This window comes from Dromiciops gliroides, chromosome 4 (genome assembly GCF_019393635.1).
Source record: "Dromiciops gliroides isolate mDroGli1 chromosome 4, mDroGli1.pri, whole genome shotgun sequence".
Classification (NCBI taxonomy): Eukaryota; Metazoa; Chordata; class Mammalia; order Microbiotheria; family Microbiotheriidae; genus Dromiciops; species Dromiciops gliroides.
The window spans coordinates 459,613,435-459,823,616 of record NC_057864.1 but is presented as its reverse complement, the minus strand read 5'-3'; the positions used below and the strand labels follow the sequence as shown (position 1 = coordinate 459,823,616).

General features: G+C 40.7%; 5 protein-coding genes and 1 pseudogene across 5 annotated transcripts in view; 3 read left to right on the top strand and 3 right to left on the bottom strand.

Moving 5' to 3' along the window:
• The window catches only part of COPRS (coordinator of PRMT5 and differentiation stimulator), a 5,325-nt gene extending 100 nt beyond the window's left edge, over window positions 1-5,225 (bottom strand). The window contains 6 exon segments of the mRNA XM_044003599.1: window positions 1-527; window positions 664-870; window positions 2,544-2,625; window positions 4,392-4,663; window positions 4,666-5,069; window positions 5,173-5,225. The exon segment at window positions 1-527 is cut by the window's left edge and continues 100 nt beyond it. Coding sequence (XP_043859534.1) covers window positions 358-527; window positions 664-870; window positions 2,544-2,625; window positions 4,392-4,663; window positions 4,666-5,069; window positions 5,173-5,225 — 1,188 coding nt within the window. The 3' untranslated portion in view covers window positions 1-357.
• Window positions 5,226-7,527: 2,302 nt separating this feature from the next.
• Window positions 7,528-33,216, bottom strand: UTP6 (UTP6 small subunit processome component). Its single transcript, XM_043963239.1, has 19 exons — window positions 33,032-33,216; window positions 31,481-31,565; window positions 30,131-30,172; window positions 28,625-28,717; window positions 27,563-27,610; window positions 25,105-25,168; window positions 24,531-24,649; window positions 19,801-19,878; window positions 18,463-18,544; window positions 18,047-18,128; window positions 16,776-16,957; window positions 15,166-15,245; window positions 12,839-12,916; window positions 11,074-11,253; window positions 10,697-10,777; window positions 9,751-9,860; window positions 9,157-9,223; window positions 8,440-8,512; window positions 7,528-7,873 (listed from the first exon to the last, which is right to left on the bottom strand). Exons 1-19 carry the CDS (start codon window positions 33,121-33,123, stop codon window positions 7,716-7,718), a joined length of 1,794 nt encoding a protein of 597 aa, XP_043819174.1. The 5' UTR covers window positions 33,124-33,216; the 3' UTR covers window positions 7,528-7,715.
• An 8,376-nt stretch (window positions 33,217-41,592) lies between these two features.
• On the top strand, window positions 41,593-42,195 carry LOC122753093 (annotated as a pseudogene).
• Window positions 42,196-79,858: 37,663 nt separating this feature from the next.
• On the top strand, window positions 79,859-122,747 carry SUZ12 (SUZ12 polycomb repressive complex 2 subunit). Its single transcript, XM_044004956.1, is given in 24 exon segments — window positions 79,859-80,505; window positions 82,992-83,038; window positions 83,124-83,169; window positions 83,172-83,187; window positions 90,477-90,545; window positions 96,963-97,012; window positions 105,141-105,226; window positions 108,740-108,971; window positions 109,896-109,998; window positions 111,972-112,077; window position 114,404; window positions 114,833-114,930; window positions 114,932-115,010; window positions 115,464-115,554; window positions 115,744-115,835; window positions 115,838-115,902; window positions 116,662-116,718; window positions 116,720-116,743; window positions 116,745-116,821; window positions 117,899-118,001; window positions 118,003-118,086; window positions 118,088-118,099; window positions 118,798-118,877; window positions 120,405-122,747. Coding segments are annotated over 24 exon segments (2,283 nt in total). The 5' UTR covers window positions 79,859-80,186; the 3' UTR covers window positions 120,751-122,747.
• Window positions 122,748-128,531: 5,784 nt separating this feature from the next.
• CRLF3 (cytokine receptor like factor 3) lies at window positions 128,532-166,941 on the bottom strand. Its single transcript, XM_043964299.1, has 8 exons — window positions 166,678-166,941; window positions 154,107-154,314; window positions 147,133-147,220; window positions 145,993-146,170; window positions 144,533-144,755; window positions 143,532-143,664; window positions 131,271-131,383; window positions 128,532-130,120 (listed from the first exon to the last, which is right to left on the bottom strand). The coding sequence occupies exons 1-8, from the start codon at window positions 166,810-166,812 to the stop codon at window positions 129,861-129,863; spliced, it is 1,338 nt and encodes a 445-aa protein (XP_043820234.1). The 5' UTR covers window positions 166,813-166,941; the 3' UTR covers window positions 128,532-129,860.
• A 12,108-nt stretch (window positions 166,942-179,049) lies between these two features.
• Window positions 179,050-209,427, top strand: ATAD5 (ATPase family AAA domain containing 5). The gene is made up of 23 exons (XM_043963584.1): window positions 179,050-179,175; window positions 181,001-182,916; window positions 183,616-183,697; window positions 186,600-186,827; window positions 187,146-187,272; window positions 187,607-187,688; window positions 189,818-189,999; window positions 190,392-190,549; window positions 191,178-191,337; window positions 191,772-192,113; window positions 192,438-192,534; window positions 192,755-192,834; window positions 193,267-193,409; window positions 193,503-193,653; window positions 196,966-197,130; window positions 198,116-198,246; window positions 199,680-199,773; window positions 201,439-201,503; window positions 202,431-202,611; window positions 205,745-205,923; window positions 206,546-207,396; window positions 208,149-208,310; window positions 208,397-209,427. Exons 1-21 carry the CDS (start codon window positions 179,104-179,106, stop codon window positions 206,735-206,737), a joined length of 4,827 nt encoding a protein of 1,608 aa, XP_043819519.1. The 5' UTR covers window positions 179,050-179,103; the 3' UTR covers window positions 206,738-207,396; window positions 208,149-208,310; window positions 208,397-209,427.
• Window positions 209,428-210,182: the final 755 nt, after the last annotated feature.

Genomic DNA, 210,182 nt, shown 5'->3' with positions numbered 1-210,182 from the left:
AAAGGGGGTGGGGAATGACAGAAGCAGCATGGGGATTTTTCAACTTTTATTTAAGAAAAAAAAAATTCCCCCCCACCCGGAGCCTCCCCATCTCTAATGCCATACTGGCCAGCCTTGTTCCAGGCAAGACTGTGACAACCAAACCCAAAAGAAAACTGGAGAGAAAGGATTTCTTTCCCTTCATAAACACAACAGTCTATGAAAATGCAGCAGCTTCCAGGATCCATCCCCACACTCTTCCCCAGTGTGAGGTCTCCCCTCACACGTGGGGATGAAGGAATGGGATGGGTGGGGAGAAAGCCATGGGGAGAGCCCTGGCCCAGCCCGCAAGGCAGGAGAGCATCCCAAAGTTCCCAATCAGTCTTCGGCATCATCAAATTGCCCCGTCTCAAAGACCATTTTGGAATAGTGGGGAGTCAGGGGGGCAGGGTGGTGCCAGCTTGGGTCATAGATCATGTCTCCTTGCTGGGCCCGAGGTGCCCAGAGACAGAACTCTTGAATGCTGGCACGGTGGATGTCTTCAACACCTGAAGGAAGTTCCAAAAAATAAAGGAGAAAAGCCTCAGTGATCATAGACAGGCCTGCACCCACCCGAGGGAGGTGCTGGGAAAGCCAACACCAGGTTTCAGTTCATCCAGGGCCCAAAGGGAGCCCCACACCTACCGTATGGATTCCCTTGGTCCGCAATCAGCTCGGTGTCCCAGTCCTCCTTAATAGGGGGCTCAGCCTTCTCCTCTGTAGGGATGCTGTTCTCCACCCCATCTTCCAGCTCCCAGTTCAGGTCTTCCTCAGAATCCCCACAGTCCTGCATCTCATCCTCTTCAGGATGGTCACCCTCCCCTTGGGTGGGAACATTCTGGGCCCCACAGGCTGCAAAAGGCCGGCGAAGAGAAAAGGAAAAAGTTCTAGAACTGTTTGGCAAATACAAGAAAGGCCGTCAGGATGTTCTGAGTTCTTTAAATAAAAGAAAAAACCCCAATGGAAAGGTCAGCAAATTCCCAATTCGTAGAGGAAAGTAATGATGTGGATAATACAAAAGTTACTTGTATTTAACTTTGGAAGACAAGTCTGATTTTTTCCCTCAAAAAAATGAATGCAAAGTGTACACATCTCTGTATGTAAGTCGCCTACTAATACTAGTTTCCTAACTATAAAAAAAGGGGCTGGACAATATTAGCAGATCCCCACCCACATTACAGCACTGAGTGGGGAAGGAGACCTATGACTGAATGCCCCTCAAAGCAAGATCCAAATCCCTGGCATGTCTCACTATTCAATAGCTAAATATGCTTCTGTAGAATAAACAGTGACTCAGATCTTTAAATATTACTAATTTTGGGGCGGCTAGGTGGCGCAGTAGATAAAGCACTGGCCCTGGATTCAGGAGTACCTGAGTTCAAATCCGGCCTCAGACACTTGACACTTACTAGCTGTGTGACCCTGGGCAAGTCACTTAGCCCCCATTGCCCCGCAAAAAAAAAAAAAAAATTACTAATTTTTCAAATCTACATAGATGCTGTATTAATACTGGTTTGTTTAAAAGTATGACTGAATTCATAGTAGGCTTTTTGTCCTCCAGTTTTCCCAAAGGATTCAAAGATCACATCCATTATCATCTAGGGCTCTACACAATTTTTTGAAGTCACACTTGAATAAACTGAAAAACAAGGAACAAGCTAATTTCTACGCTTCTTAAGGTCAAACCCTATGATTCCAAATATACACATCTGTGCACGTGAGTCTGAGTGCATCTCACCGAATTACTTTGTGGCCGTTCCCATACGAACCAGAATGGGGGAGGAGAGCACACCATGACTCAGAGCCTGGGAAAAGGAACCCTAGTACAAACCCGGCCACAAGAGGCATGGGATGGCTGACAGGAAGAGCCATCAGTATTACTCCAATTGATAAAGGCTCTATGGAGAAGGCAGGATTTTAAGAGCTACTGAATGATGAAAGAAACATTGTGAGGAGGGATAATAGAGTTGTAGGTATCTGATGCTGCTTTGGCAAACAACTCTGAGGAGAAATAATTCATACACAAAAGAGGAGGAGGATAGCTCAGCAAGGGAGATGGGCTAGATAGGATGTGGGGAATAGAGAAGACAAGAAGAGATGCCGAGGCACCCACGCTGGGCAGCACAGGTGGAGGATCTCAGCTTGGATCCCAAGGCAGGAGGTGGCAACTCTCATTTCTGGAGCCCCTAGAACAAGGCTCTCTCAAGGAACCACAAAGTGTCAGAAGAGACTCGCCAACTCCAACCCAAAAGGAAACTCCCCCCACAGCATACACAGGGTCATCCAGCGGCTGCTTGGAAGCTGCCAGAAGGCAGCCTAGTACCCTTGTGGGAAGCTTCTTGCAAGCCAGGATTTCCTGACATCAAACCTCCATCTGCCTCTGTAGTTCTGGAGACCGGTCAGCAGCCCTGGTTCTGGGCTCTAGGGCCAAGCTGAACAAGCAGAGCATGACAACAAGGACCTCGCTCTCCATCACTTACTCAGGCCTTCTGTCCCTCGACACCTGCCGGGCGACAGTTACTTGCCTAGTTTTGGTCTCCATCTCATGACCTCATGCTCATCTCCTTCCTTCTTTTGATAGAAGTGGTCAGACATGACCAAGCTGACCTGAACAAAGAAAAAAGCAATTTGGAACTTGGGCACCTTCTCATTGTTTCTTGGCTAAAAGAAAATAACCCTCACTTAACAGTAACATTTTTGTTAAAGTAAATTGGGCAGGGGGCAGCTAGGTGGCGAAGTGGATAGAGAACCAGCCCTGGAGTCAGGAGGACCTGAGTTCAAATCCAGCCTCAGGCACTTAACACTTACTAGCTGTGTGACCCTAGGCAAGTCACTTGACCCCAATTGCCTCACCAAAAAAACAAAACAAAAACCAGTTTGCTCCCTCAATTTCAATAAAAGGGTTTCAATTCTGTGTATTTTATTTTATGCGTTTAACAACATGGTTCTGAGAAAGAGCCCCTCAATTTCATCAGCCTATGGCCCAAGGGGGTCAGGGCACAGGTATGGTAAAGAACCTATGCTCCCCTCACCCTAGCACAAATTACACAATAACTGCATGTTGACCAACATATCCTGGATTAGCTGGGTAGTTTGTGTTTTGTTGGGGTGAAGTGTAGTTTCCACCAATTCACTGCTGTTTTTCTCACTAGGGGGAAGCTGAATGAGCAAGGACTGGAGGATCTTAGTTTAAGGAGCCCTTCCAAATACCTACTAGGGCAAGCACAATGTTAAGCCTTGGGCATACAAAGCCAAAGATTTGCTGTCTAAACATTCTACCGGTAACCAGATCAATGACTAGCGAGTCTTAAATTGGACATGCAGGGGCCCCCAGGTCTGGATCTGACCTAGGACTGAATAGTTTCCTAGCACCAGTAGGTGCTTTCAAAGCTTTTCAAGGAGTGAAATGAACTCTTGGCATGGGTGGAGGGTTGCTGGTTTTGATATGGGCCTATTCCCCAAAGCAAGAGTTCTTAAATCTTTTTTGTGTCCTAGATGCCTTTAGCAGCCTGGTGAAGCCTACGAATCATGCTTCTAAATACATAAAAGAAAATACGTAGGATTACAAAGCAAAACAATTACAACGAAGTAAAGATGTTGGGTTTCTTTCCACATCCAAGTTCAGGGATTCCTGAGATACAGCTACAGACACACAGAATGCCTGACGTAAAGGGAAATGCTGCCACCAAGATCAGTCCCCATTCATTTCCTCCCAGGAGCAGAGAAGACCAGTGAGCACCCCCAGGGTCAGGCTTCTGCCTCCTGGCCGGGCCTCTCTCCACTCATGACCAGCCTCTGGGAATCCCAAGATACCTTGCCCCCTCCAGTTTAGCACAGGGCCCGGCACCGGTGGGCGCTTAATAAATGCTAACTCTGCAACAGGATATACCTATTGAATCCAAGAACAGCCTCCTTGCCACCCCCTCCCACCTCTGCAATGGATGGGGCCACAAGCAAGCGGGCAAGTGGGGTGGGCTGCAGAGGCTGGGGGAGGGGCACGTAAAGACAGGGGGAAAAAGGGAAGTGAGGGGTAGAAAGGGGGCTAAAAGGAGGGTCAACACGCAGAGGGGCCCACGGGATAGGGGCTGGGGGCACGCAGAGTCAGGAGGGGGTGAAGAGATCAGCCGGGAGGCGGGGCACACGGAGGAGACGCGGACGGCCCGGGGTGGGGACAGGTCAGCGGCCCTCGGCCTCCCGGCCTCCCGCCCTCCCACCCGAGGGCCTCGAGCCCCAGCCCGAGGGGCCACACCTCCCTCCCGGCTCCGGCCTGGAGACGCCGCTCCCGGAAGGCCCGCGCGGAGGGGGTGTGGCGGCCCCGCGCCGCGGTCTCGTCCCGTCTCGGTCTCGGGTGGACGCGGGGGCTCCGGCCTTACCGCCGCTGTGCCGGGCGGCTCCTCCCGCGGCTCCGGCCGTGGCCGTGGCTCGGGCGGTGGCGGCGCTTCCTCCTCTTCCTGAGCCCCTGCTCCCCACAGCGGTGGCGGCGGCTCTTCCTCCGGAGCTGTGGGCCCCTCGCAGCCCCCGGCCCCCGCAACCAGCGGCTCCATGCCAGCCAGTCCCCGAGGCGCCGCGGCCGCCGCCGCCCCCACGTGACGACCTCCCCATGCTGCCGGCCTAAAGGCAACACGGAACGCCCAATCAGCGCTGGGGGCGGGGCCTGGGTCACGTGGCCGATCCGGGGGCGGGGCCTTCTGACGCGCCGGGTCATTGGTGGGAATCCCCAGGGATGTCCTGGCCCCGCGACCCGCCAGGGAGCCGCGAAGGGGCAGAGCAGGTGGTTGGCCCTGGCCTGGAGGCCCGCGTCGCGCCGAACCCGCCTCGAGCGCTGTCCCTGGAACGCTATTCTGCCGGCAGCAATGATGCACCGGGCGCTCTCTGCGAACCAGGCAGTTTCAGCAGAAGGGGTCGGTAAAGAGGACCGACCTTGCCCATGCCTCAGGGCTACTCGGGCGCCGTCCAGCCCCATAGCAAAGACGCGCAGAGGGAGAGGGATGTGGCCCGCAGCTGCCGCCGCCGCTCTAGGCTCGTACGTCTCCCCGTCCGGCCCAAGGGATCTGCACAGGGCACACGCGACCCCCGTCTCTCAGGCCCCCAATTTCTGCAGGAAGTCCAACCCAACTATCACCTGCAAGAGCGCCCCTTCTCCCCTACCATTACCTGGCATTTTTGACACAGCTGGTAAGTTGTCTGTCCCAACAGACAGCTCCCATGGGGCAGAGAGTTTGGCTTTTGGGTTTCTATCCCCAGAACCTAGGGCAGCATCTGGCACAGTTTTGCTTAACAAATCTTGCTTGATTGACACTGGGTAAGGACACGGGCAAAGCCAAACCTGGAAGCTCTGTCCTCACACTCAGAATAAGAGCATTCCCTGCGCTTCATCTTCTGTCAAGGTAAGGACTTGGCCAGAAGTGAGAGTACTTGAAAAAGGCTTCATTAAATCCAAACCCAGAATGAAGAAAGCCTTGGGAATCCTCTTGTCTAGTCCCCTTCTCTTTCTAGAGGACTTGGGCCCAGCCAGAGAAACTGACATAGTCTGTCCTGCTGCACCGACATAACAACCAAGCTAATTAAGTCCCTACTATATGCCAGGAAATGGTGCTGGGGTCAGAAATACAAGCAATGAAACACTCCAGCCTCGGCCCTAGCTAGTTTCCTTTCTAATGGGGGATACATCAAATCCACAGGTAAGTATATACAAAGCAGAGAACAGAAACCAAGCAGTTAAATACAGTACTCAGTAAATTGGAGGGGAGACTGCTTGGCCTGGAGGCCTCTGGGGCAGGGACTGCAGTGGGAAAGGCCAGTGCCTAGGCATTCAAATGGGAGATCCAGGGTCACTGGAAGGATCAGAGCCCCAGATCAGGGTCTGGCTTAGAGGGTGAGGAATACCATCCAATGAGGCTTGAGAAGATAGGCTGGGGCCAAGGGATGAAGAGCTTTAAAAGATAGTTTATATTTTCTTCCAGAAGCAGCAGAGAGAGGAGTTCCACAGATCTGCTTTTATGTAGGAGGCAGGTATCCCAGTAGTTCCCAAAATTGTAATAAATATGTATGATCCTAGAATGATGCTTTATATTCACCTCCAATAACTTCTGTTAGTCTCATTAGCTTTTATGGAGTTCAACTCTACCTTCCCCCCTCCCCATGCATCCTACAGTAACCTGGGCTAGCCCAAAGAAATCATCGGAGGCCATTCCTCCCTATGCTGACCCAGGCTATGGACCATGATCTTCAGGCACCACTAGAGCCACATAGTAATATTCAGACAGCAGCTTTCAGAGGGTGTTAGAACAGTCCTTTGCACCAGATGTGACAGGCTCATGACTTTTTAATTAACTCTAATCCTACTTCTACACTCCCACATCAATTATCACTTCTGTGTCCATGATTCCCCAATCTATTCGTTGAACCCAAATCTCTCCTGAAGTTTGAATCTCTTATTTACAAATGCCTTCCTAGATGTCCCATAGACCTTTTTTTTAAAAACAGGGCAATGAGGGTTAAGTGACTTGCCCAGGGTCACACAGCTAGTAAGTGTCAAGTGTCTGAGGCCAGATTTGAACTTAGGTCCTCCTGAATCCAGGGCCAGTGCTCTATCCCCTGCTCCATCTAGCTGCCCCCCCACAGACTTTTAACATTCCCCAAATGTCCCCTTCCTCACAAGTTCCCCATTTCAGAATCAGAGCTGAAAGGCCCCTCAAATGTAATCTAGTACAACCCTGACTTGAAGAATCCCCTCTCCAACATTTCTAACAGTTGAGTTACTTAGTTGGGACTGAAGATCTAAAATAATGGCAAGTTCACTATCTCTTTACCATTACAGGATTCAACAGCTCTATAATCTTTAAGAAAATTCTCCTTAGAAGTCAAAATCTGCTTTCTGTAACTTCCAAACATTGCTCTCTCTCTCTCACACACACCTCCCTCCAAGCCTTCTCTTCTCCACAGTAAATGTCCCTCCCACCATTTTCCCAAGCCCTGCTCCAAACTTCCACATCACTTTTTCCAGGCCTAGAGCTCTGAAGTCTCTTTTGCAACACACCCTGTGTACAATCTGTCCTTGGTAATGAGCTGTATTCTGTTTATACCCACAAAGTGTTTCTCTGTTGCCCTTCAAGTCATTTCTAATCTGGTATTTCATGGGCTCATTATTATATAACCCAGGTGGTTAATATGTATTGAACTGAAGTTCAATAAAGTATGAGGCAAATTCTGCTGCTTTCCTAAGTATTTTCAAAAGATGGGACGCCTAAGAGTGTGCCTTCTCCTTCCTCCACTAGCCTTCATGAGCTCAAATACACTTTGGGTGCTTTTCAGAGAAGAAATGTTCTTGTTGCCTTTCAAAATATCAACAAACAAAACCCAGAAGGGAGAGCAGAGGAGACAAGAGAACAAAACTTATTCCCTCAGCTCCCAAGGACCCCCAACCTCCCACCTGGAAGGAAAGCAGAACCATGTTCTGGTTTTGTCACTTCCGGAAAAGGTCGATGGGATCGATGAGGTCTGTTTCTGTTCTGGACGGACAACAGCCTTTCGTTCATTCTCTCCTCCAGATTAAAGATACCAAGTAGGAATCCCAAAAGGAGCAAGCCTCCTAGTAAGGAGTCAGACAGAAGAGTTCAACATTTACATCTCTGTACAAATGATAGCTCCACAGGGCTTTATAAAAAGAGTTCACAAGTCCAACTGTTTGGCTCTTCCTACAACTGGCCAATCTGGAGTAATGCGTATTTGGCCACAAACTCCTCCACCAGCTCGCCTTGCAGCATCTTCATGGCTCTCCAATGGATCTGCCCACAGTTCTCTGGTTTGCCACAAGGGTGGTTCAATTCTTCCTTGATGTAATCCAACCAGAGATCTTAAAAGAAGAACAGTCGGTTACACCTGTGCCTGCACCCTGTGGCAGGCTGCCCCAGGATTGACCTGGCCTCTGGCCTTTGCCAAGAGTTCTGGAGGGCAGAAGAGCTCTTGTCCCTCCTACAAAAGGATGCCCTTAGGCCAAGGGCCTCCTTTTTTAGATATGGTTTCTTTTGCAGTCCGACATATTTTTGGCATTTTTAAAAAACGTGACTCTGGGGCAGCTAGGTGGCGCAGTGGATAAAACACTGGCCCTGGATTCAGGGGGCCAAGGTCAAAGCCAGCCTCAGACACTTGACACTTACTAGCTTCGTGCCCCTGGGCAAGTCACTTAACCCTCATTGCCCAGCCCCCTGCAAAAATGTGACTCTGAGAAGGGGCTCATAGGCTTCTCCAGATTGATGGCCCAAGGGGCTCAGGACACACAAAAGATTTAAGTACAAATCTACCCCTCTCCACAGATAAGTCCCAGAAGGCCAGATTCCAAAAATGGGTTTACAGGAGTCTCCCCAGTCTCATCCTCACCCCCGCCCCATACACACTTCCAATGAAGAAAAGGCTCCTTACCAGAATTCACAGAACCAAACTCTCTCAAGGCTCTCTCATAGTATTCTCTTAAGTTCAACATCTTACAGGTTTCCTAATAAAAGAAGTAGATGAGAGGGCTCAGGACACAGGGCAATCCTTCAGGGGCCTGATTCAGATCACATTATTTTCCTAGAAAAGAAACTGCTCTTTCGGCTACCCTAACTCCCAATTACTTTATCCTAAGCCTGTTTCCTTCTGTTACACTCCCAGGAGAAGCTGATATGTCTCATTACCCACACCTTCATTAACAGAATCCTTTCTTTCCCTTGTCCCTCTCTTTGCTCTGAGGTTGTTTTTGATGTGCAGGCAGGGAGAACCTGCTTTCCCAGGACAGTGACCCTACTAAAACCTTGGTGCTTTTTCTTGCAAATCCAATGACATTCTGGATTCACCAGGGAAACTTCTGTAATGTAATGGACAAGTGAAGTCTGGGTTTTCATAGAAGAGGCTCTCGTAAAGCCAGGCCCTGATTCCCAGGCTTTTCTCCCATGTGTTTTAGCTTCTGATTCTTCTCTTTTGTTGGTTACACCTGCTAACTGTCCACACTGCAAAGGGGCAGGGCCAGGGCCAGGGGACTCAAGGGACCAGCACTGGCTAAGCCTCTTTCCCACTCTCTCTCCCCTGCCCCCATCCCCAAGTAGCTGGGTGACTCTCAGAATAACCAGGAATCAGTGACCAATGCCCCAACTCACATACCTGTTCCTTTTCAATCTGGATCATCCTCCTGAAGAACTGAACTGAAAATGGGCGGTTTTCACGTAAACTAGAGAGAAGAAATGTCTGTTTCTCCCACGTGCCCATCACTGTGGAAGAACCCCATAGTGAACACGGCCCATGGAACAGGTAGCTCAGGAAGCCAGGCTTGCTAGATGAGTTCAGGGCTCAGGCCCAACAACCAATAGCACTGACCACCAGTGTTTCAAATGGGCAGTAACTTCCTATTTGTCACCATACACTTTCCCCACCTGATTCCCACTCTTCTTTGTATCCCCCATTTCTCAGTTTAAAGAGCCAATTTTAAAATTCCTTATTTCGGACCTAGAGTTGTTTTGGGTTTAGCAGAATTTTACCAAAAACCTAGTCTCTCAACTGACAGCTTTGTGCTTGTAGCATCAGCCAAAGGCCCAATTCCCCTCTACCACATATTGCATAATGAGGCCCAAAAGGTCACAAATCACCTTTTTTCAAGAGCAGACATGATAGAGAACTGCAAAGTTTGGTCAAGAGGAGAAGCGCCAGCGAGTGACAGGAAAGGCCACGTGGAGCATCTGGAGGAAGGGTATGTCTAACCTGGTAAAGACTCTTTTGGCCTTCTTGTGGCCACCAGTCCGATAAGCCCAGTCAAGGTATTTCTCTTTCATGATCACAGAGTCAGCAGGGACGGTAGCAAGGAGAGATTTCTGCCATGTGGAAGAAACCAGAAACAGTCTATGTAAGGAAAATTCACAGAAATGTCACCCCAAAGCCAACCCACTAGAGAGCTGGAGGCTTCAGACCACCCAGCGACCAATCAGCCTGTCTGCCAGTGTGCCATGCCCTGTGTGAAGCACTGGGAATATGCAGCAAAAGCCCAAAGGCCCCTCCCTTCTCAGAGCTCACCCTTTAATTAGGGCAGACAACCACCACATGGGGAGGCCACGTGTCCTGAGAGCAGGGACAGGGCTTCAGAGACCCTGGCTAGAACTCTATCCCCCAAACAGAGGAGAAACTGCCCATGGGCGCAGCCCTGCTCCGCCGGGGGATGGCCAAAGAATGGAAGCTGACGTCCTTACTCATGTAAGGACAAACAAACATGGCCAACCCCAGGAGATGGTGAGGCTGCTTCTACAACATAAGGCAAAGCCAGATCAACAGAACCTGAACTGTAGTGACTACAACTATACCTGTACATGCTCCACACAAACGCACACATATACCATGTGGATACACATGTGCATGTGCATACTTAGGTGTACATGTATGTACACACATGCACAAATTCTCCCTCCTCCTCCTCCCTTGCTTCAGGTTCATTTGATAGGTTCAGCATCACTAAGTGTGAAGGGTTTGACCTAAGGTTTGATTTCCAGGACCCTAACTCTCAAGCCAAAGACCTCTTTCCCTCCATGCCTTGTTCTTAGTCTCTGCTGATAATCACTAAGTTTATAAAATGTGCAGAAGCACAAGAAAGGGAAGAGTCATCTGGGCACCACCAATGGCCTCCCCCTTAGACTCATGATGTCGCCCCAGGCCGTACCTGGAAGAGGGCTTCGGTGTCTTCTTCAGCGTGGGCCCCTTCACTCCATTCCACCCACAAACTCCACAAAGGCAAACAATCCTGTGAACAAAAACAGAGAAGAGCAGAGCTCCTGGCAGTGAGTGCCAAACCGCAGGATTTCCAAGACCAGTAATGAGCCAATCAACAAGCAGGTGTTAAGCACCCGCTATGTGCCAGGCAAAGGCAGAGAGAAAAGTCCCTGCACTGAGGGAGCTAAAGTTCCAGCACCTCCGGGACAGGTGGAGTCACCCAGGCTGACAGCCAGTTTCCTAGGGAAGGGGTGGCTTTAGGTAACCCTCCCACCCTGCCGCTGTCTCCACAGAAGCCAAGACCCTCAGGGCAGCCGGCTCACAGACCTGGGCTCTCAGGTGCCGCGTGGCTTCCTCAAAGCGCTCGTCGACCCTGACGTCCTCCAACCTGATCAGCAGCTGCAGCTGCATCTGCCACCTGGTGACCGAGTTCGGGCAGTGGTCCGTCATGGCCAGGGCCACTCCCAGAGCCAGCTCATTCAGGCCCAGGCCCAGCAACAAGTCAAGCTACACAAAAGAGAAGAACACTGAAGATGTAACCCTAGCCAGCTCCATTGTGTCCAAAACTACCATTTAGACAAGAAGCTCGGCTCCCCCTCCCAGCCTGCACAACCTTAACTGGGGGGGCCACCACAAGGGACAGAAAGAAGTCAGATGGGAGTGCCCTCCTCTCTCAACTCTTTGTTGGAGGTGAATAAACAACAAAAAAATGGGAGAAAGAAAGGAAGAGGAGACTCAGATTGGGAAGATGGCTTGCTGAGGAATACTAGAACCAGACCCCTCTCCTCCAAAAACACCAGATAAGCCTGAGAAGCAGCCTAGCAGAGTGACACTGGTGCCGGACCCGGAAGGCCAGAAGACTCGGGAGCCCAGCCACAGGACCCCAGACAGGGGCTAGGAGACAAGGGATGGGAACACCCACAGCCCCCCTCCCTGCTCGGCCCCCAACCAGGGCTGCAGTGGGGCTCCAAGGAGAGGACGTGAGTCAAGCGGCTGTAAACGTAGAAGGGCCAAGCCCAGCAGAGCTAGGCAGAGGACAAAGTGCTCGGTCTGGAGTCAAAGGATACAGGCTCCAACCCAGCTCTGCCACTCACTGTGGGACCCTGCGGGGATCCATCATCTCTCTGGGCCTAAGACCCATCAGCTATAAAACTCCAGGGCAACTCAAATGGCTTCAAAGGCTCCTGCCACCTCGCCCTCCTCCGAGGCCAGGCCTCCGGTCTAATGTCCATCCAATGGACGCCCTACTGTATACTTACTATTGCTTCTAAATAAATACACAGAATACACATATCACACACACATATGCTTTTATATGTACGCATTCATGCACACATGTCTACTAAAAACAAAACACGGCAGTGAAGCAGGACTGCCCCAGAGAGGATGGGGAAGCAGCAGACTCCTGTGGGACAGGACCCTGGGAGCTGGTGTCTGAGCCATGCTGTGCTCCCCCAGGCTTCAATCCCCCCCCAAAGATATCCAAGGACCCAAGCATCCCAAAGTGTTTACAGCATCTGTCTTGTAGCAGCAGCAAAGGAATGGAAACCAAGGGAGGGTCCTTCTTTGGGGGAGTGGCTGAATAAAGGACAGCACAGGCATGCCCTAGAATGAGACTGCTATAAAAAAAGACAAAAGGGCCGGGTTCAGAAAAGCCTGCTAGGACCTGTAGTATCCACAGAGGCAGAGCGAAGGGGACAAAAGCAGACCACCACCAGGAAAACAAAGAACTGAAGACAGGACACAGACTGCAGCCATGTCTAAGACTAACAACTAAGTCCCCAGAGGTGCAACGCGGAGGATGCCGCCTTGCCACCCAGCTCCTGAGAGCGGCCAGACAGGCCGTGAGTTTTGTCTGCTTGGGCATGTTTCTTACAAAGGGAGGGAGACAAAATACATATTTAAGAGAAGACATTTTTTTTAAATGTGCTTAAAAAGAGTGAGAAGTGCTATGACCTAACTAGTCCTCATGCTGTGATGCTTCTCCGGGCCCCCCACCAGGCCTCACCGTACCACACAGGAGCCGCTGAGAGCCCAGCATCACCTGCAGGGCACACCCAGGGCCCAAGAGAAGATCAGCCCCCCTCCTTACCCACTGCTGGTAGAGCTCTTCAGGCAGCAATCTGGCTTCATGGGCCTTCTTGAATACGTCCATGGCCCGCACCTGCCTCTGAAATCACAAGGGCCCAGAGTCCATCATGCAGTCTTGGTGAAAGGGCACAGGACCTTGAATAGGAGCATTTTGCAATATTCCTGACAACTGAGGAAGGGAAGCTACTGCTCCCCCATGATGAAACTGCAGCAGAAATAGAGGGGGAATAGAACATAGAAGAACATAGAAGGGTGGCGAAATGGATGCACAGACAGGCACTTGGCTAAGCACTGGGAATAAAAGAAAACAGGCAACACAATCCCGCCAGTCCTCAGAGGGTTTACATTCTCTTAGGAAGAGACAACACGTAAAAGGGAGTTGGAAAGCAGGTGAAGGAATGTGTTGGGAAGGCATGAAAAGGGCCCAGAAATGGGACAGAAGCCTAGAACGAGGCAAAAGAAAGCCAAGACTGGCCCATGAGAGCCTGGGGTGACTCCAGGGGCACAGTCCGAGGATTCTGTGGGGAAGAGGCATGGATGATGACAAGGTCCTGGGATCCAAGCTCATAGAAAGGGACAACCAGGGCCAGAGCTGCAAGGGACCCCAGAAACCTTCTACAGAGCTCCTCATTTTAGAGAAGAAGAAAACCAGGGCCAGAAGAGCTGCTGGATGTGACCAGGCCAGTGACAGGGGCATTCTAGAAAACAATTTGGAATGGTGCCCCAAACACCAGTACTCTTACATGCATACCACAGCCCAGCGATACCACCACTAGACCCCTACCCCAAAGAGGAAAGAGAGGAAAAGGAGACCTGTATATAAGACTATTTACGGCCACTCTATTTGTGGCACAAAGTCCCAAACCAAGGGGCTGCCTGTCAACTGGCCAAACAAGGGATGGTCTATGAATATAACAGAATTGTTATCCTGTAAGAATTGGAGGGAAAAGGAGCAGCTAGGTGGCGCAGTGGATAGAGCACCAGCCCTGGAGTAAGGAGTACCTGAGTTCATATCTGGCCTCAGACACTTAACACTTACTAGCTGTGTGACCCTGGGCAAGTCACTTAACCCCAATTGCCTCACTAAAAAAAAAAAAAGCAGAATTGGAGGGAATGGTTTCAGAAAAAGCTGGAAAGTTTTGTATGAACTGATTCAAAGTGAAGTGAGCAGAACAAATAGACTAACAACTACATCGTAAAGACAAATAACTCTCAAAGAATTCTGACCCACACAATGACCAGCCACCATGTCAAGGGATCCATGATGAAGCATCCTACCCTCCTCCTCACACAGACGGATGGGCTCATGGTGCAGATTAAGACATACTGGTGCACAAGGCCAACACAGTAATGTTTTGTTTGACTATGCAAGCAGATTACAATGTTTTTATTTTCCCTTTTTTTTCCTAGTGGGAAGGAGAGAAAGTTGACTTTTTTTTGTTTGGTTTGTTTTGTTTTTTATTTGTTTGGTTTTTTGTGGGGCAATGGGGGTTAAGTGGATAAAACAGCAGCCCTATATTCAGGAGGACCTGAGTTCAAATCTGGCCTCAGACACTTGACACTTACTAGCTGTGTGACCCTGGGCAAGTCACTTAACCCTCACTGCCCTGCCAAAAAACAAAAAAAATAAAGGCTAAAGACAATGCCAAAAGACTTAACGGTGGAAAATGCTCTCCACATTCAGAAAAAAGAACTAGCAGCTAGGTGGTGCAGTGGATAGAGCATTGGACCTGGATTCAGGAGGACCTGAGTTCAAATTCAGTCTCAGACACTTGACACTTACTAGCTGTGTGACCCTGGGCAAGTCACTTAACCCCAATTGCCTCACCAAAAAAAAAAAAAAAGAACTATGCAGTCTGAATGCAGATCAAAGCATAATATTTTCACTTTTGTTGTTATTTTTTGTTCTTGTTCTTGTTTTTTTTCTTGCATTTTTTTTCCTTTTGTTCTGATTCTTCTCTTATAACATGCCTAATGTGGAAATATGTTTAATATATTGTAATGTATAGCCTATATCAAATTGCTTGCTGTCCTCAGGAGGGAGGAGGAAAGGGAGAAAAATCTGGAACTCAAAAAAAAATCTTTACATGTAATTGGGAAAACAAAATAAATATAATAAACACACATTTTAAAATAAAGGCTAATTAAATCCTAAAAAAAAAAAGGTGAATGACCTGACCCAAACAACAAGAGTTTTTAAATTATGTTGGTCTGCAAGTCTTATTTAAGGCAACATGGCTGAGAAAAGAGTTATGAAATGGGCAGCCAATTCTCAGAGGCAGGTGGTTCTCCCTCAGGCCTGACCAAGTGACATGATTTGTGCCTTACCTTCTCTCTCAACATCTTGTTATTGGTTTTCCTATTAAAGCGCTCCAAGCAGAAGGTGACATAACACTTCCACATGGCCTCTAGAAAGTCAGAAAGATCATACATTAACTACAACTGTATTTTTTTTAAAGAGAAAGAAAAAGTGGGTCAAAGGCAGTCGAACTTCTGACTGACCTAGAATAAGATACAAGACAGAAGCATCTTCTTGGCTCGTTTATTAACTCATTTAGTTTTGTCTGGTTCAAGGTCTGAGGGCTTCAGGATTTTAACCCTAATTTATTTTGTTTGGTTATATTTGGGTTTATATTGACAAGAAATATTGTGCTGGTTTTATTTGTTCATTTAAACAAAGACAAGAGCACCAATCGGTGAGACCAAATCCTTTGTTCCAACCACAGCTGCTATTTCTTGGCAGAGGAAACCTCAAAGCAGCCCATCACCCCAGTTTTGGGGGCTGGAAATGAAGCATTCCAGTCACACTGCAGAGCTGGGGCTGGGGCAATACCATAGGTTAACTCTATTCAGTATGTACCACTGAACATTATCAAATAGCAAGGACAAATGAAAGGTCTTCCAATGTATTCTAAAACAAAATGCCTACAGCAAAAGGAACATTTTGCCCACAATCTCTTCCCAAACAAGGCCACCGTAATTACTACTGTCCATATCATTCTACAAGCAAAATTCTGGGGAGGAAGGGAGAAGGGAGGAGGTAAGAAGAAGAAAGTGATGGGGAAAGGGAAGGGGGAGGACAAGGAAGAACAAAAGGGAGGGGAAGAAGTAGGCCAGACCCAGAAGTGCTGGTTTGCTGCTTGTTAATTCACTTGGTTCTGTCTGCTTTGTTAAAGGTTGGGTTTTATATGAGATTGTGCCCCCTACTGTACTGTATGCATTTGACTGTTTTTGTTGAATTATTTGCTCCTCCTAAAACATGCCACCAAGAGAGCTTTAGTGTATAGAGACCAGGAAACCTTGGGGTCAGGTCCTGCCTTGACACCCCCTAGAAGAGGAACCATGGGTAAGTTACCAAACCTCAGGGACTCAGTTCCTGAGGGGTGGCTGGGCTGAAGTGGTGAAAAGAGACTTTGCACTGGGAGTTCCTACAAAAATGAAGTCTCCCAGAGGACTAGACCAGGGATGGGTAATTCCAAATGTAACACCCGTCCTTAGCATGGGAGTCACACATAAGGAAGTGGAGTGGAGGGCCCCAGGTCAGTTTGCTGGGACATGTCACACACACACAGTGTGCTCATCATTGAAGGAGATGAAATAAAAATGGACAACGTTTAAAACCTTATAGCCTTAGGATGACCAATTTGGAGCCAAAGAATTTCAAGATCATCCAGTCCACCATTCTCACTTTACAGATGGGAAAACCTATGGCCATTTGGAGGGAAGTGACTTGCCCAAGATGACCCAGGCTGTGAGCGAGTGGCAGACCAGGAATCACGCCCAGGTCTCCTCAGACTCCAAACCCAGCCCTCTCATCCCTCTGACACGTTAAGTCTCCTGGAGGAGCACAGGGTTGGTACCACTCACTGTGGGAGGTCAAACCCATTTCAGGCACAGATCCCAGCATTCATTTCTTGACCATGGCCAGAAAGCCGAACCTGTAGCCAGAGAGTTCAGGGCCTCCTCGTAGACTGCACAAGAGCGCTCCTCTCTCCGGGCAACCTCCGCAGCTTTCCCTTGTTTGGACTCAACTTCTCCAGGCAGCTGGGACTCCAGCTCCAGCTCTCGTCGAGCCACAAAGTCCCAGGTGAGGGGGTCCCCGGCATGCAAAACCTGCAGACTAGAAAAAAGAGTTTTCTCCCACCTGCCCTGTCCTACAGGAGGCCAGGGGGGAAGGAACCTAGCTTGGCTGAGGAGGAAAAGAGGCAGAGGCTGTGGCTCCTGGCGAACCCCAGGCCTACTGGGCAGCACCCCAGAGGACCCATTAACCACCTTAAAACTAGAACTACATTTGGAAACCAAGCATACCCTGGAAAAAGCGTTCAACTGTGCATACCCTTTGACCCAGCAATACCACTGCTAGGTCTATACGCCAAAGAGATCATAAAAAAAGGAAAAGGACCCACATGTACAAAAATACTCATGGCCACTCTTTTTGTGGTGGCAGGAATTGGAAATTGAGGGGATGCCCATCCAATGGGGAATGGCTGAACAAGTTGTGGTCTATGAATGTAATGGAATACTATTGTGCTGTAAGAAACAATGAGTGAGGGCAGCTAGGTTGAACAGTGGATAGAGCACCTGCCCTGGATTCAGGAGGACCTGAGTTCAAATCCGGCCTCAGACACTTAACACTTACTAGCTGTGTGACCTTGGGCAAGTCACTTAACCCCAACTGCCTCACCCCCCAAAAAAATGGAGCCATGCTTGGCCATTACATTTTCACAATTGTTTTGTTGCTGTCCCTCCATTACATTGCTGCAGTCACTGCTTTTAGTGGTCCAGGGGCTAGAGAGCAGGACCTGGTGTCAGAAGGACCTGAGTGTGAATCCTGCCTAGCTTCCTAACCCTGGGCAGACCACTTAACCTTTGGGTGCCTCAGTGTTTTCATCCGTAAAATGGAGAGTACCTGCCTCACAGTCTTAGTGTGAGGATCAAATGAAACAACCCATGTAAAGTGCCATTTTATCAACCCCAGAGCTCTCCACAAATGCCCATGGTGATGCTGCTGATGCTCATTTTCTCTAATTCTAAAATACACACACACACACACACACACACACACACACACACGCACACACACACACACACACACACACACACACACACACACACACACACAGAGCCATCCAAAACCTGCTTTTTCAGGTTTGGCAAACCCCAGAAAAAGACACCCACAATAGGTCCCCCTCCTAGTCTCTCCACTTACTGGTCATAAATCTCTTTCTGAAGCTCTTGTGCAAAAGTGAATAACTTTGCAATTGAGAGTAATGAGAGATGAAATTCAGCACCTAAAAGTAAAAACAACAGAGAAGGAATCAGGGCCCTGTCTCTGCTGGGCTTTGAATTTCTGGTGACTTTCAACTTGTTTGTGTCTTCAGTCCACCCCAAGCATCCAACTCATCTGAGTCTCTTGGCACCGTTCTAGGCACTAAGCACTCAATGCCAGCTGAATGTTTAAGTAGGTGCCAGTAGAGGTGAGCATTTTCTGAGCATGAAGGGGCACACTGCATCACAGGAAAGCCCTGAACTCCGAGCATGAGATGCCACCCGGGCTCCTTTTGCTTGTCCTGGATGTCGTTACAACCAAGGGATTCCTGCTCCCCACTAAAGTAGGAGACGTACCTTTGATTTTACTCACAGCTTCTTTATAAACAATCCGTGCCAAGCCACCATTCAGGATCTCCTCCGGATAATTGAGCTCCTCCTAGAGAGTGTTAGAAACTGCTTGAGGGGGCAGCTAGGTGGCGCAGTGGATAAAGCACTGGCTCTGGATTCAGGAGGACCTGAGTTCAAATCCGGCCTCAGACACTTAACACTTACTAGCTGTGTGACCCTGGGCAAGTCACTTAACCCCCATTGCCCCACAAAAACAAACAAACAAACAAAAAAAAAAAGAAAAAAAAAAAGAAACTGCTTGAGCAGCATAGCAGGAGGAACCGAGACATCGAGTCAGTGGCCTGGCCTCTAACTAGTCAGGGAAACCAAAGGAGATCAAAACTCCTTGGGCCTCAGTTTCCTCAGTTGTAACACAAGGAGGCTGAACAAGATAATCCCTAAGACTCTTTTTAAAAATATTTCCTGTCTCTGATCTGTTCACTTTGGGGACAGGAGAAAGAAACAGCGAAGGCTAGGGGGCAACTAGGTGGCACAGTAGATAAAGCACCAACCCTAGATTCAAGAGGACCCGAGTTCAAATCCGGCCTCAGACACTTGACACTTACTAGCTGGGCAAGTCACTTAACCCTCATCGTCACACACAAAAAAAAAGAAATAAAAGAAATAAAAGAAACAGTGAAAGCTGGACGGGGTGTGGTGTTTTGGGGGGTTTGGTTTTTTGGTTTGGTTTTTTTTTTTGGTGAGGCAATTGGGGTTACGTGACTTGCCTAGGGTCACATAGCTAGTAAGTGTCAAGTGTCTGAGGCTGGATTTGAACTCAGGTCCTCTTGAATCCAGGGTTGGTGCTCTATCCACTGCATCACCTAGCTGCCCCTGGGTGTGTTTTTATCTGCATCATCTCATCCCCTCAACTCTTTAAAATGAAAGGAAATTAAAACAGGTTTTTGGGAGTCTCACTTTAGCCTGTCTTTCCTGAGCAATTTTATTTTTAGTTTGGGTCTTTCTAAAAATCTTAAAAGCACCTGATATGTTTTACCTTCTCTTCCAGTCAGTTTTCAATCATTTCTCAATGTAATCTCCCCTGCACGCCAACATAGGGAACCCTTAGTCCCCTTTTCAGAAAATGTCAAGCAAGGATTTGCTGGGCTGCTGCAGTTAACACCAGCTGTGCTGGGCTCTCTTCCGTGTCTATAACTTTCTAAGTCTATTAACAATCTCAGCTCTGCATGACAAGCAGGAGAAGAGCTCCGCCCCCACCCTGGGCACTTCCACAGGAACACTTTTGTCTCTTCAATAGGAGCAAAGGCCCCAACCTCAGCCAGCTGCCCAGGTTAAGGATCTTACCAAATCCATTTTAGCTTGTTCGAATTCCTGCTTCTCTTTCCTCTGCTTCTCAGCATTCATTAGCTCCATCCTAAAATACTAAAGATGGGGGTGAGAAATAACTTTGGGGGGGAAATACTTTTCCATTCCCCCCCCCAAAATGGATAAAAATAGCACCCACATGACAGCCAAGGTGGCACATGGGTAAACAGAAAATCAAAGCAACAAGTTTTCTCAAGATAGCATGGACCAAGTGCTTGAACCTAATGAGAACTATCAGTAGTGTGACCCTGGAAAAGTCACTCACCCTTAGACTCAGTCATCTAAAAATGGAGATGGTGACAGTTCTACCATCTACCTCACAGGAGGTTCTGAGGATCAGATGAGAGGAGGCACATAAGGCGAAATGCAATCTTTAACCAGTCATTGTATTATCACTGTATTAGAGGACAATCATATGGCTAAATCGATACATTATTTCTTTTTTTTCCTGTTTCCTTTCTTTTATAAACCCTGGGGATTAGCTTGCTTATTTACATCTCTACTTTTTATCTTTTTTTTCTTTCTCAACAAACATTTATTTTATTTTCCATTTACATGTAAGGGTAGTTTTCAATATTCATTTTCATAAGATTTAGAGTTCCAAATTTTTCTCCCTCCCCTCCCTTTCCTCCTCCCTCCACAAGATCGAAATCAGGTTATTTATGTACAATCCACAAGTATTCTTTTTATCAGTTCTTTCTATAGCAGTGCATGGTATGCTTCCTCATTAGTTCCTTGGGATTGTCCTGGATCATTGTACTGCTGAGAGTAGCTAAGTCATTCACAATTGCTCATTGAACAATACTGCTGTCACTATGCACAATGTCCTCCCAGCTCTGCTCACTTCACCATACATCGATGTTCATTAGTCTTTCAAGGTTTTTTCGGGGATCATCCTGTTTGTCATTTCCTATAGCACAAGTCCATTCCACTACAATCATAACACAGCTTTTTCCATCATTCCTTAATTGATGGACATTCCCTTGATTCTCAATTCTTAGCCTCCACCAAGAGTTGCTATAAATATTTTTGTACGATTTTTTCCCCCTTTTCTTTTTCATGATTATTATTGTTAACTGTTTTCCTTCCATCCTATTCCCTTCCCCATGATATTTATTCTATTATCCATCTTCTTTCATCCTATCACTCTTCAAAAGGGATTTGCTTCTGTCTATCCCCTACCTCACTCTGCCCTTCCTTCTTTTGCCCGTCTCTATCCCCTTCCCCTCCTATTTTCCTGCAGGGTTATAGAGATTACTCTACCCAATTGAGTGTGTACATTAGTCCCTCCTTGAGCCAATTCTAATGAGATTGAGGTCTTTGAGCCAATTTTAATGGGTGTTAGACTCATTTACTGCCCAGATTAAATAGATTACTCCACCCAGTTGGGTGTGTCTATTAGTCCCTCCTAGAGGCAGCTCTGCTGAGTTTAAGATCTTTGAGCCTTTTCTGATGAGTGTAAAATTCATTTACTGCCCTGCTCCTCTCCCACCTCTTCCCCCACTCCATAAGCCTTTTCCTGTTACTTTCATGTAGGATTTTCACTTCTGCCCTTCCCCCTCCTCCAATGAATTCCCTTCACCCCTCAATTTAACCCTAAAGATGTAATCAATCTAGCTAAGCGACACAGTGGACAAATCATCACCCCTGGACCCAGGGGGATCCCAGCCAAAACCTGGCCTCAGACACAAGACAGTCGCCCACTGTACGACCCCAGGTACGTCCCCCAGCTCCAATTTTTTTTTTTATGGTTCTCTAGGGTCTTGTATTTGAAAGTCAAATTTGCCATTCAGTTCAGGTCTTTTCATCTTAAATATCTGAAAGTCTTCTTTTTCATTAAAGTCCCATTTTTTCTACTGAAAAATAATGCTGAGTTTTGCTGGGTAGGTGATTCTTGGTTGTAATCTCATTTCCTTTGCCCTTTGGAATATCATATTCCATGCCCTCCGGTCCTTTAATGTAGAAGCTGCTAGATCTTGTGCTATCCTGACTGGGGCTCCACAGTACTTGAATTCTTTCTTTTTGGCAGCTTGCAATATTTTCTCCTTGACCTGAGAGCTCTGGAATTTGGCTATAATATTCCTAGGAGTTTTCCTTTTGGGATCTCTTTCTGGAGGTGGTTGGTGGATTCTTTCAATTTCTATTTTAGCTTCTTCTAGAATTTCAGGGCAATTTTCCCTGAGAATATCTTGGAAGATGGTGTCTAAGCTCTTTCCTTGATCAAAGTTTTCAGGTAGACCAATAATTTTCAGATTATCTCTCCTGGACCTATTTTCCAGGTCAGCAGTTTTTCCCAGAAGATATTTCACATTGCCCTCTATTTTTTTATTCATTTGGATTTGCTTTATTGTGTCTTGGTTTCTCATAAAGTCGCTGGCTTCCATTTGTTCGATCCTAATTCTTAAGTAATTATTTTCATCAGAGAACTTTTGTACCTCCTTTTCCATTTGACTTTTCAAGCTGTTGACTTTTTTCTCATGTCTTTCCTGCATCACCCTCATTTCTCTTTCCATTTTTTCCTCTACCTCTCTAACTTTATCTTCAAAGTCCCTTTTGAGCACCTCTATGGCCTGAGACCAATTCGTATTTTTCTTGGAAGCTTTAGATATAGGGGCCCTGATGTTGACATCTTCCTCTGAGGGCTCCCCTTGGTCTTTCTTGTTACTGAAGAAACTTTCTGTGGTCCTCACCTTTCTCTGTCAGCTCATCTTGCCTTTCTTTTACTTGACTTTTAGCTCCTTAAAGTGGGGCACTGTTTCCAGGCTGCAGTATCCCAAGCTTAAGACGTCCCAGGTGGTATGATTTATGGAGAATCAGGTTCTTCCCTCACCTGGCCTGTTTCCTGGTCCTAGATGACCCCAGACCAACTTGCCAATCAACCAGCTTTGTGTGTTGTGGTTGTTAGCTCCGACGAGCCTGTGCCCCTCCCCAACCTGGGCCACTTCTACTCGAGCCTACCACCTGGTTCTCAGTAGGGTGTAAAATCCAAGTTCTGCCTTAGCACCAACATAGACCCCTGTAGTCTCTCCCCTGCCCAGGGCTCAGCCCATTCACCAGACTGTGAGCTTAGTTCCAGACGACACTGGTGCTTCAGCTGATTCAGAGGCTCTGGGGGGTCTCCTTCTCTGGTGAGGACTTCCTGAGACTGGATCTGTGTCAGGGTGACTGTGGGGTTGGGCCCGACTCCTGTTTCAGCACAGCAACTCCCTCCTTCTGACCTTCCAAGCCATTCTTGGTTAGAAGATGATTTCAGCACATTCTTCTCTGAGTTTTGCTGCTCCAGGCATTTTCCTATGACCTTATTTGGATGTTTTTTGGAGCAATTGTGTCATGAGTTCAGGAGCTCACTGCCTTTCCTCTGCCATCTTGGCTCCGCCCTGGAAGTCTTATACATTATTTCAAACATAAAATGAAATGTATGTATCTCTCTTGTGCTCTGATTTTAAAGACCATGTTGTGGCTTAACGTGATGGCCAATCACCTATAGAAATACCATTATTTGAAAGCACAAAGAAAACAAAGCCAAACATGGACCCCAGGGCAGGCCCAGAAGGGGGCATGAACAAAATTTCAGGTTTTTTTCTTTGCTTGTTAAATGCTAAGGGTTTTGTGTGGCAGTTATTCCATGTTTTATAGGCCTACTTGACTATTGGGGTTTCATTCCCAGTGAAGTTTATAATTAAATATGTGTTAATAACAACAGAAGAATCACTAAACTATGTTCAGGGACTTCAGGAAAAGGTGGTTCAGATGTCGTAATAAGTAAATGTCGGGGCGGCTAGGTGGCGCAGTGGATGGAGTACCTGAGTTCAAATCCGGCCTCATACACCTAACACTTACTAGCTGTGTGACCCTGGGCAAGTCACTTAACCCCAATTGCCTTACTAAAAAAAAAAAAAAGTAAATGTCACACTCACTACAATACAGCTGTGACGGCTATGAGGCCTTTAAGTCAGCCCAAAAACTTCCTTCCCTTTGAGCTAGAGTGCTTTGAAAAACCACTGATGAACTGAGCCCTGCTGGCTGGATGGTATGCAGCCTTCCAGACAGCCTGAATTCAGGTTCTAGTCAGCCTAATGCCCCAGCATAGGGAGAAACTCCCCAACAACCCAGGGATTCGTTTATTCAGTGAGCATCTGGACATGGGCATCCTGTGCATCCTGAAAGAGGAAATCATAAGCAGAGCAGGGTGTGGTTCAAAGAGGAAAGAGAAAGGAAAAGCAGAGGAGGGAGCGGTCCAAGAAGGAAGGAGAAAAAGAGCAGAGAGGGAAAGAGGAGATGAGGATGACTGGGCACACCCTCTCTTTCCTGCTGGGGGGGGCGTGGGGGGGGGCAAGCTCCCGGGCCCTCTGAGCTATACAGCAGGACTGGTCCCATCTCTGCCCTGACCTGGGGTCAGCACCAGCCTAAGGGACAGCTCTTCGGTCCCCAATTCAGCTCTGAGCCAGCCTTTCAGCACCAGTGATAGGGCTCTCCTGAGATCTTTTTTTTTTCCTCACCAGGAACATGGGTTTTGTTTTTTAAATATTTTGATCAATCTGCTCCTTTGTAATTCTACATAGTGTCCTGCTACACCTCGGGGTTATTTGTTTTAAGCAGAGGCTCCATTTTAAGGATGTGGCTACATCAAGAATAAAACAACCCACCTAATTAACAGACATCGTTAATACACAGACTTTATGCCTGACCCCCAGCCAAGGCATACTCACTTCTTGGTAAAGTTTGGGAGACTCTGGGTGGAAACGCAGCGCCCGCAGGAAGAGATGCCTGGCACTCTCTGAAGAGAGGCAATCCTCCATCTCCCATTTGGCTGCCATGATCCACAAAGCTGTCCAGGAGAGAGCCAGAAAGCAAACCAGATTCCATTGCTGATCATCAACAGCAGCTCCCAACACCATTAAGAAATCCATTTAAATCCTTTCATCGCTTATAGTGATAATCTTAGCAGACTTCAATACTAATCAAGCCAACCACCAAGTTAAAAACAAATTCTCTGCCCAAAACAAAATGTGGTTCTTTAAAATCTAGGTCAGTTATTTAAACCCTACAGGACTGTCCCAAGCAGAAGTCTGAGAGTCCAATAGGGATCCCTCCAAAATCCAGCCCCCTTATGTTTGCCTACAATCATTAAAGCCCTTGGAGGTGGCAGAGGCAGGCCAGGCCTCCTTCCCTTCCTACTGTAGTTGGGCCACAGAGGTCCATCAGCTCCCCCAGCCCAGCACACGGTCACTTCTAAACATATTCTTAAAACTAACATGAAAAAAGAGTCCTAATTCACCATACCTGGTTTGTTTGGATGAATGGCCAACAAGGAAGAGAATAGCTTACTAATGTGGGTTTTGTTATTCTGTAAGAGACAAGAAAAGTAATTCTCCTTTAAGCACAAAGAATTATTGTTCCTCCCCAGTCTTGGCCTGATCAGCCCCACCACTTACTGAGGCCCGTGAACACCAGAGATGCTCATGATGAGCCCTCACAGACCAATTATCTTCTGCTGGACTCCTGGGGGTCAGGATCCCCGAGCAGTCTTGAAACTCTAACTAAGGATAATCTAAACACACCAACTCAAATGATAAAACAAGGCCATAAAAAATAAGTGACATGGGGGCAGCTAGGTAGCACAGTGGATAGAGCACTGGCCCTGGATTCAGGAGGACCTGAGTTCAAATCCAGCCTCAGACACTTGACACTTACTAGCTGTGTGACCCTGGGCAAGTCACTTAATCTTCATTTCCCCGAAAAAAAATTAAATAAAATTTTTAAAAGTGACATTTACAAAGCCCAAGTGCGCAAAGCACTTTATACATACAAGGGGTTCCCAAAGTCTTACTACTATTTTAAACAATCAACACTTTTAAACTGCAAAGCTGACCAAAACTGTATTATTTCATGTGCTCCTCCAACCCTAGGAGGTAAGTGCTCCATTTCACAGAAAAACTGAGGCTGCGAGGCCTCAAAGAGTCACAAAGACAGTAGGCGTCTGAGGTGGAATGAAATCATGCCTTATGTTCCAATCATCCCAGAGCAAATCAAAGCTACATTCCAACTTCCTGACCTTCATTTATGCCAGTTCTTAAGCTTTTTGGCACCATGGATTGATTCCTTTGGCAACTGTCCAGGGAAGCCTATGTGCCCTTTCTCAGAGTCATGTTTTTAAATGCATAAAATTGGAATGACTGGAATGATGCCACCTACTGGAGACTTACTATGGGAAAGCTCCACCATGAGGAAAATACCTCAGAGGGCAAGGCCATGTGGCTTTTCCTTGGTGTCAGGAAGTGACGTTTGCTCATGGGTGCTGTCTATCAAGGCTACCAGCCAATCAACTTGAGGAGTCTCCTATTTTCTGGGAGGGGACAGGAAGGAGGAAAGAGGGCCTGCGCAGAGAGCTCAGTCTCTTTTGGGTTCCTGACTTGATGGTGGTGGTGGCGGCAGAGGACTTCACAGGAAATTTGAGGAAAGATAGGAATGCCAGGCTGTTGGAATTCTGTTCTCAATCTTTCTCTTTCTATTTTTCAATAAACCCTTAAAAACCTAAACTCGTTTTATCAGTGATTTCAGTCAGTTTCCCCCAAAACTGGGGGAACAGATTAGAATCCACATTTAGAATCTTTTTTTTTTTTTTTAGTGAGGCAATTGGGGTTAAGTGACTTGCCCAGAGTCACACAGCTAGTGTCAAGTGTCCTGAGGCCGGATTTGAACTCAGGTACTCCCGACTCCAGGGCCGGTGCTCTATCCACTGCGCCACCTAGCTGCCCCCCACATTTAGAAATCTTTAATTACAGTTTGGTGACCATGAAGGGATTCGAACCCTCAATCTTCTGATCTGAAGTCAAAATGCATAGAATTACAAAGGAAATTAATGATATTGAAATATTGTGATCAAAACAGTTTTAAAACCCAAACTCACAAACTCCATGGTCAAAACCCCAATTTATTTTTTTTTGGGGGGGGGTTGTTTGTTGTTGTTTTTTTGCAGGGCAATGAGGGTTAAGTGACTTGCCCAGGGTCACACAGCTAGTAAGTGTCAAGTGTCTGAGGCTGGCTTTGAACTCAGGTCCTCCCGAATCCAGGGCCAGTGCTTTATCCACTGCGCCACCTAGCTGACCCCAATTTATTTTTTAAAAAAGAGAGATAGTTTTCTGACCACTAGGATGGTAGGATTCTGAAATTCTGTGTCCACCTTGTATTTTAGCTGCGGGGGGGGTGGGGGGTGCACTCTATGGGACAGGAGCAACAGGCTCAGTCATCAAAAGACTTGGGGGTACCAGTCTGTGCTTTGGCACTAAGCAGCCACAGGAGCTTGGACAGGTCATTTACCCTCTCTCCTCATGGAAGCTTTCTCAACTATAAAATGGGGATAATTATACTTCCTACTACCCACCTCCCAAGGCTGTGGGGAGGAAAGTGCTCTATCAACTCCTGAGAGCTGTAGCCAGGTGGGCCATGCAACATCACCAAATACTGTGTCCCAGAGAGCTGTCTGGCCTGTATTCCCCCAGGCTCTAGGGGCAGGGCCTGCGTCTGATTCTAGCTGTCTATCGTCCAGCACAGTGAGCTCTGCTCAAAAGATGTACTTCATGTTTCTTCAGCTAAGTGATAGTAATTTCTTCTCAACCTTCGTCAAAATCATGGGGCTCTCCAACCACATAGATGGCCTGGGAATAGGGAGACAGTCTAAAAGGAAAGAAAGGGAAGGAAAGAAAGGGGAGGGAGAGAAGGAAAAATAAGTCCTACTCACCCATTTCTTACAAAAGGCTATGTGAGAAATCCAGAGCTGAATATCTTCCTATGGGAAATACATAACAGAAACTACAGTCTTTATCTGTATTTCATATAGTCACAGTATATTTTTAAAAGCTTCATCTTTCATTTTCACATCCCCTTCATTTCCAAATACATCCCTCCCCTTGTCCTAACCAAAAAGACAATCCTCAAAGACAGAAAGAAGGCCTCTGTTCCCCTCTTCAACATCACTTCACTATGGGGGGGAAGAACGACTGCTCATTACCCACAAGCCCCTCAGACATGAGCCTGGAGCTCACTTTTGTTTATCAAACATGGATGTCCTTCACTTTAGCAAAAGGTAACACAGTACAGCAAAGAAAGCTCTAAATCTGGGGTCAGAGGACATGGGTTCCAATCCCACCCCTGCCCCTAACTAGCTGGGGAAAGTCCCCAGGGAAATCCTTTTCCCCTTTCTGTAAAAGGATCAGGTGAAGCAAGACCAGCTCCTCTCCACCAAAGCAGGCTGAAATTTATTCCAAACAGAGGCCATCACCTAACCCCCTCATCTTACAAAAGGAGGAGAAACTTGCCCAAGCAATTCTATGGAAAGCCCCAACCTTCAGAGCTGGACAGGGCTGAGAGTCGGTCCAAGCCCTCATTTCACAGAGAAGGGAACCTAGGACTAGGGCAGGGCAGGGAGGCCATGGCAGAGGAGACTCGAATTCAGCTCTGCTGACTGCCAGCGACCATGGCCAGCCTTCCCGCCCTGGCTACTTGGGTTCTCACCCAACAGCTACTCACTGCCCCACTTTTAGAAATCTGCATGGGAGAAGTCATGGTCTGCATTCCCCCCTGCCCCAAACCCCTCCCCATTCCCCAACTCAGTGGATGATAAACAGAGAGAGAATAAACATAAGTCAGTTGGTTTTCATAAAACACCAGAAATGTGCCTGGATACGGGAAGGAGTCACCGCAAGGAGACCCACGTGGGGCAGCACTTGCCAGGCCACCGTGAGGTGCACAAACCCTCACACACTTTACCTGCCACCATGCACAAAACCCCAAACCTACTGACCTTCCATTTCGACGTAGCTCGACGGAAGAGGTTCTGTATTCTGTCCACAATGGAAAACTCGATCTCCTCCTTCTTAAACATGTATCTGGTGCGCTGAGGACCGAAAGGCAAAGCTTCACCTCGGGGATGGACCCCACAGCCCCCCATCATCCCAGACACCCACCTCAAAGTGGATTCTGCTGCTGCTCAACTTCTCCACAGCCCAGCCCTCCCTCCCCCACCCAGTCCAGGCCCTGCTTACCCCCTCCTTCAATTACTGTGATTAACAGCCTGCCCTAATGAGGCCCAGGCCCAAATTGTCACACACACCCCCCAGGGCCTCTTGGTCTGCATTTCTTAAGCTCTTGGGGAGCATGGGCCCTTGGGAAGTTGGGCAAGCCCCTGGACCCTTTTATCAGCATGTTTTTACATTCATAAAATAAAATACAGAGAAGAGCAAAGGGAACCAACTCCACTGAAATGAGCTTGTCAAAGTGTTTAAAAGAACAAGTTTCACAAACTCAGCTTGAGAGCTCCTCCTCTTTCCCTCCCAGCACAGAGGCCCCCACCTGACCTTCCAGCATTCTCCATAAGCCACCCTCCTTCAAGAGCTCAACACCCCAAGGCCTTCACGAATGCCCTCCCTCTCTCAAGTTCATCCCTCCCCATCCTCCTTCTCTGGGAGATTCCCTGCCCCACCCATAACATATGCACACACACCTATGTACATGTATGTAGGCCTGTGTACGTGTATGTAGGCATACATGCTCATGCACAGACATGCATGCAGATAGGTACACGCATGCACACACACCCAGTTGTAGTATCTGCTCCCTTCTCCATTTTCTTTGTACTATATTTACTGTGTTCATTGCCCCCTCCCCCCAACTCGCCCCATACATAAGCTCCTTGCAAATAGGACTGGTTTTCTTGGTGGCTCTGTATCCTCAGCCTCTAGAACAGGGCCTTGTAGACAGTAAGCACTTAATATTTGTTGAATTAAGTGAATGGCATTAAAAATGGACATTTGTGGGTTTAAAAGACTTCCCATCATCTGGTCCTATTACATCCAACCCAGAAACAGCTTGTTCCACCCACCTGGCAGTGCAGCCTGCCCCCCCAGACAGAAGTTACCCTCTGCATTAACAGTTCAACAAATGTCAAGCAAACTGAACCAAATGTGGCATGTTCCCTTTCTACATGGTCCATTTAGTAAACCAAGTGCCCTGTGTCTATAGCTAGCAGAATGCCCAAACAGAATGTCTGCTACCGGCTCTATCTTGGCTATTGAGAGGCCAAGGAAACCCCCACCTCACCTCACTCACATCTGCCCTGATGTAACACGGCCAACACTTAAAAGGTCAAGAGGAATAGTTTAACAAACCCATGGGGGAGGATTAAAGTCATTAACATTTCTCCTATAGTATTTAGGTCTAAAAGCACCCAAACCAAGCAGCCTAACAGCATGTTACATTGTGTTGGTGTCTCCCTCCCCACCTCCCCAATTCTGGAAATGCATTCACTTACCACTCTTCTTTTCCTGATAAGTTCCAGAAGATTGATCTCATACTACGGGAAAGAAACAACACAGCACGTCAGAATGGGAACAGAGAGAACAGTAGCACAACTGTGAACTTTCCAAGGAGAAAGAGATGAATATAGCTGGAGAGCTAAACACTGCAGATAAGGCCTAGCAGCTGTAAAAAATCAAGGCCTAGGGTAATCAAGGATTGCCGACTGTCAATGTACACAATTTACAGCCATAATAAGTCTTAGAAAGACCAGGAATTCAGCAGACTACACCCAGAGTTAAATATACGCCTACAGAATTCAATCAAACACAATCAGTGGACAGCACTTCTAACATCAAGAAAGCTGGTTCTGATTAAATTCATGACTAAGAATCAGACAGTACCTCAGGGGGCAATAGCTCAAGCTTCCCAATTCACTGCAAACCCCTTGGCTTCTGACTATGCCTGGAAGTCTGAGCCCCTTCTCTAAGGAGCCTATTTTATCACTAGAGGGCTCATAGAAGAAAAAATGAAGGAAGATCCAGAATCTGACTCCAGGTCACCTCCACATGCTGATCCTAAGGTGTGCCAGAAGAAACTGAGGCCCTAGGATGTGAACTGCTTTGCAAGGTCACAGACCTAGGAAGCATCTGAGGCAGAATTTGAACCCATACTCTCTGACACCAAAGCCAATACTCATTGATTCCAGCAGTCCACACTGTATTCCCTCCCAAGTTCTTTTCTTCCTGAGGCTCTACACTTCCTGATCCCTTAATAGGTTCTCATATATGACAGTTTCAAGATCTTTAATCCTTTCATTCCTCTGTCTTTGTTTCACGGGGCTGGTGTCCCTTTTAAGATGTGGAGCCTAGGACTGAATGTTATTAAAGGCCTTACTGAAAATAAGAGTCACTAAATCCTTATTCACCTGGTCAACCCTTCTTGTTGCCCCATCAAAAAAAGAAAATAATTCTATAAATATGTTTTACCTTTTCCTCTTTTTTTGTTTGTTTGTTTTTGGTGGGGTAATGAGGGTTAAGTGATTTGCCCAGGGTCACACAGCTAGTATGCGTCAAGTGTCTGAGGCCATATTTGAACTCAGGTCCTCCTGTATCCAGGGTCTGTGCTTTATCCACTGTGGCACCCAGCTGCCCCCAAGAAAATAATTCTAGGTGGACAAGACAGTCTCAATGAAAGCATATGCTTGCTATCTGCTAGTAAGATTTGCTTTTCTAAATATTCCAGGTTAGGTATTTAAAATTCCATTCTACAAAAGTAGGCATGGTTGCCAAGCTCACCCATCATTAGTTAACTGAAAAAGGAACAGAATTTCGGGGAAGAAGTGATCATCAAACAATCCACTCACTTGGATATAATTGATAAAGTCTTCCTTAAAAAGAGCTCTTCTTTGTACTTTGTATTCCAGTGCTGAGGCCTTCTTAATGACAGCCCTAGGGGAAAAAAACAGCTTTAAAAAAAACCCTGTGAAAAAGGCAGACTACATAAGCAGCTGAGCTTTTTAAATGTTTTAAAACCACAACACAGCAACAGCTAAAACATCTTCACTGTCAGAGGCTTCCCAGGCAACACAAGGCAAAAAATGAATGTGGGGTTTGTGCGCCTGGGTCTCTCCTCCCTCTAGTCCATCTCCCATTCCATTGGTTGCCAGTATCTTCCTAGAACTCAAGTCTAACCAAGTTACCTCCTTACTCAGTGAACTGCAGTGGCTCCCTACTACCCCCAGGATTAAATATAAAATCTTTAAAGCCCTGCACAATGCGCCCCTTCCTACCTTTCCAGGCTTCTTACTCTGCTCTCCTCCACTTACTCTACAATGCAGCAGCTCTGGCCTTGTTGGGCTCACACAATACTCCCATCGCCCACCTCCAGGCTCTTACTTGAAATGCCCTCCCAGGGGCTGACAGTTAGCAGGTACTATGTAAATACGTGTTTACTGACTGACGGCCTCCAAAGCTATCCTGTTTTCCTTCAATCCCACCGTCTCCAGGCCTTTTTCTGGTACTCCCTCCCACTTGGCTAGTGTGTTCTCTCCAAGGCTGCCTCCCATTTACATCCTATTAATTGTCTGCATGTTGTCTCCTACATTGGAATGTAGGCTCCTTGAGGGCAAGGTCTATTTCTTTGGAATGCTTCCCGGTGCTTAGCACAGGGCCTGACCCATAGTAGCAAACAGTTAGGAAAATGCCTCATCTACCCTTTCTATGCAATTTGGACATAGCTGTCCACACACCGTCTCCCCATCATTAGACCTTATGCTCCTTGAACGGCCGAGCCTGCTTCTGTCTTTCTCTGTGTCAATTACCAGGGCTTCAGCATACAGCAGGCGCTTAATAAATGCCTCATCTATCCCTCCCAGATCTCATTCGTACATAGTTCTTGGCACACTATCCCATTAGATCGGAAGGTCTTTGAGAAGTCTTCGCATCTATTCCCAGGGTTTAGCACAGACTGGCATACAGCTGAGGTTTATAAGTGCTTGCTGATTTAGACGAAGATGAGGATGAAGGCAGGCAGCATCCTCTAAGTCCCACGAGCAGCTCCATCCTCCATCCCTCCTCCCCCTGGCGGGGTAAGCAAGGCTCCCCTAGCACCTGTGGGTAGAGCCTGAGGACTCACTGACAGCTCCCCATCTACAGACCCGGAGCCTCCCTGACACCAGGGGGCGCCGCCACCAGCAGAGGGCGTGGCGCGGGGCAGCCGGGGGCAGGCCGGCGGGATGCCAGGGGCGCCCACTGCCCCGGAGCCCCCGCGCGCGGGGCCTCCACGAGGCCAGGATGCCGCCCACACCACCTCCCTCCCCGAGCAGCAAACGTGGCGTCGGCGGCCGCACGTGGCCCGCCTCCCGCGTCCGCCGCTCCCTCCGGGACACCTCCCACCTAAACCGTGGCGAACTCACTTAATCTCCTTGCGCGTGAAGAGCCCGACCCGCTCCAGCTGCAGCAGCTCGGGAAGCCGATCCTCGATGTGCTGCTCGATGATCTCCGCCATGGTCCCCACTCACGGATTAGAGGAGGAAAGCGGTACAGGCGACTGCGCGCGTGCGCAGAGCCTCTCCCGGAAGGGCTCTCCGACCTTTGCCCTCCGACCTGCCAGGCGAGCACGTGGTTCGTCGCTTCCCCGCCCTCCGAAGAAGAACCCGGGCTCGCTCGCTACCGCGCTGGTTATTTCTGCCGCTACAGCGTGGAGGAAGTCTGCAGACGCGGGGGAGGAGCACCCTGCGGAGGGGGCGGGACTTGTGAGACCCTGGGCGCAGGCGCAAAGACAAGGCGGGGAGGCGTGCTTAGGTGAAGAAACAAAGTTTAAAAGTCCCATTGAACGCTCACGGACCAATCAATCTACGAGCATGTTTTTAAAAACTTTTTTTTAATTAACTTTTAATTTTCAGTTAACAATGACATTTGTTTCAATTAAAAGATTTTTTAATTTATTTTTAATTAAGGATTAATTTTAATTTTTTTCACTTACGCATTTTTATACTATTTTTCCACCTTAATTTTTTTAATTAACAAAATTTATTTTTAACTTTTTTCAACTGACGAGCTTTTAATTTTTATTTCAATTAGCAAGCATTTCTTTTCAAACTTACTTTTAAGGTAAGCATTTTTAACTCTAAAACATTTTTAACTTCATTTAAAAAGCATTCTTAAACTTTTCAACAAACAGATTTTTAAACTTTTCAACTAACAAGCATTTTACACTTTTATTTTTTAAACTTCTTTTTCAATTAACAGTTTTAAACTTTTATTTCAATTTGAGTTTTAAAACTAAGGATTTTTAACTTTTAAAAAAAATTTTAAATAAGCACTTTATCTCCCAACCCCCAAAACAAAAGAAAAAAAAACGTAAGGAATATGGCTAGCCAAGCAAGACAAATTCATTCATTGACTTTTTAGATATTTATTTTTTACTTGATGTTGAGAATTTCTCAGCTTAGTTTCCCCGAGAAGCAGAAAGAATCCTTCCCCATTCACAGACTAAAAGTCAACTAGACCATCTAAACTGAATGGGAAAGAAGTTTATTAGTTACATAAGGGAAACTAGGTTTATATATTGTTTCAGCTCCACTTAGACTACACAGCCAAACAGCAGGATCCTGGGTGGGTAAATGAAGCACAATGTACCAATAAGGTGTAATGTTCCCTCATTTGCTCCCTTATTACTGGAACTTACATCACCTTCCAGATATCTGGTGGTCACAAGGATGTTATGGAAAAGTTGGCTTATTTAAGTGGGGAAGGGCCTTGTCAATACATCAGGTCAAAATGGAATTCTTAGTCACTTAATACTTAATGCTTAAAGACATTTGGTTTGTTTTAGTTTATTTTGGTTTTTTTGTTTCTTCATGGTTCTCTCCAGGGCTATTAACTGTTCATCATACAATAAAGTTATCACCAAATCTGGGTTACTCCCGGTTCATAATACAGTGAACCAATTGCTTCTGTGACAAAATAGGAATGATTCCAGTAAGGATTATAGTTACAATCATTAGATCATAAGCTCCTTGAGGGCAGACTGTCTTTTGCCTTTTTTTTTGTATCCCCAGCCCTTGTCATGATGGCTGGCACATAGTAGGTACTTTAAAATGTTAATTGATTATGGTGGTGATGGAACAAATATTAATAAAACATTTATTAAGCACCTGCTATATACCAAGCATTGTTAAGTTTCAATTAAAAATCAACTAACAAGGATTCTTAAACTTTACAACTCACATATATTTTAAATTTTTCCATTTAAAAGCATTTTTAAACATTTATTTTTCTCAGTTAACAATTTTAAGCTTTTTTCCATCAAGCATTTATTTTTAACTTCTTTTTCAGTAAACAAGCATTTAAACTGTTATTTCCATTGAGAAGCGCTTATTAACTGAAGTTAAAAACAAGAGCAAAACAGGGGCAGCTAGGTGGTGCAGTGGATAGAGCACCAGCCTTGGGTTCAGGGGGACCTGAGTTCAAATCTGGCCTCAGACACTTGACATGTATTAACTGTGTGACCCTGGGCAAGTCACTTAACCCTCATTGCCCGGCAAAAAAAAAAAAAAGTTTATGGGAAAAGAATCATGAAATCTGAATGTAGAGAAATGTATGCTATTTTTACTTTTGGGTGTGTTTTTTTCCTTCTTTCTTCTGGTTTTCCCCTTTTGTTCTGATTCTTCTCTCACAAGATGACTAATGTGGAAATATGTTTAACATGATTGTACTATATAACCTATATCAAATTTTTGCTGTATTGGGGAGAAGGGAGAGAAAAAAAGGAGGGAGAAAAATTTGGAACTCAAAATCTTATAAAAATGAATGGGGGGCAGCTAGGTGGCACAATGGATAAAGTGCCAGTCCTGGATTCAGGAGGACCTGAGTTCAGGTCCAGCCTCAGACACTTGACATTTACTAGCTGTGTGACCCTGGACAAGTCACTTAATCCCAAGTGCCTCACACCCCCCAAAAAAAGCAATATCAGTAGCCTCACAATAAATAGTGAAAATATTTATCCTTAGTGCTTATTAAGCATATCCAAGACCCTTCCAAAAAATTATTATTGTTTCCTGTTTAACACATTCTGATGCCAAAAAAAATCAATCCTAAGAAAATAACGTTCTGGGATTTTAAAAATAAAGTGAATGTAAGAAAGTTCACTCAAAGGCCAAAAGGCAATCACAATTAGCCTAATGTACCATATATTAATCCCCAAAGCAAAAAAAAAAAAAAAATCCTTTAAAATGCAGTCTCTTGATCCAAAGTTGGTTCAAAGATGTAATTCGGATAGAGATCAATTGAGTTACTATTTTTTTTTTTGGTGAGGCAACTGGGGTTAAGTGAGTTGCCCAGGGTCACACAGCTAGTAAGTGTTAGGTGTCTGAGGCCGGATTTGAACTCAGGTCCTCCTGAATCCAGGGCCGGGGCTCTATCCACTGGGCCACCTAGCTTCCCCTTGAGTTACCATTTATTCAGTTAGTTTCCCTAGATTTCCTAATCAATAGTCAGACAATTGAACAAATAAATAATTTCTATGCCTTCCTCCCAATTGTCTCTTATTGGGGACAAGATAGGATAGAGGGATCTTATGTCCTCTGTAAACCAATTTTCTAGTGATTCTCATCTCAGGTTAAAATTCCTTCAGATATGTATTCCTACAGCTTCTTTTATCATAGAACAGATAAATTTTTATATCTTCTCCAAGGCCAAAGATTCAAAGAGGTTGGCAAGTTCCTACGGAATTTCTCATAGAAAGACTTCCTAAGGCATCTTGTACTTTTCTGAAACACCAAGTTAACTTTTTTGCTTGTTCTGGTTTGGTTTGGGTTTTTTTGCAGGGCAATGGGGGTTAAGTGACTTGCCCAGGGTCACACAGCTAGTAAGTGTCAAGTGTCTGAGGTCGGATTTGAACTCAGGTCCTCCTGAATCCAGGGCCAGTGCTTTATCTACTGTGCCACTTAGCTGCCCCCAAGTTAACTTTTTGACAAACCAGAGTATACCTATTTGAATACCTAAGATAGTCTTTAAGTAGAAGAGCTTCCAGAGCCTGTTGATGATATATTGGAAAGTGAAAGGGACTTGAAGTCAGGAAGATGTGAGTTCAAATGAAGCTTCCGTTGGTTAGTTGTTGTCCTTCATTCTCAAAGAGGACCACAATGACATCACTATGTTAAAGTCAGGTTACAATGTGTTCAGCTGTGGTTGATCAGACCAATATGAGTTCAGAAAGGTCTACCACAGGTCAGGAACAAATAATGTGAACATTTGGGTTGGATTCTCTAAATTTGCACATATCACGTTTCTTTTGAGCTACTTCAATTCTACTTTGCTCATAGAACACAGCACCTTCTCTGATGAGGTCATGCCATGCTGGGCAGCCCTGTGCCAGTGTTTCCCATGCCTCACAATCAATTCCAAAGTTCTTAAGAGAGACCCTGAGAGTGTCCTTATATAGCTTTTTCTGACCACTTCCCTTCTGTGAGTTCTCCATAAAATGGTCCTTTGAGCAGGCATACATTTGGCATCCAACAATATGGCCAGCCCATCAGAGTTGCACTCTCTGCAGTTGAGTTTAAATGCACTTTAGCTCAAGAGAGGACCTCAGTGTCTGGTATCTTATGCTGCCAGGTGATCTTCAGAATATTCCTAAGGCAATTCAAATGGAAGCGATTCGGTTGCCTGGCACGACTGTCCAAATTTCACAGGCTTACAGCAATGAGGTCAGCACAATGGCCAGTAGACCTTCAGTTTGATAGTCAGTCTAATACCTCTTCTCTCCCACAATTTCCTTTGGAGTCTCCCAAATGCTGAGCTAGCTCTGGCAATATATACATCAACCTCTTTATCAATGTGTACATCCCAAGAAAGTATACTACCAAAATAAGTGAACTTATCCACAGTTTTCAAAACTTCTCCATTTGTTGGAACTGATGGTTCCACCTATAGATGGTGTGGTGCTGTCTGATGGAACACCTGCGTTTTCTTGGTGTTAATTGTTAAGTCAAAATTATCACAGGCAACAGAGGATCAGTTCATACTTTGTTGCATCTCAGCTTCTGAGGCTGCATTGAGTGCACCATCATCTGCAAACAGAAAATCATGCACAAACACTCCTCCACTTTAGTCTTGGCTTGTAACCTTTTCAAGTTGAAGACTTTTCCATCAGTGCCAGAGCTGACCTTGATGCTGTGTCGTCCTCATTGAAGGTATTTAACAACAAGACTGAAAACATCATGCTAAAAAGCATGGGAGCAAGCACACAGCCCTGACTCACACCTTTGGTGACTGGGAAAGCAGGAGAGCATAATCCATCATCCAGAACCAAGGCAAGTATGCCATTGTGAAATTGACATACAATACTAATGAACTTCTCCAGGCAACCAAATTTTGACATAATTTTCCATAAGCCCTCATGACTGACAGTATCAAAGGCTTTGGTCAGGTCTATGAATGTTGTGGAAAGTCCTCTGTTTTACTCTTGGCATTTTTCCTAGAGTTGTCCCACAGCAAACACCATATCAACCGTTCCTTTCTGAAGCCACACTGGCTCTCAGGTAGATGGCAAGAATTTTTTAAATTTAGGGTTTTTTTTGATTTGGGGGTTTTTTGGGGGTGGGGCAATGAGGATTAAGTGACTTGCCCAGGGGCACACAGCTAGTGTCAAGTGTTTGAGGTTGGATTTGAACTCAAGTCCTCCTGAATTCAGGGCCAGTGCTTTATCTACTGTACCACCTAACTGCCCCTACTTTTTTTTTTAATTTAGGGTTTAGGGCAGCTAGATGGCGCAGTGGTTAAAGCACCGGTCCTGAATTCAGGAGTACCTGAATTCAAATCCGGCCTCAGACACTTGACACTTACTAGCTGTGTGACCCTGGGCAAGTCACTTAAGCCCCATTGCCTACAAAAAAAAAAATTTAGGGTTTAGATGGCAAGAATTTTGCTGGCAATGACTAGAAGAGAGGATGCCCCATCCACCCCCCTCTTACCCTCACTCCCACCCCCCTCCTCTAACCCCCTGATTATTGTGCAACATTGCCTCACTTAAATTTAACTTATCTACAAGTCAAAAATGCAGCTTCAGACACTTAATGGCTATGTGACCCTGGACAAGCCAATTAACCTCTCTTAGTCTCAATTTCCCCATCAGCAAAATGGAGGCAACGATAGCACCTATTTCACAGGGTTGTTGATAGGATCAAATGAGTGAACTTTATAAATGTTTACACATATAAATTTGTGTGCATAAAAGTTCACATGCATAAAGCACTTTGTAAACCTTCAAGTGTTAAAGAATTCCTAGCTATTGTTAATAATTACTCAAATCAATCAAATTACAGCATTCAGATCCATAGAGAAGCAAGTCTCCAAATGATAAAATGCATAACCCTTAAGATGTCATTCCACACAACGGCACTTTTTTTTTTTTACAATGCTTTTCCAAAACCATATTGCAAGAAACTTTTTAACATAATATAATAAGGACCACTAGGCAGCGCAGTGGATAGAGTGATGGACCTGCAGTTAAAAAGACCTGAATTCAAATCCAACTTCAGACACTTACTGTCTATATAACTTCAGGCAAGTCAATTAACTTCTCTTTACCTTAATCCCTTGGAGAAGTAAATGACAAAACACTCCAGTATCCCTGCCAAGAAAACTTGTGGACAATAAGGTCCATGGGGTCATAAAGAGTCAGACACAACTGAACAAATTTTCAACCAGCTTAAACATTTTAATCATCTTTTCCAATAGATTCTGGGGAATTTTGCTTATTCTGTTCCCCTTTTTTGAAGCTTCTGAAAGCTAGGCTGTCTAAAGTCGTTTATCCATTTGACAATTTATTTTCAAATTCGGGTTGAAGTGTTGGTCTAAACCTAATTTCTACCAGATTAAGTCCCAGTTTTCTCCCCAGTTTTTTGTTGAATAGTGACTCCTTCCCCCATGTACCTGAGGAGGTTGAGCATATAGAAAACAAGGCTGTTATGTTCTTTTGCATCTTTTGTATGTTATGTGCGGTGCCATTAATAGCCATTAATCTATTCAACGGATGAACCTTTCTGTTTTTTAACTGATACCAAATCATTTTGATCATTATCAGTTTGTAGTATAATTTGAGATCTGGTACAGCTAGACAACTATCCTTCCCATTTTTATTTTCATTATTTCCCTTTAAACTCTTGATCTTTTGTTCCTCCATATAAATTTGATGATTTTTTTCTAGCTCTATAAAGTAATTCTTTGTAAGTTTGATTAACATGGCACTGAATAAGTAAATTAATTTAGGTAATATTTTATTTACATGATATTGACTCTGCCTACCCATCACAATGAATATTTCTCTAGTAATTTAAATGTAGCTTTATTTCCATAAAGATTAATTTTCTATTTGGATTAATATAGTTCCTACATATCTTGGCTGGTAGACTCCCAAATATTTTATATATTCAGGACTTACTTTTTTTTTTTTGGTGGGGCTATGGGGGTTAAGTGACTTGCCCAGGGTCACACAGCTAGTAAGTGTCAAGTGTCTGAGGCCATATTTGAACTCAGGTCCTCCTGAATCCAGGGCCAGTGCTTTATCCACTGCGCCACCTAGCTTCCCCAGGACTTACTTTTAATGAAATTTCTCTTTTCTCTCTCTTCTTGCTGAGTTTTGTTGGTAATGTAAAGACATGCTAATGATTTATGTGCATTTATTTTATATTTTGAAACTGTTAAGTTGTTTCAATTAATTTTTAATTAACTCTCTAGGGTTTGCTAAGTAAACCATTATATTATGTGCAAGAGTGATGATTTTGTTTGCTCTTTGCATATGCTTATTTCCTCAATCTCTTTTTTTGAATGATTGCCGTAGCTAGCATTTCTAGCACTATGTCAAATCCTAGTGGTGATTAATGAACATTGTTGCTTTGCTCTAATTTTGTTGGAAAGATCTCTAGTTTATCCCTATTACATAAAATGCTGGCTTATGGTTTTATATCAATACTATTTACCACATTAAGAAAACATCCATTTCTTTTCATTCATTTTCTTTTTTTTTTAACAGAAATGGCTGTATTATCCTGTCAAATTTATTGATAGAATCATGTCATTTTTGTGCTTATCAATGTAGTCTATTATGTTTGTAGTTTTCCTTATATTGAACCAATCCTATATCCCTGGTATAGTATATGATCTTTTTTTTATCTTTAGTCTCTTTGCTAATATAAAACTTTAAATGGTCAGTCAATAAATCCAATTCAATAAGCATTTATTCATCACCTACTATGTACCAGGTACTGTGCTAAGTGCTGAAATATAAAAAGAGCTAACTGGCAATCCCTGCCCTCAAGAAAGAGGTAATAAAGAACCACTGGTTCTTTACTTGAACAGAACTTTCAACCTGATAGCTGAAATACTATATCCTCACTTAAGTATGAAAGCTTTTCCCACTTGGGTTGTAGCCTGCCTTTCTAGGTAGGCTGCCCTCCTTGCAAGTCTCCCAACTTACATTCACAAGTTGGTTGCTTGGGTGATGACTATTACGGGTTTAGAACACTCAGTGGATCCAATTTCCTAAAGCTTGTGAGCCCCTACCAATGTATTTACCTTGATTCTATTTGGCTAAAGGTCACAATTCGTTCAAAGCAAAAGTATTTACTGAAGGGCAGCTAGGTGGCGCAGTAGATAGAGCACCGGCCCTGGAGTAAGGAGTACCTGAGTTCAAATCCGACCTCAGACACTTAACACTTACTAGCTGTGTGACCCTGGGCACGTCACTTAACCCCAATTGCCTCACTAAAAAAAAAAGTATTTACTGAAATGGCATAGTATAAACAAACCAAAAGTAAAGAAGCACAAATGGAGGAAACACACAGCCAGGATATATGTGCATGAGGATAAGCAAATCATTTAGGTGGTGCAGTTTAACTGAATATAAATCCTCTCTTGTTTCTGGCCTCTTCCAGTTGGTGGAGTACCTGTGAGCACAGGCTGCAGTGTAAAGATGGCTCCGTCTAAGAACCATACCACCCACAACCAGTCATGGAAATGGCACAGAAATGTCATCAAGAAACCTAGGTTACAGAGATGAGTCTCTGAAAAGGGTTGACCCCAAGTTTCTGAGAAACATGAGCTTTGCCAAGAAACACAACGAGAAGGGGCTGAAGAAGAAGCAGGATAACAACACCAAAGCCATCCATGCCCTGAGCACCAAGGCTCCCAAGGCTAAGTTCCTCAGGCCCAAGATCCCCAAGGCCGGTACCCAGCATGCTGACCACAAGATGGCAACCAAGAGTTCAGGCCCAAGGGTCGGCACCAAACACTCAGGCTCCAGGATCATGAAGCCTGACTCTAAGGTCACCAGAACCACTGACCCCAAGGCTTCCAAGCCTACTGACCCTAAGACTGCCAGGCCCACTGACCTCAAGGTCACCAAGTCTGACACCAAGGTCAGTAAGTCTGATCCCAAAGCTACCAAATGTGACACCCAGGCTGCCAAGACCAGTAAGTCTGATTCTAAGGTCTCAATGCCCCATGATTCCAAACCTGCCAAACCAAACCCAAAGATGCTGGGGCTAAAACTGCTAGTCCCAAGCCTTCCAAATAGATGCTTCAGGACAAAAGGACTTGTTTAAACCCTAAGCCACTGTTTTTTCTCGGTCTGGGTATGATGATTCACTATTCTGTACACATAAAGGAAATGGCGAGTCATAAAAAAACTGAATATGAATCTGAGGACATGGATTCAAATATCCCCTCTTGTGCTTACTTACTTACTTACTACCTATATGGTCATGGGCCAAATCACTTAACTTTCCTATGCCTTGTTACCTGCTCTGAAAAGTCAGGGGTTAATGTTCCCTCCCTCCTCCAATCACCTTGTATTTAGATCTCTGTACATGTTGTACAGGTAGAATACAACCTCTTTGAGATCAGGGGCTATTGTGTTCTAGTGTCCAGCACAACACCTAGCAACACAGTAGGAACTTAACAGATGCTTGTTATGTGAATTGACATCTTGGCTTTCTTTTTTTTTTTTTTTTTTGGCAGAGCAATGGGGGTTAAGTGACTTGCCCAGGGTCACACAGCTAGTAAGTGTCAAGTGTCTAAGGCCGGATTTGAACTCAGGTACTCCTAAATCCAGGGCCGGTGCTCTATCCACTGCACCACCTAGCTGCCCCCTCCACCTAGCCGCCCCCTAGCTTTCTATTTACAAACTATGGTCTTGGGCAACTTCTCTGGGACTCAGCTACCTCCTCTATACAACGTGAGGATTGGACTCGAAGTGTTCTAGGGTGCTTTCAGACGATAATAGGATGATCAATAGAACCCTAGTTATGATTTTTGCCACATCTCTTGTACCACTCACATAGTCATCCTTATCACGTCACATCTGGACTATTGCAATGGCTACTAGTGGGTCTGCCTGCCTAGGTCTCTCCCCACTAATCCAACCTTTGTTCAGTGCCTAAGGGGATTTTCCTAAAGCACTGGTCACTCAGTACACTCCAGTGGCTCCTGATTGCCCCCAGGATCAAATACAAAATGCTCTGTTTGGCTTCTAAAGCCCTTTGTAACCTGGCACCTTCCTACCTTCCTATACTCCTTATACCTTACTCCCTTCCTTGTACTTTGTGATCCAGTGACACTGGCCTCCTTGGTGTTTCTCATATGAGACACCTCATCTCCTGACTCCATGCATTTTTTTTTTTTTTTGCACAGGGCAATGAGGGTTAAGTGATTTGCCGAGGGCCACACAGCTAGTAAGTGTCAAGTGTCTTGGGTCACATTTGAACTCAGGTCCTCCTGAATCCAGGGTTGGTGCTCTATCCACTGTGCTACCTAGCTGCCCCACTCCATGCATTTTCACTATCTGTCCTCCATCTCCAGAAATTCTCTCTTCATCTTCACCTCCTAGCTTCCTTGGCTTTCTTCAAATCTCAGCTAAATTACTACCTTCTACAAGAAGCCTTTCCCATCCTCCCAAATATTGGTGCCTTTACTCTGAAACCCCAATTGATCCTGTCTCCATCTTGTTTGTACATTGTTGTTTTCACGTTCTTTCCCCCCTTAGACTATGAGCTCCTTGAGGACAGGCACCATGTTTTTGCCTTTTCTTTGTATTCCCAGGGCTTAGCACAGTGCCTGGCTATGCTTGTAGACTTGACTTCTAAGGACACTGCTGGCTGGTGTAGTTACAAGACCTAGAATAATGTACCAGGGAGAATAACCAGTGAGGATCATGACTACACTTTCTTGCTTGTCACTAATGCATGGCATGTCGCTCCTGGGTCAATTTATTGCTTGCCTGGGTCAAGTAGATTGCTCCACAGAAATATGGAGTCCAGTTCTTGGACCTTTAGTGGCCCTTCTGTACTCTGAAGCCCACAGGTTGTAATCTGGCCTGCTCATCCACCAAAGATAATGGAGTAAAAGGAAACCGCTATTGGATACCTCCTGAACTTGGCTGGAAGCAAGAGCAGGGAAAGCCTTCTTTGTCACGACCTTCTGGAAGAAGGCTCACCAAGGAACCATTAGGGTGAATAGCAGACAAATTCTATTGTGAGTAATCCAAAGACTAGATACTCCCTGACCAATTCTACTCCCTCCCCCCATTACAATAGCAGTGTCACAATTCAAGAAAATAGTAATAGCCCAAAGGAAAGTACTTGTTAGATTATTTTATTTCATCATTTCTATTAATGGCCAGTCCCCCTCAGGATGACTCCCATGTAGGAAATGCTTGGCACTGGGTAAAATCTCACTGTTTCTTCCTTTTTAAATGAATGACACAACAATCCGGGCAATAAAACTGGTTTGAGAAATTGAGAAAGAGAAGGATGGTTACAGTTTAATTGCTTCTTGCTTCTGGAAGCAACAGGAAAAGATTCCCTTGTTCTTCATTCAACATTGACTGTGTGCAGAGAACTTGGAAAAAGAACAAAATTAGGTAGTGGCAGCTAGGTGGCGCAGTGGATAAAGAACCAGCCCTGGATTCAGGAGGACCTGAGTTCAAATGAGGCCTCAGACACTTGACACTTACTAGCTGTGTGACCCTGGGCAAGTCACTTAACCCTCATTGCCCCACCAAAAAAAAAGGTAAGAAATCATCTCCGAAATGGGGGAAATGAGAAAGGCCTCCCCTGCAAAGGGTGGAATTTGAGTTGAGCCTTAAAATTTTTCAGGGGGGTAAAGAACAGCTATGGGCAAAGGTATGGAGGGTAGAGATGGAGCACCTTGTGTGAAGAACAACAAGGAGGTCAGTGTTGCTCGATCATAGGTTATGTGGAAAGTAATGAGGTATTAGAATTCTAGGAAGTTGGAACATGCCAAGCTGTGATGGTCTTTGAATGCCAAACAGGATCTCCTATTTGATCCTGAGGTAATAGAGAGCTACTAGAATTTATTGAGAAGGGAGTATGATATGATCAGACCTGTACTTTTTTTTGGGGGGGGGGGGAGCAATCAGGGTGTAGTGACTTGCTCAAAGTCACACAGGTAGTGTCTGAGGTCACATTTGAACTCAAAGCCCCTGGTCTCGGGGGCCTGAGCTCGATCCTCTGTGCTACCTAGCTGCCCCCAGACCTGCACTTTTTTTTTGTTTGTTTTGTTTTGGTTTGTTTCTTTTGCAGGGCAAAGAGGGTTAAGTGACTTGCCCAGGGTCACACAGCTAGTGTCAAGTGTCTGAGGCTAGATTTGAACTCAGGTCCTCCTGACTCCAGGGACGGTGCTTTATCCACTGCACCACCTAGCTGCCCCCTCCCAGACCTGCACTTTTGAAAAATCTCTGGTGTCTGAGTGGAGTAAGAACAGGAATGAAGATCCATCCTCCTTCAAGACTGAAGGTCAAGAAAAATAATCTGCTTACACAGATACAGGAATCCTCTTCATAGGAATGATGTTTGAACCCGAGAGCTCGTATAATCATCAAGCAAGATAGTATATAAAATAGAGAGGAGGATCAAAGAAGGAGCCTATCACCTCTGGGCTGATCATTCTTAGACTGATTTGTCCAGCTGAGCCCTAACCTCTCTGCTGAATTCTAGTCACACATCTCCAACTGTCTCTTGAACATCTCAAAGTAGACGTCCAATAGACATCTTAAATTCAACATAAACAAAACTGAACTCTTCATCTTTTCCCTCAAACTCTCTCCTCTTCCAGAGGTCCAGGGTAGCACCATTTTCTCAGCCACCTCCGCTTTCAATTTGGTTGTGATCCTCAACATCTTACCCTCCACATAAAACTTTGGCCACATCCTGTCAGTTTGACATCTGTAACATCCCTTGTATTCTTCCCCTTCTGTCGTCCCTTCTCTTTCCTGGTCCAGGCCTTTAGCATTTCACTCCTGGACTATCGCAAGAGCCTGCCGTTTGGTCTCCCTGGCTGAGGTTACTCTCCATTCCCATCCATCCCCAACTCAGCTGCCAGAGATCTTTCTAAAGTGCAGGTCTGACCATGTCCACCCCACCCCCTGCTTAATGAATTCTGGAGGTTCCCTATCACCTCCAAGATCAAATTGAAAATCCTCCCTTTACAACCTTCCCAAATTCCTTGCTCTTCACTACTCTCCATGTACTTTACAATTCAGATAGACTGACCTATCTTCTTGTGGTTCTTTCCACATAACATTCTACCTCCAAGTCTTTTTTTCATTAATTTGACTGACTGTTCTCCCCTCCCCACCTCCCCCCAGCTTGAAATTGGTTCCTTCCTGGTCTCTGTTTTCTGGTTTACCTGCTTTCTTTCTTATTGTTCTTGAAAGGCCTATGGCATCAGGGTGATGTCATGACTTGCACTGAATTGGATTTAAGTGAGAGGGGGCAGTGCCAAGTCACTAAACTCACTCTCTCCTCCAGAATCATCTGGGTCCAGTGCCAAGATATACATCAGAACAACTGGAGAGATGACCTTGGATGCTTAAGGTAATTTTGGTGAAGTGACTTGCCCGTAGTCACACAGCTATTAAGTGTCTGAGGTGAGATTTGAACTCAGGTCCTCCCAACTTCAGGGCCAGAGCTCTATCCATTGTGCCACCAAGCTGCCCCCTCCACTTAAATCCCACCTTCCACATTAAAATGTGAGCTCTGCCTGGGCAGGTTCAATGCTTTCACCATTCTTTATAGCAGTTAGCTCTGCTTCAAGCACACAAGAGACCCTTAATAAATATTCACGTCCCGGACTTGCTCTATCTGTTCTTGGCCTCCTATAAGTCCTGGGCATGCTATTCATTTTCTGAATGGTAAAATAAAGACTAATGTCAATATTATGTATTGAGTGATGGTAAGGAAGCTATGGACCCTGTTACTCACATTAGACCCAGATTTTACCTATTTTGCTTCAGTCCTGCCTGACTCTTCATGATCCCCTTTGTGATTTTCTTGACAGAGATATTGGAGTGGTTTTCCATTTCCTTCTCACCCATTTTACAGATGAGGAAACTGAGGCAAACAGATGTGCTAATTAAAACATTGAGAGACAAAAATCTCTGGGTAATTTTATCATTTTATTAATAATACCAGCACATTATTAAAAGGATGGTCATGATAATCATAAATTTACTGAGAACTGATCTCCACCTACTCTCCATTCCCAGGCCAATGAATTGCCTGGGGCAAACCAATCTTGGTCAATTCCAGACTTTTATGGATCTCCCCCGAACAAACTATCCCCTCCCAAAGATTTCCCACCTTACTCCCTGGACTTTGAGCTATTATGTAAAAGAATCCAGGAGCAGCTAGTTGGCACAGTGGATAAAGCACCTGCCCTGGATTCAGGAGGACCTGAGTTCAAATCCGACCTCAGACACTTGACACTTACTAGCTGTGTGACCTTGGGCAAGTCACTTAACCCTCATTGCCCCACCAAAAAAAAAAGGGAAAAAGAACCCATTTATATTAAGTAGTTTCTACTTAGAGTTAAGTAGCTTCTATACTTAACTAAAAAGTAGTCTTGTAACTCCCTTTGTTAAAGATTCATTTATTTTAAATTCCCTTTGTTCTATCACCCCATATAAACCAGGTCCTCAGTTCCCCATCTTTGATTATTCCTAGCATTCTTTTTTTTTTTTTAATTGTGGGGCAATAAGGATTAAGTGACTAGCCCAGGGTCACACAGCTAGTGTCAAGTGTCTGAGGTCGGATTTGAACTCAGGTCCTCCTGAATCCAGGGCTGGTGCTTCCTCCACTGCACCACCTAGCTGCCCCTATTCCTAGCATTCTTGATGCAATATTCCGAGCTATAACTCCTGCCCCGATTAAAGACCTTATTTCCCCTATATTGACTGTTTCATTAATTTCCAGGTTAACAGTCATTTGACTGTCTCTCTCAGACCAAAGACCCCTAATGGCAGTGGGGGATCAGAGTTTATATGCCCTTCTAAGATGAGGTGTTCCTGAGGGGGTGGTAATCAACTAGAATGCCTTAACACAATAACAGGTGTGGCCTATATTAAAATAAAGGTCTTGGGTTCACTCGAATCTTGGCCAAAGAGACATCAATTTCCATATCACTTAGTTTAATAATAGAGAGAATCAACCTTTCCCCAGGCCTAAGGGAGCAAACGCCGTGAATGGAAAAACACCCATTAGCCCATACTGAGAATTTCTTTTACTGTCTGATTAGATCTTGGCCTGGGGAAATCTAAAAGAGTTTCCCACACAGGTTGGTTTCTGGATGAGGAAGTAGAAAAGGGGGAAAATCTTTGTCCTAATAAAATAATTAGTTATTAAACATAAGAGAGAAATATTCATTTCTCACATGGAGTTAAGTGACTTGTCCAGGGTCATACATCTAGTAAGCATCTGAGATAGGATTTAAACTTAGGAAGATGAGTTTTCCTAACTTCAGGCCCTGGCACTGTACACTCTGCCACCACCTACCTGCCCAGACATGACCTATACCTATACTTTATTTTGGAGACTTCCCCAGAGTAAAATTCAGGGAAGAGAACAATAAACCAAGAGAGAGTGTCATGTAAAATTCAAGGAAGATTTCACCACTAGGGAAAGATGTAGCAGCTGAATTTGGTATGAGTCATGAGACTTGAGTTCAAATCCTTTTCCTACCACTTAATACCTAAGTGACCTTGGGTAAGTACCTTAACCTTTCTGGGTCTTCATTTTCTCAACTGTAAAATGAGGGGGATCAACTAGATGGCCTCTGAGGTCCTTTCCAACTCCAGCTCTATGATCCTAAAGTAATGGGTAGAAATTCAATAAGGAAATGTAGAGGACAAGGATTCCAGGCATGGTGCACAAGTTGAGCAAATGTAGGGAATCAGTGGCTCTGTGTGGGAGACACACAGAAAAGAGTAATATAAAATAAGCATAGAAAAGTAGGGCATGTGACACCCCATATATTCAAATTTAAATGAACATCCCAGAATTGTTAAATTGATGGCATAAGAAATGAGAATTACTAGTATAATTTATAAACTGGGGAGTAACGATTTTTGTTATCAATTGAAATTGATATGGAATAAACTGAGTTATGAACAACAGCTGTGAAAATCCATTTTCACAATATGTGGATCTTGGGAAAACAAAACAGGCAAATAAACATGAGCCCAGAACTGAGAAGAAGAAATGGATGGATTGCTTTTGAAAGGAATGGAGGGGGGGCAGCTAGGTGGCACTGGATTCAGGAGGACCTGAGTTCAAATCAGACCTCAGACACTTGACACTTATAACTGTGTGACCCTGGATAAGTCACTTAACCCTCATTGCCCCGCAAAAAAAAAAAAGAAAAGAAAGAAAAGAAAGGAATGGAAACCCGGCAATACAAGGATGAGCTGAAAAAACTGAGCCTGAAAAAGACTTAAGGAGAACAAGACATTTGTCTTCAAGTTTTTAAAGGGCTATTGTCATGTGGAAGAGGGATTAGATCTGTTTTTGCTAGTGTCATGGGGTGCAGAGCACCCCAGAAGTTCTCTGGGGCACATCCAGGAACCTTCTCCTTGAGAAACTAAACCAGAGGACAGATAAAGCCTAGAGAGATAAGCAGAACCAAATCAGACAGAGATAGCTTCGGATTCCTACCCTTCATTCTGGTCTCCCTTACCCTGGGGAGATAAATTTGGGTGTGGCTTTGGCCTTTGTGTTCTGAAGAGGGATCCGCAGCCACCCCTCACCCAATTCCTCTAGTCACTACCAGTGGGGGATGGTCCTCCACTCCTCACCCAATTCCCCCAGCTACCACCAGTGGGGGATGGTCTGCCCTCACTAAAGGAACTTTTCAGGGGCAGATGGTCCACCCCCATCAGTCCTCTATAAAAGTACCTTCCAGTCTCCTGTTCGAGGAGATTTGGTACCTCTGAGTCATGTGCTTTATGCCAATCTCCCCATGAAAAGTCCAAGGATTTCTTTCATGGTTTCCCTCCCCCCACCCTTCCCTTCCCTTGCTCCTAAATAAACTGCCACCTTATTCTAACTACTTTTTGTGTGCAAGAGGGTGTAATTCTTTTTTTTTTCTGTTAGTGAGGCAATTGGGGTTAAGTGACTTGCCCAGGGTCACACAGCTAGTAAGTGTTAAATGTCTGAGGCCGGATTTGAACTCAGGTACTACTGATTCCAGGGCCGGTGCTCTATCCACTGCGCCATCTAGCTGCCTTGAGGGTGTAATTCTTTAAAGAGGAATTCTTAAGAACCCCGATCCCTAACCCAACCCGTACCCCATTTCCCCCCATATCACTAAGCTTCAGAAGGCAGGATTGGGAGCAACTTGTTGAAGTTGCAGAAAGCCAGGTTTCACCCCATAACAATGGAAAGTTTTCTAAAAAAAAAATTAAAACCATCCACAAATGGAAATTGGTAATTCACCTTCACTAAAGCTCTTTAAGCAGAGGTTTAAAAAGTTTATGTCTTTGATGAGGATATTGTTGAGGGAGATTCCTGCTGAGATGGAGGTTGGAGTGGTTGGCAGGGCATTCAAGGGCTCTTCCCATTCTATGAGCCAATGATTCATACCCTCAAAAATACGGAAGGAACAAACCTGTTGGACAGATCTGCTCTGGAAAATTTAAAATAGAATAGAGACGAGTTACTCAGATGAGAAAGTGCGGAGGAGTTACATTCTTCATAGCCGAAGTAAATAGCCACAATGATGAAATCCCAGATCATTCAAGGAATGAAAGTACTTGACTTCTACAAACAATTTGCTTTAGAAGCATATTAAGATAGAAATGGCAGATGCATGAGAAATGGTAAGTACCATTTTGTCCATGCTGCCTCTCATGAAACATCTATTAAAAACACAAACCTAGTATTTCCCCAGGTCAAAAAGCACATTTCCTAGCCAAGGAGAGGAAGAAACCAGATCGCACACAAATGAAATCATGTACTTTACCTAAACCCCCATAGGTTTCAGAATTACTAGGTCAAAGAGTCTAGTTAATCTCAGGGCACCAAAATATTCTCTTACTAAGATTTTTGCCAGCTCAATGACAGCCAGATGTTTGTAATTAAAGGGAAACTTCATTACTCTCCATAGGATTGGACCCTGTTTAAGCTCTCAGTGAACCATAGATAGAGCAACACTGTAACATCTGAAAATACAAGACTCACATCATAGACTCAGTGGTTAAAAACCAGCCAAGGTAGAATGAGTTCTCTTTTCTTCTTTCCTCCCTGTGAAGGGATCTACATAATTGTGAAAGTAAGGAGAACCTGAGCACCTGGAATCCCACTTTTTTTTTTCTTTAATCCGGAGCCTGCTTCTTCCTTACACAGGGGGAGCTCCCACAGACTTCAAAGTCTGAAGCAAAAGAATGCTGGGTACTGTTGGTTTTTTATGCCCTAAAGAGCATCCAAGCCCTTGGCCCAATGCAAATTTAAAGCGTCTGCACTTTTCAATTTTTTTCATGTTATCTCACATTTCTGAACACAAAAAGCTAAAAATATATGGAGGGCTTATATGCAGCATATACATTAGACTTTCGAACTATTAACTTTTCATTTGTTTTTCTATTATTTATGGCTTCTTTTTTTCTCAGGGTAGAAAATTGCTTCTGGCACCCAGTCTTGTCAGCTTGCCAAATTTCAACTGAGGCAAGTTTTTACAACCCAGTTAATAAGCCCTGAAAATTGGGAACCAAATATAATGGAAATAATGACATGGTGTTTGAGTATAGGAGTTGGGGGGGAGGGCAGAAAGTGACAGTACAAGGTAATAATGAATTCCATTTTTTTTTTTTTTTTACAAAAACAGTCTCTCTAGTTTGGAACACATACCTATGTCAAGCGGATTGCAATTAATTGCTTAAATGCTGGTTTTCTGATGTCTAAGTTTCGGGGGGGTTTGCAAATTTGAAAAAGAAAATCAGCAAAGGTTGGTTCCAACCAGGTACAATTTTATTAAATCAAACTGATATACAGAAAAAAATATGTTCTGAAACAGTGGGTTTCACCATGTTTTGTGGTTGTTGGATTTTGTTTTGTCTCTACAGGCAATTTTTTTAAAAGTTAGATTTGTTTAGTGAAGTGGAATGTTTCTGACATTAACCTTAATTCAGGACTGAAACCTGGACTCAGCTTTGGCCAGTGGAAACAACAGATTAAATTTTCGGGTTTTGTTTTGTTTTGTTTTGTTTTTTAGTGAGGCAATTGGGGTTAAGTGACTTGCCCAGGGTCACACAGCTGGTAAGTGTCTGAAGCCAGATTTGAAGTGAGGTACTCCTGACTCCAGGGCCAGTGCTCTATCCACTGCACCACCTAGCTGCCCACATTTTCGGTTTTAATAGAAATCAAAGGGTATGGACATTTTAGTAACCTTTTTTTTTAAAACATAATTCCAAATCGCTTCCCAGAACAGTTGACCCAATTCAGAGCTCCACCAACAATGTATTAATGTGCTCATCTTCTCGAAGTGCCTCCAAAGTTATTTCTATTTTTTTGTCACCATTACAAATTTGCAAATTTGAGGTGAAATCTCAAGAGCTGTTTTAATTTGCATCTGTCCTCTAATTAGTGAGTTGGAACAATTTTGCTTCTAGTTCTTGAGGATTTGTAATTCATCTCTTGAGAAATTTGTGTTTATATCTTTCTACCTCTTATCTACAGGGAAATGGAAAAGTGTTCCTACCAAGAATTTAAATGACAGGTGATTGACAAGAACATTTTTCTCACCCTTCTTCCTGTCCCTCAGAAGTGGCTAACCAGCCCACATACTGCATCTGGCCCACAGTGTGCCTGGGCCTAAAATGCTGAGTAAAGACTGTGGCATTTACATAGTAAAAGAGCCACTTTCCTTTTATACCCATTTCACAGAAAGAGGTGATGCATATGTAGCATCCTTGCATGTCACACTTTTCTTTGCTTATTTGAGCAATGTTACTTTTTTAAAGTATGAGTTTAATTTTTTCCCCTGTAGATAGATAAATTTAAATGTTCTTTAAAATATTGAGGCAAAGTAACAGCAATATTGTAAGATGATCAGCTGTGAATCACTTGGCTATTCTCAGCAATACAAAGATCCTAGACGACTCTGAAGGACTTATGATGAAAAATGTAATTCATCTCCAGAGAAAGAACTGATGATGTCTGAATACAGATTGAAGCATAATTTTTTTTTTTAGTTTATTTTTCTTGGAGTCTTTTGTGGTCAGCTTTCTTTTACAATCTGACTAATGTGCAAATGTTTTGCATGACTACACATTTATAACTTGTATTGAATTGCTTGCCTTCTTAAATGGGGGAGGTGAGGGATGAAGGAAGAGAATTTGGAACATGAAGTTTTAAAAAACGATGTTAAAATTGTTTTTACATGTAATTGGGGGGAAATAAAATTCTAAATAAATGAAAAAAATATTGAAGCAATTATGCTTTGTTCAAGCTGTCATGTGGTACAGAGCACCCCAGAATTTCTCTGGGGCACACCAAGGAATCTTCTCCTTGAGAAACTAAACCAGAGGACAGATACGCCTAGAGAGATAAACTGAACCAAATCGGACTGAGCTAGTTTTGGATTCCTACCCTTCATTCTGGTCTCCCTTACCCTGGGGAGATAAATTTGGGTGTGGCTTTGGCCTTTGTGTTCTGAAGAGGGATCCGCAGCCACCCCTCACCCAATTCCTCTAGTCACTACCAGTGGGGGATGGTCCTCTCCTCACCCAATTCCCCCAGCTACCACCAGTGGGGATGGTCCACCCTCACTAAAGGAACTTTTCAAGGGCAGATGGTCCACCCCCATCAGTCCTCTATAAAAGTACCTTCCAGTCTTCTGTTGGAGGAGATTTGGTACCTCTGAGCCATGTGTTTTATGCCAATCTCCCCATGAAAAGTCCAAGGATTTCTTTCATGGTTTCCCTCCCCCCACCCTTCCCTTCCCTTGCTCTTAAATAAACTACCACCTTATTCTAACTACTTTTGTGTGCAAGAGGGTGTAATTCTTTAAAGAGGAATTCCTAAGAACCCCAACTCCCACCAACCCGTACCCCATTTCCCCCCATTACAAAGCCCTCACCCCCCCTCAGCAGATTATTGAACTTCCTATTTTATGGAAAAGATCAAGACCATCCAAATAGGCAAGCAGCCTAGTGACCGGGAGCTGGCCAATTGTACCTGCTTTGCTCATGTCAGGAGAGAGAGGAGCCTCTTCCAGGCTGGTAGAAGTGCAAGCCCCAGGCTCTGGTCCAATCTGGAGACCAATAGGAACACTGAAGGGCTTGTGTACCCTGGGACTAGAGCTGATAACCCTTATTGTTACACCCTGAGCAAAGGCCTATGTTCCCCTTCTGCAAGAGGAAGCACTTAATTAAGTAGTAGTTGAATGGAATTGAATTCAGTTCTCTTACCCTCCTCTCCTTAACAGTCAGTTCAATTTATTTGTTTGTTTTTTTGTCTTTGCAAGGCAATGAGGGTTAAGTGACTTGCCCAGGGTCACACAGCTAGTTAAGTGTCAAGTGTCTGAGGTTGGATTTGAACTCAGGTCCTCCTGAATCCAAGGCCAGTGCTTTATCCACTGCACCACCTAGCTGCCCCAACAGTCAGTTCAATCTAACCAGCATTTATTAAACACTTTCTTCTGAGGAAAGAAATATACTAGGCTCTGGGATTTTTAAAAAAGGGTTGGAAAAAAAACCCATCACTAGGGCAACTAGGTGGCGCAGTGGATAAAGCACCAGCCCTGGATTCAGGAGTACCTGAGTTCAAATATGACCTCAGACACTTGGCACTTACTAGCTGTGTGACCCTGGGCAAGTCACTTAACCCCCATTGCGTCACAAAAAACCAAACAAATAAAAAAAAGGATTAGAGCCTCCCTGACCTCATTATAATGGGAGGGGGTGGGATACCCCATGACCATATAGACCAATCTACAGACCATGCATACACACATATATAGAGATTTATACACATAATGCATATAAGCACATACATGAGTACACCTTTACCCATATACAATGTGTGTGTGTGTGTGTGTGTGTGTAAACTTTTATATATAGGCTAAGTATACACACATATCTGTCTATACATAATGGGAGGGTGGGGAGGAGTGGGGATCTGACATGGTATACACACATATGTATGTATTTGTATATATAATATATAATTATATGTGTAATCAATGTTCTTTATATGACCGAGGAAATTGCTGGTGTGGGGGTCCAATTAGAATAAAATAATCTTTTATTTGGGTGCTAGAGAAAGGAACCAAACTTCTTTCATGGGGGGGATAATGGCTGAGAGATCACATGATTTTTGGAAACATATTTCTCTTCAAACAGAAGAAAGGCCAAAGCTTTTATAGATGGTAAATGGGGCGACCATCTGACTGGAAAGTTCCCTTTGGGGGTGGGGGAAGCTGGAATGAGGGGAGGTGGTCCTGACTTCTGGAGTTATCTCTGCCCCCTGGCAGATTGCTTTCTGTCTTGGGAAGGGGGGAGAGAAGAGAGGGAGGAAGAAAAAATTTGGAACTAAAAATCTTAAGAAAACACATATTGAAAACTATCTTTACATGTAACTGGAAAATAATAAAAGACTTTTATGATATAAATAAGTAAATAAATAAATAAAAAGAAGAGCTTGAATTTTTTTTTAAATGACCAGAAGCAGTCAAGCTAGAACTTTAAAATCTTAAAATATCTGGAGAAAATAATGATGAAAATGACCAATGTAAAGAATGCAACAGAAAATCTCAAAGATCCATAGAAGTGACCTAAATATAGCAGAGAATGAAATTGTACATAATGCAGAATAATTGTAAATAAAGTAAATTGGAAAATCCACAGATCCAAGTGATAGACTTAAAACATATATCATTTTTCAGCAACCTCAGGATTGTCAATATCCCAGAAAATTTAGCAAAATACAAGAATCTAAGTATTATATTCTAGGAAATTATTATGGAAAATTGTCCAGAAATGGCCAAAAAACCCCACCCCAAAACAAAACTGTTGAAATACAAATAGAAAGAAGAAATAGGGCCCCAAAAAGTAAGTAGTCATAACTGTTCAAAACAGAATCTAACACTAAAACAACAAAGAAAAATAGAAGCTGCCAGAAGAAGTCTACAAATCACTTGCCTAAAAATAATAACCGGCATCACATTAGATTTTTTCATAAAGACAAGGGGAAATTGGAGAAATTGAAATACAACACTTACAAAATTAAGAACGACAAGTCAACAATGATAATTATCTACTTAATCTACTTGGGGGGCAGATAGGTGGCTCAGTAGATAAAGCACCAGCCCTGGATTCAAATCCAGCCTCAGACACTTGACACTAGCTGTGTGACCCTGGGCAAGTCACTTAACCTTCACTGCCCCACCCCACCCCTCCAAAATAAATAAAACTTGGTATGCTCTATGAAGATGGGAAATGATTATTTAAGAAGCAAACAAACTGAAAAGTTAGCCAAGTAAACTTCAGCTCAGTCTTCAATTAAAAAGTTTCCTAACTGAAAGATAAGTGTTTCAAATGATTCACACTTCTTAAGTCAAGATAAACTAGTTGTTAACAAAATGTGAGAACCCTCAGAACATAGAAGTGACTATCATTAAAGCTTTTAAAAGGGTATTTCAGAGAAAGGGGGAAAAAAAAAGCAAGAGAGGGAAGTAGAGGAGGTGGGGTAATTCCAAAGCAAAGTTCCTTTCTTTGAATAATGGGAAATTTCAGGTTAAAGAAATTTACATCATTATTAATATAAGATAAAGGAACTTTGTTTAGATTTGTTTTGACCAGTAATAAAAATAAGAATAAGGAAGTAAGTATTCCTTCCCAAAGAATGACTGTATAAAAAGGACAAACTTTACAAATTTAACACTAAACATAAATGGACTAATCTCCCCAATAAATCAATGATCCATGAACTAGATTTAAAAAGTAAAACCCCAAAATATCCTGCTTAGAGGAATTATTTAATGTAGAAAGAGCTTGATAGGTTTCAAAAGAAATGATGGTACGAAATTTTGCTTCCAACCACAAAAAGCAGGCATTATTAATGATATAAGTCAAAGTTGAATTAAAACCAAATAAATATAACACAAAGTAGAGTGTGATGGAGGCAGCTAGGTGGTTCAGTGGATAGAGTGCTGGCCCTAGAATCAGGAAGATTCATCTTCCTGAGTTTAAATATGGCCTCAGACACCTACTAGCTGTGTGATCCTGGGCAAGTCACTCAACCCTGTTTATCTCATTTTCCTAATTTGTAAAATGGGCTAGAGAAGGAAATAGAAAATCACTTGCCAAGAAAATCCCAAATTGGGTCACAAAGAGTTGGACATGACTGAAACAACTGAACAAGAGTGTGATGAGAACTGTTGCTCTAGGGAAAACCAAAGAGGAGGGGGCAGTTAGGTGGTGCAGTGGATAGAGCACCAGCCCTGGATTCAGGAGGACCTCAATTCAAATCTGAGCCTCAGATACTTGACACTTACTAGCTGTGTGACCCTGGGCAAGTCACTTAACCCTCATTGCCCCACAAAACCAAACCAAAACAAAACTGAAGAGGAGAGTTACTTTCTGTGTGTCCTTAGCCATAGCTCTTTCTCTCTTATCTCCATGGAAGAAGTGGTGCTCCTGATCAAAGGTAACTCCACCTCAACAGCATCTTCACCCATCCCACTGAGCAATTAGTTCCACTGATTGTATCTTCTTTCTTCTTTTAATCTCCAATCTCCACTTCTCAACTGACTTCTTGCCTTTGTCCCCCAAATATGGGTGGGCCTTGCTTATCCTTCACCACTACTCCCTCAAACTACCATGCTATCTCTCCCATCCTTTTGTCGGACTTCCTTTGAATGCTCCCTGGTGAATGACCAGAACATTCCCTCACTATCCTGGTTCACTTCTCAACTCCTTATAATCTGACTTTTGTCTCTGAACTCTACTGAGATAGAAACGAATGACTTTCCAATCACTGAATCCACTGGCCTTTTCTCAGTGTTTTTTCTCTTTCTCTTCTTTTTTTTTGGTGGGGCAATGAAGGTTTCTTTCCCTTCTCTTTCTCTTCTATACCACTGCTGACCACCCTTTTTTCCTCTCTTGATACTCTCTACTCTAGCAGCTTCCATTTTGCCCGACTCTCTTAGTTCCACTCCCACTTTTTGACTACTCCAGCTGTCTCCTTTGTTGGTTCTTTTTCCTCCTCCCAAAAAACAAGGATATTATCCAAAGCTCTATCTTTAGCCTTTTTCTCTTCTGTGTCTGCACTCTCTCCTTGATAATCTCACTCACCTCAACAACTTCAACTTCTACCTTTATGTGAGAAATCTCTCAAGTCTACATTTTTAATCTTGACCTAAAGTTTGTGAGAAAGGAGAGAGAATCTGACATGTACCCTAGATTTTTGGAAAGCAGTTTTCAGAGTGCTTTATACCTTGAAATTCTACGAGGGATGTCAGCCCAAGAGAAATGGAAGATATTGAAAAGTGAAGTTCTGCTGTTCTAACTATTCTGGAGATCAATTTGGAACTATTCCCAAAGGGTTATAAAATTATGCGTACCCTTTGGCCCAGTAATACCACTACTAGGTCTGTATCCCAAAGAAATCATAAAAAAAGGTAAAAGGACCCATGTGTCCAAAAAGATTTGTAGCAGCTCTTTTTGTAGTGGCAAAGAATTGGAAATTGAAGGGATGCCCATCATTTGGGGAATGGCTAAAACAAATTATGGTATCTGAACGGAATGGAATACTATTGTGCTATAAGAAATCATGAGCAGAGGGGGCAGCTAGGTGGTACAGTGGATAAAGCACCAGCCCCAGATTCAGGAGGACCTGAGTTCAAATCTGGCCTCAGACACTTGACACTTACTAGCTGTGTGACCCCAGGCAAGTCACTTAACCCTCATTGCCCCACAAAAAAACCCAAAACAAAACAAAAAAGAAATGATGAGTAGGGCAGATTTCAGAAAAACCTGGAAAAACTTACATGAACTGATGCTGAGTGAAGTGAGCAGAACCAGGAGAACATTGTACACAGTAACAGCAACATTGTGTGATGATCAACTGTGATAGACTTATCTCTTCTCAGCAATATAAAATCCAAGACAATGCCAAATGACTCATGATGGAAAATGCTGTCTACATCCAGAAAAAGAACTATGGAGCCTGAATGCAGATTGAAACATACTATTTTCACTTTATTTGTTGGGTTTTTTTTTCTTTCTTGTGTTTTTCCCCTTTTAATCTGATTCTTCTTTTACAATATGACTAATGTGGAATTATGTTTAACATGATTGTATACATTTTTTAAAATGCAAAAGAAAAAGAAATACATAGATGGAAGCAAAGGGTAAGTAAAAGATGATGAAATAAGGGCATTTCACAGACCAGTATGAATAGTGTCTGAAGTGCTAAAGCTCATAATTAACTAAGGTTGGCAAGAGAAGGTAAGGACCACAAAAATGGTTGGTTAAAAAAAGAAAAAACTATTGGGAAAAAAAAGGAGGATCAAAGAAGGAATAAGACTTTTGCTTGAAGTTAATGGTACAATAGTGACAGATAACAAAGAGGGAAAAAAAAGAGTTACTCAATTCATTTTGCTTGTGTTTTCTCTGCCATAGGGAATAACCATTGCAATAGAAATAACAGAACAAAAAATGCCTATTAAAGAGTTTACGTTTGATCTAAGTCAGGAGTTAGTGAGAGAGAATCGAGTTGTCTTTAATGAATTCAAGTTACCTGGCCTAGATGAATATATTTCGGTGTGGTATAAGAAAGATCTACCAGTAATCTGGTTGGGACCCATGGCAGTAGACACTATTGTGAGGCTAGAAATTTGCATGACCTAAGAAGCCAGGAAAGTCCTTGTGACATAACTTGGTTGTTGTTTTTCCTCCCACTTAAAAGGCAACAAAACCATCCTCAAAACTTCGTTAGTCTAGGAGACTCAGGCTCAAACTATTGATGTAGTTTCCCAGTTGTTTAAAATATAGAAGCCCAGTGCACAAGTAGTTGTCGGGCTTTTCAGGCTTGATAAATTCCACACTGTCATGAAAGTGAACACATCCTTCTGATCAGGTAAGCCAAGGTAGCAAATACACAAGGGAAGGGAACTGAATCCAGCTGAACCTATGCCCTATCTTTACTGAATATCCTTTGCATGATATTGCAGATTAAACTTATTTGTGTTAAATGTTACATGGCTTCATCTCATTTCAATCCTGCGCCTGAAATATTGGACTGAGCCCAAAGCATTTGTCAAGGCCAGGACTGGCTCAGGATGATCTTGTGGCTGTGTGGTCCACGTAGGGAAAGGGATACATGAAGGGATGGGTGACATGATACTGGAACATAGCCACCTCCAAGTCATTATGCTTTTGGCCAAATACATTGAGTCCTCTCAATTGGAGAGAAAAGGGATCTCGTGGGGCGGCTAGATGGCGCAGAGGTTAAAGCACCGGCCCTGGATTCAGGAGTTCCTGAGTTCAAATCCGGCCTCAGACACTTGACACTTACTAGCTGTGTGACCTTGGGCAAGTCACTTAACCCCCATTGCCCTGCAAAATAAATAAATAAATAAATAAAAAGAAAAGGGATCTCCACTCACACTATGGGATCAGCTCACTGGGTGGTAAGGAGCTTTGACAGGGAGATTAAAGGCAACACCTAGGCAAGCATTCTCTACATTGTTGCTGATGGCCCTAGAAATGTTGAGTGGTCCAGAGCCAACAGGAGTTAGGAGTTAGGACCAATGAAGGAATTTCATTCCATATTCATTTATATATTAATATGCTAATTATTATTTAGTCTCAGTTCCCCTTGCTCATAACCTCAGTCATCTTTCAGGTTTTCTTTCCTTCATCTTGTCACCATGAAACCGGGGTCTGAAATATTCCTCTTTCAAACAATTACTCACACATGTTGGCACACAAGGGTATGACTGGGAGGAGAAGTCTAAACCTCAACTCCTGGGGAGGAACAGATTTATGGCATGTTCCTCCATCAGTCAGCACATAGAGGTATGGCTGGGAGAAGAAGTCTAAACTTCAACTCCCTGAACAAAGGAGAGGGTGATAGTTTTATAGAGGAGAGAAGGAGAGTAAGGGGAGAGACTTAGGACTGAAAAGTTACAGCAGTTTGGAAAATGATGATGCTAGCTATTTGGGGAGTGGGATACATGAATAACTTGAGATTATTGTCACTACCTAATCCTAATCACATAGCAAACAGGACTGGCTCCCAACCAAGCTCATGCTATCAATTTCAAGGTGCCCAGTTTTCTGGGTGTCCATGACATGTCTGCTTTGTTATCTGTTTGAGTAACCACTATCTGGTTAGTTAACTACTTTGCTTTTCCAAGAAAAAAGTAATCTCTAACTGACCCCAGCAAGTTGATCAGCCATATGTCTCTCTGGTCAGAGCATCCTCCTCAGGGCCAGTGTCCCTACTGGACCCAGGCCTACCAGGCTGCTACTACACTCTTTTATTTTTTAATTTTTTTGCAGGAAATGAGGGTTAAGTGACTTGCCCAGGGTTACACAGCTAGTAAGTGTCAAGTGTCTGAGGGTGATTTAAACTCAGTCCTCCTGAATCCAGGGCCAGTGCTTTATCCACTGCTCCATTGCTACCACAATCTCACAATCTAATCAATTCATTCAGTCTACCAGTTCTACCCTCTGCAACACCTCTCTCATCGTTTTCATTTGCCACCACAGTAGTTCAGGGCCTCATTAACTCTTATCTGGTCTCCCCTTCTGGTCTGAAATCATCAATGGCTCCCTATTGTCTTTCACATAGAAATTAAATCTTTAGGCTGGTCCATCTTCACACTTGGGTTCCCTCATGTAAGCCAAAAGTTGAAGCCACTCTGTAATTGATTTTCACTCCTTGGTCACTAGTTTATGGCTCTCTACACTTTTGTTGGTGGTGTTTCTTATATCTAGAATGCCCTTCCTCTTATCTCCAGCTGAACCCCCAGTTCAAATGTCATCTCTTCCATGTAGCTGTTCTTTTTCTATTAACTGTGACTTGTCCCTCATCTGATTTCAAAGTACTTTTTATACTCTTTTACGTACTTATCACATCTTAATTCCTGTCAAGTTACTGTTGTCAAACATTTCCTTCTGTTGGCCACCATTTTGGGAATGATCTTCTCTTCACAGGATTCTCAGAGGGCAGCTGATGCTCAAAGACTTTCCAGCTGATAGGATCTGTCTGACCTCTGCTGATAGAATGTGGAAGCCCTCAGTGCCCATGTTCACTGTGTCCCTCCCTGTTAGCTTTTGGGGGATACTTAACTTTGATTCTCTAGGGACTACATTGTCCCATGACTTAAATCACACAACATCATTAAAAGAATATGTGTATTAAAAATGGAATAGGAGACTGACCATTGAATCTGGTCCCTATGTTTGGGGGAGACTTGTGACCTGGATCGGGGGCTAGCTCATCCAAAGAATTAGAGGCTTATCACGAATCTTGTAAAATAAAGAGATTAGGAGGGGTGGCTAGGTGGCACAGTGGATAAAGCACCAGCCCTGGATTCAGGAGTACCTGAGTTCAAATCTGGCCTCAGACACATGACACTTACTAGCTGTGTGACCCTGGGCAAGTCACTTAACCCCCATTGCCCCGCAAAAAAAACAAACAAAATAAAAAAAACAAAATAAAGAGATTAGGAGAGAGAAATATGGCCAGGAAATAGATCCCCTAGGTGACTGTCCTGCTGGAGTAAGAGAAGACTGGTCTTTTTGTATTTTTACCAGACAAATAGGAGGGAAGGGCTTTACAAAGAACTGGGAGGGAATTACAAAGCAAGAAGAAACACACAATAAACTGGGGCCAGATAACTAAGTGGGGGTCTCTGATAAGGGGGTATCAGTAGAGGAGTAGTAGTAGTAGTAGTAGTAGTAGTAGTAGTAGTAGTAGTAGTAGAGTATGCAGCATCCATCCAGATCTTGCATGTCATCTTTCATCAGCATATTGGGGCCAATGCCCTACCATACCTCATTCCTGAGATGGGTGAGAACTGTTTTACCCTTGACCTAGGGGGTGTGAATCTTTTGGATTTCTTGGGGTCCCACTACACCTATGAGCTTATAACACCCTCCTCAGCAGTCCTCCACATTTTGACCCATAAAATCCCATTTCTGTTTCAAAGCCAAAAGCTAAAAAGGATTTTAGAGATCATCTTATCCAGCCTCTTCATTTTACAGATCCAGAAGGCTATCTGGAGGCCCAGAGACTTAGGAAATGACTCACCAAGCAAGTTTATGGCAGAAATGGGATATCAGAGTCACCCAGGACTTGTCCTGGTCTCTGGAACATAGTAAGAACTTAATAAATACTTGTTGACATTGTGGGAGAAATAGGGTAAGGGGTTTGGGATCCTTAGCGATTCCTCTTTAAAGAATTATACCCTCTTGCACACAAATCCAATAGAATAAGATAATAGTTTATTTTAGGGGCTAGGGAAGGGAAACCAAGAGAGAAATCTTTAGACTTCTCATGGGGAGAAAGGCATGGCACAGAGTGTGGCTCTGAGATACCTATTTCCTCGAGCATGAGACAGGCAGATACTTTTATAGAGGTCCAATGGTGGTCTGATGAGGTGATCTTCTGACTGTGGAAAGTTCCCCTATTGAGGGAGGACCATTCCCAACTGGTGGTGGCTGGGGAAATTGGGTGAGGGGTCTCTCAAGCCATCTCTCTCTTCCTCACACCACAAAGGCAGCAGCCACACCTAATCTTATCTCCCCAGGGGTGAGGGAGACTGGAATGAAGGGAGGTGGTCCTGGAGCTACCTCCATCCCCATCGGGTGCCACTTATCTCTTTAGGTGTGTCTGTCCTTTGGTTTAGTTTCTCAAGGAGAAGGTTCTTTGATGTACCCCAGAGAACTTCTGGGGTGCTAGGCCCTATAACACTGACTGCCAGACCTGTAGCTGCCATCTACATCATACTATATATATATTTTTTTTTTTTTAATAGGGCAATGAGGGTTAAGTGATTTTCCCAGGATCACACAGCTAGCAAATGTCTAGGGTCACATTTGAACTCAGGTCCCCCCCAAGTACATAGCCAGCACTCTATCCACTGTGCAACCTAGCTGCCCCTCCCAGTCTTGGGCTAGGTAGACAAAAGTATCCCTCTCTACCCAAACTGGAATAGAACATAATGGGCTTCCCCACCCTAGATTAAATTCCTTGCAAAGTTGGGTGGGGTTTGAAGGAGATCTAGGAAAGTTATGCAATCTCATTATATCCAGTAATGTCCTACAAGAAAATTTAGAGTCAGAACTTTGGAAGGGGGGGGGACTCTGATCCTCCCCAAGATATTGGTTATGAATAATAATTTCTCACAGGCAAAGAAAAAAAATCTGATACAGTGACTACATTTGCCAATGTATATGACTTTCTGTCCCTGGAGTGTCCCATCTCTCCACCATGAAGATCACAGAATCAAACAGGGAGGCATACTTCATTATCTTTTCTCCAGGGTAGTAATTGATTTCTAATTTACTCAGAGTTGAGCTTTGTTCTAATGATGTTTTCATTTGCATTGTTTTAGTCTTTGCATATATTGGTCTATAGGTCTGTCTACATTATTCTTCACTCAGCCATTTTTTAGTCATGTCTGACCCTTTGTGATCCCATTTGGAGTTTTCTTGGCAAAGATACTGGAGTGGTTTGCCATTTCCTTTTCTAGCTCATTTGATAGATGAGGAAACTGAGGCAAACAAGGTTAAGTGACTTGCCCAGGGTCACATAGCTATTTAGTGTCTGAGGCCAGATTAGAACTCCCCAAGATGAGTTCATGCATAAGTTAGTAAGTTCTCTGCATAAGTTCATATGAATAATATTTTGTTTCTCAGAATTATTCATATTCATTGTTTCTTACTGAAAAATAATATTCCATCCCAACAATAAGCCACGATTTGCTTAGCCATTCCTCAATGAGTGATTTAAAGCAGGTTTTCAAATATAGCACCTTTTTTATATAGGTTCCAGGTACTTTCTGGAGTCATATTCCTAAAACTATAGTTCACAAGCTTCCACTGATGTGTTTACCTTTAATAATCATGCAGAGAACACAATTAGCTTAAGGTAAACTCACTTGAAATGGCCCAATAGTAAAAGTAGCAACAAAACATCTCTCCTATAAACTTGGGGTTCATTCTCACATAGGAAATAGGCCAGGGTAAACATGGAAGAGCATACATGTTAAGAATACATGTGACCAAGGCAGATTAAATGAGAGACAACTGTCACTTCTGAACTGCAGGTCTGCCAGCATTTTTTGTGAGGCTGCTGAAGACTTTGGTTTCATAATCTCTGATACTGCTCCATTGTTCAGGGCCAGAAGCTGCTGTGCCGGGTGCTGCTTTGCTATAGTCTCTACTGCCCTTTAGTTTCAGGCTTGGCTGAATTCTCAGCAAGAGGGTTTGCTAGGCTTCTTTAGAAAGAGCAGGAGGGGGCAGCTAGGTGGTGCAGTGGATAGAGCACCAGCCCTGGAGTCAGGAGGACCTGACTTCAAATCTGGCCTCAGACACTTAACACTTACTAGCTGTGTGACCCTGGGCAAGTCACTTAACCCCAATTGCCTCACTTAAAAAAAAAAAAAAGAGGGGCAGCTAGGTGGCGCAGTGGATAGAGCACCGGCCCTGGAGTCAGGAGTACCTGAGTTCAAATCCGGCCTTAGACACTTAATACTTACTAGCTGTGTGACCTTGGGCAAGTCACTTAACCCCAATTGCCTCACTAAAAAAAAAAAAAAAAAAACGAGCAGGAGGATTTATCTGGTTTTGTACTCCAAGGAGAATGGGAACCATGTGGACTGCAGGAAGCACCTACTAAGCTCTTACTGTATGTCAAGTATGATGTTGAGGGATGAGGAAAAGTATAGCAGTAGCTGCACTTACAGAGCTCATGCTCTGATGTAAAGAAGAGTGAGTGACTTTGGGAGTGGAGGGAGACCGATGCTCTTTTGGACACATCAAGTTTGGGGAGACCTACAGGACACGTGCTTCAGAATGTCCAATAGGCAGCCGGTGATAGGGGAGTGGATTTCAGGAAAGAGACCAGGGCTGGGCGTGTAGCTGTGAGAATCATTTGCACAGAAATGATAACTGAATTTATAGAGCTGATGAGATTGACAAGTGAAAGAATAGAGTGAGAAAAAAAGATGAGAGTCAAAGACAGAGCTGAGGAGGGATACTCAAAGTTAGTGGGCTGGACACGGATGATGATCCAGCAAGAGAGACTGAGAAGAGATGGTCGAGCAGGCAAAAGGAAGACAAGGGTAGAGTGCTATTGATGCAGGTGGCAAAAAAAAGGGATTAATAGAAAAACCTAAGATCCAAGCTCTAATTCAGATATGAGCTCTAAAAGGGATTCAGACCCCAATTAACGGATAACTTAAGATTTGGGAAATAAATCAGGGCCTAGGTTCTCTTACCCACATAAATCAGTACTCATAACAAGAACATAAAGGGGCAGGTCAAAAAGACCTTAACTATGACAATGATACACAATGATACACTGACAGGGCATAGAAATTGTACTGATAAATGAAGATATTTGAAAATTGGACATGGGAATCAAAAAGGGGACATGCGCAGAAAGGCCAAATTTGTCCCCAGATTCACCTTATAATGGATAAACCCCCAAAACACACCTCCATGGAAAAAGGTACCTGACTTGGGGGTTGGCTTAAGACCCCAGGAACTCCAAATTAGGACAGGCCCTCCCTCCCCTGTACCTCCCTAAGGTGGAGATTATTATAATGAGACTGATAATCAATTTATCCATACTATAAATATAACTGTCTTTCCTTTCCCTATTTGAGAGATACCTTTCCACTTTTCTAGTTCTCTCCCTGTGATCACTCACAGTATTTCAATAAAACTTGGGAAACGGAGTCACTGAGTCTTGTAATTCTTTTGGGACGGCTCATGATCAATTTGACCCTAATTCCATCCCACATCACTATAAAAATAAAGGGAGGGGAGCAGCTAGATGACACAGTGGATAGAGCACCGGCCCTGGAGTCAGGAGTACCTGAGTTCAAATCTGGCCTCAGACACTTAACATTTACTAGCTGTGTGACCCTGGGCAAGTCACTTAACCCCAATTGCTTCACTAAAAAAAAAAAAAAGGGAGGGAGAGTGGTCAACAGTATTGAATGGTGCAGAGATATCAGGAAGGATGAGGATTGAGAAAAGGCCATTAGAATGGGCAGTTGAGAGATTGCTGGTAACTTTGGGGAGGGTAGTTTTAGTTGAGTGGTAAAAAAGCCAGATTACAAAGGGTTTAGAAGAGAGTGAGAGAAGAACAAGTAAAGGCACTGAATGTAGATGGCTTCTTCTTGAGGAATTTATCTAAGGAGAGGAAGAGAGATAAAAATATAATTGAGAGGAATGAATGATAGGATCTGGTGAGGGTTTCCTAAGAAGGGGTGAGATGGGTATGTTTGTAGACCACAGGGAAGGAGCCATCAGATAAGGAGAGATTGAAGATTACAGAGGGGGCAGGGAGGATGGGGGAATTCTGCTGATCACAGACATCAGGATCTGGATTGAGTGATTCATTGGGTTACAATGAACATCCAAGAAGAAGTTGAGGAGTGATGACAGTACAGAGAGAATCTGGAATGGTGGCAATGAATATTCTGACTCCCTGCTGGGACCAATAAATAGGGAGAAGGGAAGATAGGAGGAGCAGCCCTGAAAGGACAGCCAGAGATGCAGCATCACATAGGTGGAGCCAGGTCCTAAGTGAGTGTCAGAAGATGGAAGAACATGAGAAGAAGAGGTCAAAAACGAAAAGAGGGGCAGCTAAGTGGCACAGTGGATAAAGCACAGCCCTGGATTCAGGAGGACCCGAATTCAAATCTGACCTCAGTCAGACACTTGACACTTACTAGCTTGTGTGACCCTAGGCAAGGTCACTTAACCCCAATTGCCCTGCCAAAAAAAAAAAAAAGAATCTGTTAATTAAGAGTGTGAGTCCCCATAGGCATAATATATTAGTAGACCGATGTCCACTGGGACACTGATAGAGTAGGGGTGAGGGAAATAGAAGCTAGTGAGTGTACAGAAGATGCTGGAGAAGAGGGTTTGCCCTTTGCCATTCAGGGGTTCAGGATCACTGGATAGCAATCAAGGGTCTGGGAACTTGCAACCATTGGGAAATGAGACTAGGCAGAGCATTAAGGGATGGGAGGAGCTATGCTCATATAAAAGCATGTGATTAGAAGGTTCAAGATCTTAGCACAGCTCTTAAAAGTCTTGCCACAAAGTCTTCATAGGCTCTATGTGACCTTGAAGTTTCACCATAATCTTCAACTGCTGGAGGAATGATAGGGTTGGGGGATCCTGAAACCTACCCTCTGGTGGTATTGTCTCAGAGGTCTGGAAGTCCACCATTTTGGGGAGCAGGCCTGTGTGGTTTTGTGTCTCCAGGGGTGTCCAGAAGCTCAGCCTCATGGCAAGAGCAAGCAGACCTGGTGGTGTTGGGTCCCAGGGCTGTTTGGAAGGCAAGATTTATGGCAAGCAGGCTGGTAATGGTCCTAGAGAATCTTTTCTCTCTAGCAGATTCATTCGAACTTGAGAACGCCTGAATTTGAGTTACTTATGAGGCAGCTCTCCAAGCTGATGCTGCCAGAAAATCTTTCTTTGTTGGAAGTTTCTCTTATAAGGTGGTGCTCTCTAAGGAATTAGAAATCTCTTTTTTCTCCACAAAGAATATTGGGGTTCAGGAAGCAAGATCCTTTTGTTCCTGTCTCTGGCTACATGCAAACATGTCTCCCATGCCATGTCCTTTTATTACTTGGTGAATGAAAAAAGGTGAATAGAAGGTACCCCAAGAGCTGAGAGCCAGTGAGTGGCCCAAACTTGTCTGCAGAGGCTATAAGGGAGTTGGCTAATCCTCAACCAACACATAGCTTAAGAGTTCTCTATTTCTCTTTTGCTTTTTGTTTTTGTTTTTTTGGGTTTTTTTGCGGGGCATTGGGGGTTAAGTGACTTGCCCCAGGGTCACACAGCTAGTAAGTGTCAAGTGTCTGAGGCCAGATTTGACCTCAGGTACTCCTGACTCCAGGGCCGGTGCTCTATCCACTGCGCCATCTAGTTGCCCCCGAGTTCTCTATTCTCTTAAAGCATCTTTGTCACTTGCCCATATCATAAGTTTTCATCAGGTAGACAAAGGAACTTCTTGAGTCTGATCAGTGACACTCCTTGGGTCCAACTTCTTTACACAAATGGCTATTGATGCTTTGTCATTCTTTTGAAAACTAGTCATATAGAACTAGGTTAATAGGGGGAATGGGCAGGAGTGATAGATTCAAATGGAGAAAAGTGACGCTTGCCAGAGGGACCAATGAATTGACCAAGTAATGTTAGATTATGCTAGCTTCTGTCATAAGAATGGGGGAGTGGGGGGGGCAGCTAGGTGGCACAGTGGATAAAGCACTGGCCTTGGATTAAGGAGGACCTGAGTTCCAAATCCAGCCTCAGACACTTGACACTTACTAGCTATGTGATCCTGGTCACTTAACCCTCATTGCCCCGCAAAAAAAAAAAAAAAGAATGGGGGAGTGAGGACAATGTGGAAACCTGAAGAGAAGGGCTAGTTGGTATCTCACAGACACTCAATAGAATTAGTTTGAAGTTATAGGGAGTTCAGAGAGAAGTTGAAACAGAGACATTTCAAGGCAACAGGGAATAGAAGCCCAGGGTTATAAGTGACTTGGGAAAAGTTGTCTCTCAACAACACAACTTGTCTTCCCCCAGATTAAACAGGAATAGACACATTACTTGCAATTTCTAAAGGCCATGATTAATGGTTGTTGATCAGTCAAAACTTAAAAATAATATACATAATTTCCTTTTAAACACATGTATATTAATATTATTAATTACAAAGTTTTCATCAATGTAAAAAAAAATAAAAGAAATCAGTCACATCCTTTGACCACTTATCCAGTGGAGAAAGGCACTTGCCAATGTGTTATGAAGAGAGGTATTTCAGGGCAGCTAGGTGGCGAAGTGGATAGAGCACCGGCCCTGGAGTCAGGAGTACCTGGGTTCAAATCCGGCCCTTCAGACACTTGACACTTACTAGCTGTGTGACCCTGGGCAAGTCACTTAACCCCAATTGCCTCACTAAAAAAAAAACAAACAAAACAAAAGAGAGGTATTGCTCTGACCTCCATTATCTCCAGATTATTTTGTTTGTTTGTTTTTGTTTGTGCTCTATCCACTGTGCCACCTAGCTGCCCTCTTTTGTTTTTTTTTAATTTATTTTATTAATTTAATTTTTTAAATTTAAATTTAATTTTTTATTTAATTCATTATTTTTTTTACAAACTATTTTCTTTGAAAACTCCTCTGCCCAAACTCCAATCTCTCCTTTTAGATTACACAGCCTCAAGCTATTTCCTATTCTGTGAAAGGACTCTCACCTGTCCTTTACTTTGATCCTTGCCTCTGCCTGCCCCTTTAGCATCTCCCTTCAATCTGCCTGTCTCAGATATGAATAATGCTGCCTTGGATCAAGACTGCTCCTCTATTATGCCTTTAGTAAAATGCTTTGATCTACCTGAGATTCGTGGAAGAATTGATTTAGCACTTTGGGACCCTGTCTCCCATTTTTACTCAACTCCATCTATAATAAATAGCTACCTCGGTCCTGGGCATTACCTCTTTTTTTTTCAATCTTAATTGTATTTTATTTTTTCCCAGTTACATGTTAAGATAATTTTCAACTTTCATTTTTAAAAGATTTGAGTTCCCAAATTTTTCTCCCTCCCTCCCTTCCTCCCCCCTCCCCAAGACAACAAGCATCTGATATTGGTCATACATGTACAATCACATTAAACATATTTCCACATTAGTCATGGTATGACAGAAGAATCAGAACAAAAGGGAAAAACCTCAAGAAAGAAAAAAAAAGTAGAAACAGTGTGGTTCAATGTGCACTCAGATTCCACAGTTTTTTTCTGGACATGGAGAGCATTCCCATCAGGAGTCCTTTGGAACTATCTTGGATTATTGTATTACTGAGAAGAGCTAAGTCTGTCACAGCTGATCATCACACAGTGTTGCTGTTACTGTGTACAATGTTCTCCTGGTTCTGGCTTACCTCACTCAGCATCAGTCCACTTAAGTCTTTCCAGGTTTTCTGAATCTGCCGGCTCATCATTCTTATAGCACAACAATATTCCATTACATTCATATTCCACAACGTTATAGCCATTTTCCGATTCATGGGCATCCCCTCAATTTCCAATTCTTTCTGGCATTACCTCTTGATCACCTTAGCCCTGATTCAGTGATGTGGAACAAGTCACTTCTGCTAACTCCTGTTATTAGAATGTGATTGTCCAAAGCATCGGCGCACCCAGAGGGACACTTTAAAGCGTTTTGAAGTGGAATCTAGGCACCTCACCACCATCTGAACTGGTCAGGAGAGAATACACACACAGAGTTGGTACGAAATATATTTCAGGAGCAGCTAGGTGGTGCAGTGGATAAAGCACTGGCCCTGGAGTCAAGAGGACCCGAGTTTAATCCGGTCTCAGACACTTGATACTTACTAGCTGTGTGACCTTGAGCAAGTCACTTAACCCTCCTTGTCCTCCCCCCAAAAAAGTATAATGCTCAGAAATATATTCATTCATGGAGAAATAAGATAAAAGGGGGAGAAAAAAAGGGAGGTAATTAGAGGGAGGGTAGATTAAGGAACTAGGTATAAGCAAAACAAGCTCTAAATGGAGGATGTATAAAATTATTTATAGCTCTTTTTGCAGTGAGAAAGAATAGGGAAACTGAGGGAGTACTTATCTATTAGGGAATGGCTCAATAAGTAATGATATATAGGGTGGCAGCTAGGTGGCACAGTGGATAGAGCACTGGCCCTGGAGTCAGAAGGAACTGAGTTCAAATCCAGTCTCAGACACTTGACACTTACTAGCTGTATGACCCTGCGGCTAGGTCACTTAACCTCATTGCCCTGCAAAATAAAATAAAATAAAATAAGTAATGGTATATAAATGTGATGGAATACTACTGAGCTAAAAGAAATTATTAAAGGGACAGTTTGCAAGAAACCGTGTATGACATGTAAGAACTGATGCATACTGAAAGGAGCAGAACCAGGAGAACAATTTATGTGACATTAGCGTAAATACAACAACTTTGAAAGACTTAGAAACTCGTAATCAGTATAACGAACAGTCAAGATTCCAGAGGACTCATGATGAAAAATTCCACCCATTTCCTAATAGAAAAGTGAAAGACTCAGATTATAGAATGAGACATATATTTTTGGACATGGCCAATATGGAATTTTTTTATGTTGCTGACTATACATGTTTATAAACAGGGGTTTTGTTTTTTCTTTTCTCTCTGAATTGTGGGAAGGAAGTGAGAGAAAGAGAAAGTGGATGTTTTATGATTGAAAAATATAAACTTTAATTAAAAAAAAAAAACCAGACCTAAGTGATTGTCAAAGTAATTGAACTGATGATAGAGGTCCTAACATAAAATGAGCTATAATCGCGTTGCAACCTATCCAACCTTAATTAATATAATTGTAATACAGAATTAATAAACAAAATTTTATAACACAATTATATAATAACGTCATATTATAATGGTATTGTTATAACCAAGGGAAGGATTCTGCATAGGGTTTAGGAAAGGAAAAGATAAGGTCTAAATCAGTATATCTTTGACACTTGAAAACAAAGGGGGCGCTCTGATTCTAGAAAAAAATCCAGAAAATAAACTGGTGTCTACTTTAATACAGGCATAATAGTAATGTTGAGTCATTTGGTTAGGCATTTGGACAGATTCATTGAAAGTGAGAGGAGATTAGAAAATAATCTGATTTCCCAATTTTTATTCATTTGGGGACCAAAAACTTAGGTGTAAACTTGTATAAGCATATTGTACAGCTGTAATAGCTTAACTTGAACTGACATTGATATGTAAGAAGCAGATGATATAACTGTCTATCTCATAAGTCGATTTTCAGAGAATCATAGAATGGTAGAAGCTAACAGGTGCCTTAGAGATAGTCTAGTAACCCAGGGCTTCTTAAACTTTTTCCACTTGCCACCCCTTTTCACCAGAGAAATTTTGATTAAACCCCGGGTATATAAGATAGGTATACGTAACCTTTTACTGTTGCCAAATTTTTCAAGACCACCACATTCAGTTACATGACCCAATTTGGGGTTTCGACCCACAGTTTAAGAAGCTAGATTCTAGTGCAAATGGTTCATTCTACAGGTAGTGGAGCTAAGGCACAAAGAGTTTAAGAGATTTGTTTAGGGTCATATTGCTGAGACATTACAATTTTGGGAACAGAAGAAGGCACCCTGATTTCCAGTTTACTCTCTCTCTCTCTCTCCTCTCTCTTTTAGAATTTGTAAGTTAGAACTTTAGGGAAAGTGGGTCCTGTTACAAATGTGGCTGAAAGTTGTTGTTCCTACAGAAAAGAATCCCTAAACTACAAAGATTGGCCCCAGAGAGAGAGAGTTTTGTTTGGTCCTGTGGACTAATTTGACCTTGGCTGTTAAGTGCTAAATACTTCATTTAGCTTGAAATGGAGAAAATTGATCTGTACCTCATTTCTTTCATTTGCAGTGTCTACATGATGGAAAAACGGTCAGAGTTCTACAACTGCACTTTTAGTTGTGAGGTTTGGTGTTTTTGTTTTTAATTTCCTTCAGCAACTTTCCCCAGGCATGTACAGGATAAACTACCCAGTGGCAATAAACAAGCCTAGGGTTGCTCTATGAAAAACATATGCTTATTAGTTCTATAGTTGCCTTCTGGGGTACCTCTTTTATTCAAATCTACAGAAAAGGCGGTGGCAATATTTCTCAAACTGTTATTAAATCACACAAACAGTTTGCAGTTACAGCAGACCTAGGCAAGCCAAGAATTTTGCAGTCCTAACTTTGGGCTATTCTAAATAACCTTTTCAAGAAGGAAGACTCCATTTTGACATTACAGAATTTCATGAACCAACCAAGAGAGAAGCTGTACTAGCTACTGCCTGAGAAAGTACATGATGACTAAATCTACTATGAATTGAGGAACACTTTTATAATTTTTTTTTTTTTGCAGGCAACGGAGGTAAAGTGACTTGCCCACGGTCACACAGCTAGTAAGTGTCAAGTGTCTGAGGCCGGATTTGAACTCAGGTACTCCTGAATCCAGGGCCGGTGCTTAACCACTGCGCCATCTAGCTGCCCCCGAGGAACACTTTTAAATGAAATCCCATTTTAGTCATCACAAAACTATCTACATTAGACATATAGTTATACGTATATTTTGAGACAATCTACAGAGGGCCTATCTGCTTATTCATTATTTATTTAGTCTATAAGAAGCAATTTGCTGATTTATTATACTTTAATGCTACATATTTTGTGGAATCTAAAGATCAAAAGGATAATACTTGGTGTGAATAGAAATTTGTGGACCTTTATAGCAACTCCATGGCCCCCAGAGTTCTGTGGTCCCCTGACTGGGAATTATGTAATTGTTAAGTTGTCACAAGGGTCCTCGGTTAAACTAAAAGAAAAAGTTTAGTAGAAAAACAATCTACTGGATGATTTTTCTTCTCTGGGCCTCAGTATCTTCATCTGTATATTAGGAATATAACCTAGGTTATCTCTTTTCTTTCCAATTTTACCCTTTTATGATTTTAGGTGAAAAATGGAGAACCACAAATATGAAAAATAGATTCATCTTCAAAATGGAATTGAGTTGATATCAAGTTTCTCCCAGGAAGCAGTCCTAAATAGTAAACCATTAAAGCATAAGTGGCCTTAAGTGTGATTGACAAGATGATTATATAAACATATATATTTATAGAAATCTATTCTTTTTTCATGAAATATGAGGGTCTCTATAATATAAATATGTATGTGCATATATATGTGTGAATATATAGATGTAGATATGTTTATATCTATCTCTACATCTATTGATCTAGCTATCTAGCTGTAGGAAAGGGTACTGAACTGGGACCTGAAGTCTTGGAATATAACACAATTATATAACAATACAACTAATATTATAATATTATTGTCATAACCAAAGGGTTTCTGTATAGATTCTAGGATAAGGAGAAGGAAGAAAGTAAAGCTACATCAGTATATCTTTGACTTTTTTTTTTTTGCAGGGCAATGAGGGTTAAGTGACTTGCCCAGGGTCACATAGCTAGTTAAGTGTCAAGTGTCTGAGACGGGATTTGAACTCAGGTACTCGAATCCAGGGCCAGTACTTTATCCACTACACCACCTAGCTGCCCCCACTTTTTTTTAATCTTTGACTCTTTATAGACAAAGGGGTGCTCTGATTTTAGAAAAAAATATCTAGAAAATAAAACACTGGGGTCTACTATAATATAGCATAGTAGTAATGTTAACAACAGCATAATTATTAACCATTTGGTTAGCATTGGGACAGGATATTATATCTTACATTAAGGTATTATATATCTTACATTCTAAATGATTTTCAAGGTGTATTTCAGCTCTGACATTCCATTCACTATTGTCATAATTTATAGGACACTAAGTGAATCATTAAAGCAATTTACACATTATGGGGAATGAAAGTTGAAACTCTAATGGTTGCTGAAAAAAATGCTAAAATAGAGGCATCTGTCTCAAGTTGTTCTAATCATGTTAGCAAGTTGCTAATTACAATGTCATCTGCAAACTTTTCATTGATCTCTAGTATTGTATTCTTTAAATCAGAATCCTGGCTCCAGAAGTAGTAGATCATGTGGTTTTGGCAATAATGTTATTCTTTATTTTGACATGTTATTTATTTGTTGGGATTCTAGCAATTATCTTTTTTTAATGTTCTAAAATATGTTTTTCATAAGTGGTCAATTTTATACAGGGATATAAAGAACAAAGTGGTTTTTTTGTTTGAGTTCTTTAACAAGTTTAAAGATAGCCACTGATTCAGCTAACATGTGCATGAGGAATACCCATATTTTTAAAACAACAAAATTCATAACCAAGCAAAAGGGGAAGGAGCAAGACTAAGATTTTCCAAATAACTTTCATCACTCTTCTTTAGCAGAGCACTGTTTTTTGATGGTATGAAATTCTGTGTTGTGAGTATATCATGACAACAGTCTAGTAGGAGATCTAACATTTCTCTAGTTCCAGAGCCTTGATTTTCCCCATCGATGCTACCTATTTCAAGATCAACTTAAAATATGTCCAACAGGTATAGATTAAACATAATATCTGAGACTCCAGGTGTGAGTCGCATCAAAATTCAAGTTTACATATTTCTAGACTAGCTCAGGTGCCTTTTGCTCTCAGGTAATTGGTGTCAAGTGACTCCATATCCCAGGAGTCCATATCCTTGTTCATCCAAGTAGCATTACCCTATTATTATATCTAGTTAATGCCAGAAACACACATGCTAAATTGTAGGACATTACAAAAGTCCATACATGCATAGTCTATTATTTCTCTGGCTTTATCTTTCTTTAAGCAGGAAGAAGAATAATTAAAATAAAACAAAACCAAAAGAGTGCCTATAAATCTTTTGTTCTTCCTTACAAACAGGACTATTGAATCTGTCTTATAATTTCCTACAAATTATGAAAATAACCCTTAATTTTCATTTGATGAAATTTAATTTAACCCTTTCCTTCATGCAGCAAAAGTCTTTTAATAAAGAATTGGGTTCCAAAGGTAATTTAGTGATTATTTATCTCTTAGGACCTTATCTGAAACACAACTTTTACATTTTCTTAAAGCAAGACTTTGTTTCTTTCAATATAGCATTCTTTGCCTTATTTTTACCAATACTTTTAGTTTTAAAATGAGGAATGAGACAAGTCACTGTAAAATAAAGTAAAAATAGAAGGGTAACTGAGCAATCTTTATCCCTACCAATTTTTCATTCCAAAACATTAACTTGAACTACTTTTAAAAGGGCAAAGAATATACTTTGAGGCAGTATATCAAAGAAGATGTTTCTATATCTCTAAATCTTGCTTCTAATGGAAATGACACTTTTCAAGTATCTACAAACAGTAAGTTTCATTTAGATGTATTATTTCATCTCTAATTTTTGGTTCTTTAGAATCCTTCCTTTTGTGTGATGATTGGCTAAGTAATTAAATTCAATGAATATTAAAATGCAATAAAGATGCAAGGCATCTTGTATTCTTTTTAAAAAAACTTTTATCCCAAAGTCCTCTGATATATATTCACGATCTGGATGACTTTATTCTGATTGTATGTATTATATTGTTTATTTCATTGCTTTAGTTCGCAGTTATTTAATGCCTATTGTATACATACAAGGGCCAGTGATATAAAAGGCAAGGACAGGATCCTCCTAGCACTTATGACTAGGAAATAGTTTAATTTGACACACAGAATGAAACTATTAGAGGAGGAGTCTAAGGCAATAAATATGTAAGCAGCAGGGTGTCTACAACATACAGATACATAGATTCTTGAGGAATTCAAAGTTTAAAAGAGATTCCCAGAGCTGGCATTCATCAAAGACTTTCTTTAGGAAGGGATACTGTTAGGTCATTCATTCCCAGTGGGGTTTTGACAAAACCCCCGGGGAATGCGCTTGTAAATCAGTACAGGTGTACCTCATTTCTTGCAATAGATCTGTTCCTGAGAAGCAAATGATGCTGAACATTATTTATAAGCAGAACTTGCCTTTTGGAGGAAGTAATGATTTTGTAAGGACAGCTAAGAGATCTTTTGTCATGCTGTGAAAAACAACCTATATTTACCTGTTTTGAAAGTATGGGTTTTGTATATCAGGAATTCTTAAGGAACAGACCACCTGTATTACAGCATAAACAGAATTATGAGGATGCATGGCTTAGTGGCCTGTGTCTTTTCAATGGAACTTGAAATTCAAATCTCCAAAGCATAGGTTCAGTTCAACACCTGTGACTGCGTTCACAACACCATTGCAATCACTAGAAGTATTAACTAGGTTTGTCTCTTGGCCAAGACCCTCAAAGCAATGGTTCCAGGGTCAAGTTTCTGATAATGAAATGAATCGGGTAATTGGGTCTTACCCAAATTATTACGCAATAATTAGGTTGGAAGGGCCCCTTTGAAATCGCCAAATCGACATCCCACCCTCAGCTTCTGAGCAGAGCTGTGACTAAAAACATGCCAGAAAGAATACGTCTATCTTAAAGTCTAACCCAAATCCCTGTGACTACAGGTAAAGATCCAGTCCTTTTTATCTACAACTCAGGGGCATGGGGGAAAGAGTGACCCCAAGGAAATAGCACCCTGCGTGTTGAGTCTGAAGACGGAGGCTTCGTAGGCTGGTTCTGTCCCTAATCATTTCTGTGTCCTTGGGAAAACACTTCCCCCCTCAAGGATTCCGTTGCCCCATCTCTAACGCAAGAGGGTGGAACCAGTCCCCTGGCAGATCAAAATTTGAAGAGCGGGTCATTCAAACCCAGAGTCGGAAGATTTGAATTTTCCAGCTGAGCAACTCCTTTCCTTTCTCTGGGCCTTGGCTCCCTCCTCCGTGGGGCTGAAAGGGTTAGATTAGAACTAACTGATGATCCTAAAACTTCTTCCGAAGTACAACCCCCACCCCCCACCCCATCCCGCATTATCGATCATCAAGCATTTATTGGGCACCTAGTGCGTACCAAATACCGTGCTAAGAGCCAGGGCTACAAAGGAAAACCAAACATCTTGGGACCTACAATAGTGACTTGTTATTTGAATGCAGCAGCGGTGATCTGGAGAGTGGGGGGCGGAGGGGACGGGGAGGTCCGCTTCGGTGGCTATGCCAGAGCACCTCCCGGGAGCATGGGGGAGGCGGGGGGCTGCTCCTGTCTAACCCAGGTAGGGGTGGAGGAGGGAACCCATCCAAGCAGTGGGGAGATTTTCTGTTCACCCCAGCCTTCTGGAAACCTCCGCACGACCCTCTAATCCCGGGGTCCTTCACCTTTCTTGGGGGCTTCAGTCTGACGACCCCTTCCCAGAAACATTTTTAATATGAATAAAATACATGGGATTATAGGGAAAACCAGTTATGTTGAAGCAAACAAAATCTTTTAAAAAAGAAATTCATGGACCCCAGGGCAAGAACCCTTGCACAGTCCAACTCCCATATTGGACAGAGCGGGTATCTGAGGCTTGGACGGGCCAAGTTTGGACAAGGCTACCAGGCTAGCTAGGGTCAGAGCAAGGACAGAGACGAGGGTCCCCTGGCTCCTTCCTCCCTTCCCCCAAACTAGGAGGACCCAATGAGGTCAGGAGCAGAAGGGGCCAAGGAACTTGGCCAAGGTCACCAGGCAGACCAGCCCTGTTCCTGCCTTCCTCCCCTTCCCATCCTAACCGCCTCCTGGGACCCAGGGGCGCCCCTCCCCCTTCTGTCAAAAGCTCAGGGCAGGGGGCCAGGACCCAAGGTGCCGGCACCTCCATCCCGGCACTGGCTCCGCCCCCTCGGCGGCGCGCAGGCTCAGAGAAGCGCCGACACAGCCTAGGACCGGCAGGCGGAGGGAGGGAAGAGCGAGAGGCCGGCTCGCGACTCGCGGCTCGCGCTGGGGTCCCCTCCCACAATGCACCGCGGCCAGGAGGGAAGGCCGCTCTGACCCTTCATTTTCCCGCGAATTCAGTTCAAAGAGGCGGTCGGGCCCGCGAGCGGTCGCGCGCACCGGCCAACCAACCCCTCCCCTTCCTTTCCTCCTCCTGCTTCCCCCCACCCCCGAGGGCCCCCGCGTCCGCGTGACAGGCGCCGAGGCCGCGGCGGGCCAACGGGCGCGGGCGGGCGGGCGGCGCGCGCGCCCGGCGGCCAATCGGCGCTACGGGCGGAGGGGGGCGGTGCGTGGCCGGGCTCGGGCTCGGGTGCGCGGGCCTCCGGAGCGGAGCGGGGCTCGCCGGAGCGGGCGCTTATTTTTTTTTTCCTTCCCTCCCTCCCCCCGCCGTCCTCCCTCCTTCCTTCCTTCCCTCCTCTCCTCCTCTCCTCTCCTCCCTTCCCTTCCCCTCTCTACTCTCCTCCTCTCCTCCCCTCTCCCTCCGGACCCCCGCGCGCGGGCGGCGGGCGGGCGGTCGCTGGGGCCGGCGCTTCCCCTTCCCCGTCCCCGTCCCCGCGGCCCGCCCTCCCGGCGGGGAGCTGGCGGCGGGGGGCTCGCGGCGGCGGCGGCGGGAGCAGCCTCCTCGGCCATGGCGCCTCAGAAGCACGGCGGCGGCGGCGGTGGGGGAGGGGGCGGCTCGGGGCCCAGCGCGGGCTCGGCCGGCTCCGGCGGCGGCGGCGGCGGCGGCCACAGCCACGGCCACGGCTTCGGGGCTTCGGCGGCCGTGGCGGCCACGGCCTCGGGCGGCAAGGCCGGCGGCGGCGGCGGCTGCGGGGGCGGCTACTCGGCCTCGTCGGCCTCCTCCGCGGCCGTGGCGGCGGCGGCGGGGGCCGCCGTGCTGCCCGTGAAGAAGCCGAAAATGGAGCAGGTCCAGGCTGACCACGAGCTTTTCCTCCAGGCCTTCGAGAGTGAGTGTGGGGGGGCCGGAGGGCCGGAGTTGGGACCCCTTCCCTCCAGCAAGGGACCTCCCCGCCGCCACCCCCACGCCCCCGGACCCCTACGCTCGAGGACTCCCCTCCCCCACGTTAGGGACCCCTCTGCCCTGAGGGACTCTTCACCCCCATCGAGCCCCGAAACTGGGGGGCTCTCCCGCTTCCTGAGTAAGTGACCTCTTCGCCCCTTCACTACGGCCCCCCCCCCCCGCCTTCTCTTCCCCCTACACTTAGGCAACTTGTCTTTTCCCCGCACCAAAGGACTCCTCTCCTTACCCCCCCCCGGCCCCCCCCCCCCCCGCACAGGAGACTTCCCCGTGGCCTCAGCGCCTCCCCCCACCTCCTCCCCTACGCTAAAGAACCCCCCTCCCCCCTGTCCTCTGCACCAAGGGACCCCTCGTTCCCTCTAGAACAAGGAACCTTCCCTCTTCCCAGCCCGACCTAGAGTATGGAGAGCCCCCTCCCCAAGGAGCCAACTTGGGCTGGGGATGGGGCCTGGAGACCTGCCCCCACCCTCCCCTGTCCTCCCCCTCCACGAGGGAGCAGATTTCCTCCTGCGGGGGGATCTGAGCCGGGTTACCGGGTGATTGCCGAATCACTCGTGCTCAAGCACCCCGGAAATTGGATCTGTAGCTTCCAGGGCCCCAGAAAGGACCGAATCGGAAAGATGGAAAGAGAAGGGGAACCCCCCAATTGTGGCCGCCTGGACTTTTGCTCGTTGGGCGGGGGTGGCGGTGCTCTTTGCGGGGCATTTGAGCGTGTTAGCCTTCACATCCTCTTAAGAGCTCCCTTCTGGCTTTATGGGTGTACAGAAGTGGGGTGGGAGAGCGGATCTTCCCGCACTGCCCTTAGGCTAATGTAACCGTCCAGGACTTTTGGGGTGATCAGAATTGTTACGAAATGGGTCTGATCTAGTTTTTAGCCCCCATGTCCTTTCATTTGAGATGGCTTTCTAATTTAGAAATATGTAGATAAGTTCGAATCCCCGCTACGGTTATGTCTTCTAAGTTTTATGCTGCATCTAAAGTTCAGGGTGTCAGCTGTTCTTGGAAAGAGAAATTGCTTCGTTGTGATAAGGAAATTTGAATTGGGGCTTATTTCAAAAATCCCAGTTTTTATTGAAATGAAACCTTAGCCTTGATAAGAACAATGCCCGTCTTTCTCAATTTTAATTTGCTTTCAAAACCAGGTGAGCTTTGGTAATTGAAAATAACGAGCTCAGAGCAGGTAATAATAAGTATGCTGGTAGTACAAACATAAATACCTATTTGTACCTTTTTCTAATTATCCTTTCTACCCATTAACTTAATCTGAAATAATATTACTGTAAAGAACAATTTTAAATTAAATAATTTTCAGATTTTTTGTTGTTGTTACGTTGTCACTGAAACGCAAGTTGTCCCAGAGACTTTACTGCTGAGCTCTGAGATGTCTCCTTGTTAATTACTACAACTAGCTCTGGTTACACATAATGTATATGGGGGCATGTAGGTGGGGAAATGGATAAAGCACGGTGTCTGGAGGCAGGAAGACCTAAACTCAAATCCAGTCTCTGACACTAGTTGTGTGACCCTGGGCAAGTTACTTAGCTGTTTGCCTCGGTTTCTTCATCTGTAAAAATGAGCTGGAGAAATAAGTGGCAAACCACTCAAGTATCTTTGCCAAGAAAACCACAACTGAGGTCACAGAAGTCGGACACGACTGAAAAACATTTTTGTTGTATAATAAGGAACCTAATTCACATATGGTTTATGTGAAATTTAATGATGACTATCTGCCGCATTTGGGAGAAAATCTAGGATGGAGGATAGAGCTTTTTTCCTGTCTAGTAATATGATATACACTGGCGCATATCTAACATTGCAGTGATTATATTAAGGGACATACAGCAAAGAAAACACTAATTAGTTGTCAAAGAAGCCTTATGTATTTTTGCGCTTTATTGCTTGATATAAAAATCTTGAGCAGAATAGTGTAGCAGTATTAAAGTTCTAAAAAGTTGAGGTTATCACTATATCAATTGAGAATTGGAATCGTTTTTCTAGTTTATCTTTATAAGGGGGTTCCTAAAATAAGTGTTTGAAATATTGAGTAATTTCAATGTCACAGTATTGTGAAAGGCTGACAGGTGGGACCTACCAGTCTATTTAGTAAATGTTGGTTTTGTACATAGTGTTAAAAACAATAAAATCTCCTACTTAGATTGAGAATCAGGTGAACCAAACGTTTATTGTAAAAATGTCACTCTTCACTGTTTTTAACCAATGTTATAGAGTTAGACAACAACCCTTTAACACTTGTTATAGTAAGACATTTTGGAGGCAAGTCCAATTTTTAATGTAAAGTATGGTTTGGATTTTGGTATACTGTTATAGAATTCCCATGATAAATGACCTTTTTTAAGTGTGAAGGAGTAATAAGTTTTGATAATATTTGGATTTTTTTTTTCTTCCATTATGCAGAACCAACTCAGATCTATAGATTTCTTCGTACTCGAAATCTCATAGCGGTAAGTGTTTGACAGTATTAATTAATATCTTTACTTGGTACTTAATCTATATTTAATTTTAACAATTTTTTAAACTTTTTTGTAGCCAATATTTTTGCACAGAACTCTTACTTACATGTCTCACCGAAACTCCAGACAAACATCAAAAGGTACATTTATGAGTCTTCTTTAAAACTCATCATAAGTATTGTTTTAACTTAAAAACAATTTAATGTGAAAACTGAAGTGGGAGGGGGTTGACCGTCAAATCAATATTGATTGTCCTGCAATATTTCATGTGCTGTCATTCATCAATTTTTTGCGGTGGTGGGGGGGGGTAAGGCAATTGGGGTTAAGTGACTTGCCCAGGGTCGCACAGCTAGTAAATGTCAATGTCTGAGGCTGGATTTGAACTCAGGTCCTTCTGAATTCAGGCTGGTACTCTATCCACTGCGCCGCCTAGCTGCCATTCATCAATTTTTGTAAAGTTTTGTAGCAAATTTGCCTTCCCCAGAGAAGTACAACTGGTAGGAAAATGCATAAAATTGCTTTGTTTCATTCTGACCTGGCATAAATTCTTGCCGTGGGCAAGAAGTTATATCCAGACATTTATAACTTGAGAATTTGTAGTACTCATAGAATGGTCTTGTGCATGTAAACATAACAAGGTAATTATGTATTACCTGCTCTAATACTTGGTCTGCTGAATAGTGCAAAAAAGACTTAAATCACCTATTGGGAGTATGAACCTCTATGTAGAACAGTGATCATTTTTGTGACTCATTTGCCTAGTAAGTTTAGTGTGTCTCATCATTGACAGATGTGCTTGAAAACATAATATAACATTTGGTAAGATGTATGGTTAGGTTTTTGTGTCTTCAGAGTTATGACATAACTGCGATTAAGGCATTTGAACTGGAAAAGAATGTTTAACATTCAATATTTTGGAATTAGGGTCTTTAATTATTTTTTAATATTTTAAATAAAACCAAACTTAATATTAGTCATTATGTACTCATGGAGTTGGCTTTTTACCCTCCAAGATCTTGTTGAGCTTTGAGAATATACTTTGAAAACCTAGACTTTTTTTGTACTTTTATATTACTTGTAACCTATCTCAAGCAAAACTGCATTTTAGAGTTGATGTTACCAAGTTCCTGCCTGTAAGAATGTGGCAGATAATGTCTCTGATCTTGTTACTTCTCAACTCAGAATCATACTGTGACGTACCATTGCCTGCCAATAAAAACACATGTTCCTTAGTCTGCATTGAAAGGACTTGACAAGTAGCACAACCATGTCTTCCCAGCCTTATGCTTATACACCTTCTTTCCACACATTTTGTTCTTAGCCAAACTGAATTACTTGCAGTCCTCCAGAATGTGATTTTGCCCTGTCCTGCCCCTGTGCATCAGCTGTACCAGTTTCCTCAGCCTCTCTTAACTTTGACACTTGATTTCCAAGCTGTCTTTCTAAGCCTCACACAGACCTGTCTCCTTTTGGAACCCTTTGGAATCCCTAGACAATACATTCTTTATGGTTAGACTGCACAGAGCAATATTAAGACCATAGGTCTTGCTATGAAAGTGACCTCAGGCCATCTAGTGCAAATACCCCTTCCTCCCATTTTATATTTGAGAAAATTGAGGCCTGGGGAGGTTTTATACTTGAAACCATTCAGTTCTAATTTTATATTGACTAGAATCTCCATAAGACCAGGAACCATATTTCATATGAATTTTGTATCTGCCCTAAGATACACAGTAGATATTTAAATATGTTTTTGAGTTGAGTGGTAATGAAAGATCATTCAAGGTGCCAGAGTAAGTGGCTTAATCAACTCCTACCCAATTTGGTATGTTGTAACTTAAATTTTTTTTTTTTTTGGATGAGGCAGTTGGGGTTAAGTGACTTGCCCAGGGTCACACAGCTAGTAAGTGTCAAGTGTCTGAGGCTGGATTTGAACTCAGGTCCTCCTGAATCCAGGGCCAGTGCTCTATCCAGTGCGCCACCTAGCTGCCCCTAACTTAACTCAATTTTAAGGCCTATTTTGCTTTTGTTAGCTTGTTAACATTTTCATTACTGAAGACAGTATCCAAAATATCAGTATAAAATCATAAAGGGATGAGACTCATGTGCTTTAAGAATTGATTCAGAAAAACAAAGTAAATTTCTGAATTAGCTATCCCTTAATTACAATCAATTTTTCATTTTCCTGTCTTTTTTATTGTGCTTCTTGATTTCAGAGTAGATTAATTTATGTTTCCCCAATATGTGAAATAGTTTTAAGATGTTTGGGTACCATAGTAGTGGTTTTTTTACTTCTTCATTTTTTTTTTTTTTGTGTGAGGCTATTGGGGTGAAGTGACTTGCCCCGGGTCACACAGCCTGTAAGGTGTTTAAGTGACTGAGGCCGAATTTGAACTCATGTCCTCCTGAATCCAGGGGCCGGTGCTTTATCCACTGCACCATCTAGCTGCCCCAGTACCATAGTATTATGATGATTAAAAATATGGGGCAGCTAGGTGGTGCAGTGGCCCCAGATTCCGGAATACCTGAGTTCAAATCTGCCTCAGACACTTGACACTTTACCAGCTGTGTGACCCTGGGCAAGTCACTTAACCCTATTACCTCACCAAAAAAAAAGTAGGAAGAATATAGTTTCAGGTATTTTGGCCATTTTATTAATAAGGCCAGAAGGTTATTAATAAAAGAATGGCCAATGACCATCTCAGACCTAAGACCAAAATGGCTATGACTCATTTATTTACCCTTCTCAAACTGTAGGTGGTCCATCAAATAGCAATCAAATCTAATTAGTTGACATGATTGGAGCTGGGTTATATTATAAATGAGTCTTGCAATATTTAATTTCGGTCACTCAAATCTTGGTCAAAGAGACATCTGAGAAAGAATGTAGGCCCACTCAGGCTGATCAGAGCACTGTACCCTCCACCTAGGTGTGATGCGATGAAGTTACTTCAAATCTTATTGGTAAAGTCTTTAAGAAAAAACCTGAAGGACTTAGAAGGGGAAAATACTGAAGCATGCCAGGATATCGATTAGTAATATTTTTTGAAGTATATAGTTTTGGTGTCCCCTTCCCCCAGTGATTTGCCCAAGGTTTCACAGCTAGTAAGTGTCAAGTGTCTGAGACTGGATTTGAACTAAGGTCCTTCTGGGGGTCTGGTGCTTTATGCACTGTGCAACCTAGCGGTCGTCTTCTCCCCCCCCCCCCCTCGTTTTTAATAAACTTGATTCTTGTCCTTTTCTTTCCTCTTCAGTTGGAGAATTGGCTTTTTGGAAGTTTGGAGATATCTGGCCTTTTTCTTATCTGAGAATGATAAATCAAAATTCATTTTCTCACAAAAATGAATGTGAATTACTAGGGATGGAGGTAACTAGGTGGTGCAGTGGATAGAACACCAGTCCTGAAATCAAGATGACCTGAAATCAAACCCAGCTTCAGGCACTTATTTTGTAACCCTGGGCAAGTTCATTTAACCCCAATCACACACACACACACACACACACACACACACACACACACACACACACACACACACACACCCCATAGGGGTATACATATATGTACACGCACACACATAGTAGATACATATGTGAGATGTAACTTTAAGGCAGTGAGACAAATTTTTCAATAACATATCCTGATTTATAGATCCCATTGAATGTTACTCTTCAGCAGGGTAGTTAGTTTTGGAGTGTATAGCACTGCTGTTGCTCAGAACACCATTTCTGTGGGTGCTTTCTGAGCCTACAGTGATAGTGTTACTAAAATAAGTGTGCAGCTTCCTGAGGTTACTGAAGGATAACTTTCGTTCATTCAGCAAGCACTTATTATTTGGTTGTATGCATACAGACTGTTAATGTCTGAGGCAGTGTTGGTAGTAGTCAGGGAGTAGTGGATAGAGGGCTGGCCTTGGAGCTGGGAAAACTTGGTGTAAATGCCACTTCAGACACAATAACTATAACGTGGGGCAGGGGCTTTAGACTGCTGTTCAACACAAGTAGAAACAGGGTTGCATATTAGCTTGGAAAACTACCAGTTACAGTATATCATAACTGCATTTTTATTCATTGTGTTAAAGCCTATTCCATTTCCGTGTTTCTGGACACTTGAGGCAACTCCCGGAGAACGTTAGTTTGCCGAGATGGCGCCTACCCATGGTAGTAGAGGAAATGTCCTCTTCCTAGAGTTCTCTGTATTATTGGAACAACAGGTTCAGTCCCTCTCTCTATGTCTGCAGTAAAATTATAAAAGCAGGGGCCGCTAGGTGGCGCACTGGATAAAGCACCAGCCCTGGATTCAGGAGGACCTGAGTTCAAATGTGGCCTCAGACACTTGACACTCACTACCTGTGTGACCCTGGGCAAGTCACTTAACCCCCATTGCCCCACAAAAAACAAAAAAAATAGGCAGTTTTTTTAGATTGATACTTAAAAGTGAAAAGTGAATTAACAAAATACCAAAGTGAGTATTTTCTTTGTCCCTTTCCAAGTCCATCTGAAGTTCTTCCAACCTCAATTGCCTCCCCACCCCCCTTTTTTAATAGCTATAGTGGTTCTGATGTTTGCTTTGCCCCCAAGGGGCAGCAAGGGTTAAGTGACTTGCCCAGGGTCATACAGCTAGTGTCAAGGGTCTGAGGCTGGATTTGAACTCAGGTCCCCCTGAATCCAGGGCCAGTGCTTTATCCTCTTTACCACCTAGCTGCCCCCTGCTTGACTTAATGTAAATTTTTTTTTTTTACCTGCAGTGGGGTTAAGTGACTTGCCCAGGGTCACACAGCTAGTAAGTGTCTGAGGCCGGATTTGAACTCAGGAACTCCTGAATCCAGGGCCGGCGCTTTATCCACTGTGCCACCTAGCCGCCCCTTCTGCTTGACTTCTTTTTGCGTTTTTTTTTTTTTTTAACAGAACTGAAATATTTCATAGCAGACTCACTTAGCCAACCATTCTTTAGTCATTTCACTAGGTTTACTCTGAATTGCTTATGAATTCTCTAAAAAGTTCCTAAGAAAATTAGATTAAATTAGATTTAAAAAGTCATCACTTTATTTCCTACTTTTTGAAGATCTTTTAATGACTAGAAACACATTTATAGCATAGCAATGGGAGGGATATTTGATTTTTCTTAGGGGGTTCTTTATACTAGTTCTGTTTTCACATGGCTATTAAATTTGTATGTTTTCTCCCATGCCAGTGATTCATGGCACTGAAAGTATGGGGATAGACTATAGAGTTCCTTATTGGTCACTTTGCCCACTAGGCAGGATTCATAGTATCTGCCCTTGTCTTGAAAGTTTGCACAGAAACTTCTCAAGCCACTTTGAAATAATTGTTAATTTCATCAGATATTTAATAAGTCCTTACTATGATGTTCAAGACACTGTAGATGTAATACTAAGAAAAGACAAGTTTTGCTTTCATGGAGATTATAGTGTTGTCAGGAAAGTAAGCACATGAACAGTGACTAATATATTGTGTCAGTGTATTAAAAATAACTGCATTTTCTCCACAAAACACATGTACAGAGGAAAGCAGCCAAAAGAAATGGTTTTCCTTCTTGTTGAGACTGGGAAGAGACCACAACCTGAGACTGCTAGGGGACACGAGGACTTTGGGGTTTGTTGCTACTGCTGCTGTTCACAGCTTTAATTGGTATTCCAAGGTAGCACCTGGTATCTGATTGAAAGCATATGTTTATTCAAGTCATGTGAAAAAATGGAATCGTAACACAACTCTTAGGTTGCATGGGCTCCTCTTTAAATAGTTGAATAGCTCTGTTGGATATTATGTAGCCACTGTGTGGTTAAAAATAAAAAATGATAAAAGGTATAAAAATCAAATCTTTTATTCTCACCATGATCCTGTATTCACATGTATCATAAAAATATTACAGTTTTTAGATTCCAGTATACAAAATGACCAGACTAACAGTTTTTAAAGGCAATGTCTGGTTCAGGCTACCCTAGCCCCAGTTGAATATGAGGAACCTGTCAGTAAGATGTAGTATTTTGTTTGATGTTTGTATGTGGACATTTCAGTTAGAAGATTCCTTTTTTTTTTTTTTTAAAGTTACGCATTTGGGGTTAAATGACTTGCCTGGGGTCACACAGCTAGTGTTAAGTGTCTGAGGCCAGATTTGAACTCAGGTACTCCTGACTCCAGGGCTGGTGCTCTATCCACTGCGCCACCTAGCTGCCCTGTTGGAAGATTCCTAATCAGGAAACTGAAATATTCTTGCTACATTTCCCTTCTTTTCCTTTTCCTTTTGGTGGAATTGATAGTTGCCAACCATTATGTAGAGTGCTGTATTTGACAGTGCATTTGTATTAAAATTAGGTTACTGTTAAAGGTAATAAGTTTTCTTTAGTTACTAATGGCATATTACATAGTCTTCTGATTCTGCTAGTAAAATTGGTCTTAGTCTTGCAGTCCTCACTGACTTCATTTCCAGGAAGATACAAGGAATGTACACTAACATTTCTCTACTGGTTTTGTTCGTTTGTGTTTTGGTGAGGCAATTGGGGTTAAGTGACTTGCCCAGGTTCACACAGCTATTAAGTGTTAAGTGTCTGAGGTCAGATTTGAACTCAGGTACTCCTGAATCCAGGGCTGGTCTTCCATCCACTGCGCCACCTAGCTGCCCCCCTGATTTTTTTTTTTAACAGTGAGCATGATAATAATTGCTATTATCAGATGGACTGTTATGAAAAAGATGTGTTAGTAATCTCTTAAATGTTAGGAATCAGTCTTGAACTAATTCAGTACTAACAAAATAAAGATATTTCAGATAAATGAAATTACATGTCACATAAGATTTTTATTTTATATGTTGGAGTCTTTATATTTGGTGTCACCATAAAAATATATGAGATTTTTTTTAGAATCTGTTAATGCTACAATTGTGTTGGGATCTTATGCTTATGTAATGGTGTTTTCCTTTTACATTTTTGTTTAAAAATATTTTTTTCCTCTGCCATGAATCTGATTTACTAGTTATTTTTACATCCTAAAATTTCATTTGGTGTGCCACCCTAATTGGCTTCAAAATGGTTTTGTGACTGTTGACTGACTTTTAATCTGACTTAAAATTTTGTTTCCTCTGAACTTAAACCTTTCTTACTTTGGCATAATATGTGGGATAGGTGTTCTGTTTTGCTTATTATAAAATCTGCATAAGATATCAATTTAGTAGAAATCAAAAGGTTTTAGATAGTCACTAAGTATTAGTGATTGTCTCTATATGCTTGTTTTATTTTACCATTTTTTCGATTCTTTTGTAAAGGAATACCAGTTGTTTGAACAGCCCTATCTGATTAATCTAGTTAAAGCAATAGATGAGTCAATATCAATATTTTCTATCCCCTATTATTGTGCTATTAGGTCTTGTTTTCCTCAGTTCAGAAGCAATTAACTTATTTCTCTTTCTTGGCAGGAAAACATTTAAAGTTGATGACATGCTATCAAAAGTAGAGAAAATGAAAGGAGATCAAGAATCTCATAGGTAAGGTAAATTACGAGCATGTATGAGTGATAGACATTAGGCAAAAGGTGTTAAAAGTGATGAGATCCTATCCCATAAAAGACCTTAACAGGGATTCCTTTTATAACATCCCTGACCAGTGAGTTTCCAGCCACATTGTAAAAACTTTGCTTTTTCCAGTGCTCCAGAGCTCATTACTTCCTGACCTGGCCCATTCCACTACTATTGGTCAGCTCTCATTGGTCTGTATTGAGCTTCTTTTTTATGGGATTTCTAGAGGAAGAGAAAATAGAGATAAACCTTCCTCAAGACAGTCCTTAAAATATATGAGGACAGTGATTATGTAGTGCGTCCCCCAAAATCTCCTTTTTCAGGCAAAACATTTCTTAGCTCTATCTTTACTGACAACATAAACTCCTTATGAGTAGAGATGGTTTCATTCTTTGTGTTTGAATCCCCAACACCTAGCACAGTGTCTGGAACATAGGTGTTTAATAAATAAATACTTGCTAATTGTTTTGTAATTCCTTGAATGTTCACAAATCTGCCCCTCTGAACATGATGTTCAGAACTGAATTGGGTAGATTGTGTACCTGTGACCAAAACCAGGCACATTAAAAAAGATATCAATAAAATATTTAAAAATAGTGTAGCTAGAAAAAAACCCAGGAACTTGGGCTGTATTTCCTTATTGATTATTTGAATACCAAGGTATGGGGTGGTGAAGTGAGAGTTAAGTGACTTGCCCAAGGTCACACAGCTATTAAATGTAAAGTGTCTGAGGCTGGATTTGAACTCAGGTCCTCCTGAATCCAAGACTAGTGCTTTATTCACTGAATCACTTAGCTGCCCCCAAGAGATGTGAATTTTTGAACGAAATAATTGGTCATAAAATGAAAGTTGGAAAAGGGATCTTAGAAATCTAGTCTGGTTCCCTTATTATTTTACAGATGAGGAGATGGAAACCCACAAAAATTAAAGGACTTGCCCAAGGTTTTACAGGGGATACTAAGTGGCAGAGCTAGTAATTGATCCTAAGCCCTCTGGTAAATCCATCAGTCTTTTTGTTGCATGTTGCTTAATGGAAGGCCTTGAATAGACTATGTATAAGCTGTACATCCTTTCTCTTTTGGAGTTTTTGTAATATAAGCAAATAGTAAATGAGAATACAGTGACAGTTTTTACATTTTAAAAAACAGTTTCTGAATGCAATAATTAACATTCTTTAATGGTTTGCTGTCATAAGTTTGTTCAAACTTTAAAATTTATCTTTGGAATGAAATATTTTTATGACTATTAAATATTTTTTAAGTAAAAAGTATTTTAACCTAATCTTGCAAAAAATGCTGCACTTGTAAAGCTCATTACTGATTTATGAACAGGTTATGTTTCAGAAGTTTTTTGTAAGTTTGGAATTTGGAAACTTAATAGAAACAATGTTATCAATGGTTGATAGTTTCCTAGGGTAGCTTACAAAAGCACATCTTACTCTTGTAACTGACCTATATTATTATTAATAATATAGACCCCAACTGCCATTGATAACATTGTTTCTGTGTGAAAGGTCATTTGGAGTTTCAGCAGCAGATAACTAGATTAAATATATCTCTTGATAACTGTTGAGGCAATGGGACTGGATCCTCAGCTAAGATTGTCTTTCATAAACTCTTGATATTTCTTAGTAATCAATTCCATCAAAAGTCAGTTTTCAATTTCTTAAAATCTTCATTATGCTCATAACTTAGAATTTTATAATGAATCAGTGAACTGATAGGCATTGATTCAATGCATCAATTATAATACCTTTTCTCAATTGTGTCACACTTTGGATGTGTGGATGCCTAGATGTACCTAGTCTAAAATAATTTACCAAGTGCTTCATTTTGTGAGGTATTCTTTGAAACACAACAATAGGACACAATATTTGCCTGGCGCGGTGTATTTATTTTTATCAAGAAATTTGATCTTTAATATTTTAAGTAGCAAGAAAATTGGTTAGGTAAGCAGAGTGCCTGAGAGGCTTGAAACTTAGGTTCCATTTTCTACTGAAGATTGGATTTTTTTTTTAAACTAATTTATAGCATAGGGAGAGGCACTGGATGTGTTGCATTGATAAAGGGAATTCCTCGATAGGAAGCTTCATCTATACCAATACAGGATAGCTATGGCCTCACCCCCAGCCCCACCCCCCATTACTGGAGTAAAAAAAGGGCCTTGAGAACTGAGCAGATAAGGGACTTGTGAGGTTCACATAGCCAGTATCAGGATCCTAAAAGGTGGACCTGGAGGCCCACCATTCATTTGCTCACTCTAAAGCCAGTGCTTTGTCTATGGTGCTACATTTCCTCTTATACTAGAACTAAAATTGTAAGTTCAAAGCATAAACATCAGAAGAATGGGAGAAAGGAAAAACGTTAACTGACATCTCATTCAGCAATTCAATTCAGAAACCATATGTGCTTTCCGAAATCTAAAATAGAGGGCTAAATTCCAGGAGACCTGTAAAGTTAATGCTTTTTTCCTGCAAGAAGCTGCAGTCTAGTAGAGGACTAGTGTATATATATAAATAACATTTTTCTTAACTAGCCCTCTGATTTCATTATTAGAGGGAGTTTCCAGTGAAGAAGCTTCCTCCACTAATAAAGGTTGGCATCTGGTGCCACTAAGAGGTTATGACTTGACCCTGGAGCACATAGCTACTATGTTTCCATGGCAGGGCTTGAACACAGGTCTTGCTAACAAGACCACTATCCTGTACCTCCATGCTATTTCTCACAAATAACTGCAGTGCAAAATAATGCTTGAGCATGTTATGTATATTCATTCAGTTTGTTCCATTAGTGTCTCAATTTTTTTTTAGCTGACAAATATCTCCTTTCTTTGCCCACCTCTCCCTCCATTGGAAAAGAAAAAAGAAAAACAAAATTCATGTAACAAATACTTATCAAAACCAATTTCTGCATTGACCATATCCTAAATATAAGTACTTCTTACTCTGCCCCCTGAGTTGCTCACATCTCTGGCAGGAGGTGGGTAGTTTGCATCATCAGTCCTCTCAAATTGGAGTTGGTCATTCAGCACATTTTTAGGAAGTGCCAGCTTCATGCTGAGTAAGTCCTCCATCCTGTCAAAACTAACTGTGGAGAAACTTGCTGCAGCCTCTACCCCTGAAAACTTAAATCTAGTTAGGTATCATCATCATGAATAAATATTGAGTGCCCACGAGTGTCTGACACTAGGCTTTCTGCTTAGATGTTCTGAGAGGTGTGGTCAGGGGCAACCGTCTAGCTGAAGGGAAAGAATCTATATGTAATAAGCTAGATTATTTTTTTAAAAACCTTTCAAACCCTTGCCTTTCCAATATTCTTGCACCTTAACTATATACTCTGATGTCCATTCACACTGCCCTTCCTGACTTTAAAACTGAACTGTCCTCCTTTGCCTAGAATGCTCTGCCACAAATTCCACCTTCTACAGGAGGCCTTTCTAGCTTCTGCACCACCTCCCTTGAGGGTGTGCCTCCCCCATCTCTGCTAGCACCTTCTCTAAGATTGCCTTCCATTTATACACTGCATAAATCTTGTATGTCTGGAGTTGTTTGCATGTCATGCTTGAGAGCAGAGTCCATGTTTCTGTCTGTCCTTGTATCCCTAGCTTTAGCTGCACCAGTGCCTGGTTGTCTTTAGTATGTATAGTAAGTGCTTAATAAAGGTCTGTCGATTGACTGTTGACTACTCAATTTAGTGACATAAAGGACTGGTTGCAGTAAATGCTATGAGTTAATGAAAAGAACCCAGGGCTGCCTTGGTTGAAGAGGCAGGAAGTGTAGAATCACCAAGTCTAGAGAAGCCTCAGGAAAGGGGGGAATCCCTTCAAGCAAACACATGGAAGGGCTGGGGTGTGGATGATAAATGGTGGTAGATGTTTTGTAGAGGTCTAGAGTGGGAGCTACTTGGGAGGGGTTTGTCACTTAGGAAGATTAGTGTGTTATCCATCCGAGTTGGTAGGGCAAATTTAATGGTGACAGGCTCTTTTTCTTTCCAGTGTTGTCTTGCAGAAAACCATTATGATAATTTTTTTAATTGGCTGCCTGGAAATAATCATAAACTAAGCTACATACTTGGTGGACATTTCAGTGATAATTCACTAGAAGTTGTTCTTGCTCTTCATCTTTATGTTGGAATTGAATTCTGTTTGTAAAAAACAAGATTTTCTGGCTTTTTTTTATAGCCTGTTCTCCCTCTTTCACTTCTATCCCTCCAGTGTCTTTCATGTCCGTAAGCACACAATAACATGTTTATTGAATGAATTGTTGAATTTTTCTTTAAAGATCAAACTGAACAATGTTTATAAGATAGACTTTGAGTTTTCTAGCACTGATGAGGTGAGCTGAACTACCAAATTCGTCTGCCAGATGTCTGGTGTTATGTAATGGTTATTAATGTATCTGATTCGGGATCAGGTGAGATGTTTGGTCCCTCAAGCTAATAATTACTATAGGTCAGTTAGAGGGCCTTGATGTTGTCTAAAAGCCTGAGTCCTTTAAGGTGTGTCTGTGTGTACACACACACACACACACACACACACACACACACACACACACACACACACATATATGTCTGTATGTAGACAGACAGAGACATATATATACATGTGCCTGCTACAGATGAGTCCGATGGATGGTTTTATGTTAAATACTTGGTGTAGTCAGTTTGACAATGATCTAGTGCTTAGGAATCAGGAAAAGGTAGCCTCTGAAACTTTAGTATTGCAATCAAGATTAAGATTCCGAGGCCTACTTTGGGCATAGATTATGCAAGAATATTTGCCCCTCCTCACTTTACCATAATTAGATAGAATTTAGATTAAATCAAAATTAGCAGTATGAAATGAGACATTTTCACATTTATTTAAAATTGCCCTATTTTCAATAGGGAATGGAATGACAGCTTATATAATTTCTGAGCTTCAGTTTCCTCATCTACAAATAACAGGGTTGGACCAGATGGCTGACATGGTCCCTTAAAACTTAAAATGTATAATCTTATGTTACTGTGGGCAATTTAAAGTTTAATGACCATATGCTCGTGTTATGGTTTACTTTAAATTTGTGTTATAAAACATTAACTAGGGTCTCATTGCTGCTCAGCAGTCCTTTTATCTATCACCATTGCGTTCCTTGTTGCACTTCCAAGAGCAGGTATTTCAAACCTGTGCTTTCTTTAAGACTCCTTTCCCACCCAGCTCTGGACAAATAACACCATTTACTTCACTGCCAAGGAGATAGAAGTCATCTAAGGTGAGCTCACTGTCTCACCTACCTACCTTTACCTCAGAAGACCTGCCTTCTACACTCAACGTTTTAGTCTTTCTCTCGTCTCAGAGGAAAGTCTCTGTAAGGCCAAACCTTCCACCTGTGCTCTACCCCCTCTAGGACCTTACATCCTTAATCTCTAGCATCATCATTCCCTTTCTACTGATACCTCCTCTTTTTGCAGAAACAGAATAGCTCAACACTCTCTTGGAAAACTGCATTTGAAACTATCTCTTCTTTCTTTCCTGACCAACTTCTTGAATGAATAGCCTTTTACCGCAATTTTTTCAACACCCACTCTTCCTTAATCACTTGCAACATGGCTTCTGAGACTTTGTGTGACCACCTAATCAGCTGATTCTGTGGTCCTGTTCTCAGTTCTCCAACAGTAAACCGCCTGTGAGGTTATAGGAAATGTCTTATGTGGTTGATAATTTTGCTCCGTTTTTCATTTTCTCATCTGTTTCATCTCTGTAATTTTCTTTCCCGCTTATTTTCTTTTAATACAACCATTTAAATGCTTTCCTCTTTCCATTATTCCTTAAGTTAGAATTAAGATGTATACACTGAAACCAAATAAAATTATTCCCAGTACGTTGATGTCTGAAGCAGTGTTTGAACATGTGTGTGGCAATCATAATTTAAAGAGGAACATAATTTAATGTTTTCAAAAATTTGTTAAATTTCTATAGCTACAGAATTCACCAAGTGGTCTGGATGGATTCACTTGTCTTCTAACAACATCCCTTTGAAAAGAGGAAGATAAATATCCCCATTTAACTGGTAGGGAAACTAAAGGACAGAAGAATAATCACCTTGTTTGTATCATCTGTTTTCCTTTTCTAACATCTTGTAGTGAGGGAAAATTACCATCTATGTGAAAACATTCATCTTCTTGGTTTTCTCTTGAAAAGATAGGCAAAATAAGATTTTTGACATACAATCCAGAAGTAAAAATATTTAGAAACTAGGAATGAGGGGGTAGAACCTATACTTTGGCCAATAAAAACAATTTTTAATTTTGCACGTCAAAATCCCAAGAGTACTTTACAGGGAATTTAAATAACCATTCTTGTCATCATGAAGTTTGAGCACACATCCTAATTTTCCTTTTCTTTGTTTAGCTTGTCAGCTCATCTACAGCTTACATTTACTGGTTTCTTCCACAAAAATGGTATGTACCTTTTAAAAGTTTAATAATGTTGGCATTCCCACAGAAAATGCTTTTTGTACATGTGTAAAATGCCCCGGCCTTTCCTTAGTAATTCTAAAATTACTTATGATAATCATTCAATGGTTATTTCAGAAAATCTTTGATTTCTCCAGAGATGAACTTATTAACCAGTTAGTTATTAGTTATTGCTTTATGTTTGATCCTTATGCTAAAGTGCCTATCTCTGAACCTAGAGGAGCTCAAATAATATGGCTTTCAGCATTACTTTCTAATTGCCTTTTTGTTACCTATTTAAATTTTCAGGTACATTTTGGCATTAAGGCTAGACATCAATTCTAATAATGCAGTCCAGTCTTGATACTAAATCCATTTGCTTCATCTGTCTTATGACCATCTCAATCAGTTGTATTATCTTTGAATTGGTCAAATTTTAGCTCTCATCTTTAATCAATATTGTCATTTCTGCTATTCCAAGTATCCCTTAATACTATTAGAGAAACTTTATAAACATGCAGCATAAAATTATATCAACATAACCATCATTCTGGTAATCATATCCCAAGAGAGTACAATGTCAAACTTCAAGAATCTTGAGGTGAGGACAGACTTCAGTGAGTATAAGATACATATGTTGGGTAGTGCATTAGTGTGAATGGTTACATCTTAGTGTTATATAATCTAGAAATCTTTGGGCATGTTGAGCATGAAAATGCCACATATTCATCCTTAAATTGGTAATCATTCATCATCATAAAAATCCATAACACTGCAGTGCATGATTGTCCTAGATACAGAAAATTATTGCACAGAATCATCTTAATCACTTAGTTCTGTCCTAGAGCCCACAGGCATATTAAGGAATAAAAGACCTTAGGACATACATCCTTATTTTGGTGAGGTTGATAGTATATTAGGACAGCTGTTAGCAAATAAGCATTTTGGTTCTTTCTGATTCCTACAGTTACTGTCCTCCCTTCCCCAGATAACTATATTTAATTTATATATGTTTTATATTAACTTACCTTTGCATATGTAAGCTCCTTAAGGTGGAGAAAATCAGGGACTGAGATATTTGTACACCCAGTACCTGGAAATAATAGGCATTTGATAAATGAAGATTTGTTGAGTGTTCTAAAGACTACTTACCAACTTGCTTAACACTGGATGGCCCTGTCAAAATCCAGGAACAAATAAATGATCCCTTCATCTATCTTCAGTATACCTAGAGCTGAGAAATTTATTGGGCTACACAGTTATCCATTTAGAAATTAACTTAAAAGCTACTTTTTAAAGTTTTATTCTCTAGTCCACTTTAAGAAAAAGTGACCATTATTCATGTAGCACTTCCTGTTTTTTCGAAATATATGTTAATTCAGTTTGTTCTGTCGGGTTACCCTGATGCTTTTGGAATATTTGAGGCCTTTGTGCATTAAAAAGATCTCTTAATCCCATCAGTTCACTGAACATCACAATATCCAGAGTTCTAGGCAAATAATCTCTTAGTGTGAAGCTAAAGATACTAAGTGTAATAGTTAAATACATTTCTTCATATTTCTTTTAAAATCATGCCAGATATCCAAAATTTTTCCAAAGTCATAAATTAAAGATTCTTTTTTCCTTTGAAATTTTTGATGTTGATCTAAGCGTTTAATGCCTTGCTTTAAAATAAGAAAAAATAACTTAGCTTCCTTTCCTAAGAAATAACTCCTTACAAATAGCTTCAGTATTAATGTTGTTTGGGGAAAATTGGATATTTCTTCCCTGAGTTTATCAAGGTATTTTTGTAGAATTTTTTTTACATTGGGAACAAAGATTACAGGGAGAAAAGGCCCCTACTAAGATCTGATATTTCCTTGTCTGCTTGTGGTTTTATTCACTTTAAAAAAAAAATGCAAAAAAAAAAATGCACATTGCCTGACAGGTATTTTGTGAAATTATAATTCTAGGATGTCACTACAATATTTATCTTGAGCAGTATTTTAATTTTTTTTTAATCATAAAAATATTATTTTCCAGTTACATGTAAGGATAGTTTTCAACATTTGTTTTCATAAGATTTTGAGTTCCAAATTTTTCTCTTTTCCTCCCAAGACAGAAAGCAATCTGATATAGGTTACATATGTACAATCACATTAAACATTTCTGCATTAGTCATGTTATAAAAGAATTAGAACAAAAGGGAAAAATGTCACACCCCCCCCAAAAAAAAAGTAGAAACAGTTTGGTTGAATTTTAATCATATTCGTTCAGAATCCACAATTCTTTTTTCTGGACATGGAGAACATTTTCCATCATGACTCCTTTGCAGTTGTCTTGGATCATTGTATTGCTGAGAAGAGTTAAGTCTTTCACAGTTGAAATGCAGTGTTTCTGTTACTGTGTACAGTGTTTTCCTGGTTCTTTGAGCTGTATTTTTAAAGCAACTTTGCTGCATTTGTTTTTACTAGTAGCATCTTTTCACCCTTCCTTAGTGCTTAGAAATTTGATACGATGAGGTCAAGATAGTGATGTACACATATGATGTTCAATAAAAAAGCATTTATTCAGTGCCTAATATAAAGCCAGCCCTTGCTGTAGAAATAAAGACAGAATTTAGAACAAAAGGTTCTTGGCCCCAAGGAGCTTACATTCCACAAAAGGGGAATCAGGGGGTGAGGAGGCAGGAAATACCTCATCTAGAAGATGGTTCTGGAGCTAAACTTTGAAGGAAACCCAGGTCCCTGAGAAGTAGAGGTGAGAGGAGGGAGTACATTCTAGGCCTGCCAATTTTTAACCTGTGCAGTGAAAATGGAAAGGAAATGTCATGGAGGAAAAGCAAGGATATATTGCACAAGAATGAGTTGTGGAATCCAAACTCCTGAAGTATATGAATTTGTTTTTATTTATTTTTTTTTTGATGAGGCAGTTGGGTTTAAGTGACTTGCCACAGAGCTAGTAATTAATTGTTAAATGTCTGAGGCTGGATTTGAACTCACATCCTTCTGAATCCAGGGCCAGTGCTCTATCCACTGCGCCACCTAGCTGCCCCAGCATATGACTTTTTAATGGATATATTAAATTTTTAGTAGTAAGTGAGGAAAGTGTTGGTCCAAAGGTTATTTGAGAACAAGGAACATAGTTCATCTGCTTTAGTAACTTTTTAAAATTAGATTTAATGAAGATGAGTTGATACCAAATCTGAAGAATTGAAAGACTAAGGGGAAAAATGAACATTGCACCTTACAGCTATACACTGAACACTTAAGGCTTTGTTAGCAGGAAAGAGGGAGGAGTCACATTCTCTTCCCAAAAAATGTAATGAACCCTAATAAACACATTGTGTTGAGTCTTAATGTTTCACAGAATTTCTTTCAGGTCTGGGGAAAAAGCAATGTCTTTCTTTTTAAAATATTTTTCTCAGTTCAACTGGGGTTAATGACTACCATAATAGAGAATTCACTTAAATTTTATTTTAGTAACCTAACCCTAAGTATTTAGAATTAACCATGCCATTAATTGAGTGTGTTAACTAATTAGTTGAATTGCTTTAGGGACACTAGCATTTTGAGCTATAATTTGTATGTTTTGATTATCCATGTTTGGCATAGCATGTCAACACAAAACCTTTTATAATGTTCTATAATGTATTCCTTTTAAAATATTAATAAGTTTTGTATTTATTTCCTGTAAATATTGAAGATGAAGTCTGATGTTGCATTTTAGAAGGCATATTTTAAATTTGAGTGCATACTGCATAATGGCTGCATGTCACTGGATAACTCACTTAACTTCTCAGTTCCCCAAACAACTCGCTAAGACTATCAATTGAAGAGAAGTAGAATTCCTTAACAGGAACTCTCTATACTGATAAAATCAGCACTGGTCTAGTGTCCTGGGTGTTCCCGAGCCACACATCCCAGTTGTTTGAAATAGGGTTTTTTGTTTTTGATTGATTGATTGATTGGTGAGGCAATTGGGGTTAAGTGGCTTGACCGGGGTCACACAAGTGTCTGTCAAAGTGTCTGAGGCTGGATTTGAACTCAGGTCCTCCTGAATCCAGGACTGGTGCTTTATCCACTGCGCCACCTAGCTGCCTCCAACACAGTTCGTTTTTATAGTTCCTGCAATAACTTAAAAAAACTCTTTTAAGAATTTTAGCTGTTTTAAACATTTCATTTTAGGTTGTACTAAAGGTATTTTAAAACCTCCCATTTAATAGTGCCTTTCAGTTTACAGTGGGTTTCTTATCAACACTTTTGTTCAATATGATTGAATAACTACATTGAAAGTTTGCAGGAAAAGAATCCCAGGACTGGATGGATTTACAGGTGAATTCTACCAAACATTTAATGAACAGTTACAATACTACATAAGCTGTTTATAAAATCATTTAAAAAAGGAATCCTACTAAATTCTTTTTGTTTGTTTGTTTTTTTTCTTTGGTAAGGCAATTTGGGTTAAGTGACTTGCCCAGGGTCGCACAGCTAGTAAGTGTTAAGTGTCTGAGGTTGGATTTGAACTCAGGTACTCCTGAATCCAGGGCTGGTGCTTTATCCACTGCGCCACCTAGCTGCCCCCTAAATTCTTTTTATGACACAAATCTCCTGATACCTAAACCAGAAAGAGTTAAAGCAGAAAAGGAAAAAAAACTACAAACCTGTTTACCCAAAGAATATTGATCCAAATGCTAGCAGGGAGATTATAGCAATATATCACAAAGATCATAAACTATGACCAGACTGCACTTATATCAGGAATGCAGGGGCTGGTTCAGTATTGGGAAAAATAATTGACCGTATCAGTAACAAAAACAATAAAAATCACATGATTATTTCAGGAGATGGAGGAAACATTTTTACAAAATACAACATCCATTCTTTATTAAACACTCAAAAGCACATAAATAAATGGAGTTTTCCTTAAAATAAGTTCTTTCTAACTAAAACCAAGAACAAGCATTATCTATAATGGGGATAAGCTAAAGACCTTTCCAGTAAGATCAGGGTTGAAGCAAGAATGTCTAATAGGACCATTACTATTTAGTATTGTGCTAGAATTACTAGCAATGGCAATAAGACGAGAAAAATAAACATAGGCAATGAGAAATCAAAATGACCTCCTTTTTCAGATGAACAGGATAATTTGCCTAGAGAGGCAACTAAAATAAGTAATCAAAACAGTTATTTTTGAAAAGTTGCAGGATATAAAATAAAGCCATGTAAATGACCAGTATTCCTGTATATTACTAACAAAACAGGGGAAATAGAGAAATTGCTTTTAAGGTAACTACAGACAGTATAATATGTAAACACAGTTATAAAATACATCACACAAATAAAGACATCTAAATAATTGGAGAAATATTCATTGCTATCTAAAATTAATTTATTTAGTGCCATACCAATTGACCTGCCAAGGAATTACTTTACAAAGCTAGAAAAAGTATGAGTCAGCAGGAGAAACAGAAAGCTCATAAAAAGTTTTTTTTAAATGGAAAGGAAAGGGGCAGCTAGATGGCGCAGTGGATAAAGCACCTGCCCTGGATTCAGGAGGACCTGATTTCAAATCTGGCCTCAGACACTTTACACTTAGTAGCTGTGTGACCCTGGGCAAGTCATTTAACCCTCATTGTCCCACCAAAAAAAAAATTTTTTTTAATGGAAAAGGAAGATGGACTTAGTAGCATCAGAAATAGGCCATTCCTCTTGACAAAAACTTCTGGGAAAACTGGATGATAGTATTGCAGAAATTAGGCATAGACCAACATCTTACACCTTATACTAAAATAAGGTCAAAATGGATACATGATTTAGACATAAGAGGTGATACCATAGGTAAATTAGGAGAGAAAGGAATAGTGTACCTATCAGATCTTTGGAAAGGAAAACAGTTTTTGACCAAACAAGAGATAGAGTAAATTATAAAATGCAAAATGGATGATTTTGATTACATTAAATTAAAAAATTTTTGTACAAACAGAAGCAATGCATCCAAAATTAGAAGGGAGGCAGAAAGCTGGGAAACAATTTTTGTGGCCAGTACTTCTGATAAAGGACTCATCTCTAAAATATATAGGGAACTAAATCAAATTTATAAGAATCCAAGTCATTCCCCAATTGAGAAATGGTCAAAGGATATGAACAGGCAGTTTTCTGATGAAGAAACCAAAGCTATCTATTCCCATATGAAAAAATGTTCTAAATCTCTAATGATTAGAGAGATGCAAATTAAAACAACTCTGAGGTACCACCTGGCACCTATCAGATTGGCTAAAATGACAAAAAAAGAAAATAATAAATGTTGGAGAAGCTGTGGGAAAATTGGAACACTAATGCATTGTTGGTGGAGCTGTGAACTGATCCAACCATTCTGGAGAGCAATTTGGAATTATGCCCAAAGGGCTATAAAGCTGTGCATACCCAGCAGTACCACTTTTGGGTCTTTTTCCCAAAGAAATCATGGAAAGGGGAAAGGGACCCACATGTACAAAAATATTTATAGCTGCTCTTTATGTGGTGGCAAGGAATTGGAAGTTGAGGGGGTGCCCATCAATTGGGGAATGGCTGGACAAGTTGTGGTATATGAATACAATGGAATACTATTGTGCTATAAGAGAGCAGGAGGAGTTCAGAGAAACCTGGAGGGTCTTACGTGAGCTGATGATGAGTGAGATGAGCAGAACCAGAAGAACATTGTACACAGTATCATCAACATTGAGTGTTGACCTACTGTGATGGACTATATTCTTCTCACCAATGCAATGGCACAGAAGAATTCCAGGGAACTTATGATAGAAGAGGATCTCCAAATCCAAGAAAAAAAAAAAAAAGAACTGTGGAGTATAGATGCTGATTGAACCATACTATTTCTTTTGTTTTGGGTGCTGTTGGTTTTTTTTTTCTATTTTGAGGTTTTGCATCACTGCCCTGATTCTTTCTCTTATAACAGGATTAATGCAGAAATAGGATTAATGTTATTATGTGTGTATATATATATATGTGTGTGTGTGTATATCTATCTATCTATATGGATATGGATATGATATATAGATATAGCCTATATCAGATTACCTGCTGTCTAGGGGAGGGGGGAGAGAGGGGAGGGAGAAAAATCTGAAATTGCAAAGCTTGTATAAACAAAAGTTGAGAACTATCTTTACATGTAATGGAAAAAAATAAAATACTTTACTAATTAAAAAAAAAAAAGAAATAGGCCATTCCTCAAATGAAAAGGGGTCAAAAGATAGGAGTAGCGATTTTTCAGTAAAAGAAACCAGAACCATCAGTAGACGTGGGGCTGGCTAAGATGACGGGGAAAAAGCAGGGAAAATGAAAGTTGTCAGGCACGCCTGCAGCAGAGGGCAAGTCTTCTCTACAACCATACTTCTCATAGGACAGGGAGTGATGGAGTTTTGGATAGGAGTGTCCATAGGTAGTACAGGATTAAACCTTTGTCTTTCAGAAATGTTTTAACTCGTGGGTCTAAAAGCATGTTTCTAAAGAGCAACATTTAATGCTGACTTTGTATCCATACTTAAGTAAAAGTTAAAACTTGACATTTTGGAGCTATAAAATGAATGCTTATGTACATTAAAACATATTCAGCTATTTTTTTAGGTCCAAAATTCTATCTTTTGTTGTTGTTAATTTTCAGTTTCAAATTCTCTCCCATCCTCCAACACCTATTGAGAAGGCAAGCAATACAACATTCATTATATGTGTGTCATTCAACTATTTAAAAAAAAATAAATATATAGTGTCCAGGGTATTCCAAAACTGGCCTAATTTTTGTAGGAAACTGCCTGATCAGAAATGAACTCCTCTGATGCAGATTGACAATTTGCTTGTGGCTTCTCGTTTTACCAAATTGTTTAAAAGGTGGTCATTTGCCTAGTCATACCACCCTTGTGTTGAAGGGAGGACTTGAAGCTCAAGAACTTTTTGATGCTACAGCTAACAGCTCTGTTCTGTCTTGCTGTCATCATAGTAGGGAAATTTAACCTTCCCAAGAAAAGTATTTAAATTGAATTAATCTGTAAAGATTTTTCTGAAGATTTGGAAATGACAAAAACTCCAGTAGATTTTTGATAATTCATAGGTAAAATAATATGCTGTTTTCAAAATTAAACTGTTGATTTTTTTCCATTTAGATAAGCCATCACAAAACTCAGAGAATGAACAAAATTCTGTTAGCCTGGAAGTTCTACTTGTGAAAGTTTGCCACAAAAAACGGAAGGTAATGCATAAAATTATTATCACTAGCTTTAGTGGAATGCTGCTGTGAATGATGCATTCTATGCTTGTCTCCAAGGATACCCCCATGAATCATAAGATAGTCTTTACCCTCTAAGATCTTATAACTTAGTTTGGGAGGTGAGTTATGCTGAAGGGAGTAAGATCGCTCTGTAACTACAAGTAGAATAAGGATTAAGGACAATTCTAGAAGTTTCCATGAGGAAAAAGAGATGCCATAGAGACACCCCTTTGATAATAAAAAAGAGCTTCATAGAGGAGGTGGCCTCATAACCATAAACCTTTAAGAAATGAGATTTAAGATTATATGTTCTAAAGTCTGTTCTGTTACTGGCATGGATACTTCTTTCATTGAAGTGGATCGTAGCTTCTCTCCCCTTGTTCTGAAATTTTCCTTGGCTAAAACAATTTACCATCTGATGGGCATGAGCCTTTTTTGCAATTAACTAAGCTGGTCATCTTAGATATATAGGTCCTCATTGAACCTATGCACCAAGTCTTTCTAGCTGAAGACTCACTAAACTTTGTACTCTGCTCTTTGTAACCTTGAAAATCAAGTCTCACTTTGGAGCACTTTTAATTTGGGTAATCCCAGGTAGAGGATATGATTTGAACTTAGCGAAATGCCACAGTTGATCCATGAGACCTGAAGGCAAATACCTCACCTCAGTAGTAGGAAAGATGAGAATTTGTGATTGGGGTCAACATTTCTACCTGAAAATGTGGGTATAAGTGTTGGGCGATTGGTTATGGCAAAGAGTACTGGTGGCAGGGTGGTAAGGCCATTTATGAGTTATTTAAAAGGCAGGCGTAAGTAATTTGGAAGCTACCACATGGGTCTGTTTGATTTTTGAGGGAATCAGATTCATTCCATTTAATTCTGTCTCCATTTGTTCTGAGTCTTCATTTCTTTCATCTCAAGTTGTTTTTCACATTTCATGAAGACATAAGATTTAAATGTTGTAGACTTAACTGATTCATAGCATTAATTGAGAAGCTACGTGGTGTAATGACATCTAACATCTGAAAGCATGGTTACAATGACACAGAAGCAAAGTTGAGGATGGGAAATAAGTTACTACATAATGGACTCAGCTTTGGATCCTAGAAAGAAAGCTGGTTCAGAGCCCCTGAGCAAGGCTGATAAACCTTTTCCACCTGTCTTTTCATCCTTGGAGTCTACCTTACTTGTTCAGAAGTTCCCATCAGGACCCCCAGCAGTCCCTGCTTCAGCCCTAGTAACCTTACCATAATCATCTTTCCAGTTACCTCTTATATGTACCTTCAAGTTCCCTTCCTGGTCCATCCATTTTAGATGTCTTATAGTGTTGTTACTACATTCTTCTATAGTTCACATCCTTGGATTTAAGGGTCTTGGGATTCCCAGAAAATTCTTTGCCATCAAATGAGATTTGTCTTTTTCTTCCACATGCTCGTCTTTCTATGTACAAGTTGGTCATAGGAGACTATGTATTCTTGTTAGTTTTAAGGCCAATTTGCTTGAAGTAATTAGCAGTGGCCCCCAGCCCAGGACAAAGGTAGTATTCAAAGCAGTGGTGTGATTCTTTGGCACCATCCTCTCTGACTGCACAACCTTTCCACATAGGCTCTTCCCCATAACCTCATTCCTTTGCGACTCTACCATCTCAGGCTCTATGGGATGATGCCCCACAGCTACTACCCCTTATGGAGCCTGACTGGAGTTCCTGCCACCACCCTCACTGCTCCTCTACTCTGCCCAAGGAAGTTTGTGGGACCCTGGCTGCTATCTATGGGAGCTCTGTTGCTGTAGCTACCATACCGCCCACTTTGGGAGCTGCTCCCACAGCTAACTGAAATGCTGTTGAGAGCTGACTGCTCACTAATTATAAGTAGGCTGGCAGTTCCTTCTCATCTCTGACTCATCTCCTCTTCAGCACTGTAGCCTGTGTCCTAGTCTGTCTATGGATGATCTGACTGACCATAGGTAGCTGGACACTTTTGTTCCCCTAGCTGTATTGGCTATGGATCTGATTGTTCTCTTCAGAGTAATTTTGACCAGGCTCACTGGGCTTAGTTCGGTAACTTTGTGGGGCTTGTTGGGGGCTATGTCCACACCTGTGCCCACTGGCTCCTGAGCAACAGAAAACAATATCATAGAACCACAGACTTGAACTAAGGAAATGTCCTTGATAAATTAATTGAAAATGTGTCTAGTACATCTTGTTTCAGGTGGTTACCAATATTTCCAGAGTACGGTTAGGCTTATTTTGCTAATTTTATTTGGTTATATGCAATATTTGTAATACTTATGATTAGGAGTAAATCAGTTATTAGTATTTCAGTCAGCAAATTCAAAGTACTCTGCTAGGTGCTGAGGATACAGGTACAAAAAAAAAAGAAATAGTTTCTATCCACCATGAACTTGGATGAGACAAGAAATACATATAAAAATAAAAACAGTTGTTGGTATTTGGGGAAGGGAGAGCACTACCAATTGGAGAGGTGAGGAAAGGCTGTAGGAGACAGTATAGGAACCGAATCTTGAAATAGAAAAGAGAAATTGCCACCCAAGCAAGGTGGAAGTGCATTCCATATCTGGGAGAGGGGTGGTAGAACGCGTGTGTGTGAATATCTAGTGATGCTTGAAAGGTAGGTTGGAACCAGGTTGTAAAAGTCTGTGAAAACCAAACAGTATATTTTATTGTAGAGTGGGAATGTCATATCACATCTATACTTAAGGAAATTTAATTGGGTAGAAATATGCCTGGAGTGGTGAGAACCTTGAGGTCAGGATACCAATTAGGATTATCTAGGTGAGGAGTGATAAAGGCCTGAACTCAGGTGGCTCCTGCGTGAGTGGAAAGATGTTTAGAAGATAGAAAGGGCAAGATATGGATATTGATTGGATTTGTTAGGTGATGCTGAAATTTCAAACCAGAGACACCAGAAGGTTGGTAGTACATACTATCAACAAAAATAAGGAAGTTTGGAAGAATGGAGGTTTAAAGTTTTACACATTGAATTTACAATGTCTGCCAGGACATCCAGTTTGAAGTGTCCTATAGGCAACTGCTGATTTAGGACTATAGCTTGAAGGAAAAGACAAGTTTACTATATGTAGATCTGGCCAGGCATCATCTCTGTCTGGGAGCTAGGGAGGTTTCAGAGAGAAGAAGAGGGACCCAGGGTATAATCTTGGGGAGTACCCATTTTTAGGGCATGAGTGTCAGACTGGTAGTACAATAGTGTCTCAAAATCCTAAGGAGAATAAAGTATTCAGGAGCAGAGAGTGGACATCAACCGTCTCAAATAAAAAGGAATGACCAAGAAAAGACCATGAGCTATGGGAATTAAGCGATCAATTTTGAGAGAGCAGTTTGAGTGAATGAGAAGAGAGAAATTGCAAGCAGTAAATGTAGACAATTTTTCCAAAAGGATTTTATAATTTAACTGAATCTTGACAAATTTGAAAAGAATTTTCCATTTATTGTTCCATTCTTTTTCTTGGTTTTAGGATGTAAGTTGTCCAATAAGGCAAGTTCCTACAGGTAAAAAGCAGGTGCCTTTGAATCCAGACATCAACCTAACAAAACCGGCAAACTGTCCATCCCTTGCTGTTTCAAGTAATGAATTTGAACCTAGCAATAGCCATATGGTGAAGTCTTACTCATTGCTATTTAGAGTGACTCGTCCAGGAAGAAGAGAGTTTAATGGAATGATTAATGGAGAAACCAATGAAAATATAGGTAATTTTGATAGCATTTTTTCAGATTTTGTCCTAGAGATAGAATATACTTTGTTTCTGGGGAAATTAATTAATTGATCTCATCCTTCTCTTTATTTTTGTTTTGTTTTTTGGTGAGGCAATTGGGGTTAAGTGACTTGCTCAGGGTCACACAGCTAGTGTCAAGTGTCTGAGGCTGGATTTGAACTCAGGTCCTTCTGAATCCAGGGCCAGTGCTTTATCCACTGCGCCATCTAGCTGCCCCCTGAGGTGGTTATTCGAACCTATACAGTAAGAAACTACTGGCTTGATCAGAGCTACTGTCCTCTCCATCAAGCTATTGGGGGGGGGGGGGCAGCAACATGGAGGTAAGTGACTGCCCAGGGTCCACACAGCTAGTGTCAAGTGTCTGAGGGTGGATTTGAACTCAGGTCTTCCTCATTCCAGGCCTGGTGCTCTTTATCCACTGAGCAACCTAGTTGCCCTCCTCCTTCTCTTAAGGATAATTAGGAATTGGTGCATAAGAAGTAGTTTTTAACTAAAAACCTATACAATTGAGAAAACAGCTATTTGGATTTATACCACATGTACTTAATTTATATATGTGTATGTATTATATTATAGTCTAGTATGACACTGAGCCTTTGTTATAAAGTTCTTTTACCTTAGGGTATTTAAATCTTGGGCTTTTATGCTTAAATATAATTTTTTTGTCCTATTACCCCAAAATATATGCTACATCTTTGTGAGCTATTCAGTGAAAATAGTTCATTGTTCCAGCAAAGGTATGCAACAAATACTATTACTAAGGAGTTTATAAATTTGTTTTTGAAAGATTGATTTCCATGTTTTATTGCTAAGAGAATTTTTGCCTTTAAACTTAACTTTTGGCTTATTTACCTGTTCTACATATTTGAATTATGAGAGAGTTGCTTTTCAAATTTAGATGTCAATGAAGAACTTCCAGCCAGAAGAAAACGAAACTCTTCAAATCGTGAAGATGGGGAAAAGACTTTTGTGGCACAGATGACTGTATTTGATAAAAACAGGTAATAGGAATTTGAGGTGAAAATGAAGTTCCCCATATCCTCTGGGTACTTAAAAATGCTAAAACACAATTGTCACTGGTATTAAATTTAGTGAGTCACTAGACTTAAGCTCATTTGCTTGACTGTGCAATCATACAATGTAGAATTGAACATTCACTGTAACAGGGTGTATTTTGACTTTTCTGTCTTACCAGCATAAAAATCTCTTGAGTTACTATGATATTGTATTACATTTTATGAGATTTCCAGGATTTTTGTTAGCTTGTCTTGCCTTTGTCATGAATTCTGGCTGTTCATGGACCAATATAGAATAGAGTTTAAATAAACAGTTGGACTGGTTGAATACTAACAGAATTTGCTGACTGCATGATCACCCCATTATTGGATAATTTTGCACTAGATTATATGATAATCCTTTTTGGGGTGAGGTGCTAATTTGCATTTAGGATTTAGTTTCTAGTTTTGTAGTTCAGAACTTATGCAACTTTGGCCCAGGAAAAGAGAAACCAGTCAACTGTTAATATTTCCAGCTCATGTTATATGCCTGAAGATTTGGTGGGAAGCAATTCACTGGTTAAGCCTGCTTAATGGCACTTGTTATTTTTTGTTGTTAACCAGGGGGACATATTAGAATGAATAGACATTTGGTAAAAGGAGCCCAACTGAGCAAAGGGTGAGAGGCAGGAGAGCTGAACTGTTCTCCCATAATTGCTCAGGGCCCAATGGCAAGTAGCTCCTAGCTGTTGTTCATTTAGTGACCCCTGCATGATTTCACATTCTAGGTAGCATGTTCAAGACGCTTCTTACCGTTGTTGGATAATTGGACAAGGACCAATTTATCCCATCTGTCCATTTTTATTTTGAAAGTGAATAACACTTAGGGCTGCGTTTTGAAGTGGACCTATAAAAGGAAAATGACAAAGGCTCCCATTCAGTAATACTAAAATCAACCAACATAAAACTAATCTTTTAAGTACCACTCGTCTTTATAATTTCGTGATACATTTTTGCATCCCCATGTAAATTGAAGACTTCTTGAAGACAAGGACTCTTGATTTTTGTTTCCTTATATGCCCTAATACTTAACATGGTGAATTGACGGTGCTTCAGAAATGTTAATTGGTTTATTCATGAGTTAAAAATAGTTTACATTTATATCAGAATATTATCTCCATGTATTTTACTTGAACTTAAACAAATTTGGTGGCAAAATTGTTGAATATTCTTACTAATAATAGCTCAAGCCTACAAAAGGAAACAATATTTTTTTCTCCACTTGATAAACATGAATGTTAGCCTGTTATTGAACTAATAGGATTTGGTTGATCGATAGAATTTTATTTATAATTTCAATCAAAATTAATAAATACGTAGGTTAATTATTTGTAGTATATGATTATATAATTCAGTATCCTAGAACGTTAGACGCCCAGAAGCACCTTAGTAAATGTAGTACAAAACCTACTCTATACATGAAGAAACTGGAGGACATAAATTACTTGCCCATAAGCCATATAGTATTTTTCCCTGCAAACTTTTCCTAACCTTTCCAGTAAAGTATTTTCATTTCCTTAGCTTGGTACAGACCTCAGGATCCACCAACTCTTTAGTTTGAATTGTAGCTGTTATGAATAACGTGTACTTTTGTGAAATCAAGCTTTCCAGAGATTTACATGTATATATTTATTTTAAATTCAATTTTATTTCCAGTAATACATTATCTCCCCACTTCTCCCCAATGAGAAGGAAAAAACAAGACCCACTACAAATATGTATTGTAAAATTCTACTTACATACCTTTAAAGAATTGATGTGTGTTCTGATTTAATATTTGAAAATGTTAGTACTTTTTTCTTTTTTTCTTTTTCATTTTTTTTTTAGCATTTATTTTCAAAATGCTTTTTATGATACAAAAGACCCTTGTCTTGCCAAATAATGAATAGAACTTAATGCAAAGTGTGTTTGCCTAATAGGCGCTTGCAACTTCTAGATGGGGAATATGAAGTAGCCATGCAGGAAATGGAAGAATGTCCAATCAGTAAGAAAAGAGCAACGTGGGAAACAATTCTTGATGGGAAAGTATGTAGTTAACAGGTTTTTATATTTATATAGATAGATAGATAGATAGTTTATATATCTTGATGTGAACATTCTGTCCATTTGTGCGTGTGTGATCCAAATTATTTATGTCCTAATCCAGTGTGGTTTGTGCTCACATCTTTTCATAAATCTTCCATACATAAGTCATATCAAATGGTGGAATCCTTTCTCTGATTCTTTTTGTTGTTGTTGTTTTTTGTTTGTTTGCCTGGCAATGGGGGTTAAGTGACTTGCCCAGGGTCACACAGCTAGTAAGTATCAAGTGTCGGAGGCCAGATTTGAACTCAAGTATTCTTCAATCCAGGGTCGGTGCTTTATCCACTGCGCCACCTAGCCACCCCCTCTGATTCTTTTAATATTTTATGGATGCCATTTCAGTACTTTGGCTGTATCAATTAAAATTTGAATGCATTAGTGAAAGAGATTTTGTAATCAAGTTCTCAGGGACTTGGATTTGTAACTTGTAAATTAGGACAGTGCAGTCATGTAATCTTTTAAGATAATTTATAGAAATGATTGGTGCTAACTAGTTGTAATTATACTGATAAAGAACACTGAGTGCTTAGTCTAGAATGCTTTATAACATTCTTAAATTGGTTTCATTTCTTTTATCAAACCACAACTTTAATCTCCTTCAGAGGTAACAACAGCCTTGATGACAATAAATTTATTAACAAATGAGGTTGGAGGCCAGCTAGGTGGTGTAGTAGATAAAAGTACCAGCCCTGGATTCGAGGAGGACCCAAGGTTCAAATCTGGCCTCAAACATTTTCACACTTAATTACTAGCTGTGAGACCCTGAGCAAGTCACTTAACCCCCATCGCCCCACAAAAAAACAAAACAAAACAAATAGGTTGATGGAGAGGACCAATAGCTTCTGATCAGCCCGGTAGTTTCTTACTGCACAATTTATGCCTCTTGGTCTTTTCCAGATTAATATTTCTACACACAGCTAAAATCATGTCTGCTGTTTAGAACGCTTCAGCATTTTTTTATTCCCTTTTAAATGGAAGACCAGGCCATAGCTATAGGTTGTATTTGAAAGTGGAAATGTCTGGAACTCCATTTGGAGCTTTAATGCAGAGTTAGTCAAGAAGCAGTGAAGCTTAGGGATTATGAAGAGTGTAGAATTGGCTGGGTTTATTTCTGGTGTAGAGTTCTGAACTACAAAAGGCATCGAAGTGGCTCTAGTATGTTGAGTCACTGGTGAGACTTCTGATAAAGAATAGGGAACTTTGGGGGAGGGAAGACACATTGCTTTTGGTAGGAGAAATAATGAGGTTGAGGTAAACAAGCATTGAAATACAATTGAATTGGTTTTACACATCACCACACATTGGTTTTCTGAGGAGCTTTCTAGCCCCTCTACACAACCCCCATTGGCGGTTGAGGAAAGAGAGCAAAGTCATTGAAGTAAATAGAAGAGATCTAGGATATAAGATAATTATATGGCTATGCACTAGCAATGTAGATATAAGAAACAGTCCTTTTTTAAAAGGAGAACAAGCACAAAACTTTTTTTTGTTTTTAGTGATGGCAATTGGGGTTAAGTGACTTGCCCAGGTCACACAGCTAGTAAGTGTTAAGTGTCTGAGGTCAGATTTGAATTCAGTGTCCTCCTGAAATGCAGGGCTGGTGCTCTATCCACTGCGCCACCTTAGCTTGCCCCCCCCTTTTTTTTGCATTCTTAAACAATTTTTTAAATTTAACTGAATTGGAGCAAAAATATAATAGTTAACACTTGTAGAATTATTTTAAGGTTTGCAAAGCACTTTACATGTTACCACATTTAATCCCATAACAATCCTGGCAGTTAGGTGATATCATCCATACTTTACAAATGAAGAAACTGATGCTGAAAAGTTAAATGACCTGCCCTGAGTCTCATGGCTAGCTCTGAGTTCAGATTTAAACTTGGTACTTCTTGACTGCTGTCTAGTCACTTTATCTACCTCACCAAAATAGTGAAACGTCGGGAAAAAGCAAAAGAAAAAAAATCTTCAAGTCAGGGTCAGTAGGGTCAAAAACAACTGAGAAGATGGGATAAGAATAAGGCATTGTGGTGTAGTGGAGGACGTACTGGACTTGGAGTCAGGAGACTTGGAAGGGTTTGAACCCTCACTGGGCACGAAGTAACCTCAGACAGGTGACTTAACTTCTCAGATTGCGCATAGCATGAAATAATGGGATTGCAGCATAGGACTGATAGCTAAACTCTGGTCTTCAGAGCAGATCAGGATTTGGCCAGGGAGAGATCCACAAAACTTTTTTAAAAGTAAAGAAGCTTATTCACGTTATTAGAAGCGTATGGTCTAAATCATTCAATCTGACTATAGCTATAAGGGATAAAAGGTCAAATACAAGTTTTTTTGGTTAGATATTGAAAGGTAGAAGGGAAGGGAGCTAGTATTTGGAAGGTATATCAGGAAGGAATAATATGTATATACATGGTGTGCCAAAAGGTCTCAAAGGGAGTCTGTTTTAATATGTTTCTGAAAAATTATTTTCTCTTTACATATTAATATATGTATGCAACACACATACTTTGATCCTATATATATTGTAATATGCTGGCTATGGTATTATGAATTAAAAACAATATAAGGAGTTATTAAATATTGAAACCTCTTCTACGACTATTGGACTTATGCATGGTATGCATGTATATGTGAATATGAATAATACTTGGACATTATTTATCAACAGTTTTAATTTTTTTTCCCTTATTTAGAGGCTACCCTCCATTTGAAACATTTTCTCAGGGACCTACATTGCAGTTCACTCTTCGTTGGACAGGAGACACCAATGATAAATCTACAGCTCCTATAGCACAAACCTCTTGCAACCAGAAATTCAGAGAGTCTGCCTCAAGAAAATAAGCCTGGTTCTGTTAACCTCCCTCAGACTATAGGTAACCAAACATTTCTTCATAATGTTAGAGACAAGACTAACGATTATGGTATTTCAGACATATCCCCACCACCATCACCTATGTGATCATTCTATTATAACAGATTTTTTTTAAATTGTTGCGCCTATTCAAGTCATGACAGCATGTGCAACATTCAGTCCTCTTTGTTCCGGGTGCTTCTGCAAGTAAAGGAAGTGAAGCTTGGTCATTGTCATGTTTATCCACAGCTTGCAGTTTGATTTGTTTCTTTATTTTGTGTAGTTTTTGGGGAAAATGAAAATCAGTGAAAAATACCTACTTAATGTTCTGTTGTCCAGCAGCATCAGACGTGACAGTAAGAAAGATAGAAAAACCAAGGTGTGAGATTAGGATACTCTGGGTGTCCAATTCCTTCATGATGTATATCTTTATGAACTATAATATTTTCATTAACTAGAAATGATCAATTTTTAGCTGTGAAAGAATCATTATCTACAGATCTTCAAACAAGAAAAGAAAAGGATGTTTTAAATGAACCCAGACAAAAGTTACGAAATTTTACCAGGTAAGCAAAACCTCACATGCTTTTTTTGAAGAAATAAAATCCTTTTTAAGGGCGGGGGGGGGGGCAGGCTAGAAGGGAAATATTTTGTATTCTCAACATGGTTTAAATGGATTTTTAGAAATTTAATTTAGATCATTTAGTCTTTAGAGATGGGTTTGTATAAGTCAAAATATTTTAAAATATACCAAGTTTGCACTATTTTCAGTTCCTTTATAACAACAATACCAGACAACAGACTGAAGCCAGAGATGACTTGCATTGCCCTTGGTGCACGTTGAATTGCGAAAGCTTTATAGTTTACTCCAACATCTAAACTCTGTCATAGCAGATTTATCTTCACATTATGTTGTAAGTAAGCTTTTATTTTTTAATAAGCACTGTGCACCGTGAAATATTGGGTTGTTTTTTAGTCTCACTGAAATCTTCACGCCTCCATTTGGAATTCTTCTTTAGCACTGGAGTGGGTTTACTATTTCCTTTTTCAGTTCATTTGACAGATGAGGGAAACTGAGGCAACTGGGGTGTACAGGGTCACCACTAGCTAAGGAACCTGAGGTCAGATTTGAATTTAGGAAGGCTGAATCTTCCTAACTCTGCCCAGTACTTTATTCTTGTGCCACCTAGTTGCCCCAGCTCCAAATATGCCAAATGGAATAAATAAATTACATATTAAAACATTTTTTAAAACCCAGAAGAAACACTTTTTTCATTCTTTATCCAAACATAGTTTCTATATTTAAAGAGTGTCTGGGTATATTATAATTATGTATATGATTGTTTCTAAAATCTTGAAAGATGAATTGTTTAACTTAGGTAACATACAATATCTGTATTAGCTTCAGAACATAAGTAATTTTTTTTCTCCTTCAAATGACATCTCACTACAAATTTGTCTTTTTGATATTTTAGAATTAAAATATAGATGTTGGGATAGATTGGGGGTTGTGAGGAATAAGTATTCACATATATTGAGTACCTGTATGCCTGGTGGCATTGTGTTAAAATGCTCATAAAAGGAGAAAATTTTACTTTTGGTGATGATAATGAACTTTAGATTGGTGAGGTATCATGTTTCTTAACTAACAGGTTTAATATTTCTTGTTACAGTATCATCCAAAAGGTGCTAGAATAGATGTTTCTATCAATGAATGTTATGATGGCTCCCTATGCAGGCAATCCTCAGGATATTTCATCGTCAGCCTGGGTTTGCCTTTAGTCGTAATGGGCCAGTAAAGAGAACACCGATCACACACATCCTTGTATGTAGGCTAGGTAAAAGATCAAACAAGAAATGCTTGACTTTTTATTTCTATATGAGTTATTTTGGAGTTAATAGAAGGTTGCTAGGAGAAAGTTTACTGTTTTAGGTGGAAACTATTTGCATTTCAAGTTGGCAAATGTTATATTTGGATTGCAAATAATTTTATGACTTGTAGATTCCATAATTTCATCATTTTTTACCCTTCATTAACATCAGAAAATACACTGTGTGGGTGGGGAGGGTATGTTTTTGTTACAGTATTAATAACAGGTAAATTTCAGGAACTTAAGGGCCTGCTTTGTTACCATTCCCCACAACCAATTGCACAGGTTTCTTACCTCTTTGAAATTGTTTTTCATTTGACCCTCAGGTCATCATTATCGATTAATGGTGGCTTTCCAGAATTCTCCCTTGGTTGAAGTTTGTCTCTATCTACTTCATGTCTGTATAGGTTGTCTCAGGAAGAGGACAAAAATTTATTGGGGTGATGGGAAGGGAACACAGAGAACTTGGCATAATTGGATAGAGAATACAGAGAACTTTCTCTGATTACCCATCTAATTTTTGTGACATTGACTAAGTAATTTCACTTCTCACTTCATCCTGAAAAATAAGCATGTTGAACTACAATCACCTTCAAAGTCCCTCCTAGCTCTGAAATCTGTTTCAATGTAATTGTTTTTGTTCTTTTTATTTTTATTTTGTTCTTGATTCAGAATCCTAATATATGAGCTGCACAGTAGCATGAGCCTGACTGTAACATTAGTCTGTATACTGGGCTAAAAATGAAGGGTAATTAATCGTGTTTTCATATGCACTCTGCTTTATAAATTTTTTTTCTTGAGGCTCTTTGTGGCTAGTTGTAACTTTAAGTACCAAATCACTCATCTTTTTATTCCTCTTCTATCTAACCCGTCATTCCTGTTTCTAGAATCATTTCTCTATGGAATTATCTTGAATGCCTTTGACCTAAAGTGCAATAGAAAATACAAATGGGAAAGGATTTTTCAATATTGTATGAGATGTATATAATTGGCTCATTTGTGGACAATTTGTGTCTAATTTTTATGGTTATTTCTACAGACCAAAACGTACAAAAGCAAGTATGTCTGAATTTCTTGAATCTGAAGACGGAGAAGTAGAACAGCAACGAACATACAGCAGTGGGCACAATCGGCTCTATTTCCCATAGCGACACTTGTTTACCACTCCGCCCCCAAGAAATGGAAGTAGATAGTGAAGATGAAAAGGATCCTGAATGGCTACGAGAAAAAAACCATCACTGTAATTTTCAGTTTTAATATTATCCTTAAAAAACTAGACATAGATTTTTCTTCAGTGATTCGTAAGAAATCTTGCATATAACATTGCAGATTGGTGCTATGTAATGACGGATGATTCATTCCATACATACAGCAGCTTTACGAGGCCCCATCTGCCATTTTCCCCATTTAACCACGTTAGGCAATAAATGGGGGGTTTAAACTTGAAGATTGGCAGGCTCCATTTCGACTTTGTATACGGGGCTCCTGAGAGTTGTTAGACTGCTCTGTTTGAAGCTTTCAAAATGTTTAAAGCGGCACTAAGCCTTTGAAACACCTTGTATGTGTTTGTTGTCATAACTAGGTTTTAATATTGTATATTTATTTGGGGCTGTTTTGACTTTTATATCTTAACCTGGTAAACCTGTAGATTTTATTAACTAGATTTTGGTTGGATTGGTGATTAGTTATAATTTTGAGGGGATAGATTGAGGGTTGAGAGGGGTTGAGATGGGGTTGACTGCTTCAACACCATCTGATATAGTCAGTATCTATAGATAATTTTCATTTTGTCTGAATTAAGTGCACATGGTTTAGATTTAAGATAATCAAAATGATATGTACAAATATCATTCTCTCTCCCCCCCCACACACACAAAAAGCCCAGAACCCCACAATGTGGTTTTTGTCCCTGATCTAATTTTTTGCATTTATTTTTAGCAAATTGAAGAGTTTTCTGATGTTAATGAAGGAGAGAAAGAAGTGATGAAATTATGGAATCTACATGTCATGAAGCATGGGTGGGTTATTTTGAAATTTAAATACATTAATTCTTAAAAATCTATTAGTTTATATTCTGATGCCCATGATACAAATGTAAAATTATACTTGAGTTTTGGTATTTTTTTACCTTCCCCTAGGGCTTACTTCCCATTTGACCTTGGCTCCTTCCCTTTATTTGCAAAATCAGTGCTTGGACTTGACTTGTAGGAGCTGGTGGTGCCTGGAGTCAGAAAGATCTAGTATCAAATTCTGCTTGAGACATTTATTGGCAGTGTGACCTTCAGCAAGTTACTAATTTAAATTCTGTAGTTTTTTCAGTTAATTCAGTTTAACATGACAGAACTATTTGCACTTCCCACTTAATGTAATTTTGCATTCATGTCATGTTTATTGTGAGCTAGCAACAGAGCAGTCCTTAGAAACTGTTTAGGAGGTCTCTATGTAGTTGGGCTTTCCCCAGATTCTCTGTCTCTTCTCCAACAAGAACTACACGCAACCTTATTTTTCTTGCCTGAAATTACAGATAGTTTCCTAATTGGTCTCTCTGCCACAAGCCCTACCTCCTCTCTAATTCATCTCCTACACAATTACCAAAATGATTTTCCAAAGGCACAAGTTTGACCATGTCACTTCCCTCCTTGATGAACTCTAGTGGTTCCCTGTAAATATTTTAAAAGTCTGTCTGGCATTCACATATTTTACAACTTAACCTCTAACCTATCCTTGACTCCTCTGCTGTTACATATCTCCTTTCTAGCCTTCTTGCCCTTTCTCACAAGTAATATTCTTATCTTTTTTGCCTTTCCATGGACCTCTCCTACCGCAACATTGAAGGGATTGCCTCACCTCTGTCCCTGGGCATCCCTAGTTACCTTCTAGGATCAGGTCAAGGGCCAGCTTCTTTCTACATTCAGCTTTTCCTGATTTCCCCACTGCACCAACAGCTAGTGCCTTCCCCTTCAAAATTCTCTTTTACATGTGTCAAAGACTCCCCGGTTTCCCGTATATTTTGTCTCTTACTGGCACACGGTCATCACTGGATTAGGCTGGTCTGCTCTGAGCTCCCATGCCTCTCCCCCCATACATGTCCCTGGTTTCCAGCAGCACAGCTTCCTTCAGTACCAAACCAAATGCCTTGCCACCATCCATAGGGTTGAGGACTGCTCTTTACATAGCCAGGGCATGTAGAATAAAAATGCTGGGGAAGCAATGTACTGGTGACAACCAAGGTCATTACGAAGGCTGGGAAATAATAGAGTGGATTTTGGGGGTGGGGCGGAAGGAAAAGAATGATTGTGCAAAAAACAAATATCCCTTTTATATTGGCCATCATCACATGCTGCGATGGTGCTTCCTGTTATGATAGTATTTCTATAAACATTGGTGAAATTCAATCAACTCAAAACCTAAGTAGCAAAAAAAAAAAAAAGACCATTCTCTAAATGTTTTCAGAGTCGACAAATGTCACTCATATCTATCTAACCTTGACAATTGAATTTTTCTGATGCCTTGTTAATGTGTGTGTGGTGTTTTTTGTTACACAGGTTTATTGCTGACAATCAAATGAATCATGCCTGTATGCTGTTTGTAGAAAATTATGGACAGAAAATCATTAAGAAGAATCTCTGTCGAAACTTCATGCTTCACCTGGTCAGCATGCATGACTTTAATCTCATTAGCATAATGTCAATAGACAAAGCAGTTACGAAGCTCCGTGAAATGCAGCAGAAATTAGACAAAGGAGAAGCTGCTCTCTCTGCCAGTGAAGAGTTGACTGAAGAGCAAAATGGGACCTCCAATGGATACAGTGACATTCACCCAAGGGAGAGGATTTCAGACACTGATATGGTCTCAGGGGTTTCAAAACAGAGTAAGAAACAAAAACTCTGAAAGACAATGCTAACTGATCCCATGTGATGGACAAACACTGAAAAAAAAACATTCTGGGGAATACACTTTCTAGGAAGAGCTTCTCTTTTCTTTTGTAAATCATAGGTTCCAACCAGGCACTGTTAGATGAAGTAAATGATTTCAACAGAGACATTGTATCAGGGTTCACTTGGCTCGTTATGCAAGTAATACATGTATATCAGTTGTAGTGATGTCATTGCAATATTCTCCAGTTTGAGCACGAAGAGCAATACTTCATAAAAAGCTTTTTTGTAACTTGAGCAAATTAATGTCTTATGAAATCTATTGAATTGGATAATATAAAAACTTACACATATATAAATTAGAAGTTTTTGCATTTGTGACTTGTTTTCCTACTTCGTAATTGTGAGACATTGGGGTGGGAATTGGAATATAATTCAACTTTTTAAGCAGTTTAGACATCGAATTAATTTTTGGCAAAATTATGCATATTACTATTTTCAGACCAACCTTGATCTTTGCTTCTTGAAATCATTTATCTATCAACTTTGAATGAAGAGTCACAAATTAGGACATAGTTATACATCAGATTCAGTAATACTTTTCCAGAAGTTAAGCTATCACTTCTCCGACTTGTGCCTGTTTGAGAAGATCTTGGATTTTTTCAACCTTGGAAAACACAAAAGCTACCAGACTGAGTTGTTTGGTTTTGTTTCTGGCAGTGTGTTTTTTATGTGGATAATTTCGATGCATTGCTCACCCAGTGTATTCTTTTAAACTTGAACATTTTGCTATTTTTCTTTTAAAATTAACTACACATTGAAAATTCAGGCATGCACATCTTCTCATTAGCGTTGTATCATAGCATACTGATTGAAGAATTTTCAGATGCTAATTTGAATAAGGGGAAAGAATCCCTTTGAGGTTGGGCAGAGAAGTTGTTCCCTATGTGAGTGTGCTACCCCAGCAGGACCCTCACTCCATACAAGTTCACCTGAACAGTCCTGAGCAGTTTCACCCTTTAGTTGCACACATTTACAGTTGAATTTTCTCTAGTGGGAAATTGTTTCACTACTGGCACAATGTCAGCACCAATGAGTTTTTATTCCAACTCCAAGCACTGTGGTTGAGAGACATCACCTCAATTTTTTATTATCCTTAAGATATTGCATTTTCATATTCATTATTTATAAAGGAACAATGCTGCTGTAAATACAGGTATTTTTAATTTTTTATTTCATTCCTCCACCATCAGATGCAGTTCCCTATTTTGTTTAGTGAAGGGATATATAAGCTTTCTAATGGTGTCTTCAGAAATTTATAAAATGTAAATACTGATTTGATTGGTCTTTAAGATGTGTTTAACTGTGAGACTATTTAACTAATGGTGTGGATGTGATTTGTCATCCAGTATTAAGTTCTTAGTCACTGATTTTTGTGTAAAAATAGGAAAGAGGGAAACTGCAGCTTTCATTACAGACTCCTTGAGTTGTCAGCTCTCCAGTGATGAGTTCTTGTTAACTCAAATTATGCCTCCGGATAGTGGATCTCAAGCATTTCTCTCTGGCTTTAATTTGCTAAAGCTGTGCACATATGTAAAAAAAAAAATAGATTATTTTAGGGGAGATGTAGATCTAGAATTATTGCTTATGTCATTTCTTAAGCAGTTATGCTCTTAATGCTTAAAAGAAGGCTAGCATTGTTTGCACAAAAGTTGGTGATCCCCCCAAAAATAGTAATGAAATTACTTCTGTTGAGTAAACTTTTTATGTCATCTTATAATAAAAGCTGAAAAAATCCCTTTGTTTCTATTTATAAAAAGATGCCTTTTCTATATGTACCCTTGATAAGAGATTTTGAAGAAATCATGTAAGCTGGTCAGCATTTGAATGGTACAGTAGATGTGTTTATAAATGGAAAAAAAAAAGTTCAGTTGTTGAAATGGACCTTTGTTTTTACATTAAATGTTTATTTGAAATCACATGATTTTGTACATAAAGCTCGGTAATATAAAAGCTGTATTCTCTTCTTTTTTCTATATGGAGTAAAGTCTTTTTTTTTTTTTAAGTGAGGCAATTCGGGTTAAGTGACTTGCCCAGGGTCACACAGTAAGTGTTAAGTGTCTGAGGCTGGATTTGAACTCAGGTCCTCCTGACTCTGGGGCCGGTGCTCTATCCACTGCACCACCTAGCTGCCCTGGAGTAAAGTCTTAAGGAACTGCTATTTCTAACAGTTAATCAGTCCAGTGTATGTAGAGGCCACCTGGGCACAAATTCATAATTGTGATTTATTCCTTTTTCTAGAGCACTGTTTAGTATCACTTTACTAAGCAGAACCTTGTTCGGTTTCATGTTTATTGTATTTAATATACAACTTTGTGAAAAGGAGGTATTTTTGTACTTAGAACCTAAGGAGATTATTTAAGGATTTTATGTCTTTATTTGCTACTCTCTAAGCATATAACACTGACCATAACAAAATGGGGATTAACTGACTTACGTAGAAATTGGCTTTCTCAACTTATTAACCATAAGAAAAACTATACTTTTTTTTTTCTTCTTGGGAGGCAGTCAGGGTTAAAAAATGACTTGCCCAGGGTCACACAGCTAGTGTCTGAGGCTGGTCCTTCTGACTCCAGAGCTGATGCTCTATCTACTTTGCCACCTAGCTAGCCCCCTAGGCTTTTCTTAAAAAATGTTAGTGAACTTTTCTAAAGCTAATTCCTCTAAGAAAAGCTGCTTTGTGAGTTTTAAGTAAGCTGTCTAAAGACATGATCTTCTGAGTACTATTAGAAGATCAAGGGGTGGTGGGATGGGGAAAGCCTGTTGAAATATTTTATTTGAAAATGGCTTCCTGCTTCTGGTTGCAAGTGCTAATAGGAAATGCATGGGTTAGGCATGATAATCTTTACATAGGGATTTTTCTGTTTGTGGACATTGAAGTATGTAGGTAATTAAGTGCTCTCTCCCACTCCCCATGGGTAGTATTAAAATTTATCAAGCATTTTAAGAAGCCCTACTTCTTACGCTGAAGCTTCAGGGATAAAAAAAGTTCTTCCCTTGGAGTAGTTTTCTGCTAACATTTGCTGCTGCTCACACTTAAAACTCTTTGAAAGGGTTGGGGGTAGGGACCGGTTGGTTGTTAGCTGATTAGAGAAAGCCTCAGGTGGGAGGTTACTAGATCTGACCAGAAGGATAAGGGGTTCTGAGACTTGGATGTGAGGAAGAATGTACCAATCATAAATTCCACAAATAAAAATTCCACTGGGCATAGTGCTATTGAGGGCAGGGAATGTGTATTCCCTAAATTTTGTCTCTTCTCTCAGAAGGCAGATATTGGCTAAATTACGATGAAATGAGTAGAAATAAAATGGGGAAAGCGAAGAACATTCCAGGCAAATGTTACAAGATGAACAAAAAGCAAAGACACACTGAGGGGTATGTGGAGCTTGCGGTCATGTCAGGGGAAGCTTGAAAGTGAGATGATTTCAGTTGGTGGAAAGCATCTCAAATGCCAGGAAAATGAGTTTTTATTTGGCCCCTTCTGTGGGAGCTAATGGATTTGGAACAAAGGAGTGACAAGATCGGACACTGCATGAGGAAGATTGGTATTTGCAGTGAAGGAAGGGCAAGGGGACAAGAACCTCCCCCATTCAATTGAGAGCTCCTTGAAGGCACTGAGTTGCATTTTTTTGTCTTCCCAGCACTTAGCATTGTGCCCAGTACGGAGTAGATGCTTAATAATGGTTGATTCATTGATGCAAGAGGTGGAAAACACTGGATTTGAGAGGGAAGGTGCCAAAAGATAATTAGTAATTAGTATACTAGATAGTTTTAGATGTTTAAGTTTGAAATGCTGGTAGGACATCTATGCTATAGACAATTGGAGATAAGGCTATGACAAGTCAGGGTGTAACCTTCAGAGAGTGAATGTGAGGAGAGCCCCTTGGGTAGCTGCCACAAAAGGAGTCCAGAAGGTGCAACAGACCCATTGAAGAACGTCAGACTGATCTCTTATAGCCAAGGGAGGGCAGTATCCAGTAAGAAAGAATGGTCTGTAGCAAATGATGCAGCAAAGGTTACAAAAGGGTTATGGGGTGTCCATTTATTCACTCATTCTGAAGGAGCTGGGATGGATGGAAGTCAGGTGGCCAAGCAATTGAACAATCAGGAAATGAGTAAAGGTGCCCTGTATATGCTTAAGCTTCCTGAAACCTAAGTAGAGGAAGATTTTAGAAGAAAAACTTGATCCCTATGAACCTGTTTTCAGGTGACGTATTAGGTTCTAGGGTCACTCACCATTTTATATAAACACATAGATTCTTAATAAAAGCTAAGGAAAAATGCTTGGACTCCATAGACTGTTAAATTTTTAAAAAATTTTTTCTTTATTCATATATTCATTCATTCATTCATTCGTCTGTTTATTTTGGCAGGGCAATGAGGCTTAAGTGACTTTCCTAGGGTCACACAGCTAGTAAGTGTTAAGTGTCTGAGGTAAGATTTGAATTCAGGTCCTCCTGAATCCAGGCCTGGTGCTTTATCCACTGAGCCACCTAGCTGCCCCTCGACTGTTAGATTTTTAAAAAGGACTTTGAGAGCAAGTATTGGACTGCTGTGTGACACACACTGGAATCTGCCTGACTTTCACTAGTTAAGTGAATCTGGGCAAGTCAATGGGAATAACTGCTTATACCACCTACTTAAATAATAGGGTGGTTGTAAGAAAAACACTTGCAAATCTTGAGATGCTGGGTAAATATGATTTATTACTACAGGAGGGAACAAAGGTTGAGGACTACATGAATTTCAATAAGTATGATGCTGGTTTATGTTGGTTTATAAATTAAATTTTTCTTAATGCTGATGTTTTGTCCTTAAATTTTAACTTTTTAATTACTCTGGCCACAGAATACGTTTGGTTATTTCTTCTAATCTCAGTTTTAAAGGAAAGATCCTTTTATATTTAGGACTTCATCAAAAATAGGAATTACACTTTGGAATGAATTACCCTGGTCCCATTCCATTTGCCTTTTGGGTTTTCACCTGAAATTCAGGGATTTATTTGGTGTATATAGTGTTCTGAGTGCTCTCGTCTTGATGGTAACTTTTAAATTCTGATTGTTTTAAACACTGCTTTTGGGTGGGGAATTTTTTTTTAAATACAAAAACGTGATTAGCTGTTGACTTTTTGAAAATCTGTCGTCTATGTTCCTAGAACATCCTAAGCAGATAACTATGGGGTTTATGGCCCATGTTCCAATTTCTACATCCTCCCTGGGAAAGTTGGCTGTGATCGTTATTTCTTGGTGGTTTATGTGCTATTTTGGTACCATGTGTTGTTTTTTGGGGGCATATAGGTGGTGCAGTGAGCAGGGTGTCAGGCCTGGAGTCAAGAAGATTCCTCTTTCCAATATACTTGCTAATTGTGTGATCCTGGGCAAGTTACTTAACCCTGTTTGCCTCTTGATTTCCTCATCTGTAAAATGAGCTGGAGAAGGAAATGGCAAAACTACTCCAGTTTCTTTGCCAAGAAAACCCCAAATGGGGTCACAAAGAGTTGGACTATGAGTGAAAACAACCAAACATTTTTTAAACAGCTCAGCACATTCCGTGTGCATTTATTTAGTGCCTATAAATATGTAAGATGAAATGAAAAGTAGAACTTGTCTTTAAGGGACTTACTTTCTATTGGGAGGGGAGGAGGAGTAGAACATTTACATTAAGTACAAGATGTTTAATGGAGGAAAGAGTTCAAAAACCTGGGGACAGCAGGAAGTGGTTCCTATAGGCAACACCTGAGTTGAACCTTTAAAATAAACTTGTTATAAGAAACAGAGGTAGGTGGGTGTTAGAAACATCCAATTCAGGGCCCAGCAAGGCCGTCGTGGCTGGAATGTAAGCTTGCGGGAAGGGCAGTAACGTGGAGTAAGCCTGGGAAAGGTATGTGGCTGTGAAACTGAAGACCTTGCAATGCCAACTTCTGGAGTTTGGGGTCTGGTGGTAACAAAGAATGAAGAACCGAGGCAGCTAGGTGCCGCAGTGGATAGAGCACCGGCCCTGGATTCAGGAGGACCTGAGTTCAAATATGACCTCAGACACTTAACACTAGCTGTGTGACCCTGGGCAAGTCACTTAACCCCAATTGCCTCACCAAAAAAACCCCACCAAAAACCCCCAAGAATGAAGAACCAAATAAAATATAAAGGGATGGTGGGATTCTGGGCATGTTTATAAAGCAATGGAAGAGCTCTAAGATATGGGGCAGGGGGTAGATTACAGATGAGGTAAGCTGCCAAATGAGAGGAAGGGATGGGATAAAGCGGGTGGGGCAGGGCAAGAAGAAACCTTTAGCATTGACATGAGATAAGAAAATGGAAACAGGGATAGCGTTAGGAAGAACTAGCTTTTTTTTGGGGGGGGGCAATGGGGGTTAAGTGACTTGCCCAGGGTCACACAGCTAGTGTCAAGTATCTGAGGCTGGATTTGAATTCAGGTCCTCCTGAATCCAGGGCCGGTACTGTATCCACTGCACCACCTAGCTGCCCCTGGAAGAAATAGCTTTTGAAGAAATCCAATATATAGGGAAAGAAATAACAATTTCTACTTTATTTTACTTCGTCTCTTGCTTTTTTTTTTTTAAACACTGGCAGTTTTTGCTCACTATCTTTCATTGTATGCATTTGGGGACATCTATCAGGATTCTGCCTGCATGCTGTATTGCTTCTAATATTTTATTTGATTCAATTGTTCTACAATATTTTTATTTGTATTGACACTTTCCTTTGCTCATTTGATTAAAGCACCAGCTCTAGATTCAGGAGGACCTGAGTTCAAATCCGGCCTCAGGCACTTGACATTTAGTAGCTGTGTGACCCTGGGCAAGTCACTTAACCCTCACTGCCCCACACAAAAAAACCAAGACAAAACAAAACCCAAAACCAAATCCCAAACAAATTTGAAGCAGAGATACACACAGAGTAAAGGTAAAAGGTTGAAGCAAAAATATTAGTTTGTCTTGGTTTAACCTGGGTATTTTTTCCCCTTTTCTTGTTGGTCAGGCATGCAAAAAACTCAACAACTGTGGATTCATCTCTGAATTTTACCTTAATAGAACTTAAAGCTCAGGACTGAACTATGTTGCCAGAGTCACAATTAGTTTATTAATAAGGCCTTGTAGAACATGCAAACCACACAGTTTTCTTTGGCAGATCTGTCTGTACTAGACTTCTTAAACAAGTTCAGTTTGGGGGGGGGGTTTGAGAGACAATTGGGGTTAAGTGACTTGCCCAGGGTCACACAGCTAGTAAGTGTTAAGTGTCTGAGGCCACATTTGAACTCAGGTACTCCTGACTCCAGGGCCGGTGCTCTATCCACTGCGCCACCTAGCTGCCCCTGTACTAGACTTCTTAAAGAAGTTCAGTTACCATTTCAAACTGATTCATTTGTTTTAAATAACGTTGGTTCATAATTTGAGTAAAAATTAGTAATTGGATTACTTTTTAGAATTCAAGCCAGTTTGAGTTAAGGCTCTTCTGTAGAAGCGCAATTTACTTAAATATAAGAGTAAGTCTACATTTGTTAAATGACTGAAATAAGACAAATGAATCTTGCTGAAAATGAGCTTTTGCATATTCTAAGTTTAGAAAAAATTAAGAACATCTCACCCACCTCCTCCCGCCCCCATGAAAAAAAGCACAAATTTAATTGAAAGAATAGGTGTTGTCTTTTGGTTTTGCTTAAATGGGTACAAGAAATAGGTTTACTAAGTGTCCTGCAAGAAAAAAAGATAGGTACACATATTTATACTTTATTTTATTCAAGTTTGGCACTAATAGATAAGGCATTTACATCTGCCACATCCTTTTAACTGTACCACAAACCAAAATGAAAGACTGCTAATATATAAAAAAATCAAAGGGACAATGTCATGATTGTCAAACAGGGAACTAAATCCCAAAATAAATTATACAAAAATATCAAACTTGTTTTTTCAAACATGTTCCTACTGATAAAAAATTCACATTAAATTTTTTTTGTAAGTTGGTATAGCTAGTTAAGACCATTATTTTAACATAGTAGGGCCTTAAAATAAATATTTTACACAAATGTAAAGTTATCCCCCAAAATCAAGTATTATCTTCTGTTTGGTTGGTCCTTAAAGGACAAACAAGCTGATGAACTGTACTAGAGATCATATGCCATATATACACATGCACACATGAACACCAATATATATAATATGGCTAACACTGTCTGTACTACTTCTGTAAGTAGTTTTACCCTGTGAACAACCTCTAGAATATATCAAACTTCACTACAAAGTTTGAGCAAAAGAAAATACTTTGGTTAGATTATTATAGGCTTTTTTTGCTTCAGGCACACACAAAAAATACAGAAAGTCAAATGCTTTAAAGACTTAAGTATTATTGCTGAATGACAAAATTCAATACTGTTCTTAAAGTCCCTGAACATACAAGGCACACTGGTGAAGAATGGCGAGTTTAATGAAAGCTAAGAAACAGGACCTTGATTTCTAGTTGGCATTTTGTTATAAATTAAAATCTATATAAGAAGAGAAAGCAGACTGTTAAAAAAAAAGAAAAAGAAAAAAAGAAAATTGGAATGTTCCACATTTGCAATTCATAAGAACCATAATAGACAATGTAGAACCTATATTCCATCTACTGCTGCTACAATCGCATCATGCCTGAAAGCTTTTATAAAACTTTGGTATTCAAATATGCAGATTTAATTGTAAGGGCATATAAATGTAGTTCTTTCATTATAATAACCAGACAAAGTTAATAAACAGTAAAAGGTTTCAGGACAGGCTATATAGAAATTCCCTTTTTTTACCCACCCCCAACCCTCCACATTTTATTCTTAGAAATCCATTTAAATTTTATCATAATGTGGTATTTTCTTACCATATACTTGGAAAATTAACTTGATTTGCATTATGCTTTTGTCCAAAAAATACATATATTTTAAATTGAATCCAGTTAGAAACACATTCAATTTCTAAACTGCTTATTTGAGAGATGAGTCTGGCTTTGTCGCTTGGTTAAACCTGGCCGAGGATATTTCCGTTAAAAACCTTCAACCTGATACTAATCCATCAAAAGACTAAAACACTAATACTTTCCAACCAGGGTAAAAAAATGAGCATCCAAAGTAAAGAGAAACATATGATTGATCAAGTAACCAGTCAAAAACCACTTCCCTATTATTAGAGCTAATGGTTACTCTCAGTTTAAAGTTCCCAGCATCATCATTATTATTAGTGGTGACCAGGGTCACTGCTTCCATGTCAAATGTGACAGTGGACCCAGAGGTAACTGCTGGCAACTGATTGGTCATCTCCTTCCCATTCACAAAAACAGCACCTGAAACAGTAAGAGAAAATGTCACTCACATGTGTACAATGAAGCCAAATCAAGAGGAACAGCCTGGATGTCCCCTAGAAACACGCAAACCATGACTCTAATGACTGACCAAATTTTTATTCTGGATAAATGAAGAATATAAGTTATTTTAACAAGTTCTGTTGCTTAAACAGTTCAGAATGCCAGTCTTCCATAGATCATAACTAAATGCTCACTGCCAGTACAATGAAACACACAGCTGTGTCTGACCACACAAAAACTAACCAGTCTAAAACTGATTTGTCCACTGTGATCACTGTGTTGTAGTTGAACAATGGACTGGAAATCAGGAAGGGTCCTTTGAGAGACTGTCTAGGTCAGGAATTCTCAACCTTTTTTGGTGTCATGGATCTCACTAGCATTTTGGTGAGGTATATATGGACCCCATGGGGCAGCTGGGTGGCGCAGTGGATAGAGCACTGGCCCTGGATTCAGGAGGACCTGAGTTCAAATCCGGGCCTCAGACACTTAACACTTACAAGCTGTGTGACCCTGGGCAGGTCACTTAACCCCAATTGCCTCACCAAAAAAAAAAAAAAAGGAAAAAAAGGTATATGGACCCCAGGTCCCCTTCTCAGAATGTTATTAAATGCATAAAATACAGAGGATTACTAAAGAAAGAAATACTAAAACAAACAAAAAAAGCAACACATTCAGAGACTCTGGTTAAGAACCCTTCATCTAGGTGCAATTCCCTTATTTGACAAATTGAAAAAAAAAGGAGGCCCCAACATCACAGATCTAGTTAAGATCTGCACCCAGATATTCAGCCTCAAATTTCCATTTAATTACATTGATTCCCTGACCTGGCTTAGTCTTGGATCAGCCATGAACTAAAAGTGTGATATTAGTCAAGCTGTCCCATTCCCCTCCTCTGTAAAATTAAGATGATAATGATAAGATCACATATGTAAAGCTGAAGATAAGCTGCAATGCCTCTTTTCACACTAATATACACACCTACATGCATGTATATAGAGAGATTGAAGACCTTAATTATCTCTTACTAGACATTCCTTGCATAATGTAACTAGCTAGAATTTTAGCCTTAACAATAAGAATATCTTCTTAAAGTGTTTTATGCAGACACTTACAAACAGTTTTTTCTTACCATTTGTACCAATACACACTGCTTGATCTCGCTGCAGAGAGTCATAGCCATTCTGTTTTTCTACACAGACTCCTATACTGTCTCGCCGGTCCGGCTGGCCCACAGTTTCAACTCTGTATGAGAAGGGTAAAAGTTAAAGAAAAACTACATTCTAGTCACCCAGTGGCCTTGTTCTCAAATCTACAGAGCAATCCCGTTGGCACTTTTCCTTTCCAAATGTTGTAAACTTCTATTTCACACCCAAACTTTTCCTATCAGGTGATGTGAAGTGCCTGGACTAGACAGTGAGCGCCAGATGGGCTCCTACATTGTCTATCACTCAGCCTCAGAACTGGTGGCCTAAATGTGAAGCAGCATTGGAGCCCCCAGGACCATTTTCTCACATTCCAAGAAAGTAAGCTGCACGATTAACTGAAGCTGTAGCTTATCCTGAGGAGGGCTTTGTTCACAGGATGGCACTTGACTATCCAAAATTCTTCCAAGAGTAACAGATACCGTGGGGATAGGGGGTGGGGGTGTAATCAAAGAATGAAATCAAGTTTCGGGGATGGTTTTCTTCACCCAAGTCAACAGTTTAATTAAGATATTTGGGGAGGTAGTGTTTCTATTGTAAATGTTGGAGGATATTAGGAGGAATCTAATACATTCAAGCAGAATCATAAAACTCAAAATTAACACCAAAGTACAACAAAACATTTTTTAAAATCCTCAAGGGGCAGCTAGGTGGTGCAGTGGATAGAGCACCAGCCCTGGATTCAGTAGGACCTGAGTTCAAATCTGGCCTCAGACATTTGACACTTACTAGGTGTGTGACTGGGCAAGTCACTTAACCCCAGTTGACTCACCAAAAAAAAAAAAAAAATCTCAAAATGGTGATTAAATCCTTAGGGAAGAAAGTTCTTTAGCCACAAGAAGGTACAAAATATCAACACTTAGTATGTTTATTTGAGAATTGTCTCCATTTGAACAGAAACACATGTCTACAGAACAACCTGGAAGCAAAGTATCCTAGTTTCCTTTAAATGTTTTAGTATGAAGACAGCAGCATTTTACTCACTCTATCTTGCTTGATTTGAATTTACATTTGTATGAATTTCTAAAAAACAATGTAATTTTTGAAAGTGAAAAGCTAATGTTTTTAAAATACTTCTGAAAATCAATCAATAGTATATCGTTTTGTAAATTCCAAAAAACACTTTTCAAAGACCACACGGCATAACAAATAAAGAACTTCACAAACTATGCTCTAGATAAATGACGGCTCTGGTTATTTTTATTATGACATTCCCTAAGAAAGTGTCTGGCAACATGGTACTAACACTGGCCATTATATGTGACCAAGTCTTGTGTCTCCATTTGACCTTCAATACTGTAATGATTGGAATCACGCCACCTGCTGGAGACTTACTGTAGAAAAGCTCCGAAGTGAAGGTCTTTGAGGGCAAGACCAGGAGTCTTTTCTTTGGCATCAGAAGTGACGTCTGCTTGTGGGAGAAAGAAGGGAGGAACATGGCACTCTGACTGGGGCTTTTTCCTGAGGACGCTGGTGGAGAAGGGAGCAAGAAATGTGCTCTACCTTTAATAGATAGGAATCTAGGCCTTTCTCTCTCTCTTTACCAAATTCTTATTCTCCTTAATAAATGCTTAAAAGTCTAACTCTTGCTAAAGCTTATAATTTATTGGTGACCACCTATTAGATATTTTCGACAGACTAGCTACAATTTTAGCCCTTAACAATACATTGTCGAGACCCTTCGGAGTTTCTTGATTTACCCGTATCACTCTATGCAACTTTTCCTGTTATTTCTCTAAGTAATTCTTCATGTTTGTCATTTTGATACCACAATATTCTATGACAGGTAAATCTTCTCAGTATCCAACAAAATAACATATGTTACGTATTTTGCAAACCCTGAAACCCTTCATAAAAGTCATTCCCCCAGCTCTAGGAAACAGAACTTTGTTTCCAGCTTTTTGTTAGAAATAAGGCTGTTTAAAAAAAGAAGAAGAAAAAGAAAAAGCAATAAGGCTACTATACAGATTTTTATTCTCAGGGGTCTTTTCTTACTATCAACAACCTCCTTTGGATAGAATTGTAGAAATGAGATCTCTGAGTCAAAAGATGTTAAAGATTAAGTGATTTTGCCTACATAAATCCAAGCTGTTTGCCTGAAAATTTGAACCAATTCAGTTTTACTAATGTGAATTAAAATACTTGTCTTCCCACTGCTCCTCCAATAATGAAGTTGCCCATCTTTCCTAACTTGATGCGACATAATACATCAGTTATTTTAATTTGTATTTTCTCTGATTAACAATTTTGGTTTTTTGGCAAGGGACAATGAGGGTTAAGTGACTTGCCCAGGGCCACACAGCTAGTAAGTGTCAAGTGTCTGAGGCTGGATTTGAAGTCAGGTCCTCCTGAATCCAGGGCTGGTGCTTTATCCACTGTACCACCTAGCTGCCCCCAATTTCAATTTTGATATCTATTTTTTTTTCTGTTTAGAATTTTATTTTCCAAATTACATGTAAAAACAAATTTTGACATCAATTTTTAAAAACTGTGTTCCAACTTCTCTTCCTCCCTCCTTTTCCCACCCCCCCACCCCCAGGAACTCAAGCAATTCAATATAAGTTATACATGAGTAGATATGGAAAACATCTCCATATTAGTCAGGTTGTGAGAGAAAACAGACAAAAACAAAATTTCAGATTAAGGAACTATCAAAAAAAATATGCTTTGGGCAGCTAGATGGCGCAGTGGATAGAGCACCGGCCCTGGAGTCAGGAGTACCTGAGTTCAAATCCGACCTCAGACACTTAACACTTACTAGCTGTGTGACCCTGGGCAAGTCACTTAACCCCAATTGCCTCACTAAAAAAAAAATATGCTTCAATGTTTTTTCAGATATCATCAGTTCTTTCTCTGTAGATGGACTGCAATTTTCATAAGTCCTTCAGAGTTATAATGGATCACTGCATTGCTGAAAATAACCACGTCCCTCCCAGCAGATCATCTTACACTATTGCTGTTATTTTGTATATAGTACATTTCACTCTGCTTCAGTTCATGTAGGTCTTTCCAGGTTTTTCTGATAGCATCCTGTTCATCATAACTTTTGTATAGTGCCTTAAACCTGACAAAAAATTTTCTTCACAATAGCCCAGCAAAGTAGGTACCATATGTTTTGCTATTATAATCAATCATCATAACTATTTCCCTCCATCCTATTACCTTCCCATGACATTTACTCTATTTTCTATCTTCTTTTACCCTATTCCTCCTCAAAGGAATATCTATTTTGAAAACTATTCATGTCCTTTGGCCATGTGTCTAATGCTCCTAATTGTGTATACATTTGTGTCAATTCCTTGTGATTATATATATGTATATATGTGTATGTATATTTTTTTTGCTAGAGACAGTAACTAGGGGAAAAAATTTTTTGATTGTCAATTAATTTATTAATTATTTTAACATTTAATTATTATGAAAAAACAAATTTAAATTTAATAATGAAAATAATTTTTAAAATGTGTTAACCCAGACATATAAAATATGATCAAGGAAAATTATGTGTGTTTATGTATACATATCTACATATATATCTCTAAATGTATATATGTACGTATCATGAGAATACGAAATGGATTTTTAACAAGCATATCAGAATTGCTATATATTCTTGAGTGTTATTGACTTAATATCAGCCTCCTCAAAACTGTACATTTATTCCAAAGATATTACAACTGTTCAATACATCTTTTATTCATTTTCAAACTAATTCCCTACTTTTAGAAATGTCCAGCACTGAAAAGTTTTCATTCTTTTTTTTTCTGATAAAAGTATTTTATTTTGGAAAAAAATTTTTAATAGTGCTTTCAATCCTAGCTGATATGATCCTATTTATACAAAAGCTTTCAAATTTTACATGTTTGAGGTTGATTATTTTCTCTTCAATGATCTCATCTATTTCTTGTCTGGTCATACATTCTGTGATATTCATAACATTGAAAACTATAACCATCACCTCCTATTCTCCTAATTTTTATGCAGTATATGCCCTTCCACGGGCAGCTAGGTGGCACCATAGTGCACAGAACACAAGGCCTGGAGTCAGCAAGATTTATTTATGTTCCTGAGTTCAAATCTGGCTTCAGACACTTAGAAGCTTTGTGACCCTGGGAAAGTCACTTAACCCAGTTTGCCTCAGTTCCTCTTCTGTCAAACGAGCTGGAGAAGGAAACGGGAAACCACTCCAGTGTCTTTGCCAAGAAAACTCAAGAGGGGTCACAAAGAGTCAGACATGACCAAAAAACTACTGAAAATGACCCTCACATCTAGACCCTTCTTCATCTGGACCCCATGGTGGTACAGGCAGATGCTAATCTCATATAGCTACTTTGAAATGTTTATGTAAAAAATTAATCAATAACAAAAAATTAAGTCTGACACAGGCAGGAAATCTTTGTTATTATCATGTTAAATTTAATAGGGATATGGGATAATGAAAGATCTCCTAGGAGATTTAACTCCTTCTTATCAATTCACATTGGCCTTTTCTCTGAAACTGGGTTAAGTGACTTGCCTAGAGTTCAAAGTCAGTTTCTGTCAGAGATGGAACTGGAACCTGGGTCTCCCTGGCTTTGAGGTCAGCTCTCTATCCACTATGCCATATTAAAAAAAAATTAACTTATGTAATAGAAGTTCAGTTTCACATGCAATATTTTATTATTTACATATTTAAATGCTGGTGTTTATTAAGTTCATAATAAAAAATATTTTTAAAAGTCCTAGACATTAATAGAATGATTTAGTTTTAAAAAGAATTATATTTTTAAAACCCTAAATTGACCAACCAAATAATCTAATTGTGATTATGCACATAACAAACTAGTTCACCAAGATTCCTTTTTTTCATTTTTTTGTGGGGCAGTGAGGGTTAAGTGACTTGCCCAGGGTCACACAGCTAGTGTCAAGTGTCGGAGGCCGGATTTGAACTCAGGTCCTCCTGAATCCAGGGCCAGTGCTTTATCCACTGTGCCACCTAGCTACCCCCTTTTTATTTATTTTTCTTTTGGGTGTGGCAACTGGGGTTAAGTGACTTGCCCAGGGTCACACAGCTAAGACGTTTCAAGTGTCTGAGGCCGGATTTGAACTCAGGTCCTCCTGAATCCAGGGCCAGTGCTTTATCTACTGCACCACCTAGCTGCCCCCTGTCCTTCATTCTCAAAGAGGACCATGACATCGGGGAGGTGATGTCATGATTTGTATTGAACTAGATTTAAGTGAGGGAGGGCTGCTCAAGGTCATCAACTTCACTTTCTCCTCCAGAGCCATCTGGGTCCAGTGGCAAGATATACATAAGGACAACTGGAGATGCCCTCAGATGTTTAAGGCAGTTGGGGTTACTTGCCCAGAGTCACACAGTTAGTAGGTCTCTAAGGTACTTAGGTACTCTTGACTCCAGGGGCAGTGCTCCAAGTTGCACTGCGCTACCAGCTACCTGGAATCACAAGAATGTATTGTAGTAGCCAGGGCCGCTTTTACTTCTTTTTTCTCAGGAAAAGAAAAATGAATGAACTTTGGACTGCAAAAGACAGTGGGATGATGGCTTACTAGTAGCTGAAACCCAAGATAACTAATGAGCTAGCTAGTAAGAGAGCACTTGACTGCCTTTGAGTTCAAGTTTCTTGGTCTGGCCAAACTACATTCCACAGTACTCAAAGGAGTAGCAGATGTCATTGCTGAGCTAGTCAATGAACTTTCAAAGTTTGTGGAGAACTGAAGAGGTGTTACTAGACTGGAAAAGGGTGAATGTTGTCCCAATTTTCAAAAAAGGGAAGAATGGGATTAGCTAACTTTAGACTGGTAAACTTTCCTTTGTTTCTTGGCAGAATTCTAAAATTATTAAAGCAATAGTTAGTGAACATCTAGACCAAAAGCTAGCACGGCTTCCTTGAGTACAGATAAAACCACCCTAACTTTACTTCCTTTTTTGACAGGCTTACAAAACTGATAAATTAGGAGAATGCTAAACAATTTACCTAAGTTTTAGCAAAGCATTCTATTCTTGCAGAATAAATGGACAGAGATAGGCTGGAGGATAATGCCTGTTAAATGGGTAAGAACCAAAGGAGTCATTGATTTTTTGATGCCAACTTGGAAGGACATCTCCAGAGAACCATCCCCTGGTGCTTCATTTGAAATGTTTAGCAATGACTTGGATAACAGCATAGAGAACAAATTTGCGGATGACACAAAGCCAAGAGGAATGGATAGCATTCTGGGTAACAGAAGCAGGAAACAAAGCAATCCTGACAGGCAAGAATACCGGCCTAAAGCTAAAATTGTGAAATTTAAGAAAGATAAATGTCTTTGCAACAGGTTCAAGAAGAAGACCAATGTCACACAATGGGACAATGTAAATAGTTCCTGCAGAAATGACCTATAGGTTTTAATGGGCTCAACATGAATCAACAGTGTGATTGATGTGGCAGCCAAAAACATTAATGTAAGGTAAGGACTTTGAAGGCAATACTCCCCTGGGCTCTACCCCGGTCAGGCCACAACTGGAGTATTGTTGTGGGGGCCACATTTTAGGAAGTGTATTGAAAACATTAAAAAAGGGTAACGGGCATCTGGGTGGCACAGTAGATAGAGCACTGGCCCTGGATTCAGGAGGACCTGAGTTCAAATCCGGCCTCAGACACTTAACACTTACTAGCTGTGTGACCCTGGGCAAGTCACTTAACCCCAATTGCCTCACCAAAAAAAAAAAAAAAAAAAGACAAAAAAAAAAACAAAAAAAAAGGGGGGGTAACAAAGATGCTGACAAGATCACATCATATGAGGATCATCTGAGGGAACTAAAAGAGAAGATGGAGGGAGCAATATGATAACAACTGCATTCAAGTATGAGGTACTAGAGTATTAAAGATGAATTCATTTGTTCTGACTGGCCCAAGAAGGCAGAAGTAGGAACAATGAGTAGAAGTAGCAGGAGAAAATTTAGGTTGATGTAAGAAAAACCTCTGTACTACTTAATATTAAAGTGAAATGAACTCCTTTGAGAGGAATGGATCATGTTTCCCTTCCTATAAAGTCTTCAAGCAACACTTGGGTGCCCAGCCATGGTGCAGACATCAGGTGCGGTGTAAAAAGGATGCTCAAGTGTTTCATTCGACTATTCTGCCTCTAGAATTCTCCCAATACAGTGTGAGTCTGTGAAGTTACTACTGTCTTTATCCCGGTTCAACGTCTGCCTCCACAAACTCTCAATGAATACCTTTCTAAATAAAACCAGTAATGTTTAAACTATTTGGCCATGCTTTAGGGAAAACATTTTCAGTTTCAATTGGTCCCATCTAGACACACCACAAGACTCAAGACTAGAATCACATTGTATTTAATATGTTGTTAGGCTTTCTCATCCTTTGAGGAACCCCACTGATAACAAAGGCAGGAGTTTAAGATATGTTGTAAAGAAAAAAATCCCCTGTGGACTTCAAGCTCTGAATTTATAATCTTTTCACCATGAAAATTATGAGACAAGTAAACCTCTATGAGCTTTAACCACACCATCTGCCATATATTCAATTCTGACTGAATTTACTTACTGCTTCAAGTTTTATGAATCTATTTACAAGTAAACAGTTACAGAGAATAAACACCCAGATGCATCAACGGGCTTAATTAAAAATGTCATAAGACTTCTTTGGAACAATCAAGTCACTAAATGACTAGTTAAAATTAATTCTTATCTGTAAAATTTAGGATTGTGTGATAAAATAATGGGATTTAGCAGATACTCAAAGGCCCACCTGGAGATTAATCTAAACTTATTGAATTAAGTAAGAGTGATTGACTGCTGATTAGCCTACTTCAAGTTAACTAGATTGTAAGCACACCTGGCTAGCCCTTAAGAAGGTATTGTATGGGTTAGCTCATCCATTAACATTTATAGTTAATCATAACCATAAATATTAATGGATGAGCTAATCCATAGAATGAAAGTGGAAAACAGAATGGACTGGAAACCAGAATCCAACAATATGTTTTATTCAAGAGACACACCTGGGACCAAAAGACATACACAGCTGAAATGTAGGGCTGAAGCATTAAGCTTCAGCTAAAGTAAAGAGCTCAGGGTAGCAATAACGATCTCAGACAAAGAAAAAGCAAAATGAGACCTAGTTGAAAGAGATAATCAGGGAAGCTGCGTTTTGCTAAAAGGTAATATTTTTTTTGGTAGGGCAACGAGGGTTAAGTGACTTGCCCAGGGTCACACAGCTAGTACGTGTTAAGCGTCTGAGGTCATATTTGAACTCAGGTCCTCCTGAATCCAGGGCCAGTGCTTTATCCACTGCTCCACCTAGCTGCCCCCCAATGAAGTAATATTTTAAAATTTTACAGCAAGTTTCTCTGATAAAGGCCTCCTTAAATATATAGGGAACTGAGCCAAATTTATAAAAATAAGAGCCATTCCCCAACTGATAAATGGTCAAAGGATAAGAACATGCAGTTTCAAAGCTATCTACAGTCATAATAAAAAATGCCCTAAATCACTACTGATTAGAGAAATGAAAATTAAAACAATTCTGAAGTACCACTTCACACGTATGAGATACAACAAAGGGGATGAGGGAAAATAGAGGCATTAATGAATTGCTGATAAGAGTAGCGAACTGGTCTAACCATTCTGAACAACAATGTGGACCCATGCATACCCTTTGATTCATCAATACCACTGCTGGGTCTATACCCCGAAGAGATCAAAGAAATAGGAAAGGGACCTATATGTACAAGGATATTTATAGCAGCTCTTTTTGTGGTGGCAAAGAATTGGAAATTGAGGGTCTGCTCATCAACTGTAGAATGGCTGAAGAAGTTGTGGTGCATGATTGTGATGGAGTACTATTATGCTATAAAAAATAACGAGAGGGGTAGTTTCAGGGGAAAAAAACCAAGGCAAGACTTGTTTGAAATGCTACAAAGTGAGAAGAACTGGGAGATCACTGTTCACAGTGACAGCAATGTCATAATGATGATTAACAGTGAAAAACTTGGCTACTCTGATCAATACAGTGATCCAGGACAATTCCAAAGTACCCATGATGAAAGAATGCTATGTACTTCCAGAGACACAACTGATGAACTCTGACTGCAGATTGAAGTATAATTTTCTCTCCCTCTCTTTTTTTCTTTCTTCCTGTCTTTCTTTTCTCCCTCCTTCCTTCTTTTCTTCTGTGATATGGCTAATATGGAGGTATGTTTTTACAGGATTTCACATGTATAGTTGTATAGTTGATACACATTGTCTTCTCAGTGGGTGGGAAGGAGGAAGAAAATCTGGAACTCAAAATTGAAAAAGAATGTTGAAAAATAAATAAATAATGGATTTTTTAAAAAGATAAAACTCTTTGTCTTATCCTTTCCTTACTTGTCATTGGTGGCTTATAGCTCAGCAATATTGGTTTGGTTTTTTTTTTTTTTTTGGTAAGGCAATGACAGTTAAGTGACTTGCTCAGGGTCACACAGCTAGTAGGTGTCAAGTGTCTGAGGCCAGATTTGAACTCAGGTCCTCCTGAATCCAGGGCCAGTGCTTTATCCATTGCACCACCTAGCTGCCTCTAGATATCCCTTTTTTTTTTCTTTTGGTGAGGCAATTGGGGTTTAAGTGACTTGCCCAGGGTCACACAGCTAGTGTCAAATGTCTGAGGCTGGATTTGAACTAGGTACTGACTCCAGGGCCAGTGTTCTATCCACTGCGCCATCTAGCTGCCCCTAGATATTCCTTTTAATTAAGTTCAGAGATTCAGAAAAATTTTTTTTACCATTTTAACCAGTGAACAATCTTTGCTCATCTTCTGCAGTAGTCAACTTCCCTGTAAGACACAACTGGTTTTTCCAGCTTAGACTGAGCAGACAAAGCAAAGATGAGATCTTTTTATTATCTTTTCTCTGGGTGAGTGACAAAAGAGTTTTCTCCTCCTTAGGATATTGAGTTAGTACAGATTTTCTATTACTCAGACAATTTTCTTAGAGTGTGTTTTCTCCAAACTTGGATTTCTCTCTCAATCAAGTATTGAAAATTGAAGCAAGCATCGCTTCAGAAACACAGCCAGCTGCAGCTCCTGATGACATCCTTGTGAATGGGGATTAACTTTCTTTGACACCAGAGAAGGGATTTATTTTGACATCAGACAGAACTGGCTTTTCTAAGGCTTCCTTCATGGAGTGACACTAGTGTTTTCTTTGCCCTTGTTCGGGACAGAACCGACATGCTTTTGTAATAGGAAGCTGAAAGCCCAATTTGTTCTGGAAAGAAACAGTACTGTCTGAATGGAAACAGTAACATGTCATTCTAACACTCTTCACAGTCTCAAGGAGGCCATATATTGGCTGAGGTCTTATTTTAGGAATAGTGAAGGTTTCTTATTTCTCATAGAACTTTCATTCAGAATTTGTGGTGTCTTTTGAAACAAATAACTTCAGTCTGGACAGCTATTACAATAAGAGCCAAGTCCTAGAATTTGGACTAAATTAGCATCTTGCTTCAACTTCTCTACAACCAGATGTTTCTTCTATTTATCTTAGGGCAAAAGGTCTAGCTAAATGACACAACTGATTTTATACTCATGTTCATTTAGTTTCATCACAGTCCTCACAAAAATATGTATCAATATCTATGGCTGAACTGGTCCAGACACTGGAGGACTGCAAAGGAACACCATCACTTTTTTCCATTGTGGGTGTATTCTTCCTCCACACAGATCATTAGCATTTTCTTTGTCAACCATTTAAAGGTTATTATGTTTCAGGGATACTGTCACTTTTTGGAGTAGGTTTCCATGTACCTCTCCACTTTAAACATGGGCCACCACTGACTTGTGAGCAGCTGCAGAGTCATATGCATCATAATTGGAATCAGGGTGAGGGCAGGAAGAGCAGGCTCCTTCAGCAGCAAGCCTGCACCTTGGACACCACTGACAAAAGCCAAAGCCACAGTTTCTTTAAGTAACCTATATAAGGATGGGCGAGAACACTGACACGTTAAAAAAAAACTCTTGGGGGGCAGCTAGATGGCGCAGTGGTTAAAGCGCTGGCCCTGGATTCAGGAGTACCTGAGTTCAAATCCAGCCTCAGACACTTAACACTTACTAGCTGTGTGACCCTGGGCAAGTCACTTAACCCCCATTGCCCCGCAAAAAAAAACCAAAAAATAAACAACAAACAAAAAAAAAACCTCTTGACTACCCATTGACCAACTGCAGGCTGATCCAAGCTCCATATTTTGCGGGCCTTTTACTGTTAATTATTCCCTTCTTTTTTTGTTGTTGTGAGGCAATAAGGGTTAAGTGACTTCCCTTCTACTGTTAATTATAAAAACCATCACATGATTGGGGGAGGGGCATCCACAAAATAGGACATTTTGATATTTGTTAATAACTCAAAACATTTGGCTAAGGAAGAAGTTGGTGGTTTCAAAAAGATCTTCAAATGCCACCACCATATCTTGTATCACAAGGAGCAGAGAGTTGTATTCTTAGAAGATAGAGGATACATGATATAGCTAATATGGGGCCATATTTACCTTCTTAGGACTTGAAATTTACAGAAGGATTTGCCTTGCTGGACTGAAATAGAAAAAACAAACAACCCCCCAAAAAAATGTAGAAATAAAAGGTAAACCTTTCCTTTGCTAAATAAAGTTCTTATTTTTAAAGAGAATAAATTTGGAAATGTGACCTTGGGATTCACAAATGCAATGCCATGAATATGAACAAACTAAATACATGAAAGCAATAGGGATTTGGGATATAAAATGGAAAGCTGATGGAGAAATCTAATAGATTCTGAAGTAAGAGTACAACTTGAAACTGCAGTTTTACAGTGCTAGTCTTTTACAGACACAGACACAGACACAGACAGACAGACAGACAGACAGACACACACACACACACAGAGATACACAGAACTTGGAACAAACATTCTTTGGCTTCCAAATCTGTAATGCTATTATTGTGTTTATTTTCTTTTTACTTTTTAATACTAAGGAATAACAGTTCGCACTAGTACTGATTTCACTACCAACCTCCTAATTCTCTCCTTAGCATCCTAAATAAAATGACCAAGAAACCCAGAGCCAAAAAACTTTCTCTAAATTTTTAGCGTCCCATTTCAGAAAGAAGGCTATAGATATTCAAAGAAAATATATTTCCAAAGTGCAGTACACATAGATTCTAGCATCTACTTGCCTGAATGTTAACGTCTGCCCACAGTAGTAGGTTGGAGCACTGGAGTAGAGAACACCTGTTGCTTGGGAATCATTCCTGAGTGCAATATTTCTTCGACTGCTCAGGCTGTATCCCTCAAAGCCAGCTGTCCACTCTTTTTGGAAGCAAAAATATGAAAAATTAATAGAATATAGAAAAATTAGCAGAATCACCCTTACTGAATACATCTGAGATAAAATTAAGGATGGACAAGAATCATTACTCTAGAAGACACACATGATCAATATACATGATGTATGGATAGGATATCTGATATAATTTGACAGTTATTCCTACAAGGTCTGTTCCTACCTAGTTGTGAGGTGCCAATGTTTAAAAAAAAAGTCATGACCCTCAAGTTCTATGTCTAGTTAATGTTTTCTTCTATTTTCTCGCCAATACAAACAGGATCAAGTTTATTCTGGCTTATTCTAATATAGTTTATCTGGGTAAATTTTTATTCCGGTTGAATTTAGAACTAATCTAAAATGGAACTGGGTCTAATTTTGGCTATAATAATAGGGTCAATTTCAAACCTTCCAAGGAAAACTCTGTCCACAGACCTGCTGAACTCCTTACTCAAGTCCATCAACAACTCTGAAGTCTTCATATTTAGGTCAACTTCCACAGTCCTGTCTAGTCCTACCTGTCCAGACCAATCTCTGGTCATAAAACCACATGAGATAACATATATGTAGCCCTTTGCAAACTTCAAAGTGCTTAAAGTATAAATGCTAGTTATAATTATTATTGTTGTTATTATGAAACAACTAAACATCTAAGAATCTTGCTCAATGGTCACCAAGTGCTGGGGGCAGAATATGATAAAATTTCTCTCTATATATTCTAAATATAATTTCCTATTCCCATGCTCTAGTCTGTAAGTCAAGATCCATCCCAAGTAATTGTCCCTGAGAAGCTAAAAGCATAAAATATAGACACAAAGACAGTGCTACAGAAAAGTAACAAAAAGAGCAGCATACCATGAGGCACCAATGTAGAATGGCCCATCTGTGGAACACTCCAGGGACTCCACTCCTGCCGACCATCCCCTCTGGCACAGACTCTGAACTGATAGTCAACATTGGGATCTATATGTAATACTATGAACTCAGTTTCAGAACCAACGTACACATCTTCAAAATGATTTGATGTACTCTTACGAAACTGGAGTCTGTAATCTTGTGCTGTAAAGTCATCGTCAACCTGAAGAGAAAGGCTTACCATGAGCCAAATGACTAAAAGATAATCACTTTCAATATTACCACTCAAAAACTCAAGAGAAGCATCAAAGAACCAGTGTTCTCCTTCCTCTCCTCATGCCAACAGTTAGCAAATCCGGATGAAATGTCAGCTATACTCAAGAAGCCGGGATGGAATATACCACAGCGAACAACTCACGCTGTAAACTCCTTGAGGATCAAGGACTACAGTATGACATTTTCCCCATGTGGCACACAATAAGCGACTAATAAATGTCTGTTGAGCTGAGTAATTCATCACTTTTAGGGAATTTGAGCAATTCTGTCTCTGGAAGCCTGGTTTGGAAACACAACTCTGAAAATGGCTCTCCAGGGGATTACTGGGGACAAAAGAGAGTTCTAGAGAGGAGTCCCACATCAATTGTCCCCTCTGTACAGCTGCCCTTGTACCAAAAAATAAGGATTTCGATGAGAAGAGATGACCACTAGCGACTTTCTTTGAACATTACTAATGTTTCTGCTGTCTTCCTACCACAGCATCTTAAAAGAACTGAGATTTATCCCTCAGAAATAACACTTTCACAAAGTGGGCCGTGACCTATCAAGAATATATTTGTCAGGGGCCAGCTAGGTGGCGCAGTAGATAAAACACCAGCCCTGGATTCAGGAGAACCTGAGTTCAAATCCAGCCTCAGACACTTAACGCTTATTACCTGTGTGACCCTGGACAAGTCACTTAACCCTCAATGCCCCACCCAAAAAACAAAAAAAAGAAAGAGAAAAATATATATATTTGTCAACAGTGAAGACATCACGACAAGAGAGTAACCCATATACATAGCGCAAATTTAATGTTAACATTTTCAAAGAATGAAATACTAAACTGGAAAACACTTTACGAATCTCATTTTAGAAGTGTTCTAAAAGAATAATAGTGATCAGTAGTGAACGGAGATGGAGGCAGGCCAGGTAACTTTCAGCAACACCTTCTGGCTTTTCTACTGAACAGGCCCACAAACCACTACAAAGCAGAGCTGAAAAGCTGGGGATGGAAAATGATGTTCAACAAGGGGTGAAGGAAGGAAGCAGGGCACTTTTCTAAACAACTGTCTCCTTTATACTAGAACAGCTGTCTCAGTTCAAGTTCCCTTCTACTCCATTTTGATCATAAAGGGATTTTTATTGAACTAAAAAACAAGATACCAATTCTTCAAGGCACCTTCCCACATTGAATAACTCACCTTACACCATCGTACAATGATACCTCCAGGCTTCTCTATGAGTTCTTCTATCTGCACTGGTGGTCGAGATGCAACTGTGCCATGATTGAAAATCTGATCTTTGACCAGAGTGAGAATTGAGTCATCCAGCTGAGCAGATAAACATGGTACATCAACCAGCAGAGGCACTTCTGGCAAGCTGGAGAAACAACATTCATGCTTAGTGCCATTTAAAAAGACTCAGACTAGAGAAAGAGGAGCAATGGAGGGAATAAGCAAATGCTCCAATTCTAGACGGCTCACATCCTGCTGAAACTCATCCGGGTGCTGAAGCCCAGTAACGTTTCTAGAAGCAGGAGTTATGCAAGATGTGTTACAAAGATTCTCTTCTCATTTTACAACCACAAGGAAATATAACCACAGAGTTTGTAGAAAATTGGTAGGGTCCCAACTGTCAAATTTACAAAGATTAGCCTTTATATCTTGGGAATGTTTCTGTTTCTGCTTAGAAATGAAAACTAAATGATGTTTCCATTTCATATGGACATCTACAAAATTTAAAAAAGATGATAGTCACCATTATTTTAATTTTTAAAAATCTGTATTATCCTTTTTCCATATCACTTTCATTTCTGAATACAGCCCCCTTACATAGTGAGCCATATTCTTGTAACTAAAAATAAAAAAGGAAAAAAAAAGCAGTTCAGCAAAACTAATCAAAACACCAATCAGGTCTAATAGTACATGGAATGTTCCCCACCCATAATCTTTCTCTGTAAAAAACAAAACAAAAGGTTAGGGAGCCACCACTACTTTGTGTAAATTATATTGGTAAGAAGAATCAAAAATAAGGGTAACCCTAGAAATGAATATTCTCGGGGGCAGCTAGGTGGTGCAGTGGATAAAGCACCGGCCCTGGATTCAGGAGGACCTGAGTTCAAATCTGGCTCAGACACTTGACACTTTAGTAGTTGTGTGACCCCAGGCGAGTCACTTAACCCTCACTGCCTCACTAAAATAAAATAAAATTAAATTAAAAAAAGAAATTAATATTCTCCATCTCCCTCAAAATCAACTATCTGTTTAAAAAAAGAGAAAGAAACAGCATATAGTTAATTCAATTCTCAAAAGACAAACTAAAGATAACAACAATTCCTTTACCTGTCCAATTGAATGTGCGAGGCCTTTTTGGTAAAGTTCCATAGTTTTTCATTCTTTTCTCCTACACCACCAAGTATGGCAGTCTCACCTGGGGCAGAGATGAAAAAAACAGTACTATTAAAAATGTGCTTAAGAAAAAATACTTTATTTTGGCTATCAAGTGGTAACTGGTAGAATTCTTATCAGGTTGGTTTAATAGTTAAATGCAAGATTGGGGGGAAAAAAAACAACCTTCCATATTTCCTCAGGAAAAATATAGGCAATTATGAAGAAATACTAGTAAGAGATGGTTGGTTCCCTGGGAGAGTTACTGGAGGGACATAGGAGGAAGTTTAGAATAGTTAAAAACAAAATTGCCAATAAATTGTATTATTATTATTATTATTATTTAAAAAAAAAAACTACTAGTGGGGGGCAACTAGGTGGTGCAGTGGATAAAGCACCGGCCCTGGATTCAAGAGGACCTGAGTTCAAATCTGACCTCAGACAGTTGAGACTTACTAGCTGTGTGACTCTGGGCAAGTCACTTAACCTCCATTGCTCCTCAGAAAAACAAAAAACAAAAAAACTACTAGTAGGAAAAAGCCCCAGTTAAGTACAAGGATTAAAGAAGAAAGGGGATGGTGATAAACGGAATAAGCATTTACATAGCATCTACTATGTGTTATGTTATGCTAAATGCTTTTAGAAATATTATCTCATTTGAGTGTTATAACAACCCTTCAATAAAAGTACTATTATTATCCCCATTTTGCAGTTGAGGAAACTGAGGCAAACAGAGATTAAGTGACTTGTCAAGGTTCACACAGCTAATAAGTGTGTGAGGCCACATATGAACTTGCGTCTTCCTGACTCCAGGCTCGGTGCCCTATACACTGAGCCACCAGCTGATGCCTCTGTGAGAGGCAGGACCCAATGTCAAGCAATCAAAGGAAGGCTCTGTTTTGTGTAAGTAAAATCTGGTTGGACAGCATGGTTTTCACAGAAAGACTTTCAGTGGAACAGAGAGTCCAGTTCTTTTTCTTTTCTTTTTTTTTTTTTGAGTTCAGTTATTTCTAACTTTCCCCACCACAGAATCATTAACAAACATAGGAGATAATGCATATTACTACCTTTGTCAAATGCTAACACACAATATCTTACAAAAAGAAGTGACAGAATCATATTTTCTAAAAGGAATTCCATGTGTTATCAGTTGAGAACTAGATTGGGTAGAGCAATGACAGAAAAACGGGTGGAAGCAAAACAGGACTAACAAGGATGTCTTATATAACAGCTAAATATGTTCATTCGTGGAAAGGAAGAAATCATTGCTGTTGCTACTATTTCTCTATCAGACTTTAACACTGCTGTCATGGTCCTAAAGTTCTTAAGATCACATGATCTTTAACAAAAGGAAAAGAGGCCTAGGTCAGTCCAACATAATCTTTAAAATTCTATAAACAACTTTTTCTTTTGCAAGCTAAAAACAGGATTTGAAGATTAAAATACTTAAGCAGCAAATACTCTAACAAATATTTATGGCATGTTTACCTAGGAACTTGTTTTCTAAATTTAAAAAAATTATCTCCTATTCCTTAGGGAAGTGGGTGCACATTCTTGGCCTGTACTGAGCTGCCTTTTAGTTTTTTAGCTACCTTAAGTTTCTAAACTTAAAGTCTCCAGAGGGATAATTAACGTGCTGTTTATTAAACAAACTTTTAAAAAGGCAATTTGTCTTAATGTCTTGTCAATTCATACTGAATATGACAAAGATGTAGAGTCTTTTGTATGTGAAAATGATAGGAATGATGTAGTAATAACAGTGGGGTGGAGTAAAGTTATTTTCCAATAGTCATGACCCATGACCTACATTCATGCACTTATCTGTCCTAGCACGCCTCTCGTGACTAACAACATACAATCGGAGGAGTCACTTGCAAGGATAAGGAGTATGAGTGAATAAATGAAAAAGTATTCTTTGAATTGTTTTATTTTATTTTAGTTCTGAATTTTCTCTATCTCCCTCTCTTTTCTGCCACCCTGACTTGTTGAGAAAGTAAGAACAGGGTCCACAACCCAACAGACAGAGCAGTGGAAGGTGTTGGAAGCACAATTCTTTTTTTTTTTTCTTTTTCAGGGCAATGAGGGTTAAGTGACTTGCCCAGAGTCACACAGCTAGTGTCAAGTGTCCTGAGGCTGGGTTTGAACTCAGGTCCTCCTGAATCCAGGGTCAGTGCTTTATCCACTGCAATACCTAGCTGCCCCCAGAGGCACAATTCAAAGGCCAAATTTAAGGAATCTGTTTCTTTAAGTTCATCTGAGAGCCCTTCTGACAGCAAAACTGACCAAAAGGCCAAGAGGAAAAAGCAAGCTCTTTCAAGAAAAACCCTTAAAGAATCAAAGGATGGGAGAAAGTTCTAAAGCACCAGCTTCATCCAAAGGAGCAGCAAGCATGATGCTATTCCAGATTGAAAAAATGAGATCTCCCAGTACTTGAGACTCTATAGGAAGAGTCTGAACTGATACTACAGAATGCTGGACAGAGTCAGATGGTGAAAGGAACTTGGAAGAAAAGGCCTTTGTTTCAGGCTAGGCCAAAGGAGCCACTACAAGAACAGGTTCTTGATACTGATGGCGCATGATAACGTTGGTGACACCTGTACTAATGTATTGTCTTAATCTTGCTTATCATCTGTTCTCTTCACAAAATCCAAATATTTAAAACTGATTTGACTTTTTCCACTCTCATAATTTCACTTCTTCCCCCATTTTTAATTTCATTTTTCCTAGAGTGGCTTGTCTTTTTGATGGTAATTTCACATCTTTCCCTAAATGACTTAGTTAATTTTTTTTTTTTTAGTGAGGCAATTGGGGTTAAGTGACTTGCCCAGGGTCACACACCTAGTAAGTGTCAAGTGTCTGAGGCCAGATTTGAACTCAGGTCCTTCTGACTCCAGGGCCGGTGCTCTATCCACCATACCACCTAGCTGCCCTGACTTAGTTAATTTTTGAAAGCTTCAGTGGAACTCCTGATAAACTAAAGTATCTCTCATTAAGGTACCAATTGTCAATTTAAATACTGTATATGGAAGCCTTAGAACTAATTCTACTGTTATAAATGTTGATGCACTCATACAAATGAATATTGTTTATATTTTCCCTAAATGAGTATATGTGATAACCCTAGAGTCCTATGTAGTTACAAAGCCACCTTGTTTATTCTACAGATTTTAGGATGATATCTGTAAAATCAGATACTATTCTTTCTTTGGGGGGGGAAGGGGCTGGGCAATGAGGATTAAGTGACTTGCCCAGGGTCACACAGCTAGTAAGTGTCAAGGGTCTGAGGCTATCTTTGAACTCGGGTCCTCCTGAATCCAGGGTCAGTGCTTTATCCACTGAACCACCTAGCTGCCCCCTAGATACTATTCTTAAATGACCTCACACTAGGATTTACTGCTCCCATCTTTTTGTTTTAGAATTCAGACTAAAACTAGCATATAGACTGTGACATCACAAAGTATGGAACGTATGTAGACTTTGCCATCAGGATAGTATGTAGTTTAGCCATGTTACAATACAATAACCTTTTTTTTTTTTTTTTTGGTGAGGCAATTGGGGTTAAGTGACTTGCCCAGGGTCACACAGCTAGTAAGTGTTAAGTGTCTGAGGCCAGATTTGAACTCAGGTACTCCTGAATCCAGGGCCATTGCTCTATCCACTGAGCCACCTAGCTGCCCCACAATAACTTTTTATAAGAATGAGCTGATATATTTGTTTTCTCTGGCTTCTTCTACAGTAGTCTGTTGGAATTATATTGTTCTGGCCATGCAATTGAGGACTAACATACAACTAAGTCAATTTGACTTAACTCCACTTGGCTTTTAGCTGCTTTTTCCTAGTGTGTCAGAAGATTGAGACAAAGGAATGGTGAAAAAGAGAAAGTACAAACACTATGGACACAATAGCAATGAGATCTGAAAAGTATATTGATAGAGATTTGTCTGAAACCATGCAAAACCTGTGAATATCTTTGTATGTTAAAGGGAAATATAACTGAAAGGTTAGAAAAGATAGAGACACTAATATATATACAGCTTCAGAGTGAAGGCAAGTAGAGATAAAAATACTTACATTTTTAAATGATCCAAATGATCATATTTTTAGAACAGGACATACATTTAGGTAAGACAGTGAAAAATAAGAAAGCAAGAAAAACAAAACCCATTACAAATATGTAGTGCCAAGCAAAACATATTCCTGCATTTGCCATTAAGAAAAAAAAAGCTTCAATCTGTACTCTGGTTCCATGGGCTCTCTGTCTTAGGTGGGCAGCAGCATGTTTCATAATGAACCCGCCAGAACTGTAGCTGATCAGAACTATGAAGACCTTCGTGTCTTTATAATCTTTTTATTATAGTATAAATTGTTCTCCTGGTTCTGCTCCTTTCCCTCTTCATAAGCTCATTTAAATCTTCCCAGGTTTCTGTGGAACCATCCCCTTCATTTCTTACAGCACAATAATATTCCATCACATTCATATACCATAACTTGTTCAGCTATTCCCTCCTTAGTTTCCAGTTCTTACAAAGAGAGCTACAATAAAGATTTGTGTACATGTGGATCCTTGAAAAAGCATTTATTAAGCACTTCCTGTGTGGTAAGTGCTGAGGACCTCACATTCTAACTGAGAGAGACAACAAGTAAAAGCCAAGTTCAATTGCAAGGTAGATGTCAAAGCCCAGAAGTCCTCAGGGTGGTGTGGCAGGGGAGATGGCAAGGTCCAGGGGTCCTCAGGTTATATTAGTAGGTCATAGGGAAGTACCAGGAGGACTGAAGGGCATAGAGGCAGGGGAGATTGTAAGGCAAGCTATTCCTTTATCCCCCTGAAAGACACACAGTTGTTGACTCCAATCTTCTTAAAACCCAGTATGTAATCAGCAGACAAAGGGAAAGGGTAAAGTAAAAGGGGCAAGATTCCTCTAGGTGGTGGCAGGTCTTCCCAGTGCCTGGCCATCCCAGGTGGGTATGCTCTGTGGATATAAAATTCTCAGAAAGGCAACAGGATCAAGCCCAGGTCCTTGGCCTTATAACTAAAGGCAGGCTCTGTCTATCTGGCACTTTACTCAAAGGAATCCAAAGACAAAAAGAATCCACTACTTTTTGAAAAGTGATTACTAAGTCCCAATATACAGGCAATGGTGTAAACATGTTCAGATCTAGGAACCACCCCATCTACATCTGATCTTGAAAATGGTAAAGAAATGTCATCAAAAACTCCATTGAAATATGAATCTCTGAAACTGGCTGGCCCTAAGTTCCAAAGAAATATGTGTTTTTCCAAGGTGCGTAACAAGGAGGGATTGAACCTGACACAGGCCAGCAATGCTACTAAGGCTCCCAGTGCCAAGATCACCAAGCCCACTGGCCCTACCACATACCCTTTTCCCAAGACTACTACCAAAGCCACCGGGCTCAAATTCACCACCAAACTTTCAAGTTCCTTGATATTCAATTCCACCAACTCCAAGCTTAGCAGTAATACTGAGAAAGCCAGAAACTGACCTCAAGTCCATCAGCCCACCAAACCCACTGATTACCAATGCTAAGGCTTCTCAGGTCCAAACTGCCCAGTCCAAAATCTATCAAATAAATGCTTCATGACAGAACTTGTTTGAACCCTAAGTGAAGTTTGACCCCAGCCAAAGCATTGTCATTCACTGTTTTCTACAAGTAAAGGAAATGATAAGTCACAAGAACTATCAAAAAGGAAAAAATATTTTTAAAAAAAGAAAAAGGGAAAAAGGAACTGCCCATCACATCACTCAAAGGCTAGAGGAAAATTCTGAAATTCAACTTTCAGCATGACTGCTTGAAAACACCCTTCTACAAATGCTCTCTAGGTCAAAAGCAGGTACAATAAAAAGACCACCACAATGACAATCATAAGACCTAGACTCAAGTTCTGGCTGTGAAGTCATGGGCAAGTCCCTGGGTTTCACTTCCCTGATATGTGAAACAGGAATCCTACTACTTGCAGTGTAGAAAGACAGTGTGGCTAGACAGTAGGCCTTGGAGGTCCCTCCTAACAAAATGAAAGACCTGAATTTGTAAGCGCTGCCTCTGGCAAATAGTTCTAGGTCACCCCTGGGAAATCTCTTGGCCTTTCCTAGCTGAAGGCAATTTTAGAAGACTCTAAGCTGTAGAAAAAGTGTCAAACTCAATGGATAGAGACATTTCTTCATCTGAAAATTCCCTATACCAATGAAATCACAGCTCCACCCCTTATCCTTACTACTTGTTCCACCTAACTCATAGGTCTTTGATAGAAAAATACTTTGTAAACTGTGAAGAAATAATTTACAAGCTACTACTATTATTATTATTATTTTTTTTTTTTTTTTAGTGAGGCAGTTGGGGTTAAGTGACTTGCCCAGGGTCACACAGCTAGTAAGTGTTAAGTGTCTGAGGCCAGATTTGAACTCAGGTACTCCTGACTCCAGGGCCGTTGCTCTATCCACTGCGCCACCTAGCTGCCCCTACAAGCTACTATTATTTACATGACTGGTGAGACATCATATTCAACCCGAGAGGCTAAGGACCCTTTGGTACTTGCCTCCTGTGTGACCTCGGGTAAGTCCCTTACCCTTTCTGTGTCACAGACTTCTGACCTGAAAATGAAGGTAACTGGACTGGATGACCTCTAGAGGCCCTTCCAACAATCCCGGGGAACTCAAAAAGGTTAGCTGCACTTCCACTGAATGAGGCAATAAAGTCTGAAACCAGACGTGCTGCTTGTTTTACAAATCATTCTTTGGAATCGACTCTAAGGCCGGGCACATTCCTGTACATCTGTCCTTCTGAATTATACATGGAGCTTTCCAAAAAGATGACCAGGAACAGCTGACTAAACTACCACAAATGGGCGCACAGCTAAGATGTCGCAGTTCTTACAAACACATGGACACGGCCCCTCTCTTCCAGGTTCCCACCTTCTCGGACAAGCTCTTCGGCAGTGCTGACTCCGTGCTCAATGAGCTTCTGGCAGTCCTCTAGAGGCTTGATGGTCTCCTGCTCAATGGCGTCCACTTCTTGCAACAAGGACACTAATCGTTCATCTAAGAGCTTCCTGAGGGTTCCCTTGAGATCATTAAAATGCTGCCTGAGGACGTCCCTCGTCTGTGATGCGCTTTCTTTGATCTGAAAAGACATAAAAATGGGGAAATCAGAACCTCTGAAAAAGACCAGGATAGTACACATACCCATATGATGACAGATAGAGAATGAGATGGGTCCTGAAAGATCACAACCAATGGTTAATTCTAGGGCACTACATATCTATCATCTGGACACTACTACTTAAGCCTGGGTTCAAGTCATGCTTCTAAAACGGACTGGTTGCAACTTTGGGAAAAGAAATAACAATTTTTCTAAGCTTCCATTTACTCAGCCATAAAATGGGTATAATTATACTTGCAGTATCACAGGGTTACTTATCAAAATGATAATATGTTTGTTTGTTTGTTTTTGCAGGGCAATGGGGGTTAAGTGACTTGCCCAGGGTCGCACAGCTAGTAAGTGTCAAGTGTCTGAGCCCAGATTTGAACTCAGGAACTCCTGAATCCAGGGCTGGTGCTTTATCCACTGCGCCACCTAGCTGCCCCAAAATGATAGTATGTTATGCAATTTGTAAACTTTTGAAGCATTTTATTAACGTCCAATTGTATATGTGTCCAGAAGAAAACTCATCCTTCTCCAAAACCTCACTCTTCTGAACTTCCTTGTTACTGTTGAAGGCACCACCACACATCTCATCACCCAATTTTACAAACTTAGGATCACCTTTGGCTCTTCACTTTTCCTCAGTCCACATATCTGATCTATTGTCAAATCTTGGCAAGTTTACCATTCTTTATTCATACAGTCACCACCCTAGTTCATTTGTCTCCCTGCTTCAAGTCTCTCCTCTCTTTAATCTATCCTTCATGCAGCTGCCAAAGTGATTTTCCCAAATCAATAAACTTCAATGACTGTCTATTATATCTAGGATCAAATATAAACTCCTTTGTTTAACATTTAGGGTCCTTCATAATCTGACTCCAGACTACCTGTTTTGCCTTATTATATCTTATCCACTACTTCATGAATTCTATTTGTCTGAAGAAACTAGATTGCTTGTTGACTGATTAGATATCATTGGTCATTATTATTGCAATTATTACCACTTGTATTTGTTGATAAGCACAATCAGGTACAATGCCATTTCAGATGCGGGCAATAGTTTAACGTTTCCTATGTTTTCTTTAAATAAATTTTCTTGGGGAAAAACTGCTGAGGTGTATAGTGGAATATTACTGTGTTGCATGAAATGACAAATATAATAAATACAGCTAAGCATGAAAAAACTTATATGAACTGATGCAAAGTGAAGCAGAGACAAGAAAATAATATACACAATGACTATAACTACAAAACAATTTGAAAATGTATATTGCAAAAAGTAAAAAAAAACAAGTGTAGCCCCAAAGAAGAGACATTAGAAGGCACTTTCCCCCTACTCCTTTGCAGAGAATGGGGGTTAGGGAAGAAGTCCACAAGTGTAAACCACTGAATATATTGACAGATTTTTTTTCTCCAATGAATTGAGTGCTTTTGCTGATTTTTTCACCCTTTTCTTCCTCTTTTTAAAAAATTCTTTGTTACATGGAATAATTGGGGGAGAGAATACAGAGGAAATTTAGGTTATATAAAAATAAAACATTAATCATTGATTTTAAAAGAGAAAATTACATAGATTAGGAAATCTTTTCCAAATTACTCTTTTTTTTGGTCTTTTTTGGTGAGGCAATTGGGGTTAAGTGACTTGCCCAGGGTCACACAGCTAGTAAGTATCAAGTGTCTGAGGCTGGATTTGAACTCAGGTCCTCCTGAATCCAGGGCCTGTGTTTTATCCATTGCGCCACCTAGCTGCCCCCCAGGAAATATTTTCTAATTAAAAATAGCAAAGAACAACGACAAATTAAAAGTCAACATGGATAAATCATCTCATAGAAATAAAGGGCTTTCTGCTTGGATAACCACAAACTAGATATTAATTTTTAATTCCAGGAGACCCACAGGAGAATGGACCAAGTAAATGAAATGCCAGTCTCCAAGGAAAAGATGTCAGGGAAATGTTTCTAATCTATACATCTATTTAAAACAAATTTAGGGGCAGCTAGGTGGTGCAGTGGATAAAGCACCCACCCTGGATTCAGGAGGACCTGAGTTCAAATCTGACCTCAGACACTTGCTAGCTGTGTGACTCTGGGTAAGTCACTTAACCCTCATTGCCCCACAAAAAACAAAAACAAAAACAAAACAACCACCAATTTAACTTGAGTATTCCCCAAATTGTTAAAGAATTCACTTAATGTGAAATTCACATCATCTTATTCAATACCTAATTTTCCCTCAAAGTAGGAGACAAAGAGAATTACATAAATTAAAACAAACATTTACCAGGTTTTGCAAGTTTTGTCATGTTAAAAGTGGAACTCTACTACTGTCACCCATATCTGTGTTACATTTCAGGTTCACTATGCCTATTTTTTAATGACCAAGAAAAGCCATCCAAGGAAGAACATGCCAAAATGTAGTATTACAGAAAATAGAAATTCAGACTTAAAAAAGTGAATTTTAATTTGTCATTTTATCAAAAGACACCTATAAAGTAAATTCGAGTCTCAAATAATCCAAGATAAGAAAACAGATTTAATGTACTTAATTTGGAATAAACCAATAATTAAACAAATTATGCAATAAAGCATAATTTTAAGAAGTTATTTTTTTTAATGGAGAAAAGTAACATAATACAAATATATCACTAGGGTTCACTTATCTTCATAACTTTTACTTACATCACACTGCAGGAAACTCTGCAGTAAGCAGTCACAAAAGAGGTTGCATCTAGTGCTTTATAAGCAACGGATATAGCACACATAGGAAGTACCTCTACATAAAATCAGTTTCCTTTTCAGAAAGAATTCAAAAGCTCAACTACTATAGAATCTACCCATATCTTGTTTTTCTTTTGGCACCTACAAAAAAGGGAAGTATGTGGATACGGAGCCCAAAAAAACTAAGGATGAGGGAATATACTAAGCTGCCCTCACTTCCTCCTTCAGGCTTTGTCCATATTACTCAAAGCCTTTCGTTTACTACTAGAGTCTGACACTGCCTTGGGACAAATATCCTTCCCCTCCAATACTATGGTGTATACCAGTGGTGTCAAACTTAAATAGAAATGGAGGTCACTAAACTATACACAAGCATCACATTAATATTATCTGTGTTGTATTTTTACTTATTTTGTTAAATATTTGCTCATTTTAATCTGCCCCGGCTGTGTTTGCTATTTCTGGTGTATAGCAGCTCAACCATATTGAACTCAATCTCTTATCTAACCCATTTTTTACTTTGGTTTTGTGAACTCGTTAAAAAGTGCTGACCAGTTCCAATAGACTTTTTTTTTAGTGAGGCAATTGGGGTTAAGTGACTTGCCCAGGGTCACACAGCTAGTAAGTGTTAAGTGTCTGAGGCTGTATTTGAACTCAAGTACTTCTGACTCCAGGACCGGTGCTGTATCCACTGCGCCACCTAGCTGCCCCTCCAATAGACTTTTTTTTTTTTTTTGCGGGGCAGTGGGGGTTAAGTGACTTGCCCAGGGTCACACAGCTAGTAAGTGTCAAGTGTCTGAGGCCGGATTTGAACTCAGGTACTCCTGACTCCAGGGCCGGTGCTTTATCCACTTTGCTATCTAGCCGCCCCCTTCCAATAGACTTTTAAAAAATGGTATTTATGAAATAAAAATAAGCAGAGGTTCTTAAGCTTTTATTTATATTTATTTATTTATTTATTTTTTTGGCGGGGCAATGAGGGCTAAGTGACTTGCCCAGGGTCACACAGCTAGTAAGTATTAAGTGTCTGAGGCCAAATTTGAACTCGGGTCCTCCTGAATTGAGGGCTGGTGCTTTATCCACTGCGTCACCTAGCTGCCCCGGTTCTTAAACTTTTATAATACTATCTCTTTTGTTTTATACATTTAAAAACACTGTTCTCAGAAAGAGTTCACAGGCTTCACCACACCGTACAGGGATCCATAATACAAAAAATGCTAACAACCCTGGCCATAAAACATCTTCTAGAAATGCTCATTACACATATTTCACCTGAGATTTTATTACAAGGCTAGTACAAATCAAAGCTCTGTGGCATAGGAGGAAGACCACAGGATTTGGAGTCAGGGTATCTGGTTGGAATTTCAGCTCTGCTATTTACTTGCCTATGTGATCTTAGGCAAATCACATAAGGCCTCTGAGCCTCAGAGTCTTCCTCTATGAAATAAAGAAACTAGAGTAGAGGATTTCAAAAGTCTGCTCCTTAAAATTTACAATCTTGGGATATACTTTAAGATATATGGGAGGAAGGGGCAGCTAGGTGGCGCAGTGGATAGAGCACCGGCCCTGGAGTCAGAAGTACCTGAGTTCAAATCTGGCCTCAGACACTTAACAGTTACTAGCTGTGTGACCCTGGGCAAGTCACTTAACCCCAACTGCCTCACTAAAAAACAAAACCAAAAACAAAAAGATACATGGGAGGGGGCAGCTAGGTGGCATAAAGGATAGAGCACCAGCCCTGGAGTCAGGAGGACCTGAGTTCAAATCCAGCCTCAGACACTTAACACTTACTAGCTGTGTGACCCTGGACAAGTCATTTAAACCCAAATGCCTCACTAAAAAAAAAAAAAAAAAGATAAATAGGAGAATTGATTAGGAAATGTCCCCCATTGTTTCTGTAGCTGAAGTATGTATTCTTGACCAATCCTGGGAGGGAGCATGGCTCCATGGACAGAACACTGGTCTTTGAATCATAAGACTAACGACGTTTGAGGTTATGTGACCTGGGCAAATCACTTACTCTCTCTGAGCCTCAGGACCCTTATCTGTAAAACTGGGAAAATAACATTTGTCCTAATTTGTACGTACCCTTTTGTGTGTGTGTGTGTGTGTGTGTGTGTGTGTGTGTGTGTGAGGTAATTGGGGTTAAGTGACTTGCCCAGGGTCACATAGCTAGTAAGTGTCAAGTGTCTGAGGCCGGATTTGAATTCAGGTCCTCCTGACTCCAGGCCCGGTGCTCTATCCACTGCGCCACCTAGCTACCCCTGTACATACCCTTTTTTTTTTTTTTTTTTTGGTGAGGCAATGGGGGTTAAGTGACTTGCCCAGGGTCACACAGCTAGTAAATGTTAAGTGTCTGAGGCTGGCTTTGAACTCGGGTTCTCCTGAATCCAGGGCCAGTGCTTTATCCACTGCGCCACCTAGCTGCCCCCTGTGTACATACCCTTTAACCCAGCAATATCTCTACTACCCCAAAGAGAACAAAGGGAAGGAAAGGACCTATATAGACAAAAATATTTAAAGCAACTCTAGTTGAAGTGGCAAAGAAATGGAGGGTGGTTTCAGAGAAACATGGAAGACTTGATGTATGAACTGATGCAGAAAAGTTAGCTGAATGAAAAACATAATTTATACTGTAAAGACAAATAATTCCTAAAAAAAAAAAAAAGAAAGAAAACAACTGAGAGACTCGAGAGCTCTGATCAATGCATGATCATCCATGATTCTAAAATCTAGATAACGAAGCTTACTACCCACTTTCTGCAAGAAAAATGATAGACTCAAGATGCAAAATGAAACATTTTTGGACCTGGCCCATGTTAGAATATGTTTTGCTTGACTATGCATATTTGTTTTAAGGATTTGGTTTTTCTTTCTTTTTCAATGCGGGGAGAAGTAAAAGGAAAGAAAATAAATTCTTGTTAATTGAAAAAAATTACAGTTTTTCTTTACTTACTTCCTAAGACTGCTTTAAGAAAAACACTCTGTATGTCATCCTTAAAGCACTACACAAATACGAGCTATTATAATTAAATTGGCAAGTCTTTAGGAGGCAACAACAATGAAAGTGGAAAAAAGTTAGAAACTGAGAACCGCCCAAAGGCTGGGAGTATTCAAACGCATCACCAAAAACAAAAGGAAGCCTTCCACAAAGATTGTTATCTTTGACTACTACTCCGTTCTGTTCCAACTTTCCAGGAAAGTCTCCCCAGTAATTTCGAACATTCATTCAAGTTTACAAAGTTTCTAATGTACTGGGTCTAATCCAATTGAAATCTTTGGGGTTAGGGGTTTTTTTAATTAAAATATGATGAGTTCAGAAAACACTGAGGTCATCAAACATTCATCTCAACATTAAATGTGTGAAAGACTAGCGTCCTCTTCTACAAGAACCTTTCTCTGATCCCCTCCCCAACTGCTCACGCCAGCTCTTCCAAACTCCCTTATGTTTTTTTGTTTTGTTTTTTTTTGGTGAAGCAATTGGGGTTAAGTGACTTGCCCAGGGTCACACAGCCAGTAAGTATTAAGCGTCTGAGGCTGGATTTGAACTCAGGTCCTCCTGACTCCAGGGCCAGTGCTTTATCCACTGTGCCATCTAGCTGCCCCGAAAACTCCCTTATGTTGGACGTCTCTGTATTTATATTTATTTTGTATATACTCATCAAGGAACTTGTCTCCCTAGTTAGAATGCAAACACCTTGAAAGCAGGGATTTCCATTCTTTTTTGTTTTTTAATAGGCACCACCCAGGGCTAACAGTGCCTAAGATGTATTAAATGCTGGTTGATTGTTAGATAAGAATATATGCAATACCCTGCCAAGTTGCCTATGACTAATAGTCACTGAAGACCTTTTTTTTACTAAAAATGTATAAGACTGACCTTTTAGAACAATCAATGGGTTGGCTTTTTGTTTGTTTGTTTGTTTGTTTTTACGCCACAAGGATTAGTATCAACTCAAGGCATTCAAATACCTGTGAGCCACCTACTATACGCAAAATACTTAGTACTATGACAGTAAGAAAGGTGAAGAAGCAGTGAAGACTGCACTTTATGCAACAGACACTGGGGAACCACTGAAGAATTCTGAACAGAAGAACATTGTGATCAGAGCTCTGGTTTAGGCAGACAGACTGGAAGAGAGATAACAATAAAGAGAATGGGCTGAAGGCAAGTGAAAATGAGGACGTGAATAAAGTGGTAACAGTACAGACAGAGAGCGGATGGTCTTAGCAGACATTTCAGAAGTAAAGGAGAGGATGACAAAGAATGGCGATGCCATTGACAGAAAAAGGGAAGTTAGGAGGAGCTATTTATCAGAGAAGATGATTTGGGTTTGAAATACTGGCCAATCAGCAAATATTTACAAAGCAGAGGGTGGCTTAAGGAGACTGCCCTTGACACTGATTCAGTCCAAAGTGATGACAAGTGGAGATGCCTAGCAGGCAGCCAGAAATACTTCTCCAGAGCTTAAGAGAGAGGTCAGGACTGCAGATACGAAAAATTTAGAGCCATCCTCAGAGTAATAATAGATGAAGCCATGAAAGTAGACGAAATCTCTAGAGGAGAAAACAGGCAACACAAAGGGCAGAGACCTTAGCTTTGAGCAGGAGATGTAAGGTTGAAAGTTACTTAGCAATGATAACTAAAACCACAGGCATGTATGAGATTACCAAGGAGAGTGTAAATCAGTGACAGCGGTGGGGGAAGATGTACCTTCAGGGGAAAGGAGAAAGAATACCAGTCACTGAAGTAAAACAAGGAAGGAACAATAAGATCCCCAAAAATGGGACCAAAGAAGTTGGGGCAGAAGTGAGTATTAATAACGAGGTAAAGAGGGGCAGCTAGATGGCGCAGTGGATAGAGCACCGGCCCTGGAGTCAGGAGTACCTGAGTTCAAATCTGACCTCAGACACTTACTTAACACTTACTAGCTGTGTGACCCTGGGCAAGTCACTTAACCCCAATTGCCTCACTAAAAAAATTTTAAAAAAAAATAATAATGAGGTAAAGAAGTGAGAAAAGGACACTATTAAATTATAAAATTTAAGTCATTTTATAATTCTGGAGAAAACCATTTCAAGACAGTGATGCAGGAAGGGGTTCTCAGCATAGGATGCAGATTTCCAGGAGTTGAAGAATCAACATGAAGGAAGTGGGTAGTGAGTGAAGACTCTTCTTCCTAGAAATATGGCAGAATTAAAGGAGAGGTGGGCATTTTTCATCTTGCTTTTGGGACTGGGGAGACCTGAAAACATTTATAGGCAAAAGAATTAGGCAATGGGGAGCGAGGAACAGAAGGAGAGAACTGCTGGATTGGGAATTGCTCTCCCCCTTCTCCCCTGCTCCCCCATCTTCATAAAGAAGCAGTAGCCAAGGGTCAGATAAGGTGACTTGACCAAAACCACACAACTAGTAAGCAGCAAAGCTGTGATTCAAATGCCAAATTCAATGTTCTTTCCCACTGGAGCACAGTCTCCCTTACAAAAAGATTTGGGTAAGAATGATGCCTTTGTAAGATTCAAAGTGTCTGCTTCTAATTACAGTCTTCATTTTAACTGTGCTAACCTTGCATGGCCACTTTAGCATTCCTCTGTCTACTTATATTTTGGAAGACCTTGTTATAGGTTTCTAGCTTGACTATTCTCTCTACATTTTCCAATTCTATTTCTCTATATATCTAAGACAGCCTGGACTCTTCTACCCTCAATTAGTAAATACATCAAACTTTTTTTTTTTTTGGTGGGGCAATGGGGCCTTACTCCTACACACTGCTTGGTAATCATCATCCTAACTTTATTTAACATTCTTTGGAGGTAAAGGTAGGAATATTTAAGTTACAAAACTCAGGTCAAGATCCCCCTTAACTCTGTTACACACAAAATTAATTCCAACCAAACATCTAATATTACAGTTTATTAATAATAGGTGGTACAGTGCATAAACTTGGAGTTAAGACCTGAGTTCAAATCTGTCCTCAGACACTTCCTTAATTGTGTGAACTTGGGCAAATCAGATCAAACCTCTCTCAGCCTCAGTTTCCTCTTCTGTAAAATGGGAATAATAGCATTTATCTCCATGAATTGTTGTGAGGATCAAATGAGATAGCATATGTAAAGTGCTACTGGCTATTATTTTACATAATCACTTAAAAAAAAAAACTCAGCCAGGAGCAAAATGGAATATTTTCATGTGGTGAAAAGGAAGTACACTTCCTTGGCATTCTCCCAATTCCACACTCAACCTGCATAATGTCCTTTAGTTAGAAAAAATCAATTATGGAAATCTAGTTTTAAAAAGTTAATAAACGGGGACAAACATATTTGCACTACTTACCCCACAGGGTTGTTGTGAGGAAATAACTTTATAAACCTTAAAGCAATATATAAATGTGAATTATACTGGGATTAATACCTAAAGGCGGCCACAATATTTGTGGAACCGAAAAGTGAACTGAATGGTTTATATGGTGAACTAAAAGGCAAAATAGTAATTTAATGCAAAATGAGCTTGCTACCAACATGACCAACTGAACCTGTGGGATGTGCCCTTTGTAATCACACCTTGCACATACCAACCCTGCACATACCATAGTATCGAAATGGGCTCCCTTAACCTTGGAATCCCCTTGTTCCTAGGATCCTTTTGCATATAAACATATAAACTGGAGTTTGCATGCTCTTCAAAAATGGGTTATAGAAAAGAAGGGCAAGCAGGAGATAAATGTGGCAATTGTAGCAGTTTTTTCCTTGATGAGGAATTGAGACATCCTGCCCTGGTTTCTCTAACATAATTGGGCTTAGAATTTTGCAGTGAAGCCTGTCCTATGTACAACTCAGTCTTGCTATTAAGAAACGTGTTCTTCTGTCCTTTGGGAATGGTATAAAGAGAACCTAGCTAAAATTTCAGGAGGGAATTTCACAATATTATTAAGAAAATTATTTCAGTGGAAAAAAATCCATTTTTAAGCGACAAACTTCCCCAGAAGCCTCACATTTCAAATGATTAAAGTGCAGATCTGTTAGGATATACAAAGAGCTATAATACTCCAGTTCCCTTAGTATGCTGATCTACCTTTATAGATAATGACCCCAATTTCAATATACATATCAATGCTTTTAATTCAAAGCCTGGAACCCTGAGTTAATAAGAGCTGAATGTTTCATGACATCTTATAGAAAGAGCATGTATTATAATTCAGATAAACAGTTTCAGTCAGAAGGCCAAGCCACAGTGTTTTGGATCATAAACACAAGTGTAAAAAACCAACGCTGCAGGAATGTAAATAGCTCTGAAAAACTCTAAGGAAGTGAATATTTCACGTCACTGTACAACTGGTAAATTTTTCCTCTGAGTGACAACCTAAGTGATCTCAAAGAGAATGGGAGTCCATTTATTTTGTATTTTCATCTCATCACCAAGGATTTCAGCAAGCTAAGAATTTCTCTTTATATAATTTCAACTCCACTTAAGTAAGGACGGTGGTAAACATGATACACTTTCTTGAAAACAAACTTATTTCTGGCCTTTACTGACACTCCTACCCACCACAGAGAACTTCCTTTTCTTTGGGCAGGGCACCAACCTAACCACAAGTGAAGAAGCTGCTACATGTCTACAGTTTTGTTTTTGTTTTTTTTTGTTTTTGCTTTTTTCAGAAACACTCAACATTTTTTATTCCTTCTAAACTTCCATTTACATAGATAACTCTCCAAAAAATCACTATTTCATACATGAGAAATTGCATAAGATTATTAAGATGTTTTTAAAAGATGAAAGGAAAAGTAAGAAAAAATAAAATTATTTATTGAAAGAGTAAAAATCCAAGTAAATCTGTAATCATAGAAGAGCCCCTCCTCACTTCTACCTCAAGCAAAATCCTTGATCTTAAAGTCACAAATTTCCATTTTGGATCACTGTTATAAAAATGACGACCCTAAAAATCACCTAGTCACTGAACAAAAGGATATACTTCCTTTGATAATATTTTTATAATGCAAACTCCTGTTGAAATGCAAGTGACAGAGGGCTCATTCTTTCTAGTACAAGTCTCTGCATCATCAACATTCATAATACACTCTAATTTGCTTTGGGGGACAGAAACTGTTTTAACTAGCCCTGGTACAACACACAGAGTCTCTTCATGAAAGGGAAAGTACAGCATATTAGTCAGTCCACAAAAAGCAAAGTCATCACAAATCTAACTGGAATGTACATTCTAATTGTACCCTAAGAAGGCCGGATATTAGATCTTTATGAAGTCTTTCTAAACTACAGCAATACAAGACTGAGTTATAAAATAGAACTTGTAGTGTCTAAATTTGGGAGCAAGATGAAAAAAATGGAAATAAAATATTAATACATTCAGCAAAGAATTACACTGTTACTTTGAAATGCAGTCACTTCCACATGAAGTGATTATTACAAGTCAGAAGCACGAAAGAAAATAATCATGATGTGGTCAAATGGCAAAAATTAAGCTTTTTTTTTTTAAAGGGACTTAAAATCTCCTATGAAAGCAAAAGGAAGACTGTAAACATTATATTGTAAATATCTTGAGATCTTTGCTCCAAAGACTTCTAGAATTCTGATGGTGAGACACCAGAATTCTATTTTCAACCTGACTACTGCTTTACTCTATCCTTAGCTAGCAAACTCCTCTGTTGGGTCATCTTTTCTAAAATAAGAAGAATACATGCCTTGAGTCTGCTCTACAGAACTGGCAAAGATCAGAAATACAAAACAGGAGACATTTTATATCTCAGAGATGTTACATTATTAATCCAAGGCAGTTACTAAAACAACACCATTATTCCCACTATGAGAAAGTTTATAGTTTGCAAATATAAAAGGTAATGATTTAAATAAAAATAGTTACATTGGGTCTCCAACTTCATCGATGCTGGGAAATATAAAAATATTCACTCAAAAAAACCTTCATTAATAGCTGTGTTTCTACCATTATGAGGAATATATCTGATCTGTGATATTTTGCTATATATTTTAAACCTGAGGAATTGTGTAAATTTCATGTGTCCTTGCTATTCCTTGCATTATATGAAGCTAAGCACGGAATTTCAGCCCGAGAAGGGGACTCAGGGGCTAGCTACCCAGAGGCCAGCCCACCCCTCAATTTAAAGTTGAGAGCTAAGCCACGAAGCGAGTCACACAGGACGCCCCACGACCACCCCCACCATTTTCCTTACTCTCGCAGCAACCCCTCCCGCCTTGGCTTCCCCCAGCCCCCTCCCCCCATTTCTTCTCCCCTACCAGACCCTCTTTGCTCCCAGTAGCCACCGGGCCACCAGCCTCTCCCCCTCCCCCAGGCTCCAAGTCATGCACGTCCCTCCTCAGTCTGGCACCCCGCCCCCCACCCCCAGGTCTTCCGAGGTCAGCTCAGAGCCCACAACACCTCTCCCGCTGCTTCCCCAGGAGCACACACATGCCCCTTCACACGCCTCCAACAGGCCCCGCCTCTCGGCGCCCCCTCCACTCACATGCCCCCTCGCGGGCCCCGCCCCTCGCCTCGCGCCCCTCGCCTCGCAGGCCCCGCCCCATAGGCCCCGCCCCTCACCTCGCGCCCCCTCACGCGCCCTCCCCCCTCCCGGACTCGTCTCCGGCTCGGACCTGCCTCCGCGCTGCCTGCAGCCCCTGCAGTCGCTGGCCCAGTTCGCGCCGGTAGCTCTGCGCCGCCTCGATGCTCTCCCGGGCCTCCTGAAGCAGCAGCTCCAGATCCGGCTCCGGCTCCATCCTCCCTCTCATCCAGCCGCCGCCCTGGCCCCCGGCCCCGTCCCTGGACCTGGCCCAGCCTCTTCGGAGGCGGAAGCGTCAGTCCTCCTCCCCCGCAGGCCTTTCGAACAAACTTTATTGACAGCCGGGGTTGGGTTCACGGCGCAGCCGCGAGGGGAGGCCACGCCCCACGCTCCGCTGACCAATCCGCGAGTGCCCGGGAAGCACCCGCGCAGACCCGCCCCCAGAGGGGAGGGATTAGTGCCCATGTCCAGCGAGGGGGGAAACTGAGGACAGTAGGGGTCACAGTCCGACGGCAGGTTTAAGAACGTATAGAACAGGGTCAAGTGTAAAGCGCCCCCTAGAGAAGCTAAAGGCTAGTTGAGGCGACCCGAGGCAAGCGGGTGAGCTCCATGTGGAGGGGAGGAAGGGAGGAGGGGTGTATGATGCAACATCGAAATTTAACGGAGAATTAAAACCTAAACAAACACATAACTTAAATTGCCAGTAGGTTGGGAAGGGGACTTTTCATTCATTCATTCATTTATTTTGGGAAGGGGACTTTTAAAATACATTTTTGTTCTGAACTTAACAAAGTTTAGAATGAATACTCCCGGGGCAGCTAGGTGGCGCAGTGGATACAGCACCGGCCCTGGATTCGGGAGGACCTCAGTTCAAGTCCGACCTCGGACACTTGACACTTACTAGCTGTGTGACCCTGGGCAGGTCACTTGACCCCAATTGCCTCACTGGAAAAAAAAAAAAAGAACGAATACTCCCATGTGCAGCAGAGGAGGAGGGTTGTGAATGAAACTAGGAATCTATTACATGCGTCTTGCTTTCCCTCAAGTATATAATGAATTCAACAGGTGGTTGGCTTTTTAAAAACATATTCAGTTAATATTGGAAAGCTCAAGCCTATCAATTGGGGAATGGCTGAGCTGGTTGTGCTATATGATTGTAATGGAATGATACTGTGCTATAAGAGATGATTTCAGAAAAACTTGGAAAGACTTACATGAAGTCCCCTGATGCAACGTGAAGTGAATAGAATGTTGCCCGTAGTAACAGCAATAACCTACAATGATCAACTGTGAATGACTTAGCTATTCTCAGCAATACAATACTAAACCAGTTCAGAACAACTTGTGATGAAAAATGCCACCCACCTCCAGAGAAAGAACTGAAGGAGTCCTTTTGGGGGAGTAATAAAAAAATCCTTGATTCCCACCCCAAAACATCCACAATACTTTCTTTTCAAGTCCTTGAGATCTAATATTTCAGCATCATCCCAACTCTTCTGCCTCCACACTGCACTTTTTTTTAGTATACTTGGTCTAGGCTAGCTGATCTTTCCATCTTTGTTCTCTTTATTGTCATTTCTACTTCCTCATGTAGCACATCAGGGAATGAGATGTTAGGGCCTAAATGTGATGTTATTGATGTAGACAATAGTTTGTTATGGAAGTCATCACAGATCTTTTCCATTTTTCATCTGTTCATTATTCCTTTTCCAATTTTATCCTCAAATTCTCTGAGGGAGAAAATATCATCAGTATGCCCATCAATTGGAAAATGTTTGAACAATTTGTGGTGTGCGATCATGAGAGAATACCATTGTGCTATGAGAAATGATGAGCAGGTCTATATCTCAAAGACATCCAAGAAAGAGGAGGAGGAGAACCTATTTGTACAAAAATATTTATGGCAGCTCTTTTTGTGGTGGCTAAGAGTTGGAAATCAAAGGGATGCCCATCAATTGGGGAATGGCTGAACAAGCTATGGTATATGATTGTAATAGAATATTATTGTGCTAGAAAAAGTGATGAGCAGGATGATTTCAGAAAAACCTGGAAAGACTTACATGAACTGATGCATAGTGAAGTGAACAAAGACAGAGAATGTTGTACACAGTAACAATATTGTTCAATGAAAAACTGTGAATAACTTGGCTATTCTCAGCAATTCAATGATCCAAGACAATCCCAAAGGACTAATGATAAAGCATACTATCCACCTCCAGAGAAAGAACTGATATTGATTGAATACTGAAGCATGCTATTTCTCACTTTCATTGTTTTTCTTTTATTCAAGTCTTCTTGTACAAAATGACTAATATGGGAGTGTTTTACATAATTGTATATGTATAACCTATATATGCTTACCATCTCAGGCAGGGGAGAGGGAAGGAAGGAAAGGATAGAATTTGGAACTCAAAACTTTAAATAAAAATGCTAAAAAACATTTTTGGGTTTTTTTTTTTTTGGTTTTTGTGGGGTTTTTTTGTGGGGCAATGCGGGTTAAGTGACTTGCCCAGGGTCACACAGCTAGTAAGTGTCAAGTGTCTGAGGCTGGATTTGAACTCAGGTTCTCCTGAATTCAAGGCCAGTGCTTTATCCACTGAGCCACCTAGCTGCCCAAAAACATTTTTTTTTTTTTAATCATGAGCAGAATGCTTTCAGAAAAATCTGGAAAGACTTATATGAACTGATGTAAAATGAAGTGAGCAGAACCAGGAGAACACTGTACAAGGTAAGAGCAATATTATACAATGATCAATTGTAAATGACTTAGCTATTTTCAGCAATACAATGATCCAAACCAATCCCAAAGAACTCATGATGAAAAATGCTATCTACCTGCAGGGAAAAAGCTGATGGAGTCTGAAAGAAGATCAAAGCATACCTTTTTTATGTTTCTTTATTTTTCTTGTTTTATTATTATTTTGGCCTGTGTTTCCTTTTACAACATGACTAATATGGAAATAGGTTCTGCATGACTACATAGCTATGACCTATATCAAATTGCTTGTCTTCTCAATGAGGGGGGAAGAGAGGGAAATGAGAGAATTTGGGAGAAAATTTTAAAAACTTGTATTTAAATTGTTTTTACATATACTAAGAGAAAAATAAAATATTAAATAATATATTTAAAATGTCCTCAGAGTGCCTTTACTTGAGTTTTTTGCCAATCTTTCTTTCAATATTTTTTCTGCACTGCTTCTTACTATCTTATGAGGTAATATTATTCATCATCTACCATCTTTCTACATAATATTTTGTTGGGGTTTCTTATGTTTGTTTTGCAGGACAATGAGGGTTAAGTGACTTGCCCAGGGTTAGACAGCTAGTAAGTGTCAAGTGTCTGAGGCTGGATTTAAACTCATGTCCTCCTGAATCCAGGGGTGGCACTTTAACCACTGCGCCACCTAGCTGCCCCTTCTACATAATATTTTTTTTAATTAATAAAGTATTTTATTTTTTTCCGTTACATGTAAAGATAGTTCTCAACTTTTGTTTATACAAGCTTTACAATTTCAGATTTTTCTCCCTCCCTCCCTTCCCTCCCCCCTCCCCTAGACAGCAGGTAATCTGATATAGGTTATATATATATATATACACACACATAATAACATTAAACATATTTCTGCATTAGTCATCTACATAATATTTTACAAGAAAGTTTATATGCTTTAACAGGTATTACCATTGGCTTCCATTTCTCTCCACTTGCAAGGAGATCAAGTGTTTAACTGCCTAGGTAATTTCTATTCTCCTGGGTATCTCCACTGTGGTGATTGATTTACATTGGTTAAGCTTCCTAGTGAAATGCTGTCAATTTGTATTGATGTCTATTGTTTTATCTATTTCCCTTTTAATCTCATCAACAGCTTGTTTACATGGATCAAATTGGAGTTACCCAACAATTGTCTTATATTGCTTCTGCCTTTTGTACCTAAACACCTAAAAAGGGTATCTATAGTAAGTGCTTTCTCTGTCTCTCTTTTCATTTTCTTCTTAACCACTCACAATCTAGTTTTCAATCTTATCATTCCACTAAAAGTATTCTTTCCAAAGTTTGCCAAATCCAATGGTCCTTTCTCAGTCCTTGTTCTCCTTGACCTCTCTGCATTCCTTGATTTTGTTGATCACTCTCTCCTCCTTGATACTCTCCTCTCTTAAGTTATCCAGACACTACTCTCTCCTATCTGACCCCTCCTTCTCTGTCTCCTATGCTGGATCCTCTTCCAGATCACACTTTCTAATGGTAGGTATCTCCCACCATTGCAGGTCATTCTTGGCCTGCTTCTTTCCTCCCTCTATACCCTAGTTTCTTTCTTTTTCTTTTTCTTTTTTTTTTTTTGCGGGGCAATGGGGGGTAAAGTGACTTGCCCAGGGTCACACAGCTAGTAAGTGTCAAGTATCTGAGACCGGATTTGAACTCAGGTACTCCTGAATTCAGGGCCGGTGCTTTATCCACTGCGCCACCTAGCCGCCCCCCATATACCCTAGTTTCTTAAACTGGTTCACAACCCCATATGGGGTTTTTTAACTGAATGTGAGGGTAACAAAACATTTGACAACAGTAAAAGGATATACATACATACATACATACATACACCTATTTTATATATCTATATACCTGGGGTCATGTAAAATTGTCTTGGGCATAGAGTGGTCACAAGCGGAAAAAGTTTAAGAAGCCCTGTTCTATACTACTTTATTTGGTTATCTCATCGCCTCCCATGGATTTAATCACTATCTCTATGCTGATGATTCTCAAATCTACCCTTACTGCTTCAACCTCTTGGCTGATCTCCTATCTCAAGTGCCTTTCAGACATCTCAAACTGGGTGTCCAGTAGACATCTTAAACTTAACATGTCCAAAAGAGAACTCATTGTCCTCCCCCACCATCTTTTCTATTATGGTAGGGAGCAACACCATCCTCATAGTCCCTCAAGCTCACAATCTAGGAGTCACTATCAACTCTTCACTCTCTTACTACCCCCCTATATCCAATCTAGTGCCAAATCCTGTCAGTTTTACCTTTGCAATATTTCTTATGTATATCAACTTCTTTCCTTTTATACAACACCACTCTATTACAGGCCTTCATCACCTTACTCTGAGACTCTTGCAATAACCTGCTTGGAGGTCTGCCTGCCTCTATTTTCTCCCCACTCCAATCCATCAATCCAATCAATTCAGCCACTAAAATGATTTTCCTAAATCAAGGGTCCAATCATTTCACTCCCCTACTCAATAATTTCTAGTAGCTCTCTATTGCTTCTGGAATCACACCATTACAGTCTTCTTATACCTTTCTCCCCAATAAGTACTCTTGGATTCAGTGACACTGGCCTCCTGGTTCCACAAACAAGATACTCCATCTCTTCCCTCCATTTTCTCTTGCTGTTCTCAGTGCCTGCAATGTTTCTCCCTTCTCTGTTCTGACAACTGAACCTCCCTGGCTTCCTTTAAGTCCCAGCTGAAATCCTATCTTTTACTAGAAGCCTTCTCCAATTCCTCTTAATTTTAGTGCCTTCCCTCTGTCAATTATTTCCTATACATGGCTTCCTTTACATATATTTACCAGTTGTTTCACCTATTGTATTGTAAGCTCCTCAAAGGTGGGGAATGTCTTTTTGAATCCCCAGTATTTCGAACAGTGCCTGGCATATAGCAAGTGCTTAATAAATGTTTATTGATTGGTGGGTTTATTGATAGCAGTGGGACAATGGGACTGTACACACCCACACCTTCTTGTTTTGATTCTTCATTCTAATTTGACATTGCTTTTTATGGTTGTACTAACAATTCAGAAACAATTCCTACATTTGCTAACTAGTCATCTGTAATCTTGGGTTTTTGTAATGTTGTTTGGTGCTTGCCATGTCTGTTGTCTCATGTGAGAGAGATGGAAGGTAGAAAGATTTGAGTAGGCTTGAAGAGTAGGTGGAGAAAACAGAAGTGGAGCCAGGAAGTTGTCCTGAAGCTACACTTAATTCCTACCACTACAAACTAGAGACTTTCCTTCTTCTGTGCAATTCCAGTCCTGTCAAACTCCATTTGTAAGACTTCATTGCTTCACATATCTGGTACTACAATGTTGTATCATTCCATCCCGGAGGCTCCTGGTTTTGATCTGGCAAGTTTGTCACACCCTTTAATCCTCTCCGAGCTGACTGAAATGTGCTGATATAGTGTCATGGGTAGGGCTGATTAAGGAGGTCCTCAAACTTCTTTTTCTGGTTCTGCTAACTTACGAGGGCATACTGATAAGCTGACTCAGGAAGCAGAGTCATAAGAACTCACAACCTATTCTCCCTGAAGCTTTGGGAAGCTGTGGTTTGGGAAACAAGTGATAAGTCTTGACTCTTATCTTTTTGGTATATCTTGCATTCTATTTTGAGTATATGTACTTTTGCATTGCTATGATGACATATAATCAATTCTGGCTGGTTGGGGGAGAGTAACATGAAAAATTTGGGGATCTAGAGGAGTGATTTAAAAACTAGTAAATTCAGACAGTTCCAAGGAACCAGGATATGACAGTTGGGTGCTGGGTGGGGGGATGGCCAATCATTACCTGTTTGGATAGTTGTTAGTGTAATGTAGTTGTACAGAGCATGCAGAAATATGCCTTACCTGCTTCTGGCCAACCACATGTGTGACTCAGCATTTGGATGAGTTAAAGTTGGTGAACTCCCTGGTGACAAAGTGATGAAAGGAGTTGGCCTTTTAGTATGACATGTTGAACCCCGGGTCCCTTAGTCTTCCCTCTGCCCCATAATAGTAGCAGTGGGGCAGAGTGCTTCATGAATTGATAGAAGAAAAAGCTTCTAGTGCAGTCCTCTGCTTGAATTCTACCACGTAGCAAATAGAGTGCTATGTTGTTGGTTTTTTGTTTTTGTTTTTTTGTGAAGCAATGAGGGTTAAGTGACTTGTCCAGGGTTACACAGCCAGTAAGTGTCAAGTGTCTGAGGCTGAATTTAAACTCAGGTCCTTCTGAATCCAGGGCTGGTACTTTATCCACTGTACCACCTAGCTGCCCCCAAGTGCTATGTTTTTAAACATTCCAGGAACAATTTTGAAAGATTGGCTTTCCTCTTTCCCCTCACTGTCTGACTACTTTATGTGGAACATGGTCTCGACCAGCTGGCATCTGGGCCCTGCCTGCCTTTTCTGCTTTGTGTTTACTTTACTGAATAGTATATAATTTTCAAGGTTTGGAGGAGACCTTTTAAATTCAAGCTATTCAGAGGTTTTGGGTCAAATAAATGGGGCTGACTCCACTCAGCAGAAAGAAAAGTTTCATAAAAGTCAGTCACTGGGGCAGCTAGGTGGTGCAGTGGATAAAGCACTGGCCCTGGATTCAGAAAGACCTGAGTTCAAATCCGGCTTCAGACGCTTGACACTTACTGGCTATGTGACTCTGGGCAAGTCACTTAACCCTCATTGCCCCGAAAAAAAAAAAAAAGTCAGTCACTGACAAGAAGAACCCAAGTCCTCAGAACAGCCTACCTAAAGACATAGACCTTGCTGTGTAATTGTTTTGTTTGTTTGTTTTGTGGGGCAATGAGGGTTAAGTGACTTGCCAAGGGTCACACAGCCAGTAACTGTCAAGTGTCTGAGATCGGATTTGAACTCAGGTTTTCCTGAATCCAGGGCCAGTGCTTTATCCACTGTACCACCTAGCTGCCCCAAGACATAGACTTTGAAAGGAGATAATGCAGAACCAAGGTGAAACGTAAAATTTCTGAACTGCTTCATATTTAGATTGTTTTAATGAGTCTAAGTCTCATAGCCAAGAATAACAGTAGTTTTCACTGACTTTTTTAGTTTAATTTTGTGTAATTTTTATTTTAGTTTGCCTTTTGTCAATTAGTCAACATTAATTTAATCTTCTGCCCATTTTCCTCCCTGGTGATGAAGAAAAAAACCCAAACAAAACTCTTGTAACAATATGCATAGTCAAGCAAAACAAATTATTATATCCAAAATGTGTCTCATTCTGTACTATGATTCCATTACCTCTCCTGCCAGGAGGTGGATAGCATGCTTCATCATCAGACCTATGAACTTGTGGTTAGTAGTTAGATTGACCAGAGTTCTTAGGTTTTTACTTCAGCACAAGCGTAATATATTTTGCTCCAAAACTTTATTTTAACTCCAAGTGAATCTTTGTTTCAAATGTTTCTTGTAAACAAAATATTGTTGGATTCTGCTTTCTAATCCATTTTGCTATTCTTTTCTGTTTTATGAGTGAATTCATCCTATTCACATTGACAGTTAGGATCATTAATTGTGTATTCCCTTCCATCCTATTCTCTTATACCTTTCTCTCTGTTTCCCACACACTCCACCCTTATAAAGAAGAAGGTGTGAGAGAGAGATCCTCTCTTTTTGCTCTCTTGCTCCCTCTTCTCTTTCCTTCACATAGAACCCAATCAGAGGTTCTTATTCTTTCTTTCCAACCCCATTTTCTGTTCTACCCACCTTAGTACATGTTTTGGTTAGGATTAATCCCTCCCTTAAAATAGTCTTATTCTCCCTTCTTTCTTTTTCCCTTTCCTTCCTGTTACCCTACTGAGTGAAATGTATTTCTGTACCCAACAGTATGTATATTCTTCCCTCTTTTAACCAGTTCAGATAAGACTGAGGGTCATCTTTCTCACTTTTTCCAACCCCTTCCTGCTTGTTTGTATAGTCTTCTACTCTAGCATCCTGATTATATAATTTTCCTTCTCCTTTCTCTCTCTTTCCCCCCATCCCCATGCCTCCAGTTTATTTCTTTTCTCTTACTTCCCTTTCTTCTTTTAAGATCATTTAAACATAATGAAGCCTCTCCCAGGCTATCTGTCTTCTTAGACTCCATCACCCCTGATGATAATAGAGTTCTGATGGGACACATATATCAACTTCCTACAATTAAAATGTAAAAACATCTTTGTTTAGTCCCTTATGATTGCTTGCTCAAATTTACCTTTCTATATTCCTCTCTTTGTGTGTGTGTCTGTGTGTGTGTGTGTCTGTGTGTGTGTGAGGCAATTAGGGTTAAGTGACTCGCCCAGGGTCACACAGCTAGTAAGTGTCAAGTGTCTGAGGTCAGATTTGAACTCAGGTCCTCCTGACTCCAGAGCCGGTGCACCACCTAGCTGCCCCTCTTCTCTTGACTTCTGTTTGTATTTTTCCTATACAACTTGACTTTTCATCAAGAATGCTTATAAGACCTGTCTCTGTTAGTGCCAGGCCTTTAGTATTTATTAATAACAGTATTACCAGCTCCACTGATGATCTAACCAAAACACTGAAACTCAGCTGAAAAGAAGAGGGGATGCCATTTAAAGATCACCCAGCCTTGGCTTTCTTATTTGTTCCCACAAAGAATGTTTTTTAGAAGGGCTCAAACTTCCAACCAGGATATACTTATTTCATTGTCTATGGTCCCTTTAAACATACTGTAGCTTCTCTGCCTACTGCTTTTAACCATGTCTGTTTTTATTGTAAACTTGTCTAATTGCTATCCCTGCTCTTTTTAGTTTTCCTGAATCATAATAAATTCTACCTTAGCCCTTCAAAAAAAATGCTTATATGTCCTCTATTTCATGAAAGATCTATTTTTATTCCTGTAGCATTATGTTTTGCTAGGTAAATTATTCTTCTGTCTAAGCCTCTATCTTTCCCCTTCTGGAACATCAAATTCTAAGTTCTCCACTCTCATATAAGTGGTAGCTGCTAAATATTCTACAATCCTGACTGTGGATCCTCAGCACTTGAATTCTTTCTTTCTGGTTGCTTACAGTATTTTTTGGTTTTTTATTATTTTTTTGTTTTTCAGTATTTTTGTTTTAACCTGGAAATACTAGGTTTAGGATATGGTTTCCTGGGAGTTTCCATTTTTGGAGACTTTCATAAGGTGACCAGAAAGTTCCATTTTCACTTTGTCCTCTTCATCTAAGAGATCTGGGGAGTTGAATTTTATGATTTCTTGAAATTTGTTCTATAGACTTTTTTGGGTCATGGCTTCTCATTTCTTTTATAATAAAACATTTTAAAACTCTTCAAAAATTTGCTTCATATACCTCATGAATTATAGTTGAACTTGTGCTGAGCTGTATTCTCCTTTGAGGCTTTTCTTGTAGATGTTTTGGAGTCATTATTTTCTTTTGGGTTTGTGCCTTAAGCATCTGGGTCACCATAATATCATTTATCACCTAGCTGCCCCAAGACATAAACTTTGAAAGGAGATAATGCAGAACCAAGGTGAAATGTAAAATTTCTGAACTGCAGTTCTGCAAACTTCGTATTTAGATTGTTTTAAGATTCCTTTTTTGTTTGATCTTTTTTTCCCCCAGCCTACTTCCTTTCTTCAGACTTTGTTAGGGTCAAGCTCTCAAAATTTTGGAGGGGATGTCTGGGCTGAGCCTGTGTCCTCTTGGGCCCTGCTGCTGCTTTCCTGGAGTATTAAGTATTGGGTAAGTATTCAAGGATCACAGGGGCAGCTCAGGCTGGGGTTCTCAATGCTTTGAGTGCTCCCAAAGTAGTTTTATTCAGGGCAAAGTCTGATCACTGTCTCAGTGTCTGAGGTTGCCTGTGTTTAGGATTTGTTCTGGTGTATTTTCTAGATTTTTGTGAAAGAACTATCTTAGGCAGCTCACTGTATTTCCTGCAGTTCTTCCATTTTATGTTTTCATTGTGGGGAATAAAGGCAGGGTTAGCAATATTATGCCAAAAATAAGACGACCAAAGAAACAGTTTTTAAAATGCAGAGATGAAATCAAAAGAAAGTGCACTTCAGATGGTAGTACAAGCAGGATAGTTTTGAAAATAACTTGTGGAATTTATTATATAGCTAAAGAAAATCAAGCTTATGAAATGGAGATCTGCAGTTTCATAGAGAATCATTTTTTTGGTCTCCTGTTGCATATATGGGAATGCTCTATTTTTTGTTGTTTATATTCAGAATTTAAAAAAATTTAAATTACAATATATACACTATCTATATATTATTTATATGTACTAAAATATTATATATTTGTGTATGTCTATGTCTATGTCTATATCTATATGTATAATCAGCCTGTTGGTTTAATTAGGGAGCATGAGTTGACTTTCCCAAGTACCTTAGTGAGCTTTCCAGAAATCCCTACAATCCTTTCAACAGCTCTCGAAGTTCTTTCGATCCTCTTGTGGGGCCACTGCGCGCTATTCATTATTGATCTCAGTGAGGTACAGGAAAAGAAAATGAAATATGCTTTGAAATGTCAACATGATAGCAATCTTGATTTCCTTCCGTCTGACTGACCCCTTCCGTCACTACAGACAACCCACAAGGTGGGCACGCCCATTTTATCATAACAAAGACCACGAATAAAACATTTGTAAAGAGCCACTTTACGCATCTCCAGGTCCAGTGGCCCCTGGCTGAGCTTCCTAACCGCCCGAGGGCATGGGGGAAGGATTTGGGGAAGAGGGGTGGGCCACGGCCTCCCCTCCAGACCTATTTCTACCAGAAGCTTTACTTCCTTTCAAAGTAATCTGGAGCGAGGAGAGGTTACAGCCGGTGTAGCACCGGACCAGCTCTTCCCGCCCTGGAGACCCTTCCCTCGAATAACTCGCGCTGTCTGACCACCTTTGCGCTCTTCATTAAAGGGAGGTCGCGGCAGTCCGAGCATCCCCCAAACTGCAGAGACTAGACAGGTAGGGAGGGGCTGGCTTGTGAAGGAGAGGTCTGCAATTGATCGGGGTTGGGGGGTGGGTAATAGGGGGCCACGGAGCTCCTAGAGGAGAGCTGGGCTCCATGGTCGCTCCTGGGCATCAGCCTCCATTCCTCGAGGCCAAGTGCCGCAGTGGGGAGACGGCTGGACCCGTCTGGGTCTCCGGACCGAGGTTCCGCAGAGAGCTGGCAGCGGGGTCAGCACTCAGCCTCAGGCACTTGCTAACAGAGGGACCCAGGAAGGGTCATTTAGCTTCTCTGGGCTCAGTTTCCTCCTCGGTAAATGGGGGCATGGACCCCACGGCTCCGGGCTCCTTTCGCCTTGGCAGCTCCGCCAGTCGTGCCTGAGGCTGGGGACCGAGACAGAAGCTGACGGATAGTGAGGCTCGCCGAAGTTCGCGGCGCGAGCCTTCTGTCCCTCGCGGGCCGCCGTCCGCTCCTCGTCCCGGATGCTGCGCCAGCGCTCCGCCCCCGCTTCCGGTGCTCCCGGACGGCGCGAAAACCCAATTGACTAGAATCTCTGCCCGCCGAGCTTGGGCCTCCCTTGCCGCCTGCACCCTCCCCCCCGCTCCGACCCCAGCGCAGCCCCGGCGCCCGGGCCCTCGAGGGTCGTCCGCCGGCGGGGGGAGGGGGAGACGCCCGCGCGACGCCTCCGGCCGGGGTGGGGAGTCCCGCGCCCCGCGCCCTTTCTGCGGGGTCTCTTCCCGCGCCCCGCGCTCCCCCGGGCCCAGCCCCGCCTGCCATGGCACCGGCGCGCGCCGGCTCCGGGCCCGGCCCCGCCCGCGCCTGAGGGCCTGGTAGCCCCGGAGCCGAGCCGGGGACCATGGTCGGGGTGCTGGCCGTGGCCGCGGCCGCGGGTCCGCCGCGAGCGCCCGGGAAGGACTTGGACATCCAGGTGAGCCTTGCACCCCCTCCCGAGACGGCTGGCCCCCGAGCCCTCGGACGGTTCCTCCGGTGGACAGGCCCTTCTTGCTGCCTCGGGGATTGCGGCTGGGAAGTCGCTGGCGGGGCACGGAGTGCCGTCCTCTAATATAGGGGAGGGTCCTGTCCCCCCCCCCTTCACCTAAGCGCCTCAGGGGCAGCCCCCGGTACACAGCAGGTGTTTAATAAATGCTCGCGGGGGCTTTCATGGCCGGGTGGAGGCAGGAAGCCAGAGACCCCGTGTCTGAAGCCCACCTCGCTGCCCACCACCCGGGGGACCATGCTCACCCTCTCTGCGCCTCAGTTTCCCCACTTGTAAAATGAGAGGAGCCCCCTTGGTCCTTTCCATCCCTGGACCCCTCACCCCCTCCTAGAGTGCAGATCCCCACCCTGGGCGTCTGTTGTGCTGTGGGAGTGGGACCATCCCCTGTATTCAAGGGCTTTTCTGGTCTGTCCACCCAGCACCCTGTTCCCTCTCTGTGTGGTCTTCAAACAGAGTTTGCCCCCACCCCACCGTACCCCCAGACCTTTCCCTTGTAGTCGAGGAGAGGGGCTGCCGGCCCCCCAGTGAAGTCTGGCCTTGGTGGGACCTGGGACAGAAGCTGTCCTTGTCTCTCCCGAATGACAGCTCTGCAGGGGGTCACTCCCAATCAGGGGAAGGGCCAACCCTGTTTTGTTCTTAGCGAATTATCTCCAGGAGGGTTTGCATTCTGTGGTAACAGGGAGAAAAAGAGCATTTCCGTACTTCTCAGACATAGAAACCGTAGCACTTTCCATTCGATTGGTGTCACACCTGCACATTTAGTTACATATGAAATATCTGACAAGTAATTGTTTTATTTCTAGTTAGCAGACATGAGTATCCAGACACACCCTCAGGTAAAAATGAGAGATGAATTAAGCTCCATGTTTCTTCCCATCTGCTGCCTGCCTTTTGAATACTCAGCTAGCATTTACACCATGGGAAGAGATAGAACATGGTGAAAAGAAGTTTTGCTTTTTAGCTATGCTTCTTGTTTTTAAAACAAAAAACAAAAAGCCTCTTCCAAAAAAAAGATAAATACTTGAAACTTGGTGAAATGGAATCTTAAAGGTTCCCAATGAAACATACAACAAAAAGGTAGCATTGATTTTGCTTATAGTGAGCCATCAATAGCCTGATGTCTGTTTTCTATTAAATATGATAACCAGGTTACTAATTTATACTGGGAACAAAAAGATACATGTTACTACAGATCCCCTGTTAAAAACTACTGTGTTGCCAACATGACTAAGGCAGAAATATGTTGAATGTGATGGTACATATATAACCTATATCAGATTGCTTTCTGTCTTGGGGAGGGGGAGGGAAAGGAGGGAAGGAGAACAATTTGGAACTAGAAACCTTATAAAAACAAATGTTGAAAACTATTTCTACATGTAACTAGAAGGTAACCAAATACTTTTATGATTAAATTACTGTTAGAAGGTTAGAAAGTTAGAAGGCCACTGCTTTAAAAGACAACAATTTGTAAGACTGAAGTTGGGGCAAATGTCTCTCCCCAAAACTGTTCATAAGTCATAGAAGTTGCTTTGTTCTAGATATTTCTAATGTTTTCTTATCTTTCAGATGTAGTTTTCTTATTTGATATACATAAATTGGTGATTTTTATTTTAAAAAATCCTTTTTTTAACCCATCATTTGTCTATTTAGATAAAAATATACTCTTCTTTTTACTGTTATTTTAAGTAAAATTTCTTTTTTTAGTATTTTATTTTTTCCCCAATTACATATTTTTTCTTTTCTTTTAAATTTAAAGCCATGCAAGAAGCAAAGGAAAGAAGATGATGGATCTTCCTGTAAAACCATTACTGAATATATGTCACCAATAAGGAAGACTGGGGACAAAGTTTTCTCCCCACCCAAATCTAATAACATCTTGGATTATTTTAAAAGGACTTCACCCATAAATGAAAAGCCTTCTGTGGCTAAAGAGTGTAAAACACAGTCATCTAAACCATTGCATGTTGATGATAGCAAAGAATGGAACCCACCTTTGAACAGTCCTTCCCATGTAGAGCCTAAGTCACGGGGAAAGAGAATTAATTTATCTCAACAACTGGATGATATTAAAAATTTGGAAAATGAACCCATAATAATTAGTAGTGATGACAGCAGAGAAGAAATGAGCTTAAATAATGTTTTTGTGGGCAGTGAAAGTGATACTTCTGCTTTACTTACTCAGAAAAATGTAGAGCCCTTCTCAGAAGGTAGTTACCGTAACAGAAAGCAGTCAAGCACAATATCCTCCCAAAAAGACCGAAAGAAAGCAAACACTGAACAAAGTGCTACAAAAAACGACTATAAAAAGTTAAGGAAAAGGAAACACAAAGATGATAAAGGCCCAACTAGAAATTTATCATTAGGAAAAGAATCTGGCCAACAATCCAGAAAAGAGCCCAAGGACAATAAGCAAGGAACTGATGAAGTTGTGGATCCTGTAAGTGATTCCAGCCCTGGGGTTCATGTGTCTGAAACAGCCCCGGTAAATGAGAAGACAGTAACTGTGTCCTATGAAGAATTTTTAAGAAGTCAGGAAGAAAACACAGTGGAACACATAGGAGGATCAAAAACGTTAACTTGTAGTCCTGATACTGCTGATGAAGGGGATCAAAGCGGTAACACTGGTGATCCTGAAACCTGTGAAAGTTCCCAGCCCCTGCCCCTTAAAACAGTGACTGTTCTAGCACAAATCCATGCTATGCCACCAAAGCCTACTTCAAGGATAAAGGAGAAAAGGGCTATGAAAATACCATCAATTTTCTTGAAACAAAAGGAGAGTGAGATTGGAAATAATCTTCCTGAGTCTGAAAATGAACAGACAGTTCAGAAAAGAAAATCCAATGTTGTCATAGCAGAGGAAGAATTAGAATTGGCTGTGTTAGATGCCGGAGGCCCTGACGCCATAAAACCAAAATGTACTGTGGAAGAAAGACAACAGTTCATGAATGCTTTTAGGCAACCTTCACTTGAAACTATTAAAAATGGAGTCGAGAAACCCTTGGAAAGACAGAAAGATGCTCAGGAAAAATCCTCAAAAGAGGAAGAAGGCAAAGATCTCTCAGTTAAAGTAACAGAATGTCCTAAAATGCAGAAAGATTCAAATAATGACAGTTCACAGCCTTGTAATCCTAAAAGAAACCCGGCCAAAGGAAAGAGGGAAAAGCTTCAGAAAAAGGATGAGAGAAGATTGCCTACTCAGGATGCTACTAAGGAAGAAAGTACTTCATGTGATGTAAATATTAAGCAAAGTCCAAGTAGCATCAGAAGAAGTTTGAGACAAAAGAAAACTGAAGTTTCCAAAAGCACTCTCTCCCTAAGCATTACAAACTCCATTTCTGAAGACATCTCAGACTCTGGTCCTATACAAGTTTCTACTCCCAAAGCCAGCAGTAAATCATCAAGAAAAATCACTACACCAGCAAAGGGTGTCAGAGTTACATATCCTAAGGATATCTTAGATGATAGCCTGGTAAATGATTTCACTCCAAAATCGATCCGAAAATCTTCCCGAAAAAACATGATAATGATTGGAGATAGGGATTCTGAAGATGGGGAAGTCAACAGTCCTGGAAAGGTTTCTACTAAAGCAGCTGACAGCACATCTTTGGAACAGCATGGCTTGTATATGGCCGAATTGATAACAGTGCCCTTTGATTCAAAAAGCCCTATTAGGTAAAACAAACCAAAAAAAAGAAGTGTCTTTCTGGGATGTTTTAGAGTGTTTTGTGTGCTAGAGAATAGATCTATTAACAATAAATTATTTTTAGTTCCCTCCCACCCCCACCTAGAACCTAACTTGTTAATCTGCAGAATGAAAAGGGGACTTTAACATTTATTACACAAATTTTATCTAAGGATTTTGGGTCATTACTTAGGAGACCTAGATATATTTTAGGTGAAATTCTTATTTTTCAAAGTAAGCTAAAGTGTTTCAGAATTACTCTTTTAAATGTGAGTTTTATGCAGTTGAGGCTTGAATAAGAAATAAAATGTAGAGACTTAGTTGTTGGATAGGTGAGATATATCATAATAGGAAAAAGCATGACTTCTGGTAAATAGGAGAAAATGACCTTAAGGTCAGACTTGTTTTAAAGCTCATTTATTATTATTTTTTTAATTAAAAAAATTTTTTTTTCATTTATTATTTTTTAAAATCCTGATTTTGAAATCTTTTCAAACAAGTTTAATTGATTTATTTGAACTTAATTCCTCCTCTGAGTAGATAGCTTGAAAATGATTACAGTCACCTTTTGTTTTCCTATTTTGTAATCCAATTGAATCTCTAGTGGGCTCATTTCTGTATTAGATGTTGAGGTTTTCATGTAGCATGATGATAAATAAAATGTTTCTTGACATCTTTCCTTTTTTCAGGATGAAATTTACCAGAATTAGTTCACCCCGAAAATTCAAGAAAACTGAAACAGATGAAGATTTTACTCCCAAGAGTAGAAAGGTAATTAGATAGGAGAGAAGTCAGTAAGTCTTATCTTCTGTTTATACTTTTTAAAAACTACCACTAGCAGAAATAAATTGAAAGAAAATTCATGTGTATTTTAATAGAAATATTAATCACCCTCCTGAAACATTTTTCATAGCATTTCTATTGCTATCTTTAGTTTTGTCAAGGCACCTTATTGTTGCCATAAAATCCTTTAAAAATAATAGGCCTGGGGACAGCTAGGTGGCACAGTGGCTAGAGCACCAGCCCTGCATTCAGGAGGACCTGAGTTCAAATCCGGCTTCAGACCTTTGACACTTACTAGCTGTGTGACCCTGGGCAAGTCACTTAACCCCAGTTGCCTCACCAAAAAAAGAAAAAAAAAGTAGGCCTGAAATGGTTAAAGATTTTCTTTGGTGAGCCTTTTTCATATTTAGTTTATATACCTAAGGTTATTGGTTCAGAAATTTATCATTATTATTATTATCCCAGGAAAAATAAGGCTCATTAGGAAAGAGATAGGAACTGGACCTATAATTTCATCAGTTTAGGGAGCCTGGAGGTGCTGACATATCCTCTACCAATGTACCTCTACAATTTACACTTTGAGAGAGCTGCCTCAGGCTGAGGTGTCAAGCTCCCTGCTTGCCTTCAACACCCCCCAGTGTGCCCCAACCAGATTAAAATGTAATTGGGGGAGGGGGCAGCTAGGTGGCACAGTGGATAAAGCACTGGCCCTGGATTCAGGAGGACCTGAGTTCAAATCCGGCCTTAGACACTTAACACTTACTAGCTGTGTGGCCCTGGGCAAGTCACTTAACCCCCATTGCCCCACAAAAAAAAAAAAGTCACATGAAAATGTAATTGGGGGGCAGCTAGATGGTGCAGTGGATAGAGCACTGGCCCTGGATTCAGGAGGATCTGAGTTCAAATCAGGCCTCAGACACTTGACACTTACTAGCTATGTGACCCTGGGCAAGTCACTTAACCCCAAATGCCTCACCAAAAAAAACAAACCAAAAAAAAATGTAATTGGGAAATATCTCACAAAATCAAAGTACAACAAAACATAGATAACATTCTGTTTTAAAACTAAGTCAGCATACAGCCCACAGGGACCCTAATGTAAGGGTCAGTGGCCCCCATTTCTCTTTGAGCTTGATGCCATTGACCTAGAGCACCGAAAGGCTAAGTGATGGTCCACTTGTATCTGGGGCTTCCTGACTTTGAGGTTAGCTCTTCACTCCATCATGTGGCCTCTATCTGACCTACAGTTTACAAACTTGGGGACCTTCATCCTCGTACTCTTAGGCAATTTGGCCATTTTATATAACCTAGAAGCACATCTCTTTATATTCAGAATTGTTTAGGCTAGAGCCAGTCTCATTCTGAACAACACTTAATCACATCTGCCAGTTATGACTCGGGGGAAGCCTCTGGGAGTCAACCTTGATAATCACCTGTCAGTTCTTCTCTTTCCCACTTTAAATCTTCTGGCCCTTAATGGTGAGAGATGGACATGTGTTCTTGGGTCCCACAGGCCTGGTTCCCTGAGGCCATCCCTGAGCTGGCCATGCTAGGAGCAGGCACACCTTGGCTCCTGTCATTGACCCAGTGTGATGATGAAAGCCAGTAGAGCTTGGAATGTGGGCTGACCTAGGAATTTGGCAGACACTTAGAAGCGTTTCTGCTGCTGCTTCTCATTCTAGCCACCACCCTGGGAGATGAGATCAGAGCGTCCTGACGGGTCTCCCCTTTCCCACTTCTCCTTCACTGCTGAAGCTTTCATAAATAGCCCTTTCATGGTCCTTCCCTCCCTGCTTTAAAACTTTGAAAGATTGACTCTTAGGCCTTACATGTTCAAGTTCAGCCTGGCAATTGAAGCCTCTGACCTAATGGTCTAGGCCTCTTATATACAAATCTCTTTTCTCACTGTCCTTTAGTTATCTGTGAGCTTTCCTGCCTGGGACCATTCTGTTCTAAAATGTTTCCCCCTTATCTCCATCTATCTAAATTCTACTCATTCGTTAGACTTAGCTCAAATCCTTATCACCAACTAATCTAAACCTACCTACCCAAATCAGAGAAGATTGCTCACACTCACTCTCTCCTCCCTTCTCTCCCTCTTTCTCTCCCTTTTCCTCTCTCTCCCTCTCTTCCCCTCTCCCTCTCTCTCTTTGCTTCTCCCTCCTTCCCTCTCCCCCCCAATCTTTCCCTTCTCTGTCTCAGTTCTAAAGTACAGCACTGTTTGCATAAATTAGCTCATATAATTCCCCACCTTATCTTGCTTTTTTATAAGTGTATGTTTATTTCTTTGTATTCAGATGGTCAGGTATTTTGCCTTTTCTTATACTTCTATGCCTCATAAAAACCCTTATTTCATTCAAGACTCAGCCTTTCCTGATCTCCCTAGCTACTGCTCTCCTTCCTTCCAAAACAACCTTGTATTCTGTATATACTCTCATAGTACAAGTTGTTTCCTCCAAGTAAAAGTAAGCTCCCTGAAGGGAGAGTCTCATTTTTATCTTTATCTGCCCAGTGCCTGGTATGCAGTAGACACTTAATAAGTGCTTGGGGATGGTCCTTTCCCAGGTTTTGGTGGCCCAGGGAATAGATCACTTTAAGGAAATGAGAAACATCTTATTTATAATGAATTTAAGATTCTAGTTAGAAATTTAGAAACTACATTTGCAAATATTAAGCTATCTGCATCCAAACATTCAGACTAGTGATGAAGGTAAGCCCAGTATAATTCAACCCCAAGCTTGGTAAAAATTCCCTGTTAAAAATCCATGAATTTTTTTTTCTGCCCTCTCCATTAATATGGAAGGTACTGACCTGGCAAGTTTTTTTTAGTAAATGTTCTATATGCATTATTATATAATATCATACAACCCTGTTTTGACTTTATTACTAGGCAAGCAACATTTCTAAAAACATATCAAAAGCAAAGCAGTTGATTGAAAAAGCCAAGGCCATACAGCAGAGCAAGTCAAAGGTGAATGAAGAAAGGCCGGCCCCTCTGAGGCGTTCCTCCAGACAGCAGGTTCTCATTGAAAGGAAAAGGTTATTGGAGAGAGATGTCAGTGTGCTCCAGAGATGTACTGACACAAATGGCGTACGCTGGGAGGAGAGACCTCGTAAGGTACTTGGGCTCTTCATTCATATAATTGGGGTAATGGGAAAGACCATGTGTGCACACATGTGGACATAGCAATGCTGCATTCAGTGATTGGATGTATGACCTCACTTCCACTCTCCACAAAAGTCTGTGATGTAAATGAGGCTGCTCAAATGCTTCCTTTTCATCCAGGCCTATTCTGAAAGGGACGGGGAAAGATCTGTCCAAATGAGTATTATTTTCATTATTTCAATCAGCTTTCAAATTCTACATATACATTTTATGCAATGCATTATATGTAATAGGTTAAAAATATTTAATCTCTTTGTTACTTCATTTTAGGATTCAGTTATAATTATAGATTCAAGCCCTGCTTCTTCACAGAATGCAGAGAACAAACAGAAGGAAATTCAGTGTTTGAATGATGTACTGGGGAAAAAAGTTAACAAGACTACGAAGAATTTACCTGGTATGTTGCTCTCATAAGAGTATTGATGTTATAAGTTGTTGTTGGTGGTGCCTTTTAGAAATGGACTGTTTCTCCCCTTGGGAAGCTTAACATTCGAATCATACTTAAGATTATAATTCTAAGAAAAGAAGTCCATTGATGGACCCTTAAAAGGAGAAGCTTGATGAATTTTAATCTACTGAATATCCACCTATCTTCCACCTGACTTCACTTAGTATGTTACAATGATTTATTCCTGACGAAGGGAAGGGAGAAAGTAACTCTTTTTGAAAGCATTTGGGAAGGAGCGTGGTTAGAAAACATGAATTCTAATCTGTACATTTGTTCTTTCAAGGAAAAATAAAAGTGGCTCCTCTATTCCTGGCCAAAAAACCTCAGAAAACAGCTGAACCTATTGTGATTTTCGATGACAACAGGTCAGTCTCATGCAAATTAGAAAACTTAGAAGAATTTGTAGAAAGTATTTTAAACTCTCTGGTGTTTGGGAGTCAAGCATATGAATCGTATAGTGTTCTATTTATGCTCTAATGGTAAAGTGTAATGGTTTCTTATTAGATTTTAGCAGTTCTTTCCATGCTGCACGTGTAGTTTGTTATCAGGTTTTCAGCAATAACTGCAATTTAAAGAATTTGCCATTAATTTCTGATTCTTTGGTCTTCCCTGACTGGAAAGATCAACAAAACAAAGTAACCTTCTTGATATGGTGGCCAGATTCTTGGAGCCTCTTAATCGTCAGCAGTCTAAAGCTATGGCACAATAGAGTTCTGTGGTTTTGTATCCTTATGTTCCTTCCTGCCTATGGTTTCCCTGATTTGGAGGGTAGGTTAGTTACTGTGAGAATATTTTTTTACTAACTTGGGGGGACTAATCTGACTGCCGGCCTAATCTATCTGGAGGACTAATCAGGGATTTTTGACTGGCTGGCTATCTGACCGCTATTAATTTAATATAGGCCATTTATAAAATTTCTCCACACTGCTCTGCTCCCAAATTGATAAGCCAGTGATTAAGAAACCCCTTAATTAAATAATCAAGGCAGAATTTATTTATAAAAATCAATGTAAATGATAAGGGTTAGGAAATACAAATTATACAACCTGTCTGCTTTTAATATAATGAGGGCTGTTGCTGCCTCTTGCCTTAGGGTATGCTCCAGCTTTCTCCAACTTTCACTCTAGCTCCCCTGCTTCACTTTCACTGCTCAGCTCCTTTCTTCTAACTTCAAGCCCCTTTCACTTTGTCCTCCCTGTGTCACCTCCCCCTGTGTCTAACTTTCCTCTCTGTGCTGCCCCGCTGAACCCCTGTGTTTCTCTCTCACCAACCTCTCCTAATGTTCTCCTAGTGCTCCAGTGTCCTGCTCTGTCTGTCCTCCCTTACTGTCTTCTTCAAACTCCTTTTTCTCCAGGTTTGCTTTCTCTCCCTTCTTGTACCATCCCTCCTATTCCCTTAATCTTCTGGCCTCTCCCAACCTCTGTATGTCTGCCTCCCTCAGTGTCTCTAGTGTCCCTTTTTATTAATTCTCTCTCTCAGGTGAAATCTGGGGCCAAGCCCATACTCCCCGGGCCAAGCTGGGGGGTGGGTGAAGCAAACCCCAGTGTCTCTGAGGGTTTTCATGGGCCTCCCCGATGTGCACATGGGCAGCACCATGGTCCACCCGTAGCTCAAGGTTTTTGGTCCTTGCAGCTTAGCCTGGCTCAGAGGGCCCCACCCCTGCAGCCGAAGCAGAGGGGGTGGGGCCCTAGCTCCTCCTACACAGAAAAAACCCCTGAGGGCCCAAGGGTCCCCAAATCAAAACAAATTTCCACATTACAATGGCCAACCCAGCAGTTTTTTAGCTGGGGTTCTTTAAAGAATACAGTAGAAAATTCTGAAATGTCAATACTTGTTTCTCAGAATTATGTTAATTTTAAATTCCTAAGCATTTCCTTATTTATTATGAAACTTTTTTTAACCATAGTCACCTGTGTGCAGCATCATCTGCATCCCATTGGAAAATCAGCCTGCAGTCTCTGGCAGCTCTCTCTGCCTTCTTTATCTTCACTTTATTTGTCTCTGTTCTGTACGACTCTTGTGGGTTAGTCAGCTCTCATTGAGTCAGAATTTGGAATATCCCTCCCTTCTCATATCTCTCTACCCAGGAATAAGGGATTTGATAGCTGCCATAGGCATGCAGAATCACAAGCTGTCACTACATTGGTACAAATTCCAGCCACTACGAACCTGAAGATAAGTGGTGTCTGACAGCAGGATAACTGTGTCCAACAGACAGGAGAAAGTTTCTTCTTGTTGGGCCTAGTGACCTATTCTTGCATCGTTGTATAACAGAGTTCTGTTCATTTTGTTTCTTGTTAATTTTTAAAAGTAGCAGTTGTTTGTGTTAGGAACAGAAAAGCGCTTGATGGTGCCTGACATTTCAAGGGGTTGATCTTGCTTTTGGTTGAAATGAACAAGAAAAATAGGGCCTTTTGCCCACCCTTTCGTATTCTTAGATAGCCATTCTCTGAGGTGCATTTTTCCTTTATTAAGTCATTTATTTTGTTCAAAGTCAAGATGCATCTGAAAACTCCCAGGATGATGAGCAATTTAAAGCGAAGCGTGAGTTTCTTATGAGCGGCTTGCCAGATTCATTGAAACGCCATATCGCAAAGAAAGCAGCTGCCTTAGAAGCCTACTCTGCCATAAGTTCCTGCTTCCAGACAGTTGTTCATATACAGCAGCGAGACAACTGTAAGTCTCCATTGGTTGGGGTAAATCTTTCTCATCTGCATAAGTATCCAATTTTAAGTAGCATCAAATTGCATGTGCTATTATTTCACTTCTTTTATTACCTTTACAAGTCAAAGTTGAGGCTATGGTTTCGTCATATCTGCCTGTGGCAATTTCATAGGAAATTTTAAAATACGTTAATAAACACAGGCAACATGGTGGGAGAGTAGATTATTAGTCAGAAAGTCTGACCTTTTGACACTTAACTAGCTGGGTGATCCTAGCAAACTCACTCAACCCCTATTGGTATATTTATGTTACTGTATAATTGTTCCCAAGTCTTTTCATGTGCATACAATTAATCTGGCTAGGATGGGATGAAAGAATAAGTCGTGTTTCTGCTTCTTGTTTAGGGAACCGTTTGTGGAGCTTGAAACCCCCTTCATGCCTTCTCTTAACTGATCTCAAAGACCTGAATACCAGTGTGACTGATGTCACTAAACAAGTCATTGCCCTTGGTGAATTTTCGGCTTTGAATTCCAGACCCAGCACCAATAATTCTACAGTTAGGGTTAGTATTATAGAGCATTGTTATTATTAGGAGCCTATTTCCATTGTCAAAGGGTTAAGTATATTATTATTTTTCTTCTACTTCTACTTTTCTAGTAGACTGTAAACTCCTTTCAGGCAGGGACTATTTTGGTTTGTTTTTGTGTTTCCAATGCCTTAAACATACTTACCAAGTAGTAAGTATTGACTGATTTGAATTTCTTGTCCAATTTAGTACTTTTGGGGCAGCTAGGTGGCGCAGTGGATAAAGCACTGGCCCTGGATTCAGGAGTACCTGAGTTCAAATGTGACCTCAGATACTTGACATTTACTAGCTGTGTGACCCTGGGCAAGTCACTTAACCCTCATTACCCTGCCCCCCCACCCCCCAAAAAAAATTTAGTACTTTTACTGAATTCTGATGTTTGCAGTAATACCTTGGGAAAGTACCATGAGGTTAGAAGGCAAAACAGCAATAATATGAACATAAAAGCTCAACTAAGGCTTGACACAAATTCAACAGAAAGGTTCATGCAGTATTATTAGCTTCTCTCAAGGGGAGGATTTGGTTTCCAGGGTTACATCAGTATTAATGTATAGTATAATAGGAATCACTAAATGGAGTTTTTATTAAATATTTTACATTGCAGTTATTGGGAGCAAGAAAAGATTTTACAGAAGAAATAAAGAAGATTTTGCTGGAGGAAATTAGTAGGTCAAATCCTCAATTTCCTTTAAAAAGATTTTTTACACAGTTTTTTAAAAAGCGAACTGAGCACCAGGTACTTTTTGGATGTCAGAGTAAACAAGGTTAGTGACCTATAATTACTATGATTTATACTGAAACTGCATTTTTCAAAGGGCTGTCAGTTATCCTGAGAATGAGGCTTTAAAAAAAGAATTGTTGACTTTAAACAAAAGCCTCATGCTATCCGTCTGAAGCAGAGAGGTAAGATTTCACACAGCAGCAGGGCCTGCTGCACTGGTGGGCACCAGCCAGTGGGTGGGCAGGGCACTTAGGGCCCTGACAGCAATGATGTTGAGCATCAATCAGGCAGTCCTCTGGTAGGGTCTCATTGGTCATTTGTACAAATAAGAGTTAAGTTCTACGGGCAGATTTCAGGGCACAACATCTGACCTTTGCCTGTACCTGTTGTAATAGGTTTATTGAATGTTTTTAAGATATTAAAGTTGTTTTTCTGTTGCTCATTAAGGACTTGTGTTATTTTTAAACCCTTACATAGGACATCCACAAATAAAACCCATTGACAGTCAAAGGGAAGCCAAGAGGAAAAGAGTAGAGAGTGAAAACCACAAATCAAAAAGAAGAAAGCCAGGTGATTGTGATCAAGGCCTACTGAGGAAAGATTTACCTGAGGGGCCTGCCCCCAGCAGAAGGTGGGGCACTGGCACACCCGAGGGCAAGCTGGAGTCTGGCCAAGGACAGCTTTCCAGGACCTCCAAGAAAAAGCAGGTGGCTTTGGGAAGTGTGATGTGTAAGGAGGAAATGGACACAGCCCAGGATTCCGATGTGGTGATAATAGATGAAGATAAGGAATTTCCATCAGAGGCAATATCCGACTCTGGTAATTTTCTCTAATGATTTGGAAGCTTTTAGTCTCTTCTCTTAGTTGTCAAAGGTATCCCCTCACTTTTATACTCGTTTTCCCCCTTTTATTTAAAAGTTCTTTGGGCCATTTGCTTATACTTTATGCCCATACTTTTCCCTAGTAAACAGTAATTTTTTAAGATTTAATCTAAGGAATTAGGATTTTGGTTTTTGCTGTTGCATTTGTTATTGTTTGGTTTTAAAATGTATCCACAAGAATGTCAGTGTTTGACATTTTAAGTTTTTCTCTCATTTTCAAACAAATGTTTCACCCAGTAAATGCAAACTGTTTTGCTTCTAGAGTCTGGAATCGAGGACATGCTCTGGACAGAAAAGTACCAACCTCAGGATTCCAGTGAACTCATAGACAATGAAATAGCAATTCAGAAGTTACACAGGTTGGTAAATTTTTCTTTCAGAGATCATCTGAGACCGATTTTAATATTGAAAGTTATTTATACTATTGATTATTGATGAAAATGTTTTGCCATGATTTTCATAAACATTTTGAGTGTTCCTGAAGACTTAAAATAATGAATCTTTCCAATTCATCCTAATATGTTTTCTGATATTTAATTTTGTGCATTATTTTTAATAATTCATACTTTCTTATCATAGTTGGTTGAAAGACTGGAAAAGAAGAGCTGAATTGGAGGAAAAAGGAAATTTGAAAGTCAGAAGTGATGACAAAGAGCAAGGTATGGATGAAGGCTTATCCTATAGTTGCTTTTTTCTATTTTCTCAGAGTGAGTTCTTTGGGAGCAAAGATACTAAAGTGGTTTGTCATTTCCTTCTATAGCTCATTTTACAGATGAGGAAACTAAGGTAAACAGGGTTAAGTGACTTGTCCAGGGTCACAGAGCTAGTAAGGAGGCCAGACTTGAACTCAGGAAAATGAGTCTTGCTGACTCCAGGCCTAGTGCTCTATCCATTGCACTACCTAGCTGCCCCTTAGGTTAGCAATTAGTTCATTTAAATTTATAATTAGCATTTCAGAGTATTTAATTTTGTTGTTAGTTGAAAGAAAGTCCCTGCTTACATATAATAAATATGAATTTAACTATCATGTCTAGTGATGGTTGATCATTTTACCAATCATGTTATATATATGCATTTGTTCATATTTCCAGATCTCTCATTCAGCATGGACTTTAAGGACATTTCTGATGATGAGGAAGAAAATTCTCTTTGTAATACTGTTCTTATCACGGGGCCACCAGGAGTGGGGAAGACAGCTGCAGTTTATGCTTGTGCTCAAGAGCTTGGCTTTAAGGTTCATTTCAAATATTTGAAAATATCAGTGTAAAAGTTATCTTAGATTTTAAGTTTTCAGTTCCCTTTTTTAAAAATTTCATGTTTTTTACAGATTTTTGAAGTTAATGCTTCTTCCCAACGCAGTGGTAGACAAATTCTCTCTCAACTCAAAGAAGCTACTCAGTCTCATCAAGTCGACAAGCAGGGTGTAAATTCACACAAGCCTTGTTTCTTTAACAGTTACAGCGTAAGCAAATCACCAAGTAAGTAAATGGTCTTTTTTTCAAGCCCTGCCTGTAGCCTGTCAAAGATCTTGTCCGTACAACATGCAGCTAGGCAGCAACACTACATGTACATGGTGCTCCTGGAGATCTTGGGCTGGGGGGCCGAGGAGATGGTTGACCTGTAGAAGAAGAAAGTGTTCCTCCCCTCAGGGAGGGAAATCTCACTGGGGAGAAATAGCAATTGCACCTCCAACATTTAAAGAACAGTTAAATTGTGTGGTCTTGACTCTCAATCCAGTAGGAATTCAGGAGAAAAAAGATAAGAAGGTGAACTAAAGTGGTCAGAGATGGCATCTTGAAGAAGATAATAGGACTTGACCTCAATGGTTATAAAGAATGAATATACTTTGATTTTGAAAGGCAGCATGAGGGAAGGATGAGAATGCCTGGCAGGGGCACTGCTATGCTGGAGGGCACAAGAGCATGCTATGTTCCTAAACTGGTCATCGGGCAATGTGCATAATTGAAGAATGGTTGTTTGGTGTAGAATAGGACCTGATTTTAACAGGCTTGAAAATATAAAAAAATTGTTTGGATTTGTGGAGATGAGACGGGTGCAAGCCATATTTTATCAAACAGTCTGGCAACTGTGCCCAAGATGGAGGGCCTGGTGACTATTCTGGGGCTCTAGGAGGATGGCTAGATGGCAGTGGTGGTTGTGGGAAGGTCTAAGAACTGGCAAATGGCAGATTTGGAAGGAATAATTGATAGGATTTGATAGAAGACACAGGAGAAGAAAGAGTCAAGGATAAGCCCAAGGCTTCTTATTTCTACAGCGTCAGCACAGCCTGTGGACAGAACACTGGTTGGGGAATCAGAAGTGTATGGGTTTGACTCCCTTCTTGGGTACAAGATGATGGTGGGCAAGTTATTGAAGCTTTCTAAGCCATGGTTTCCTCATCTCTGAAGGCTGTGGAATAATATCTCTTGGACCTACCTCACCAGGTTATTGTGGGGCATAATCGAGATGTCACATCAAGTGCTTTGCAAACTTTGAAGGGCTATTGTTCTTATTACCATACTCTTGGAAGACTAAGAGAAGGATGACATTGGGAAAATGGAATGTCTAGGAAGAGGAGCTGATTTGTTAGGTTTGACATGTTGAGTTTTAGGTGATACCACAACATCCATGTTGGAAACTTGGGCCTGAAGTGCCTAGGAGAAGTCAGTGTGGGTAGTGACCAACATCAAGTCCCAAGAATTCGTGATGAAACACACTGTCTACCTTCAGAGAGCGAGCTGATGGACTCAGAATGCAGATAGAAGCTTGTTTTCTTTTTTTCCTTCTTATTTTTGGACATGTCCAGTGCAGGAACTTGCTTTGAATGACTGTAAATGTTTGTAACAGGTTTTATTTTCCTTGCCTTCAGTGGGTGAAGGAAGGGAGAGAATTTGGAACTGTGAATAAAATAAAACTGAAAAGTCCATGTCAGAAATGTAGGTTTGGAAGTCCTTAGCACAGAAGGGAAGCTGAAATAGTGAAAATGGATGAGCTCAGCTTGGAAGTGATTATAAGAGAGAAGTAGAGAGCTAATGATAGACGCAGAGGATGAAGAGCCGGCAAAGGAGAAAGAGAAGCTATTTGAAGTGGTGGAGAGCCAGGGGATTGCTAGATCCCAGAAGCCACTGGAGAGGAGAGTGTTTTAGAACTCTGTGGGAGAGGCCACAGGCGGGGTTATTTGGGTGGAGAAGAATCTCTGTAAGAGCAGATCCCTAAAATCTGATTGCGGGACCAAGAAGGTTTGGGGTGGATAGAAAGGAGCCATGGAGAACCCCAGGATGGAGAAGGCTGGCAGCTGGCACCTGCCCTTGTAAAGCAGTGTTGGTAGAGGGAACCCCTGTCTTCTGGGAGCTTATGTTCTATGGGCACATAGTGGCCAACCACCTCTTTACTTCCAGGAAGCCAGACTGACCAGGTCCTAGCCAACAGAAAAGATTTCTTTTAAGAGAGAAGATCAGAGCACTTTTGAAGGTGGAAGGAAATGAGTCTGTAGAGAAGGGGAGGTGGAGGGTGTTAGAAAGGGAAGGAATAATTGTGGCAATGAAGGAGTAAAGGAAAGAGGAGACAGATTTTAGGATTCAGAGCACCGGAAGACATGTCAGCTTCAAGACAAGGGTTCTGAGGAGCATCTTCCTGGAGAGCATGGATGGAATGGATGGTGACGTGTTCAAGTGAAGATTGGAATAATGGAAGGGCCCCTGCTAGATTTTTCTAATGGTCTTATGAAAACAAAAGATGTGCAGGAAGCAAAGCTGGAGAAGAGAAAGTAGGAAGCTGCCTAGAGAATTGCTGTGGCAGTGAATACACTAAAGTTAGACATGTTGATTAAAAGGTTGATTAGCAACTGGGTGAGCCAAGTGGCAAAGTGATTCTTTAACAAATCAGGTCCTGCAAGGATTAGGGAAAAGCAGCAGCTTCAGGCACTGTTGTTTTTTGTTTCAAAGGACAGAACCAACCTTTATAAAAGTGTTAAGGGTTAAAATTCTAGCTAGTCTGTCTAAAATATCTAATGAGTGGTCGCCAATAAATTATAAGCTTTAGCAAGAGTTAGACTTTTAAGCAATTATTAAGGAGAATAAAGGAGAATAAGAATTTGGTAAAGAGAGAGAAAGGCCTAGATTTCTATCTATTAAAGGGAGAGCACATTTTTAGCTCCCTTCTCCGCCAGCGTCCTCAGGAAAGAGCCCCAGAGTCAGCGCCAGTCTCTTCCTTCCTTCTCCCACTAGTCCGCGTCACTTCCTCCCGCCAAGAACTCTTCTACAGTAAGTATCCAGCAGGTGGCGTCATTCCAATCGTTACAAAAGAATCTATTTTAAAAATGAGTGATTTTCTCTTATACCCAGACAGAATAAATACAATGGTATGTAAAAAGCGAGCATGTCAAACAAAAGAGAATTCTACAATTTTGAAGAGACCCTGGACAAGGCATTGCCTTCTCTTAGGCAGGGTTTGAAAACTGCATCATCTAGGCATTGCTACCTACCTTTGAGCCTCTGCTGCACCATGTTGTTTGACCTTAACACAAAAGAAGTGCCTGTGCCCTAAATGGTTTTCTTTGACCTCGAAAATAAAGTGCATTCACAAGCTGCACTTGAACAGTGTCTTTTGTTCTGCTCTGACCCCCCAAGATGATTGTGCTTTAAGTGACAGTTAAAGTAGACTGGGATTGAAATAATTTCATCTGTTATGGGGTCGAAATGGGATTAAATTGGGATGTGAACTCCAACCTACGGTTTAACTGATGAAATAGTCATTTTAGATAATATTAAAATAACGTTTGTTTTTGATAGAAAAATTCAGCTCACCTAAGAAAGTTCTTACATCGCCAAGGAAACCTCCACTTTCACCAAGAGTGGCAAAGCGTGGACTTCCCCCCAGAACTTTGGCAAATTATTTTAAGGTGTCTTCCAAACAAAGTAATGATGAAGGGACGAAACCCCAGAAGAGTATTAAAGGTAAGACGTCATAATAGCAAAATGCAAGCTAAAAGAAATGTATCATCAACACATTAGAGATTATGAAAGAATATTCTTTAAGTTACTGGGAGTTACTTATTAAACCCCTGACATTCTTTCTAGGTATTTTGAGAACTTATTTCTATTTTTATTAGTTTATTCAGTGAGAATAAATGTTTTTAATCATAAAAGTATTTTATTATTTTCTAGTTACATGTAAAGATAGTTTTCAATATTTGTTTTTATAAGATTTCTAGTTCCAAATTATTCTCCCTCCCCACTCCCCAAGAGAAAGCAATCTGATATATGTACAGTCACATTAAACATTTCTGCATTAGTCATGTGAAAAAAAGAATCAGAACAAAAGGGGGAAAAAAAGAAAAAAAAACAACCCCAAAAAGTAGAAACAGTCTGGTTCAATCTGCATCCAGATTCCACAGTTCTTTTTTCTGGATGTGGAGAGTATTTTCCATCATGAGTCCTTTGGAATTATCTTGGATCATTTTATTGCTGAGAAGAGTCAAGTCTATCACAGTTGATCATCACACAGTGTTATTGATACTGTGTACAATGTTTTCTTGGTTCTGCTCATTTCACTCAGCATCAGTTCATGTAAGCCTTTCCAGGTTTTTTCTGAAATCTGCCTTCTTATCATTTCTTCTTTTTGTTTGTTTTTTTAGTAAGGCAATTGGGGTTAAGTGACTTGCCCAGGGTCACACAGCTAGTAAGTGTTAAGTGTCTGAGGCCGGATTTGAACTCAGGTACTCCTGAATCCAGGGCCGGTGCTCTATCCACTGCTCCATCTAGCTGCCCCATATCATTTCTTACAGCACAATAATTTTCCATTACATTCATATACCACAACTTGTTTAGCCATTCCCCAATTGATGGGCATCCCCTCAATGAGAATAAATGAATTCTGTTGAAACAGTTTTCTGTTAATGTTAGTGAATTTACTTGATATCTTTATATCACATCTATGTAGAAACGATTTCTTCTGAAGAAAAACAAAGCGTTCACACAAAATCAACAAACATCTCCAGCTCAAATGTCAAGGGATTAGGAGTAGAAGAATCCAACCGGAAAAATGCAACATCTCTTATTCTTTTTGAGGAGGTAAGAATGTAAGATTCATAAATTACTAATACCACAAAAGCAATATTGATGCCTTTGTTTTATGGCTGAATACTTAAACATGAACAATTTCAAGATTACATTTTTATATTACAAATATTATCTAAGTATAAAAAGTGATAAATATCTAATATGTTAAACACAAACAGAAAATGTGTTTTCTTTGAAGCAAGTGAAAATGTCAAATCCTAAGGAAATTAATTTTTTTGAAGAAGGTGGCTCACTAAAGTGGGAGTATCTCCTGCCTTTCATTGCCAAACTCCTTGGAGGGGGGCGGAGATCCATACACATTTCTTACATTTCTTAATCCCTTGCAGTCTCCTTTCTGATACCACCACTTGACTAAGACTGCTCTCTCTAAAGTTACCTACTGTCTTTAAAGTGCTAAATCCAATGGCCTTTTCTCCATCCATCTCCGCACCATTTGACTCTGTTGACCTTACCTTTGGGTCTTGGAGACCCTCTTCTCTTCTGGTTCTCCACTTCGCCATAGTCTGTCTGTCTGATCGATCACTGTTTCAGTGCCTTCCTTCCAGACACTGAGGTTCACCACCTCAGAGCCATCCTGCCTCTCTCCCTCTTGGCTTCCCCCATATCCATTCAGGTGCCATGTCTGGCACCATGTCTGTCCCTCTTGTCTGCTCCCTTCTCTGCACTCTCATGACCACAGGTCAGGTTTAGGGCTGTCCCTTTTGTTCGTTGGTCTCCTTGCCTCTGACCTACCTGCACCCCGTTCACCTCCCACACAGCCGCCACCTTGCTAGTCCTCATCATGCAGGTCTGACCCCAAAAAGAGCGAGCCTCTTTGGTTCTCTATCGCCTCTCCGGTAAAATACTGACTCCTCTGTCATCTCAACCCCTTCACAGCCTAGTTCCACTTAAATCACCGCTGCTGATCCCTCTGCACAATTCGGCATTTTTTCACCCAAGGCCTTTGCAGAGCCCACCTCTTGATACTCTTTTGTCTTTATCTGACAACACATTGTTTGCTGGAAGTCAGATATCATTTACTCGAGGGTAAGGACTGTTGTCATCCTTACCTTTGTTTCCCCAGACCTAACACAGTGTCTGGCACATAGAAGGCACTTAATGAACATTTGTGCAGTTGGAGTTTCTTTTCCTTTCTGGAGGCAGTTAGGGTGAAGTGACTTGCCCAGGGTCAAATAGCTAGTAAGTGTCTGAGGTGGGATTTGAACTCAGGTCCTCCTGATTCCAGGACCAGTGCTGTATTATTCGCCATGCCACCTAGCTGCCCCTGATGCAAGAAAGTATTCTGAATGAGCCTAAACTTTTCACTTTTACACTATAGGCTGGTAGACATTATGTAGTCCAATCCAGATACACAAACTGTTTACAAAATAACTGTTGTCCCCTTGCCCCTGGGCTTGGCATTCACAGTAGCGTGTGTCTCCTAGGTCGATGTGGTATTTGATGAAGATGCTGGATTTCTAAATGCAATCAAGACATTCATGGCAACAACCAAGAGGCCTGTGATTCTTACTACAAGTGGTAGGTAAAACTGACCTGAGCAAAATCTGTTTGTGTTGATTTAAAATATTCTGGCAATGCACTTCTTTTTGGTTAGGAAATGTATCCTGAAGTTAGTGGCTTAGTGGGTTTTTTTTCCCCTTAATAAATTCTTGGATATGTATCTGTTCTTTGTACCACGTCATGAGAGGTGTTGAGTAAAAACTCATACATGGAGGAGTGGAGTTCTTGGGTTGAAATTAGAAAGAGCCTATGATTGGGGGGCACCTGGGTGGTGCAGTGGATAAGGCACTGGCCCTGATTTCAGGAGGACCTGAGTTCAAATCCGGTCTCAGGCACTTGACACTTACTAGCTGTGTGGCTCTGGACAAGTCACTTAATCCTTATTGCCCCACCAAAAAAAAAAAAAAAAAGAGCCTATTATTGGGAGCCATGAGGCCTTGGTGTGCTTAGTCATTAGCTCTGCATCTATAAAGCAGTGCCCAGATATGTGCCCTGCCCAACCCATCGGTTGTGAGTATCCAGTGAGAGAATGTATGGGAAATTTTTTGTAAACTTTAAAGCAATATCTAGACAATCAATGTTAGGCGCAGGTAGGTGGTACAGTGGATAAAGCACCAGCCCTGGATTCAGGAGGACCTGAATTCAAATCTGACCTTGGACACTTGACACTTACTAGCTGTGTGACCCTGGGTATGTTACTTAACCCTCATTGCCCCACAAAAATAAAAAATTTAAAAATAGACAACCAATGTTATTATTATTTGCCAGTGATTTAACTAGTGAATTAGTAAAGAGGATTTCAGTTCCTGAAAAGATTATATTTTAATGATGAAAGTGCATGCTGGAAGCCTGTGCTACTTCTGCAGAATCTCAGAATTGGAATGTCCCTCTCTGGTAGCCTAGGATCCTCACCACAACAGCTTCCATCATTTGTGCTAGTTCTGCCCTCAGAGGATAAGCAGGGCACAGTTATTCCCTCTTATGTTAGCCTTTGAAATGGCGATGGCTCTCACTGACCCAAGAGTTCTCTGCTCCAGGCTAAACCCCACCTCTTCTTTCAGCTGTTTCCCATGTGGCAAGACCTCAAGTCCCTTTATTTACCATGCTGGTCTCTTCCAGTTTATTAGCTGCCTTTCTAAAAATGTAGCACTCAGAAGTGAACGCATACAAGGCCTCTCTTCGTGGATTCACTTTTGGTTGCCTGAGCACACTTCTGATTGACATTGTGCTTTCAGTCCCCCAAAATCTCCAGGTCTTTTTCAGATGTCTTCCCCATATTACAATTGTGAAGTTGAATTTTTGAACCCAGATATAAGACTTAGTTAACTTAATAAGGATAAAAGTAACTGGGGGCAGCTAGATGGTACAGTGGATAGAGCACCGGCCCTGGATTCAGGAGTACCTGAGTTCAAATCCGGCTTCAGACACTTAATACTTACTAGCTGTGTGACCCTGGGCAAGTCGCTTAACCCCAATTGCCTCACTTAAAAAAAAAAAAAAAAAAGTAACTGTAACAGTTTCACTCCAGTCTTCTAAGCCTGCTGGCCCTTTTTTGGGAATTGGTCTCCAACTTATTAGCCATCTTGCCCAGCTTCTGTGTCCTTTGCACATTTGATAAGTTTACTGCATGTCCCTTTATCCAACTTATTGATAACTCTTAATATAAGAACTTTCTTTTTGCAGATCCAACATTCAGTTTAACATTTGATGGATGTTTTGAGGAAATCAACTTTAAAACTCCCTCCATGGTATGTGTTGTATTTTTTAAGTCACAAAGATTACATTATAGTGTAAACATGGTATATTATATTTAGGCCGATATAAGACAATGTCAGAACTGGAAGTCATACCAGGGATTGTCCGGTCCAACATAAAACAAAAGATCCTTTTAGTCACATGAATTTTAAAAGACATCAGCATTTCCACAGACTTCAGGACAATTTTCTCTAGCATTGTTTTGAAAATTTCCTTGTTTATGCAATGTATAGCCATATGCTTTTTCTTTGTAAATCAATTTTATTAATATCTTTTGTTTTTAAATCATCTTCATTTCTTAATGTTTATTACCCCCTCCTTCCCAAAATCATCCTTTATAACAAAAACATTTTTAAGAGTGATAAAAAAATAGTTTAGTAAAACTAATCAAGATATCAAAAGTCTTGACGTTATTTGCATTGTTCCATCCTTTTTATTTCCCACCTCTGCAAAGGAGTGTGTGGGATGTGCCTTTTTGAAATGTATTCAGAACACCCAATAAAATAAGCATTTCCATATGCCAAGTGGAATAGGAGAGCATTGGACCTGAAACTATGAATCTCTTATGTAGAGCTGACTTTCCTTTGTAAGTATGTAACAAATTTAACTTGTAAACGTTCAAGGCTGCCCTGCTTGTGTGTGATTAATTTTGACCTTGCTTCTTTTTCTCAGGGAGCTGCTTTCTCATAATCTCTTCTTTGGGATGTCACTGCTTTTAATTATAAAAATACATTCTTGAATATTTAGTTCTAATGCAATATTTTCACTTGAAAAAACTTTGGGGATATTTTGAATTTTAGGAAAACTCAAATTTTATTTCACTCTTGTGATAGCAAACATTTGTGATGTTGCTACAATTCTTTGTTTTAGAAACTATTTAATTGAAATACTTTTCTATGTGTTTCTTTTACATTTTATAGCTTAATGTTGCCAGCTATCTGCAGACACTCTGTTTGGCTGAAAATTTAAGAACTGACGTAAAAGACTTTCTCACCTTGCTGACCTTTAATAATTGTGATATCCGAAGAAGCATTCTCTACTTACAATTCTGGGTTAGAAGTGGAGGTGGATTCTTAAAAGAAAAACCATTATCACTTCATGGTGGGTTGATCTGTTTAAAAAGATGTGTCCAGCTGTAAGTATGGACATTATAAAGCAGTTGATAATATAATGCTTTTCAGCTATCATCTAAGACAAATTGAATTAGTAAACATTTATTAAGTGCTTATGTGCAAAGCATCAGGCTAGATGGATCTTCCTGACATAGTAAATATGTTATTGAAAAGTTGCATTTAAGTTGACTCCTTCCTTTCACTTGCCACCATTAACATTGGTACAGTGGGGGGCAGCTAGGTGGCACAGTGGATAAAACACTGGCCCTGGATTCAGGAGGACCTGAGTTCAAATCCAACCTCACACACTTGACACTTACTAGCTGTGTGACCCTGGGCAAGTCACTCAACCCTCATTGCCTGCCTTGCAAAAAAAACAAAACAAAACTGAACAACAAAAAACAAATAAACAAAAAACATTGGTACAGTGATGTTGTTTGCATTTCTTATATTTATATGGCATTGATTCTTTTTTTGTTGTTGTTGTTTTTTTTTTTTTTTTTTAGTGAGGCAATTGGGGTTAAGTGACTTGCCCAGGGTCACACAGCTAGTAAGTGTTAAGTGTCTGAGGCTGGATTTGAACTCAGGTACTCCTGACTTCAGGGGCTGGTGCTCTATCCACTGCACCACCTAGCTGCCCCAATGGCATTGATTCTTAATACTTAGCTTTAAATTTAAATATTGATTTCCCAGACTCTTTTTGAATAAATGAATCCACTGTTTAACACTATTTAAATATACTTAAAATATGTTGTTTTAAGGTATTCCACTTGAAGTGTATAAAAAGTTTTTGTAATTGATAGCCTTTAGTTATATCTCACTTACATTTCTTATTGTACCTCTTTTCCTTCCGCCTCTCAGAAAGCCATCTCTTATAACAAATAATTTTATATATATATATATATATTTTTTTTTTTTAAGGGCAATGAGGGTTAAGTGACTTGCCCAGGGTCACACAGCTAGTAAGTGTTAAGTGTCTGAGACCAGATTTGAACTCAGGTCCTCCTGAATCCAGGGCCGGTGCTCTATCCACTGTGCCATCTAGCTGCCCCCAACAAATAATTTTAAAAAGAAAAAAGACAGTTCAATAAAAACTGACCAAGTTATCAAAAATGTCTAACATTGTATACAGTGAGCCACACCTAAAGTCCCTCTACCTTTGCAAAGAAGCGGCATGAGTAAGGTACCTCCTCATATCTCTTCTTTGGAGCCATGCTTGGTCATTAGGGTGAAACTTTTGAAATGTTAATATCACCTCTTAATTTATCTTTAATAAATTCAAATTTTTCTTAAAATGGGCACAACTGTATGTCTTAGATTAAGTAGAGTTTATTAAGTATTCATAGGAGAACAGGATAAAGCTTACAGAGGGAACCTCAGAGTAAAATAAAGTAGATAATAATGATATATTGCCCACCTAATAGTTGTGATTGGAATCATAGAAAGAAATGAGAGCTGGCTCCTGCCCTTGAAGACTTGAAATAGTTACTTGGGAGTTTGGCTTTTTCTAGGTGATACTGATGGAAGCAGCTTTAAAATAAAAGTGATTCCATAGAGTCTAGACTGTGTGCAGAGACCCCGGACAAAGGGGGGATTTCCTAAGAAAGGCTTCTTAGGGGCAGCTAGGTGGCGCAGTGGATAGAGCACCGACCCTGGAGTCAGGAGTACCTGAGTTCAAATCCGGCCTCAGACACTTGACACTTACTAGCTGTGTGACCCTGGGCAAGTCACTTAACCCCAATTGCCTCACTTAAAAAAAAAAGGCTTCTTAGCAGAAAGATGAGTCTTAAACCAGGTTTTCAAGAAGTGATGAAGATGGCATATCCAAGAAGAGATTGTTATGTGGTTTCCATTTTGTATTATGTTAAAGTAGAATGAGATGGATAACAGAATGGATAGTAAAAATTATAGTTAAGAACATGACCCATGTTGAATCTTGTAACCACATTGCATTAAAGGACGTTCTATAGAAAAGCATTATTCTGAAACCAACACCAGAAGTTAGTTGCAAATGTCCAGAAATGATTTTAAAAGACTTAATGAATTTGTTTATATTTTTGGATTGTTCAGCTTCCCTTGGTAATAAGTTCCACAAGTCCACCCCTGTGTAAGTTAGTATTTCACTTTATTTGCCTTTAAAACTGCTTTAGTGTGATTGTACATATATAACTTATATCAGATTGCTTTCCGTCTTAGGGAGGAGGGAGTGTGGGAGAAAAATTTGGAACTAAAAATCCTATGAAAAGAAATGTTGAAAATTATCCTTCATGTAACTGGAAAATAATAAAATACTTTATTAAAAATAAAATAAAATAAAAATTTTTTTAAACTGCTTTATCAGGCTTCAAGAGGTAGTCCTAGAATAATCATAATGACTCATTACCATAATGCATCAAGACTTCTGAAGCACTTTTCCACTCAGTTTTGTGAGATAGTGTGAATTTTATTATCTCCATTTTGTAGACGAGGAAACCAAGGCTCATAGACCTTGAATCACAAAGTCTTAAAGTCAGGTTTGAAACCCACATCTCCTGATGTACTTTTTCCTCTCCTGGGAATTCTTAGCTTTTTTTGGTGCCCCTTTGGCAGACTTTCTGGTGAAGCCTGTGGACCTCTTCTCAGAATGTGAAATGCACAAAATAAAATATAGAGGGTTACAAAGGTAACCAATTCTATTGAAATGCAGTGATCTTGGGCTCACTTTACACCTGGTTGGCTTCTAGAATTTGGTGCACAATCTGTGATACATGCACCTAATGGCTTTAAAAGCCCTCTTCTTCCTCCTTCATTTTCCCAGGATAGTTGCTGTAATGTTGGAGGGTTTTTCAAGTTCAACTAATTGTGAATAATTGTCATACTAATAGTGTTACTTTTTTATTTATAAAATTAAAATTATGTTTAGTCTTTTCAGAAATGTTTATTGTACCAATGACGGGAGGAGTGTGTGTGTGTGTGTGTGTGTGTGTGTGTGTGTGTGTGTGTATGTACAAGTGCACATGCAAGAAAAGTAGGGGTCAGTAGACTGTGGCCAAGCATGGCCTCACTTTGAAGTTATGGTTGGCTATCATAACTTGTTGAGAGGAAACAACGCTAATGGATTCTCTCAAACTGTGACTTTATAGGAGAGAGTAACGGGAGCACCGAGCTTTTCTGCACTCAAGATGATGCTCACCCTAAAAACCATCCCCACACTCAGGAGGATCCTGCCAACCTTCCAAAGTGCGACACTGGCTGTGCGGAGAGCCTGCTTGGCATGAAGAACATAGTCCTTCCATCTGAAGATTTGTTTTCTTTTATAAAGGTACTTTCAAAACCATAAGATCAACTTCAATTCTCTCTCTTCTCCCTTCCTCATGCCCCTGATACCCATGGTTTAAATGGTCCTGAATTTTTAGGTCTTAGATTTCTCTTTGTAACAGTTTACCTGACTTCTACAACTAGTGTCAGATTAAAAGCTTCCCCTCAAGTCAAATATTCTTCCAAGGTTATACCTCAGACCTAGAGTGTTTAGGATAAAATTGTTGTGATGTTTCTGATGAAAGGTCATTTCAAGGAAAACAAACCTCACTGACATAGACTGGCTCATCACAAGATAAGAACCAGGTAAAAATGAATCCCAATGGGGCAGCTAGGTGGCGCAGTGGATAGAGCACCAGCCCTGGAGTCAGGAGTACCTGAGTTCAAATCCGGCCTCAGACACTTAACACTTACTAGCTGTGTGACCCTGGGCAAGTCACTTAACCCCAATTGCCTTACTAAAAAAAAAAAAATTGAATCCCAAGCCACAGTTCTCTGTTGGTGTGCAGAAAGAAGTTGTTGAGCATCATGAAGGCGGATTAACCTCACACCTGCTATTAGTAGGAAGTTTGAAAATTGTAAATGTCTGATTGTGTAAACATTGTTAACATATACTTATTTTTCAGCATAAGATCATAACCCAGGAAGAATGGCATGAACTCATTCAGCTCCTCACCGAATTCCAAAGGCAGAATATCGATTTCTTGTATAGTAATCTGGAATTCATTCTGCCATTGCCAGTTCACATCATCCCAGAATCAAAAGACCTTTGTAGTTTGCCTGTAATTTCATGTGCCCCCCCCAGCAAGGAAGAATGAAAACACTGACCACCCTGAAGAAGGCAGTTCTTTGGGAAAAGCCAAGAAGTCGCGGCGTCAGAAGAAGATGGTCATATTGGATGACAGTGACTTGTTTGACATGGGTTTGACTTATTCTGATGAAGATGCCAGCTTGCTACCAGCCATCCCACCCTTTGAGCTCAGAAGAGAGTTCCTCTGCCCCCAGCCCGAGCGCGAAAGGGAAGAAGAAACCCTTGGAATCTAACATAACTTTGGTTTCTCCTCCTCAAGCTCTCAAACACCAGAAATGCCACTGTGCGTGCTTCTCACTGTTTAAATTCACTGACTGAACTTATGGATAACATGTCTTTCTAGATTCCCTTTTGCCTAATCTAAGGGAACAAAAAAGAATTTGGTAAAAATGAGACTTTAACTGGACAAACGGCAGAATCAAAAATGGCCTCTGTGATGAGTTTAGTCAAGAACTCATGACAGCTGGACTAGCCGCGGCTGGAAGAGCTGAAGGCCTTTGTGGAAGCGCTTAGTTTTACCAAGTGCTCTGCCGCTATTTCAAAAGTTTTGGAAACCTCTTTGAACCCTTCCGAGAAGTTAGGAAAAGATCCAACCAGGGACCTTACTTTGTACATTTCGGAACAAAGAAATAGTGTGTACTTCAGTCAGTCTGCCGCAGATGTGGAGTAAGTCTGATTTCCTGTTTTTAGATGACTTTTTCTTGATGTGGTTTGTCTTAACATCACTTGTGTTTCCAGTACATTCCTCCCAGCTTTCTCCTACCTGGAGAGCCATAACAAGAGTTCAGTTTCTTTTTGAGGTGTAATAGAAATATAGGGAGGAAATGACCCCTTGAATTTCTAATCTCTAACACTTCAGATACTTAGGTCAGTGTGACATATATTGTGAATTCATGACTGCCATAGCATAAGATGAGTTTTTCTATGCTAATTCTACTGTGTACAGTAAAAGATACTTATTCTATTTTGCTATTTCATTGATTTTCCTGTCATTAAATTTCTTGATGTTACAGTAAAAGTAGACTATTTGTATATTTTACGTTTGTGAGCAAGTATTTAAAATAACAAAAAAAACCTGGGTTACAACTGTGTTTTTTGGTTGTGATAGCTCTTTTTTAGGCCGATGTTTTTGCTGCCTGGAGCTGTGGGCAGATAATGAGAATCCCGGGAGTCCAGGTTGGACAGGTAGGAGCAGGGCCAGATTAGGGAGGAGCCTCAAATGCCAGGAAGATCTATGGCCAATGAATGCGATAGACCATTTAGGAGCCATTGAAGATTTTTTAACAGAGAAATAATGTGATGGAAGCACACTTGGAAGAAGTTCATTTTGGTAGGAAAATCAGTTTGTGTGAGTGTTCAATTTTATTTTATATTGAAAATACATTAAAAAGGCCAATTATTTCCTTTTTAACTTGCAGCAAAGCACAGAAGAGATTGGCAGTCGTAAAAGCTGTGTTTTCTGGTAAATCTCTTCCAAATCTGGGGAGCAGCAGGCAGGCCAGCCTCGCCGAATACTTACCGACCCTCCGCAGCATCTGTAGGACAGAGAAGTTAAAGAACGAGAAAAGGAATAAGAGAAGGTGAAAGCTCTGAGTAACATTTCCGTGACCTGTTTTCATTAGATAAAAAGAAACATTACCAAACCATTTTCTTTCTCTTTTGACAGGTTCCTGCACTATTTTGAAGGAATTCATCTTGACATATCCAAAGACACTGTGAAGAGTTTGGCAACTGAGTTTCCCCTAGTTTTCCATGCTAATGGTGCCATGTACAGTAAAGAAACTTATTACATTTTGATTTTTCATTGATTTTCTTGTGTCATTAAATTTCTTCTTGATGTACAGTAAAAAATAGACTTTGTATATTTTATATTTGTGTGCAAGTATTTAAAATAACAAAAAGCCTGGGTTACAAACTGTATATTTGGTTGTGCTAGCTCTTTAGGCCAATGTTTTGTACTTTTCTCTTGTCTGATTTACCTTTTTTTTCCCCCAAACTTTGTTTTTCTGTGGATGAGTGAGTTGTGTCTTCTGGAGTGTAGATTTAATTGAAAATGTGTCCAGAGATTGTTTTGTGTTCCATGTTATTCTCATAAATTTTCTCCTTCACTGCCACCCTGTTCCACTGACAGGACTTTTAATTTAATAATGAATTTTAGTAGTAGGAAAATTTCTTCCAAAATAGATTTTGCAAAATCCATCGCCAGGTTGTTTGGTTTTGTTGTCGAAAACCTATGTTGCTAATTTAAAACTTTTGGAACCACTTGTGATGTACTTTGAAAAGAACTTAATTTCAAGAGTCAAGGAAAAATGACTTTAGTTTAAAATGGAAGTTTTCCTATTGCATTGATATTTAGCATATTCTACCTGGATTATCTAGACAGTGGAGTTTTATAAATATTTTTCTGCTATCATCTTATATGTTGCTTTATTTTGTTAACCTACCAATTGCTTTGTATATTTTTCTACCTTTTTCTACCTTTGATGTGTTATATTTCATAAAGATTTTAACAAAATTTCATATGACTGAACATTTTGTCTTTTTCAAGATGAACTAAATTTGGTCGTATTTGGATGAATTACTCTTGATCAGTCTTTCTGTATCTCGAGGTGACTGAATTCTTATATTTTTCCAAATAACTGTGAAAGTATTTCTTTTTAAGATTTTGCTTTCTGATTAAAGAAGGAAAATGTAACTAAATGATTTAAAATATGGTCAAGTTTTACTTGAAATTACCTTACAAATGGTTTAACCAGCTCTACTTTTAAACGGGTCATAAATTAGATACCTCCCCAATTTTTCCTTTTAAATAAAAAAGCCTTTATTAATCACTTATTATGGGCCAGCCCTTTGACTCAGGCATCTCAGATAATTAAACAGGTTATATATTTACAAAATTAATATTCAGGGACACTGTTAGATTAATATAATGGAATATTATGTTTTGACAAATATGAGAAATCCAGAAGTGCTTAGGAAAGTTTATATCAACCAATGGAATCCAAAGAAATCATACATATCTACAATATTTGTTAGAAATGCAGCTCGCAGCTCAAAGAATCCAAGCAGGCAGCAGAGATGGGTGAAGGCATCTTATTCATCTTCAAAGATGGGCACATCTTCTGAATGTGCCAGAGAGTGGACTGAAAGTGAAGTCCCGCACCGTTATTTATACCTACCAAAGGTCCCTCTTGACCAATCACATGACAGTTTTCATTTACATACAGCATTACAAAAACACCAATCATAGTATATAGTACCAACCTCCCATATATGGTAACTGTAAAGATCAATCAGATTGTATCAGTTTGACCATCTGACTGCCCCATTAACAACCAATCAGATTGCGCTGGTCGACCAATCAGATGGTGACACTAGAGCCTTAACCTTATTCTACCCAAAGAATGTCCACCATTCCTCACTAGGTGCTATGTTAACATACATAACCATAC

Coding starts and splice junctions, on each gene's coding strand:
- CRLF3 (XM_043964299.1), bottom strand. CDS start 166,812: ATGAGAGGGAGGATGGAGCCGGAGCCGGATCTGGAGCTGCTGCTTCAG. Junction 147,221..154,106: donor CGAAGAGCTTGTCCGAGAAG/GTGGGAACCTGG, acceptor TCTCTGCCCCAG/GTGAGACTGCCATACTTGGT. Junction 130,121..131,270: donor AGTGTGTATTGGTACAAATG/GTAAGAAAAAAC, acceptor TTACTGTTTCAG/GTGCTGTTTTTGTGAATGGG.
- ATAD5 (XM_043963584.1), top strand. CDS start 179,104: ATGGTCGGGGTGCTGGCCGTGGCCGCGGCCGCGGGTCCGCCGCGAGCG. Junction 190,550..191,177: donor CCAATAATTCTACAGTTAGG/GTTAGTATTATA, acceptor TTTACATTGCAG/TTATTGGGAGCAAGAAAAGA. Junction 193,654..196,965: donor CAGCGTAAGCAAATCACCAA/GTAAGTAAATGG, acceptor TGTTTTTGATAG/AAAAATTCAGCTCACCTAAG.
- UTP6 (XM_043963239.1), bottom strand. CDS start 33,123: ATGGCGGAGATCATCGAGCAGCACATCGAGGATCGGCTTCCCGAGCTG. Junction 18,129..18,462: donor AGCTGTGAGTAAAATCAAAG/GTACGTCTCCTA, acceptor TTTTACTTTTAG/GTGCTGAATTTCATCTCTCA. Junction 10,778..11,073: donor CGCGGCACCTGAGAGCCCAG/GTCTGTGAGCCG, acceptor TTTTGTTCACAG/GATTGTTTGCCTTTGTGGAG.